The sequence below is a fragment of the Lepidochelys kempii genome, chromosome 10 (assembly GCF_965140265.1).
Source record: "Lepidochelys kempii isolate rLepKem1 chromosome 10, rLepKem1.hap2, whole genome shotgun sequence".
Taxonomy (NCBI): Eukaryota; Metazoa; Chordata; order Testudines; family Cheloniidae; genus Lepidochelys; species Lepidochelys kempii.
In genome coordinates, this window is record NC_133265.1 from 17,995,563 (window position 1) to 18,283,920 (window position 288,358).

At 43.6% G+C, this 288,358-nt stretch overlaps 7 protein-coding genes across 19 annotated transcripts; 6 read left to right on the forward strand and 1 right to left on the reverse strand.

Annotated features, from left to right (window-relative positions):
- The first annotated feature begins 391 nt into the window (after positions 1-391).
- Positions 392-25,209, forward strand: TMC7 (transmembrane channel like 7). 3 transcript variants are annotated; one of them, XM_073362309.1, is made up of 16 exons: positions 392-1,021; positions 3,307-3,559; positions 9,317-9,465; positions 10,840-11,007; positions 11,167-11,252; positions 11,778-11,923; positions 12,831-12,978; positions 14,977-15,150; positions 16,194-16,351; positions 17,276-17,390; positions 18,056-18,153; positions 18,486-18,669; positions 19,595-19,725; positions 20,666-20,821; positions 22,281-22,359; positions 23,801-25,209. In XM_073362309.1, exons 1-16 carry the CDS (start codon positions 964-966, stop codon positions 23,858-23,860), a joined length of 2,163 nt encoding a protein of 720 aa, XP_073218410.1. In that variant the 5' UTR covers positions 392-963; the 3' UTR covers positions 23,861-25,209. The 3 variants fall into 3 exon arrangements, with proteins under 3 accessions (XP_073218410.1, XP_073218409.1, XP_073218411.1); XM_073362308.1 differs by having other exon boundaries at positions 393-1,021; positions 3,304-3,559; XM_073362310.1 differs by lacking the exon at positions 10,840-11,007 and having other exon boundaries at positions 393-1,021; positions 3,304-3,559.
- Positions 25,210-26,552: 1,343 nt separating this feature from the next.
- LOC140918283 (uncharacterized) lies at positions 26,553-46,752 on the reverse strand. Of its 5 annotated transcripts, none has more exons than XR_012161136.1 (8): positions 46,652-46,752; positions 45,315-45,405; positions 41,765-41,946; positions 40,328-40,445; positions 36,337-36,494; positions 34,175-34,251; positions 31,730-33,134; positions 27,275-27,349 (listed from the first exon to the last, which is right to left on the reverse strand). XR_012161136.1 is itself a non-coding variant. In XM_073362313.1 (7 exons), the coding sequence occupies exons 1-7, from the start codon at positions 46,744-46,746 to the stop codon at positions 27,237-27,239; spliced, it is 834 nt and encodes a 277-aa protein (XP_073218414.1). In that variant the 5' UTR covers positions 46,747-46,752; the 3' UTR covers positions 26,553-27,236. The 5 variants fall into 5 exon arrangements, 3 of the variants coding, with proteins under 3 accessions (XP_073218414.1, XP_073218412.1, XP_073218415.1); XR_012161137.1 differs by lacking the exon at positions 27,275-27,349 and adding an exon at positions 27,715-29,890; XM_073362313.1 differs by lacking the exon at positions 31,730-33,134 and having other exon boundaries at positions 26,553-27,349.
- A 130-nt stretch (positions 46,753-46,882) lies between these two features.
- COQ7 (coenzyme Q7, hydroxylase) lies at positions 46,883-58,347 on the forward strand. 2 transcript variants are annotated; one of them, XM_073362316.1, is made up of 7 exons: positions 46,928-47,001; positions 47,917-47,959; positions 48,097-48,296; positions 49,978-50,092; positions 50,177-50,316; positions 53,954-54,022; positions 54,796-58,347. In XM_073362316.1, the coding sequence occupies exons 3-7, from the start codon at positions 48,159-48,161 to the stop codon at positions 54,871-54,873; spliced, it is 540 nt and encodes a 179-aa protein (XP_073218417.1). In that variant the 5' UTR covers positions 46,928-47,001; positions 47,917-47,959; positions 48,097-48,158; the 3' UTR covers positions 54,874-58,347. The 2 variants fall into 2 exon arrangements, with proteins under 2 accessions (XP_073218416.1, XP_073218417.1); XM_073362315.1 differs by lacking the exon at positions 47,917-47,959 and having other exon boundaries at positions 46,883-47,001.
- Positions 58,348-81,797: 23,450 nt separating this feature from the next.
- Positions 81,798-89,082, forward strand: LOC140917873 (palmitoleoyl-protein carboxylesterase notum2-like). Of its 2 annotated transcripts, none has more exons than XM_073361401.1 (11): positions 81,798-82,118; positions 82,215-82,267; positions 82,541-82,636; positions 83,599-83,659; positions 84,189-84,247; positions 84,330-84,432; positions 85,632-85,823; positions 86,359-86,459; positions 86,801-86,948; positions 87,961-88,008; positions 88,540-89,082. In XM_073361401.1, exons 1-11 carry the CDS (start codon positions 81,805-81,807, stop codon positions 88,841-88,843), a joined length of 1,479 nt encoding a protein of 492 aa, XP_073217502.1. In that variant the 5' UTR covers positions 81,798-81,804; the 3' UTR covers positions 88,844-89,082. The 2 variants fall into 2 exon arrangements, with proteins under 2 accessions (XP_073217502.1, XP_073217503.1); XM_073361402.1 differs by having other exon boundaries at positions 84,333-84,432.
- A 10,217-nt stretch (positions 89,083-99,299) lies between these two features.
- On the forward strand, positions 99,300-211,797 carry SYT17 (synaptotagmin 17). Of its 5 annotated transcripts, XR_012161138.1 has the most exons (9): positions 99,300-99,447; positions 141,892-141,909; positions 143,492-143,640; positions 150,631-150,779; positions 151,227-151,846; positions 176,403-176,523; positions 177,333-177,488; positions 180,498-180,673; positions 210,476-210,510. XR_012161138.1 is itself a non-coding variant. In XM_073362318.1 (8 exons), exons 1-8 carry the CDS (start codon positions 99,418-99,420, stop codon positions 210,670-210,672), a joined length of 1,440 nt encoding a protein of 479 aa, XP_073218419.1. In that variant the 5' UTR covers positions 99,303-99,417; the 3' UTR covers positions 210,673-211,797. The 5 variants fall into 5 exon arrangements, 4 of the variants coding, with proteins under 4 accessions (XP_073218419.1, XP_073218422.1, XP_073218420.1 ...); XM_073362318.1 differs by lacking the exon at positions 180,498-180,673 and having other exon boundaries at positions 99,303-99,447; positions 210,476-211,797; XM_073362319.1 differs by lacking the exons at positions 99,300-99,447; positions 180,498-180,673 and adding an exon at positions 137,199-137,606 and having other exon boundaries at positions 210,476-211,797.
- On the forward strand, positions 107,193-113,221 carry ITPRIPL2 (ITPRIP like 2). Its single transcript, XM_073362317.1, has one exon. It carries the CDS (start codon positions 107,664-107,666, stop codon positions 109,206-109,208), a length of 1,545 nt encoding a protein of 514 aa, XP_073218418.1. The 5' UTR covers positions 107,193-107,663; the 3' UTR covers positions 109,209-113,221.
- Positions 211,798-218,622: 6,825 nt separating the features above from the next.
- CLEC19A (C-type lectin domain containing 19A) lies at positions 218,623-234,095 on the forward strand. The gene is made up of 5 exons (XM_073361403.1): positions 218,623-218,748; positions 226,901-227,066; positions 231,096-231,189; positions 232,370-232,502; positions 233,699-234,095. The coding sequence occupies exons 1-5, from the start codon at positions 218,634-218,636 to the stop codon at positions 233,776-233,778; spliced, it is 588 nt and encodes a 195-aa protein (XP_073217504.1). The 5' UTR covers positions 218,623-218,633; the 3' UTR covers positions 233,779-234,095.
- The last annotated feature ends 54,263 nt before the right edge of the window (positions 234,096-288,358 follow it).

Sequence of the window (288,358 nt, forward strand, 5' to 3'; positions counted from 1 at the left end):
TCTGTTAAACAGAAAAGGAATACTTGTGGCACCTTAGAGACTAACCAATTTATTTGAGCATGAGCTTTCGTGAGCTACAGCTCACTTCATCGGATGCAGTGAGCTGTAGCTCACGAAAGCTCATGCTCAAATAAATTGGTTAGTCTCTAAGGTGCCACAAGTACTCCTTTTCTTTTTGCGAATACAGACTAACACAGCTGTTACTCTGAAACCTGTCATAAATGGGCATGGTGCTTCTCAGTCTGTACAGACAGACAGACACTGTATCAGGCAGGACATCCCTCAGTTTGTACCGACAAACAGAACACCTCTCAGTACTCTGTACAGACAGACACACACTGGGCAGGACGCCCCTCAGTCTGTGCAGATGCACACACACTGGGCAGGACGCCCCTCGTTCTGTACAGACAGACAGACAGACACTGGGCAGGACGCCCCTCGGTCTGTGCAGACAGACGGACACTGGGCAGGACGCCCCTCGGTCTGTGCAGACAGACAGACACTGCGCAGGACGCCCCTCGGACTGTACAGACAGACAGACACTGGGCAGGACGCCCCTCGGCTTATGCAGACGCACACACGCTGCGCAGGACGCCCCTCGGCTTGTGCAGACCCACAAATGAGACACCCAGCGCACAGGGTGGGGGAAGTGCAAGCCGAGGACTAGCTTTATTTCCTCTTCCTTCCTTCCTACGGGCCCCTGCCCTGCACAGGTACCGATTCCCAGCCTTGCTGGTGGAGGGGGGCCCTTGCTGGGGAGCCCGGGCCGCCCGGGTAGACTAGGCAAGGGCCCGGCCGAGGGGCGCGGGGGTGTGCGGGACTGGGCTCGTCCCTCCGCGCTGACTGCACAATGCAGCCGGCTGCGCGCGTCTCATTGGCCCTGTGACGCCCGGAAATTGGAACCCCAGCCCGGGCCGCGGCTCCTGCTTCTCCGGCGGCCAGAGCGGGCGACCCCTGTCCAGCATGTGCGAGCAGCCGGCGCCGGAGACCCGGCGGCCGCCCGGCGGCCGCGACGATGACGGTAAGCGGGGAGCCAGGCCGAGCGGAGGGGCCCTGCAGCCAGGTGCCGAGGGCGGGTGGGCAGGTGACCGGCTGCGGCGCTGGGAGGGGAGGACACCGGCCTCGGATCCTCGCCTGCCCGGAGCCGGCGGGGCTGGGGCGGGCGGCGCCGCAGGGCTTGGCCGTGGGAACAGCTGCGGACGCTCAGCCCGCCGGGCCAGCGGGTGAGAGCCGGGCGGGGACACGCGTGGGCCGGTGAACGCCGGCTCCGAGCGGCCTCTCGGCTCCGGGTTCTTCATTTAAACAGCTTGAAAACAGGGAGACTCCGAGCCAGGCAGGCGCCAGGAGAAGGATTATTCTGGGCAATACTGTGGGCCTGGGGCTTCTCCCGCCTGAACCCCAGTGGGAAATGGGTGTCAAGTGCAGCAGAGAGTGGGTTTGTACAGCGCCTAGCACCGCAGGGCCCTGGGCCAGGCGTGGGGCTCCCAGGTTCTGCAGTAGTGCTCTACAACTACTAACGAATCAGCATGGTGGAGTTTTACACCCCGGGGTGTTGCACTGGTGTGAAGGACTGCAAGAGGCAAGGAAGAGCCAGGCCCTTTGTTTTTTTTCACTAGGACTCTGGAGGTGCCTCTCCGCCATGGAGAATATATACGGGTAAAGGGAATTTACTCCCTGAGTAAAAGGGAGTGTTCAAGGAAGCCCTGATTGTCTGTTGTTTGCCGTGAAAGTTGCACGTGTGAATCTGAGAGCAGAATTTAATCTCCAGAAAGAGGGGACAGCCTGGGATGTCACAGTTCAAGGCAATTGCACCTACATTCCCCTTCTGGTCTACCAGTGGCACCCACTTAAATGTTTCTGGCTCCTAGCTGTCACCTCTCTGTGGCAGAGACCTGCATCTTTTCCTCTCTTGCCAGGGTTATTTCCAGATTGCATGGTCCCTTGCCCTACAGCATCATATCCCAGGGAAGCCAGACTGCCTAAACAGGCCAGTGTCTGCAGTCTGCTTCCTCTCCAGTGGCTATGAACATAAATAGCCAGCGGTTGAAAGTTACCACACAGCTCATTCTAAGAAAGCACTAAAAGAAAAGGAGTACTTGTGGCACCTTAGAGACTAACAAATTTACTTGAGCATAAGCTTTCGTAAGCTACAGCTCACTTCATCAGGTGCATTCACGAGAGTGATCACTTAAGGTGAGCTATTACCAGGGGGTGGGGGGGGGAACCTTTTGTAGTGGTAATCAAGGTGGGCCATTTCCAGCAGTTGACAAGAACGTCTGAGGAACAGTGGGGGGGGGGGGGAATAAACATGGAGAAATAGTTTTACTTTGTGTAATGACCCTTCCATAGGTTACTAGGCCTTTTACATCAAGCTTATCAGAGTATATGTCAGTTAATTACTATGTCATTCTTTTGGTCAGATATCTGCTGATGTTCCTAATTTAAAATATCTACAGCTGATACCACCTGGCATCATGTGGTCCTGTCAGCAATTTAGTCACGTTTATTTATTGCAGCATTCTATCTTGTGACATCTTATGATCTAGGGCAGTCGTCCCCAACCTTTCTTGTGGGAATAGCATGTTGCTAACACCCCGTCACCGAAATGCCGCCGCTGAGAAGTGGCAGTGGGAAGAAGCGTCACCGCCAAAATCCCGCCGAGAAACGGCAATGCTTCTCGGCGGCATTTCGGCGGCGGGGTGTCCTGCTGGCGCACAAAAATGCGCCGGCAGGCGCCATGGCACCCACGGGCACTGCATTGGGGACCCCTGGTCTAGGGAGGCTCCTGGTTAGCTGCCTATGCTATGGCTTTTGGGGCCTTATGCCTCAATTAGTTTTGCTAAGCTATTGTCTTACAGGCGATGAGGTTTGTAGGCTCATTGTGTTACTTCCTTAACTTATACTTGCGCCTTACCTAGCAAATGCCTATGTCTATAGGCTACAGAACAGTAGGTCCTGATGTGGCTAAAATACAGTTTGGTCTTGAAGTGTAGATGGGACCAAATTATGTTGCTGAATCTTGCTGTAGAGTTGAACTTTGCAGGGCTGTAGCATGATTTTGTAGCATCCTTGCTCTTTTCAAACTCCTTGCACCAGCTGTACTGTCACCGGCTAGAGCATCCATTTAACACCTTTCCACCCTCATGACACTGGAAGGATTTTTTTGCAATTCGCAGCAGTACTCTTTCTCCCTATGGATTATTGTACGTTTCATACAAATTCCCTGCCTCTGGTCTCATGAGTTTTATTTTGACCATATTTTACACTTAAGTTCATTTGCTTCCTCTCTTCTTTTTTTGGCAGAAGTTTTCCTTCCTGATGCAAACTGTACATCATCATCTGTTACCTTTCTGCAAGAATTGCCTAGTTATCGGTCCATTTTGAGGCGGAGAACTTCTGCTGGAGGAACACAAGATAGACGACAAAACAATCATGGCTTTGTGAGACCCCCTGCTGCAGAGAAAAGAAATCTTGTAGAAGGAACAGGAGTGGAAAATGAGGCTGTGGTTCGATCAATAAGAGAATATGCATTAAATATTCCGGAGAAGAGAAGACTAAGGTTGGATCAGTAGACTGTTTTTTTTTTTTTTAAATGTTAGCTTTTTCTAAATCTGTGCAGAGTACGTGCCATGGAGAGTTGAAATGGTGTAAGACTCAAGTCCACTTCCTAGATTGTTGCACCATACCAAATATTGCATCAAAAAGGAGCTGTCCAGCCCTTCCCTGCCCCCCCCCCCCAATGTAGTACATTAAAATCCATTCTATCAAATAGAAATTTGCAAAGATCACTATGGGTCTAATTGCGAACTCCTGGCTTACACTGGTGAGCAGATATTCACAAGAGAAGTCCCAATGACTTCATTCTGGCCTGAGGTGAGGAATAATTGCAGGGAATTAAAGAAGGGGATGGGAGAATCTGAACAGGTGAACTATCATTACTGCCAAGTGAACACAATTCTGGCTCCCCCTGCTCCATCTGATCAAACGCAAATACTGTTCTATATACTTAAGGCCCTTCATGGCTTATCTCTATCCTCCCCATCATCTCTTGTGCACTGTTGAGATGTTGACTCCACTGCTCTGTCAACGGGCATCAGTCTCAATTGCCCCTTTATCAGATTGTCCAATAAGCCCCTTTGTGTTTTCTCACATGCTGCCCCCTGTGCTCATGGAAGGAGCTCTCCATAAACATCTGCAAAGCCACCTAATTGTCTTCCTTCAAACCACTCCTCAAAGCCTACAAAAAACTCAGCAGCTGGTGGGCGGTGACGTTGCTTATTGTGCTGTTTATAATAATTTCTTGTTTTCTTGTGCGTCCTCTCACCTCCATTGTCTCCTGTCTTTCTGTGTAGTTTGTATGCTCTTTAGGTCAGGGACCACTTTTTTGTCATGTGCTTGTAAAGCACTGTCACCAGATGGCTGGCCATTTTAGGGGAGTTGTGCCCCCGTCCCATCTGTGACTAATAAGTTGCTTCCCAGCTGAAGCTGGGAGACCAGGGATCAGCTGACAGATCCCTGGTCCTCACAAAGACCAGCGAGAGCTACAGGGAGTAGGAAGGTTCCTGCAGGAGACCCTAGACAGGGCCTAGTTTAGATATGACTCTGAGGTGGCTGGCCTGAGAGTGTAATCCTGTGGGGAGCAGCCCAGGAAGTAGAAGGGAGCAGAGAGGTCCACCTTGACTCCCAGGTACATGGCCTGTGGAGTGTAATTCTATAGGGAGTAGGCAGGCCTCTGTAGGAGAGCCTCGGTCAAGGAGAAAAGGGCATGTGTGACACTCTCCCCAAGGCTCTCAGAACCATAAGCCACAGTATTACCTCTCTGTCTTAGCAAGAATGAGCTTTGCTGGAGCTTAGACTGTGTGTCCGCTGCCTACCACATCAATCTGTCCACTTCACCAACAAACTCCCCGAGACTCTGCAAGTCTTAACCTTGCCTCGCAGGTAACAATCAGTGTATCCCAGCTCCCGAGTTACCTGGAGACATCTCTCTGTGGTGGTCACTGGACACACACAGAATTAAGTTTGCTGTCTCCAAAGAGACAATGACGTTATGTTCACCAAGGACTCGTGCTATACGTCAATGTAACAGCCCTGAGATAATTTATACTAAAACTAAGAATAAGTTTATTAATAAAGAACAGAGATTTAAGTGACATTAATCAAGAAAAAAAGAGACCGGTATGGTTGCAAACAAAACAAAACACACTTTCTAGTGACTAAAACTTAATTTGAGCAAGTTACAATCTTTGCCTAAGCAGTTTTATATGATACCTTACTTGATACACATTTATAGTACAATAATCTTGTGTACGCTCGTTTGATTCAATTACTCATTCTTTGGGGTTCAGACCTCCTGTTCTCACCCTAGGGTGTCTGGACCCTGATTGTCACAGCATGTATCATGTGTTGAACTAGTGTTATTTGAAGAAATAAAGCGGAGTCCCTGAAGAAAAGGGGACTGGGATGTTCTTTGGGAGAGTGTTCTTTGGTGCCTGGGCCTGTGAGTTAGACCACCGGCTTACAAGTGCCTGGCGCAATGGGGCCCTTGTGGGGCTCTAGGCACTTGTGCAATCAAATACATGCGATTGATATGGCAGAACAGCTGCTAAGTCAGGATGCTCAGTAATGATAAGTGATATTACTGTTGTTATTAAGTGCCTCAGAAAACTGAACATCAAACTTTCATAGTGTTGAGAACTGCATAGCCCCATCTCCATCAAAAATGGAGGCAAAAGGCAGCCTGTGTTGTTCTCCAGAGTGCCTGTTGGAATGCTACATGTTGGGGCCTGTAGTCTCTGCAAACTGACCTCCTGTGAGAGCAGCTCTAGCCACAGTTAGAGATGAGGTCAGCTGTAGTCTATTCATTTAATGCAAATTAGGTTCAGCTCTTGGTTTCCTGCCAGACTACCAATTCAGCTTCCAGTTGAGTAGAGCAGGGAAACTGTACTGACTACAGCACATGTGGTCACATGTGTGTTGCTATCTTTGGTCTATAAAATCATGACTGGTATAGAGAAAGTAAATAAGGAAGTGTTATTTACTCTTTCTCATAACACAAGAACTAGGGGTCACCAAATGAAATTAATAGGCGGCAGGTTTAATACAAACAAAAGGAAATATTTCTTCACACAATGCACAGTCAACCTGTGGAACTCCTTGCCAGAGGACGTTGTGAAGGCCAAGACTATAACAGGGTTAAAAAAAGAACTAGATAAATTCATGGAGGATAGGTCCGTCAATGGCTATTAGCCAGGATGGACAGGGATGGTGTCCCTAGCCTCTGTTTTCCAGAAACTGGGAATGGGCAATGGGATGGATCACTTGGTGATTACCTGTTTTGTTCATTTCCTCTGGGGCACCTGGCATTTTGCAAGACAGGAAACTGGGTAAGATGGACCTTTGGTCTGACCCAGTATGGCCGTTCTTATGGTCCTGATACTACAAATGAGCATGTGAGTAATTCAGTGGGGCTACTTGTGGACAAAGTCACTCACAAGCATATATATTTGCAAGATCAAAGCCTTTGTTTGCTACACTTGCATAGCATCCTTGTGAATGCTGTATGTTGCCTTTGCTCCATGAGAGCATAGGTTGAGGGGATACAAGGCTTTTGAATTTCAGTGGGCGGGGTTGTGCCAAGCCTTAACTTTTTGTATTTAGGTTTCTTCATTGCCAATTTTTGTGAATATATAAATTTATATTTAAAAAAAAAAATCAAACCTCAATCCGTTGAATTTAAAATGTTTTTCTTGCCGCTCAGAGTTCCCAATGCTCCAGCCATTGCTAGTCATTGTATTGTTTTGCCATGGCAAATTTTCACTTTTTTGATGCCAAAAGGTATCCTGAGTCACTGAAAAAGGTTTAAATGTTATAGAATAGCTTGTGTATACTACTTATTTTTGCTGCTGGGCTGGAGCATATTACTAGAGCTGGTCAGTTTTCCAGTGGAACAGTTTTCTGTTGGAAAATGCTGATCTGACAACTTCAAAATGTTGGGTGAAAATCAATCTTGTCCAAATTTTTGTGGGAAATTACTGAAGTATTTTATTTTGACTGTTATATAATTTATGATAAATTTATTATTTATGTATCTAATTGAAAATACATATTTTTGGAATATTTCATTTTTCAGAAATTATCAGATTTTGACTTTTCATTCTGATTTGGGATGAAACCAGATTTCAAAAATCTCAGAATTTCTGAGGGATGGAAATTCTGAATTTTGACCCGCTCTCCTTATAACATTAAATAGACAAAAAGCTAAATATTTTATAAATCTGAGAGCATATTAAAATTTCTGAAGAACTTTGGTATTCACAGCCATCTTTTTTACATCAATCAGTTACATTAAAGTTGCAGTTTCTTGGCCTTTTGGCTGAGATTAAGTGGAATAGCAGTTTAATATTTGACATATCTGTTAGGGATTGTAGCTTATGCTTGCAGAGGGATGGATTTGTATTTCATGGGTCTTTTCTCTCTCTCATTTCTATAACCCTCATGATAATTTTTCCATTGGGCTGAAATAAACAAACCTGTCAATTAACAGAAATTCAGGAAGCTTTCCCTGCATCCCTCTAATGTTCCCCTATGGACCTGATCCAGCAGCACTGGTAGATAGTCCCAAAGTAAATGCGATTGATTGGGGCAGAGCTTTTTGTTATCAAATATAACCAATTAAAGGGAGTGTGTTCCTTTGATGCTAATGTAAATGGCAGTTATGTGTGGCTGTGTGTTGTGGAAATAATGGATCCCTAAATTTTTGCTTTTCTAAAAAAAAGGGGGGGTTTTAATGTCCAGCCAAGCACATTCTTGGCAGAGCTGGAGGTGAGAGGTTTTAAAAAACACAGCTGACCTCATCAATTCTTAAATTTTACCAAGGGAAGCTATCCTCCTTTGGTAAGCATTTTTGAAGAGCTCCTTTTTCTGTGCATTTTTATAAATTTACTTGGCTTTTTGGGTTGTTTCCCCCCTCCCGCCCCCAATCTGGCAAAAATAGCTTTGAGGTGGATAGAATGTTATCTTTTACTGACAGTAAGAAAGAGATCACTTGACCCTCTGAATTATTAACCCCCTGTACCAGCTCACTTGGCCAGTAAATCAGGCACAACTGAAAATTTAAAAATATTGGTGCCAGAAGAGAGCTGCTGTCTGCAAATGGCAATCTCCCTTTGCTTACGCAACCTTGGGAAGTGATTCCTCCTCCATGGCTCTTTCATTTCACTGTTCATTTAAAATTGTTTTGAGGTGAATGCAGTCCTAGAAGATGAATCACAAATACGCACTCTTTTCTACGGAGAGGCTACAGATGGCAGCCGTGATACTGTCTGCGTTAGGAAAACTGTTTCAGCTAAACTGCTTTTAAGACTGGTTAGAGACAGTGTACATCAGTTATTAGACAGTATAAGGTGGCTTGACCCATTTTTACTGACTCTGATTTAAGATAGATCAGGTCACCTAAAACCAAGTCCTCATGAGGGTTACGTCTATGCTTCAGGCTGGAGGTGTAAATTCCAGCTTGAGGAGACATACTTGCACTAGCTCTGATTGAGCTAGTGTGCTAAAAATAGTATGTAGCTGCAGCAGCAGGAGGGACTAGCTGTCCTGAGTATGATCCTGTCCAAGACTCTAGCCATGTACTCAGGGCAGCTAGCCCCTCATGCTGCCATGGCTATGCTCCATTTTTAGCACCCTAGTCAATCAGAGCTAGCACGGCTATGTCTCATTGAGCTGAAATTTAGACCTCCAGCTTGAAGTGTAGAGGTACCCTAGGTGTCCTGACCTGGTTTTGCAGAACCATTTTGAAATCGGTTTAGTAAAAACAGCATAGGTTACCTTAAATTGTCTAATAATGGGTCTGTACTGTGGCTCTAACCAGTTTTAAAACTGGTTAAAATATCCCTAGTGTAGACAGGCCCCAAGTGGTATTAATGATGAGAAAGATTAAGAAGGGAGGTTGCTGGACTGTTGGAATGTTCCTATTCCAGTTATTTTCCCTGTCTCACAAGGTGGCACTAGTTGTCATCGGATTGTTCCATTTTTAGTTTATAGTAAAGGAGACACATTATTCTGAAGTTGAACAGGAGAGATTTATTAGCCATTTTTGTTTTATATTTTAAATGAAGGGTACAGTACCAGAGCCATTGGTTGGAACCTGACCTGTTCCAAAATAGCTTAGGGGGGACCTGCATACATTACTATTATTTATTTGTATTGTGGTGCCAGGCCGTGTGTGTGTGTGTACACTCTAACCCCCCCCCCCAAAAAAAAAATTCTGTCCCTATGACTAGGAGTTTATTTTAATTTATATTTTTACTAGGGACATCCAGGAGGCTAATGTAAAATATTTATCTGGATGGGATCAGTGGAAGCAGACCAGAAATAAATCATGGAAAAAATTTCTAGATGAAATCAAGGAGCTGTCATCTTACTTGGAACTTTGGAGAAATGACATTCGTAGCATTGAGGGTATTATACTTTTATACTTCCATTTTCTGTTTTATCTTGCTGTTAAGCGTGCAGTATTGTTAGTATGTAGATCGGTGTATGTGTGCGTTTTCCTCAGAAAATAAGTTTGCATGTCCTGAAGACTGAAGCCTACAGAATAGGTACACCATGGCACAGTTGACATCAGTGCAAATGTCCCTACGCTGCCCTGATAAGGTTTCTTAGCCCTTGACTCCATGCCCATTCAAACCTTTGCACCTTACATGAGTCTAAGCTGGTGCAACTTTCACCTTTTACTGCTCCCCTTGGTATAAGTTATCCTGCCTCAGTCTTGCAACCCCTTACTGTCATTTATTGTGCAACTTTCCCTCACATGTTACCTTTAAATTTGGCACACTGAGTTTGAGGGAATAAATTACATGCTAAGGGACTGGAAGAGAAAGGTGATAGGGCTGTACTAGGAAAAGTAAGTAATTGGGATAAGTTAAAGTTCCCCCTACCCTATTTACACCTCCGGATAGCTCCCTGGAGTGTAAATTATGCTAAATTAGATTTCCATATGCTCACTCAGACTCAGGACCTTGTTCAGAAGTGATATGTAAGGGACTGTAAATGGCACCTCAGTAAGTGGGTGTGAGTCTGAATGGAAGAGAGTCTAAATTGATGTAAAAAGAAAAGGAGGACTTGTGGCACCTTAGAGACTAACAAATTTATTTGAGCATAAGCTTTTGTGAGCTACAGCTCACTTCATCGGATGCATTCAGTGAATGCATTCAGTGGATTTTCCACTGAATGCATCCGATGAAGTGAGCTGTAGCTCACGAAAGCTCATGCTCAAATAAATTGGTTTGTCTCTAAGGTGCCACAAGTCCTCCTTTTCTTTTTGCGAATACAGACTAACACGGCTGCTACTCTGAAACCTAAATTGATGTAATTTTATGTAGACTGACCCAGAAGAAGGTGTAAATGACACCAGTTTAGATTCCCATAAATGTACTTAGATTTGAGATCAAATTCAGAGGAGAATCTGTGTTTGTCCCTTTTTTTTTTTTTTTTTGCAGGTTGCTGTGTTGTGTGGACCCAGTTAATAGTTAAAGGTATAGAGTATCGTCTGTAGTCAGCCTTTTAAATATATATACTAGTATTTATAATTTCCCTGACAGGTCAATAGAAACGTGTCAGATGAAAACTAGTTGAAAAGAGACACTGAGTCAGATTCTCATTTAATTTACATCATTGTAAATCTAGAGTAACAATACTAGCTTCAATGGCATGCCTCCAGATTTCCCCTTGTGTAAATGAGATCAGATTCTGGACCCTTTGCCTTTAATGTCGTTTCATATTCACAGTGATTTTTTTCATTATGATTGGTGACATTTTCTTTTCTGTTCCCAGGGAAGTTTGGCACTGGTATCAAGTCCTATTTCTCTTTCCTGCGTTTCCTGGTCATGTTAAATTTTATAATCTTTGTTCTGATGTTCAGTTTTATAACACTTCCAAGCACCATTTCTAAATACGGAGTTCTCAACAGTAGCTACGTTAAAGTTCCTTCAGAAAGCATAGGTAAACATCCTTACAATAGTTTACTATTGTTTATGTCAAGCATTTTAAAGGGGAGATAAGTGTTTGCCTGTAGAAGTAATATTTGAACTACCTTGGTCTCATGGTAAAGTGGAAAATCACTACTTTCCCAGTGACTTTTATTCTGTCTTCCTTTTGCAGAGTTGCGATGCAGAAATTATACAATTAATGGTACTAAAGAACTCGTTTACTTCCATACTTACATAATAGATCTGCTCTCTGGCACTGTGAGTAATTAGATTGAATTGTTTTACTTTTCTAAATCCAAAGTTAACACATGTAAAATACAAAGAGGTTTTGCTAGAGGAATATCTTTTCACATCAGTTTTGAAAATGATGCTGCATATACATCAGTGGAGATAAAGTTTTAATCTTTGTATGCAACAGGCAGCTGCTTGCTAGTGGGCCAGGAGACCTGGCTGGTCACATGCTGCAGTCTCTTATTCTCATTTCCAGCTGCTATTTTGCACTGAAAGATGCTTTAAATATATTATTTCTACTGCAATGGCTTTCATGAAGCTGCCAGCAGACTGTGTTGTGAGTGGAAGGGGAAGTGGGTCCATGAGGTAGCTAATCTCTCTAACAAAACATGGTTCATGCTGTGCAAGAACTTGGGAACTCCAAACTTGTTGTTGCTTGTTTCGGGCGCTATATAGCAATCTTTGTTTCATTGTACTAAGCTCTCTGCAAAACCTTGTTTACTAGCTGAGAGATCAGTATTGTGACCAGTGTTATGTGTATTCCTGTCACAGGGTTTCCTTGAAATGACGAGTCTGTTCTATGGATATTACACAATAGATATGGTACAGTTGAAAGTCATTAAATACAATGTGCCACTTGCGTACTTGCTGACTACACTTGTCTGTCTCTCATTAAGTCTTATCTGGATAGTGAAAAGGTAAAGACAACTTTTGGTATCTTCTATTTATTGCTTGATATTGTACAGTTCACTTTCTATCCCAGTATATAGGAAACACAGTGAATTATTCTTGGACATCCATTGATATGGAAATAGTGTAGCGTCAGCTAAATCCCTTCTGATAACTCATGGTGTTTTCCTCCATCAAAAACATATTGATACAGAGCACGTGGAATAAAAAATTCATTCTATTGGCTGCTTTCAAGGGGATTGTTCAACCTTTGATGGGGGACTGAAGCAAAAACTTTAGGTCTGTGATGCAGATCCAGGTGAACTAATAAAGCTGAATATTGGCTAGGCTGAATAAATCTAGCTTCTGGGTTTAAGATCTTACAAGCCCTGGTATGGAGGTAACGATAATGATGTGTTAGATCCTTATCTGTGTAGTCTTGCGCTGTTAGGATTTTTTTTTTAATATAAGGTGCTGGGAGCTAAGAATTTTTAATATTTTTAATAAAGTTGAAATAAGTTCTTGTGCAGAGGTAGTGTGAGTTGGAGAGGGAGGAAAATTGACAAAACAGAAGACCTCGCAGGACACTATGTGACCAGAGTCTCGGTGTATTTCTGGAAGTATATGTGGTTGCTAAGAGTTGAGGGGACTCTGAAATCCATTTGTGAACTACACAAAACCTTAGTTTTCATGGGTTGCAACGACTTCAAGCTGGTTTTTTTTTTTTTCTGATCTTAGGCCTTACTGAGAGAGTTTGGATGAAAAAATTGGTAACAGATGTTTGTGCTGATTAATGTGTGTCAACTAGTAGAGATTTTGCTTGCTGCTATATAGATTCTGAAAGGGCAGAAAGAAAAAGTGTAGAAATCATGGTTGCTCAAGTTTTTGGTAAGACTGTTTAATGAATGAACAAGGGTCTGCAATATGTTTTATTAGGTCTGTGGAAGGGTTTAAACAAAACTTGGTACGTGAGGAAGATCAATTTCAGAGTTACTGCAACAAAATCTTTGCAGGCTGGGACTTCTGCATTACAGATCTGAATGCTTCGCGGCTGAAACATAGTAGTTTACAGTATGAACTAAAAGTAAGTAACTGTTCTTGTTTTTTCCTTTGTATCCTATTTCGCCTTTCTGCACTTCAGGATGGCTCATAAGACATGTACATAACTTTGCAGATAATTGGAATAGGGCTAGGAAGATTAAAGAAGCATGCACACATTGAGTGAGTGTGTGTGTGTGTGAGAGCGAGAGAGAGAGATCCCACATCCTATTGCATGCTCTTCCGGACTATATAGGGGTCTGTTGCAATGCTGGCAGGATCAGTACTGAGCCTCAGGGCCTTCCCCCATCCAGCCCATGCTTCTCTTTTCATCTTCTTGCTCACGCTCCAGTCATTCTTCCTGTGCTAGTCTCTACTTATCCCAACAGAAAATCTGTTGATTGTTGGGTTGCAAGGTTGCAACGTTGTAGGAAGCTGCTTGGTCAGAATAAAGAGCAGCAGCAGTTCACCTTACAGTTTATTTGTCAACCGCCACACTGCTGCTTTAAAAAAAAAAAAAACACCCCATTTTCAATCAGGTGTTTCAGTGACACATGTGCAGAAAATAGGATTCAAACCTCCAAATAGGTTCTCAACCGCAGAAGAGGTTTTCTACAGACAACTGGGTGCTATAAAGCATTTCTGATTAAAATCAGTATTGTTCTGCCCTCTTCCCACATGCATTTGCTGCTGACATTTGTGTGGTAAAATGACCTTTGGAGAGAGAGCTACCATTTATCGCCTTACTCCTCCTCTTTCTTATCCATTTTGAATACTGAGACTGTGTGTGTGTGTAATCCCATTAAACAACAGCTGTTGTTTGTCTGTACTTTACAAAATATAACACCCATGGCTTTCCTCCCTGTTAAGACCAGATTAATATGTTACCATAAATCCAGGGCCTCAGTTAGTTTTTATTCCAGTGTGGAGAAAATAAGATGGCTGCCACTCAGGTCACAAATCAAAGCTTCCTTCATCCTAGTGGTGACGTCATTTCCAATGAAAGTCTTGATTCTAATCTCGAATACACGGGGGTGCAATGTCACGTGTCCGTGCATGTTACCATTATTCCGTCAGTCCGGCAGAACACACAGTGTGAACAGAACCAGCCCCTCCCTGGCTTCCCACATCCTGGGTCTCATGCTGAGTGAGCCTGGAGGCTGGATTAATGTCTCCCTTAGAGGTGGCCCTTTCAGATCATCCTTGATGTGCAATAATGGGATGGTGTGTGAATGTCGTACTTGTTCTGGGGATGGAAAGTGAACTTCACTAAGGTTACCTGTCTTAAATTCCCTTTGGGTTTTAATATATTACATCAAGTATAAATTAAAGTGTCCTGGTTAGGTTGAGTTATCTTTTATAGTCAGTACATGAGAATAACTCCATTGACATTAACGGTTTTAAGATTATTACTATGTCTGTTTTTGCAGTGCCCAAAAGTTTGCCAGGAGTTTTCATAGAACAAATTAAAAACCCATCTCCTTGCCTCAAAGAGCTTACCATTTAATTATCTGATGAGATGGTATAGATGAGTGTTTCACATCCGATGGGTTTTGACCCCCACGCAGGGTCACAAGGCATTGAAAATGTTATTGCAATCTAAAGCATAGAACTTCACTCCCCCACTCTCCACACAGCCTTACTTTTAAAACTGAAGTATTCTTGTCAACCTCTTGAAACCCACACAAAAATAAATTTTATAGGCTTATCCTTGTTGTTGTTGGTACATATTTTACTCTTAATAATAAATGTAAAAGTGTCACAAAGGTTTTTTTACTTTGAAGAAGGGGTTGCCAACCTGAAAAGGTTGAAAAACACTGGGTTAGGGGATTTGCATTGGGATATAGACCCGTTCTGAACCCATTGAAGTCAATGGAAAAACTTTTTCAATAAGTTTTGGATCAGGCTGCAAATGTGTGCACCTCAAGAACAAGATATACCTCTTTGTCTTAATCGGATGTTCCAGGTGCTGATGACACATGGACACATATCCCTTTGCATCAGAGGACTGTACATTTCAATATGAATTTTCTTTGGTTTATAGACAGACTTGGCGGAAGAAAGACTAAGGCAAAAAAAAGCTGACAGGACAACAGAAGAAAAGCTGCGCATCTACTGTCTAAGACTGTTTTTAAATATCTTTGTTCTTGCACTTTTGTCAGTATGCTTTTATTCTATCTACAGAGCAACCATCTACTCGCAAGAAAATATTTCCAATGTAAGTCTTAGACAGGACCTGAGAATGAATCCTGGTAGTGTGCTGATGATCGAAGTATGCTTGGCAAAGTAGGGTGAAGAATTGTAAAGGAATGGAGTGGTTTGGTCTGATACAACATTCTCTTGTGTAGCGTCTTCCGTACAAAGGGGATCCCCAAGCACTCTTCAGTTAGTTGGCAGCAAATGGGGAGTGGAATCAAGAGGTATATGCAAGAGAGAAAAGCTGTGTCTTCAAAGGAGGCAGTTACTGATGTGGGAAGGTTATTCCAGTGGTAGGCACTCCACAGAGAAGAAAATGGTTCTTGGACCAACAGCGGCCAGATTTTTTTGACACGACAGAGAGAAGGCCAGTGCTCGACAAACAGGAAGAGAAGGGAAAGAGGGACCATATAGACAAAAGGCAATGAAAGGTTTTAAATACAAGGGGTGAAATCCTGGCCCTGTTAGGAGTTTTGCCTTTGTCTTCATTTGGGCCAAGATTTCACCCAAGGAGTGCAGAATCCCAAAATGATTGGGAAGCCAGGGGAGTCGTGTGAGGCAGGGGAAGGGAAAGAGCTGAGACACAGCTGTGTTTTTTTGCCTCAGTATAAAAGCTGGAGGCGGCATTCGGCATGTACTTGGACTTAGCGAGGCCTTGGGGGAGCAGTCATAGTGTTCCAAGTATGCAGGGGTGAACGCTTGGATGCACATTTGGGAAGGGATGGGGACAATCCTGTGTATTGACAGTGGTGCAGAGGTGCCAGTAGGCAAATTTGTAGTCCCCGGAGATGTGGGGGAGAAAAAGAGATCAGAGTGAAAGATGATGCCAGAGTTCTGGACAGCTCAGGCCAATGGGAAGCCTGAGCAGAGAACAGGAACAGAGAAGTTCCTGAATGCATCTGATGAAGTGAGCTGTAGCTCACGAAAGCTTATGCACAAATAAATTTGTTAGTCTCTAAGGTGCCACAAGTCCTCCTTTTCTTTTTGCGGATACAGACTAAGACGGCTGCTACTCTGAGAGAAGTTTTTGTGTACATTATACTTCTCACCTCTCATCCCATGTAGGATAGCATCAAGATGATGTTTGAGGGTAATCTCTTGGTGCAATACTTGCCTTCTATAGTGATCACCCTGGCCAACTTTATTGCGCCTCTGTTTTTTTCATATATAATCCGATTGGAAGAGTATTCACCAGCCTTTGAGATCAGGTTAACACTGATGCGGTAAGTGTGTTTATTATTATTGTCACTAGCTTTTCGAAGGTGCTGATCGTGGTGGCACATGGGTGCTCTTTTCATAAGTTAAAATGGTCCTAAACAGCAACATCCCAAATCAGGGAAGAGATGTATTGTGGCTCCCCACAGCAGCCAATCTGGCTTTCTTGGGAGGGCCCAGGATAGCAGAGAGCAGCCTCTGCTGGATGTCTTTGACTGCATTTTTTCATTTCTGGAAACAATCCATGACTGTGTCTGTGGATGGAAAGACAATGTAGTCATTTCGTCCTCTTCACCCGCCTAGCTGGGTGGTCTGTGGCGGGGTTGGTTCTGGGGGCTCACCCTGATATAAATGCGTGGTGGGACAAAGATACAGTCTTGGCACAGTTCTCAGTAGCGCAGGAGAAATATTCACACTGTCTCTCTGTACAGCAGCTATTCCACAGGACAGCAACAGAGTGTGCAGTCTCAGCTTCACTTATGTTACTGTCTTGCATTAATAGGGCTAGAGCAGGACAAGGCCCAGCACGAAGTGGAAGTAGTTGTGCCAAAAGATACTGCAGGGTAAGAGACAGCAAAGAGCTGGGAGTTGGTGACCTGAGGCAGTTAGAGAGTGGCAGCCCGAGGACTGTGGCTGTCCCAAAGCCTACATTTGAAATGACTGTGGTCTAGGACATAATGTAAGCAAAACACTGACATACTGTAATCTAAAGTGTGGAAGAGTCCAAGAAGCTTAATAATATTGAAACTGAAATAAAACCTATGTTAACTCATTGGCTTATTCTTCAGTTAAAGCTGTGTGAAATGCTTTTGTATTAAGGGCCTGATCCAACACCCTGTTACACTTAATAGAGTCCCATTGCCAGTTGGATCAGGCTCTACAATTGTGACTTTTCTGAGGTGTTAGGGCGTGGCATTTTGTCATTTCTGCAGGTGTGTCTTTGTGCGGCTGGCCAACATTGGTGTTCTTTTGTTTTCACTGTGGAATCGAATCTCCTGTGGTAATGAAAAGTGTAAGCCCTGTGGATACAATTACGAGCTCTACCCAGTAAGCAGATTTTATGTTTAATCAATCACAATGTCCAAATAAAGATACCTTTGTACATGCTTTGCTTGCGTGTCAGGTACTCAGAATTGATGTTCACTTTGAGACATGCTTATCTTTAATGTCCTCCAAGAGAGGCATTAGTTTTCCTTGCTATATATCTCCTGCATCTAATGGGAGCTGACGATCGCCTGCCCCCTCTTTAGTTGTAGGCTGTAATCAGCCTGTAATCAGGAATTGGGTTGCTGTGCAGGGTTGGGGGAGAGATACAATTAGCACTACGTATTATTGCTCAATGTAAATCAGTGAAGTTCTTAAATCTGTGTATGGCTTGTTTTCCTTTTAGGGCAAAATTGAGATTCCTTTGGAGCCAGTGGGACAGATCCTTAGCTGGTGTAGATCTGTCTCATTGGAGCTATGACCATTAACACCAGCGAAGGCTCAGACCCAACAGCATTTATTGCGTTTGATACCAATGGGACCAAGGTTTGGTCCTTTAAAATGTTTATGGGTTATAGGGCAATAATAATAATTAATAAAAAACTTCGGAAACATGGCTAGGAGTTTACTATTATGGCAGTGATTTTGAAGTTAGTTGTGTTTTCTGACAGATTTCTGTAGTTGCTGTTTGTTCTTCTAATCCTGTTTTCCCTCTTTATTTTTTTCAGTGCTGGGAATCTCGAGTTGGGCAGGAGATGTATAAGCTGATGATTTTTGATTTCATAATAATTTTTGCTGTGGCAGTGTTTGTTGACTTTCCTAGAAAGTGAGTATTCACTCCCATTGAACATGTTTTTGCTGAACAATTTAAGATGTTCCTTTTTACCATTACTCCTGTTACTCTACTTTTCTCACCAGATTTTCCATTTTAAATTAAAACCGCAATTATAAAATTACCAGATTGTTAAATAAAATACCTGATCAATTGGACACTTGCCTGCCAGTGGAATTCGGTTTCTTGAGACGTCATTGTGTTACAAGTTTTGTCTAATGCTTTTAATGTTCCTTTTCTCTTTACTCTGAATATATATTTAAAAGGTTGTGGAGTTCAATTCAGTCTCACTGCTTGAGAACTAGTGTTTTTGTTTTGTTTTTTAGGTTGTTAGTTACCTATTACTCTTGTAAACCAATTCAGTGGTGCGGCCTGCAGGAATTTGGAATTCCTGAAAATGTACTGGAAATTGTTTATGGGCAGACAATCTGCTGGATTGGAATCTTTTATTCACCCGTTCTTCCTGCTATAGCAACTGTAAAATATTTTATCGTCTTTTACATAAAAAAGGTAATGAAGGTTTGTGGTAAGTGGAAGTAAATTGGGTACTTCTCTGTGGCTTTTGTACTTGCAGAAGATAGAAATAATGATTTTTAAAAAAATACTAAGGGTGCAGCGTAATGGAAATGAAATAACATGGTGTCCTCTTTGGGGTGGTTTTATGGTGATTTAAAAAAACAAACAATAAAAGTAGATATTTAACTTTGAAAGGATCTAGAAAATGACTGCTTAATGTCATGCTCATCAGTTAATTTGTTCATTTTATAAGAAACTGTTGCTTCGTGATGCAGTTAATTTACACCTTGTTGCCGGTGGTTTATTTTCCAACATGAGACTTCAGAGCAAGGAAGGGATTTTGCCAAGATGGCATATATTCAGTTCAATCAACAAAATGGAAATCCAAGACTTTGTTTAAGAAGTGTCAGTTCTATGTGCCTTTTGTCTCAGAAGTTGTGAAATCTGACCAGACCAGCTTAGATTCATTCCTTTTGAGCAGCAAATCCCTGCTGGCATTTTAATATTTTGCAAAGGTTTGTGTGACTTGTTGGGACTTTTGGATTTGAAACCTAAAGCCCCGATCCTGCAATATACTCCACACAGGCAGAACTCCATTACAGTCAGTGGACCTATATGCAGTCATAGGGATCTCTGGCTGGACTGGGGCCAAAGCTCTGAAAGCAACTGTAGGGACTTCCTCTTGAGAAGACGCAAACCCAAGATGGTGGATGGTATTTGGCTTATTCTGAAATGTAAAACATTCTGACCTCAGCTCCAGGGAGCCCATTAATATCAAAGGGAGCAGGATTGAGCCTTTAGTATTTGGGGCCAGAGGAGAGGGATGGGCTGGGCTAGGCTAGGCTAGACATGGACCTACTGGAAAAATAAATGGTTGAGATCTGTTTCTTTCCCTCGCCCCCCTTTTCTTCCTCTCCAGATAAGTTTGATGCATACGTGTAGACCTTCAAAGAGGCCTGTCAGAGCATCAAGCTCTAATTTCTTCTTCCTGGTGGTGCTGTTGATTGGGCTTGTATTGGCTTTTATTCCTTTGGGACTCAGCATGACATAGTAAATAATGGTTTAATATTTATAAAGTTTATTATTTTGCTTTCATTTAAAGGGATTTTTTAAACTCTAGTAGGGATGCCTCAAGTGGTGGGTCTGGCTTTCATAAAACAAGTCACGGTTGCTTTCTCTCTCTCTCTCTCTCTCTCTCGGGCCGGGGGGTCAGGAAGGAGAGGAGTAAAATTTTAATTTGTCCAGTCCTCCACGGTTTAGCCTCAACTCAGGAAACTTAACTGTGCCAGAACTTGGGTTCAGGAGGCCGGTAGCGTCCAGTGTTTGAATTACACCCCTTTCTCCCAAACCTCAAGAGTTTTTTTAAAAAATGTTTTGGTTCTTCTCTGGTTCTGATTGGCCGCAGATGCTGCTTTCCTCAAGAAGCTTCACTGGCCTTTCAGGATTAAACCAGGGCAATTAACCCCCTGGCTTTTCTGACTACTTCTTGTTAAAACAATCCCACTGCTCCCTGGTGTCAGCACTCTTCAATGCTCATTTGATCTTGACAAGGAAGTGAGAAAGGAACTCAACACGAAAATGTTGCTGCATAGAAAGAAATAAAACTGAGGGGAAAAAAGATGTGTGGGGTGGGGGGAAGACAAGGTGATCTTTCATACTCCGTCTGTATCACATTCACTCACTTAATCGTACCACGTGCAACATAATGAGTTTTGTAGACCACAGAAATCTCTCCGCCCATATACACCCCACAAAGCACCAGTCCATCCTGTCACCAACCATTTTGGAAATATAAGTTAGAAGAAAATATACCTGCATAGAATTAAAACGTAATTAATTACTTGTGCACTAATAGCTTTTTTGTTTTAAAATAATTCATTTTAATATAAACAAGGGCACTTTGACTTATGGAAACAAATAAGAATGGGATCCCCTGTTGCCTTGTTATATCTTTCTGTGTGACATCTCTTTTATGTTGCTTTTTCAATAGCTTCCGCCCCTCTAAAGCGTGTGGGCCGTTCGTTAATTTTAACAGTTCGTGGGATGTTGTTCCACATACAATACAAGGGTTTCCAACAGCTCTGCAGAAGGTCCTTAATGGTATAGCTTCAGAAGCATTTGCAGTGCCTTTCTTTATGGTTATCTGGTGAGTGCTGTTGAGTTTGGTGGTGCCCTTTAAGTTTTGTTGTCCTCCATGTAGTTGTACGATTTAGTTCTCTGTTAATTAAACGGATGTGAAACATTTATTAAACCCAATTTTCTTTGCGCAGGGAGGCGGTAGGCTTCAGCTCTTGTATTTGAACCTTCAATTTTTGTCTCTTTTCATTATTTGCATTCTTCTCTCGTCTCTTAGTTGTCCAGATGACCAACATTGCCGCTTCTTATCTCTCTTCCCAAAACATTAGCAGCTAGCCATTCTGCAAACTGGCACGTTGTAAGCAGAGGGCAGTTTCCCCCCCAGAATTGCACCTGTGTAATGTGTCTGGCCTTCCAGTTTAGGAAACTGAAGTCCCAAGTTTGCTACTTGGTCTCCAGATAGGCCAGTCCATAAAGTAGAGTTTAATTTTATGTCACTGTTTCATTGATCTTGAGAGGCCTTGTGCACTGGGGTTCTGTATAACTTGTGCACTTGTTAAAACCACCAACTACATCGGAATGTTCACCCCAGGCCCTGATTCTTGAAGGTTTAATTTTAAGCATATGCTTAAGTGCTTTCCTGAACTGGGTCTGTAGTTTTGTACCCCTAGGACTTCACGTCTTATTTTTCATGTCCTTAATACTCAGAATGTTTTTAATACGTGGTCACTAAGTCCCTATGACATGTTTGCTAGTAGGTGGTGGTCATAAATTTTAATTATTTGGAAGACAAACCATTTCAGTTCTCAGATAGGCAAGCAGTTTCAGCTTCCAGTTTCCTGCTATCTCCTTTGCTCCTTTCACAGTGTTAATCTCATTCTGAGTCATTTACAAGGGCAGTATCTATAGTAAGCCCACAGGAATTAATATAAAATTGATGTGACTACAGATCAAGGGCTAAAAACTGGAGAAGAGGGAAATTAAAGAACTACTCGTTTAAACTCAGCTTCTCAGGGAGCATCCCCCTCAGGGCACGGAAGGGTGCTGATAGTCCATGGAGGGGACAGAGGCCCTCTAACCACACAGATGTGTGGAGATGGGGGAAGCACTACAGATCTCAGAACAGCTTCAAGAGGACCCGCCTTCCATGCACCCTGAGTGCCTCTTCCTGCTGACAGGAGAAATCCCTCAACAGCTCTCTTGCCACAGGCTGCTTCAGTCATGGCTGTCCCCTACCCATCCCAGCTGTATGTTGATACTTCATTAGTTTGGGTTTTCCATCACAATGCTTAAAGGTTCATAGGTGCTGGAACTAGGGGTGCTGCTGCACCCCCTGACCTTAGGTGGTTTCTATCATATACAGGGTTTACAGTTTGGTTCAGTGGATCTCGATGAGCACTATACAAATTGTTCCAGCAACCTCCGGCTTAGTTTGGTGTACGCTGTAACTGTCTTTTTTTCTGAATAGTTTTGTGTGTATGTTGGCATGTGTATGATGGTAACATATTATACATATTTCCTGTTTGCAGCCTTATTATGTTCTATTTCATTGCCTTGGCTGGAGCACATAAACGGGTTGTTGATCAGCTCAGGGAACAGTTGGTTATGGTAAGATCTGATACAATGTCTTCATTCCTTCCCCCCCCCCCCAAGTTTTTCAGTTGTGTTGCACTAGAAATCGAGCATGCAAAGAAACCAGCTGTTTTCTTGCTCCCTTCTATTTCTCTTGTATAGCCAGGTATAATGAGAACAACAGTGTATAAGTACCTTCACAGGGAGAAAACACAGGGTACTAAAGGGCTCTTTAATCTTGCAAGAGTTGAAAGGAATAATAAGAACCAATTGCTGGAATCTGAAGCTAGACAAATTCATATTAGAAATAAGGCAACCCCCCACCCCCTCAAATCTAACATCTCTTCATGTCTTCAAATCAAGACTGAATGCCTTTCTGGAAGAGATGCTTTACTCAGACACAGGGTGTTGTGTGCAATACAGGGGTAACTGGGTGAAATTCTACGGCCCACGTGATACAGTATAACAGACTAGATGATCTAATGATCCCTTCTGATCTTCAATTATTAATCTATGAAAACAGTAATTAAGACAGAAAAATAGGAGGTGTCAAGTGACTGACCCTTAGGCAGAATATTTGCTTTGGGGATTTTATGAATGTTCTTGTTCCTTAGCCACAAACAGAGAACACATCTGATTGCCATATATATATATATATATTCCATTCTATTTAATATCACTGCTCTTTGCAAGGAATATGTATGCAAAAATTACTGTGATATCTGACTTTGAGCAGAGTTTCCAAATCTGTGTTTACTAATATGGCTCCATATGCCTCTATATTATTAATTATTATTATTATTATTATTATTATGTGTATGTATTACAGTAGCATGAAATTGGGCCAGGTTCTACTAGGAATAGTTTTAAAATAACTAACTTGAGAAACTACTAATGAATAGGGCTCAGACATTCCACATAGGATCAACTCATGCCTAGAGCTTTGGGGATTTGCAAGTATGAACATAGCATCCACACGTACCGGGAGTAACGCACTCTTTGGAGATTAGCATGATCCTGATTAAGTTTTCTCTTGGAAGTGAAAGCAGAGCTTCAGTCAGTGACTATTAAACTTTGTAGTGCATGCCCCTGTGTGTGTATCTAAGGATGGACTCCAGCTTTTGGTATTTAAATTCTGATTGTGTCTGAGAAGGGCATGTGTGTTAATGTATATAGGGGGTGGAATTATCAAAAGCCCCTGAGTGATTGAGGAGCACATGTGTCATTGAAAGTCAATAGGATTTGTGTTCCTAAGTCACATAGGTGCTTTCGAAAAGGAAACAGTACTAACTCGTTAAAATTACAATTGCCTTGTCTTTACTAGGATTATACCATGTGTTAGTTACCATGTGGGAACAATCCACCTTTTTTCCTAGTAAAGACAAGGTGAGTGTGACTTATATGTATAGATACATTGGAGAAACAGAATGTCTTTTTAAAATATATTTATTGTGTTTTATTTTAACTGTCTTTTTAGGAGAGTCGTGACAAACTGTTCCTAATCAGAAAGCTAACTGAAGCTCAGAAGCATAGTTGAAAAACCTCCAAAAGGAAATTGTGTGAGATGGATTTTGACTTCGAGACTTTATAGAACCACTAGATACAGCAGGAACAAACATAACAATCCGTAGACCTTGAAAACTGAATCACTAACTAGGGCCCTGATCTTTCAAACAATTTTGTGCATGCTTAACTTTAAGAACACAAGTAATCCCACAGCTTCAATAGGACTACTTGTGCTTAAAGTTAAGAATGTGCACAGATGTTTTCAGGATTGGGGCCTTAACATGTTTGTACCATATTAACTCTGCACAGAAACTCTCTGATAGGACTATTTATGTTGCTAAGGTTTAAGATTATCAGTGTTTACATTAAACCCCTATTTTCAGGGGGTTTTAGATTGCTGTAAAAAATGTGCTCTGAGCTGAAACTTTGCCCAGGAAGCATCTTAGCGCAGAAACCATTTGAAATATCAGTTTATCTGTTTGTAAATTATGCTGTGGGAGTAGGGGGGTCGGGGTACTATAGGAATTTCTAATTTTACACTTTTCCAACTAACTTCTCTTTTAAAACTGAAGTGTTGGAGGCATCTAGGTTGCTATGCTGAATTAGCACATAGGGGGAACAAATAAAATCTGTATTCATTGAAGTAGATTTCTTAAATATTTTTAATATGTAGACTTAGAGTTTTTGCTCTGAAACAGCTATTATGGTCACTCTTGTCTATGATCCATTGGAAATTTGGCCCTAAGTGTTTCAGAAGCAAAATACAACGAAAGGAATTTTGAGCAAACGCTGGGAACAGATCCTCAGTTGGTGTAAATCAGCGTAGTGAAACTGAAGTAAACGGAGCTAAGCCAATTTACACCAGCTGGGGATCTGGCCCTTATTTTATGCCTGTAATGTACTGTTACTCAAATTTTGTTCTGAACAAGTTTTGAATGTTGTAGCGCCTTTCTTGCTTAACTCTCAGGTGTGCATATTTTAAAGCAAATAAGTAGCAACTTTACAGTACAACATTTGGAAACTTTAACACTCTTACATGCCAGTACCTCTTAAATGCACTACTTGTTTAAAAAAAAAAAAAAAAAAAGCATGGAACTATATTTTTATGAACGAATAATTTCCAAATATTCTACCAGGTTTCATTATTTGAAGACTCTGCTTCCATTGCTTAGAGTTTTCTATAGTGCGTTGTATGTACGTATACGTATGTTACTTGAAGTCTGTAGAGGATATCTTAGAACATATTACACAGTAGCAATAAGTATTTATGCAAGCCCTTGGTGTACTGTTAATCTTTAATGTGACAGATCCTGTATCTTTATGACTGTGTATCTTGGAATTTTTAAAAAACTAACATGCATTAAACAACTCTGAATCTTATCTAGTGTGTGGAGATTTTTAAAAAATAGTTAACGTTATTGAACATTTCAAGGCCAATTTACACCAGCTGAGATCCCATCCCTTTATTATTTCTTAAGCTTTTAAAGTACACTTTGCTTTAAATCAATTGAATGTGCTACATTTTCTGTGAACAAGTTAAAGAAAAAATTCCCTAAGAGCTGACGCTGCAAACTCAACACAGGATCTGAGGGTATGTCTGCATTGGAGTTGGAAGTTGTAAATTTCGTCTTGAGGAGATGTATCCATGCTAGCTCTGATCAAACTATCTTGCTGAAAATAGAAAGGTAGCCCCAGTTGTGGAGGTGCTGAGCATGATCCCATCCGAGACCATCAGTCTTAGTTATGAAATCCCCCCAAAATTCATGTAACAATAGGTTTTGTCCTGATGCAAAGTGAAGTACTAGTTATTTTTATAATCAACAGTGCCATTGTATTTAAAGTTATTTTTTAAAAGACTCGGTTACTAAAACTTTTTAAAAACTTAACAGTGAAAATAAGTTGGGTTCACAAAACACTTCTTTAAACTGCTTAGGCTTAAATTAAATACTGCCTGTTCTTGTCATAAGGAATTGCTCTTTTTCACCATTTCAGAATTGTACTAATAAGGCTGCAAAACTTAAGCACAGAGCTTACCTGCCAAATCTGCTTTAAATCTAAAGCTAAAAATAAAATCTTTACCATATTTAAATGTTTGTTCACTTTGTGAGAAAAGAATCGCATGAGTCAAACCCTGTTAAAATGTTATGAAAATTGAATATCACTGTTTCCAAGTCAGTTTCAGCTCTGAAGAAACTAACAGAAGGGTTGATCCTGTACAAAGAAAGGTAATGTGAGTTTCACCACAGACTTCAGGGCCAGGGCCTAATTGGATCTGGATTATTCTTGTGTTCAATGAATCTCACTTAAGATACACACTTTTACTAAATGCTTGGTTTTTAGTGGTAACAGCTTGAAAATCTGGGTCACATTTAAGGCAACATGATGTTATTGTGCTCACTTCCATTGGGTTGGCTTCCATAGGCATCATTAGCATCTACAGGGAAGTCAGTCTGCACTGCTGCAGCTTCATTGCTATCTAAAGCTAACTGTATTGAGACTGAGCAACAGCTTTGACATTTGTTCTAAATGTTAAAAAAATAAATCATATTTATATTCAGTTGAGAACAAAGTACTGTCTTGGAAGGGAATTAAGAGCATTTGTGTCTTTCTATTTTATCTCCGCTTCATGTGGTTCTAGGAAATATCCAATCTGACTGCTGGACCCCTTTCCCACAGTGGTATAAAAAACAGTCTTTCCTTGGAGCTATTTTATCACTTTAAAAAATATTTTTATTATAATTTACACATATATTGGGCTTTTTAATATACTGATTATCAGAGAGACAGTAAATTTACAGTAATTTACAGGCCAACACAATACTTACTAGTAATGTAATTGACAGTCATTTTCTTTCAAAACAGGAAATTACACATTCTTTCAATGGATTTCACAAAAGGTAAAAATGAATCATTGTGACCATAGTCCTGCAAAGACATGCTTAGCTTTACACAGTGTGAGCTGTCCCGCTAAAGGCAGTGGGAGAAGTCAATGCACAAAGTTAAAGTACTAGTAGTCATGGTAGTAAAGTTAAACACATATGTAAGTCTTTGCAAACTCAGGCTCTGTGGGCCTAATCATGCAAGCTCTCTGAATGTGGAACTCCCAGTGAAATCAACGGTGCCACTTTGATTTTTTTATACACTTTTGTACTCCTGGGGGAATTCTGTGTCACTGCGTGGGCGCAGAATTCAGGTCCCTCTGCAGATTTCTTTGCTTCTCAGCAGAAAATGATGAGGAAGCAAAGGGAATCTGCATGAGTGCTCATGTGCCTGTGTGGTTTTTGGTGGGTGTAGTTTGGGGAGGCATTGTCCCCCCAAACAGAGGTGAGATGGGGGAGCACGTGGGGTCAAATGCCACTGTTACCCCCCATTTCTGTGAGCGCAGAGCTGCTTGGCTGACAGAGGGTTCAGCTCCGGCTGCTGCCTCTGCAGCTGGATGCCGCCTCCTGGGTCCTCGTGCTGGTTGTGCTCCCCTTGTGTGTGCTGGGAGCCTTCGTGTTTCCTGTACAAAGGGGAGTGCCTGTGGTGGGGCGAGGAAGAGGCAATGTGGGAGTGAGACAGGGGCAGGGGACAGTGGAGAGAGAAATGGGGAGGAGATGAGGCAGGGACAGTGGGGATGGGGAGGAGTGGGAGCCTGGCATGCGGCAGCAGCAGCTGGGGCTCCCCTGTTAAGCAGGCTCATCAAACACCCCATCCCCCCTGCACCACCCCAACGAGCCCCCCCACACTGGACCCCCACTGCACTGAGCCCCAACCAGCTGCACCTGGATTCCCACCCCACCAAGCCCCACTCCCCCAGCACCCAGACCCCTCCCCATTGAGCCTCCCCACACACTGACCGCCCCCCCAATCAAGTTCCAACCACCTTCACCTGGACCCCCCTGCAGAATCCCATTGCCCCTGCACCCAGAACCGCCCCACCCCCAAATGAGCCTTTGTGCATCCAGATCCCCTACTGAGCTGCCCACACCCAGGTTACCCCACACAGAACCCTCTCACCCCACGCCAAGCCCCTCCACACTTGGATCCTGCCAGGAGGAGCCTGCCTGCTCACACCTGGTGCAGAGGGGCAGGGCCCCAGGGTGTTTCTGGGGCAGGCCTGGCCCTTGCACTTTGTCAGGGTTGTGTGCAGCCCCACCGTCAAGTCTGTGTCCTGGGGGGACTGCAGGGTGATCTCCCATCTCTATGCAGCTAGCGACCTGTTCTCCCCACTGCCATGTGGGAGTCTCCACGTTTATTTATTGACAAATAAAATGTTCAGAATTTTAAAATGTGCACAGAATTTTTAGTTTTTTGGTGCAAAATTCCCTCAGGTGTAACACTTTGTGCAGGTGTATGTGTCACAAATACTACACTTTTAAAGTAAATACTATTTAGGCCCCCAGGCCTGTAAACTGAGCTAAGTGCGCAAACCCTTAAATCTGCACAAAGCCCTAGGGAAGTCAGTGAAGCTCCGCATGGGTGCAGAGGTCTGCTCACGTGTCTCATCTTGCCTGACTGGGTTTTTAGGTGCACATCATTATAATAGCTTTCTAAACGAGTTGACATGATTTACAGTTGTCCTAATTTAGCTGGCAATATGTAACTTAATTCAGCAGAAATCAGCATAGCTGTATGAGGTGCACTTTATCTAATTTTAAAAGCATTATCAATTATTCATTACAGCTTAAATTAATGTAGGGCTTGATTCTGGTCACAACAGGCACATGGGAGCTCCGTCAAAGTCCCTTGCGTGCTGGACCAGCCCTTTGATGAAGCTTTGCAACAAAACAGTGGTTAAACATAACTAAGGTTTGGTTGTGTGTGATGGTAGAAAGTGAGAAGAATATTAAGTAGTTTACAGAAGGAAAAGTCATGACACAAAGACATGAAACACCACCCCCACTGAAGTTAAAGGCAAAACTTCAGTGACTTGAATGGGCCCTGGATATCACCCACTGTGCTAATTAAGAAGTTATAGGAAGTTGAGAAGCCAAATATCCTTTATTTTACAATAATTGTTTTTTTAATGTAGTAATATTGAATGGTTTAAAGACATTTAAAAATCCCACAGTCCACTAGCCATTAAATGTATGAAGGCTTGCTTGGGAGCAGCTGAATGGAGAGATCAAGAACATGATTTTTTGTGTGTGAACTCTAAAAGTCATGTTCTTTGTCATGAAAGTGAGAAATATTATGCCTTAACTAGTGCAATCTGTGATGCTTTAAAGCAACAGATACCATTACATACCTACTAACTCAGAGAAGGAAACACCATAATTTTTGTATATGGTATCAGTTCTGACTGGGGCATCTTAAGTTTGATTTTAACCATTTTTTATTCTAACAGTTTACTACTGACCTGATAACTTATGTACTAATGTAATGTGGAAAATGATGGAAATATGACTGGTATTGACACTCTTACGTGTCATGATCCATATTTGCTGTCCCTTCTTCATCTGTAGAGCTGTAGTATGAAAATCAGTGACATAGATTTAATGTATCATAGCACTGCCTGACAGAGGCTGATGCATAGATATGAGCTGAGCAGACTGAGACTCAGCCCAGACAAGACCAAGATACTGAGGAAATGGCAGAAATTATATCAGTATCTTTGATTAAAGGGTCATGTCTTGGTTTGGTTGGGGAATTTGTTGGATCTTGGGCGGTTTCTGGATGGCCAGATAGCAATTTAGATTATAAGTTCCTTGGGGCAGAATAAGTAATACTCATTCTTATCTTGCACTTGAGAGGGATCTTACATTCACTCTTGTGAATTTGAACCATCCCATTGTTATCCATGATTTTGTTACCATCAGGTGAGACTACTGCAGTGCTATAGAAAGGAAGGCATCATCAGGTCCCCGATATTGAATACCAGCTCAAAGATGTGGGTCCCTGAAATGGAAACCTAACGGCCTATCTGGTTCTTTTCAGGTAGAATAAATATTAATATCTGAAATGGAAGCCTGTCAGAGGTGCTAATCTTCTGCATTTCCTCTAGAACTCTTTGATCAAGATGGCCTATGCTGGAGTCAGAGTTTTCCTCCTCTTTTCGGTCAACACAATTGTTTTCTTCCTAGGATGAAAAAAATGGGATAATACCTGCTAAAAGATTTTCCTCCTTGAAGTTTTTGTTTTAAATTAGACTTGATGGGCTGTCATTGCAATTGTTCTAATTTCACATTGTCCAGGACAGTTGCATTGTCATCATTTGGGTCCTGTTGTAATAACTGGGCCTAACATTTTACTCTACCTGTGAGCTCAACTGTAAAAACTATGTGAAAGTTCATAAGATGTCACAATAACCTATAATAAACGTTGATGGGAAAAGGTACAACAAGGAGACAGAAAAACTAAATTAGCCTGAACAAAAGGGCCTACTGATATGGTTCAAGGACTGTTAAAAGCAAGCTTGGTAAAAACAGAAGATGTGGAACTGGAAATTAACTAACCAAAATTGGTGTGGGAGATATTAGGCCTAAATTAAGGTCCTTAAAGAAGAGTCTTTAATATAACATTGAAGAACAGACAGAAGCTACCGGAGTGAGCTTTACTATACGGCAGCCACCCCGACCATCTCCTGGGACCCTGAACCTTCTTTGTCCTAATCCTGAGAGATGGCCTGACCAGACTGGGTCAGAGAGAGGGACTCAGATACCATCGCTACCTCTGCTGGCTCCAGCTGAATCCCAAACACTACGTGGAATGAAATGGGATTGGATTTTGACAAAAGTAGCTCCAGCTCATCTCAACTAACTTCTTCTCTTTTATGCAAAAGGTCAGTTATTACCATCTCTAATACCATCTAAGAAACTATGGAAAAAGGGGGGAGGTCCTTCTAAACCGTTCTCCAGCTAAAGTGAAAGGGAACAAGAAATGCTGTTAAACTGAAAGCCTTGTTTAATATTTTACATTTCAAATGCTTTAACTACTTTTCTTTCTTTGCTATATCTTTAATAAAAGGTTGAAAGGATTTTTAACGGTGTGTTTGCCATGGTACAAAGCAGGCTGTATACCAAACACTGAACCTGTTTAATGTTGAACAGTGACTGAGTTATGTTAACACCTTTTAGCCCATATATTCCTACTACTTTAATATATCAGTTCATAAGTCCTCTAGATGCACTATGGTACCAATGGAATATTATTTCACTGAACTATGTCAACAGAAGTGCATGGGACTACATCAGGTTACTGGTTTATTTGGATAGGAGATACTGTTTGCTGAAATTGTATCTGCCATTCAGAGTAAAAGCGAGGGCTAAAAAAGCAGCTCTGTGTGAGCACTTCTTCCAATTTTTCTGGGTGGATTTTATGCTAAGAGCACTAATTAAGGCAGGTGCTGGTCAATCTTTGACACACATATGATTTGCAGATTAAACTCTAGTCCTGAATGGTGACACCTCTATTATTCCAATCCTAAACCTTGGAGCAGACTGCCACTCAGGCTGAATTACCATATGTTGCTATTTGAGATTTTCCCTGTCTCCGTGATGGTGTGTGTATAGTAGGAAACCTTGTAGCCAGAATTCACTGCCAGTGGCAGCAACAGTGAAAGCTGTTATGCAGATAGGACTCCGTGGTTTTTACTACTGTGTCATCTGAGCCTAGGGTGTACTGATGGTGAATTAAGGCTATAGAGTTTGCAAGTGTAGACAGGCTGTAGAAACTAGTGTGAGAAACACTTTTTCTGAATCCCTCACTAGTTTAAGTATTTTCAAAGATGTTAAAAAGCTGTTTTTACATCCAGACTGTTAATTTTACATGTCTTATTTGGTCTAATATGATTTAAGCAGCCAGTTTACAACTTTTTTGTTAAAGGGGCGGTTTCAAATGGAAAGAGAAACTGCTGCCTACTTAAAAAAGCACTTAAGAGTTTTGTTACATTCATAACATAATTTCACCAAGCTCTTACCATCTGTTCATGCACATCAGATAATGATCTAAGATGCAGGCTGTCAGATACAGATGATACAATGAACTCCTCTGACTGTTCGTTTTCTGATGCACCTAGGATACTTGTTACTGTCACAGATGAATCTGAGAAACTGTCTTGTTCTTCATCAGATGTTTCAGATATAAAGTTACGTTGTTGTTCTGCACTGGTGCAATAACAGTGAGCCTTCTGTGGGATATGTGCCATTTGCCAATCACATGGGTCTGTTAAAATAATGTCCCTTGTATGTACATTACTGATAGCATCCTGAACCTTCTTGTCTCCTGTGGATTCATTAAGGATGAAAAGCTGGTTAGATAATTGTTGTATATTTTTGTTTTCTAAACTGCTGTCCAGATCTTTAGGCTCAGATGCAGTTGAAGTAGGTGATGCATCTTGCTCCACTTCCAGGAAAACTTGATGTAAAAAGGAAGGTGCTCCAAGTGTAACCCTAGAAAGGTGTTCTTCATTTTCATTCTCTGGGAGATGTGTCATAGTTTCTAAAGATTTACTTTCTGAAGCAATGGTTTGAATTCCATATTCACTTGTTATGTTACAACTATTCAAGTTTACACATTTACATTTCTGTTCAGTATTTCTGGAAAACTGCAATGGACCTTGGAAACAGATCTTATGGGATTTGGTAATTTTTCCTGTAGCTAATTCACACAAATCTTTCTTCTTTTTTTGGCGCTGGTTACTTTGAGTTCTCTGATGAAGGCTGTTACATGTGTTATTTTGGCTGCGGTGAATGCCACCTTTAAGAGTCACAAAAGAAGCTGTTTATTTTCCCGTGTTTTCATTTATGATTGGGGTTTGTGCATTTGTGGAAATAGTATGAATTATTTTCTCATTTAATTCCCTGTTTCCTTCACTATTTCTTCTTTCTTTTTGATGTAGTGGCATATTCCTGGAGTTCTCTATTGGCCTTCTCTGTGAAAGCTTGCTAGACTTACTACCTCTGCTGCCTGAATGCTTTCTACTAAGCACTTGGGGTGACTTTTGCCTTTTGAATTCAGATGACTTATAGAGCCACCTAGAGATGCATTCATTTTTCTGAGAGTGAGCAAAACTTGTCAAGCCTGCTACATGGCCAGTACTTGGCTCTGTATCTTGCTCTTCATGATATCTGAATGCCTGCACAAGGCAGAGGACTCTCCTTCATTAAGCACATTTTTTTTAGAAGCTTTACTTCTGTCAGTTCATTGTGCATATGGAAATATGGTATTTAAGTACAATGAATTTAAATCAGTTGCTCTTGTAGAAGTTTTAGAAAGTACACTCTTATGTTTAGATGAGTTACTGGAAATGTTAGACGATCTCTCAACTCTGACCGGTTCATTTACATTTCTAATGTTTTTTTCTTTCTTGCCTTTGTTCGTATCTAAAGTAGACACAATATTTTTAATGACTAATTTAATATTTATTTAACAAAAAATCCCTCATCCCATGACACTTTACTATTATTTTAAAAGACAACAATAAAATGGATCAAACAAATATAGTCTACTAAAAGTGAATGGAAAAGTCAAGAGGGAAAAGAACAAGTTGCAAAGTAGATAATTAGAAGTCATGACAAGAAAGGACAAAGTGTTTGTCAGAGAGAAATCAAGACGAGAATGAACTTTCAGAAGAGATTTGAAGAAAATCTGATGTAAAAGAATGAATCAGAAGAGGGAGCAGTACAAAGGAGCAGAGCACATATTAGGAAGTAACAGAGCAGGAAAAGAATCTCTTGCAATATGTACTTCGGATAATATGATGTCAGGCCAAGGTGTGTGTGTGTGAGTCTGTTTGGCAACAAAATTTATATCTACACAACAGCTGGGATGGCACTTCCCAGTATGGGTAGTCAGATGCACACTAGCTCTAGTTGAGCTAGCGCCCCTAAAAATAGTAGTGTGGCCACAGCGACACAGGCTGGGACTAGCTACCTGAATACATACCCAGGGGGTTGCGCAGGATTGTACTCCAGTAACTAGCCCGAGTCGCTGCCCATGCCACTATGGCCACATTGCTGTTTTGTAGCACACTAGCTCAAGCAGTTTACCCGCATTGGGAAGCACATTCCCAGCTGCTCTGTAGATACACCCCAAAATAAAAAATAAGTTCATTTCCTCTCCTGCTTATCTGAGATGGATTCTGCACCTCCAATGTTATTGTTTTAACAGTAAAGGTGTAAAAAGAACACCTGGAAAATGTAACTTAATCATTTGCAAACTTGCAATTGTGTTTAGAAACAATTTCAGTACCTTCTAAGACCAACTGCTACAATAATTTAGCCCTGCTAACAATTCAGGAATCAGCCATGCATTTTCAAATGCCTTACTTGGTTATTCTTTAAGAGATATTTCATTGCAGGCAACAGCTGTTTTCTAAGACATGGTGAAAAGGGTTGAAAAGTATATTAAGAATGTAACTTACTTTTCCTATAATCATTCCTTGAATCTTCTTGGATAAAGTCAGCATTTGATTCTTCTAATTTGTTCGTTTCCCCTGTACTTTTAAAACAGAATACATCAATGCTGTGAGAAGTATAAAATAACTGTTTCAAAACACAATCAAGATGACTTGTCATATTTAATGAGATTTATAGACTTGTTCATTATTTTTCCTGTTTTTTCTAATGTACCTATTCTCTGTATCAGATTGTCTCTGCTCATACAGTACTGTACACTGACTTTCAATGAATGACTTATAGAAAAGTCTTTTATATCTTTTACTGCTTTGCATGATAGCTATAATACACAGCATAACAAAAATAAGCAATTTGGCGTGTTAATTATTTCTCAATCTCTGGAAAGGAACAATAGCTCGCTTAACTTCAGAAGAGCAAGCTTGGTTCTTTGCTTTCCATTAAGAAAAACTTTTTTTCCTAAAATCAAAAGCTTATTTGATTGTAAGGATTTTGTTTTTATGCACTCAGACTGGACTGACTTCGGTTTCTATATATTACTAGGAATTACAATAGGATGAAAAGCAGTGATTGCTGAATTGATCAGGCCAGATCGAGCATCTCTCTGCCACTGCCAAAGAGAAACGAGAGTGAATTCTAATATACGACTCGGGTTAGACGCCACACATCACATACATTTGCATAAAATACGATTTTGCCAAATTATTTGGGGGCTGAGAGTATTTCAGTAAATGGGCATTTGGACAGTGAGGGACTTTTTACATCATGGGAAAGGTCCTTTTTAATTTTTCCCCAGATAATCAGGATTTTGATAAACTAGGTTTGTGTGTACTATGGTAGTAAATGTCCTTCTGATTCACTGAATAATTTAATAATCCCAGTGATTTCTGTACATCCGAACTACTATATAAACATATCCACTCATACAGCATATGAGATCACAGCAGGCATGCACAGCTTTGTCCCACGCATGGATAGGACCTATATTAAGTATAACTTGTTTACTATCAATTATTAAATGTTACACAGCCTGCTTGTTCTCTCTTTATCCCAGTGTAAAACAGGCCTAATTTCAAGGAAGTCAGTGGATTTACATTAGTTCACAACTGGTCAAAATGAAAGGAGAATCAAACCAGTAATGACCATTTTTAAAAGAAATGGCAATAGGCGGACATTTTACTACTAAAATACTAAGGTATGTGAAATATAGGGCCTACAGAACTTGAGCAAGCTCTTTTAAAACACCTGCTGGTGTCTAATCCCATGTCAAATTTTTTTAGATGACATGCCCCAGCACAATAAAACCTAAAAACTTTTCACGTAACAGTCAAAGCCACAACTACATCCACAGTAAACAGTTCGTCATAACCCTGTTTCTGGTGCCACGGTTCATCCATTTTGTCTGCATGACTTGCTGTAAATTAAAGTGCACCACTGTGCTGTGTGCAACCACATGGATTTGATCAATATGTGGTAACTGCCTCAGGACGTGATTTGTTTTCAAGTTATTTTGGTATTTGTGCCCTGAAGTTAGAATGTCAGTCTTTTAGAAAGAGGAAAGATCTGTTTTGCTTTTGCTTAGGGTCAGACACTGAGCATTTGAAACTTCTATTAATAAAAGCTTCTCTGAATCATGAGATGTGCTAATGTAGAAGTTACCTAGTTTCAAAAGGGAGACAGTGGGGACTATATAAAGATTCTCTCTTACATACATTTCATATAAAAAATCTGGGCCTCTAAAAATTTCAATAAGCAACCAGTCCTCCACATTACATTTGGACATAATCTACCATGCTTGGAAAGGCTTACGATTTTGAGAAGTCTCTCTCAGTAATGCTGCCTTTCTACAGCTGGCCTCTTTATTATTTAGAGGATATCTTGTGGATTAAATACTCCAAACATATTTCCTCTTATTGTTTTGATAAAGTTTGGGTGGGACAAATGTCAACAAGTCTGATAACATAAATGGGGTAATTTAACAGAAAAGGTTCAGCTAACTTTAAACATTAGAAAGCGATAAAGAAATCCTACTCTGACATCTGATCCTCTAAAATGTGAAAGTGCTGTAAATGTTTAAAACAGCGTAAAACGGTACAGAGTATAAAAATTAAAGGCTATCATAATTTCACTCAGCTATGTTGCTGAAAATCTCTCTGAACTTTTCTCACACCTCTTAGTGTCATATTCATGGGGATCTGGAGAGATCACAAGAGGAGGTGTACGCTGTTTGCAGTAATGGTCCAATCTTTGAATATTTTTAGCTTCTTTCCTCTTCTGGGGTAAGGCACAGTCTGGCTTCTTTATTTCCTCCAAAGAGATTTCACAAGTCTAAGAAGAAGATAAGTGTAATTATATTAATAGAAATCTTTACAAATTGAGTTTGCTACAGGTAAGCGATTAGTTCATAAACAATTCTCCATTAAATCTGTAGTCAGCACGAGCAATAACAGTATTAACCACTTTTCCTCTTCCAAGGCTTACATGTTATCTATTTAATCCTCACAGTATTCTTGTGAGACAGAGCAGCATTGTTCTCGCTTTCACAAGGGGGAACTTGTAGAGGCAGAGAGAGAGAGAGTATGTCTTGGTTAATGTTTTAGCAGGAATCTGTGTCACAGCCAGGATTAGAATTGACGAAATCCTGGCTCCCAGGCATGTGCTCAGGCCCGCACACTAACATTCCAGGCTTGATTCTCCTTTAAACTGGGTTCAGGTAATTTACACTCATTTACATTTTAAGGCCACTTTACCCCGTCAGATTACAGCAAAGTGTCACAGAGACAGAGTTTAAGGCCAGAAGGGACCACCAGATCATCTAGTCTGATCTCCTGTATATCACAGACCACCACCACCATCCACACACTTAAACCCAACAATTCAAATTAGACCAATGTAATACAGCCCATAGGAGACTAGGCTATTAGGGGAATAAGGATAACCCAGGGAATTAATGGAGCAAATAATTAAACAGTCAATTTGCAAACAACTAGAAGAGAATAAAGGTGATAAATAACAGTCAACATGGATTTGTCAAGAACAAATTATGTCAAACAAATCTAATACCTTTTTTTAACAGAGTAACAAACCATGTAGATGGGGGAAGTGGTAGATGTCGTATATCTGGACTTTAGTAAGGCTTTTGATACTGTCTCACATTACCTTCTTGTAAACAAATTATGGAGTCACAGCTTAGAAGGAGCTACTGTAAGGTGGGTGCATAACTGGTTGGAAAACTATCCCCAGAGAGTAGTTATCAGTGATTCACAGTCAGGCTGGAAGGGAATATCACATGGGGTCCTGCAGGGATCAGTTCTAGGGCCAGTTCTGTTCAATATCTTCATCAATGATTTAGATAATGGCATAGAGTACACTTATAAAGTTTGCAGACAATACCAAGCTGGGAGTGGTTGCAAGTGCTTTGGAGGATAGAATTAAAATTCAAAATGATCTGGACAAACTGGAGAAATGGTCTGTAGTAAACAGGATGAAATTCAATAAGGACAAATGCACAGTACTCCACTTAGGAAGGAACAATCAATTGCACACATACAAAATGGAAATGACTGCCTAGGAAGGAGTAGTGTGGAAAGGGATCTGGGGGTCATAGTGGATCACAAGCTAAATGTGAATCAACAGTTTAACACTTGCAAAAAAAGTGAACATCATTCTGGGATGTATCAGCAGGACTGTTGTAAGCAAGACACAAGAAGTAATTCTTTCGCTCTACTCCACACTGATAGAGCCTCAACTGGTGTATTGTGTCCAGTTCTGGGAGCCACATTTCAGGAAAGATGTGGACAAATTAGAGAAAGTCCAGAGGACAGCAACAAAAATGATGGAAAGATCTAGAAAACATGACCTATGAGGGAAGACTGAAAAAATTGGGTTTTTTTAGTCTGCAGAAGAGAAGACTGAGGGGGGACATGGTCATAGTTTTCAAGTACATAAAAGATTGTTACAAGGAGGAGGGAGAAAAATTATTCTCCTTAAACTCTGAGGATAGGACAAGAAGCAATGGGCTTAAATTGTAGCAGGGAAGGTTTAGGTTGGACATTAGGAAAAACTTCCTGAATGTCAAGGTAGTTAAGCACTGGAATAAACTGCCTAGGGAGGCTGTGGAATCTCTGTCATTGGAGGTTTTTAAGAGCAGGTTAGACAAACACTTGTTTGGGATGGTCTAGTTATTACTTAGTCCTGCCTGGAATGCAGGAGACTTGACTAGATGACCTATTGAGCATCCTTCCAGTCCTATGATTCTATGTGCCACAGGCAGAGAATAGAAGGGACCATGGTGCACCAGTGCCCCAGGCCCCTGCAGTGGCTGGGAAATGATTAAGTGAGATAAACTAATCCTAGCAAGTGACCTGCTACATGTATACAAAATATTCTACATTTGGTCTGTCTGTCTGATGGGAACACGCATTATGGTCAAAAGTATCACATACGGATGCCTCACCTTATGCAGTGAAATTAATGAATTGATTGATGAGGTGCTGCCTTCAAATGTCAGCACCTCTGAAAATCAGGTCACTTATTTTGATACTTAAATTCACATACTTATTGGCCTGATCCAAAATCCTTTAAATCAATGGAAAAACTCAGATTCATTTCAACAGGCTTTTATTGAATCCTATGTTTCAAAAGTGTGCTTTTGCTTTTGTTGTACAGTAACTCTTCACTTAATATTGCAGTTATGTTCCTGAAAAATGTGACTTCAAGTGACATGATGTTAAGTGAATCCAATTTCCCTATAAGAATTAATGTAAATGGGGGTGGGAGGGTATAGGTTCCAGGGAAATTTTTTTCACCAGACAAAAGACTATATTTTTTTTACACACACACACACACACACATACTCACTCTATAAGTTTTAAACAAACAATTTAATACTGTGCACAGCAATGATGATTGTGAAGCTTGGTTAAGGTGGTGGAGTCAGAGGGTGGGATATTTCCCAGGGAATATCTTAGTGCTGAATGATGAACTAGCACTCGTCTGAGCCCTCAAGGGTTAACACGTTGTTGTTAATGTAGCCTCACACTCTACAAGGCAGCACAAATGGAGGGAGGGGAGACAGCATTTGAGACAGAGACACACGCGCATTGCCCCTTTAATATGCTGACCCCACTCTAAGTACATTGCCTTTTTAAGTATATCAGCAAGTTGCGAGAGCAGCTGCGGCTAGCTTGTCCCCGCTCGCTCTATAGAGATGGGGTAAGTGGGGGGCAGGAACGGGGGGAGGGGGACACCCTGATATTAGCACCCCTCTTCCCCCCACCTCTGCACAGCAAGCAGGAGGATCCTGGGAGCAGCTCCAAGGCAAAGGGCAGGAGCAGCACATGGCAGTGGCGGGCGGGACAGCTGAACTGCCACCAACTGATAGCCTGCTGGGTGGCTGCCACACAGGGAACTTAGGGAAGTGGGGAGCTGATAGCAGGCTGCTGATCCACCCTGGTTCCATGCCCCCACCAGCTAGCTCCAACAGGCTGCTCTTTCTGCAAGTGATGGACAAAGCAGGCAGCTGCCAAACGATGTTATAAGGGAGCATTGTACAACTTTAAAAGAGCATGCTCTCTAATTGATCAGCAACGAAACGTTAACTGGACAACTTTAAGTGAGGAGTTTCTGTAGTATAAATGTAGAAGCCAGTATGTTGTCCTTGACTTTATTTGAAATAAAGAGACAAAAGAATTGATATAATTGTATAGTGTTTTTTAAATAAGCTGAGAATCAGGGAAGGTGAGGTTTATTTACTATAAAAGTCTCTCTCCTTGGGCAGCTATGTATATTAAAGTTTTGGGGGGGATTTCTTCATTCTGATGCAAGCTGACCATTCCTTTTTCCCCAAGATAGGATGGCCCCTGTCCAACTAGTCTGTTTCATTGCAGGGAGTGGAAGGTCATGGGTATTTTCAACTGGAGGTGATCTGATATGATTTTATGGAGCAGCAAAAGACTTTGGCTAAATTCTGCTCTCAGGAACATGATTGTATATCCACAATGACTATTAAAGTCAAAGCAGTGACTATGGATTTACAGTCAGAGTGCAAAATTTGATCCTTTATCATTGCAATTTATGGGGAACTTGTTGTTAAGGTGCAACAATGGAAAATGTTCTGTTACCTCTTTAATGATTAAAGTAGCATGACCTGTATTACTTACTGCCGCAACAATTAGCTTTGAAGCTGATGAAATGAGCCTCATGACTTCTTCTTGTGATGTGTATGGGGGAGGAGGAAATTGAGATAGTCTGGAAGGGAAGCTGTGCAGCTTCTTTATTCTAGTTAAACATGAAAGAATATATTTTAATCCATGTTGAAAAAAATTCTATACATATCAATAGGATATAATATACCACAGGTGTTTGTGAACGTCAGGAATGTAAATAAATTGCCATGATTTCAAAACAGACAGACTGCTGTGAATATGGTGACATTTATTACACTATTCTATGAACTGTTATGCAAAGGCTTGTATGTGGGACATTTTGAAGCTGTGGTATAAAATAATTAGCTTCTCAATAGTTTCTGTTTTATTAACAGAATTAAAGTCATGGAAAAGATTTTTCTACCTGAAGTTATAAACTGGATTTCTGTGCTACGCATTCAGAGATTATTTTTACATTTATGTTTCTGTTGGGAAAAGAATAGGGAGAGCCCAGCTCTTGATTTGATCCTTATAGAGAGAGGTCTGTTTTGTATTTCTATACATGATTATCCATGTCTCCTCTTCCTGTCCTTTTACACAGAGATTGCCAGCACCCTTCCTGCTTGCAGCTGTTTATCGGAGTTTAGGTTCATGAGTGAATTATATTCCATAAAGCAATGCCAGTCTAAAGGCTCCTCCCTGCAATTTTCAGATTTTCTCCCACCCAGTTATTCTATGCTCAGCATTTCCTTCATACATACACTTCTCAAACCTCCCCACAAGCCACCACTACAATGTTCCTCTTCCAGCAAAGAAGAGGAAAGTCAGTGGCATTTCTATTCCATCAATAGGTCAGAGAGATCCATCTGGAGAGTGGAAATTCATCAACCTGAGTTTCTTGAGCAACAGTTACTCCCATAACTCAAGCTCCAGTGGCTTAGGAGTCATACCTGGGTCTGCTGTGTAGCAGTATATTGCACTGCTGATGTATGTGGCCTGGCCCAAGACAAATGCTTAATAGAATTTACTGTGATCTATACATTACCTTTTTGTACTCCTTACTAAGACTGGGAAATGTCTGTCAGTTACAAAATCCTTCAAAACAAACAAACATATTATTGCATTTATTTAATGCAACTCTGACTGTAATTATCTTCTTCAGAGGGACTTTAGTAAAGCTGCAAAATGGCTCATGTCTCTCAATTATTTTCAGGTGGTTTTTTTTCTAAAATATTAAAACAAGAACTTTCTTTATCAAATTGCTTTTGTGCTTGTTCATAACATTACTTTTTATTGTAGTGATTTTAACAGGCCTATCTTCATAGCAGCTAGGTGCAATGTTAAAGTACTTTAATGACATAAAATTCTGATAGAAGGGGAAAATTGAACTTTTATGTTTGTATTTGAACAGGAAAATACTTTATATGTATAAAGAAGAACATTAAGTGTTACTTGTGCCAATTTTTTTTTTTGATGATCTTCATTTCCTGTTGTCTTTCTGGGCTGCTCTGTAATTTTCTTTCACATTCTTCAGAATTTCCTGTATACACTCGAAGAGATGCTTCGAATTTACAATCTGTAAAATTATGCTTGAGGCACTGATCACATTTTTGTTCAGGAATGCTTCCAGGATGCTGTAATAAATAAAAATGGTAGAAAATTATGGGTAAAATATGGATATTTACAGAAGGAAAGTCAATCTTAATCCATGTAGATAATTAAGAAAGACATTCATTTTACATGGCACACAACACACAAAATGCATACCTTAGTTACCAAACTCCTGATTCAGGAAATTACTTAATAACATGCTTAACACGGTGTATATGCTTAAGTCCCACGTACCTCTGTCCCTTATATTTACACACATATGCTTGTTCTTTTCTGAACACGGATGCTCCCCTAAACCATCAAGCAAACTGTACACTTGTGTTTGCAGGACAGGTAAATCATAAAAATTAGTACTAAAACTACTCATTAAGGATTGCTCTATTTAAAAAAAAAAACATAAGTAGTACAATAAAGGCTCTTGTTATACCTTAGTATAGAAAGCATGTTGATGATGTGGTGCATAAAATATTAGATACATTCTACTTAGACAGCAACCTTTCAACTAAGAGTTTAAAATTATTGTACAAGCATTCATTCATTAATTGACTTTCCCAAGGGCAAAACAGTGAGTCAATAGCAGAACTGGCAATATAACTCCAAAGTCCTGATTTTCACTCATGCTTGAGTCATATCACTGTCCCCTGGCATTATCTAGGGTCCAGTCCTGTCAACAAACACTTTCACATCAGTAACTTTACATAGGCAAGTCATTCTGTTGCACTCAGTGGAAGTACTTGTGCACATACTCGTGCCCATGAACGTAAGGGTTAGCGGGATCTGTGCCTGCCTTTGAGTTTCTGCATAGCAGATGGGAGATTAATGCAGGTAATTCACATTAACACAAAATGTGCATGTAAATTTCTGTGCGGCAGTGGGAAAATAAATGTCACTCTACTGCAAAAGAATTTCTATACAGTTTCACAGGAAAAGTTATACATTTTTTCTCTGGCTTGTTAGAGATTTCCTCATTGTGCAGCAACGAGGGTGTGACAAATTGACAAGTAATTCAGTGTGCAAAGTACACTTCCTCATTAATATAAAATACAGTGAAAAACCTGTTCTTCCAACTTACCAGGTCTCTAAGCAGCATCAATTTACAAACTGGCCAACTATGATGATTAGTTGTTCTATTTGTTTAAAGACTCTCAGAGAAGTTTTATATAACCTAGAAAACCTGCAACATAAGATGTAACCCAAGGGGAAAAAAACCTTCTCAATAAGGAATGCAGGTTCCAAAGCGCATCTGGAATTGTGGATTCCTTAAAATTTCCAACCGTTCCACTAGCAGTGCAGCTTCATCAGAGATAGTAATGGAGGCGTGGAGGGGGGCTGGCTACTGGTGTTTTAACCGCTGTGTTGTCTTACCCAGCTCAGGAGAGGTCTCTGAGACATGGTGGTTCAAATGCCAGAAGCAACCTTTACCCTGTCTATTCTAATCACTGTTGCTACCACTGATAGAGCTACGCTAGTGCTAGCAATAGAAAATATTAAGAAAAATGTTAGCGTGGACAAGACCTGGGATTTCTGAATTTTATATTGTTGAACAGCAAATACTATGTTTTCCATTTGGTCTTGGTTTTATTTTGGTCTTAAGTTTTGTTTACAAAAGTTATTTACTTTGTGTGTGTTTGTTTTTGAAAAGGCAAATATGTTATGAAGTGTCCTATCTTTGGGGCAGAGTTACTGATACTAAGGAGAGCTAGAAATTCTCTGATACAAATGTTCTTTTTGCCATGGTGGAAATAAAACATGATAAATAAATATTGTGATGATCTGAGTGGTGAGCAAAAGAAGGCATGCACCACTTCTGGTAGGGATCAGTACTTGGGCCCTGATTGAGGAAAGCTATTAAGTACATTTTTAAGTTCCAGTGTTGCCAGTGGGACTTAAACACAAGCTTAAAGTCAAGCATATGCTCAGGGTGCTTTCCTGAATCAGAACCTTGGTTAGCTCCAGATTCCATATAGGATCCCTTGATATCTGAAATATCAGGTATACATACAGCTTTGATGAGCTACTACAGTATCTATAGATAATTTATGACCCTGGTAATTTATTCTGTCCAAATGTCTGGTATCTTCTCCAAGGTACAGCCAAAAGCAGCATATTGTTTGCTCCTCAGAATACAGTACATACATAGAACAGCCCAAATTCTGCTTAGATTTAGGTTCCTTGCAACTCCATTGAAGTCATCAGGGATGCATGTAGCCCAGTCTTTAGTATTAAAAGGACTTCAAAACATGACTTTCTGGACCTCAGGTAAGAATAGATAATTTTATGCTCAATTTAATTTTACATGGAATTAAATATTTATATGGATTTGTTTTTATAAGAACATAAGAATGGCCATACTAGTCAGACCAATGGTCCATCTAGCCCAGTATCCTGTCATTGTTGGCCAGTGCCATATGCCTCAGGGGGAATGAACAGAACAGGGCAATTACTGAGTAATCCATCCCCTATCATTCAGTCCCAGCTTCTGGCTGTCAGAGGTTTAGGGACACCCAGAGCATAAGATTGTATCTCTGACCATCTTGGCTGATAGCTGCTGATGGACCTATCTTCCATGAACATATCTAATTCTTTTATGAAACCAGTTATACTTTTGGCCTTCACAGCATTCTCTGGTAACAAATGTAACAGGCTGACTGTGCATTGCGTGAAGAAGTACTTCTTTATGTTTGATTTAATCCTGCTGCTGCCTGTTAAATTTCATTAGGTGACTCCTAAGTTGTGTGTTATATGAATGGACAATTAACACTTCCCTATTTACTTTCTTCACACCATTCATGATTTTATAGACCACTATATCATATCCCCTCTTAATCACCTTTTTTCTAAGGTGAACAGTCTAAGCTTATACAGTAACAGTGTGAATATTTCTAAGGCTAAATAAAATATTCACTACCCTCACATGTGCACGAGTTAAATAATCAATTGCCAATTGCAGTATCTAGTATGTCCTCTAGTAAGGGACTATATTCTGGTCTTGCAGGGAGGAGGATTTGATGATGTGGTAGATTTTTTTTCCGTCATAAACTACCACCACCCAAAAGAGAAAATAAAAGCATACATCTTCTAGTAACCTTAACGGTCCTCAATTTAATTTCCTTTCAATCAGATTTAAAAGGAAGAGACATAGCAACAGTAACTAGGTCAGACTCATTTTTCCAGCATTTCTTGGGCTTCATTAGTTCATGCAATCCTGATCTTGCACTGACATTCACTCAGGCAGACCCCTGTGTCTGCACAGAGCACCACTGATGTTATCTTGCATTTTGTGTTGACTTCAGTGGGTGTCTGCATGGGCTCAGGGATCCATCAAGGTGCAGTGCAGGATTGGAGCCTATTTGCCCTTTTGAAAACAATATGCGTTTAAGTAAATACTTACCATATAGAAACTGGGACTTTCAGCCTCATTCCTGCTAGCTCCAGATAAATCAAAACTATCTTCTTTTCTTTGCACATCAATGTAATATTTTCTAGACAAAATATACTTTCCAGTTTCAGTAAAAGAAAAATAGAAAGTGGGATGGGCAAACTTTTTGGAGTTTGGGATCTTGTGAATCTCTTGCCTATTTCTTAGAGTTGTAAATCTAGTTCACGTTATCCAAATATTTCAACTCTAATTTAAGTCCATCTTCCCACCCCTATCCCCAAGGGCTATTCCATTTAAAAACAAAAATCTAGTTTTCTAGCAAAAAAGAAGTCTGTGCTATGTATTAGAGACAGAAGCACTCACTTCCTTAAGGTGTTCCTCAGCACTAGACAAAAAAGTTAGGCTTGCATGAACAGGAGGCCCTGTATATAGTATGTACAGAGAGGCTGTGTTCGTAGCAGTATTGGATTCTTACACTCTGTTCCCCTTTTCAACTGATCCCTAAGCAAAATGTTAACCCAGTAACATTTTATTTTGAGCTGATCTACTGAACAATACTAGAGACGATTTGCCCTATTTCTAACACTAATCCTTAGCCATTTACTCCCCTCATCTCTGTTCACCCCTCTCCTAGTCACCACTCACCATCTGTCTTCTTCTTCCAGGCACTAACCACCCATTCCCAGTCACTTGTCCCCCTTGTATTCATGCACAACACCTGTGTGCACTTCCCTTATGTACTCATATAGCTACACATCCCCCATGTACTCCATGTTCATGCACAGACCTCATACGTATACACTGTTCATCCAAATACAGACCCTCAGATACCTCATATCCATATACCGCCCATGCATCAACTGTAACGATGTATCCCCACACTCCTGAGTAACCATAGGGTCCCAGTGCCTATGATGCAACCATCATACTCCGATGCCAGAAATCCAATCCCCATGTATCCCTGGGGAACCCCATATCCACTCATCGCTCTATCGTATGCACCACCTATTCCAACGCACTCACCATGCTCCCTCCATGTACCCCCCAAACCCATGCAATCTCCAATTCCCAGGTCCCTCCCTACCCCATATATCACACCACATCCATGCACCCCCCAACCCATGCTCCCTCCACGTCCTCCCCCCTCCCCCACGTACTCATGCAATATCCATGCAGGGCGTAACCCGCAACCCTCTATTCCCAGTCCCCCCCGATGTACATGTCCCCACCCCACGCCATACCCTGGCTCTCTCCTGCACCCCGCAACCCCATGGAGCCCCGTTCCCGTGCGCTGCTCACGAACGCACCCGCCACCCTGCTCCCCATATGCAAGCGCCCCGCCCGCTTACAGTCTTTGAGACACGGAGCGGACGAGGCCCCTGGGGGAGACCCGCTCCGCCATATCCCCGCAGCAGGCAGCACGGTCCCGCACTCTGGTTGCCATGGCAGCCACAGGGACGCTCGCTTTGACTGACAGTACCTCTCTCCAATGGGCAGGGGGCCATTGGGGCCGAGGAGCCAATCGGAGCAGGACAGAGGCGGGAAGACTGTACGCCAACTTGAGCGAGCCTTCTGGATACGTCATCGCTCCGCGCCGCGGTGAGGACTTTCCAGGCCCGGGTCAGGGCAATGGAGGCAGCCGCGGCTCCGGCTGTGAGGGGGCTGCGCGCGGGCTGCCAGCGTCTCTGCTACGGGGCAGGTACGGGGCGGCTTTGCGCTGGGGTCACCCCCTCACCTGGGGTCACAGCTTCCCCCTCTTATGGCAACAGTGGGGTATCCCCTTCCTGCGTCACCGCCCCCAGATCCCACCCCCTCCCTGGGGTACCCCATTCCCCCGTCACGTTCCGGGGTCACTGCCCCCAGACTTCCCCTTCCCTGGGGTACCCCCTTTCCCCATACGCCGTCACCTTCCGGGTCAGTCCATACCCTGCCACTTTCTGGGGTCATGCCCACTCCAGTCCCTGGGTTCACCCCTTCCTCCCATATGTTATTGCCGCCTGGGGTCACTCCTCCATCCTCTTCCTGGGGTCACCAAATTAATGGGCAGCAGGTTTAAAACAAACAAAAGGAAGTATTTTTTCACACAGTGCACAGTCAACCTGTGGAGCTCCTTGCCAGAGGATGTTGTGAAGGACAAGACTTTAAAAGGGTTAAAAAAAAGAACTGGGGGTCCATCAATGGCTATTGGTAGGGATGGTGTCCCTAGCCTCTGTTTGCCAGAAGCTGGGAATGGGTGACAGGGAATGGATCGCTTGATAGTTACTTGTTCAGTTCATTCCCTCTGGGGCACCTAGCATTGGCCAGTGTCGGAAGACAGGATCCTGGGCTAGATGGAGCTTTGGTCTGACCCAGTGTGGCCGTTCTTATGGGGTCACCCCTTCCAGTCATACTCTATCCCTTGCAGGTTTACAATTATCTCCACCCTCTCTTATCCCCACCCTGGAGTCACCTCCCACCAGCCCATCCCCTTCAAGGGTCGTCCATCACCCCTGTGCTTTATCCCCACTCCTGGGGTCATCTGAGCTCCTTTGAGTTTAATCCCCCATATCCCACTTTCACCCTAAGGTAACCTGTCATCTGTTCCCCTTCTCTCCATTTTCCATTCCTGACTCAGAATCCCTCCCCTGCATCACACTGGAGTCATGTATCAGAAAGGGGTAAGTAAGTAGGTACAATATTGAGTAAATGGTGTGTGCACTCCATGTTAAGTGTATGGATATTTCATTAAGACTTCCCTCACTTTCAGTGGTGGTAGAGAATTATAGCTCACATCAGTTGTATCTCTGTTTGACAGGTTCTGAAAGAAAATGGAGTTTGCAGTCAAAACAGACTTCTTTCAGATTTTATAGTACTGGAATGACGTTGGACAACATCAACAAGCCAGCCATAGATCGCATAATCAGGGTGGATCATGCAGGGGAATATGGGGCAAATCGTATTTATGCTGGGCAAATGGCTGTGCTAGGTAGAACTACAGTAGGACCAGTCATTCAGGTTAGTATCTGTGGATCTAACTCCATCTTATCTTTATGCTTCTTATGTACTCAAAGACATATTCTTTAGCTGAAGTACAATAAAATAAATCACAAGGCTATAATTTAAGGTTTGCAATGTTTACTTTAAAACAACTGGTCTTACAAAAGCTCTTCCTATGGTAAAGTATAAGTATGACACATAACATCATAGTGATCGGATTGGCGGATGAGTAGAACCCTACCAAATTCATGGTCCATTTTTGTCAATTTCATGGTCATAGGATTTTTAAAATAATAAATTTCATGATTTCCGCTATTTAAATCTGAAATTTCATGGTGTTGTAATTGTAGTTGTAAATGACCCAAAAAGGAATTGCGGAGGGGGCGGTCACAAGGTTATTGTATGGCTGGGTTGCAGTATTGCTACCCTTAGGTGATGCTGCCTTCAGAGCTGGGCAGCTGGAGAGCAGCAGCTGCTGGCTGGGGTCTCAGCTCTGAAGGCAGAGCCGCTGCTAGCAGCAGCACAGAAGTAAGGATGGCATGGTATGGTATTGCCACCCTTACTTCTGTGCTGTTGCCTGCAGAGCTGGGCCCTCAGTCAGCAGCCGACACTTTCCAGCCGCCCAGCTCTGGTATGGTATTACCATCCTTACTTCTGCACTGCTGCTGGTGGGGCGCTGCCTTGAGAGCTGGGCACCCGGGCATCAGCCGCCAGTCTCCAGCTGCCCAGCTCTGAAGGCAGTGCAGAAGGAAGGGTGGCGATACCACAATCCCTCTAAAATAAGCTTGCAGCCCCACTTAAATTTCCTTTTGGGTCAGGACTCCCAATTTGAGAAATGCTGGTCTCCCCTGTGAAATCTGTATAGTACAGGGTAAAAGCACACAAAGATCGCGGGAGGGGACCAGAATTCACTATCCGTGACGTGTTTTTCATGATCGTGAATTTGGTCAGGCACAACTGATGAGTGAATCATAGACATGCAGTTGTTGCAGTGGTTTGACAAAGGTTTCATTGTTATGTTTTAGGTGTCAAGAATCTTGTAAAATAAAACTCATTTTATATGAAATAAAAGGAATTAGGGAAAGCTGTGAAATAACTGTTCATATTCCCTTTCTCCGAAATGTTAACTTATTACTGAATATAAATAGGTTTTAAGAAAACCTAATAGTAAAGTGTTAACAAATATGCATGCATCTGATGAAGTGGGTATTCACCTGCGAAAGCTTATGCTCCAATAGGTCTGTTAGTCTATAAGGTGCCACAGGACTCTTTGCTGCTTTTACAGATCCAGACTAACACGGCTACCCCTCTGATACTTAACAAATATGACCAACACTCTTCCTCTAAATTCGTCAACTTTCATTCTTGCTTCTTCTGTTGTCCTCATTTTCTAATTTTTCAGCCCTCATAGAGTTTTCTGTGTTAGACAGGACCTGAATTTCCAATGTAAAAGCAAGCAAGAGGGGAAAAAAGACACACAACCCATCCCCACCCGCATACCTTTCAGGCCCTGTTTATGTATCACAGAGAAAAAAACAGTCACAAACCAATTTAATCTATTTCGTAGATGAACTTTAAAAATCAAATTAAAATTAGCATGAGCTGAAGTTAACATCCATTGATTTTTTTCTCTACATTTATAGTTAATGCCTTATTTTCTATTGTTATGTTTTTTCTGTTTATTTTATTTCTGTTGCAGCAAATGTGGGATCAAGAAAAGGACCATCTGAAAAAGTTTAATGAGTTAATTGTCACATTTAGAGTTCGACCTACTATTTTATTGCCTTTTTGGAATGTGGCAGGGTTTGCTTTAGGTGAGTGCATGGTCTTATTGATGTTGTTATTAATAATGTAGGTTTGAGGTGTGGTGTTTGAATTAATTTGTTTGATAATTACAGGTGCTGGAACTGCTTTACTTGGAAAAGAGGGTGCAATGGCTTGCACTGTGGCAGTGGAAGACAGCATATCAGAGCATTATAACAACCAGATCAGAACACTAATGGAGGAGGATCCAGAAAAATACAAAGAATTATTGCAGGTATGTGAATGTGGTTTAAAGGTATTTAACATATTCTCTGAACAGTATACTGAGACAATATTCTTCAAATGACATAAATATGGCATTTGGATTTGCATCAGATTAATTTCTTACTGCTAGTTCAGAAAACTAAAGACAGTGAAACACTCAAAATGAAAAGTGTTATGTTTAAATTAGCTGTTGGATTTTCTTTTTGATATATATTAAATGTAAATATCTGAGATCACAGCTACAGAGCCCATTTCTAGTAGTTTCAATCTGTGTTTTTGTTGGGGACAGAAAAGGCAGCCTATGGTGCCCAAACATTTTAATTTAATGGGAGGGACTAGAGAAAAAGAAAATGAACTAATTGTAATAATGTACCATGTGGCATGCTTTGGTTATACTGGGTATGACAATATCATTGCAACTTCAGATACTCTGCAGACTTTGAGAGCGGCTGATCTCTCACCTTCACTTAGACTAGGAAAGTGGTTCCTAATTCCTTAAAACTTAACACATTTGGGCCACAATCTTGCATTGAGCACCTAATGGGCAGACTACAGTGCCTGTGCATAGCCCTGTTGATTTCAATAGGGGGTCTACCTGTGAGGTGCTTGTTATAAGGTCAGGGCCTAAGAAGTCAGCTGTAACAACCTATTGACCACTACTGCCTAGTCAGTTATACTTGGGCTGACCTGTAGTGGAGGTTGGGCTGCTCCAGATCCAAGTCTCATAGTCCCAAAACTGGGATTTGAAGTAGCCCAAACTCTGTTGCTGATTAGCATCTGCATGACTGAGTGAGAGCTGAGCTATGAGCACAAAGGTACCATGTTCAAAAAGGCTGGTCTGTGTACCAGTAAAACTACAAGACAAAGCAACTACTGAATGCATCGAGCAGGATAGAGGGAGTATCAAGAACTCAAATTGTCTAGCAGAGTAAAATGTTCTAACTTTGATGTCTGGAGACCCTGAGCATGTCTTTAGCAAAAGTGTATTTTTTTTTTTTATTTATACAAATATAAAAAGAGGAGCCTACGCAAAGCCCTATGTGAGGAAAACTGTCATGTATGGTAGAAAAATCTCACACCATTAGTTCACGTGTTTTGCTTGAAGGTATTTGGTTTAATAATTTCTGCAATCGGTACTTCACAAAGGAGAAAATTTTGCGTTTTATACTCAGCTCATAGCTTGAGTCCTAGTTTTTTCTCTTCTAGGCTCTGATCCTGCAGGTTGTTTCATACAGGAGGACACTTGAATCCACTGGAGCCTCATGGACTTGCAGATGTCTTCCCTCATGGAACAATTTGCAGGATTGGGGCCTTACTGTGTAAATGTAATAATCTTGGAATGGCTGTTGTCATGTTAATTGGGCTTGTCATTATTATAGGTTTTCTTTAAAAAAAACCTGAAAAAGAAATATTAGTTTGCTAATTAGCACTTCAGTTTTCTAGAGAGATTTTTCAGAATATCAGAATAACCTGGGATTCAGGAAGTGCTCTAAATATGATAGGAAAATGTTCTAGCCTGATTTCTTAGATGAGACCAAGTGTATCATTTGTGTAGTATCTGATAACACTCCCTCAGGGGCCTTAACCCACCATTGCTTGCAGTGGGATGGACTCTATGGTCTGTCTCTTTCCATGTCATTAACCACTATGATCCTGGTTATAACCAGCATATTCATTATAGGGTTATGACATTTGGATAGGACACTCATGAATATTGCTTGAGACTCTAATGGTCCAGGAGGAGAATACACACACTTTTCTATTAGGGCTGTCAAGTGCTTAAAAAAATTAATTGCGATTAATCGCACGATTAGAAAATAGAATGCCATTTATTTAAATATTTGTGGGTGTTTTCTACATTTTCAAATATTTCGATTTCAGTGATAACACAGAATACAAAGTGGTCAGTGCTCATTTTATATTTTTGATTGCAAGTATTTGCACTGTAAAAAACAAAAAGAAATAGTATTTTTCAATTCACCTAATACAAGTACTGTAATACAATCTCTTTATCATGAAAGTTGAACTTACAAATGTAGAATTATGTACAAAAAATAACTGCATTCAAAAATAAAAATGTCAAACTTTAGACTAGAGCCTATAAGTCCACTCAGTCATACTTCTTGTTCAGCCAATCGCTCAGACAAAGAAGTTTGTTTACATTTGCAGGAGATAATGCTGCCCGCTTCTTGTTTACAATGTCACCTGCAAATGAGAACAGGCTGTTGCAGCCAGTGTTGCAAGATATTTGTGTGCCAGATGCGCTAAAGATTCATATGTTCCTTCATGCTCCAACCACCATTCTGAGGGACATGCGTCCATGCTGATGACAGGTTCTGCTTGATAGAAATCCAAAGCAGTGCGGACTGACGCATGTTCATTTTCATCATCTGAGTCAGATGCCACCAGCAGAAGGTTGATTTTCTTTTTTGGTGGTTCAGGTTCTTGTAGTTTCCGCATCGGAGTGTTGCTCTTTTAAGACTTTTGAAAGCATGCGCCATACCTCATCCCTCTCAGATTTTGGAAGGCACTTCAGCTTCTTAAACCTTGGGTCGAGTGCTGTAGCTGACTTTAGAAATCTCACATTGGTACCTTCTTTGCCTTTTGTCAAATCTGCAGTGAAAGTGTTCTTAAAATGAACAACATGTGCTGGTCATCATCCGAGACTGCTATAACATGAAACATATGGCAGAATGCAGGTAAAACAGAGCAAGGGATATACAATTCTCCCCCAAGGAGTTCAGTCACAAATTTAATTAATGCAGTATTTTTTTAACAAGCATTATCAACGTGCTTCTGGAATGGTGGCCGAAGCATGAAGGGCCATATGAATGTTTAGCATATCTGGCACATAAATACCTTGCAATGCCAGCTACAAAAATGCCATGCAAATGCCTGTTCTCACTTTCTGGTGACATTGTAAATAAGAAGAGGGCAGCATTATCGCCTGAAAATGTAAACAAACTTGTTTGTCTTAGCTATTGGCTGCACAAGAAGTACGGCTTTGTGGACTTGTAGTCTCTGAAGTTTTACATTGTTTTGTTTCTGAGTGCAGTTATGTAACAAAAAAAAACTACATTTGTAAGTTGCAATCTTTGTCGTGAAAGTGCACTACAGTACTTGTATGAGGTGAACTGAAAAATACTATTTATTTTGTTATTTTTATAGTGCAAATATTTATAATAAAAATAATAGACACTGATTTAAATTATTACACAGAATACAATATATATGAAAATGTAGAAAAACATCCAAAATATTTAATAAATTTCAGTTGGTATTCCATTGTTTAGCAGTGCGATTAAAACTGCGATTAATTGCGATTTAATTTTTTTGAGTTAATCATGTTAGTTAACTGTGATTAATCGACAGCCCTATTTTCTATATAGTTCCAAAAACATAGCATGAGCTTCTTTATTTCAGAAGCTGTTTCCTCATATACTATAGCTATGGGTTCTTCTAACTGGAAATTGTGGGGAGGGGATTTTTCAAAAGCATTCAGTTTCCTGCAGGTCTTGACCTCGGGTGTATTGTCCCTCAAGTGGTGATGTGGCCAGAAGTATGTAGTTTATGTACAGTTTCGTCATCTCGATGATTCATGTGTAGGTGAAAACTGTTACTAATCTGCTACCATTTCTTTTAAAAAGATAATAAAGAAGTTCCGGGATGATGAGCTGGAGCACCACGATGTAGGGCTTGACCACGGTGCAGAATTGGTAGGCGTAGAGCATTAATTCATTGCTATGCATCCAGTTGTGATGGTCTCTCCTTCTCTTTGTGCAAATGAAAGTATAGAGCGTGGGTGGAAAATAACAGTACAATAATATTTCTTAGTCTTTCTCAGGAAGCAGGTATAAGATAACACTGAAGGCATCTTCTTCAGAATCTGAAATGATGTGAATTTTTTTCCAGCAACAGAGTAGCATCCCGTTATGCTGCTGTTAAAACTAGTTCTTTGTTCCTAGCTAAGTATTGCACTCAACTCTGCTTTTGTTTCTTCAAATTGTAGCCTAATTTGAGTTTTCTTAAAAGATCAGATTAATAAGTAGACCTTTTGTCAGATAGAATAGTCGATCCCTTTCAGTCTTGGGAATCCAGATATCACCCTGATATACCAAACACAATTGATTTAGGGTGAAACTCTGGACCAAATTCTTCCTTCTCGTAATGCTTCATGAGCTCTGTGTAGTCCCTCTACTGTTTTCCTACCTCTGTGTGGGGGACCTGAAAGAGTCCTGTTATGTGGAGGGAAGGGGCATATTTTTCTCACATACAATATGTTTTAGTGCAAGGTAACGCCCTTTAAAAAAAAAAAAGGCTATTTGTCCTTTTCTGTGAAAGCAATATTGTTTCTCTAATGTAGATGAAAACAAATCTTTATATATTTAATATTTTTTTAAAAAATTAATACACGCCTTGTTACCACAAATCTATTTTTTTTTAATTAAGACTTCATCCAATGCCTAATTATTATCTTTCTTTTTTATAGGCACCAGCTTATTCGCTTTTGAAGACTGCTATACAAATTGGATGTAAAGCTGCAATATTTTTATCAGAGCGAATTTAGCACTCTATTTTTCAATAATATAAAAGATTATGGTATTAATTTAAGAGTTAACCAGTGCACTTGTCAAATTATGTGAAACTAATCGATATTTTTTACAGTAACTGACTTTTTTCCCCCTTCTTTTTATAAAGGATCTGATTCTGCCAGTCTTACTTATGCTAAGTAGTATCTTGCGCAATAGGTATTTTCATTGAAATTAGTGGGGCTACATGTGAAGTAATATACTTACAATGTGAGTATGGATGGTAGAACTGGGTCCTTATTGACTATATCTAAAATGAAATTAAAAGGCTGTTTTTTTAACCAAAAAAAAAAAAAATCTGCTGGTTTTGCAAGTATTCACAAGGTGGCAGTAAAGCGTGTGTCTATAGTTATATAAGTTATATAAGTCTATAAGTTATAGTACATACATTTAGTATTAGCCTTCTGTACTTGTACAGACTTTTAAAAATGAGCTAATCCTTCAATTTAAGACAATACATTTAGCACGGATTATTTTCTGAGTTTTATTTTCAGGGGAAGTAAATCAAGTTCTGGTAAGAATATTTCCCTCATATGTCTCAAATAAAGGTCTGTTATTACAGGGCTCTATTTCATTGATATGACTTTCAACTTTGTATTCTTCTTGGGCCTAATTCTGAAGTTATTTAGTCAAAAATTCCCTTTGTCCTGAATGTGTACAGAAAAAGTGGGCCCTATATACTTGATTTAAAGCAGAAGGACACAGATACTAGGTGCAATTGGCAACAGTGTTTCTTTTCATGAGTTTTAGCTCTTCCTATCCCATCTCTTCTTGGATAGAAACACACCAGCTTTCACAGAGCAAGGGAATAGGGTTCCCCAAACCTCTTAAAAGCACGCTAGCATGAGAGCAATTGAAGTAAACTAGACAAAATTCTGACTGCATCTTTCACAAGAAGTGCATACTGTCAATGCCTGATAATGACAGAGAAATACAGACCGCTCCATGCAATAATGCTGTTGGTATATCTTAAGCTGGAGGGATCACTGCCAGTTAATTCAGCAGAAGTACAGATTTTACAAAACTTCTTTCTAGAGCCCTGGGATGTAGACAGTTAATGGCTTCAAGCGGCCAAAGAGTAGGATTCAGACGTGAATTTCCAGATGAGACTGGTACAGCTTGTTTAGTAGGGAACTACTCATACAGTACAGGAGATCTTGGGCCATGTGGTGTCCAATGTTCCTTCTGCCTAAAGCACCTCTTGCTCATTCTTCCATTGTCACTGCCTTCTAGGGAAGGTGTAATCAAAACGAAAACTTTAAAGGAAATTCGGTACCGTTTTTTCACACACAAATATTCCTTTTTAACATTTTATAGTTTAATAACGAGTCAGGCCAATTTAATGCTACTTATGGCAGAGACTAAACCGCTTGCACTTCAATGCAAAATTTTCACAGTGACCTCTGCAGTGTTTAAGCAAAATCACTTCCGGAATGTATGCCAGTTAGGTGTGCTGACCTATTGATATAAAATCATTTGAGGTCACTGTTAAATTTGTGTTAAAGTGCAAGTTTGAAGCTGGGATACGTATTGATTTTGGTTGTCTGTTGGAGATAAGCTTTCACTTTTATCAACAGTGTTGTATGAAGATGGAAAGGAATGTAAAAGTCTTTCCTCTTAAATCATGGAAACAAAAAGTTATGGTTTTGGGTGGAGGGATGTTAGCCGACGGCCAAGGATGTTGGTGAGGTGCCAGCTATGCCCGTTTATACCATCCGTGACTTTAACCGCTAGGACGCACTGTCCCTTCACGGCGGGCAGCCCGGGCTAGGCTGACGGATGCCCCAAGGTCCTAACCACCCGTGACTTTAACTGCTAGAGCTCAGAGCTCCTTCGCAGCGGGCAGCCAGGATTGACTGACAGGTGCCCCAAGAGTTTGCCCTGTGGAGGCGGCACAACTCAACGCTAGGCTCTTAGTACTCTCACCTAATGGCCAGGCTTTAGAGCCAAAACGGCTGAGGTTCTTTAATTGTGTTGGCTGCTTTACAGTAAACCAGAGAAAACAAGTGAGGCTTATGCACAAATGGTTACCAAAATTTATTAAGCTAGATTCTAATCATGTGGTTACAAAATTGCTAGTGCCTACTTATTTAAATGTAGAGATGTTACACACACAAACAAGTTACAAAACTGAAGCCACAATCCCAAAGAAAGAAAACAAAGTATAGAGCTCTATTTCAAAATATGTGTACACTAAAGATAGGAGATCAGGTGTGGGTGCTTCTTACCCTCCTTGCATCTCTCGATTCCAGCGGTGCCAAGCCAGGATCGGTCACTCAATTCCGCGGAAAGACGAATAAGGGACAAGGCTTAGGGACCCTCTTAGCTGCAGAAGCCTTGGGAGGCTGTCACTTATCTGACCAGCAGATAGATAGTGAAAAGCACTCAAAAATCATGGTGCTGTAGGTCCCCTACTTATACCTCTGTACTCCTTTATTCTCTTTCTCCTTTCTTATGCCAAATTGAGGCTGGTCTGTCTGGGTGACGCCAGCTTTCGCAAAAGTAGTTTACACTTGCAAGGGAGAGAAACAATAAGTTTCGACTACTGGACATTTCTTTTATCAGGGTAAATATTTTCCCACCTAGGATGTTGGTGTGCGTGCATCATGCTATTTAGTAGGGGCTAAGAGCCATGTCTGTCACAGGGCCTCTGCCTGCTGTGAGCTTAATCGTTGTATCTGTTCCCAGAGGCACATTGTAGCAGCACACCTGTGCTTTTCACAGCTTCAAAGGCTGTGCTGGAATATATGTTAAGTGCCCTGTTCCGGCTTCCTCCTGTGTTTCCAGCAATGCTGGTCTGAGGGGGGGCTAGCTGTCTGGCTACAAGGGAGTGTGTCCTGTTCCAACCTTATCTGCCACTAAACATAGTTCTTGTTTGCTAAGCTAGTTTTCATCCTTTCTGTTGAATGGAGAGCATTTAGCTTGTTTGCCAGATTAGAAATAGAATCCTTTTGTTGTTCAAGATTAAAAGTTGTAGCATATCAAGCACTGTTTCTTACAGACAAACCGAACAGTGGTGGAGAAATTATTGAAAAGCTGGCTCACAAGTGGGGAGTAGCATTTTTTGTATGACTTCTTTGCAAAGGAGGGAATCAGAAGGTGAGAAACAGGGCATCTCAGAGGTACTGCTCATGCCACTATTATTGAAGTGTTGTTAGCACTACCAATATAAAACCTCTTTTACAGGGGGCTTATAAGTCATCTGTAAAAATTCATTCCTAGCTAAAACTTGGCATTTAAGGTTTCTGCAAGAGGATGATTTCCCTGCCCCCTTTCCCCGCCTTAAATTTGGTCAAAAAAAGTAGATCTTCAATAGAAACTTTTTGTATGCTCCCTATCAATAGTCACAATGGCTCTTTATATAAACAGAAACAACAAAACCATCTAATTGGACAGGCAGTGGGATAAATTCTGTTCTCAGCTACACCAGTGTAGATCTGGAGAAACTCCATTGACTTCTAATGAGTTGAAGTGGACATCACTGAAGTCATTTACATTGTTTAAACAAAGTATAATTTGGTCCACAGTCCTTAGTCTCTTCACTCGCCTACTGGACCCACTCGACCCATTGGCTTTAACTCATCTAAATCACTGAGTTCACGGGGAGTGGGAGTAAAAAGAAGTGAACTGTTCAAACAGACTTCCTGGATGAACCCCAGGAAGCTGTGACTAGCTCAGATATGACTTACGTTAGTATTGAGCTAATGGTGTTCTCTGCCCTGGTTAATGCATTGATTTGATGTAAATGTTTGCCTGGAATGAAATCTAGATCTCCTGGTTCCATTCTCTATCCACTGGCCCATTCTGCCTCCCTTTTACCCTTGTGCTCATCTGTTCAGTAGGGAGAGGATTTTTTTAAACACTTGCTCATTGGCAGACTTTTTGGATCTGTAAAGCAGCGTGGGGCAATTGGTGTTCTTGACATGTTCCATATTGTACCCTGTACATGCCACACACATTCTGCAGAAATATTGCAGACCTCATCAACTTGTTTTTCTTAAGTTTCTTAGCAAAGGGCTTATCTATACTTGGAAATTGACTGAAATAACTGTTGGGGAATCATTATTTCGGTGTAAGGCCCTGTGTAGACACTTTTTTATTCTGGAATAAGAGTGTTTTTTTCTGATTTAGCTTAATCCACTATAACCCTTTTCCCATTACAGTATTATTAGCTTGAAACCTGTTAGTATTTAAGATGTCTGTGAAGTCACAAAGCGGAACACTTACATGTGGATTTTAGGACCTGTGAAATGAGTAGACATCATTTATCATAAAAACATCAACCCCGTAGGCTAATAGTCTAATTCTGGGGAGCCTGGAAGACCGGGCTTCCCAGCAATTTGTGGAAATTTTTGATGTAGCAGAAAGTGACTTTTCCATTGGAAAATCATTCTGACAGAAGAGTCCCAACAGTGGTAGAAATTGCCTTTTTGGCTGTTAGATGATCATTGTAAGCAAGTCCATGAAATTGATATTCCCAATCTGGTATATGTACATGTAGTGGTTAAATCTGCCTTTTGCCATCATAGATCATTCTAACAGGTGTTTTGGTGCTAAGGAGTTAAATTATTATTGGCTCTTGTTAGTACTCCAACAAGCTGTATCACCCTTTACTTGTAGGCATGTGTCATTATAGGTGCAGAGTTCTTTGTTGCTTGTCAAAGCTTCCAAGATCATTGCAAGAGTAATCTCCAATTTGATCCTCGCAGCTGAAAGCCCCACTGTTCACTGTAAGTAGAGCTGAAAGTAAGCCGGTATGGTCTGGCGTACCAGCAAGAGCCAGTACGCCATGCCGGACCAGATTGGCTTCCCCAAGCTTCCCGCAGCAGCAGGAGCCCCGGGCCCTTTAAAGTGCCCCCTGACCCAGCTGCTGGAGCCCTGGGGTAGCGATTTAGGGACTCAGCAGTGATTTAAAGAGCCCGGAACTCCGCTGCGGTAGCAGCGGCCAGATCCCAGGGCCCTTTAAATCGCCCCTGAGCCCCAGGGCTCCCAGCTATCTCTGCAGCTGGTAGCTCCAGGGGTGATTTAAAGGCCCAGGGGCTCCCAGCCGCAGCCAGAGCCCTGGGGCCTTTAAATCTTGATTTAAAGGGCCTGGGTATTTAAAGGCCCCACCTCTTCTGGTTGAGGCCCCGCCTCTTCCAGTTGAGGCCACGCCTCCTACTCAGGACTCTGGAGTATTGGTAAATCCTTTAAATTCCTTTTACCCCTGACTGTAAGGGATGGGTAATCACATCAGTCAATAGGAACTGGCTGCTGGGATCTCTGCATTTTTCATGGCTGCCATGTGGTAGTTGGCTCTACTCAGAGGCAGGCAGGCATACATTGGGTCTGGTGTTTAGCTTGTGAGTAGAGATTATAATTTTAGCTTGGAATGTTGATTTTAGATGGAAGTGTTGTCTAGGAGATTTCAATTTAAAAAAAACTATATTTTTTTAGTGATTTAAGATTGTTCTGTAAAGTGTTCTTTGCAGTGATTCACCATACACCACAACCTGAATAATTCTTACCCAGATGCAGGGTTACCAGCCACCCAGATGTTTTATTGGGGGCAAGAATCCTGTTTTGATGGTTCACCCTATAAGGATTGATGGAATAAAATGAGCTGCCAGGCAGCTTTGAGAGAGAACGTTGGTCAACTGATTGATCACTATTGCCAGCATGGTAGGATTTCATAATGGTCTTTTGCTCTCAGCTACTGGTAATGGCATTACAACACTTTTTCCTCTGGCTTCATCCTCACAGGTCACTTCAGTTTACTAATGACGTGTGAGAGGTGAAGCAGGAAGGGAAGTGGCTAGAGCACAAGTGACAGAAATCTTGGTCTGAACCTCAGCAATTGTGTCATAAATGTTGGAAGTCTTCTGATGTGGCTGTACTTAAGGCAAATGTAGTGTTTTTTCCCCATCTGCTCTTGATGAAATGAGTGTAACCTTCTTTATCTGGTGCTGACATTGCTGGGCTTATCCACAAATTTATCACCTCAAGATTAGGCTATTGTAATATGCTGTACCTGGGGCTACACGGTGAAACTATCTAGTCACTGACGCTAATGCAGAACATGGCCACTCACCTACTAGACATGTTAGCAGCGAACACATCACCAGGACACTGTACTTACATTGGCTGTCAGTAAGCTTCCAGATGGAGTTGGAGGCATTGGCTTTAACCTGTAAAGGTTTACATGGTTTGCGATGTGGCTACCCTAAGGGACAGCGTGCCTCCCTAAGTGAAGTGGCTGCAGGCACAATCAGTGAAGGTCCTTGAACTGGAGCCCTCTTGCCTGGAAAGAGAGGAAGCAGCTGGAAGGGCATTTGTTATAAAGTGTCCTCAACTTCAGAATTCACAGCCTCTTGGTTGATAGAACCCAGACTTTTTAATCATGTGTTGCAAAGCCCATCTTTTCTATTGGCCATTTGGGAAATGGCTGCGCTGGGCATCACAAAATGCGGAAGAGATGGCCAGCCCTCTGTGGAGATAGAGGCGGTTAGGGACTATTTAGAAAAGCTGGACGTGCACAAGTCCATGGGGCCGGACGAGTTGCATCCGAGAGTGCTGAAGGAATTGGCGGCTGTGATTGCAGAGCCACTGGCCATTATCTTTGAAAACTCGTGGCAAACCGGGGAAGTCCCGGATGACTGGAAAAAGGCTAATGTAGTGCCAATCTTTAAAAAAGGGAAGAAGGAAGATCCTGGGAACTACAGGCCAGTCAGCCTCACCTCAGTCCCTGGAAAAATCATGGAGCAGGTCCTCAAAGAATCAATCCTGAAGCACTTGCATGAGAGGAAAGTGATCAGGAACAGCCAGCATGGATTCACCAAGGGAAGGTCATGCCTGACTAATCTAATCGCCTTTTATGATGAGATTACTGGTTCTGTGGATGAAGGGAAAGCAGTGGATGTATTGTTTCTTGACTTTAGCAAAGCTTTTGACACGGTCTCCCATAGTATTCTTGTCAGCAAGTTAAGGAAGTATGGGCTGGATGAATGCACTATAAGGTGGGTAGAAAGCTGGCTAGATTGTCGGGCTCAACGGGTAGTGATCAATGGCTCCATGTCTAGTTGGCAGCCGGTATCAAGTGGAGTGCCCCAAGGGTCGGTCCTGGGGCCGGTTTTATTCAATATCTTCATAAATGATCTGGAGGATGGTGTGGATTGCACTCTCAGCAAATTTGCGGATGATACTAAACTGGGAGGAGTGGTAGATACGCTGGAGGGGAGGGATAGGATACAGAAGGACCTAGACCAATTGGAAGATTGGGCCAAAAGGAATCTGATGAGGTTCAATAAGGATAAGTGCAGGGTCCTGCACTTAGGACGGAAGAACCCAATGCACAGCTACAGACTAGGGACCGAATGGCTAGGCAGCAGTTCTGCGGAAAAGGACCTAGGGGTGACAGTGGACGAGAAGCTGGATATGAGTCAGCAGTGTGCCCTTGTTGCCAAGAAGGCCAATGGCATTTTGGGATGTATAAGTAGGGGCATAGCGAGCAGATCGAGGGACGTGATCGTTCCCCTCTATTCGACATTGGTGAGGCCTCATCTGGAGTACTGTGTCCAGTTTTGGGCCCCACACTTCAAGAAGGATGTGGATAAATTGGAGAGAGTCCAGCGAAGGGCAACAAAAATGATTAGGGGACTGGAACACATGAGTTATGAGGAGAGGCTGAGGGAGCTGGGATTGTTTAGCCTGCAGAAGAGAAGAATGAGGGGGGATTTGATAGCTGCTTTCAACTACCTGAAAGGGGGTTCCAAAGAGGATGGCTCTGGACTGTTCTCAATGGTAGCAGATGACAGAACGAGGAGTAATGGTCTCAAGTTGCAGTGGGGGAGGTTTAGATTGGATATTAGGAAAAACTTTTTCACTAAGAGGGTGGTGAAACACTGGAATGCGTTACCTAGGGAGGTGGTAGAATCTCCTTCCTTAGAGGTTTTTAAGGTCAGGCTTGACAAAGCCCTGGCTGGGATGATTTAACTGGGAATTGGTCCTGCTTTGAGCAGGGGGTTGGACTAGATGACCTTCTGGGGTCCCTTCCAACCCTGATATTCTATGATTCTATGAAAGAGGCAAGTTAATGTGATGGGGTATGTTGGGTGTGGGTGAGACTTGTCAATAAGCTTTCCATAGACTTGTAAGAGGTTGTATTAAATACTATTTTAAAATTGTGATGTACCTAGAGTTTGGGTTAGGAGCCGATTAAAATAAAATTTTGGAAAGTGAGATTGGATCCACGTGACTAAATGGTTGCTAATGTCGTCAGTGAAAGAAGTAAAATTCTACTATACTATAAGACGCCCTGTCAGTTATGACATTGATCAAAATGTTCTTGCTTTTAAAGATTATTTGTTCAAAATAAGATATTTTAAGCATGACTTCATCACTCTTGTAATAGATCATTCACTATAAAATAAGACTACAAAGTACATTTGTTAAAATGTAAAACCAAAAACATACCTGTAAATATCTCAAGGATTCCAGAACAAGAGACTCATAGTATTACAACATATGCATCTATTTATCTATGTGAGAAACAAATACAACTTTTAAAAAATGATCATGATATTGAATACTCTATTCCAAAAGCCTACAAATACTGGATATTAAGGCCTTTGTGTTATTAAGCAACATTTAGAAATTGCTGCAAGAAAAGAATGGCAAATATGCAATCAAAGTTAGGAATTTACAGAAGTTTATTATTATTTATTATTAATATAAAAGTGATAGTTCCCCCGAGTTAGACAGTCTCCCGGTCCCCCAGCCATTACGTCAGGACTTAAAGCTAGACAAGGCATGGTGTAGTGCTTTCATAGGTATTATTCTTTTCTAAGACCAATATTCTCAAAGAAACTGGTTTGTACAGAGATTCTCTGAATATGTTTGTGTTATAAAGCGGTCATGGAATTTGCTTCTGAATTATACAGACAGCCTGGTGTTCTGGTTGCCCTTGAGATATGGGTGGCCTCTGAAAACATTGCACGCTGCATACTTATAGCAAAAACAGGTCAGAGACAAAACGCTTTTTTTTTAACACATTTGGGTTGACTGAGGGATGGAAACATCAAAGGACAGGAAATCTCAGTGCAAAGCCAGTTTCTTTGCCCATGTCTGTACTAACAGTTGAAGAATTCACTCCAAATACACTGTCATGAATGGCTGAAAACAATATACTACATTGAATTTAATACAGTGCATTAAAGCACATCCATGTCTAGGTTGTCAGACTGTAAAATAATTTCTCTAGTAGTGTGTTTGAATAGTAAACATAGCTCAGAGTGTATGTAATGTGTAAGGTGAATAACTGCTGCTTTATGTACCATAGCAGGATTTGTTACTTCCATGTCTTAGAGTGGAGCATTTGCACCAGTATATTTAATATTATGGGCCTGACTCTGCTCTCTTTCACACTGGTTTTCATACCTAGTACAGCACCATTTATTTCAGTGGAATGACTCCTGGTTCTCACTAGCGTAAGTGAGAGAAGAACCATGCCCTATTTTTAGACTTTTGTTATTAAAAACCTGCGTGGGGGATTGTAACATGGCTGTACAAAAGGTTAGGAATGATGCAAAGGGAAACCCTGTAGAGGGGTACTCAGAAACATTTAATTTGATCTGTGCCTCAGCTTGGATTTTGTGATGATTATACAGATGCCATGAGGCTGTGGTATTTTCTTCTTGTTTATGCTTTTCAGCCATTATCAGAAATTGACTAATGCTAGCTGCTCAGCCTTCAATGGCAGGCAGAGGGCAAATAGATTTCTAAGCCCTCATTGTGTGCTGTGTAGTCCTGTTATACCATTTGTGCACAAATGGAGTTTGTGGTCAGGCTCATCTTTTGTTCATTAACAGAGCAAAACGGATTAGATTAGTGCAGATGCCTCACAAACATCTGAAAAATAGAGGGGGATTGTTTCTAGGCAGTCACTTGGCTGACTGGCCACATATGGCTACTTTCAACTGTTTCTTGAGTCACAGAATATACACCTCTTTGGCTCTTGTAATAAAATTATAAGGACCTATGCAAGCGTGCCATGGGATCCCAAACCCTTGCATTAAAAAATACAAATGGTTTCCATGAGGACAAGGCAACTCAACACTCTTATAATAATCTAGGGCCTGATCACCATTCTCCCCTCAAATGGGAAGGGTTTCTCATCCTTCAGTGGGGAGAAGGGGCATAGTTAACAAAACCTTGACTGCACAGCGTGCATGGGTTCATGCAGCTTAGCTGCTGCTCTCCTTACCTGTTCCCAGCTCAGTTTCTGCCAGCCTTAGCTGCTTTCCACCATCCTCAGTGGGAGCGGATATCTGGCCCCCACTCTCGAAAGGTGCACCACAAACCAGGGGATTAACTAGTACCACTAATAGGGAGCCAATTACAGACCCCAGTGTTGCTGTTGTGGTAACAAGTATTCTGATAAAAGAAAAGGAGTACTTGTGGCACCTTAGAGACTAACCAATTTATTTGAGCATAAGCTTTCGTGAGCTACAGCTCACTTCATCGGATGCATTCAGTGGAAAATACAGTGGGGAGATTTATATACACAGAGAACATGAAACAATGGGTGTTACCATACACACTGTAAGGAAAGTGATCAGGTAAGGTGAGCTATTACTAGCAGGAGAGCGGGGGGCGGGGGGGGGAACTTTTGTAGTGAAAATCAAGGTGGGCCATTTCCAGCAGTTGACAAGAACATTGGGTGGGGGGTGGAATAAACATGGGGAAATAGTTTTACTTTGTGTAATGACCCATCCACTCCCAATCTTTATTCAAGCCTAGATGAAGTGAGCTGTAGCTCACGAAAACTTATGCTCAAATAAACTTGTTAGTCTCTAAGGTGCCACAAGTACTCCTTTTCTTTTGGCAGATACAGACTAACACGGCTGCTACTCTGAAACCTAAGTATTCTGATGTGTCCTGCTCCAAAGCTGTCAAAATATGCCCTCGCTGCAGCCACCGCTGTTCACTCTGCAGGAGGAAGACCAAACCGAGGAAGGCAACAGGCAATTCTGAGCTGGGTATTGTGAATAGGGAAGGATGATTTTTAAGAACTTAAAAAGCTTCTGGGCTGTGTCTCTCCTCAGAAGCAAATCCAAACGACTTATCTACAGGGCCCACAGGACACTGCCCGGTCCAGTAGTTTGTCTTGTCATGTGCAAGACTGGGAAGATAACATGGTTATTTGAGATACTAGCTTGATGTCTGTGATTTTGTCATCTAAGATAAAAATGATATATAAGGGGCCCAATTCTCAGCTGGTGTAAGTTGGCTTCATTCCCTTGACTTTGGTGGAACTGAAGTTTATACCAGCTGAGGTAGAATTTACCGTGTGCGATATTTAAAATACGGTGGTGACTGCTCACATAAGATCAAAACTGTATGTACTCACGCTCTGAGCAAAGCTCTGCCTTTTGCAATAGCCTTTTGTCTGCAGACTAGCCGCCTATTTTCAGTTTATTATACTCTATAAATGGATGCAATTTTTGTGGGTCACTAAAGAGCACTCAGAACCTGTAAGAGTTAACAAACAGGAATTAAAACTACTCTGAACTTTTTTTTATGATACAGAGAAAATGAGCGTCTCACTCTGTTAATGACCTTCGAACTTATTGAGCACAATATTGGCCAAAATGTGCCCAACATATATCTTGAAAGAAATCTTGTCTAGTAGGTCTCTTTGATGAAAACTCCCATCGCTGTAATTTAAAATACTATTGCACTGTTGGTGACAAACGAATAGTCTCAAAGACTGCACACAGCTCCGGAGAGAGGAAAATAAAGCTAGATGCTTTCCTAAGACTAATGCCTGAATGCTGAAGACACAATGGTAGTTTTCTTTTTCATGATACCACTGCAAATTCCCTCATGCTGAAGGTGTCACAGATTGCTTGGTATTTGGCACCAGGCTCTTGTTTATCCATAGTGGACAACCCTAACATATGGTTAGCACAGGTCATATTCTGTTATTAAAGTGTCAGTGAAGGTGCCAAAGACCAGACACTGAATCTGTCTCCTCGTGTCACACTGCAGTCCTTATTTATAAATGTGAGCTCAAGGGGACTATGACATCATGCAGAGCTCCTGCCCTAGAGCCAGCAGTTATGGAATTAAGCTCTTCTGCTCACTGCACCTGAGCAGGTGGAGAAGTTTGGGATAATAGGACTCCTTATGGAAGGCTCATGTAGGGTCCAGTTCAGCAAGGCACAAAGCATGTGCCTACCTTTGAGCTTGTGAGAAGCCACATTAAAGTCAATTTGAGTGTTTACGTGTGTAAAGTTAGGCATGTGCTTAAGTGCCTTGCAGAACTGGGTCCTTAGGAGCTAAGAGTCTGATCATGGAACTAAACCATGGCACTAAAATCACTTCTACAGATACTGTGCACTGTTAGAGCACTTAAGAAGTGCTTTTCTATTTGTTTACATCATCAAAGCAAAGCTCCAACTTGAGAGGCCAGAAAAAGCATGTGATCTCATGGTCTTTTAAATGTTATCTGTGGCCTATGCTGCATTAATTCATAATATTGTGGGTGGGTTTATGATGTTAACGGCACCAGTTTCCTGTTTTGGGTGGGGGAATGAGAACAGAAATAGATAATTACCATGTTGCTATTACAGTATGCTCAAAGGGATTAAATGCAAAACACAGTTCAGCTTTAATGCTAGAGCTGCAACTGGTGCCTCCACAGCGTTGTTGAGACCGTCTCCTAGTACTAATACATCAAACCCCTCTAGCCCCTTCGTTCTGAGGATCTCAGAATGCTGTATTACCAAGGTTAATTGTGTCTCACAACATCTCCATGAAGGAAGGGGAATTATTCGCCTTATTTTACAGATGGGTTAAGTGAGTCAAAGAGCTGTGTATAAGGCCTTTGCTGAATCAGGGCCTAAATGCCTCACCCAAGGTCACACAGTAAGTTAGTGACATAGCTGGAAACAGAACTCAGGAGGAGTGAGCCCTGACTCCTAGTCTTCTGTGCTAGTTGTGGTAATGCTCATAGGTTGTGGAGCCATGCCCCAACCACTTTTTGGCTAATACAGCCCAACTCCAGGAAGGTGATTTGGTGGAGCCAGGGCTAGGAAGGGGGTGGGGCAAGGTTGTGGGAGAGCCAGGTCTGCACTCTGTGACCAGTGTCAGCAGGCCAGAATGGGGAGCTGGCCCAGCCGTGTGGAACAGAATCCGCTGAAGGGTGAGTGCAGGGTGGGCTTGCTCTCCAACCCCTGCCCTAGGCCTCTGACACTCTGGAGGCAAGACCTGACCCCTCCCTGTGTGTTTCCCCCACTTGGTGCACCATAGCCCAATTACACGATAACAGTATTCAAACCTTACAGCTTTTGAGACTACTCATATTTTCTCATACAGCCAACGGAGAACTGCAGGACCTACAATGACCACAGTAGAGATGAGAGAATGCTGCTCACTTATGCATCCTGAATAGCCAAGTCACACCCCTGGCCCAAAGTGTGCAAATGAACTAAAGGAATGACTAATAATGAATGAGGCTAAATCTCCCCCAACACACACTCGCATCACTAATATCCCCCTACTATTGTACTCTCACCTTGGCAGGATATTGAAAGGTGACTTGCAGACTTCTGTGGGATCTGAAAGTAATGTTTACAATACGATTACTGTCATGTTGTCACTTCCTTCTGCTCTGTTTATATGAGAACCAGATTCTATGAGATATTTGCTACAAAGGGAGACCTTATTTTATCTTTCAAAACTAAGTGACAAAAATAATTTTGTTTATAAATAATGTGAGAATCTGATAACATAACAAGCACAAAGGGATAATGCATCAGAAAGCAATTCTTTTTTGTTGGGGAGCTGAAACTTGAAGAATAAAAAAGCCTGCTAAATTAGTTCACAGGCACACCGGTTGTATTTGCTTATCACTTGTCATAAATACAAAAAACACAGTGCACAAGCTACTAATTCATCAGAATTCAGAACATATGTTGCTTTCCTGCAGATGCTACATGAACCATAATATTTATTGAAGCTTTTAGATTGCAACTCACAACAAGATTTTGTCTTGTCAACAAGGTTTTATGAGTAACCTTGAGCAGCCATGTGAATTGTTATATAATCCACGGAAGAATTTCAGACAGAGCAGGTGAAAGATTTTCAATCTGCATGCTATCTAACAGCTTAAGCAACCATCAGGGTGAAGCTCATGTCTTACATGAATAGAAGGCTTATGAAAATAGTAGGATAAAAGTAAAGGAGTACTTGTGGCACCTTAGAGACTAACCAATTTATTTGAGCATAAGCTTTCGTGAGCTACAGCTCACTTCATCGGATGCATACCGTGGAAACTGCAGCAGACTTTATATATACACAGAGAATATGAAACAATACCTCCTCCCACCCCACTGTCCTGCTGGTAATAGCTTATCTAAAGTGATCATCAGGTGGGCCATTTCCAGCACAAATCCAGGTTTTCTCACCCTCCACCCCCCCACACAAATTCACTCTCCTGCTGGTGATAGCCCATCCAAAGTGACAACTCTTTACACAATGTGCATGACAATCAAGTTGGGCTATTTCCTGCACAAATCCAGGTTTTCTCACATCCCCCCCACCCCCATACACACACAAACTCACTCTCCTGCTGGTAATAGCTCATCCAAACTATTACCAGCAGGAGAGTGAGTTTGTGTGTGTATGGGGGTGGGGGGGATGTGAGAAAACCTGGATTTGTGCAGGAAATAGCCCAACTTGATTGTCATGCACATTGTGTAAAGAGTTGTCACTTTGGATGGGCTATCACCAGCAGGAGAGTGAATTTGTGGGGGAGAAGGGGGGAGGGTGAGAAAACCTGGATTTGTGCTGGAAATGGCCCACCTGATGATCACTTTAGATAAGCTATTACCAGCAGGACAGTGGGGTGGGAGGAGGTATTGTTTCATATTCTCTGTGTATATATAAAGTCTGCTGCAGTTTCCACGGTATGCATCCGATGAAGTGAGCTGTAGCTCACGAAAGCTTATGCTCAAATAAATTGGTTAGTCTCTAAGGTGCCACAAGTACTCCTTTTCTTTTTGCGAATACAGACTAACACGGCTGCTACTCTGAAACCTAGGATAAAAGTGTGTACTCTTAAGTTAGTGCTCTTGGAAAATCTTCTAAAGGTGATAGGCCTTTTCGACCCATCAGTATATCTTTCCATCAATGCCTCATTCTTCCTTTGAAATATCTGTTTGTCACTGGAATAAAAGAGATGAAAACTGTGAGTTTTTTGTCACAGCTTATATATCGCTCAGTTAGTGACAAGGAAATCTACTAATCAATTTTTCCTCTGTACATTTTCCCTTTTATTGTCAATAATGCATTTGATGCCATTTCTACATTCTTAAGAGGCATTGTGACATAAGCGCCATTTCTTTCTTTCTTTTTCTTAGTAAATATCATTATTCAGTCTGGTATGTGAGTGTAGAAGCATTTTATATAATGAATTAAATTGGCCACACCCACTTTACACCATTTGTCCTCCTGGTTTATTGCTAAAACTTGTTTCACTTTTGAAAAAATTTTGCCTTTGCACACCAGAAAAATTAAAAAGACAAATTGCATCAATGAGCTGTTGTCTGGTGTATGGGAAAGGTAGCATTAAAGCCACCAAGGGAGGAAAGCTTAATGCATTAGATTTTCACCTCTGGAGACCAGGGATTAAATCATGAATGTGGCCATTTCATCCCAGTTTCTACTGAACATTTATTTACATTACAAACCTACTAGCAATCTGGTAAAATTTGCTATGATTGGCAATTATTATTAATAATAATGTATTATGCCAAATCCTGAAGATCTTGCTCAGTGTTTACTCAGAGAAAACTCTCATTGACTCATGAATTACCTGACATTTAAGATCTTATTCACAGTTTCAGACTTATATGCAGTATACGGTAATATATCATTCAAACAATCTGAATTGAAAATGTGTTAATGTAGTAAATATGCCAGAACGTATCTCTATTAATGGCCTTCAGTGAAGTGATTCGCACATGTTGGCTGGTTTTCTTTTGGTAACTGTTAAAGATTGAGAGGAGCTGGACAACACCCTGGATCCAAATCCCTTTAATCTTTTGGAGAATTTTGGACGTGGATCCAAATTTTGCAGCTCGTGCTCACCTCTGGTTAAAATGCAAAGACTTTGGCATTGCAGAAAAGTTTAGCACTGTCTCTGCTTTCCAGCTGTTTGATTTGAGTTGTCCTAAGGAACATTGATGTGTTCTGTTTCTTTTTTACTTTGCCAGGCACATGTTGAGCGCAGTTTTGTATGGAATTCATGTTAACTTTGCTTTCTTTGGCTTCAAGAATCACTTGCTTCACTGTAGAAGGTGCTCTGTAGCTTCTGAGGGAAACCAAGGTGATTATGTTGATGGACATGTACGGCTGTAATGATATTATATTGGGTTGTGTTCTTTTATTCTTTCTATAACCACTTTAAAGACTTTTACTGAACAGAATGAATTACGAGTGCAGGTATTATTGCAGCAATTGGTTTTTTCACATATAAAAGGATGAGAGGATGTATACTAATCTTTTGGATGTTTGTGTGCCTCTACCACAGCTGCATAATATGAGTTTTATTTCAACTAAAGTATATTCTTAAAGATGACTATGTAAGAAGTGTTGGGCTCCATGTGCAATCTACAACAGATTGCACGTGAATGTACACAGAGCCCTGGGCAATCAGTGACAGATTACATAGGACTAGATCACATGCAGTTGATGACGAATTATATGTGAATCTATAGAGAAACACAGGCAATCTATAACAGATTACATGCCACTATACACAGAGCCATGGGCAATCAATGACAGATTATAACTGACAGTACTATTTCACTAAACTTTGATCCAAGTGCATGGTTCCCTTTGACTTTACCACAGTGTAACTGCCTATATGGACAGCAGTCCAGCACATAATAAAAAGGCCACTTTGTGCCCGGAGTTATACCCCATGTGATCCTGTTTGAACCAATGGGTTTGAATGGGATGCTAGTCAGGGCAGAATTGGGCCTGGTGTAGTCACACCATCAATCACACTGACACTGATAGAGGTCCCCAGTGCAGATTTCTCCTGGAGTCATTCAATCTAGATCTAGCCTGGGCACAAGCAGAGAACTGGCCTGGTTTCAGATTTCATTACAGACTCAAAACTCAGCCCAGGTTTTGGTGAAAGGCTGACTAAGGTTCAACAACCTGCCAAGTGAATCTTGGGTGAACTTGGATTGATTTGTGGGGCCAGATCCTGACTTGCTCCAGACTCTCTGTGCTGCTTTGATGCACCATGGCTGTAGAATGGCCCCTTACATGCAGTTGCAGCCAGCTGTAATTTAGAGCAGCCATGATGAACCCAGCAAGCCCCAGCTTCAGGGAAGAGCAAAGGTTAGAAGTTGCTTGCCCGTTCATGCTCCTTTCTCACCCTGCCCCTTAGACTGTGCTGGGGGAGCTCTGGTGCAGTTGAGGGTCTGGGCCTTTGAGTTTCACATTGCAATATGTTCAGCAGAACAAAGCGCGTGGCAGACGAGTGCTCCTGTTAGATGCGGCAGCTCGCTACTCACTGCCATGCAGCTTCAAGCAATTCTGAGAGTGCTGTTTCAATGTTCACCTGAATGTCAAGCCTTCCCTTCATTTTGTTGAGCATCCTTAATGCGAGCACCCTCTGGGTTGCTTCAGTGCAGCAAACACACACAGAAACAAGACTCAGAGCAAACAAGACCTAAATAAAAGTCCAGCTAAGTCAATAAAATTGTGCCTTGGATTTTAAAATAGCCACTTATAATCCCCCAAGGGTGAAGAATTCCCTCGTGAGCAAAGGACCGAGCACTGAATGACCTTGTCCAAATGCGTGACATTTTTAACAGACTAGATGGAACAGAACAAAAGGCTCCTCCAGCGACACTCGGTGACTAGTAAATCATTCAAATAACTTGACAAATGACAATCCAGAGACATATAACTATTAATGAAACCTTACAGTGGCTGTGTTGTTTGATTGCATGTTTTAGACAGATTCTATCAAGAGGGACAAAGAGTTTGCATTGTTGAATTGCCCAAATATATGTACGAGACTTTAACCAAAACCTTTTTATGGTTAGTGTGATTATAATTAGTCCCGTCTTCATTTCGGTGAACATAGAACCATTTTCTTTAATGTTTTATGCACTTGGTAGGGAGTGTGGTCATTGTTTTATTCTCCAAATTTGTACAGCTCAAAGATAAACCACTCAGTTACACTAAATACTGAAACGATGATGTGACTTTATTTCATGTATTGTACGAACATTTGTGAACAAGGGGTGCTGGATGCATTTGGGAAATGGGATGAGGGATTTACAGCCGTTTATTCATTCCTTAGATATGTTAAGTATCTGCTGAACAACAGATCAATAGTTTTAGGAAGACAAATAGGAATTTTGCATATAGACAATACAAAGACAGAAGAAAACGGATTGATTAGCCTACTAATATCTTCAGGTTTGAGGAGATCAAACCTAGAAATGAGGTGAATGGGTTGATTTCTAGTGCCTAAACAGAACACAATATACAGCATCCGAGAGCAGTTTCTCGTGTGAAGTTTGTAGTTGGCAGCACTTCAAACATCGCATCGTAGAGGAATTAAACATTTTATTTTTCTATCCAATCACTGACCTAAGTAGAGGCACGAGAGCTGATTGATCTAGAAAACATACAGAAGTGTCTCATACAATTTATGCGTTAAGCAATGCTTTTCTCTTGCTATGGTGTACAGAGCCTAGCACAACAGGGGCCCAAATTGTCTGGGGGTCTCTGCACACTACTGCAATACCAATAAATAAATACATGTCATAATCGTTTTTAATAATGATTTCAGGTGGGATTTCCAAAAGGAGCTTAAGGGAATTAAACACCTAACTTCTATGGAAATTCAGTGCAGATGGGAGCCTCATTCCCTTTGGCCGAACCTTAGCTTTGGCACAAGCCCTGAACAAGGGAGCATGTTGTTGCACTGCCCATGGAGGGAGTAAACTCAGCTGTGTGGGGCATATATTCCGTGGTGCACACTGGAACCAGGATGCTGGCCTGGCTGGGGGTGGGGTGGAGCTAATGCTCTGGCCTTTCCCCTCTAAGTTCTAGCCTCTCTCACTCACTTGCATGAGGGGGGATATAGCAACTTTGTGGTGTCTGCTTCCTCTCCCATGAGCTACCTGTGTTGCCGGTAAAGTGTTCCCCTACACTTCTTTGGCATCACGCTGGCTGGGTCACAATCTGGACCTTAGGCTGCTCTGAAAATCCCAGGCTGAATGCCGAGGGGTTGGCTGACTTGATTAGCTATTGAGTGATAGTACTAAGGAGTCCATTGATATGACTAAGCATTTGGGGCTTCATTTCTCTCTCTATCACATGAAGAAATGTTTACTTTAATTTCGGATAGTCTGCTGACAAAATCTACAATACAAACTAAAGATCCAATCCTCCGGCCTGTACTCAGGCAAAATTCCCACTAAAGGCAACACTCCTGAAAAAGCCACCACTGGTCGGTCTGGCTGAATAAGGTCCGAAAACATTGCTAAAATGGTGGGGCAAGTCAGCACAGTCAATTAGAGTGGGGTGTGCACATCAAGGGGTAAAGTGAGCCCAAAGTTTGGTTCCCCTGATGGTTTAGCACCATCACTTAACTCCTGAACCTTTGCTCCACACTGTACTGCTGCCATCAGCAAGGAAACAGGTGCACACAGATGTTTTTGTTGTTAAATTAAACAAGCCCCTTCCCTCCCTGTGCTGCAGGAGCAAGTGCAAATGACGACGAGTAAACAGGGAAAATGTCTATTATGAGGATGACATTTTACTGTATATTTCAACCTCACCAGACCTATTTAGAAGTGAAAGGGGCCAGATTTATGCTGCCAGGAACCTAATAAATGCATACAGACCACTACATCAAAGTGAAAAACGGTCACCCGACCTAGTCTGTATTATGTAGTAGCAAAATCAGGTAGGGGCTAGGTGAAAGTAGTATGCAGTGCTTTAATGCAAAGAAGATTAAGATCCAGTCAGCTCCACAAAGAACTATGTTCACAGAGCATCAGTCACTCATTATGCGGAATGTGTCAGCGTGCCAATATGAACTGCCTGTAAGAGGAAACTGATGCATGGCAGGCATTAACAAATGCAAAGCCAGCTCCTAGCTCAAAAAGTATGCCTCCCTTGCGGGTCATAGATAACAGTCCTGAATAAACAGATCACAGATAAAGACAGGTGCAGAAAAGCCACCCACAAAAGGAATGAGAGTGTGAAAAAGGGTTTGGGTGAGTGTGCTTCAAGAAATGATTTGTTCAAATGTGATCATCTCCCGTGTGACCCTGAGCCTCTGCTAAAGGATGAGGGGCTGTGAATCAGAGTGCACCATTGTCAGGACACAGCCATCTATAGAGGAGTCTGTGTGGGAGACAAACAAGGTCCCCTCCAATGGAAAACTCCCCAGAACCTGTTCAAATATTATACTGATGGATATGACATGACATTGATTTACATTTGAAGGGTTTACGTGGTTCATAGGACCGATGCAGGCCCTCTGTGCAGGAGTGGATTTCATGCTGAGTTGTTTCTCCAGGCTTAGTGGGGGAGAGAAGAGAGAGAGAGTACTAGACTGGGGATTCAGGAGACAGGGAATCTATTCCTAGCTCTGTCCCTAGATTGCTAGGTGACCTTGGGCAAGTCATTTCTCCCCGTACCTCAGTTTCCCCATCTGTAAAATTGAGCTAATGATACTGAACTCCTTTGTAAAGCGCTTCACAATCTAGGGATAGAAAGCTCTATATAAGAGCTAACTATTTTAATTATTTGATTATTTCCCTTGAGGATTGTCTGAGTAAGGACTACGTAAGAGCTACTGTATATGACCTTTCATTTGATGGCTCATGGGAAAATAATGAATTAGACTAACCACCTTTATTGTGAGGAGACCTTTTTATTGGTCAGTCTTTATTTGGATCCTTTTGTGAACATGTCTCTCTCTTTGTCTAATGCTGTGATTTTAGTGTGAATTCTCTATTTAAGGAGACAATATTTGAAACACTTTGATATTTTGAAATCCATTTGTATTTGGGATGTAATAGACGTTAATATTTGACAGCACATTAGAGCAGAGAGTGCCTGGAGTAATACATCCTGGCTGTTGAAAAACCTCCTCTCCAAACATTTCTGCCTAGGGTGAAGAGCTTAATAAAATTCAAGACAGGGATCTCCAAAGACATCAACAGCACTTGGAGCCATACCCAGCACAAGGGCTCAGTGGCATCCCACGCTGTGCGGGTGAGTGCCTCCAGCAAGCTCACAGGAGTTATTGCAGCACTTGGGCCAAAGTTAGCTCCAATACGCAAAGAACTGGGCTGATTTGATCAATAGAAATTTGAATGTGTACCTTTCCCCTTCCTCAACACCTGGTTGCAAGGGGGGCTGTTGTTGACAGGGGGACCTGTTTGTCAGTGGACCTAGGCAGGCCCTCTCTCCTTCTCCATTTACTGCTGGGTTTGGGAGCAGGTAAATCTTTAGCCTCGGGGGGCCACTTGCTGCTGTCTGCTTCTCCTTGGCTGACAAGGACAAGGCTGTTTCCCAGGATGAAAGCAAATAAGTCAGGTCACGCCTCTCTTTAAAAGCCTCCCCAAGCCGACTGAATGTCATTCCCGCACAGACAGCAGGCTCCTCACAATATCCCCGTGCCCAGTGGAGTCTGTGACTATGCCAGAAAAGCGGAAAACATAGGCAGCCATGTAATCCCCAGCACTGCTGGGATGGAGCAAGAAGTCTCCACCACAGCTGCAGAGCTTGTGAAGCTCATGGAAGCTTCATAGGCCAGCTGCCATGGTGCCCCAGGGGAGGGCCTTCGCTTTTCAGTCTGTTTCTTTTGTTGACTGGGAGCTTTCGGGTTATCTGGAGTGGCAGCGTTTAGACTTGCCTTTCATCCCAAATTTAGTGAGCCAAATGCATGTGTGACATTACTGACATAACCTGTGACTGTATAGATCATTGTTGCAACCACTGTTATATATTTGCGGCAAATATTGTACAAAGGTTGTCGTGTAAGGTGTCTATGGAAAGGTTATGCTTTGCTGATTATGATTATGCTCTCTGTATGGGTCTGTCATTTTTATAGTTGACGTTATGAATATTGGCTATGTACTTGTATATCAATGTGTTTTGAGTCTAAGTAGCCTCAGTGAAGCATTTGGTCAGCTTCTTGAGAAGGGACTATTCTCAGTAAGTGCCCAATCAAGAAACACTTAACTGACAATGGACTTTGGGAGACGCCAATCCACATCTGAGCTTTCCTGGGAACGTTCAAACTAACATGTAAACAATGGCGTCGGCCTGCAAACTGTGTCATGCATGGATATGTGACTCCAGCCTTCATCTTGCTACTGTGATTTTCCACAGTAAGAACAAAAGGTGTCCTTCCATGAGCAAGAGGCTAACAGGCTGCTGCATCTCCTCCATCTTGTCTTCAATCCTGTTTCTTGCCTCTGGAGGAATTTGGCTACAAACTGAAGCTCTGAACAAAGGACTGAATGACCCATCCCAGCTGTGGATGTACTCCAGAGACTTGATTTGAACCTGCAGTTTATTCCAACACTGCTACAAGCCTGAACCAAGAACTTTGCCATTACTGTATGTAATTGATTCCATTTAACCAACTCTAGCTCTCATCTATATCTTTTTCCTTTTATGAATAAACCTTTAGATTTTAGATGCTAAAGGATTGGCAACAGTGTGATTTGTGGGTAAGATCTGACTTGTATATTGACCTGGGTCTGGGGCTTGGTCCTTTGGGATTGGGAGAACTGTTTTTCTTTTACTGGGATATTGGTTTTCATAACCATTCGCCCCTATAATGAGTGTCACTGGTGATGATACTGGAAACTGGGGTGTCTAAGGGAATTGCTTGTGTGACTTATGGTTAGCCAGTGGGGTAAAACCAAAGTCCTCTCTCTCTGGCTGGTTTGGTTTGCCTTGGTGTGCAAAGGAACCCCAGCCTTGGGTTGTAACTGCCCTGCTCTCAGCAATTTGTCCTGAAGTGTCCCACCAAAGGCAACATCATTACAGCATGTTAGGGTACAAACTCACCAAGCAATTCTGCAGCCAGCCCGGAGGTGAGTTCTGCAGCCAGGGGATCCTGGGATGCACAGGCTCTGGGGGATACTGAATTAGGAGCGCACTTGACAAATGTTTTAATTCTTTATTATTGTTATTATTTGTCCAGATGCCCCAATCAGCATCATGGCCCCATTGTGTTAACAAATGAAAAACACAGCACATGCTGAGAGTGCCCATCCCATCAACAATACATTTTGCAGGTATCAGTGTATGGGCACAAAGAGACACGTGAAACAGGCATGAAAACTCATGACTAGCATTAAGGATTGAACTTTTTCTCCCTCATCATCTGTGCACGACATCATGCCTAACCCCTTGCATATGTTCCATAGCTTCCGCTCTCATCCAAATCAGCTTTTCTGTTGAGACCGTTTTACTTTGTTTTTAAAATGACACTTAAGCTGATGCAAAGAAAATGAACCATGGTGATTTCTTCTACAAAAGAGAAACGACATCTGCCTTTGGCTGAGGTGACTGGTTAGAAGGCATAGGTTTGCATTCTGCCACCAGAGTTGTAAAAATGTCATGCTGGCAGCCATAAAAGAGAATCAGAAGACCTAGGGTGGCTTCTCACCTCTCTTTGTCCCTTGTTCCGTAATGTTAATAAAGAGCAGCTGCAGCATACGTAGCGTACCATGCCCTGGGTTTTAGTATGCAGAATGCAGTGATGCTGCTTGTGTTATGATCAAGAAGGAAATACTGTATATGAGAAACTATAAAACCAGCAGAATCGAGGACAATGGAGCAGTAGGTGCAGGCCATTTCGTAAGTACATCTATTGCAAATACAGCTGGGCAGGTGGATCTCCTGCACCCTTTCATTTCTGAGAACCAGCCTTGCTGTAAATCTACAGGGCAGCCCAGGTCACATCCTGTTGCTATTGGGTTCAGCCCTTAACTTCTCCTTATGAACCTTAGTGAGTCTCAGAAAAGTGGCTGCTGTGCTAGGAGAGAAACCTGCACCCATGGACGGAGCGCTTGTTCCATTGACTTATTAGCATATTAGGAGAATGAAGGGCCATATTTTGAGATGTTCAGGCATGAAGCCAAGTAAGCTATTCTGTCCAGGCATCAATCTGATCATCAGAACTCAACAGAAGTTGTCTATGAGAGAGACACCTCTCCTTGGAGAGGAGGCAATATACCTATGCTTGAAGGTAAGGGGATAAAGTTTATGGAAAAAGGTGAGTGGGGAGATTGCTTCGGCTCCTCAGTGATGCTACGTGAAGGGGATTTGTGGCGCCTTGTGTTCAGACTTCCCTTCCGGGGGGACCACTCCTGTGAGTAGTGAAGTAATCACACCTATTGAGTCCTTAGCTTCTCTGCTGAGGATGTCAGCACGGCAGCTAAACTGCACCAGTTGCGGTGGAGGATTTTGTAATGTTGACACCTGTTCAGAAGACCTGTACTGACCCTTCCCCAGCACAGCTCATTTCTCTGAGGCCACAAAACAACCATCAGGTAGAAATGTCCTCCCGGTTGGTACAAACCTGGGCTGGACTCTAATGGTGAGATATAGATGAAATAGGCACATTTGCCCCTTTCCAGACACTGAAGCCTTTTAGTCTCTTCTTGGATCATTAGATTTTTTGGTGACCAATTGCCAGGTCACATCACTTAAGTAAAAGAGCTGTTTTTAAAAATGCACTTGAAGCTCCCCATGGTGCTGTCTATTGGCTGCCTCTATGCTCACCCAAACTGCAGGGCGGGCAGATGAAAACCCTCATCTCTGGAGATAGTCGAATTTCATGAACTATTTCACCCCAGCTATCTCCATATGGCATCTGACACATCCTCCCTGCCTCCTCCCTCCCCCTCCCCCCCGCACCGAGAGAGGAACCTCAGGGAAAAGCAACCTAGAGAAATTAATGATGTGATCACTCCAGCTAAGCATCTTAGCACTGGACCAGCAAGTCCCTTTGATGGATGCGGATGGCCTGCGTTGCATTTCATGGATGGGTGAGGGGAGCAAGCTGCACTCATAATTCCCTTTAGGGACCAATGAGTCACTCTGTAACTATCTGAAAAATATGTCTGCTAGTTTCAAATAGACTGTGTTTTCTTTCACAATGTTCATCTCCTCTCCAGTCAGTGATGGTTATTTCCTGTGTGCTCCATGGGGGATAAGTTTTTCCATCTCATTTAAGGGTAAGAGCACAGAGTTTTCTTTTCTTTTTCCAATTCGCTAAATGGAAGGGAGGAAGAAATATTTACACTGGACTAGAAGTTTAACTTATAATGTAGATTTTTATAGCCAGTTGGGTCTGTGACACTGAACACTCTTTTCTGTCTTGATGATCTTCCACCTGATTAAGGAACATAGACTGTATTTTACAAAATGAAATAAAACAGAGGTTAGGGTATGTTCTGACATTCTTTTTCTCTTAGGTCTGTGACCAAATGGCTTGATTCTGATCTCACTCCAGTTTTACACTGGTGTATCTCTACTGAATTCAGTAGAACCTGTGTTAGAAAATCTTCATTCAAATTATGAATGGCTGTTCGACCGTGTTCCTGTCCTTTATTAATTATTTGTTAATAGGGTTTTTTCATACAAATTTTTGGGGGGTTGGCTGTTCCTCGTGCAAATATCTGTATTTACACGCATACAAAATTATCCATCATTTTTTGTTATTTATAATTCATTATTCTGTTTTAAAACTTCCAATCATCCAATCAGGGAGCTGACGCAATACCATGTCGCAGAGGTGACCAATCACACAGCCCAATTAACAGATGACTAGCAAATATTGAAGGTGATCAGTACTCAAGTAATCCATTTGTTCCAAGTTGTTCATCCAAACTAATAACAAATACATTTGCAGAAATCTGAATTGGTTCATGACTGAGTCATTTGAAAAAGGGGAATAACTTCATCAGATCATTTATTCATAATGAATAATTCAACTAGCTCTAATATATTTAAGAGCACTATTTTATTATTTCCATGCTGATACTCTATAAATCTGACAAAAACATGAACTAGGGGAAAGATGCAGTATCCACTGAAAAAGTTGAAAAGCTGGTGCTTAGGTTGTTTGATGAGACAGTGAATTGAAAGCTCTTACCAAGTACAAATGTAACCCCTAGCATTTCTTATGCATGAAACAACTAAAAATCATCCCACAGAGGTGAATTGCCAAAGCTTATATCATCAGATCATACCCTTCCCCACCCTCCGAAAAGCAGCAAGCAAAACGGGGATAAAATTATAGAAATTTTAAGTATGTAACTTTCAAGATCAAAGTGCTTGCAAGGACGTCTTGCAACTTATTCAGCACGGGGTGTAGTTTCATTTCTCCAGCCCCTATCATCTGCTCAACCTTGGCGGTAGTTCAAAGAAAAGAAAAGAAAAAAGGAAAAAGAGGGAAGAAATATGTTCCATATGAGGACAATATAAAGTTCACTTTGGAGCTGTGATCTGAGCACTCCTCCTGGGCTTCCAACCCAAGATCTTCATTCTTTGGCCATCAGGGACGTACCTTGCCTATGATATTGCACTTGTTAGAATGCTTCAGTTGAAGATCAGCAATTGACCAGCTATTCTTTAAGGTATGTGATGCTATTTCAGCTTTGGGGGTGTCATCTCTATAGTGTAGTAATATGCCTATGCCTATGCCTGTGAATATGGCTAGGTCCATTCCTTGCTGGCTTAATTCTTCCTGACACTGTCTTTCTTAAACTTCGCTTTCTTCAGATTTTCATGTCGCCCTTTTATTATACCAGGGATTTATTCTTTGCCTGTTCAGTCAGGAGGAGGCAGTCGCTATGAAGATCCTAGGGGCACTGGTGACTTTGTTGCTCCTGGGGGAAGCAGTGTCTCAAAGCAAACGTAATTCCAAAGCTCACATGAAGACTCTTGCCCAGAATCGAAAGGGCCCTAACCCCAGTGGGGAACTGGAGCACACTGCTGGTGAGGAAGACGTCTCTGTGGGAGTTCTTCCTCCTATGGAAGATGCCTTGGCACCACAGCTGAGAAGCACCTCACTTGCTTCTTGGCATGCTCAGAAGGCATCCAAGGACATGAAACTTTTCTTTCTGAAGAACCCCCTGGTCACCTGCAATGATGGGACAACAGCTGGGTAATGATCACATCAGAACTCTCCTGCTTTTCACAAACAGTGTAACAGGAAAAAATAGTCTGATGTGTGTTTACTTTCCTTCTCCACCATTTGCAGGTATTACTTAAGGGAGCACAAAGGGAGCAAGAGATGGATCATATTCTTAGAAGGTACAGTAGGAAATGACAATGCACTAATGAGGCAAGGAATTGTGAAGAAAAGTTGGGCTTGATTCTGAACGCACATTCATCGATCAGTGTAACTCCAGTAATTTCAGTGGAGTTACTTCTGATTTACACCAGTGTGAGATGAGAATAAAGACCCAGCTTTTAGAGTGTCAAGAATCAAAGATGACATTGACTGAATGGTATAGTCAAAAATAAATTTTAATTCAATCAGATGAGATATGAAGATTTTAAGACAATCTTCTTGCTCCCATTCAGGTGGCTGGTGCTGTTATAATAAAGAAACATGTGATACCAGATATAAAAATATCCGTCGCTTAATGAGCTCATCTGAGTGGCCTCAAACAAAGAAAGGTACTCGCTGCAATTGCTGTATTATTCCTTCTTTCACATGGCTCTGTGAAAAGATAAGGGGATGGATTCTGCTCTCAACTAAACAGCTGCAAGTCTGGAATGACTCCACGGAAGTGAGTGGAGTTACTCTGGGTTTATGCTGACTCTGAGCAGAGAGGAAAATCAGGCTTTATGTTCCTGACCGTGATTTCAGAATGTAACTCCTATAATTGTGATACATAAGGACTATATTTCCATTGGAAGCCGGTAAAGAATCCTCCTTGTGGGAAGGCCTCTGAAGAAGCCTTCATGACAGAGGTTAGGTTTTAGGCGGGATTTGAAGGAGGAGAGGGAGTGTGTTTTCAGCAGGTCAGGTATGGGCATGTTCCAAGCACAAGGGGGAGGAGAGGGAGGCATAAAAGAAGGCCGAAAACTGAGTGGAAGAAGGAGACAAAGTGTTTGATCCTGCCAGCTGCTGAGCACTATGGCAAAACACTTCAACACCGGCTTCACTTTAAGGTTGTGAGTGGGTCTGTTGAGGTACAGTAAGATGGTATTACGCGCATGCTTAAGTGCTTTCCTGGCTCGGGTCAGAGTGTGCAGCCAAAGGGAGCAGATAGGAGAAATGCTGGAGAGAAGCATAAGGAATAGGCAGAAGTTGTGAGAAGAGTGATGGAGCCTGAACTTTATGTGGAATGAGAGGGACGGCCTCGGAATACTTGGTCCTGCCTCAGTACAGGGGGATGGACTAGATGGCCTATTGAGGTCCCTTCCAGCACTATGCTTCTGTGATTCTAGAGGGAGAGGATGACATGGGTGGGTGACAGCCTGGGAAGAAGGTGAGACAGGAGGGGAAACTGTGAGATCCTTACAGGGATTATGCCTGGCTCTCGAAGCTGAGAAAGCTGCTGCTCTTGGTCTGGTTTTCTGAGACCGTGTCTCGTACAACATGTCTCTTTTGTGTTGTGTGTCTGTGACTCTAGGGACAGGCATTGTGTCTGCCCAGATGGAGGAGAGCCCTCACTGGTGGAACGCCAATGCAGTGTAAGGACCTTCCCAGGCACTGTACTACCACTTACATTTCACAGCAGCTCCTGGCCAGTTACTACTCTGACTGCTCATTACAAATAACACCGAGTGACACCTACTGTGCTCTCTGGGTAACTGTGTGGCTCCTCTTGAAAGGACTGCGAGGTGCTAAAGTAAGGAGGGTTGGAGCTGCCACAGCTGGAGGGTGGGGTTATGTAGTGACTCACTTTCGTGTAATCTAATCTCGCATCACTCATGGGGCAAAGCCATGGATCAGTGGTTCTCAGCCTTTTCCATACAGGGACCCCCTTGCCATCTAGCTAGGATCTAGTCAAGACCCCTCTCTCATTTAGCAACATGGAAAAGGCAAAGTGGTAGTGACTCCCTCATGCTTATTTGTACCTGTATGCTGGGAACCTCTGTCCAAAATAATCCCAATGCTGAGTAGGTGATGTGGTGGGAAAAGAGTAGGAGTTTCTCCGGTCTATTCAGGTGCTTTCTGATGACCATAACTGTGTGCCTTTCCTTTGCTACCTCTGCCTAGGTTTGTACCTTACTGCTCGAGTGATATCTGGAGTGGATCTTTGCCCAAGTCACAGCAAGGTAGGCAGTTATATTTATGCCGCTCCCCAATTCTAGTAGATCCTTTGACACAGTCAGTGTTAACTCAGACTTTTTCTTCTAGCAGACTATGCCTTCATGGGATCGCTAATTATCCAGGAGGTGATTAAAGACCTGGTTCCTAAGGGAATTAAGCAAGCTAAAGTGGTCCTGCTTGCTGGGGCGAGGTAAGGATGGGCCTAGAGCTGTGAGAGTGCCAAAGTGAGAAGTTCTCAAAACCCTTCTTAGTAGTGTCGTTAACTGCTTGTGCTTCTGTGGTACTCCAAGGCCCTAACCGAGAGCAGGGCCCCTTTGTGCTAGGCACTGAACAAACACATGGTAAGAGACAAGAGCTTACAATCTAAATAGACCAGACAGACAGGAAACAGAGGTACAAAGAGTTGAAGTGACTTGCCTGAGGTCACACAGCAGATCAGTGGCAGAGGTGGGAATAGAACGTAGTCTCCAGAGTCGTGGACCAGCGCCCTGCCCACTGGACAACACTATCTTTCGGAGCACACTACCATTGCAAACATGCTCTGTACTAAATCTTGGGCTAGCAAGGCCTCAGTTGAATCTGTCGAGGAAGGTTGCTTTTACTTATTTCTCATATAAAAATGACAACAGGTGACACAGTAATGCTCCAAACCACTACAACTTACAGCCGCAGTCGATTCCGGAGTACTGCGCTGGCTCCATACTGCAGTGTTTTCTGTGTAAGGGATGTGCTCTGTATTGAGTGGCCCCATTGCTCTCGGGGCCTGCTCCACAGTCCACTGAAGTCGATGCAAAGACTGAAAAGCTGCGGCACTTGAAACTGGAGCAGGGGCCTGATTGTTGAAATCAATGGGAGGCAGGGCACATTCAGGCCATTAGAACCCAATCACAGTGGGCACTGACGGCTCTTGGTCTCTGCAGAGAGGTTATGGAGTGAATGGGCACGAAGCCTTAGATAGTCCTTTTTGCCCAAGTCTGTAGCACGTTGACAAGGCCGTGTGGGGAAGCTGGAGCCACTGCTGCCTAGGCAGCATCCGTTCTGCAGAGGAGCAAAGGGTGCTGGTGTCCAGGGCTGTCTATTGAGGGCTAGACAGTTTTAGCAAAACTAACTAAATAAAAGCAGAGGGAATAAAGGAGGCAACACCTGCACCTCCCTTGGCTTTCCAGTTAACTTCAAATATTTCTGTCCAAAAGCCCTTTGTTCCCACGCCATCTCTGGTGAGAACAGTTAGCAGCAGGTGAGATTACAATGATAGTGGGCTTTAAAGTGACTACAATGCACTGCTTCCATTGCCTGTATTTGCCACAGAAAGTGCTGGCAAAGAGTGCCGGAAACACAAGCAGGGCTCCGTCTGGGGTCCCAGATAACTGATGCCTTTCTTCTCTTCAGTGCTGGTGGGACTGGTGTGCTACTGAACCTGGAGAGGGTGGTGGCCCTTCTGGAGGAGCTGGAGGCTGAGGCAGTCCAGGTCAGAGGACTTGTTGACTCTGGCTGGTTCCTGGACATTAAACATCCAAGGCAATCTGATTGTTCAGATGCTGCCTCTTGTGCCCCAGTGGGTGCAATCAAGAAAGGACTCAGGTACTTGAGACTGTGGGTTGTAACCTTGGGGTGTTTTTTGCTATGTCTGCAAAATTTGTGCCCGTAAAATGATTCAAATATGAGTTCTTGCACCTCTGGCTACCTGATCTGCACCTTCGGTCTGGTAGTGAGGGGCACAAGCACTTGGACTGGCACCTGGAATTAAACTGTGCATGTAAATCTTGCAGCTTCATCTTGCAACCCCAAAAGGGAAAATAACCTGCTGCAAATGTACCTCTCTGTGAAGCTCTTATAGATAAGTTGATCATTATCATGAACTGAAAGTTACCCGGCTTTACTGGCCATCACAGCACTTTCAGGAAGAAAACAGGCATTGCTATGTTCAAAAGAAGAGAGCTTCCCTCGGACTGAACAATATGCCATGTATTCCTTATGCTGGATGTATTGTATTCTTCTCACACGAACAATTGGTTTTAGACACATAGCTTTTATTTTATCTTTTTTTTTTAAACATATTAGTTTAAGGTAACACCACCTTTCTCTTTCCCACTGTTTTCTGGCCATGGCTTTTTAGGATGTGGAATGGAATCCTTCCAGAAAAATGTAAACAGCAGTTCAAGAGAGTTAACGAGTGGCAATGCTTCCTTGGATATAGGTTGTATTCATCCTTGAAATGTAAGTTCATCTTCTCTCAGCGTTTGACTCTGATCCTGCACTGACTTTAATTGGGGCTGGATTCTCAGAGGTGCTCAGCATCTAGCAGCTCCCATGATGCATAGTGGGAGTTGAACATTTCTGAAGCTCTTTGGGGCTGGGACCATATTTTTGTTCTGGGTTTGTACAGTGCCTAGAACAATGAGAGTCTGGTCTATGAATGGGCTCCTGGGCACTAGCGTAATCAGCATTTGCCTCTAGCTACTGGTGTTTTTTGGGAGCTGCAGGATCTGGCCCTGTATGCTAATGTCAATTACTGACTTAATCTACAATTTTCTAGGGTGCCTTTCTTTCTTTTGCAGCTCCAGTTTTTGTGGTTCAGTGGCTGTTCGATGAGGAGCAGCTGAAATTAGAAAATATCCATCTTGGAAGTCAGCTCCTAACAGAAAATCAGTGGAACTACCTACAAAACCTTGGGCGAGAACTTAGGAACTCATTGCGTGATGTCCCGTCAGTATTATGCTACTTTGTGTTGAATAAATACCAAAGGTTGACCATCACAGGGGGGCAACTGAAGACAGAATTTGGTGTTATAAAATAAAATGAGGTTACATATGCTCACCATCTAATACACTCCTGCTAATTACTGAGCCTGCAGAAATGTAACATTCGTTTGATGAGCTAATCTGTGCATCAACTGTTAGCATTCCATGATAGTGTTACAACTGAATAGTAACTGACAACCACTGGACTACTTGTGCCATAAGACTTGTCTACATGATGGGGTAATACATTCTATGGGGGTGTGATTTCTAAAGTACATTGACGTGTTGTCCATTAATTGATCTGTAGACCCTTCTGGTGCACTTTAACCTTTAGTGCACACCAGCAGTGTCTACATGGACCAATTCATGCCCAACATGTTAATGTGCTTTAAAAAGCACACCCCCATGGAGCACATTACCCCACTGTGTAGACAAGACCTAAAAAAGTACTACTCAAAGGGGCCGATCCTCAGCTAGTGTAAATAGTGCAGGGTTCAAATAGTTTAGGGTTCAAAAAAGAACTAGATAAGTTCATGGAGGATAAGTCCATCAATGGCTATTAGCCAGGATGGGCCGGGATGGTGTCTCTAGCCTCTGTTTGCCAGAAGCTGGGAATGGGCGACAGGGGATGGATCACTTGATGATTGCCTGTTCTGTTCATTCCCTCTAGGGCACCTGGCATTGGCCACTGTCAGAAGACAGGATACTGGGGTAGATGGACCTTTGATCAGACCCAGTATGGCCACTCTTATGTTCTTATGTAGTTCTAGTTTCACAGAGCTCTGACAATTTACACCAGATGAGAACCTGGCTCTCTGTGACCAAGGTTATCACAGTCCTGTTCACAGAAGTCAATGGCAGTGGGCTGGTCCCTTTAAAGTCCTATATAAATATAGGAAAGGATGTTTTCCCTAGGATGTGCAGAGGGTATTTTGTGTCACTTGTCCGTCACTTGTCTGTGTTTCCCTTTCCCACAGAGCTGTGTTTGCACCTGCATGCCTGTCTCACACGCTGATTACAAAAAGGTGAGCAAAGATGCCTTCTTCATTTCCTTGCCCTACTAGATGTCACCTAAGTGGATTAAATGTCTGTTCATCTTTCAAGTATTAGGTCATGTTAGTTCTCAGCGTGACTCTGTCTAACAAATATTGTCTGGCTACACACATCTTCAGCGCTTCCCTCAGTCTGCTGCCCCTTTATGTGCTGCCTGCAGGAATCTCATTGCTTAGGTAGATTTCTGCAGCTGTTTAGCAAAATGAAACAAATCAGTGCTGAGGCATTACAATCCTGCAAATTCTTATGGCTGGGCTAGTGCTTATGGTCATGATAGTCCAATTACTCCAATGGGACTACTCAAGTATTAAGTGCTGTGCCTAATTGTGGTTGCAGGTTTGGGCTCCAAGTTAATATTCCTATTAATATGAATTATTTAATAATAATCGGCGAAGGAAAATCAGAACAAGAAGTCTCTCTCTTGAGCTAGCCCCATCTCTATTGGTTATTTGTCAATGTAATCACTTTTCAGTAATCATCTTCCTCCTCTTCTTATATTGTAGCTACTGGCTGGGATTTCAAGTGAAGGGCATTTCTTTGGCCAGAGCCTTGCAGTGCTGGGAGAAGAGCCTTCAAGACAGCAATAAAGCCCCAAAGATCTCCATGAGAAGTTGTCCCTTCCATCTGATTGATAACTGTCCATGGCCCCATTGCAACCCCACCTGCTCAGTTCTGCATGACCACGGCACCGGCCAAGAAGTCAACTTCATGCAGACTTCATTCAGGATGCGACTTGATGTCCACAGGAAAGCTCAGGAGCTCAAATCAGACCCCAGTCAACTGGGAATGCTCAGCAATGGTGGCTAATGCATAAGCTTGACATCCCTGTGGGTTAATTGTAGCTCAGTGTCAAACAATGCTGAGGCTGAGCAAAAGTCAAGGGTTTCCGTAGAGTTTAGGCACGTATGGGGATGTTCGTGTTCTGCCAGTCACCTGGTTGTAATGACTGATGTTTATGTCAATCTTACCTTGCACTGCTGCTGTTTCAATCATGTGAACTCATAGCCTCATTTTTACTCCACTGCATCTGACATAAGCCGCAGTACGGTTTGGAGGCCGCTACACATTTTAGGGGTTTTTTTTGGGGGGGGGGGCAAACAGGGATGATTGTTGAACAATCTTCATTCACTTCCCTTTACACTCTGACTGAATACCACCAGATGACTGGGGGATTAGCTGAGTCGAGTCTTCATTTTGCATGATAACCTAAGAAAGTCTGATTTCCTGTTTTTATTTTAACTCCATTTGCTGCCTATTAATAAAATGAAGACTATGAACAAAATATTGATCAAGCTTTGAAGGGCTTTGACTCATTATGATGAATTACTCTCAGTCAGACTGATCCCTCGTGTAGAAAAGCCCAGGAAAGCGGGTCGTTCAGACTGTGCAGTTTCTCCACTCTGTTCCCCCACGTTGGCCAATCAAGGAAGGAGGTTTGCCTTCTTGTGAAATGAACACGGGACTCCCCCCACAGATGCAGAGAGCCACACAGAGTGGGGATGATGCACACAAGGCCACCAAGGCTTTTCACATGGAAGCTTTGTATCTCTACACTGGCTCTGGGTGATTGCATGGTGGGATGCTCTATCCCTCTACCCCAGCTCCTGGACTGCACAGCTTTATTTGCGCCATACTCCCAGGACTTGCCCTGGAAACCCTCCCTAACAATAAGTGTGTGTGGGCTCATAACACAGAGGGGCTTTGTAACAAAATAAATGCAGCCAGAGGCTACTACGATACAGGTGTGTCTTACTGAAGCTCCTTCCTCAGTAACTTTTGTGTAACGCACACACCTGGGTGTGGTGTTCTGTCCTATCGACTGGCACCAAGACCACTTAAAGAGATAGATAAAATGAGTTTGCTTTACAGCCTTAGCTAACAGGGAGTTGGCTTTTAGCTCATGTGGTAGAGACTCATGCACAAAGAGCTCAAGAGGTCCCTGCTTCGATACCGGGGTCTGTCAGCGTTACATTCGCATCCCTCTTAACTTTTCCCAGTGCAGGATTTCCCTCTAATAAGAACTTTTTGCCAAGCACGCCTTTCTGAGCTTGGCCCTTTAAATTTGTTAGAGCCAACCAGCTGCAGCCCCACAGTGGCCATTTTGCAAATGGCTGTTGATTGCTGTAGCATCATCTCTTCTAGCTGGTCAGTGCTCTGGGTTCCTGTTGAGTTGTTCCTCCAGTTCTTTCTTGTTCCTGAGAAGAATGGCACTTCATTACAGATGCATCAGATCTCTCACAGATTCCTTGTGGGGCTTTGATGATGGGGAGAATAATGGCCTATCCCCATCCCTGCTACTGGCCTTTCCCCTTCTGAGCTGGGGAAGCTCTTGTATTTCTGTACTCTAACCTCCCAGCCACTTTTAACTGTTTAGTGTTGTATGTGCCAGGGTCACATTAATGCCATTGACTTTCTAGGCCCATTTATTCCACCAAAATTAATGCAACAGATCCTGGGAGCGGGCTAACCTGTGTGTAGCTCTTGGGGTGAGATCTGGCTCTCTGCATGTTTTGCCGAGTGTGTAATTTGTGCCAGGGCTTGACAGGGCTAAGCCCTGGCACCTCTAGGCTTTGCACCTCTGGGCTTGCTGCATCAGTTATGAAAATAAAAAAACCTACTTGAGCTCCAGCACCCCTTGCATTACAAATTGAGCTTGGGTTTCACCCCAGGGTTTGTTTAAAGTTGGGTGCTTTATGTCTGCGGGATCATGGTTAAAACCTTTGGAGAAGAATCTTACAATAGTTCAGTTTTGTTATTAACACTGAATGACTTATTTGGTGAGGCATTGCTCCCTAGTTGTTAACTCACCAGGTTATTTATTGTAAGATGCTCAGTCAAATTGCATTAGACTGTTCACACTTTTGACTTACAGTATTTCACATTTTCTCCTGCAAGTTGCTGAGTGCCCCTTACAGGGAGTACAGTGACTTCCACGCCTGTTGACTCCAGTTAGGAGCTGAGGATGTGCAGTACCTTTCAGGACTGGGCCCTTACTGATGCAGTCAGATTTCATGAGCCATTACTGTGAGTGAGGTTTCCCAGATGGGAGAAAGTTTCTTATATAAACTAAATGCTATCTGCTCCACTGGAATGAGTGAAATTCATATGGCTGTTTAGAGGTCCTTTATTTATGCATGTTTAAGATGTTATAATTTTGATATTTAAGCAGATATTAATGGTGTGTACTCCAGTGTAGAATGTTTGATGTTAAGAGAAACCATCAAAGGGTTGGTTTGTACCAGATTATCAGGAAAGATTCGTTCTGATGGACGGCCATGCCAAAGACTGTGTGACCCTACAGATTATTATATAGTTAAGGGCCGCAGTTTCTAGAAGTGGTGAAAGTGTCCCATTGGGGAACAAAAATGGGCACAAAGCCTAGGCTCACACTCAAGGGGTTTCCAAAGGGGTGTGTTAAAAGCACCCCAGACTGCCTGCACCTGGACTGCAGGGATGGAGCTGGTTACTCCCCAGGGATTTTCATGAGTGCAGGCTGTCTCTGAGACAATTGAGCAGAACTCAGACCCCATGCCCTTGCCCCCGCAAGCAGCCACACCAGACCAAGGGGCAATAGAAAGTCATAACTTTACACTGTTTTTTAAAACACATCTGGGAAAAGTTGGGGCTCCATCTGTATGGCAAGGTAGAAGGAACTCCACTCCCCCTGGTGGGTCATCGGCCGCAGGAATCAGACCTAAGGCCTCTGTGGTCACTGTCATAGGCTGTAGAGTCTTGTCAACCTGTGTATGTGACCCAGCTACTGCTAGACAGGGACAGAGCACTGCACTAGGTGGGTGTGGGTTACATAAAAGTCCAAATTACACGCGGTCCAAACCACCAGACAGACAGACACACAGATGAGGGCTCCCTAGAAAACACTTCCGCCACTGGGGGCTGTCCAGATGGCTTGGACCTAGCAGAATGAGTGTTTCCATATGTCCTGAGCAAGGGAGCACAGGACAGAGGCATTAATGAGGACACATAGCATAGCTTCCTCCCCAAACATCCCCAAGGAAATTCATTTACCTCCCCAGCTGCCCCCAGCCTTCCCCTTCCCCATGTGGAGCCACAAATCCCCAAAGGTCCATGGGAGGAAGGAGGGCAGGGGGGAAAGTGCTGGGCATTGTGTGGGGGAGTGATGCGGTATCTATGCACTGGGGCCAGGACTGTACCACTGCCAAAGATGGCACCTAGAAGGGAATACATGGAGAAAACAGTTAGCTTAGCAACCGTGAAGAACCGTGAGCGGGGAAATAAGAACCAGGAGGGGGAGACAAACACAGCACCCATTTTTTGTAGAAAAATTTCCCTACAGGCTTGAACAGTGCCGCCTAGAGATGCTGGTGCCCACCCCAGTGTGCCCTGGGGCACTATGCCCAGAGGCGGGTAGGCAGCTGCCAACTCCTGGCTCATTGCTCTGATAGACCTTTACATGAGAGGGTGTTGCTGGGGGTGCAGGGCTCAAGGCTCCTTGTGAAGGACAGGCCGTAGGAGGCAGGCTATGGGAGAAACCGGTCATGCGAGGAGGAGCCTGTTTACCCGCCAGACCCCTGGCAATATACAGTGACCCCAGGAGCTGGGCAAGGCAGTACCATGAAGAGCCCCAGTTCCTGAGATGTGTGAGCAGGCACCTTCAAGGGCCAGTGCATGGACAGTATGAAGCCGTGTGGATAGGGTCCCAAAGGGGTAGCAACAGTGAGATGCTTGCTAATCTGGGGCTGCCTGGGGCTGAGTCCTGTACCTTTGAGGGTGAGCTGCAATGTTTTAAAATGTTACACTGGCTTCAAGGGCCCTCCAGCTTCCCCTGGGACCCAGGGAAGCTAGTGTAACCCCAAATGATTGTCATGCCCTCAGGATGCCCGACAGATCCCCTGATGGTATTGGTCTTGTTTTGAATCCTGCATGACGGTATTTGAATGTGAACAGTGGAAACTCCCCTAAATTCTCTCCAGTGTGGTCTAGTGGGCCGGGCTCCGAACTAAGGCTCAAGAAACTTATGTTCTATTCCTGGCCCTGCCATTGCCATGCTGCTGGGTGACCTTAGGCAAGTCAGTCATCTCTGTGCCTCAGTTTCCCCACTTGTGAAATGGGGATAATGTCTTTGTAAAATGCTTGGAAATCTACAGGTAAAAGATGGTATCCACATTTAAGTGGTGGTGTTATCTAGTTCATCCTGGATTGGTCCACCATCCAGAATGGGTGTGTCAATGTCTCACGCCCCCTGAGGGTGCCCTTCTTCTTTTGTTTTTTCTTGGCTTTCCCAGTCCCACTGCTATGTTCAGAATCATCCCCATGTCTCTGCTCCTGCCTAGCATCTCCTGCCCTTGATGTATGAGCCATGCCGCTGAGTGTTGTTCTTGAACTGGGGTTTTACATGGGTTTGTCAGCATCTGAGGCTGCTTCCCTATTATGTAATAACCGAAGTTGCTACCCCTCTTAATGCTCCTGTGACTCCGCTGTACAAGTGAGTTTATTTGTAATTGACTAATGCATAAAGACATTTCTAGCCCATAGGAACAAGCTGGGCTACAGTAAAAGCATGACTGGCCTATACCAGTTGTGCATTTGAAGCCAGTTAGCAGTGCTGTATAAGCACAAAGCCTGGGGCTTGATGGCCAGTGCTACACTATTGTTTGGTCTCTCCAAGTGAGACTTGCTAACTGTGCCAGCAGACAAGCTCTGTGAGCAGAGCGACTGGAGAGTGGTGCCCAAGCTGGACAGAGTGAAGACTTTCCACCAGACGGCGCTCCCCTCTTGGCAAATAGACTTCACGTCTCACAACTGCTGTGTGAGAAGAAAACCATGCAGTGCACAGGGCTGAGTGGTGGTGTTGACTTCTGGAGAGATCCTGTGATGATAATACACTGACACTTCTTTGAAGGAGCACGGGGTGGTGGGGAGGAGATAACTGGTGTCTGGATTTGCCTGTGGTTGGCCTCTCTCTCTGGGGAGCCTGACTCTGGCATGTATGATGACTGTCCTGTCTGGCGTAACTGGTCAAGGATTTTACATTTCACTGCCTCATTCACAAGCTCCAGTGATCTCCCAAAGCCACATGGTCATGTTCCCAGTGTTAGTGCCACTACTGTGGTTATTTGCCTCTTAGTGATAACACCAACGAGCCACTTATTCTCCTGGGCTCACGTGAACATTCATGCAGCCCAATCCTCCCAGGACTGAGCAGAGTGGGGCATGCTCAGAGCATATCATGAGAGAGCAAGAGCTCAGCTTCTTTTGTGGCACAATGAACCACAGGCCCCAGACTGTGCAGTGACCCCTCCGTGGGGAAGAACAGGGGGGGTGCATGGCGAGGAATGAGACTAAAGGAACATGCATCATGCTCCTTTCCCAGTGCTCACAGAAGTATTGGGAAACTTTAATACTAGATTCAGGCTCTTAATATTTCTGTGTTCAGCTGCTCGCCCTCCCTCCCAAGGCCATTTTGCTTGTGTGTCATCAGACGTGGAGACATAGGTGGCCAGGAGTCAGTGTGGAAGCACAGGGCCTTCATACAGGCCCTATAGACTATATAGACTTCATGGCATCCTTGAGATCTGAGGGCATAATGGAAGAATTTGCAGGAGACCCAAGGAGCATGACTTCCTGGCATTTCTCTCTTCCACTCCTCCCTCAGACTCTCTCCCAGGGGTTTTCCCATGGGGAGAGAGTGATCTGGCCCAGAAGAATGATGATAATTGTTAGTAATGATAGCAGAGCTGGGATGATCTTATGATGCATTACAAACTGCTAATAGCTTGTTCCTCGCAGCGTGTGTTCTGTCTGACTTTGTGTGCTTTATTTTGATGAAGTCTCATCTTTTCAGTCTACTGCTGCAGCCTATTAGCCTGGCACAAAGCTCCAGCTCAAATCTAATGGCCAGTCTAATGGTACAAAGCAAAGTTAAAAGACACAGCTATTCTAATGAGCAGCACTTTCCTAGTTGCTTCCAGTTCTGTAACAGAGTGTCCTCCAAGGCAGATGAGAAGCAGCTTATTGCTGTTACAATCTGCTGCTCTGCCATCCCTGCTACAGCCAAGATGGAAGTTAACAGAAGGTTGCAGTGTTGGTGAAACCAGTGAAAACTCACATCTCAAAGTTTGTGTGGTAAGAGTGACTTTTTTCTCTACTCGCCTTGAATTTATTTTTCAAAGTTGAAGGCAGTTTTTGTCGTGGTTAAGGTGACAACACTCCTTGAAGAGTGGTTTGATTTGCATAAATAGTGAGATAAATTCACAAATGTGCGTGCATTGAATTTTTATGTGTGCTAGTGAAAATGATGACCTTCTGCCCTGGAGTAAATATTGTACTTGTGGATACTTGGGAAGGCGGAGCGTGTGTTTGTGTGGGGAGCCAGTCCCTGGTGACTGGGACTCTCCTTAGACCAATCCTCCCTGAAGAATAGCCTGGGGTCAGTTCAGGCTGGGGAAGGAGTATATCTGGTGGTTAGAACAGAGGGAATCTTGGCTTTTACTCCAAACTCTGCCACTGATTCATTCTCTAATCTGTGTGAAATCACAAATTCTTGACCACCGGCAATACAAAATAACAGCACTGTCACGAGAACCCTGCCCCCAGATTCAAACCGCTCTTTTCCATTCTGGCTGGCCACTAATCCCTCCTGACCATGAGAGAGCTCTGACATCAGAGGGCACAACACTGTGAGGAACTGTGTGCCCTCCATTCCCACCGATTTCATGAATGTGACACACTGCTGAACATCTTTGACATGTGACCATGATTCCTCAGACTCCAGACTCCACAGGGAGTGAAGGTCATAAAGCACCTCATAGGATTGGGCCCCGAAACCACATCAACGAGAGAATAATTTATCTGTCATTAGCAGCATTGTCAATTGAAAGGAAACTGTCATTGCCAGAAATGGTTGTGATGAAAACCAAATGCATCCCAGACGCACAGGCTTGGAATAGGCATGGGTGCTCTGTGGATTCATGCTGCCCCAGGCAACAGGTTCCAGTGAAACCTCCCATCCATGTCAGGGCTGCTTTTCACTCTTGTTCCCCCATTTCTCAGCAGGGAGGTTAATGCACAGCTGCATGGGGCTGTGAGCACGGACTAGCCCAAAGGATATGAGTGTTTGTCATCCCTGGGTCCTCTTGCACAAGAATATCTTGTGATTTCAGCACAGCAGTAGAGTAGTGGTTTCTATGCACATAGGAGCAATGAGGGTCAGTCAGCTGAGAATCATGGTCATGGGTGTATGGGAGTAACACATGGTAGCTGGGGAGCATCATATTCCTGTGTGGATGGGCGTAACCTGGAATTTCAACACATAGGACTGAACCAGACTCTTTAACCCATCAGATGTAGCAACTTTCAGATGTAGCAATCTTGCTTTTTTCCTTCTTCCTTTCTCTCACCTACATTAAACTTCCAGTGGTGTTCTCAGCTACATATGGCATTCAAAGACACCGGCTCTCGTCCTTTAACCAGCTCTGCCCTTAAAACCGTTCCTGGCATAGTAACGTCCATTGGCGTGGTGATTTGTTTGACATTTCCATATCAGCAAAAGCCCTAGTACAGATGAAGTTATTCTGAAACCTTTTTTGCCAGTATAGCTTATTTTGTCCAGACCAGGGACAAACCAGTTTAAGCTGCATCTACACTAGAAGATTTTGCCAATATAGCCATACTGGTATAACTATACTGGTAAACCCTTTCTAGCAGGGGTGTGTGCAGGAATTTAAATTTGATCGCTTTTGGAGGGGCACGTACTGTGCCCCTACGGCAGCCCTGGGGTTGGAGGAGTTCACTCTCCTTGCCCCACTGTTTACTGGGGGGCCCTTGTCCCTGCTTGCCCCTTCTTGTGCATGCCCCTGCTTTCTGGTGTAGACTAGGCCTTAGATATACTTGAATTACTTCAAGACAGGTGAAGAGAATCATTTTCATATCTGTATATGAGGAATGTGTGTTGCTATCAAGAGAGCTGGGGGCATGTTAGTCTGTACACAAGGGTCACTGGTGAACATATGTGTTCAGCCAAAGAGCATCACTTCCCTGCAAAACACGGGGCAACCTTTGAGCCTGACTCTACTGTTACTTGTACCCATAAAAATCAGGAGCAACTCCCTTGAGGCCAGTGGCGTTAGTGTAAAGCCGGTGTGAGAGGAGACTCGGACTCTTATTTGTCTGACAGATCTGCTTTTCATAGCTTTCCTATTTTATTAAAATGTTCTAGTAACGCTGAAGTTGGGCAACAAGCCAGAAAAAGCAGGAAGTTGAAACTAAACTCAATCTCGTTAAACAATGCATACTCCTAAAGTAGATGCATTTAAACTGGTTTAACCTTCACTTAAATTGCTTCAATTTTCATCAGCAAATTGCTGGACTAAGATCAATTAGTTGAAGCAATAGTTAAACTGGTTTAACTGCATCTACATTTGCACCGCAGTAGATTAATTTTAAATTGAGCTAGTTAAACCAGTTTACCTTTTCTAGTTTAGACAAGGCTTTAGTTTTAACTTTAAATTTCCTGGTTTTTCTTTGGCTTGTCAAAATGTTACATATTATGTCTTCATTTCCTATTCCAGATGGTCAACCAATCTTCAGTTAGACACAAGTATGTGTGACTGCAAATCGAGTATTAGTAATAACCATGATCCAAACCAACCATTGCATTTCTATATTTCTCATAAAAAGTTTCCATGAGCTGTGAAGCAAATACCTCCATTTGCAATTACTGTTAATCCCCTTTCTCTCTGACAGCTGTGTATTTGCATCCCAGGGTTTTTTTCCTTCTCCTACTGCAGCATTTAACTTTGTTCCGGATATCAGCACCTTAAGCTTTAAAAGGGCCACACTGATCATATTTCACAGTGCCCAGGCTTTTGAAGATGGTTTCCAAGTTTTATTAATGTAGATATTGTCTGTTTCTGTTCCGTTTATACAGTTCATTGCTTAGGACAGCTGGAAACAGGTGGGCAGGGCTTCCTGCACTATAACATAACAATAGGTAACAATTAAATATCCCACATTCAGCTCTGTAGGAGGAGCTGAGCCTTTTTTACCCAGGAGTTTCCATACAAAGTTTCCTAGAAGGTTTATTTAAAGTGAAACAATAAGTGCTGGCTTGGAGGTGAGCCAGCTGCTGTTTGCACTTTTCATCTGTGCAGGGTGGTGGACTTTGTAAGACACCTTTGGACAAGGGATGAGAGTATGAATTTCTCATCAAGCCTGTGCTTTTAAACCAAGGAAATACTGGATTGGGTTATTCATGATGTATAAAATAAATCCAGGTCCAGATAGGGGCAAGTGTGAGCCTTTGCAAATAAGCATTATAAGGCCAGTGAAATCTGGAGCATCACAGAGATAGCTAGTGAACAAACAAACTATGGTGGGTGGCAAGAATATACCATTTATTAAACAGGAGAATGGGTTAAAAGAAAAATGGCAGTAACCTCTCCACTCCCAAACTCCTGTGAGTGATATTGTCCACGCAACACACTGACCCGCCTCAACCTTGGCCACAGAGTGTTCTGTAGAGATGGTCTCCTGCAAACCTGCTGTTCTTGTAAACCAAGTCCTCTTATCTGATACAGTGATAGAGACGGACTGAGCTATTAAAATAGAAAGGCTTCAAATCTGAACCAATAACAGGTTCTGTTTGTTCGCGTTGTCATGAATAGTGTCTGTGTTTTGTGAGTGTGTCTCAGTAGAATCTCACAGACTACAGGGGGACTAGGTCCAAGGAGCTGCAGGTAACACTAGTGCCAACACTAGAGGCAGAATACCACACTGAGTGGGTCCAGGTTACATCACTGTAATTCTGTTTTAGTTCAGTGCATGTAAAACAGACCCCAGTGTGAGTCTGAATACCGAAGGCCAGGTGAAGTGATTATTTTCTTCGCCACTAGCATAGAACATAAGTAGGATCCCTGGATAAATTATAGGTCTGCTAATGTACGATATCATGTTGTATGAAGTCATGAGTTAAAAACAAACCCCCAAGGCATAACTGCAGAATGATATAATCAAATGATGCCATTAAAATAGATAGGCAAAGGGGCTGAAATAAAGGGATGGAGATTTTCACTTAAAACACTATGACCACTCTAATTTTGATACTATCTACCATCAGGCATTGTTAAGTTGCCTGCAGGAGCAGATGGAGTGGTCCTTAGATTGGTCTGGTCCTGGGTGAGGTCACAGATGGTAGTGCTGGGCAGTGGGTCATTCTCCCAGAAGTCTCTTACATATCTGGCATAGTCAGAGTTCCATTTGGTCACTCTCACGGGTTCAATGTGCACAAAATGCCACTAGAGGGAACTGTGAGATGTTTTGGGCTCCAGTATGCTGATACATCAGACCCCGATTCTACAGCTCCGTTCTTTTCCGGCATCTGACTGCGATGGATCTGGGTGAGAATGAACTGGCTGAATGAGACAGACCAGGAGGTAAAGGGAAGCATGTAGAGGAATGCACTGGGGCAGTGTCTATACCATCTGTTGAGGGTGCATGAATGTGTTTTGCAAAAATCGCCCATTGCTTTGGGGCCCTATTGGATTCATTGCTGCTCCTGGATTCTCTGCCATAGGGGGTGGTCCATAATTCCTTTTATTTATGATTGGCTTGTAGGCAGCATCCTTTCCCCTCAATCTAGATACTGCAGTGACAACCAGCACCTTGTTCAGTTCTCGGCTGGGCTGCTGCAATTTTCTCCAGCTTCGGGCTTCCTGTAAGGTCTACCAAAACGTTCCCACTAGTGCAGAAGGTTTGTGGACCAGCTTCTCATGGAAAGTCAGCCCAGACGCCGTTTGCAAACCTCTTAGTGAGACTTTCCCCAGGTTTCAGGCCTCTAGCAAAACCTTAAGCCAGATGAAATGCGCTGTATTTGAGGGTGCAAGTTTTGTACAACTGTTTTATTACCCCTTGAAAGAGCAAAGGCTCTTGAAGTCTGGGCCTGCAGCTGACCAGTTACTCAACGGCCTGGCAATGAAGTGGGATCATCCAAAACAGCACCAAAAAGGCTCAGTCTCAGACAAGGGAACTATCCAAATAATGGTATATTAGCTTTTCTAGGGCTGTATTAGTTTTGCTATCTGTTGGGCATGGTGCAAGAATGGGAGCTGTTTGAAGGGAGGGGGCCTAGGCAATAAGCAGCACGGATTATTATTACTACATGTTTGTAAAGAGCTGTGTCAATTTACCATGCGATTAGTGTTAATAATTAATGTAAATTACAGTGGTACCCAAAATGTTATCCCTGGGGGAGGGAGGTCAGAGGCTGGAGCATAAGGAGGGAGGGTTTTGACAGCTAAGATGTGATTGGACCGCATGGCTCAACTGTCAAGGTTTCAGGTGAGTCATTGCAGGCTACTAGGCCCTGCAATAGGGTGTGTGCTGGTAAGAGGTGCTGACCAGGTAGGGTTTCCCAAAAAGCAGGGCCTTATCAGGCCACAGACTTGGCACAGAGTCCTGACTTAGGAGGCGTACATGTTTGTTTGCTCCTCTGCATGTTGCATTTTTATTCTAAAAGTGTCACAGAGAAAGCAGAATTTGGTTTCATGCAGTATATTTGTAGGTAGCCTTTTGCCCTGTCATCTGATCAGCTGCATGCATACAACTCTCACTGAGAAAGGAATATCGTTATACAAATAATGGGGTAAAAAAAGGTCTGATATGTGTTGAGGTGGGTAGTCTGCTTCACAAGTTTTCTGGACTTGTGTTTTATATTTTTGAGGGTGACCACAAGATTTAACATGTGAAACAGGTGCTTATCAAACAGTAAACAAGAATATCCCTCTGCTCTCCTAGAGATTTGTTTTGTATATGCTGCTTTGTAGAGAAATGCAGGAAAACGTGAAACAAGGAGGGGGGAAAATCCCATAAATGTTTTTTCATTTCCAGTTTGGGTTCAAGACCTGCCAATAGTGGTGAAACTGCCTGTATTTTGAGATCAGGACTGTGACATCAAAGTTACCATAACTGCCAGGCCACATGCTCTTGACTATACTGCACTGGCATATTACTGTTTTTGTTTTTTTGTTATAATGCTATAAAAATTGTTTGTGGGTGTATTCCTAGGCTTTAAAAAACGCATAGTTTAGGTCTACAGTATACCAGTCCGGGAACATAAACTTCTCCTTGTGAAATATGATTTTTTCACTTAACTAAGATTTTATTTTATATAGAGGTGCATAGGAGGTGTTCTTGATGTTTTTCTTTTCTTTGGTACTTATGTGTTTTGAGTCCTTTCCTCACTGACTTCTAAAACTGAGACTTCTGATTGAAAATTCAGTAAACACTCTGTCTACTCACCTACATCTTTTAAACACCCACATCTTTCCTCTCTGCCAGTGCAGCCAAAGACCTCAGATCAACACTCTACTGCAGCTAAATCACAATAATACAAGAGCTTTGCCCTTTGGAATTAAACCACAAGCAGAGCCATAAATAGAAGATCCTTATACTTCAGCAAGCCATCTGAAAATTCAGTAAACAAACAGAAGACGGCTCAGAATACACCAGGGGACAATGGTTCTGTCTAAACTGATATCTGTGAATGACTTAGCACATTTCTAGCAAGAATCATGTTTAAACACTATCTGCTAAAAAGATGCTAACAAGTTTTCAAATCCCTGTATAGAAAGGGCCAAATGTCTAAAAACAAAACAAAACAACAACCCCAAAGTTAGAGAACATATAGCCCTGTAATCAGGAGAAACCCTCTGCAACAGAGAAACTACTCTGTGCACAAAAAGCATTGCTGTTCTGCACAGGGAAAAATCCAGACCGACTCATTTCCTGAGTTTGTCAGTTACTATGTGGCAGAGTTTTACTACAGTCTTGAAACTGCATCTTCTGATCTTCACAGACCTAAAACTTTAATGGTTCCAGAAGCTCACCTGACTCCCACACTCCAAGCAAGCTGTGGTAGAGGTGTTATTATTTACTATTTGTGTTACTGTAAGGTCTATGATCCCTAGTCATAGACCAGGTCTTCTCACCAATTTTCTCTGAGCAGGTGAAAATGCCTCTCAGTCTCAAGTCACCAAAAACATAACAGCAGTCAACACCTAAAAGAACCAGGAATTCAGTTTTAGAACAGTCAGTTTTATAGCAGGCAAGTCCCAGCCTTCCTCAGAGTTTCACTCAGCTTGCTCGCTTATTCAAATGTTAGGCTCGGCTACCTATGGGCAAATTTACTAATGTCTGTAAGGAACTTCATATTGATGACACAATATATTTTCAGAGGTGGCAGGAGAAAAAGTGCAGGTGGAAGAGAAAATCAGCCAGTTCTTTGGGTTAAAAGGTTTAAAAAAAATAAAATAATAATAAAAAAAAATCTGTGGACCAAAGAACAAAGTTCTATGGGAAAGTTGTTAATCCTTAGCAATCAACCGCTATGTCATCAATATGAGCAGTCATATATAATTCAGGAGTCTGGAGACATGGGCTACGTATACACTACAGAGCCTGTGGCAGTGTAGCTGTTGGAATAGCCCGCTTGTGTCGATGCAGCCTACACCAACAGAAGTTTTTCTGTCCGTGTAGGAATACCATCACCCCGAATAATGTCAGCTACATCAACAGAAGCATTCTTTCATTGACACAGCTGCATCTACCCTGAGGTTATGTTGGCATAGCTATCAGTCGAAGGTGTGGTTTTTGCACACCTGGACTGATGTAGCTATGCCCATGTAACTTTTAAGTGTAGACCAAGCATTTGTGAGCTTTATACCTCTCAAATACATATCTCAGATAAACTGCATGTAGAGTTGCTGGAAGCACCAGATGTTCAGTTGCTAACGGAAGCTCAGAGAAGATCAGACAAAGGAATCACAGAAGCATTTAAGCACTAATGACTTAAGTTTATTTTGTGAGAAATAATGTTACAGGTAAGATCTTCTTCCAGAGAACCAAGGGTATTGCTGTAGGTCATGCCTGAGGACAGAAAGATTGAGAAAACAATTTTAAAAGGTTACTTATAATTGTTGGGTGTTTTTAGTGCAAACTGTGTATGTATGTGAACTGAACACTGTGGTTTTATTGGTATCAAATTGCATTATATATTATTTAGCCTGAGACTGTTACTTCATCTTTGCCAGACCACACATCCTCTTTATCTTATTGTTTCTGCACTGGCAGCTGGAGCTAGTGTAATTCCATATGCAGGAGTCAGAGTAACAGCCGTGTTAGTCTGTATTCGCAAAAAGAAAAGGAGTACTTGTGGCACCTTAGAGACTAACCAATTTATTTGAGCATGAGCTTTCGTGAGCTACAGCTCACTTCATCAGATGCATGCTGTGGAAACTGCAGCAGACTTTATATATACACAGAGAATATGAAAAAATACCTCCTCCCACCCCATTGTCCAGCTGGTAATAGCTTATCTAAAGTGATCATCAGGTGGGCCATTTCCAGCACAAATCTAGGTTTTCTCACCCTCCACCCCCCCCCCACAAATTCACTCTCCTGCTGGTGATAGCCCATCCAAAGTGACAACTCTTTACACAATGTGCATGATAATAAAGTTGGGCCATTTCCTGCACAAATCCAGGTTCTCTCACCCCCCTCCCAAAAACCACACACACAAACTCACTATCCTGCTGGTAATAGCTCATCCAAAGTGACCATTCTCCCTACAATGTGCATAATTAAGGTGGGCCCACCAATGGGATTTGTGCAGGAAATGGCCCAACTTTATTATCATGCACATTGTGTAAAGAGTTGTCACTTTGGATGGGCTATCACCAGCAGGAGAGTGAATTTTGTGGGGGGTGGAGGGTGAGAAAACCTGGATTTGTGCTGGAAATGGCCCACCTGATGATCACTTTAGATAAGCTATTACCAGCTGGACAATGGGGTGGGAGGAGGTATTTTTTCATATTCTCTGTGTATATATAAAGTCTGCTGCAGTTTCCACAGCATGCATCTGATGAAGTGAGCTGTAGCTCACGAAAGCTCATGCTCAAATAAATTGGTTAGTCTCTAAGGTGCCACAAGTACTCCTTTTCTATATGCAGGAGTGTCATTCTCCCACCAAGTATGATTAGTGAGTCTCCTTTCCTTCTGTCTTGCTCTCCAGCCTTCCCCCAACTACAATTTATCAGAGGGCTCTTGGCCAATACTTATTCTCCAGAAGGTCTTGGCTGTCCTTCATGTCCTGGCTAGTAGATTTTTCCAGAGGGTGACAGACAGTTGAAGCTGTCTGTCTGTCACCCCTTGAGGATTTCATAGAGGTGATGATGAGCATGTTTTTGAGTCTAAGTTCAATGGAGAGGCAGCCACACTGGTGGAGATGTGGATTGGCTTCCTCACCATTGTGCGTTTTCCAAATGCTATCAGGCCATTCATCACATGCATGTTTATTGCAATCATCCTGCCTTCAGGTCAGGTGGACATGCTTCCCAATCAAAAGTGTTTTGCAGCATAAATATGCAAGTGATTATATGTGTATATGCATCTCTCTCCAGAAGCAGCAATGACCCTCACATATTTGAATCATCTGCTCCTAAGGCTTCTCTCACAGAACGGGGCTCAGAGCAAGGATGGTTATTCATTGTGTGGTTGGCCTCTCTTAATTGCTGGGTTGTTTGGGAACTGGGCGTGGTGCTGCTGTCATGATGCTGTTCGGGGCCTACGTGCCCACTGGAGCACATCTGCTTGGTAGCTCCCCATATCTTTGACTGCTGTGTACCATTTGCATGAGCGACTTCATTCGGCTGCTGGCATGTGGTCCAGCTTACTCAACTGTGATAGCAACCGCAATGTCCTGTCTCATACGTTTACAGTGGTTCTAACCAGTCCTGTTATGTCAGCAGCATGGCTAGTACTTCCCTGTGTGAGGTGCGTGTCTGTTTTCAGGGATGTTGACTCTATTCCTTGCAGTTCTGCAAATGGTAGTGCCTGTCCTCTGCACTTGTATTTGGGGACCGCATTTCCCAATTCTGCCACTACTGGAGAGTTGGCATATAGGGCTGTTCAGAGGAAAATAAGTAGGAAGACAGAAAGAGCATTTGGGAATGCAAAGATTCACTTCAAGGCTCTATGCTACGTGGGATAGAGGGCAGGATTAAATTATGGCCAAAGTGTGTAAACTTGGATGGGTGACATGTATGGTGCACAGCATCAAGGGCCAGCAGAATGTCTCCCTTGTCAGCGCGTGCAGCCCCATTTCATACTGACCGTGTGTCTCGGGGATTGTGACGTGGGACTGGCTACTCATTGTACCTAGTGGCACCTGGGATTTGCATGTGAGGTGCTGTGCGTATTTCAACCTCCAACTTTCCCACATAGTTTTGTGAGGGGCTAAACACTTGTCTTGCTTTTTTTGTTTGGATTGGCGTACTCAAATTGGGGTGGCAGGGGTGTGCCTCAAGACATGTGCAGGCAGGCCCTCCTGGGTTTACCACTGCCATCCCAGAGTGAAGCCATGTGAGGTGAATCAACCCCACTCTTCATGGTTCTCTCATTCCACACATCCCAGTCGTGAACTGAAAGTAGCTATGCAAGGTGCTCACCACCCTGTGACTGCTCCAAGCTGCCTTCTCGTGCAACTTCTTGTATCAAGTTTGGAGTATATAGCTTTGCTGAATCAAAGGTGGAGTTAGCTCATAAGCTTCTTTCAGATGGCTATTGTTGAATTCTGTGCTGCAGACACAAGTGTCGTAGCAATTGATCATGTATGACTGCTTGCAGCCTTCAGGCCTGCAATAGGCAAGGAAGGGTTCATAATATAAATTATTAACTAGTCAAATTAATAACTGCTCCCAAAGTCATCTCCTTTCTCTTCAGGATGTCAGTATGTGAGCAATTTGGGCACAGTAAAAACTGTGAGCAAGTCTTGTGTCACCCAGACTGAGAATATAATAGAAAAATTTAATAGAACTTTAATATTAAAGTCACAAAGAGTCATTATCAGGAGCAGTTATTAATATTGTAATAAATCTGGAGGGACCTAGGAACAACAGTTGTCTCTGTGCTGCACATCAATCACTCAAACCTTCACAGTGGTAGTAGGGATAGAACTCGGTGCCTTCCCTTGCAAAAGCACAGGTCTCTAACTTCTGAAGTTAAGGAGAATCACTGTTAGCTATTAGCACAGTAGAGCCTGTGATGAACAGTCAAAGACTTCTGAGGTGAGAGGATGATGCAGTAGTGACAGTGCACACATGCCTACTTCATGACACACTATTTATATAGATTTGCCAAGTTTTAATTTATTTTGAATGTTTGTATTTTTGTTAACTAAATTTTTCTTAGTGTGATGTGCAATATGAAAACAGTTCTAAAATATTATTTCCACAGTCTGTAAAAATCTAAGCTGGCCTGGTTCTGATTTTCACCCAGATCTGCAGATCAAACGCCATTATTTTTCTGTAAGAACGGACGTCAATTCAATAGAACTGTGCTGATTTACACCAGCTGAGTATCTGGCCCTTTAAAGTAAGCATACTGCTGATTTTTTTTACAGCGCTCTTCTCTTATATCTTTGCTGGTTAGTGAGCCTGGCATGTTGACTTCATGACAGTAAAGCGAGTTGATTAGCAAGGTTCTCACTGTATCTGGGTATGTGCTGGACAGATTATTTGAACAAATCTGTCTGAGCTTCCTCTCTTATCAACCTATGTCTTATTTTTTAAAGTACATTTATCTAAAAAAAACCCAACTAAATTATAAAAAAATAGATTAAATGGCCGTAAAACTATTATACTAAGAGTTCCCACTATGAATCTTTTGCTGTCTTGCTTTTGTTTAGGTCTTTGATCACTCTGTGTTTAAGAAATGGGAACAAAGCCAATGCTGAAAGTTTGAGAATTAGGAACTCCATCCTTTAAAGTTTTGAATGAAGAAGCCCCTGGACAAAAACTGTCAATGGGTTCTGATGACAACGCTTTCATTTCGGAGTGGAAAAGGGAAGTGATGGGGAGCAGCTGTTCCTTCTCTCCTCTCTCCCACCCCACTGCCCTAGTTCGGGTGGGTCCCAGGCAAAACCGCGGAGCTTGTGGCTACACCCCCAAGCCTGATCCCGCTCTCCCCTGGCCAAAACCATTGGCATTTCCTCTGAGCTCACACAATAAATGACGCGGCACCTTTTCCCCTCGGAAGAGGAAGCTTCGGAGCTAGTAACGGTTGGGGGAGAAGGGCTGGACTAAGGAAGCACAACAGCAGGGGCGAGGGGGCGGTGAGTGCGTGTCCCGGGACAGGAGGCCGAAGCAGGCGGGGGGAAGGCGGCTGGGTGGCGTCCTGGGACGGGAGGCAGGCGGGGGAAGGCGGCTGGCTGGCTGGGCGCACCCCAGGGGCTGGAGCGGGACTCGGAGAAGGAGGCGGCTGGCTGGGCGCACCCCAGGGGCTGGAGCGGGACTCGGAGAAGGAGGCGGCTGGCTGGGCGCACCCCAGGGGCTGGAGCGGGACTCGGAGAAGGAGGCGGCTGGCTGGCTGGCTGTCCCGGCGCTGGAGCGGGGAGTGGTGGAAGAGCACTCGGTGGGAGGAGCTGGCAATCCTGGGAGCCGCAGGGGTAGTGGGTCTAGGGCAGCCTACAGAGGGGTGCCCGTGCCGACTCCCGGAGCTGGGGGAGGCTGGTGAGTGGGGTGGCGGGCGCCCCCTGCATGCGGAGGCCGGGGGGCGCTGCCGCAGCCGGTACCATGGGCTGAGCTCCCGCCGCACCATGACCGTCTACACCCTGAACCTGCGCGTCTTCTGGCCGCTGGTGACTTGCCTGGGTACGGCCCTCATCTGCCTCTACCAGGCCGCGCGAAGCCGGGCGGGCGCCCCGGACTCGGACAGCGCCCCGGACTCGGCCTCTGTCCCGCTGCTCAAGGGCTCCGCGCTGCTGCTGCTGGGCTTCCTGCTGCTCCGCTACTGCGCCTCCCGCAGCGGCAGCGGGGAGTGCGGCCAGCGGCCCCGAGCCGCCCGCGGCCCCGAGGCGCCGCCGAGCAGCGCCGCCCGCCGGAGCCTGCTGGAGAGCTTCTACGAGCAGCAGCTGCGCCTCTCCCCGCACGTGCTGGGCCACAGCAAGGCGCACGTGAGCCGCATCGTGGGCGAGCTGGTGCGGGCGGCCAAGGCGCAGGGGCTGCAGCCGGCCTCCCTGACCCCCACCCTGCGCGGGGACTTCGTGCAGATCGGCAGCGCCTACGAGCAGCACAAGGTCCGCAGCCCGGACTGCTTCGACATCCTGGTGCCGCTGCGGCTGCCGCCGCGCCTGGAGCTGGAGCCCCGCTGCCTGGGCGCCGAGGAGCCGGGGCTGGCCCCGGAGCTGCGCAGCACCTTCACCTGCGCCCTGAAGGCCCCGCAAGGGGCCGCCTGGCCCCGGGGCTACCGGCCCTTCAGCGAGGGCTTCTGCGTGGAGCTGCAGGGCCGGCGCTACCTGTCCTCGGCCCTGGTGCTGCGCTGGTTCCAGGGCCACCTGCAGCGGTGCCTGGGCGCCGTGCTCTACCGGCTGCAGGAGCGCTGCCGCATCAGCCTGGCCGCCTGCCCGGGCCGCCAGCTCACCCTGCACATCCTGCCGCGCTCGGACTACGTCTGCTGCCACATCTCCATGGCCGTGCGCCTCATCCCCGCCATCCCGCTGGGGGACTCGCTCTATCTCATCGCCCTGCAGCCCGGCGCCAGGAAAGCCCAGCCCGGCGCTGCCTGCCCCCTGCAGGCCCTCTGGGGGCTCAACGTCGCCAAGCAGGAGCAGCGGCTGCTGAGCTGGCTCAAGGAGCAGACCCCGGCCAACTCCTGCCACCTCAAGTGCCTGCAGATCCTCAAGGGGCTGCGGGACCTGCGCGGCCGGGGCTTGGAGCAGCCCTTCGGCGCCCAGTGGGGCCGCGTCCTCTCCTCCTACATCCTCAAGACGGCGCTCTTCTCCTTGTTGCTCCGGGGGCCCTGGCAAGCCTGGGAGGAGCAGTTCCTGGCGGAGCGGCTGGAGGATCTGGTGCTGTACCTCAGGGACTGCCTGCGGAAGCGGGTGCTGATGCATTTCTTCCTGGGCAACGCCAGCGTCCCCGAGGCGGTGCCGGTGCCGAAGCTGCTGAAGGAAGCTGCCCCCGTCAATCTGCTGGCTGCCTTTGACGCCCCTACTCTAGACTTGGCCGCCTTCCAGCTGCTGAACACCTGGAACCAGGCTCCTAAGATCATCCGACTGTACAGTAACCCAAGGTACTTGAGGAAGAGCCCCACGTTGTGTAAGCACATCACCGACACCGGTCAAGAGTCCCAAAGCAACTGAGCATCACCTAGGGGCGTTTGTCAGTGCCTTTGGGGCATGCACTGTGAGGCCAAAGGACCTATCTGTGTTACTAGTAAATTGCCTGAGGGTCCGAAGGGAGATTGAACTGCCTGACAGCATCCGGTGGGGTTCTCTGTGTGTTTCCCTGATCCTGGTAACCTAGGAAATCCAAAATTTAAGACTAAGCAATACTGACACTTTAAGATCTTAATAGCTTTGTAATGATGATGATTCCTGGAGAAATTATTAAACTTCCAGGAAAGTGCCTTAATTAGAAAGCACTACCATAACCACTTGTAAACCTAATTTGGTACCAGATTTATAGAGGGGTTCACACTGATGAATTTGGCATGTCACCTTAAAGTTTAGTCACAAAAGTGACCCTGTCCATATCTTTTGCATTAAAAGAAAGCTAATCAGGATCAAAGATCAATGGCATGGAAAAAGTCAGTGTGACAAGGTACTTTTTTGAGGTGGAGGAGAAGCCAAGGGTATTTCTTGATCCTTAAACACAGTTTGAAATATTTATTCAATGAGACACTCATAGGTAGTTGTCTGTGTGATTTTAATATACTGTGCTAAATGTAGAATAATATGCAAATTAATATAAAATTAAATTATGAGGAGTGAAATTAAAACCTATTTGACAAAAGTATGAAGAATCTAGTTGTACATTTGTGTTAAAATGAAGGTCGCTCTGAAAGATTAAAATATAATTATACAGCTCACAAATGAAAGAAGAACAATTGCACTTTATTTCCGTAAAGGCCTTCATTGTATGGTAATTGGCTGCACTAAATATTTAGTTTGAACATAAAAGAGGCATTAATTTTTTTTTTTATTAAAAATGGATAGATGTGTAAATCCTCTAAGCATTCTGTCTTGGTTGTTAGACCTGAACCGTTTTTCTTCCTTAAAAGTTGCCGTACCTTAATAACTACCAAACCTGCCTCACACGTTATTTGCTATAGTGAAAAATTTTAAAATAACTCCAAAAATGTAGAGGTGTAAACTAGCTGCTGCACCCATGTGTTCTTCACTGATAGGTCAGTAAGGTCCTTTAGTGGATCAGCTAACCAAACTCCTGAACTGTGGCAGCATTATGGTCTGCCTCAGACCAGGAGATACCAGAAGCGAGAGGTGGCTGTTCTGGTGCAGCAAATATTTTTTTGTAAAAATAATATTTCAGGGTGCCTTAAAGTTCCCAAGTCTTGGGAAAAATTCATAGTACAGTAAGAACCTATTAACTTTGATGGCGTCCCTTTAATGTAAACACTAGCCAGATAATTTCCGTGTGTAGATAGATTATTTGAGAATACCTCATACAACTTCTCAATTGATCTTTAATGAGCACTTACTGTCTCTGAGTAGTATACGTTAATAGTTTAGTTTTGGATTTTATCTGAGAAAATACATTTGACCTTATGGGCCATTGCTGCATTAAACTATAGTATGTAGAAAAGGATCAGAAAGCTTCTATTTCATATGCTCTTTAAAAGTGTGTGTGTTTTTGATATAAATAGTTAAAAACTAGTGAACCAAATGCATCACAGGTTGTCTGCAAAATTACACATTCTAAGCAATCCAAACTTTAATGTAATACATTTCCACAGCTTCTAAGACCACATTCTTGAAAATTAAAAGTATTAAGGCACCAAGCCTGTAATTGAATTTTTCATGTACATAAGGTTAAGCATGTGCCTGATTGTTTGCAGGATTGGGTCCTATGTGGACAGTCTGCTGTGCTTAATTTTAATTTGGTAAATTAATCAGGAATAGCTGGGAATGTTTGGAATAATTTAAAACTGTTAATTTTAGAATATTGCTCATATATATTATGCTGGTGTTCTCTATCTGTAGTTATACATGATAGAAAATAGCACACTTTTAAAAACAACCACAAAGCTTCATAAAACCTAGTTTACTAAACTGAAAATTTCTCCAGTTATAGATGCATGTTTCCTTGTATTTGGTTTTTAAACTGACTTTGCTATCTTATTTTCAGGTAATTTAGCATCTAAGTGACATTTTCTCAAATTGGGTTATTTTTTACATGGAGCGTTGGTTCTCTCTTTGGGCAAATACAAATGGCTTGTTTAAGTGTAGTGTTGACCACTGTGCTCACCGTGTGGACCTAAGTGAGCTACCTTGGTGCATTTTTAGAAGGCAAAAATGTTTACTGTTTTGCAGACTTGTATAGGGTTGCCAGCCCTCCAGGATTTAAAGGTTATGTCCTGTGATGAAATCTCTAGGAATATGTCCAACCAAAATTGGCAGCCCTAGGTACACATACAAGGAGTGCTATTCTGCAGTCCTTGAGTCAACAGGAGTTTTGCCTGAGAAAGGACTAGTGAATCAGGCCCAAGGTATTGTGGTTACTTGGAGCACTTAATACACATTTAGTTCAACAGTTAATCCTGGCAACATGGTTACCTTAGTGAACTACCTGTTTGTTTACATCAGTGTGTAACACTTTTTTTTTTTTTCCAAGAGGGACTATGTACATTTTGGTGTGTGTTCCTTGCTGGCTTATATAATACATGGAAACCTATTAGATTTAATAAAACTTTCTTATTGCTGTTAAGCGCTGATACTACAAAGGGAAAGCTACATCAAGAAATGCATAATAAGAAGGGATTTTGGGGAATATAAATAGTCTGAAAGTGAAACTTGAAAGTTGGGGGAAAGGACAAATGAGGAGGAGCAGAAACACTTGGTGAAAGAGCAGTGCAGGTAATCCAAAGGACACAGAGATAGATGGAGGAATCCTGCAGAAGGGTCATGAAGATTTGGATTGAGGTGGGGGGAAAAGTGATTTAACCATGTTAAACCATGCTTCCAAAATGTATATAAAACAAGGCTACAGTGAAGGGGCTCCATACCCATGTTCCCATCAGCTGCAAAACTCCCATTGATTTGGGCTTGCTAACAACTTCAAATCAAGCTGATCTTTAATAAGGTGTATGTGAGATTATGTTCTTGGTGACATGAGCAAACCACTGCCCTGATCCTGCAAATACTTATGCACCTGTTTTAACTTCAGTCACATGAGTAGGCCTATTGAAGTCAATTAGGCTATTTACATGAGTAAAATTAAATTTGCATTCAGATGATGCAGGATCAGAGACTGAAATTCTCTATTGAACAGCAATTCAGATCTGTACATTTCAGGTATTGGTTGGTATTTCCTGTATCTATAATGCCTATGTTGATAATATTATGTTTGACTAAAGTGACTATTGAAAATTGGGTCTGTTAGACTATTAATGTCATTTTATGCCAAATGAAATGTGGTGGTGCGAATATTAGTTTCTGGTGCTATCTTTAGGGTCTTATCCTGCAAACATGCACATGCAGGATTTGACCCATGTGAGTAACGTATTGATACTCTCTCCCCTCATGGGAGTGCTCACACGAGTAATGTTCCACGCATGTATTTGCAGGATTAGGGCCTTACTTGTTATAGTGTAGACTGAGAATGATAGTTTATGTATTTAAATTAAAAATGAAATACAGAAAGAAACACGTGTTTTTTAGACACTGTGTATTTTAAATACACAACAATTTTTTAAGGACTTAGTACAATCAAAACTGGTGTCACTTTTTTGGGAAAAGCTACATCTAAAACAGGATAAATTGAGATGTGCATATGAATTTTTTGAACTGCATATCTATTTTCTCCATGTATTAGAAATTATAGTGTTAATTGTTAAGTTAATAACACTTCTTAAATGAGACCTTGATTAAATGACTAAAGCATTCCTCTCTTTTTCACTTTTGGATCTTCTTGCAAAGCACTCCAAACTAAATGTCTGTTTGAAATGGACATTCATGGTACAATTATTTTTTGCTGGTTAATAATCAGACCAAAGATTTAACTAAGTGTTGTTCAGCTGCTATTGTTTTAAGAAAGTGTTTATATGCTTAAAATGTTAGCCTGTTTGAAACAAATGTTCATAAACTCTTCTATTTTAATATCCAAATACATGTGCACTTTTATTGCCTCTGCAAAAAGTTGGAGTTTTGTTACTCATTTTTAATATTTCACTGTATATTAATAAACAGCTGTTTTGAAACCTCTGTGGCTAAGTGATTTAACAGTGATTCTGTGGCAAAAGATAACTTCTCCATCAAGTAGAATTTACTCAAATAGCAGTGAACCTGATACTGTATTACCTAAGGGTGAAATCCTGGAGATTGCAGGAGGTTCCTCTGCACGTGGGAAGACCTGTCCTGACGGCACGCTCCTTGGGACTATGAATAAGGATGCTGTGGAAGGACCAGGAGAGAGGTTGAAGCTTGGCCAATAGATCCACAAACTGGGTCCATTGCCAGAATTCCATGCTAAGGGATGCAGACTGGGCCATGAATGTTGCTGCAAGTTGTTGTCGCACTGGCTGTGCTGTTTTCAGGTTAGGGAGGGGCCAGTTCTGTTTTCCTGATTGGGTCCCCACAAAAAGCCTGCTTGCTTGGGATTTGCACAGAGGCTTAGGACTTCACTCCTAGTGAACAGAAGTTTGTGCAAGCTGTACAGGCATTACATGTGTACACGTGTCTGTTTCGGAGTTACAAACTGCATGGACCTTATTTTGTCATTGTTTCACATGGACAACTTCCACTGAAGCTAGTGGGTGAAACGTAAGATGAATAAGGGAGGATATCCTCCGAAGGATGCTAAAACCATATGGTTGTTGCTCGTGCCAATGTACTCTATTAGAAAATGGGATCAACAAGATCTGAACCTTTAATATGTTAAAATACAAGTTAAACTTCAGATGAATTATCTTAAGTATTTTTCCCTTCCCTTCCCCACAAATAAAAGTTTTTTGTAGGGAAAAAATCAAGTAGTCCAAGAACCCATTTTATAAAGCACTGAGGAATGTTCAGCCAATTGGATTACTCGGTCGACTGAACTGACTGGAAGCTCACTAACAGAGATGTTTTCTTGTGCCATTATTGCACATTCACTGATCAAAGTTTGTGGGGAGTATTTGGATTTGTTTTCGTTTTAATTAACGTTTTGAGGTGATTACGTTGGTCAGTGCGTAAAGCTTATCTCTACCCTCTGCCCTGCAGTACTCCAACCACTTCCTGTTCCAGTCCTGGGTTTCTCTTGAGCAGAAAACATTAATAGAGCATGCAATTTTCCTTTCATAATACATTTTCATTAATGAAAAAATTAGATGGACTAATGACACTAAGGCTTGGTACTAAAGAAAAGTCTGTTTGTGTCCAACCCATAGAAGACATTTGTTTTAAAATTTTTTCATCCATGTGAAAATATCAACCTTGTAATGCAGACAAGTTAGGCAGGGACTTACTGATTAAGTACTGGTAATGCAAGTTACAGGTGCCTGATGGAAAAAGCACTTTCTTATGCATTCAGAACCACTCAAACAGCAGAATGTTTGTAGTTTGCTCTTTTAGGTTAGTTCCTTTGTACCTTCCTTATTAAACATGTGGGAAAACTTGACAGGTACACAATGGGGCTGAAATTTCACAAAGGAGGACATGAACTTTGTGTAGTTAACAGGTGAGAGATGAATAGCTCTGTTTCCATTCAGATCATGAAAATAATCAAGATATATAGATCTTCAAAATATAGGTGAGGGAATAGTTAGTGTTCATGCTATGTATTCACTGCAGTACTCAGTGATCTTCTAATGTACAACTCTCCACCCATTTGAAGGCTTTTGGTGACTCCTGTTATAATGGGTACGTAATTTAATACCCCAGGATATGAGGAGTTGAATCTCTCTTTGGATCGGTTTGTGAATGGGGTTTCCATATCCATGTTTCTAGTAGATATGGTTAGTGTTTAACCTATGCCCATGTGTGGAAGTGTCTAAGCATTTTTGGGCCTAGCATATGTCTTATTTTGGTTATGTGTCCCAAACATTATATTAAACCAACAATCTTCCACTGAAATTTATGAATAGAACATAATTTATTATTTATTTTCTTAACTCTGCACGTACATTGCAGGACCTATTGATATCCACATAACACTTAGTGCTTTGTCTGAGACTGTCAAAAGTTCACTACAAACATTGGTGCCTTTTCAGAGTAACAGCCGTGTTAGTCTGTATTTGCAAAAAGAAAAGGAGTACTTGTGGCACCTTCGAGACTAACCAATTTATTTGAGCATAAGCTTTCGTGAGCTACAGCTCACTTCATCGGATGGATACTGTGGAAAGTGTAGAAGATCTTTTTATACACACAAAGCATGAAAAAATACCTCCTCCCACCCCACTCTCCTGCTGGTAATAGCTTATCTAAAGTGACCACTCTCTCCTTACAATGTGTATGATAATCAAGGAGGGTCATTTCCAGCACAAATCCAGGGTTTAACAAGAACGTCTGAGGAACGGGGGGTTGGGGGGGAAGGGTAGGAAAAAACAAGGGGAAATAGGTTACCTTTGCATAATTGACTTAGCCACTCCCAGTCTCTATTCAAGCCTAAGTTAATTGTATCCAATTTGCAAATGAATTCCAATTCAACAGTTTCTCGCTGGAGTCTGGATTTGAAGTTTTTTTGTTGTAATATAGCAACTTTCATGTCTGTAATCGCGTGACCAGAGAGATTGAAGTGTTCTCCAACTGGTTTATGAACGTTAATTCTTGACATCTGATTTGTGTCCATTTATTCTTTTACGAAGAGACTGTCCAGTTTGACCAATGTACATGGCAGAGGGGCATTGCTGGCACATGATGGCATATATCACATTGGTGGATGTGCAGGTGATAAACTGATGCCTTTAAGCTTCTTTGCACCCAACCCCTAAAGTAGGGAAGTAGTATCATTTCCCCTTTAACAGGTGGGGAAACTGCTTCAGGAAGGTAAGCGATTTGCACTGTCTCACAAGAGGACTGTTGCAGACCTGGAAATTGAATATGTATTTCTTGACTCCTATACTTTCTCTTTAAAACCAAACAAAACACTTCTGCAAAAAGGGGTCAGTTCCTTTTTTAGCTTGACATTGTCACAGTGGGCTTCAGCCTGTATTTTAATGGTGCCCACAAGTGTGGTAGATGCATCGCAATCAATATGAAAAGCCCTGATCACTGGCAGAAGGAGCTTGTAAATAACTTCAGGCATAATGCAACCAGGGGAGTAACTAATAGGGAGATTAGGAGGTGGGAAGATATGGGCAAGCTTGCTAAGGTTATATGGATACTTAGTGAAGGCTACGGTTAGAGTAAAAGAAGAGGAAAAATAAGGTAGACAGCTGATTAAACCATTTCTTAACATGCTTGCTCTTTAGTTTCAAGCAGTGGAAAAGATGATAAATACTGGGCAAAGAAAGTTTGGTTGTATCTAGATCCTGTTGATAAACAAAGTTTATTGGGCCGGGGGGCGTAAGGGGAGGGCAGCCCTTGGCTCTTATTCTTGCCAATCTTGTTTCATGCAGAATTAAAACTCTCCGAAATGTTTTAACCTGTCTTTGGATGGAGTGTTTGGAAAACGAGAAGTATTATTCATTCTTGGATTTTGACTGGTGGATGCTATCCAGTACAATAGTACAGTGTATTCACCTTTTTAAATGTAGTGAGCTCTACAAATAAAGAACTGTGCATTTCCATTAGGCTTGTGTACATTTAAAATGTTGAGTTGTTTAATTCTTGTTGGCATGACCAATATAGACATTCCACTTCCTCTATAAGTTAGCTGCTGTTCCAGCGCTATAGAGGAAATGAATCATTCCTCTATTTCTGGTTTCAGAGTAGCAGCCGTGTTAGTCTGTATCCTCAAAAAGAAAAGGAGTACTTGTGGCACCTTAGAGACTAACCAATTTATTTGAGCATAAGCTTTCGAGAGCTACAGCTCACTTCATCGGATGCATTCAGTGGAAAATACAGTGGAGAGATTTATATACATAGAGAACATGAAACAATGGGTGTTACCATACACACTGTAACCAGAGTGATCACTTAAGATAAGCTATTGCCAGCAGGAGATGGGGAGGGGGGTGGGGGGGAACCTTTTGTACTGATAATCGAGGTGGGCCATTTCCAGCAGTTGACAAGAATGTCTGAGGAACAGTGGAGGGGGCAGGGAAATAAACATGGGGAAATAGTTTTACTTTGTGTAATGACCCATCCACTCCCAGTCTCTATTCAAGCCTAAGTTAATTGTATCCAGTTTGCAAATTAATTCCAATTCAGCAGTCTCTCGTTGGAGTCTATTTATGAAGTTTTTTTGTTGAAGAATTGCCACTTTTAGGTCTCTAATCGAGTGACCAGAGAGATTGAAGTGTTCTCCGACTGGTTTATGAATGTTATAATTCTTGACGTCTGATTTGTGTCCATTTATTCTTTTACGTAGAGACTGTCCGGTTTGGCTAATGTACGTGGCAGAGGGGCATTGCTGACACATGATGGCATATATCACATTGGTAGTTGCAGGTGGATGAGCCTCTGATAGTGTGGCTGATGGGATTAGGCACTATGATGGTGTCCCCTGAATAGATACATGGACACAGTTGGCAATGGGCTTTGTTGCAAGGATAGGTTCCTGGGTTAGTGGTTCTGTTGTGTGGTTGCTGGTGAGTATTTGCTTCAGGTTGGGGGGCTGTCTGTAAGCAAGGACTGGCCTGCCTCCCAAGATCTGTGAGAGTGATGGGTTGTCCTTCAGGATAGGCTGTAGATCCTTGATGATGCACTGGAGAGATTTTAGTTGGGGGCTGAAGGTGATGGCTAGTGGCGTTCTGTTATTTTCTTTGTTGGGCCTGTCATGTAATAGGTGACTTCTGGGTACTCTTCTGGCTCTGTCCATCTGTTTCTTCACTTCAGCAGGTGGGTATTGTAAGAATGCTTGATAGAGATCTTGTAGGTGTTTGTCTCTGTCTGAGGGGTTGGAGCAAATGCAGTTGTATCGTAGAGACAGTGATTGCTCCAGGCAGTGCTCTGCTCTCCTTCCTGTTGAACAGTGGATGGATTCCTATTAAAAAGAGACAGTGGTGCAGGGATATACTATAGAGTGGGTTCGCTGAGTACAGATTAAAGTGCATTATTTTGAACATCTTATCTCCTCTTGGAGGCTCGTTTGTCTCTCTAGATTTGAAAAGAGGAAGCTCAGACTAGTCATACGGATTATGAATCATGAATGTTTCTCAAAGTAATCTTCCTACCCAGACTGTAAATACTTTCACAGAAACTATTTTAGCTGCTTGGCCATCTCTGCTTTACAAAAGCTATTGAAATGTTCTGAATAATAGATGAATCTAAGACTCTCAGAATATCAGAATTTAGGAGGATGAACCTCTTAATCCATTTTTCCTAATTTTTAAAATGATTTTTTCACTCTGGTATGCTGTCATAGAAGTTGATCACCTAAATCTGTTACTTCATTCATATTTCTTGTACTACAGTACTGTATGGTGGTTCATAGGCACATAAACTGTGTGCGCTTTGTTTTGGGGACTATTTCATTCTGTGTTTATTCAACACCCAGCACGATGGGGCCGTGGTCCGTGACTGGGGCTCTTCAGTGCTACCACAATGCAAAGAATAATATAACTCGGATACCGTGGTGATGGACGTGATATAACTGATGGGCTAAAAGTGGGGAGTGAGAGTCAGAGTTTCTGGCTTATATTCCCAGTTCTACAAGTAACTGACTTCAGGCAGGGATTTCTGTGCCTCAGTTTCCCTTTCTGCATAATAGGTATAATACTTCTACTGAAGGTTGTAATTAGGCTGAATTAGTATCCATGAAGAACTTTGAGAGCCTTGGATGAAAGGTGCTACTGAAGTGCAAAACATTATTATAGATACAAATCTGGAATTAACGCTTGTGGAGCATGTTGAAATCCTCAGGTGGAAGACACTATTCGAAAGCAAAGTATTATTATTACTATTTAATTCTTTAAAACATTTTGTGATCCAAACTGTATGGAAGATGCAAAACAAAGTAAGCATCTCTGAAGTAAATTTAATGACAACTGTTTGTTTTATAGATTTAATCCAGGAGTTTCCTGAGGTGTCGCAGGAATCGTACTGGAACACAGATCTGCTGACTCCCAGGCTTGTGCTTTAACCATTAGACCATGCTCATTCATGAAATTCTATGTGTGTGGGGTGTTAGAAATTCTATTTCAATGGGTAGGCAACTGGTATTTCTAGTGATTCCTTCTCATTCTGTAGTAGGGAAGAGGAAGGATTGCTACATTAAGTTGTATTTCCCCTTTTTCCATTTAATAGGTGGAGTTGGAGGGGGGAATACTGCAAACACACACATGGAGTATGATGCCTGTGTTTGTATTTGAGTTACAGTCACTCAAATGGTTGCAGTAAGCACATCTTAAGCTAGTATGCTCCAGTATCAGTGCTGTAAATGGTATTTTTTTTTTATATGGGGCAGGATACTGCCTGATAGAGCAGTGGCATGGAGCTTCCCGCTCTCTCGGGAAGTGTCTTGGCACAGAGGCAGCTAAAGAAAGCAGACCAGGATCTGACCATGCTCTTTGCTTCAGGGATCACTCGTGCACACAATTAGTTTACATGAATTGGAGAGGAGAAGTTTAAATTTAAACCCTGCAGCCTGTCAATAAAACTTAGAGACAAGGTGGGTGAGGTAATCTCTTTTATTGGCCCAGCTTCTGTGGGTGAGAGAGACAAGCTTTCAATCTTATACACAGCTCTTCTTCAGGTCTGGGAAACATACTGGCAAATAAATCTGACAGCAGCCTATGGCTCTTTGGAGAGGGTTGGGGGGCAGTGGGTTTGGAATGAAAGAGGCCTTGGGCAAAACCTGTGCACATCCCCAAGGACCAGGATTAATGCTTTCTGAGTCCCTCCTCCTACTCTTACAATGCTACCTGCCCCGAGGGTATGTCTACTCAGCATTTTGGCCAGAGTGGGAGCAAGTCTTCCAGCCTGGGTCGGCAGACTTTGGGTAGCAGGGCTCATGCTAGTGCTCTAAAAACAGCTTTATAGACAGTGCTTTGAAACGGGGGCTCAGGCTGGAAGTTCTTAGGCTTCAGATCCCAAGCCCCACTTCAAAGCACTGTCTGTACAGCTATTCTGGGAGCGCTAGGGCAAGCCCCACTGCCCCAAGTCTGTTAACCTGGTCTGGGAGACTTGCTCTAAAAAGCTGGCTAGACATATTCTGCAAGCCCTCTTCCTGACTGCAAGATAGGCTGAGCCAATCAGAGCAGTAACAAAACCCAGTGACTTATGTGAGCAACTTCTTAGGCTGTAAGCTCTTAGAGCAAAACCTTGCTCCCACTAAAGTTAACGGAAGGTTTTCCATATATTTCAAAGGGTCCAGGATCAGCTCTGTAGCTGCTAACTATGGAGGGAGCAGAAATGTAAAAAGCTTTCAGAAAATAGCTATAATATAGCCATTTAAAAACCTTGAGAATAGTCATAAGAACCTATATAAAATAGGGAATAGATCTCCTTCATCAGCGTAGCATCTAAGCTCTTTTCAGTAGTGCATTAAGCAATGTGACTCATCTGTCAGGTGAGGTGTGTTCTTTCTCTCATCCTTTCCCCAAAGGTACAACTGTGTGTGTGTGTGTGTGTGTGTGTATATTTGGGGGGAGGGGGAATTTTTTTTTTAAAGTTACACACCATTTTCTGTGTGTTAGTCAAAGAAGTGCACCTTGCACCTGGAGCAGAAGATGGTGAGGTTTGTGGTGGTGCCTAGTCCCTGTGGGAGTTCATTCCACAGTCTCAAACTGACCCCTGAGAAAACTGTCTTCTGCACAGACAAGCTTCATCCTTATGGTAAAAGTGCTATTGTGCCAGAGGAGAGGAGTTGTCAGTTATGGTCTCCATCCTGCAACCTTATGTGATCTTCTGGATATGCTGCACCCAGGCCATTGAGTGCCTTTAAGAGCAAGAGCAAGACCTTAAAATGTGACTGTTCTAGTGTGGAAAGTGGAGGTCAGGGGTGATGGGCTCATGGTTGCCCGTGCTGCTGAGATGATGCACTGCAGCATTCTGTATGAGTTGGAGTTTCCGAAGAGCTGATGGCTTCATGCCCAGGTATTTCATATTGCTGTAGTCCAGATGGGAGGTGTTGAAGGTGTGTATAATAAGCCAGGTCATTGCCCATCGTCTTGGGATGGAGTCTCCTAGCCAACCATAGAGGGTAGAAAGCAGCTTCCTTGAGTAATACTATGTGAAAGGTTAGTGTTGGCAAGGAATCCAGAAGCATCTCAAACTACTGACTGAATTGGCCAGTGCTGGTTGTTTCCGAAGTGGGAAATGTGTTATGATACACCCCTGGGACAGCAGTAACATAAAGTTATGGTGCTTTAGGCACATCTGGCGAAAATACTTATTGGTCTGCTGAGTCCCATCCTAAATACTGGGGAAGTGCCGCTTCTTTGTGGCATTAGCTATTGTATTTTGTAGATATTCCCTTGGAAGCCAGACAAACTCAAATTAGAAATAGGGCACAAATTTATAATCGTGAGGGTGGATAACCATTGGAATAAACTACCAAGGGAAGTGATGGATTCTCCATTTCTTGATGTCTTCAGAGCAAAACCAGATGCCTTTCTGGAAGGGCAAAACCGGATGCCTTTCTTAGCCAAACACAAATCACTGGGCTCAGTGTCAGGCTGACTGGGTGAAATGTAATGGCCTGTGATATACAGGAGGCCAAACATTCATAGACATCCTCTGTGAATGTTGATATTTCAGTATAAGAGCATGTAGGCTATGCGAGGAGTGAAGAGGCTGTTGAAAAATAACGTAGCTGCTGTGCACTGAAAGGTTCCTCTGAAGTGCTCCTTTGTGAGAGAGCACTCTGAGGAACTCCGTGGGATCTCAGAGCGGTGTCGTGTCAGCCGCAGTGCTCAGACGCCTCAAATACAAAGATTATGTGCAGCTCTAGCAATCACCTGTCTACCAGATGGTTTGAAATTTTGTAATGAGACCCTTGTTAATGTTTCTGTAGCAGGGTAGGCACCTGCTCCTGCCCTTCGGGGCTTAAAACACCCTGGAGAGGGCTGTGGCTGGGGCGAGAAGCCTGGGCTGATAGGGGAAGGTAGGCTCAGCTGAGGACATGCCCCAGTCAGGCCCAGCTGGCTCCTATAAGAGGCTGCGAGCCAAGAGTCCAGACAGTTTCCTTCTGCCTGTAGAGGGAGAAGGGCCTGGCTGCAGGGCAGGATACCTAGATTAGAGTAGGGTTGGGGAAGGGCCAGAGGGGCTGGGAGCTCTGGCCTGGAAAGCCCCAGGATGCTGGCCTGACTACAGGCTGAATAGGTGCAGGGTTGCAGAGGGGCAGCCCATGGGTATGTAGAGGCAGCAGGTCCTGAACCCCCTTCCCTGTGATGAGTGGCTTATATACTGCAGTCTGCCCCAGAGAGTGGGGCTAGATGGGGCCTGGCAGTAGCCCAGACTGAGGTGGGGGTTCCCTGGGTGGGGAAACCCAAACCTGAGAGTGTGGGGGTACTGCCAGGGGGGCAGCACCCCAGAGAAAGGGGCACCGGGTCCTGGGAGGGACATGGGGGCTGGCAGTAAAGCGGATCACCGGCCTGCAGAGGGCTCTCCGGTGGCTGGACGAGCTAATTCCTGACGCCTACCAGCAGGAGGCGCCGCAGGGGTGAGTCCGCACGCTTATAGTTTCCAATACCTAATGCACATAGACCAACAATTTTCAATGCTCCTACATTGCCATGAGAAAGAGTTGCCTATATTGTTGCAGTGCAATATAGCCTTATTGTCAAGCAACTCTAATTAAGAATTGAAGGATGTATTATTTATTGTCATGGGGTATGACCACACTGCACTCTGAGGTGTGATAGACATACTCATGCTAGCTTTGTCTGTGCTATCGTGGCTACACTAGCAGTGTAGGTGCAGCGGGATGGGCTTCAGCACAGGCTGTACGCAGGGGACCCTGGGCACGTACTTGCATTGGGAGCCCATGCTGCTGCAGCTCCACTGCTATGATCCGCTGTGACGGCATGGGTAAAGTTAGCGGATGTATGCCGGCTTGTGACAATCACACCTGAGATTGCAGTGTAGACATACCCTTACGTGTGATGATCCAAAGCCGGCACAGAATTTGCTGTTACATGAACCACAATGGAAACGAGTGGATGCATTAAAATAAGAATGAAGGAAAGGGGTGGGGGCGGTAAGGAAGGAAATAACACAAAAACAGAAGGAGCTAGAACCTGATCCAGTTAAACTGGTGTATATCTGGAATAACTCAACTGATGTCCCTGAAATTGTCCTGGATTTACATCCATATAACTGGGATTGGAAGTACCCTCGATATAGACTTTACTATTTTTTGAGTAGTCTAAATTTTCAAGACTGAAATATTTTGAGTCTCTAACTTTCATAGAAAAATAGATCACATTTGGGTTCTATATTCTGCTTATCTGAAACTTCTCCTACAGTTTCAACTGGATAAAACATTCTTCCGGTCCTGTCCTTAGCTGCTGTTTTGTCCCCTTAATCACCATCCACCTAAGAAATGGCTGCCTTTCAAAGGGTAGTGAAGTGATATTTCTAGAGACAGGGTCCTTGTTACAAGTGCAGGGCTCTTACTGAAGTCAAAGAGAACGCTGTGAACACAGTATTTAACCCTATTTGTGTCTGCTTGTGAAGGGTTTACACAATATTCTATTTGAGTATGTGTTTATCATTAGCAATGAACGCTGCTGCCCCTCACTTTCTCATGCTCCCTCCCACCTCTGGTCCCAGCCTCCTCAAACTCAAGGGGTTATTAGGGTTACAGCACAAACAGAGATCAGAGAGTGGAATGCTTCTTCCGAGGTTTATGGGTAGAGGAGCAGAAAGTGTATGTCAGATGGAAAATGTGTTGCTTGAATCAAAGCCTGAAGACTGGACATAAAATAGCATGAAAGATAAGTTGAGTTATATGCAGTATGGGAATGTGTTTGTTGCTTAAGAGTGGCCTGTGTGTATATTTTCAGGGGCTCCTATGTTGTGCATTTTCTTTTTCCAGTGATTTGTGTAAATTTGCAGAGGCGGAAGTGGGAAGGGGTTGCTATGAGGATAGGTTTCTTCCTCCAAAATACCTTGATAACCTTTTCGTGGATTCTGGTGCATTCTAAAGGCATGGACACATGATTGTACCCTGGATGCATTAAATGGATTTCTCCCAGTTGTGAGGTGGGTGGGAATTCTATTTCATTCTACTTCATCTAATCGGGCATTCACTTCAGGCAGTTCATTTGAACCAGCGATTTGTTAGCAAGGTTGTTGGATGGTCCCTCCCAGCTAAGGTCCAGGGAAGGGTCTTTACTAATATTAAACTGTCTCTTTTTTTTTCCCCTCCCCCTACCCTGTGCGGTATGTGTGTAGTTGCCCATTTCTCACTGATTGGGATATTGGAAGGAGGACTATAGAGTTTGGTTGGGAGTGTGGGAGGACTTGGAGGACGAGATTCAACCTTCACTAAGGAGAAGCTTTGAGAGCTGCTCAGGGGATTTTTATAAAATGTTTTAAAATAAAGACTGCCTTTCTGGGACATGATTTAGTCAAACACCAGTCATTGGGCTCAATATAGGGGTACTTGGGTAAAATTCTGTGGCCTCCAACTAGATGATCTAATGATCCCTCCTGGCTCAAAAATCTAAGAATAAAAGTTCCTTCGGTTAGAAGTTGAGATGACCTTCAACTGCAAAGTTCCATGCCAGATCCAAAGTTTGGAGGCATTTGGATGTGGGATTTTGGTGAGCCTATGATGAAGATGGGGGTTGGCTACAATGTGTCAATTGAAATCTGAACTTTCCAAAAGGTCAGATGTTAAGACACGAGAGTTCAGTTTGGGTCCATCTCCAGTTAAGTTCCATAAGCATCATGAACTGAAGTTTGTACTCCAAAAGAAATTGGCCAATTTCCTTTAACTCTGTTTGTTCTGTTGGCTTCACAGCCTCCTCACCTGTTGAACTTAGTGACATTTGCCTAAGTAAGGATTGAATGAGAACTTCAGGATGTGGTCTCAAATATTTGTTTGACATCAGGCCCATATAAGACAAGGCAGGGTGAAAAAGAAGAGCATACTCAGTGTATCTGTAATTCATACTTGACAAAATTGCAGTCCTTCAGAAAAACAGAGAACAAATTGTTACTGAATATTTCTTATGTCATAGATGTACTGGAGTACAATATTATATAATAGTTATGTCTTTAAAATGTAGTGTTTGTGTTTTATATTTTGCATATCTGCTTGGTAGGACAATAGTGAGACACTAGTAACAGAGTCTGCTAGGAAGACATGAGATGATGATGATAAAAATCTTTGATTATAAATGACTCTTGCTTCTTACCATCTGTTTATGTTTAAAGTAAACTTGTGTGCATCTCCAATATGAGAATGATTTGACGTTGACAACTGATTAATCCTATTAAATGCCCAGAAGCTGGTGAATTTGTAAAGCTCTGGAGCAACATGAGTTAAATCTTCTGTTTTTGGCAATCATTTAATGATTTTTTTCTCATTAAAATTTCTTTTTAATATTCTGCAGCTTAAAATATCTTTTGACAAATTCCCGTTTCATAGCTGTGCAGTCCAGGGGTCCAATTATAAAGGCTTTGCTGGGTTGGTTTAAAAATAATTTATACTTAAACATTTTACATGATTTTGCATATAATAAAGTGATTGCCCCATATGAGGCCCTGCCGTTTTATGCTAACCAGTATTTTTAGATCACTATTGGAGTCGAGAAAGTCTGTTTGAGCTAATTAATTCTCTATTCTGTTCCTCTTTTTTGAGTCTGTTTTAATAATAATGATTTTATATGTTCTTATGAATCAGAAAAGAATTATTGAATGACTTATTAAATAGGAATGAATGTGAATTAAACAGAATGAGTTTCTTGTTGCAAGAAATACTTTTCACGTATTTTAGGGGAGAGAAATGTTCTGCTAAGATGAGTCAGCAGTAAGTCTATAATATATAACCAAAAATTCTTCATAGTTACTTTACTGTTTATCCACAAGACTTTAAATGGATGATCTTGAGTGAACTCAATGGGGACAGGTCTGTCCCCTCTTAGATGAATAATACCTACCCTCATTAATCTCTTTTTATAGTGCTTTCATCTGTAGATCTCAAAGCACTTCGCAATCTCTAATGTATTATCCTCATGATGCCCTGTGAGGTAGAGAAATATTATCACCATTTTACAGATGAGGAACTGAGGCACAGAGCGCTGAGTGAGTTGTGGAAGGTCACGCAAGAAGTCTGTGGCACAACAGGGAATTGAATCAGGTCTCCCACCATCCTAGGCCCTAGCTCTGGACTATCCTTTCCTGCTGTTATGGTGGAAACAGTGACAAAAGATTCTGAAGAGGATAGTCAGTTTTATGGCTAAAGTGGTAGCCTGAGAGTCAGGAGATCTGGATTGTCTGCATGGTGCAGCAAAGGACATCGGAGGGGTGTGATTTGTGAAGCACTCTAATGTGCTGCGTTCTAACTGCCCCCTGTAGCTTGCTGGTATGTTCTAAAAGGAACCTAGTTTCCATTCATGTATTTGCACAGGCTCTGGCTGCCAAATTTCTCCAGGGGCGATCAACCCCTGCTCAGTCCCATGCCCTGCCCCCACTCCACCCCTGCCCCCAAATCCCCACCTTTTCCTACCTCCACTCTACCCCGCCCCTTTGCTGCCTCTTCTCTCCCAGTTCCGCCCCCTCCCCTGAGCAAGCCCCATCCCTGCTCCTCCCCCTTCCCTCCCAGCACCTCCCGCACACTGCGGAACAGCTGATATCTAGCAGGCGGGAGGCGCTGGGAGGGAGGGGGAGGAGTTGATCTGCGGCGCCCTCTCTACATTGACTGTTGATAAATTATGGTCAATATCATGTTAGTTAACATGACTCTGCAAAGTCTAGTTCTAACACAACCTAAGGTTCTCGTGAAGACCAGCTCTTAGGGACATGTTCCTTCAAGTATTTGTGTTTTATGTACTTGGTAAAACAATATACAGAACATACTTCCTAAAGGGACATGGTTTAGGAGAGGCTGTGTGCTTTTGGCTGCATTTTCAAACTCTGCTTCAGCATCGTTCAATAACAGTTCTTGACAGATCGTATGTTAAGGACCAAATAGAAAGTGTGTATGAGGGGAAGAGCGTAACTGTGATTCTACAGTGCACGCAAGTACATTATAAATGACAGGCAGTGGGGATCTGAGGTTTTTAGATCAAATTTAGGCCCTTCATCTGGAGATTTAAAGAAAAGAGAAAAATGTGCTTTTACTGATACTGCCAATTAGGGAGCGGACAGGTGGCCTGATAATAATCCAGATGCACTGCAGAAGATGTGGAAGTAGCAGAGGCTGTTTCTGAAGCAAAGCAGAATAGTGCGTTTAAAGGGCACAATAAAAGAACAGGAGGAGAGCAGGCAGTCTGGCAGCTAATTCTTTATTATGTTTTAGAGAGGCAAGGAGGATGTGAGGGATGCAAAGGACGCAACAAAAAAGAGAAATGGGTGGGCAGATAATATTAAACTAGAAAGGGATAATGCTGAGGAAAATTACAGAGAAGAACAACAGGGACAAAAGAAATATAAAGAACAGCTGGCTATTACCTTCAGGGTATAAGCAAAGGAGCATGTGAAATGGATCTCTGATCTGGAAGTGTGTGTATTCGCAGGTATAGACGATGTCATTGAAGTAATTTAGAGACTGTCAAGACAGAAGGCCAGGTGACTTGTGGAACTGGGCTACCCTGTCTTTGCCCTCTAGGCCACCTGTTCAAATCCATCCACTTCAGATCTACTGTCTTCAGTTCAGTCCCCAGTAGGCATCACAAAAGTCACCATCACAATGATCATGGCCCCTCAATTCACTGTTTCAGTACAGAGAGGTCAAGGTTTTGCATGGGCTGTGTAGAGTATTCTGTATTGTAGGGGCTAAGTAGAAGCATGGACTGCCTTAGTTTCTTGCAGAACCCTAGATTCTGGTTCTTGTAGAACCTCAGGATTTGAGGCTGAATCCCCTGGTCATTCTGAGGGATATGGGGGCAACCTCTCCCTGCTCCAAAGGGAGTGAGCTGATGGAAATTCTGTCAGCTATGTGGCAGTTCTCATAGATGGGAACTAGGGAGAAAGGATTGCCCAGTGGTTGGGGCATTAGTCTGGTACTTTGAAGTCCCAGGTTCAATTCCTTGACCTTCCCACGCTTCTTGGATGACTTTGGGCAAGTCACACAGATTATGTCTGCCTAGATTGTGCCAGCCTGCGGCAGGGAGCCTCCCAGCCCGGGTCGATACTTGGACTTCTGTGAGTGCACTAAAAATAGCTGTTTAAACAGTGCTTTGGAATTACAGCTCTAGCTGGAGCTTGGGACAACACCTCCTTCCCTAAGCTTTGGAGCCTGAGCTCCAGCCTAAGCTGCAATCTAGACACACCCATTGTCTGTTGACCTGGGCTGGGAATCTCTCTGCTGCAGCCTGTATAGACATACCCATAGTATCTCTGGGCCTCAGTTCCCCATCTGTAAAATGGGGATAACAGTATTTCCTACCTCACAGGGTGTTGTGAAGATAAATACTTTAAAGATTGGGAGGTGCTCAGATACTATGGTAATGGAGGCATATAAATAATAATTGGTAATGGCAGCATATAAATACCTAGGACTGACTTGAAGTAGAAGCTGCAAACAGCTGGATACATAAAGGCCAAGTGAGCAGTTGAGGGAGAACTATGCTGGAGTGAAATCCTGCCAGCAGCAGAGCATGTTACTCAATAAACCTCTGGAACGGGGGATATAAATAAGAAGTTAGGCTATGGTGCAGTGAAGCTAGACCTGTCACCATGGCAGAATCAAGCCCTTTAAAGGGCTGCCAAGAGCAGTGGGCAAGCACCATCTCCAATGGTTTGCCATGTTTAAAAAATAGCTAGAGATAGGAGACTTATTTTAAGACCTAATGCTAGCAGATTATTTCAGCAGGCTCAGCAGTAAGGGAACTATGATAAGGGCTCAGCATGGGGAAAAGCAGAGTAAGACCTCCCATCTTATCTTGGACAGACACTTTACTCCCTTACTCTGCCCATTGCTATGTCCGTGCATGCTGCCAATACCCCTTGGCGAGATTCAAACGAAGTAGCCAGCTGATTCTCCTCTTTGCCACCTTCAGTTTGACACTCACCTTTTGCAGTTTACTTGTGCTGTTTTGATGGCAGCAGGCTAAAAATTGCTTTCTAGCTTGGGTTTGATAGTACATAAAATATACCAGATATTGTACTATGTTTTAATCACGTCTACTGCTGATTCAGATATGCCTAGTTAACATATGCTATACTAGAGGCAGCATTCGCTACCTTATTGTGATGCAAATTCTGTCTCGAGCACATATTCAGAGATATTCACTCGTGGCTTACTATGGGCCTGATTCTCCATGGAAAATCAGTATCGAATTCATATAGCACCACTGATTTAACTGGAGGTACTCTTGATCTGTGTCCGTGCCAGTGCAAGTGGGATGAGAATATGGCCAATTGTGTGGAAGTAACTTTTAAAATAGAAAACTTAACGTAGTTTATTTAAAAGTTAAAAATACTGGATTTTCAAGTCTGTATATATTACAGGCACATTCTGTACATGAGAAGGTACAGAGTACATGTTATAAAATATACAGTATGACACATTTCATGCAGCACAGGGAGTCTAAAGGTTATGTTATCATCCTGTGAAATGGAGCTATTTATACTGAATGCTGTAGGAGCTGAGCTTAATCAGCATACCAGCCAAATGCAGACTTGTAATTAAAGTTGACAATAAATACTTATCTACTGTTTAGAACCAATTTATTCTCTGGACTGTAACTGTACACATATGTAAAATTCCTCTATCATATCATGAGAGAACCTAATATAGGAACCTTTTAAAGGAGTCAGTCAACCACGGTGAAAAGTTCCTAAATATGGATTCAAATACTTGTGCATATTTTTTAAAACTGGAAATGTCTCAGGATTTTTGACTGCTGCTCATCCTCATAGCATTTGGGTACCTTCCACAGAAAATAAAAAACACTAGCAAAGTCCCTAATGGATTTCATGGAGTCTCTCCCTTTTTGGGGTCAAACTGTTTATAGTTTATAAGTATATAAAGCACTTGAGAAGACTTTTGCCTAAGTAGGAGCAAGAGGAATAATCCCACAGATTTACAAAATATGACTGTCTCATCTTTTACCTACAAAAGTCTCTCTCTCTTTCCCCAGTCCCATACTTATATTCTTTTAAAAATATACCATGAAAATGCAGGACACCAATACACGTGATGTGCCATTTACATAATGTCACGTGTTCTGGTTTAATGTGACTCACTGCTTGATGGTTTCATGAGTTGAAAACTCTATTTTAAAGATGTAAGCCTTTCTTTACTGTATTGTGATATGGGAAAAACCCCATCTATTCATTTATTGTAAGCCCCATTAGGGTGGCAGTGAATCAAGATGAAAATAGTGAAGCTATTCAGAGTAAAGGCTGACATTTTAAATGCTGAGACTTAGAAATATGTTAGTTGTAGAATAAAAAATTCTATTAAACAAGTAGTAAAAATTTGAGAAATGCCATGCACCGCAACTTAACTGTGTGCCCAGCACAGCCCAAAACAAGAATAAGAGAGAGAAGTGATTACATTTAAACTATGGGAATTGTGCTTCTAAAACAGGAGCTGTCTTCAGGAGGAAAAGAAATAGTTATTAAAAGAAACCTAGGGCCCCTTGCCAGTGTAGACAGTGAAGGTGTTGCCATTGACTTCAGCGAGAGAAGAAACAAGTCCTTAAATATAAACTTTAGTGCTGAAGTCTCCTATAGCAATGCTGCACCTGAAGGACTCTCTCTCTCTCTCTCTCTCTCATTATATAGGGAGCTATAGTGACTCATATATTTATGTTGCCTAAAATATTAATAATTTCTTTGGAGAGCTCCAGTTCTTCCATAGTTTGCAGCAGGAGATTGAAATGGGGCAGGGTGCTAATCCTGGGGTGAGGGAGTTGCCACTTGAGGTCTCCATGAAAACCCGTTCCAATTGGGCCTAGTTCTAAACAGCTGACAATTACGATTTCCTATCCATGTTGTACTCAGCAAGCGTGCGGGCAGCTCAATGTTCCATCAGCACATAGGCCACCCTAGCGTATCGCTTCAGCCTGCCACATGCAGCTGAAATTCTGGACAAGACCTGAGCAAAATGGTTTTTATCCTCTTTCCCCTTCAAAACATCCTTTGGTGCAGAGGAAGGTGCACTGGATTAAGACCCAGAAGACCATGATTTAAAGTCACTACTTCTATAGTCCAATGGCAATAATTCTGTCCCTTCGCAACTCTTATTGAGTAAGGATTGAGAGATTACACTAGCTGGGAATAGGGCCCCTGTATCTAATATGGCAGAGCCAAGTCTCATCCCATTAGCTACACTGTCTCTCAAAATCTGCCATATCTAAGTAATCCTCTATGGTCTGTAATATGGGGCTACGTGTGGATATGTAACCCCCTGTTTCAGTGTGTTTTGCATCCTCCTCCAGTGGTTGGTGCACGGGCAATAACTGTCTATTCCTGCTGCCTGTTGTTGTGGTTCCAGTAGCAAAGATCTGTCCAGGGTCCAGTGCAAATTCCTGTAAGGGTGTACCAGGGCTCGGCTGGAGAGCTTCACAGGGAACCACAGGCAGGAGACTTAAATTTAGAGCTTCCCTAAGCCAAGGCCATAATTTGGGATGTGCAAAGGTAGCACTCAAGAAGCACAGCCCAAAATCCGGCACAAAATGCCCCACCTTGTTGCTGGAGAGCAACAGTAAGGTGCTTTCCTTTGCAAGACAATGACCCAGATAGGCATAGAGAAGTCTGGCCCTTAGTTTCAGTGGGAGCAGGATGAGAGCCTTAGGCACTGTCTGCAAAGCCTCCAACCACTATGGGCACAGAGAGCAGAACTCTATAGAGCTCTGATATAGTTCTTGCATGTGGTAGCATGCTTGCTGCCTTCCAAGTCATGAACGTGGCCAAAAGTAAAGTTTTAACAATATAGATTATTCCACATTTGTCTCTTCTCATCTCCATTTAGCACAATTTTTGAAGAACTGCAAGGCATTTCTCTGTCACAGCCAGTTCAACGTGTAAAATGCTGCCCGATCAGAATGGTGTAACTCTGCAAGGTAGCAGAGAATCAGACCCCTAATATTAAACTTGATTTCTCATGCTCTTTTTCCTTTACAAACTTCTGATTAGTAATTCAGCAGTAGGGCAGGATGAAACCAATGTACGATCCCTGGTGTTGGGGGTCATGCTTGATGGGGGTCAAAGTAAGAGTTCAAATGCAGTTTCATTTTTGACAACACTGAAATTGCCTGATGGAGAAGGAGGAAAGGATTTCTGACATGCTGTTGGATATTGTTTTCATTTTAGGTAAACTATGCCGTTTGAGGAAACAGCACTGAGCTAAATGGGTAAAGCTGTCTAAACTCTTTGGTCATGTCATGTCATATAAAATAAAAATCCTTTACATCATGAGAAGTGTGCATGCTAAACTTCAGTCAAATGATTTTGAAATATTTGAAATATTAAACAACCGCAGGTGTGCCCCCCCCCCCCCCGGGCATTACAATGAAAACACTAAATCAACCTAAACGACAATAGGATTATTAGTATTATTGTAACTACAATAGACTAGACTGATGACTAAATGAGAGTTCTCTGTTAAGACTTATCCTTCTCCACTCCCATCCCAATTAGTTTTAAGTCTAGTTGAGCACCTCATATGTCCTTGTTTTTCGTGGCTTGCTTTCTAGTTAGTTATAGTCTGTTTAGGAACATCAGACTTGCCATAATAGATCAGATCATTGGTCCATGTAGTCTGATATCCTGCCTCCAGCAATAGCCTTCGTCAGACAGTAAAAAAAAAAAATCCTAGTAAGGTATTGTATGCAATGTTAGGCTAAAAATTCCTTCCTTATATGATATGATCTTTAAGATTTTGTTATCCTTATTCTATCTCGTGAACTAATGTTCATAAAATTATCCAGTTCTTTTAAAGATCCAGTCACAATGCATGGTTTGGATGTTTCTGTTACAATTAATTCCACAGTTTAGTCCTTGTTGATTCAATCCTTGTATTTTGAAGGGGAACAGCAATAATAATGCAGGTTGCTGGTGTCAAATAGTACACCTATGAAAATGATATAAAACTCCTATTTAGCTACATTCACTTCCACTAAGACCTGTTAGTTAATTGCACTAGATAAGGTTTTACTAGCACTGTGGTGTACTGCACTCTACCAGCATGTGATACGGGTGTGTTATGAAGCCAGTCTAATCCAGATAGAGTTGTGTCCTCTCAGTTGATTCGTAAGCTTCGGAAATGTTTTCCAGTTCCCTGAAGCTTTTCACTTTGTCCTCTGGATGTCGCTGTTCTGCACAAGACCTGTTGCAATTGCAGCTTTGACACTTGCATCCCGCTTCCAAAGGAACCTGCGCTCCGCCCCGTAATGCAAACGCATGCAATCTACAGACGAGTCGTCTTCATTTATTGATGAATTCTTTTCATTAGCTCTACCAATTAACAATACCACTTTCCCCAAATTAAAAAACGCAATCAACCTATTGCGGAACAGCTGTAGTGAAATACTTCTTCTAATCCCTTTGTAAGAGGGAAAAGGTGTAATTAATGCCCGCTTTAATTATAAAAATAGAAGTGAGAGGTGCATGCTGGCAAATCAAAGGGTTATTAAGGTGATGGTTCTTTCAGTATCTTACACGGCAAAATGTACATTGCAGTGCCCTCTACTCATACTTATGTCCGCTTCCTTGTGTACATGACATGACCGTGTGCACTGCACATTGACAGCATTCTCTATAGATGGTGGTAGGTACCCTCGGTATGATTTATTGCAGGTCCTTCTGGAAACTCTTCATGAAAGAGTATCCTTCAATACACCATTCCCTTTCAATATATAAATATCTAACCTGGTCACACATAATTTGAAATAAGAGCAAGGTTTTTGGTTTGCGGGTGGAAAATGATCACCAATAGGTTTCAGACACGTTTTGCTTCTTGTTCTGTGACAAAAAGGACCCTCCTACATGTTGCTGTTTCAAAGTCTCTTGTCCATCTGGTTGCAGACAGATGGATGATGCTGTTTGCAGGAGATACTTCCCCCGGATTCAGCCTCAGGCTTTAAGTTGGAAAAACAAATCCAAGGAGAGATGCACTGAGAGAGGGGAATCCAGATCTCTGGAAGTGCAAAGTCTGCTGCAGCTGCTGCCCAAGAGGGGGAAATTCACCACCAGCCTACCATAGGGAAGAAGGAAAAGCGGGAAATCAATCATGCAGCAAGTGACAGGCTGACAGAACACATCCCTCGCAGCACAGAGAGCCTGAGAACCCAGAAAACCATACAAGAAATATTAGAAACAAACGAAATAATCAACACCTCTGTGCTTAAAAAAAATACGGGGAAAGAATCCTTGATCATTATGGAGAGGCAGTGAGCAGCAAGGGGGAGAAGGAATGAACAGTGCTCATCTAGCAAACAAGTCACGTCTTTTTGTTGTTGTTGAGGGCAAAGGGGAGAGAGACGCCATGCTCAGGCTGTGCTGGGAACTAATGTGATACCTAGTGAAGATGGCGTATATACAGGTAGGTCTGAACAGCACTGGGGAGGAAATGTCCTCGTTATCTGGGGAGGGAGGACCACAGGGAAAACTGGGTCTGCTCTAACCTGGTTTAGACTCAACTGAATTTATTCGTTGTATGTTCATCCAGCCCAGGTTCGTGATTCCCTCTCCCACTTAATGGGAAACTTGAGAGTTAGTTACAGAAAAGGTCAAGTTCTCTAGTGACAGATGCAACCTGTAGCATTATTATTGGTTCTGATTTTTTGCATTCAATGGTAATATTTGCTTCTAATGTATTTAGAAACAAGAACTGTGGCTTACTGGCGGTTGACAATCCCGAGTAGGGTTACAAAACAATCTCTTCCCAGATAAGTTTGGGGGTAATTGTACTTGTGACTGGACCTTAATTTAAAAAAGTAAATAAAAGAAATTGAAAGCATCCCTTCTAGCTATGTGTTGGGTGCATGTCCTTTTAAGGTTGTGTTGGTACAAATCAGTAAAACAAAAGGAAACTAACATCGTGTGTGTGTGTGTGAGAGTGAGTGAATGTACTAGTGAGATTCTGTGGGTATGAGACACTTGCATTCATTCAGACATACACATTGTGCATGTGTGATTGTTGGTATCTCTGTGTGATTATCTTTGTGTGTAGCTGTTGTTTATGTGTATGAATGTCTGCATATATGTGTGTGGATGAGACAAATGTTTGATGCCTTATTGCACTGTGTGGGCAACTGTGCCCTGCTGCACTTCCTGGTGCTTCTCTATGTGCCATGATCCACCTGTTAACTCCAGGGTTCCGTTTCTGGGTCTGAGTTTGGTGTGCGAGCAAGAGCAGGCTGGGAGATGGGAGTCAGAACAGCGAGGGGTGCTCTAGCAACGACCCCAGCCCCCATCCATAGTGTTACCATGGATACTTCTCCTAATTGCTGAGCTGAGGGGAGCTTGCAGCTGCTGGACAGCAGGTGGAGATCCAGGCAGAGCAGGCCCTGGGGATGCAAATGGAGGGGGCTTGGGACTCAGCCAGAAGGGCATGAAAGGGCAGAGCTTCCTGATATTGTTGGCTAACCATGTGACTCGTAGCCTGCAATCCTGTGAAATGCCAGCATGGAAGTGCTCCTCGGGAGGTCATGTGGGGCCTTGAGAACCACATTTATATGTAGCCCCCTTCATCCGTGAGCACTGAAAGGAGGACTCCTGCATGCATTCAGTGATCTCTGTGAATCTAAAACCTAGGGGTCTACTCTACACACACTCCCTGGGATCTTTGGGCCCGTCTGTCTGTGCATCCACAACACCCACATAGAGTCCCCATGCAAAGGTCAAAATGGGGCTAGCCTAACACAGAGGAGACTGAAAAGGGGGTCCTAACTTGCATATGTGACACCCTCCCATTCGGGCACCCCTGCAAACAGCCTGTACTGTGATTGTTCCCTCAGTAATTATATGCCCCTTCCAAGTGTTTAAAAATCATGAGTCAGGTTCCCCTAGACAATTGAGAGATTATAAGTATAATAAATGTTGGGTTCTTTTTATTTGCCTTCTGGCATTTAGGAATCACGTTTTCAAGCATTTCTCGACAGCCCCTAGGGCTAGAAACTTACTTTAAAACGAACAGCAATGAAAGTAGTGATTCTCAGGCACTAACAGGAGAGCAGCAGCTGAAGGAAGCTGAAGTGAGCGATGTGGTGGGGGATCCCCCAGCACCTAACATGCAACAGAGCCTAGGGAACTGCCTGTCACCAACATGTGCTAGGGGCTTGGGACCAGTCAGGTAATGTGTGAAACCCTGGAGTTAGCAGCACTGGCTCAAGGTCTTTTTACTATGTGACAGGCTCCCGGTGAGTTCCCGCGTGGCATTACATGCAGGATTCGCTCCAAGTCCCACCAGTGCATAAGTTCTGGGGATTTCCCCAGCCCATCGCACACTTAAGCAGACTGGCAGCACATGTTGGTGGCAGGTGCTTCCAGCGGCTCTGTGGCACGTGTAGGTGCCAGGGGATCCCTTCCCCCATCCCACGGCATCAGCTTCCTTCGGCCCCTCACTCCTTTTCCACCCTGAGCTCCCATCCTGTGCAGCAGGCAGAGTCACAGGCCAGATTTACAGGGCCCTTCTGGGCGGCCTGCCCCCGACCCAAGAGCTCCCCCGCTTCTCGCCCCCTTTACCAGGCGCGGCGTCTCACCAGGCACCAGCCGCCGCCCCCTGGCGGGGCCGGTCCCCTCTGGGCTCCGGCTGCCCAGAGCGCAGGGGGCGCTGCTGGGTCCGGGGCTATGCCCCAGTCGCTCTCCGTGGCGGCCCAGGCGCTGAGTGCGGCGTCCCCGGGGGAAGGCGTCGGCCTCCGGCTGGGTCTTGTTCTGCGCCACGTGTTGCTGGCCGGAGGGGGTGAGGGTCCGGGCCGCGGGCTGGGAGGCTCGAAGCTCGGGAAGGCTGCCCCGAGAGAGGCGAAGGGCGACCCCGGGAAGAGGGAGGGTGGCGGCCGCGGCTGCCCAAGCTGGGGAAATTCACCCCGAGCCATGCCCAGGAGGGTGCAGCGGGTGACAGGCTGCCAGAGCCGAGCCGAGCCCATCCCTCCCCTCCCCGCCCCGCGCGGCACAGGGAGCCCGGGGCCCCCGGCACAACCTGCCCGAAATCCCAGAGAACCAGACCGCGTCTCCCCCGCCCCGCGCCGGGCTCGGGAAGCGCTGGGGAGGAGGCGCCGAGAGGCAGCGAGCAGCCGGGGGAGCGGGGATGGCCAGTGCTCATCTGGCACACAAGTCGCGTCTTTTTGTGCTGTTGAGGGCCAAGGGGAGAGAGACGCCGTGCTCGGGCTGTGCTGGGAACTAATGTGATACCTAGTGAAGATGGCGTATATACAGGTAGGTCTGGACAGCACTGGGGAGGCGATGTCCTCTTTGCCGGGGTGGGGACCGCAGGGAGACCGGGTCTGCTCTAACCAGGGTGAGCGCTCACCTCAATTTACTAGCTGCGTGTTAATCCAGCCCGGGCTAGTGATTTCCCCCTCCCGCTTAACGGTAAACCGGGGTGTGCGAGTGAGGTAGCTGCCGAAAAGGTGAAGCTCTCCCCTGACATACACAAGCCTTGAGGCACGAGTGCTTCGTTTTTTTGCATTTGTTTAATAGCAGCGGTCAGCCGATGCGTCTCGATTCAGACCAGGACGGTGGGTTGTTGGAAACACTTTGTGGAGTGGTACAGGAGAAGGGTTTGGGGGACTCCTGCCTGTGGTTGGAACTCGCCTCCTTCTTAAGAATGAATCCGAACATCCCCTTTTGTGCTTGTTTGTGTGAACTTGTGTGTTTGTGCATCTGACTGATGGCGTATGTATGGGCCTGACTGTGTTTGTGTCTATGGAGGGGGTTGTATGTATAGGGTGTGTGTGTGTGTATTTAGGTGTGCTTATGTTTGTGCGCGTGTGTGTCTGTATAGGATTGTGCGTGGTCTGTGCGTGTGAATGTCAGCATATATGTGAGTTCTTGTGTGTGTGAGAGGATTGTGATGCCTTCGTGCAGAGTTGCATATACAGGGCACAAAGAGAAGCAGAGCAACAATTGTGGCAGCTGCCTCTGCTTCTGTTCTATTGCATGTTCAGCGATCCAGCTGTGGACTGCTTGTTCCGTGTCTAGGACTGAATTCAGAGTAGGAGCAAGAGCGGGCAGGGAGATGGGAGTAGGAGCAGCCAGCGGTCCTTTACCAACTCCTCCCCCATCCATCCAGCTGGCATCACCATGGATGCTGCTCCTGAGTTGAGTTTAGGTGGCTGCTGCTGAGGGAGGAGGACTAGGCAGGGCAGCCTCTGGAAGAGGCCTGGGAGGCTCAGGAATCAGTCAGCCAGAAGGTAATGAAAGGGTACAGAGCTTCCCCCAGAGTGTGAGATGACCTTGCTAATCACACTCCTGTGAAACACCAGCAGGGATGGGATGTGCCTCTCACACTGTCACGTGGACGCTTGAGAACGCAGGCTCAGAAACCCCACCTACCTGAGACACCTTCCCCCTACCGTGGAAGCCTAGAAGTGGGGGCTCCCACACATATGGGAATCCTTTCAGAGATTGAAACGGGGCCCTCACACCAATAAAGGGACCTGCTGTGGACACAGACACAGGGACCCTCACCCCAGTGTGGTATACCGACATATTACCACCAACTATGAACTTCAAAACAGGGACCCACTCAACTTGCCCAAGGCCATGAAAACCAGCACTCACTTAAAGCTGTCCTTACTTTCCGGGGCTCTTGGGAGCTAGATGGGCAGGGGGCCTTGAGCCCCAAGGTTTGTCACTACTCCCAGCCCGGCCTGTCCATCGTGTAATTGTGCCAGGGTAGAAGGAGCTCTTTGGTGGATAGGCTGTTGTGTATATGAGACCCTAATGCTGTAAACTGGGTCCATGGTGTATAATTAAAAATGTAATTTCACCTGCTCCCCTGAATGAGTTTTGATACCCATGGTTTTATGGTTTAAAAACTCCTGGAAGATGTTAGCCAGGAAATCTGGCTTCTTATCTGAGCTCTGCCAATGACTTGGTTTGGTTCTCCACTGCCTTGCATAGTCACTGACAGTGACATCTGTGCACAGTGGATGTAAAATGCTGTTGGGTAAGTCACCCTCTCTGTGACTCAGTTTCTCATCTCTGAAATGACAATGACAATAGTGACCTACCTCCCAGGGGTGTACTGACTGCAAATTAGTTAATATTTAAAAAGTGCTTTGAGATCCTGGGATGAAAGATACTATGGTGATCCAAAGCCCAGTGAAGTCAGTAGGGATCTTTGAATTGATTTCACTGGGCTTTAGATCAGGCTTTGTGTGTGTGTGAAGTATTACAATTTATTGTTTCAAAAGTACATAAGTGACTTAAGAGCACACGGCTCATTGGCTTTCATTGGGAGTTGTGTTCCTAAGCCAGGCTCTTTTGAAAATGCCACCCTTAATGTTCTTTGCCCTCTATCTGTAATATCAGTGGTGTAGTACTGGAGCCCTGTCATCCCCAACTGACCAAAGTGTACAGAAGCAGAGGGGACATGTATATGTCCATACATGCATGTATGTATGTATATTCATGCTAGAAAAAGCGAGCCCTGGCTGTGCAATATCACCCGCCTTAAAAATGCTGGTCACACTTGATTTGGAGGATGCAGGGAACAGCTAAGCACAGCAGCATATGGGGCACAGGGAGTGTAAGGGTAAAGATAACAAAAACAGCCCCACGTATGGCAGATCCTGGAAACCAAGGTAGCAAGGAACAGCTGTCAGCAAGGTCATCAAGCAGCAATGACTGTGCAAGGGCCCCTAGGCCACCCTACACATACAATGTGTTGTTTTGTGATGGGGGTTTGTTTATGGCACCAGGACTCCCAAATGGATTATGCTCCTGGGTTGAAGAGTTGATCTTAGGGTGACCAGATGTCCCGGTTTTTATAGGGACAGTCCTGATTTTTGGGTCTTTTTCTTATATAGGCTCCTGTTACCCCCCACCTCCTGTCCTGTTTTTTCACATTTGCTGACTGGTCACCCTAGTTGACCTTGAATGGGCAGATCTGGTACGATAAGCCTAGGCTCAGCAGCTGTAACTTGAGTGGTATTCCTTTTGCATTCCCAGTGGACTAGGCCAATGTCATGGCTGCCTCTATGTGCTGGGTTTGTTCTAGTGTCCATGTTCTTAAACTTCAACTGAGCTTACCCAGCACCTGCTGGCAGTCACATCATTTGTGCTCTATAAACCTTTGTCATTCCCCCAGAGCTAGTCCCCCTGTTGCATGTGACTGGCATGAACAAGGACAGCTGTTTGTGTTTGCTTTTATTTCATGGATCTGTGCATTTATGTATTTTATGGCACTGGCTGTTCATTTGCTTCTGCTGTGCTATGGTGATTAGTTCCTGCCTGTTGTAGTCTCTGTCGTCACTCCTGTGTGCCTGGCTAGGGTTTCTGCGGGAGTTTGAGCACACAGTCAGGATGGAACTCCAGTTACTTTATGATGGAGTCTGGGGGTAGCATTGCTCATGCTCCTGGGGTCCTGGCTGCCCAAGGACCTGTTTTATTTTAAAGCAGATCTAGGTTGTTTTACTTGATGCTTCTCTTGCACGACTGATACATTTTAGCCAGGTGGCTTGTCTGATACAGGCCTGCCTGGAATTACCACACCCCACTCCCTCATGCCACATGGCCTTTTCTCACACTACATGCTGGGCTGTTTGGCTGCAGGGCATGAATACAATGGACCCGGTTTAATGCAGAATAGGAATTTTAGTGCAGGCTTGGAATAAGCCACACCAGTTTTGTGTGGACCTTAGTATGTAAATTGGGGGATGATAGAACCCTGGGGTTTTTAAAAATGATTTTTGGGTATAGCCATATCAAAATACAGCACTTTTGTCCTTGCAAACCTTACCTCATACAGGTGGCGGAATTTTCACTAAGCAATGGTCTGTGAGAACGTGGCGATGGATGTTTGTGTTAAAATGCTTTCTATGGAAGCCATTGTAGAGCTAAATTTAATCTAATCTAATCTAGTTTCTTTTTTAAAAGTTGTATTGTCTATGTTTTCCATAGAGTATAGCCAATAGAAGCTTTTGGGAGAGCAAGCCCCTTAAGAAATGGGAGTACTCAGAAATTAGTGTCCACTTCTGAAACTATTGGTCTTAATATCTCTGGAGTTGCAACCATTTTTGCCAGAACTGAACTGAGATCAGGGTCTCTATTACCAGGAGCTCGCAGTGTATCTATGACCAGGATGTGGTTTGCTACTGATGCAGTAAATACAGTAGTTGTAGAAATGAAGTAATTTCCTAGGGACACATGAAGAGTGTGGTTGCACATGATGTCTCCTGGGAGGGGGATGGTAGCAGAAGCAATACATACGTTTCTCTTGCTGTAAACAGGGGTGGAGTGAGAGTGGTGGGATCCTCCTAGGGAAGGGTGAGCAGCAGGAAGGGAAGGGGAGAAGACGACATTGTTGCTCCTTCAGGAGATTCTGCCCCCTCCCCTAAAATTAAGTAGGACAAGCTTGGGAAATAGCATGTCCTGAGAAATTAAAGAAATTGTTCTCTGGCTGGTGCTAATTTAGAGTTATTTGAGCATTGCTAAACTGGTTTTGTCTTTTTCATTTTGTTCCCCTTTGCTTCATCATGGATATCTAAAAGGACAGTTGGAACCGATAAATGAGGTGAGTTAATCTGATGATTCATTCCCTATTCTGTCTCATCTCATCGTCCAGAGGAGATTGTCCTGCATTTTCTGAATGTTTTCTAATGCCGTAGGTATAAATGGTATGCCAGATTCCTTGCTTTGTGGCTTTTCTGATTTCTGGGGTTCATTTATAGAAAAATTAATCTTTTCGTATACCAGGAAAATTCAGTTTTTTATAGGTGTGGAATAAAAATTTCTTTTACTATCAATCTGCTACTGTCCTCTGCAGCCCTGTGCTCCCAGTGAAGGCCTCCCAGTGAGTGCCGACTGCTTCCTTGTACAGGCAGTGTTGAACACTGCAAACATGATGCAATTCAATAATTTCTAGTACAATTTTAAAAAGGCTATTCTCAAATTTTGACTTTGTGAGGGTTTCATAATGCATTCTGGGTTTTCACCTATCACTGAGTACAGATAGCTAGAATCTGTCTGTCTGTGTCCCATGTACTGCTCTGCGAGCCTTCTTACAAACACTTTCTTCTCCCCCCACCCCCTTACCTGGGAAAGGTGGGTAGGGGCGGATGGGGAATGAGCAGAACCCTGGCTTCATGCCTCCTTCCCTCTCTCTCCAGTGCACCAGCAAGCTGAGCTTAGAGGGTGTGGTGGGAGTGGGGTAGTTATTTGTCGTTGGTATAAGCCACCAGCAAGTTTATACCCTCTTGAAGCAAGGGGGAGAAGGAAGGGAACTGTGGCTTCCTCAGACAGTTCCTTTCTTGGGATGTACTTCTCCCTTGCTATAAATGTATACACTTAGCCTGTGTATATTTATATGTTACGCTATAATGTTATAAACATATATACACAGGCTAAGTGTATACATTAACCTGTGTACATTATTACATATATATATATAATGTGTGTGCATGTAATAAATGTAATAGCACTGTTAGGGAGTTACTACTGCCACCATACAAAATTCTGTTCTCCGGGGCACTTCTACACTCACCGAGGGCAAATAACGTTTTTTAAAAAAACCATTAGCTTTTTCAATAAATTAATCATCATAGTAAGAGTCAGGCAAGATTTTGTACCTAGGCTGATACATTTTGCTGACAAATTTGAGGCTGTAATACTGCATGTATGGAGCATATGAATATCATATGGTTACATGCCTACAGTATTAAAATACCTTCATATTGTTGTGTTAGGTTTTTTCAGCTGTGCAACAACTTGTGAAATTAAATTGAGGTCTTCAGTTTTTTCTTCTCTCTGCCATGCATTTGTTGATATATTAGTTTGTTAATGTAGGTGAAATAATGGGCATGTTTCTGCTCTAGCATATTGTTATGGCATAGTGTTTTGTAAATCACTCTCTCGCCCACGTACATAATAATTCTATAAAAGAAAATACCTGCAGTGAATGTTTATTTCCCTGCCTAGTTATGGCTTCAGTGAGATTGTGCCAGTAACTGCACGGCACTTGTCTGTTTATATAAATGGAATAAATATAGTTCCAAATGTTCTGCTGCAGAAACACAAAACATAAATACAGCTGAGTGTTATTTCTCACCGATGATCTACTGTTTGTAATCTTATTCTTTGGTTTCCAATGGCCTCAGGGTCTGCTCTCTAGACTCTTGGATCTCTTGCTGTGCAGATGGACTTGTAGAAATTGTTGTCAGAAGTGTTTTGACTGTAGCTGTTGTCAGTCGAGCGAAGATGAAGTTGAAATCCTGGGACCTTTTCCTGCACAGACGCCAGCCTGGCTGTAAGTTTAGATGTGCATATTAAGCAAATGTTATCTCCAGTTTATAGCAGGGTGACAAAGGTAATGTTATTTTGGCTGTGGTGAGGGCATAAACATGAGGCCATAAGAATCCAAAAATGCCACACACCTGGCTAATGGCATACATACAATAAGAGATTGGTGGGAAGAGTCGGTGTTAGGAGTGGGAACAGTGCATATAACTATATAAAGCGTGCATATAACTGCAGCAAAGCTAAACAACATGTCCTGCTAATTCAGGTAGCTGGAGTCTTTGAAATATAGCTACCCCAATTCTTAAGTCAGAAACTATCCTGCAAGCCAACACAGCAAGTTGGTAATTGACCTAGCTTTGTATTCCATGCTGAGAACAATACATTTCATTTGAATTTTTGTTGAATCTCTAAATTGGACTGTTTATTTTGAGCACTTTAGCCCTTTGATTGCTGTAATTTTCCAGACTGCCAGTCAAGTGACTACGTAGGAGGACCTATATTTATTATTTTATTATTACTTAGAGCATGCACTGTATTTTCTGAACACATAACAGACAAGGTTCCTACCAGAGGAGCTTGTGATCTGCCTTAACCATAGATAGACATACAGTATGTAATACACCAGATAACTGTTCAGACAAATAGGGGTTCACGCACAGGCCCTAATTCGGCAATTTGTTGCATGTTGGTGAGCCCATGCAGAGCCCCATGGAAAATGGCTGAAATCACATTTAACTTTAGCTATTTCCAGGATAAATCTGTATTTTTAGGAAGGCTTAGGTTGGTTGTAAGATATCATTCTAGGCAGAAAAATAGCATACAATCAGCATTCAGTGAAACTAAACAATATCTACTAGAATGTTTTGAGGCTTATAAGAGTAAGAAATAGATACCGATCTTATTAATGTTAGTCTGATTTAACCAGGCTAAAGGGGGAAACTTACAAAAACACCAAGGTGACATAAGAGAGTATATCCCCTAGAAAAACTGAATTTCTAATGGGACTTGTGTTCGTGTGTCACTTAAGTGCTTTTAAAATCTGATCCTAAAACAACAATGTCAAAGCAGTTTACAAGGGAGGCCAGTATTGTTATCCCCATTTTGCACCTGGGGAAACTGAGGCACCGGGCGGCGAAGTGACTTACCCAAGGTCACCCAGCAGGCCACTGGCAGAGCAGGAGCCTTAGTGCCAGTTCAGTGTTTTAGCTGCAAGGCCTCACTGCCTCCCATAGCAGCAGAGTAATTGCTACTCAAGAGTTAAATGTGTAATGTGCTTCTGAAACCACAACAGGTGAGGTGCCCCCTTAATTGCTTCCCTAATGCACCACATTTCGCTGTGTTGCTGGACGATAGATAGGAAGACGTGATCAGTATCATTCTCCCCGGGAGCTTCCTTGCTTTTATTTTTTTTCCCTGCCAGATCTATCAGGTTTGTCTGTAAACGGTATATAAAATTAATCTTTTTCTGTTTGAATTACAGTATCTTATTTATTGTTTTGAATTAGTGTAGGAAGAAGGTGCAGAGAGGTTAGCAGTAGAGCTTTATAGTGCTTCTTAAACAGGGAGCAGTTTTTTAAGGGTCAGAATTGTGCTTCGAAACTCATTTATCTGCAGCTAATGGGAACTGGAAATAAAATCACTGCTAAATAAGGAAACATCGTGTGCAGGTGAACAAAATGATGAGACCACTTTATTGGACTTAGAAAGATACGCTCCAGAAATGATCGAGTACTTGGGGACAAGTGGCTAGGCTTAGTAGGGGCTCCAGGAAGGGGTGGGATAGAAGAAATCTTCACTTGATCTGTGGAGTGGCAGGCCCTGAGTAGGGTTGCCAGGAATGCCAGGTCGAAAAGGGACCCTGGTGGCTCCGGTCAGCACCGCTGACTGGGCTGTTAAAAGTCTGTTCAGTGGTGCTGTAGGTCTAAGGCAGGCTAGTCCCTACATGTCCTGGCCCTGCGCTGCACCCTGGAAACAGCCAGCAGGTCCAGCTCCTAGGCAGGGGGGCCATGGGGCTCTGCGTGCTGCCCCCGCCCAGAGCACTGGCTCCGCACTCCCATTGGCTGGGAACTGTGGCCAATGGGAGCTGGGGAGCGGTGCCTGTGGGCTAGAGCAGTGTGCAGAGTCTCTTGGCCCCCTGCCTAGGAGCCAGATCTGCTGGTCTCTTCTGGGGCACAGTGCGGAGCCTGGACAGGCAGGGAGCCTGCCTTAGCCCAGCTGCACCACTACCTGGGAGCCGCTCGAGGTAAGCCCATGCCCCAGCCCTGAGGCCCCCTCCCGCCCAAACAGAATGTTGGGAATCATGAAGAAACGGATAGATAATAAGACAGAAAATATCATATTGCCTCTGTAGAAATCTATAGTATGCCCACATCTTGAATTCTGCATGCAGATGTGGTCGCCCTCATCTCAAAAAAGATATACTGGACTTGGAAAAGGTTCAGAAAAGGGCAACAAAAATGATTAGGGGTATGGAGCAGCTGTCACATGAGGAAAGATTAATAAGACTGGGACTTTTCAGCTTGGAAAAGAGGTGACTAAGGGGGGATATGATTGAGGTCTATAAAATCATGACTGGTATGGAGAAAGTAAATAAGGAAGTGTTATTTACTCCTTCTCATAACACAAGAACTAGGGGCCACCAAATGAAATTAGTAGGCAGCAGGTATAAAACAAACAAAAGGAAGTATTTCTTCACACAGCACACAGTCAACCTGTGGAACTCCTTACCAGAGGACATTGTGAAGGCCACGACTATAACAGGGTTCGAAAAAGAGCTAGATAAATTCATGGAGGATAGGTCCATCAATAGCTATTAGCCAGGATGGGCAGGGATGGTGTCCCTATATCCTCTCTTTGCCAGAAGCTGCGAATGGGCGACAAGAAATGGATCACTTGATGATTACCTGTTCTGTTCATTCCCTCTGGGGCACCGCATTGGCCACTGTCAGAAGACAGGATACTGGGCTAGATGGACCTTTGGTCTGACCAAATATGGCCGTTCTTATGCTCTTTTGCACCCTAAACCCCTCATCCCCAGCACTACCCCAGAGCCTGTGCCCCCCCAGCTGGAGCCCTCACCCTACCTGCACCCTAATCCCCTGCCCCATCCCAGAGCCCCCTTTCATACCCTGAACACCTCATCCCCGGCCCTAACCCAGAGCCCGCATCCCCAGCCAGAGCCCTTCCCGCACTCCAACCCCTGCTCCAGCCCAGTAATAGTGAGTGAGGGTGGGGGAGAGTGAGCCACCAAGGGAGGGGGAATATAGTGAGTGGGGGGGGGGTAGGGCGGGACTTCGGGGAAGGGGCAGGGCTAGGGTGTTCGGTTTTGTGCAATTAGAAAATGGCAATCCTAGCCCTGACGCAGTAATTCCAACCATCTCTGATTCTCCCCATGTGGCCACTGGGGCCGTGTAGTGGTAGATCCCCCACCTCTGGGCTTCTGTTCCTTCTCTGGCCCCCTGCTAATCCACCTGTGTGGTGATTCTTCAGTTCCTTTGGGGAGCTGGACTTTGCAATGTGGACCCCCTTTGTGGGCTCCAGAAGTACTCCCTTCCACCTGTGTCATGGATCCGTGCCGGTTCAGCTGCCTCAAGGATCCTTCCTGGATAACTTTTGCCATAAATAATAGTGGAAAATTATATTAAAGGGCCCTATTCTGCAGTCCTTTCTTATGCTGTGTTACATATAGTCAGGCCAGCAGCCCTCTAGGGACTATCAAAGTCCTCAGCTCTCATGATATTTTCACAAATCTTACAAGTTTAGGGTTTGTTTTGTTTTGTTTTTTTAAAAAAATTCTTGTCTCTAGAAGCTGGGCAGCAACATGCTTCAAAATGGCTGCTGTCTCCCATTGCTTTTCATGTGACTGAACCTAAGATGCCCTCAGCTAAAATGGTAGCTTCTGTTTCCTGTATGCAGCCCAGGCAAGAGACAGTGAGGGGACAGGGGAAAGTATGGTGGCGGTGGCTGCTGAGTTTATCCAAGGAATATGGAGGGAGGGGGGCTGAGAGAGACTGTAAAGGAAAATGGGCATAGGGAAGGAGATTTGGGGGTATGCTGGGAGAATGTGGGTGACTGAGGGGAAAGGGAGAGAATATATGTATAGGGGGTAAGGAGACTGAGAGGGGAGGGCTGGAAAGTTGGAGAGGAGAATGGAGAGGGACAGAATGACACCTCAGGAGTTAAAAGAGAGAAGTGGTGTCCTTTGCCTGGTCTTGTTGTTTTGGGTGCAGGGAGGTTTCTAAATGTTTGGAGTTTGCAGTACTGCACTCATCACATGAGTAAGTGCTACTCAACATGAGTAAGAGTTGCAGAATTGAGCTGTGAATGAGCTATTTTAATGTGTATATGTATTTCAGAACTGCTCCGAGGTCTCGTTACACTAATTGTTTTTGCATGGTAGATGTTCCCATACTATAGTGCTGGGCAGCAGTATAACACCTTGAATTAGGACCTGGATTTAAAAAGATTCACGTTCTGCCTCAATGTATTGAGTTTGGGGAACAAGTACATTTCTTGTGTTCCCCTTTCTTCCCCCCCACCCCCACCCCCCAAAAAAGTATCTAAAAATGTCTAAAGGCTCACAACTAAGAGTGCTCAATCCTCTTATCCTTGTCCACCTGACATGGCCATTGCTGTCATACGGGGTGTGCTTTTCCCTCACACCCAATCCTTCTCATGGTCTCTAGATGAATGGGAGCAATCTTGTTAATGTCTGCATCGATCCTCCATTCTTTGCATCAGCAACATTCCCATAGTCAGTAGTAGAAGCTCTGGGTATGCTAGGGAAGCAGGATTGGGCCCAACTGCTGTGAAATTAAGTAATTTATTTTGGTAGATGTTGACTTTTTGCACTTCCTGAATTTTTACAGCACCCTATAACGTCAATGATAAAGGAAGTATGTTTAGCTTGCTGAAGCAAATCTAATTGTATTGACTTGCACACATGGCAATCCTTATTGTTATTTCATAATTATTGTTTGCTTCCTAGCCTTAGGAAAAAAATTGGGAGGGAACTGGGGTGCTTGTCAGCTCTGCATCTTATGAAATCTCCTACATAAAAACTCAAAGATAAATACTGTGTGTTCTGCAAGGTTAAACTGAAATTAGAGCTCAATTCTCCTTACCAAAGGTTCTGATTAAATACGAACAGAGCTATTCCAAACACAGCCAAAGTTATTTGAGGAAAAATTATCGTGGTTTGGTAGCAATTTCCCTGCAAAAGGTCACCTGCTTGTTACTTAGTTAATTCACTATTATGTTTAGCACGTGTAGAATATCCTTAATGATTTTTTTCTGATTCTTTTTGCCCCTGCTTTGCCCCCATTCTGTAGGTTTAATTTTCAGGCATGTGGATCATAATAAGTATGTTCAAATCCATTTCTTGGCATGAAAATCAGACTTTTATGCTCCTAAATATTGATTTTTATATCCAGTTGAAGGATTTGAGCAACCTGCGTTTGAAAGCTGGGTATTATCTGTCCATTTAATGTATGTTTTTAATTTTCTATCAAAAATCTATTAAATATCAATGGACTGTGAAGCTCAGGTGGGTTCAGCTCTCCAAGCACCACAAGATCCAGATCTGAACTTCTTCCCCCAAACTTGGGGGAGAGGTAGATTCAGATCTGGAATCCATTTTTAGTCTATTCCTAAATTTGGATTTAGATTTTTGAGTTTACTACTTGCTACAGAATATTATCAGCCTAGTTTCATTAGTGGTTTGTGAGGCAAATGATTCAACATATGCATCTTATACCTGGCATAGCCAAAAATATAGAAAGAATGAATGAGGAGCAAAATTCAAGCACTGCTCCCATCTGATTTGCTTATTTCATGCTGAACTTTGGCTGTGCCCAATTTCTATTTTCTGAGTGTTCTTTTGTCTTGTGGCCTAACCAGAAAAGTGTATTTTATCTTGGTACACTATAAAGAATGGAATACTGTTTAAAAAAAAAAAGTGAGATTCTGATCTCAATTATGTCAGGATAAAATTGTTCTTCCATTGACTTCATTGGACATATTCCAGACTGTTACCAGTGCAACTGACATTAGAATCTTGAACTATAGACTTTTGTTCCTGTCTGCTCTTGCTCTTCTTTGAGGGGAACACTTAAGAGGTTCTGATTTGTTCTGTTTAATGTGAGTTGCTGCAATCTGTGAGAGGCTGAGATTTTCACTGAGCTTACTTTATGTAGAAGATTTAAATTGACAAGGGGATTGCTTGTGGACTTTTGTATGATCCCATTCTCATCATCACTTTGTGCATTTTAAACCTTCACAAAGTTTCAGTGAGGGGTGTGTAACCTTTCTTGCTTATTTATATATTTCCCACAAATAAAACAAGATATAGCAGAATTATTGTCCTATCCAGTTATGCAAAAGAGTAAATAAAAAGGGGACAGGAACTGCTTAAAAGGTATGTCAACAAATCCTGCTTTACAGGGCCACATTTCCAAAACTTAATGGCTCATTTACCACCATATATTAATATTAAACATGATGTGAGAAGATTGATCATGGTTATTTCCCATGCTATTAATAATGTGACTATCTGATGATCCTAATGAAAGCCATAATTCCAGGTCTATATCCTAAATATACAGCTGTAAGTAATGGTATAAATATTTTCACTACATAAATCAATAATGCCACAAGGTCTGTATCGCATGCATGTATTTGAAACATGAGCACATCTGTATAGATGTGTGTTAAAGTGCATACTGGTGTATATCCTTACTGTTGCTAGTAAGCTTCATTGCATTTTAAGAAGTATGAAAGACAAAAGAAAGGATAGAGAATCCATGCTTTGTAGGGCCCTGAAGCCACAGAGCTCAGCACTCTTCTGTTTTCCAACTAGATCTGAAAATAAGCTCTAGCATCCATGATATTCATCCAGGGTTCAATCTAAAGTATCAGAGAAGAGGGCTTATTATCCTGTTCGTTATGTGTATAGTACACTTACTGGATTCACACATCCAGAGGTCTTTCATTTTCACAGGATAAGCAATCAAAATGAGGACAAAGATGGAGACTCTGATAACATAACCAGCGAGCCACCTCCAACTCCTCAAGACTCTTCTCCTGACAGAAGGCGATCATCTTCAGATACATCACGGTCTACTTACAGCCTCACAAGGCGGATTTCAAGTAAGGCTGTCAGCCGTACAATATTAACGTAATTTCCCAAGTAGACCAAAGCTTAGGTTAGTGCCTGCTTTTAGAGAAAGATCCAAGTCAAGCCTAAGGTATGTTGATTAAAATCCTAAACTGTTCCACAAAGAGACTGTGAAAGGGGCCAAACTTATATTTTTGCTAAAGGATGAATGAGGCAGAATCACAGAGTTAGACAGGGGGAGGGGGCAGAAATCTATTTGATGTTTGCACTTAAAGATTAACTAGTGATATTATTATTGTTTGTTTTTATTATTTGTGTTGAGATAGGCCCCAGTCATGGGCCAAGACCTCATTGTGCTGGGCTTTGTACAAACAGAACAAAAAGACAGACTGTAAGAGCTTTGGGGCAGAGACTAAGTTGGGATATAATCAGATCTTTCCAGTTACCGACATTGCTATTTGTATGTTTCTTTTGCCTAGGTCTAGAATCGAGAAGGCCAAGTTCTCCACTAATTGACATTAAACCTATTGAGTTTGGAATTATAGGAGCTAAAAAAGAAATAGTTCAGCCAACTATCCTGAGAAAAACGTATACCCCAGATGACTATTTTAGAAAATTCGAACCAAGACTCTACTCTCTTGACTCTAATAGTGATGACATGGACTCCTTGACAGATGAGGAAATCTTATCGAAGTACCAATTGGGCATGCTGCATTTTAGCACACAGTATGATCTGTTGCATAATTATCTAATAGTGAGGGTAATTGAGGCTAAAGATCTGCCTCCTCCAATTTCGTATGACGGTTCAAGACAAGATATGGCTCATTCCAACCCTTATGTCAAGATCTGCCTCCTTCCAGATCAGAAGAACTCCAAGCAGACAGGAGTAAAACGCAAAACCCAGAACCCAGTGTTTGAGGAGAGGTACACCTTTGAAATTCCATTTTTAGAAGCCCAAAGAAGAACGCTACTTTTAACCATAGTGGATTTTGACAAATTCTCACGCCACTGTGTCATAGGCAAAGTGTCAATGCCATTAAATGAAGTTGACCTTGTGAAGGGCGGACATTGGTGGAAGGCCCTTGTTCCCAGTTCGCAGGTAATGGAATTTATAAGGCGGTTATTATGTAATATTTCTACTTTGTTTTTGTGGTTCCTTTGTTTGTTTGGGGTTAATGAGAGGTTTTTAAATAGCCATGATCATTCATGTACTAAAGCACCTTCTAGATTGAAAAGGCATTGGATCTTCTAGTCTTGCTTATACCTGTATTACACTGGTGTAAATTCAGTGACATTCTTTTTGGTTTACATTGGTGTAAGACAGACCTGAACCAAGCCCACCATTTTGGCTTTAAAAGAACATCATCATAAAGGAGATGAAATTAGAAATTATTGTGCATAATGGAAACGGCTGGAAATTCATTTGTGAATCTGCAACTTCTGGGAGATCCTTTCTTGCAGATGCAGGTTCATGGATAAATCCTTCCCTGCTGTGGGCTGTGCTCACTGTCACTGAGAGCCACTGTAGGGCAGTGGTGGATAACCTGCGGCCCGTAGGTTGTCCACCACTGCTGTAGGGAGTTTATTATCCAAGTTAGAAAAGCACTACTATGATGATCAAAACAGAACAATGCTTTGGGCGTGTGTGTGTGTCTGTTTTGCCATTGATATCTGCACAGTTTGTTTGTGAGCAAATACATAAGAGACTGGTCCTCTTTGAGACATCTTGGTAGTCCAATTGTCAGAGGATTCTTCTTGCGTTTCTGTACAGACCTATCTAGAAACATGTGGCCAAAGATCGGTGAGGGTGAGAGGGAAGTTGAATGTGCAGCATATTCGATTGGATTGTAATGACACTTTGCACGTGTGCATGTTCTAATCTTCTCGCTGGGCTAGCCCGTGCCCTGTGATGTGTTGAGGGGGAAGATGGTGTAGGGTTCTTCGTCTTTCCATATCCTCTCTCAGGAGCATTGGGGCAGGGTCTCTCCCCTTACAACTCACAAGAGTGTTAGGAAAAACTCCTGGCCAGTGCACCAACCCCACTATGGCCCTAAATGGGATGACAAGCTGGCTTGTGGGAGTGCCTAGTTCCCAGGCTAGTTAGCAAGTATGCTAGCAGCAGCCGCTAGCGTAAGGGTACATGCTACTCGGGTAAAAGAAGAAACAAATGGCAGTGCATTGTACTACTTCATCTTGAACCAGCCTGCCCTGCATAGCTATGTCTTCTCCCCATCCCCTGCACGGCTGCTAATGCTAAGGGTAGGAGTTTGTCCTGAGCTTAAGAGACTCTGTTTTAGCATTAGTATAATACGCTTCGATCTCTCTCTCCTCTCTCGTCACTTGGTGTGATGTGTGATTTGTCAGTCTTTTGGGTAAAGCTCTGACTGCTCTCTAGTGGCTAACAGCACCTAAACATTCACAGAAGGCCAATATAGCCATGGGTAAGGTTTTAGTCAGATTCTGATCTCAGGCATGCTGGTGTAAATCTGAAGTAATTCCACTGATTTCACTGGCATTACTCCCAGTTTTACATTGTTGCAACTGAGGACAGAATGTGGCCCAGATGTATAACTTGAGTTCAGAAAGCTGTAAAATTAAAATCTATTGAGGCAGTATTTATGTCCAAAACCCCAAAGCCTTGGGGCCTGATTTTTCATTGCCTGGCACCTTGTGTAGGCTTGTGCACCTGTGCAAAGTGGTTGGAAAGTGTTTTGCACCCCCTTTGCTCTAACCTTGCACTGCTATAAATGCACAAGGCAGTGGACAATCAGGCCCTTGATTTCTCAATATTATTTATTTATTATGATGCAGATGACTAAGGTGTGCGTTATAATAAAGCTAGTAGCATGATGAGATTAACAAGAACACTTTTTGTAAATGCATAGGAAAAATTCTTTCACCAACCAAACTGAGTAGCTCCGTGGGTGAAAACGAGAGCAGTGTTCAGCTCCGCTGGTTAGAGTCTGATATTGGGAGGGGCGGGAGAACAGCCCAAGGGCTCTGCGTTTAAATGTGCAAGCCATTTAACCAGCCTTACAGGGCTTATCTTGCATCCTATCGCTTGTTCTCCCAAGTCCATATTTACAAATACCTATAGCTAAACTCTGCCCTCAGATACATGTGTGCAGTTCCCATTGCTGGCAGTGGACATCCCATCGGTGTATCTGAGGGCAGAGGGCCAAATTTTGTTCTCCTTTATAGCCATGCAAACCCATTGCAGCCTGCATTTTTTTTCTCCCCTATGATTAATGCTTGGTAGCACATTCTGAAACTATATGATGTATATCAGGGGTCTCAAACTCAAATGACCATGGGGCCACGTGAGGACTAATGCATTGGCCCGAGGGCCGCATCACTGACACCCCCAGCCCCTCGCTGCCCCTGGCCCCGTCCCCCTTCCACCTCTTCCCCGAAGTCCCCACCCCAACTCCGCCCCCTCCCTGCCCTCAGGGGGACCAGGAGGGGTGCAGGGTGTGGCGGGGGCTAAGGGCAGGGAGTTGAGGTGCAGGAGGTGTGCAGGGTTTGGCAGGGGGCTGAGAGCATGGGGTTGGGGTGCAGGAGGGGTGTGGGGTGCAGCAGGGGGCTCAGAGCATGGGGTTGAGGTGTGGTGTGTAGGAGGGGTGCGGGGTGTGGGCTCCGGCCCAGCGCCGCTTACCTAAAGCGGCTCCAGGGTGGCAGCAGCGCGCACCAGGGCCAGGGCAGGCTCCCTGCCGTCCCCGGCCCCGCTCCAGGCCCTGGCCCCGCTCTGGGAAGCAGCTGGAAGCACATCCCTGCGGCCCCGGGGGCGGGGGAGGGGCAGAGAGCTCCATGCGCTGCTCTTGCTGCTCCTCCAGGTACCTCCCCCGAAACTCCCATTGGCTGCGGTTCCCGGTTCCCGGCCAATAGGAGCTGCGGTGGGCGGTGTCTGGAGGTGAAAGTAACGCACGGAGCACTCTCCTTCCCTCCCGGCTGCAGGGACTTGCTGCCAGCTGCTTCAGGGAGCGGCGTGGGGCTTGCGGTGCCACGGGGGGTAATCCTGCAGGCCGGATCTGGCCCGCGGGCTGTAGCTTGCCCACCCCTGGCCTGGGGGCTGGCGTAGGGAGCTTGGCGGGCCGGGGCTGCGTGTTTGAGACCCCTGATGTATATGATATAACAGTACCATGTTAATGCAAATTAAGAGACTGAGTATGTAAGATGTGCACTGCCTTCAAGTCAACCCCCTTACAGGATCTGGTCCTAACGTGTCTGGTGATAAGGAAGTAATAGTATCTACTTCATGCTGGCCTCTATGCTATGGTATTATATCCACTGCTGATGTAAATGGGTGTAACTCCATTGGCTTCAGCTGATTTATGCCATCGGAGGGTCTGACCCATAGGGTGCAATACCACAAGTGTTTCACATAGTGAATAAAGTAGACTGCATTTGAAAGTTGATGGAATCTGATTAATGACAAGATAGATACATAGAGCTGTGACGTGCATTTCAGACTACAGTGTGTTAGAATTTAGCCCAGTATATGCATACGTGGCTAGTTTGTGTGGGGATGATGCAAGGAGCCTCCTCCACCCATGGATTCCTGGGCAGTGGCGAGTCCTTGTGCACAAGAACCTTTTGAGCTTAGTTCTCTCAACATGCAGTCTTTCCCAAAAGAGGGTGAGGTAGGGAGGGGCATGCTCGGGATCATGGCTCCTGCTCCCTATACCATTCCAGAAATGTGGAAAGATCTCTTCTGGGCTGTCCCAGGGATTCCAGAGGTATTAGGCCCAATTCACCCTATGTTGTTGTTTTTCACCAATGCAAAGTGATTCTAAAACACCAACGTTCTGGGCCAGTAGCTACTTACATCCACTTTGTACTGATGTGTGAGCCAGCATGAAGTACAGGGCACATTGAGCCTGATTCACCATTACCTACATCCAGCGGAGCTCCTGCTGGGGCAGTCTGCCTCCCCACCAGAGAGCATTATACAATCTTCTAGTCCACATATATTGCATTAAAGTAAGTCAGTCCAATTCTGCTCTCTCCAGGCCCATTGAATTTAATGAGGTTGCATAGATGTAAGCAAGAGCAATATTTGGCCAAGTGTCTCGAAACCTCCGTGATAATCATGTATTAATTAATCATTACGTTAATGGACAAGGAGAGTTTTGCTGATACATACTATCTCTAAGTTGGCAGACAGAAGTCTGTATAAAAAACCAAGCTACAAGCAGACTGATGTATTTCTATTAGCGTAGCAAATGAAATGTCATGTGGTACATGCATGTTATGTGAAGAGCTGCACTTGTGCAGTTTACTCTTCACTTGCTAATTTAGGACCTGATCCTCAGAGGTGCAGAGCACCCCAAACTCTACATCATAATTCTGTGGGTCTGATTCGCCTCTCTGTTACACTAGCATTGCAGCACTGTAACAGAGGAGAATTTGGCCCTCCTTATCTGAATATGACTTTTTAAAGACAAGCTATGGCTAGAATTTCTGCTGAGTTTAAAATTCAGGAGTACTTGAACCAGAAGATTTGAGCCCCAATGGACCAATAAAATACTGGTTGTGTTCCTGACTGGAAAATTGAAGTTAATGGGCTAAATTTTGCCCTCATTTACCACTTGGCGACCCCATTGACTTCAATGGATGCATCTCCTTTGATAGTCAAGCCATGCTGTGATTCTGTAGTTCGCTTTTCACAGAGAGAGCCATTTGAACTTGGATTTTGCAAGCCTGGGAAGCTAGAATGATTCCTTTCCTTTAGTTGGGAAGTAGTTTTTGTTTTGTATCTTTCCTCCATCAAGGCTGGCTTTCATTTTAAAGGATAGTAGCCTAATCCGTCTCTTACTGAGACCAGTTGGCATTCCGGGTGTTCGATGCCTTTGAAAATCAGGCCCCCAGGCCAGCCAAAACTTTGGCCCTTGAGGTTGCACATTTTGGATTAAATCCCAAGAGGTGCTGAACCCCTGCACTGCTCTAGATGTCAGTGGACTGATGAGGGAGCGAATGTAGCCATGCCACTTAGTGTTCCAGAAATTCTGGGCTGCAGTGCATCCCTGAGAAGGCCATTTTAAGCCAGAGCATTACCCAGGGGGAACAAACATCCTCAGGTCAGATGAACTGTCAGTCCTTTGGAACCTGAGACAGTCCTAATGTACCTGTGTCTGGTTGATGAATGAGAGTTGCTTTCTTTAAAAATTAAAATGCAAGGACAGTTTAAAATGTTTCTTCGAGTTAAACAAGAGTCATCACCTGGTCTGTATTACGTGCAGGCTGAACTGGAATGCAGCTGTCAAAAGCACTGGGAAGTTGAGACCATGGATTCTATTTATTTATTTAAGATCATTAAGTTCAATAAGTCTTTGTGGTATCAATATTCCTGCAAGAAACATCATGTCCATCAGAGTGCATATGCCCGAGCAGTTCCACAGAATTCTTTTTGTGACCAGAGGAGGGTGAGGGATCAGGGAACAGCTGCTATAGGGGTACCTGTTGGTGTAGCTGTGTTGGTCCCAGAATATTAGAGGGACAAGGTGGGTGAGGTAATATCTTTTATTGGACCAACGTCTGTTTGTGTGAGAGAGACGAGCTTTTGAGCTACATAGAGCTCTTTCCCAGGTCTGGCAAAGGCTCTTAGACTGTCACAGCTAAATACCAGATGGAACAGATAGTTTAGCATAAGTCAGTGGTCCCCAAACTATGGGGCATGACCCTCTAGGAAGGGCACGACGGAAAAAGTTTGGGGACAAACTTTGTCATAAGTCGTTAGCACATATTCTAAAGGATCATTCAAGGTGAAGTGGCTTGTTAACACCCTTGTAGTCAGGACAAAAAGGGGGGTTAGTGGGTTAAAAATTGTTGTAATAAGCCATAAATCCAGTATATTTTTTAAGACCATGATTTTTAGTGTCTAGCAAAATTATGATTTTAAGCCCCCAGGCTTGTCTTTTGAAAGTGTTATGCAGGTTTCCTTTGAGGATGAGTGCTGATAGGTCTGATATAAAGTGATTGCTTTATGAAAAGTGTTCACCCACAGGTGATAGGGTGTTTTTGTCTTTTTCCTGTGTGAGTTCATTTGAGAGAGTAGTAATTGTCTGGCTTCACCCACATAGTTGTTGTTGGGGCGTTTCGTGCACTGGATGAAGTACTCCACATGTTGTTGTGATAGGCACTTGAAAGGAGAGTTTGGGGGGCAGGGTTGATCATTGAAGCTGTGGAGATGCAGGTTTTGCATCTGTTGTTCTGATGATACCCTGTATGGGTTCCTATGTGGGGTGGTTGATGACAACTCAAATACCACAGAATATGCTCAAAGGAAAAAGTCCAGGATATACATCTTAATACACTCAAAACTGCCTTCACCAAACAAGGGCAGTCCACCAGAGAAGTAGATTGCATCATGGAATGGGCCACCCAAATACCACGAGAGAACCTGCTTCAATACAGAAATAAACCCCCCTCTGACTGCACACCCCTCGTTGTCACCTACCACCCCACACTGGAACCCATGTGGGGTTTCACTGAACAACTACAACCCATACTTGATGGGGACCCCATCCTGAAAAAAATATCTTTCCTGAACCCTCTCTTCTTGCCTTCAAACAACCCCCCACACCTCTCCAAGCTCATCATCAGAAGCACCACCACAGACACCAACTCAAAGCACCACCAGGCCCTTCCAGAACAACAGATGCAAAATCTGCTGACTCGTGATAACAAGTGTATTGTTCATGAATCAAGGGAAGAAATAGATATTTCAGTAAGTAAAATCTTAATTCATATTAATTTAAAGTACTGTCTTAATATTTTATAGTGAAAGGGTAAGGTATATGCCTGCAATTTGTATCTATTATTTTTATAAACAGAAAGTTCCATCTGCAGGATGACAAAAATGGAAATTAAAAACAAAAGTGTTGCTTATACCGGCGCTAAGGAAGCTTTTTCTACTCATCTTGTTTTTTTAAAAGTGCTGAGTTTGAAGCCGAGAGGAGGCTTCCGACAAGACTGATGAAGAAGAAAGTTCACTGTCAGCCTTCTTAAATTTCTTGTCAACTACATTTAGATGGAAAGTGCTACAACTGTATCTTCCAAACGAATTCTAGGAATCTTAATACATTGGGAGAAAAAAATCTGCATACAATGCAGTGAAACTTGATTTTGCATAAAGGTATCCCCCGACACTTACAGAATTAAGTATTGATACAAAACAGGCGCTCTGTGGTGTGGATTCTTAGTTGCAGTTAGTGGAACTATGACAGTTTACACCAGCTGAGGATCTGCCCCAGTATGAGAAAGACAGCAATGAATGTGGTGAAACTTGTGTGATGAAAAATGCTGAAACAGTCAGTCATAAGACCATTAACAGAAGGAGAGAAAAATGAAAAGGCATAGACGAGGAATGTAAAGATAGAAGGCAGGATGTCTGTTTTATGGTGGCATTTAAAAATAGATGGAAACTTCATGAGCTGGAAAGATACAGGAAGGCTGGTCCAGATGGCAAGAGCTACAGAGGAGAAAACTGAGTAGTGGTGAGAGAGAAAAAGCAAAGAGGACAAGGGTTTTAGAAGAGTGGAGAAAGTGGCTGTAAAAAGCTACCAGATCAGAATGGCAACTCCTTTGTGTGGCCAGGTGTAAATGACAACACACAGTGCCAGGTAATGGAGAATCGGACCCAAAGGCTGTGAGGCAGTGTAGGGTGAAGCAAATCCATGGATGGTTCCTTTTAAAAAGGTGTACCTCTTTGGAACTGGGTCCTAAAATGAGCAGACACAAAGGATTGTGGGCACACATCTTGTTGCATGTAAGAAGGTGGACAGAAGCAAATGCATGTTTTCTCTAAATTAAAGGGATAATCCATCTCCTATTGAAGCTGATGGGAGTCTTTCCACTGATTTCACTGGGGTTTGGATCAGGCAAGCTCTTTAGCCCTCACAAGATTCATAATGGAATATAGCTTTTAATTTCAAGGGGGCTGGTTCAAATCCAGCCCAGATCAATAGTGACCAACATTTCTTAAAAAGAAAAGGAGTACTTGTGGCACCTTAGAGACTAAGCAGTTTATTTGAGCATACGCTTTCGTGAGCTACAGCTCAGCTCACGAAAGCTTATGCTCAAATAAATTGGTTAGTCTCTAAGGTGCCACAAGTACTCCTTTTCTTTTTGCGAATACAGACTAACACGGCTGCTACTCTGAAACCAACATTTCTTACCGTCTGATGGCTGCTTGTTAGTCAACAGCATGTACAATTATTTTTGTTTCAGTTCCCAGGCCAGTGAGCAGGAGTCCACATTACAAAAACCACCATCCCAGCAGACATTTTTGTTATAGAAATGCTCAGGATTGAAAGTGCATGAGCACTGTACTGTCCCCTCAGCCCGTAGGAGTGATCCTTCCAGCTCAGGGTTGGGGCATGTTGGCAGGGCATCACCTCCTATGCCTTCCCTCTTCTGTGGATCAATAGAGGGCTTCATATTCACACAGGCTGTCAACCTAGTGCCTTCCACAGACACTACATTCACAAGGAAGATGAAGGGCTTGATCCTGTAAGGAGTGGAGTACTCTGGCGCCAGTCCAGTGAAGCACTTATGCTGGTGCTTACCTTCAGTGGGGCTGTTTAGATGCTTAAAATTGAGCATGTGCTTCAGTGCTCGGCTGAATCGGGGCCAGAGTGGCAGAACCTTACAGGATTGAGTCCAGAAAGAGGGCCAGTGATCTGCCAGTTCAAATAGTACCAGAGCCTGAAAATAGGAAACGTTCTACCCTCCTTAAATAACTCCATACCATGGAATTGCCTGACTGTTGTAAAGTAGGTTGAAAGTACTTGCTATATCTATGCTCAGAGTCTCACATTTCTCTGTAAAGATTGATTAAAATAGAGTATGGTGCACCCCTAGTTTTACCAACACATTATTTTTCGGGGGCAGGAGGGAAGAGGTGTTTATGAATAGGTGAGTTGAAATGTTTTGAGCCAGTGTTGATCAGAGCTGAGAGATCTTTATTCTGCATGTGAAAATCCATGTCTTGCTGGCATGTGAAAATTCATAAGAACTCCTTTCTCCTCCCCAGAGATGGTCATGGAGCTATGTCTGATAAAAGACACGGGTATTTGTTGTACCTTTCCTTTGAACCTTCATCCCACTAGTACACTTGAGTGGCATTCACTTTTTGGGAACATAGGTTCATAAGTACAGGGCTCAGTGGGAGTCTAATGGGCTTCTTGCTTATATGTTGCGCTCAGCCTTAAAGAAATTCAAGAGATTCAAGCTTCCAACAGCTCTCTGAAGCTCTAGTTTTGATTTCTGACTCAAGAGTAAACACAAAATATGTGTCCTCATTGTTCCTCTCTGACCCCAGCAGAGATATTGATTAGTAAAGAAGAGGGGTAGAGAAATTAAAGACTCTCAGTTTACAGGTCATTTCTGAGCATTTCTTTAGCAACTTATAATGAACTCTCTGCCGTTTATGTCCTGTGTTTTGGAAGTCTTCACTTGTGAATGTACTGAATCCCTTCTTGGCTGCAGAATCCCCAGACTTTTCGGTTTGGGGTCTGTGGAACTGCAAGTGCCATTCTGTGGAAATGTGCACATTTGCATTTGGCTGTAATATCCTTTTTTTTTTTTTTTTAAAGCAGATTTCCATAATGCCATTCACAGACAGACCAAAGATGTTGGACAGAAAATTAAAAACCAGTAAAACTGATCATCGGACAGCTGTTTCTTTGGCAAAAGTTTTGAAACAGCAGTTGGTTCAGAGATTTGTGCATCCACATAGAAACTAATTCCACAAACCTGGCTCAAAGCCACTGAGCATGCCAGAGACTCCAGTCGGTATTTTGAACATGTCCCAAACCCTAGCAGCTGTTGAACTAAACGAGTGATGCAGAACTTCCAGTGAGAGAGAAACCAGGGTTCTGTTGCTGAGTCCTTCCCTCACTAGACAGTGAGGAGATGGGAGGATTGAATATTGGGATGAGCTAAACTCGCCTCAGCCAGGGTGAAGGAGAATAGGGGGAGTTCTTCCTCTGCCTTTTAGCGGTGCTGACCCTTACAGCATATCCTCCCAAATATTAAAGTAAGTGGCCTGCCCTCTGAAGACAGAGCTAATGGGATTAGATACATGTAGTTGAGACAAGGCCCCAGTGTGTCTAGTGGTATGGGGATTGGGTTCCAATGTGGTGGATTGCAGTAGGAGAAAAGGTCCTATGAAGAGCTATGGGCTCCCTTTATACCTGAACTTTTTCCTCCTGTACAACTCTGACCCACTTATGCTGAAGGAGGCCTCCCAACCCCATCCTGGGACCCAAGAGGAGGTATCACAGAGCAGCTGCTTCACTTTCTCTGTGATGATAGTGGGGGTAACTGAAACTCCCTGTAAGGAGGGAGGATCATAGGGTCACTGCTAGTTGGTGTGTGACCTGAGGGATATACATACAGCTAACCTGGGAGAAAGTTTCCCCATGAGGTGGAAGCAGAGCTGAACAAATGTTCCTTCAGTCTAATATCAGTTATATGTGTTGCCTGATCCTATTTAATGGTTAATAATGATAGTATTGATTGCCAATTGATCCTAATTAATGATCTGAGAGTAATAGAGTTCTTGTCCCAGAATCAGGCTACAAAGAACTAAACCCAACAAGTTCAGTATCTTGTAGGGAACTTCGTGGTGTATGGCAAGGACACTCACACTGAAGGCAAAGCAAAGCCTTGGTGATTTTTATTAGAGCCAATGATAAAGACAGAAAAGCTCCAAACCACAGAGAGGAATAATGCAGTATTGGGGATATCTCTGGTATCATTCCTTGCATAAGCTCTTAGACTTATATACAGTAAAAGCTTTGTTACCAGCATATTGGGTGAATGGGGTGGGGGGGTGCTGTTTAATCAAATATTCTGGTTAATTAAGAGTTAGACTTACCAATGGAATACCAATTTTCAAAGAATTAGAATACAGTAAAATGAATAAAGTATTAAATAGTATACAGGTACTCACCAATCCAGTCGTTGTATTGCACTGCAGAGTGATTGGTTTCTTGAAGCACTTAAGTGTATACAGGTAAAGTTTTCTATACAGTAGGTTATCTTCTGACACTACATATCACTATGGGCCACGCGTGGCGTACACCCAGATCACTAAAAATACACTTAACACTAAATTATACTGAACATAATTTAATCTTTGATGATTCAGAAGGCACTTTAGGATCTTGCAGTGCCTCAGGGTCGTTATTATCAACATCAATGATCGCTGTAAATATAGAAGGTGTAAGAGATTGAGCTAAATCTGTAATGACCCTATGACACAGCTTGGAAGCTGCTTTTTTGACTAAATCCCTGATATCAGCTTGCGTACTTGTCTTCTGCCTCTTTTGCATGAAAGTAGAGTGTAGAATGTGCAATTGCATAACCTCCTGGGCAGTACACTAGTCCTGGTTACTAGATTGAAGATTTGTATTGGGAGATATCAGAAATGCCAGTTAATAGAGCTTTCCGGTTGGTAAAGAGCTGGATAACTCAGCTTTTACTGTACAACCTTCCTTGAGAACCTGGTGATGAGAGACAAAGGACCAGCCTTGCCTCTGGCAGGCCGAATGAGTCTGACGGTCCAAGTTCCCCAATGCCCAAGGTTGGTGATAGATAACAATAGAGCTGAAGGGACGAATGATGGAAAGCTAACCCCCTCCACATGGAGGTTTGTCCTGTTATAGGGCCTGAGCACTATCATGAATATTCATGCTAATGCCCAGCCTTCCTTGTCCAATTCTGACTTCCTTGCCCTCAGAATGTTGGGGTGTACTTATCCATATTAATGCCATTTAACTCATTATCATATATGTCACCTATTGCTCAGCCAAGTTTGTGGTTAGACATTTGCCAATGATTCTATCCTAAAATATCCAGGCCAGTAGCACTTCAGTGTTCCTACAGTTGCCAAGTACCATTAGGTTCCAGCTCCTGCTACTGAGCAAGCTAATCCTAGTTCCCCAAAATCTAAAGGTAGCTGACAGGCCATTTATCTATCCCAAGGGTCACAGACCTACTAGGCTTGGCTATATTTATGCTAACTTGCTTAAGCTAATGTCTTACAGGATATAGGCCTGTAGGCTCCTTGAGTTGCTGCTGAATATGATAAAAGGCTAAGCTAGCTTTATGGGCTACACTTGTGGGATGAATATTCAGGGTGCTGCACGGGGATTTGCCCAAATGATACCCATTAATTTGAAGGGGCTTTATGCATTTAAACCACGGCATGGCACATTGATAATATAATAATAATCCTGTGCTACTCACTAGCTCCTTCTATCCCAGGCGCTCAAAGTGTGCGACAAATTTGAAAGAATTTAGCCTCACAACAGCCCTGCAAGGTGGAAAATATTCTCTCCAAGTAAGGCTGGGGAGAATAAGTGACTTGTCCAAGTTCTAGAGGGATTCATTGGCAAAGCTCGTGGAACTACAACCCAGATCTCATGACTCTGTTTTAACCCGGCTTTGTGCTCAGTACCCCTAACCATAGATGGGTAGATTGTTGCCAAGGCATACTATACAGCAGCTCAGACCTCCAAAAGTCTTTAGTGATTTACTGTAGGAAGCTGCAGGAAGCCTGTGGGAGCAGGGTGTACTAAAGCAGAAGTGTTCTAATATACCTAAGCAGGTAATGCCATGGATAACCTTGAGGAAAATCAATTTGAACCTTCATTAGAAGCACTGTATAGATCTGTACACTGATGTAATGCACCATGTACCTCTGGAGTCAGGGAGCCTTTGAGCTGTAGAACTCTGGGCGTGTTGTAGAGATCTCAAACAGTCTGGAAGGCCTGTGAATGGTGCACTGCACTGATCCAAACAAGATGTGCTAATGGCATAAATTAAACTCTGCTTCCCTCGAAGCAGCCTTGCTGTGTTCCAGAGATGGCAGAAAAAATGAGCCTTTTCTGTGAGGGTTAGATTCAGCCCCAATGATAGTTACAGAAAGTTCTGCATCAAAGACAACCCCAAGGTTACACACTCTAGTAACAGGCTGCATAATACACCCATAAAAAGGCACTGTGAAAGATGAAGCAATAATCAGAACTTCAGGAAAATAATGGACATCCAAGACTGGATGTCACTTAGCTACCTAATCTAACAGGAAATTGCTTTCCCAGAATCACCTGGGATCAAAACCCAAACTGGTGTGTCATCAGCATTACAATTGTAACTCAAATTATGCCTTTAAATAACGGTGCCTAAGGGAGACATATACAGCAAACAGCATAGGTTCAAAAACTCACGGCCTGTGGTATTCTACAATAGTTCTAGGTAGAATTGGAACTATACCCACCTGTAATACTGAACTATATACATGCCTTTTATCAGAAAAAAATGAACAGTCATTTAAACGGGGGTATAAAGATTGCCACATACTGGTTTTGTTTGTGATTTTAGGGTGTAATCTCTCTTCCTTATGCGTCAAGTTAGGCATTTAAATTTACAAACTTTGGGATGTAAATGTATCCCTGGATCCTGTAGTGGGGAAATATTAGAGGTTTTGTCATAACTACTGAGAGCAAAATATAAAGTGGACCAATACAGGCAAAACCCACAGCACTTTTTTTCATTAAAAGGTCTTCGACAAACAAAATTCAGACTCTTCTCTTTCTTGAGCACCAATAAAATAAATATGGCACCAAATACATAAGCTTCCCCCTTTCTTTGTTCAAACCCTGCACTTATGAGGAAGAGAGAGATGTCTTTATCAGACCTTCCCTATCCTGCCTGAAAAGGCTTCAGTGTTGTAACAAAAAGATGCTTACGTGCACAGAGTCACTAGGGAAAAAAATATTGTAACATTTCCTCTATACATGACATATATTTATATAATAAAAGCAAGGAAACCAAAGGGCTGATGATTATGGAGTCATGCCATATTTATGCAGAGCACTGAGAGGGAACCCTCCCAAATTTGACAGGCACTCAGAAGTGAGAAACGTTACTTCCAATCAGTTATGCCAACCTGAATTGGCCTGAGGCTTCTAATTTGTTTCCCACCAAACTAAGAACAAACCCCTCCACCAATCTCGTCTGACTCAATCAGCTCTCCCAGCTGACCTGCTGTAATAAAAATAGCCATCTCACATCAACTGCTGACTTTCCCCAATTGTCTCCATTTTGCTGGCTGAACAAATGACTCTGTATATTACACATTCTTCCTAGCGCTGGGGATTTCATCTCTTCCACTGGCTTCTCGAGTTCAGTGGCTCTCAACCAGGAGTACTCACAGGTCTTCCAGGGGGTACATCAACTCATTTAGATATTTGCATAGTTTTACAACAGGCTCCATAAAAAACACTAGTGGAGTCAGCATGAACTAAAATTTCATACAGACAAAATAAGAAAGTTAGAAATTGTCAGCTGTGACACTTGTATTTTTTTATCTGGTTTTGTAAGCAAGTCTATTTTTAAGAGAGGTGAAACCTGGGGTTTGCAAGACAAATCAGGCTCCTGAAAGGGGTGTAGTAGTCTGGAAAGGTTGAGAACCACTGCTCTAATTAGACAGAGTATCAGATACCAGTGCTCCGATTCAGCAGTGTGGACTTGTTCTGCAGAGTGTATGGGAGAGGCACGAACTAAGACTTGAGAAGTTTTAACTCTTGCCCGGGTTTTTCTGGGGCAACTGATGCGTTTGTAACTTGGTTGTTAATTGGATGCCATGTGGAGCTATTGAGGACAGTGAATCACAGGTGACCAAACCACAAGAATAAAGTTAGCAAGCATAGTTCAGCATATGAACCTGATTAATGAACAATGGGTTGATCAAATTTAAGGCACCAGGAGAGAAGTGCAAGGTTACAAACAAATTCAAAGAAAATTTTTCAGTGCTGAATTGTAGTCATCTGGTCTACCTCCCTGCATTGTGGCAGGATTTGAACCATCCAGCATTCATATTCCTACAGCTGAGCTGAAAATATACATGGATAAGATCAGATATAGTTCACTGCTAAAGTTAAATGCCTGTTCAAGTCGCTGAGTCATTTGTATGGTAGGCTAGTCAGTGAACTGCATTCTGTTTTGAAAATGCTGTTTGTCATTCCGGAAAGCACATTACCAGCTGTGCTCAACAATGGGACAGTTAAGACTATTTTCCAGCAAACCCATCCTGATGTGGTCTTTGTGGGTTGGATTGCACATTACTTCCTTCAAGGCAATTAATGGAAACATGCAGTGTTTGGACACTGCTGACACTTAGCTGGAAAGCAGAGTGACACAGAAAAAGTCCTCAAGGGAAATTTAGGCAGATGATGCCTGATCCCAAGCCCACTGAAGTTAATGGGAGTCTTTCTGTTCAGTTCCATGGGTTTTGGATTGGACATACTGCACAGTATTTTGTAACTCATCACCTTCTGTCTGAATATTGCCTGCAAGTCTATTAGTAAAATATAGACCCAGTTCTTCACGGGGGCTTTGCCAGAGTTGCCCATGAACAAATCAGGCATGTGCAAAAGGGCACGACTGAAGATCAGGACCTTACCTTATCTTTGTGTTATTTGAATCCGGGATCATAGAGTAGGCAGCGTTATGGGTAGTTCACTATAGACCAGAGGTGGGCAAATGATGGCCCTCGGGCCGCATCCTGCCCACGGGACCCCCCTGCCTGGCCCCTGAGCTCCTGGCCCGGGGGGCTAGCCCCCAGCCCCTACCCTGCTGTTCCCCCTCCCCTGCAGCCTCAGCTCACTGCGCCGCCAGCGCAATGCTCTGGGTGGTGGGGCTGTGAGCTCCTGCTGGGCAGCGCAGCTGCAGAGCCGTGGCCTGACCCGGTGCTCTGTGCTGTGCGGCGACACGACTGCCTCCCGCCAGGCGGCACAGCTCCCGTCCTGGTGCTCTGGGCGGTGTGGCTGTAGTGGTAAGGGAGCGGGGGGGTTGGATAGAGGGCAGGGGAGTTCAGGGTGGTGGTCAGATGTAGATAGAGGTCGGGGTGGGGAACAAGGGGGTTGAATGGGGACAGGAGTCCCAGAGGGACAGTCAGGAAGGAGGGGGGGTTGGATGGGGCAGTCAGGGGCAGGGTTTCCGGGGGCGGTCAGGGAGAAGGGATGGTTGGATGGGGCAGGGGCCCCATGGGGCAGTCAGGAAGGAGAGCAGGGGTTGGATGGGGTGGCGGGGGGCAGTCAGGGGCAGAGGTTCTGGGGACAGTCAGGGAGAAGGGGTTGTTGGATGGGGGGGCAGGGGGCAGTCAGGGGTGGGAGGTCCGGGGGCAGTCAGGGGACAGGAAGGGGCAAAGATCCTGGGGGTGCCGTCAGGGGACAGGGAGGGGCAGGGATCCTGGAGGTGCCGTCAGGGGACGGGGGGGTTGGATGGGGCAGGAGTCCTGGGGGGGCTGTCAGGGGGCGAGAAGCGGGTGGGGGCCGGGTGACACCTGGCTGTTTGGGGAGGCACAGCCTCCCCTAACTGGCCCTCCATACAATTTCAGAAACCCGATGTGGCCCTCAGGCCAAAAAGTTTGCCCACCCCTGCTATAGACCAAGTTTTACAAACAAATTTAAAAAGTGTTTTGGTTAGCCACATCCATTTAGCACCTGCAAAACCTGCATTTGCGGCATAAATTCGTGTGGGTAGGTGCCTGACTGCCTGATCTGTGTTTTTGCGTAAATCTGAGCTTTACACTCACACACCAATTTTGTGTGTGCACAAAATGAAGCAATGTTTAAAATGTTTTGGAATATAAAATTTTTGAATATACAAATTTAATTTTATTTAAAGCTTACCATGAATACATGGAGTCCCTACGCTGTCTGTAACAGAGCGCCAGGCCCTGGTCCATGCCCAGACTCACCGCCCTCTCCCTTCCACTTCCTGGGGTCTGGCTATGCTTTATAAAACCACATAATCTTCAGCATAAGGATAGCTATTCCTAGGAGTTCCGTTTGGGCCAGTGAGATACTTTAAACTACTGTAGATCCTGGCTGAAACTAAATGGGTCCACCCACCAGGGCCGTCCCTACCCATACGCAAAGTACGAGCTGCGTGCTGCTCCAGTCCCTGCTCCGCCTCTTCCAGAGGGTCCCCGCCCCCCCACTCCACCCTTTCCCCAAAGCCTCTGCCACTGCTCCGCCCCAGCCCCCGCCCCCACTCCACTCTTTCCCCAAAGCCTCTGCCACTGATCTGCCCGAGCCCCTGCCCCAACTCCACCCCTTCTCCAAAGCCCCCGTCCATGCTCTACCGTCCCCCCGCCTCTTCCCACCCCAGGCCCGCCCCCACCCCCCTCTCTGAGGACTGCAGCAGGGGTCGGGCCTGCACTCCCCGGCGGCGGTAAGTGGAGCGACCCGGCCCCAGCCGCGCTGCTGGTGAGTGCTGGGGGGCAGTTTCCCCCTGCCCCTCAGTCCCAAGGCTGTAGGGTGACCAGACAGCAAGCATGAAAAATCAGGACATGGGGTGGGGGGTAATAGGTGCCTATGTAAGACAAAGCCCCGAATATCGGGACTGTCCCTATAAAATTGGGACAGCTGGTCACCCTACAAGGCTGGGGCCGGGTCACTCCACTTTCTGCCACCCCATGAGTGTGGGGGTCAGGCCTGCCGTGCACTCACCGGGCGGCAGGAAGTGGAGTGACCTGGCCACAACCTGCTCTGTTCCACCGGCTCGTGCAGGGGGGCAGTTTCCCCCCTGCCGCCCAAGCCTGCTCCTGCCCCCCTGCAGAGGCCTGGCCCTCCCCCCTGTGGGGGCAGGGGGCTGTGTAGGGCACCAGAATGGCTAGGGACAGCCCTGCCACCTACTACCAGGACCCAGCAGTAATTCCCCTGAATCTTGGTGCAGATATTTAGTACTTGAGCCTAGGGTGACTTGAAGAGCCCTGCATTTCTGTACAGCTGTGGTTCTCAACCCACAGGCTTCTTGCAGCCCAATCAGCACAAAACTGCAGCCCATGTGACACTCTCAGGCCCATAAGGGTAGTATATATATTGTGTGGACGTGGCCCACATAACACATAGAGAGGTGCATATGCGTAAATAGGTGGAGAACCACTGCTGTACACAGTCTTAGTGACTGCCCTGCATCTTATATTTATGATTTGATGGATTTTACAAAATGAATAGTTTGGTGGTGTTACTGGTTGTTAGTTACACGACTGAGAAAAGTTATAGGTATCTTACAGTATATAACACAGTTTTCCAATTTTCTAAGCATACTGGAATTTGCAAAAGCTGAGCTGTGCAATGAACCAGATTAAACAATGACTGCAAGTGACAAGTAAGAATGGATACGTTATAAAAAACCCAAACCAATGTAGGGTTGCCAGGTGTCCAGTTTTTGAGTGGAACGCCTGGTCAAAAAGGGACCCTGGCGGTTCCATTCAGCACAGCTGACCGGGCTGTTAAAAGTCCAGTCAGCAGCGCAGTGAGGCTAAGGCAGGCTCCCTGCCTGCTGTAGCTCCACGTGGCTCCCGGAAGCAGCAGCATTTCCCCACTCTGGCTCCTACGAGTAGGGGCAGCCAGGGGGCTCCGCACGCTGCCCCCACCCCAAGCACCGGCTCTGCAGCTCCCACTGGCCGGGAACCACAGCCAATGGGAGCTGCAGGGGCAGCACCTGCAGACAGGTTAGCACGCAGAGCCTCCTGGCTGTGCCTCACATAGGAGCTGGAGAGGGGACATGCCACTTCTTCTGGGAACTGATTGAGGTAAGCGCCACCTGGAGCCTGAACCCCTGCTCCCTCCTGTGCCCCAACCCCCTACCCCAACCCTAATCCCCCTCCCCCACTCCGAACCCCTCAGCCCCAGCCCGGAGCCCCCTCCTACACCCTAAACCCCTCATCCCCAGCCCCATCCCAGAGTCTTCACCCCCAGCTGGAGACCTCTCACCGCCCCCACCCCTGCCCCAGCCTAAAGCCTCCTCCCGCACTCTGAACCTCTCAGTCCCAGCCTGGAGCCCCCTCCTGTACCCCAAATCCCTCATCTCTGACCCCACCCCAGAGCCCGCACCCCCAGCCAGAGCCCTCACCCCCCTGTACTCCAACTCCCTGTCCCAGCCCAGCACCCCTCCCATGTGCTGAACCCCTCATTTCTGGTCCCACCATGGAACCCACACCCCCAGCCTGGAGCCCGTACCCCCTCCCATACCCCAACCCCCTGCCTCAGCCCAGAGCCTGCTCCCATACTCCGAACCCCTCAGCTCCACCCCTCGGTTCGGAGCCCCCTCCTGTGCCCCAAACCCCTCATCCCTGGCCCTACCCCAGAGCCTGCACCCCCAGCCAGAGCCCTCACCCCCTCCCGCATCCCAGCCCACTGCCTCAGCCTGGAGCCCCCTCCTGCACTCCTCATTTCTGGACCCACCCCAGAGCACACACCCCCAGTCAGAGTCCTCACCCCCTCCTGCACCCCAACCTCCTGAGCCAGCTCGGTGAAAATGAGTGAGTGAGGGTGGGAAGTTGGAGTGGGGATGGAGTGAGCAGGGAGCGGAACCTCAGAGAAGGGGCGGGGCTTTCGAGGAGGGGCGAGGCAGGGGTGGGACAAGGGTGTTTGGTTTTGTGTGAGTAGAAAGTTGGTAACCCTAAACCAATGGTCTGCTATAACAATGTTAATAGGGATGGAAGAATACTGGATTCAGATTCAATTTGTACATGATATTGCTGGTAGTGACAGGGTTCAGAATTATGCAGATTGTCTTATAGACAGCGTGGACCTTTTACACCAGTGGTGGGCAACCTGCGGCCTGTCAGGGTAATCCGCTGGCAGGCCGTGAGACAGTTTGTTTACATTTGCACAGCCACCCATAGCTCCCAGTGGCCGCAGTTCACCGTTCCCGGCCAATGGGAGCTGCGGAAAGTGGCGGCCAGCACGCCCCTGCGGCCCGCGCCACTTCCTGCATGCCAAGCTGTGACTAGTCTATCAGGATTCAGAATCAGCCGTTCAAGAGGCTTTGTCCTGAGTGGCAGCAGCCTGTTTTGTGGTGCAGTGATCGGATGAAGTGCAGTGATGTCTGGGAAATTTTTCCTGTCTGTGAGACTAATCCAGGACTGATTTCACAGAGTGCAAAGACCCACGCTGGGAGCGACCCAGTGTCAAGCTACTGTCTACATCAGCCATATGTAATCAAGTAGATAATCAGTTACCCTAAGGTTTGTTGTGGTACTAGTGAAGGGTTAGGGATCAGGATATTACAATTGCCTAGGTGCCCCACTAGCAATGATGGTTTTTTGAGCAAGGGCCTAGACAGTATTTGTTGAAGCATGGATGGTGTGTTGCTCTCCAAAAGGAAGGCATTAACTATCCTTAATAATATGCCTAAGGCTTCTCTGCTAGCTTAAGCTAGCTATTAAGGGCTTGGGCTCATCTCACAGATGGTTGGCAGTAGTTCCCCAAGCGCATGCACAATCTCAATAAGAAACTGGCTGGGAAAAATCGTCTGGTATAGACAGTACATTTCCACTAATTTTTCTAAACACCTTTTAATAACACCCACTCAGCTGCCTGTTCAGTGCTGAGACTGGGCACAGTCATGTGCTTAGGTAGGGTTTGGACCTATCCTTGGTGCAGAGTACAGTGTGTAAATCCAGATTTAGATCTCCCCTGGGCAGTGCCTTCCTGGCCAGAGGGAATTACCTGTGTATTGAAGATTCAGATTACAATGCTAGTCTCTTAGTATCACAGTTATAATGTTTGCAAAGAGTCCTGTGGCACCTTATAGACTAACAGATGTATTGGAGCATAAGCTTTCGTGGGTGAATACCCACTTTGTCGGATGCATGTAGTGGAAATTTCCAGAGGCAGGTATAAATATGCAAGCAAGAATCAGGCTAGGGATAACGAGGTTAGTTCAATCAGGGAGGATGAGGCCCTCTTCTAGCAGTTGAGGTGTGAATATAATGTTTGAATTCCTTGGGCCGACAAGAATAAGTGCATGTTTGTGGGGGGTGGAGGGGGCTTTCTTCATCTTTCTTTGAGGTAAAACAAGAATGAAGTTTACCGTGGGAAGAAATGGAGAGTGGTGAATGGTTAATTTGGAGTCTGTGTGCACTGCATCTATTTATATTGCCATCTGTTGTAACCAGGATAAGGGAGTAATGATGAGGGTTCAGGATCAGGGCATCCATTCAGGGAGACTCATAAAGGCTGATGCTTTCCATCTCCTCAGATTTTAGGTTTGACTTATTGCCCTGCTTGATTTCTTTGACCAGGTTGGCCATCCCCGGTGGGGCCATCCCCAAATTTATCTCCTTGGCCTATGCAATGGGCAGGGTCTTCCCAGATGGACGGTCACTCAGCAACTCCAGTTGCCTCGCTAGGTCTGTTAAGTAGTGCACACACTCACTTTGCGTAGCCAATTGACTGAACCCGGCTCTGTGACCGGAAACCCTCTTTCATATTTCTTTTAGCATGGATTCCAAGGTGAGAAGGGATGGCTGTGATTACATAGCCTGACCTCCTGTGTAACACAGGGCATAGAACTTCCCCAAAATAATTCCTAGAGCAGATCTTCTTCTTTTTTTTTTTTTTAAATCCAATCTTAATTTAAAAATTGCCGGTGATGGAGAATCCATCACAACCCTGGGTAAATTGTTCCATTGGCTAATTACCCTCGCTGTTAAAAATCTACACCTTTAATCCAGTCTGAATTTTCTTGCTTTGACTTCCAGCCATTGGATCTTGTTATCCCTTTGTGTGCTAGATTGAAGAGCCCATTATCAAATGTTTGTTTGCTTCCCGTGTAAGTACTCCTAGACTGTGATCATCACCCCATAACCTTCTGTGTTAGGCGAAATAGATTGAACTCCTGGAGTCTGTCATTAAAAGGCACTTAAAAAAAAGTCTTTTAATCATTCTTGTGGCTTATCTCTAACTCTCTCCAATCTATCAACATCCTCCTTCAGTAGTGGATATCAAAGAAATGGCCATGGTATTCCAGCAGCAGTTAGTCCGTTACTGATCTGTTTCATGTGTGCCACGTTAATTTTGTATGTTCTGGTTGTTTAATGAAAAAGTTGTGCAGTGCCATGTCACGTAACGTTTTGTCTGCCTAAATCTTCCAGGTTAACCTTTTGTCCCTCACCTATTCATAAAGCAGGGCTGTGGGCACTGCCAGAAAATCCCTCTGCCGTAGGCGCTGCTACCATATTCTTCCTGTTGGTTGCTGCTCCAAATACTGACTGTGTTTCCCCCCATGAAGGAGTTCATGCAGGTTTGAGAGGAGATGATGCCATCTACCCATCTTCTCCCTCCCAGGCTAGCCACTCCCCTCCCAGCCTGGACCCACAGACATACAGTGGAAAGGTCACTGTGCAATCAGGGGGGTGAGGCAGATTCTGCCACACCACCTGGCTTGTTCCCGAGGTCACTAATTTTGGCTTGCGTTAGCAGAATGGAGAATGTGGGTTTAAATACACAGGAATTATGTTACTCGCTACTGAAATGCAGTCACCTCCAGGGGTGGAACCAGACAATTAATTAATTAACCCACAGTGATGCTAAACATTAATTTAGGGCATAAAGTGGAAAAGAATGCCATATTCAGTTCAGATCTGAAGTGCAGAGCTTTGCTCAATCTACTACATGTTTACCTGTGTTTCAAAAGCATCTCTGTCATGTAGTCCTGAAACGTCAATAAGAACAATATAGAAGAGAAACTACTGCAGGGGAATCTGAGTGGACAGAATGTAATTACCACAGTTGGGATTGGACCAGGATACCAGATTTAATGGCCCCTACTCATCTTCTGCCCTAGGATCTTTAATGAGGGAAGTCAAAAAGGGCCTGTATTAAGAAGCAGGAGCCACCTCTGTGATGTCCTGCCGCAGGCCGCAGGTGGGATTAGAGTTTCCCAGCTGAGGATGGGGGAGGGTGGCAGGAAATGGAGGGTCCTTACCAAACCTAGAAGGAATGCCGAGGCTTTATTTACTTCTGGAGGGAGCTCTCCTGAGCAGGGGAAGCCTCCAAACCTGCTCGAGTTTTGTTCTGAGTGTTATGGTTCATTTCAGCCCAAAATGCCACACTCAGCTGGAACTGTCACATTTTGCCTAGTTTCCCCCTGAAAAATGATTAACTGGCCAATTTCACTGGAATCCAAGCCCCAGTTTGTTCAGTGCCCTGCCCGGGTTTACCTGAAACTTGACTTGGGTTTGTATACTTTGGCAAACTTGCCTCTAATTTCAGGTTTGTGACAGACATTTCCCACAACACTAATTGCTGTTGTAATTTGTGTCCACTTGTGGTTAATAACATCTCTTGCGGTGGTGCCTTTAAAAGTTCTTGTCCTTTCTGTAGTGATTGTGGACCATTGTCTCTCCTATTCCTTGCTGAGATGGGCCACACAGATCAGATCGGGACCTGGGTCTGAACTTCTCCAGTACTTGGATGTGGGAGTTTTTGGGGTGGGCTCAGCTCTGGTGGTGAGAATAGAAAGATACCATGGTTATTGCAGGTATCAGAAAGGTGAATGTAAAACCAACAATGGTGCTCACTGGATACGTATTTTCATCACACTCATACAATAACAGCATCAGGAAGCTTCAAAGGCAGTGCATGTCAATCATTAGTATTTTAAGCAATCACTTTTAGGCAGCTTTTAGTAATATCTGCTCTCAGACACTTTTACTTGTTTCAGTTAAGTCAGTGAAAGTGGGATTAATGGATAAATAGCTATGTTTATATAAAGCTAAGGTCAGAACACAGTTTGCTGAATAGCAAGGACACTGGTAAGCCCGGCTCTCAGATAAGTGCATGACATGCTGCAATATCAGGGAGTAAGGGAACAAGCTCGTAAGTGAATGCCACCTCTGAATTTCCTCCCTATTGTCAGCTTATACCACAAAGGAAATGCTACTTAATCCCATAGAGTCTGATTCTCTAAGCATTCCGTGCCCACAGTTTCCAGGGTCGTCAATGGCAGTTCTGTGTGTGGCTGTTTTGCAGGACTGGGCCAGTATTTTGGATGTTAACCGCAGATCAGTCATGTTAAATTGTTAAGGTTAGGACTAGATGGAAAAACTTCAAATGCAAGAAAGGAAAATTACAGCTCTTGCGATTCCTCCTCCTTGTGCATCTCGTTGAAACAGTTCTGACAGGGTGACAACCCGTTCCTGCCTTGTGCTCTCGCTATGCCGATGAGGGCCCTTCAGCTGCTAAACACTCCAGTGCAGTTTATTCACATTTGCTCTTCCCATCACCTTACCATTCCACACACCATATTAGGTATGGTTTCAGTTTCTCCTCCTCAGGTCTCTGCTGGGGAGAGAGCATTCTCTCTCGCCAGAGACTGGTTCTCATTCTCCCTCCTGCACTGCCTTCCTGTGCTTTCTTAAACCTGCTGGGTTAATGGGCCAAGTTCCTCATTGGTCCTCCTCCAGCCCATTGTAATCCACTAATTAGGCCCTGGGGAGAATTAATTGGTGTTTCAGTGACCAGAGTGCTGGCTCAGTTCTTGGTTCCCAGCACTCTGTCACAAGCAGACTACGGCGTAATGATGGCAATTTTAAGACGGAACCATGTTCAGTGATTGATGTGTAAATATAGTGAAGCAAACCTACTAGCAGGGGATCGTATCCTTATTTATACCTTATTCAGTGCAAGGCCCCAAATGGTTCCTGAAGATGATGAAAATGGAATGTGACTTAAAATGTTTTTCTGCCATTTCAGTCCATTAGGGGATCTGTTTTTGTTGGTTGAACTGCAGTTGTCTCTCTAGCTGACTTTGCAGTTATATATTCTCATATTTCCTTTTCCTTGTAGAATGAAGTCGAGTTGGGAGAGCTGCTGCTATCACTAAATTACCTTCCCAGTGCAGGAAGACTGAATGTAGACATTATTCGAGCGAAACAACTTCTTCAGACAGATATGAGCCAAGGTTCAGGTAAAGGGCAGTGTATTTCTCAGATCACTCCTGCATGTTTGTGTGTGCTCTAAAATTGTCCTATATAGTTAGGCAGCCATTTTTTGATTCCACCTAAATGATTTGGACACTTTGTTCCCATTAAAATTAATGCATGGCTTTGAAAAGCTCTCATATATGTGGTTTTAAAAATATATATATAAATCAAACATTGAGAGTCCAAATCTACTGGCCGGAGCCTAGGATTGGGAACCAGGAATTTCCAAATGCTATCCCTGCCTCTGCTTTTGTGGTTTAGGATTATTTCTCAATGTTTGTGCTGTGCTTTGCAGACACAAAGTGTTGTGTGAGTGTTAAATATAAAGGCGGTTTAATTCTGCAAAACTTGTTCTGCTGTGTGATTTTTGACAATGCCCACTCACCCCTCACCTGAGTATGGAGAAAGGTCTATTTCATCATTCTAGCAGCTGGTGATTCTCCCTCTCCCTCACGATATAGTTCCCTCACTCCCTACTCCAGCTGCTGCTGTTGTCAGACTATTGACATCTGTCAGTGAGAACAACATACCTGGCTTTTGTCAAGGTCACCATTTGTTGCACTCCATGCAGAGTCAACAGAAACATTCTGAATTCTGCTGCCTGAGCCTTGTACATCTCCACTGCAAGTCACCTGGTACCTTGACATGATAAGAGTCCAGATCCCTCCCCAAAGCTATTTTTCCTCCACAGTGCCGCTCCACACTCTGGTCCCAACTGTGCAGAACCTTTCTGAGACAGGAACATTGACTGGCTGCACCTGTAAAGCTGGAATTGTGTTTGTGTTTCTTTCAGATCCCTTTGTGAAAATTCAGCTGGTTCATGGATTAAAATTAGCCAAAACCAAGAAAACCTCTTGCATGAAGGGTACAATAGATCCCTTCTACAATGAGTCCTTCAGTTTCAAGGTTCCTCAAGAAGAACTGGAAAATGCCAGCTTAGTATTTACAGGTAAAAGCATTCTTGCTATTGATTTGATGCTATCTTGGCTGTCTCCGAGGTAAACAAATTAGCTGCCCCATGCATGCACTTTAGCCTACGCAATGTCTTCATCTTTTTCAGCAAGCTAACATTTATGGGACAGTCAGCTCTGTCATTTCTAGAGGAGCTTAATTAGCATCACGCTTCTCTGCACAGAAGCTTTCCTGGTGTTGTCACCTGTAATATGGAACTGTCTAGGAACTCACCTTGTCAGTTTCACTCTTAATTGGTGCTACTGGGAAAGCATTTCCACTGAGAAGAGAGGCAGGCTAATTGAACTGGGTCCTAAAGTGCTTCCTGGAGAAGTCAGAGGAATGAGAGATAGGTGGAAGGAAGTATCTGATGATCAACCTAGACCTTACAACAATACTCATTTTGCGACTCCACATAATTTTTACTTTGAGGATTGTGCACGTCTTGTGCTAGCCCATTATACCACTGTTATATAAATTGGTTTGTTTATGGCTGTATTTTTAAAGGGACACTATTAAGGTACTGAGCTTCCAAAGTAAGTGCTGAGATTTATTGTTGACTCTTTGGATTTTTGTAACACTCTGAAAAGAGATTGATGACAAATGTCCAGGTGGTGTTTTGGTGGTTTTTTGCATTGTTGAATTTGGGATTTGCTTACTTCAGTTATGAAAACATGCAATGGAAACTGACACACACAAAAGTTTCTCAGAGCAGGGTTAGATAACATAGTGGTAAAAATGACTGCTCCTGGTCTATGTTGTGGCTTATCTGGTTGATAGCACTGGAAAAGATGTATTATTGTGGAAAAACATTTAAGAAGTTTCTAAGGGCAGACACACCCTTGCAAACTGCAGCCTTCTTAGTAGTTGCACAGTATATGCAGTACAAGAAATGGCAGTGCAGGCTTCCATGTGCTACCTTTCAAAGTGTCTTAACCCAGACCTGAAGCATCTGTTTATATGGGTTTTCTATTGTAGCAAAAGGAATGAAGAGGGTAGTTTGGATTTTCATGCCTCTTCAGTCCTTGGCTTGTTGGCTGAGACTGCCAGTAAAGGGTATGGCTAGACTTCAAAAAAACACCCACTCCTGGCCTGTGTCAGCGGCCTCAGACTTGGGCTGCGGGGCTATAAAATGGTAATGTAGATGTCTGGGCTTGGGTCTAGCCTGAGCCCTGGAACCCCACAAGCAGGCCACCAGCCCGAGAGCCTGGATGTCTACACGGCAATTTTATAGCTCCACAAGCCCAAGTCAACTGACACGATGCCTGTTGTGATGATTTTATGGTATGGACATCTGTTCACTAAGAATCAGGCAGAGACCACTGGCTCATCTCAGTTGGCCACTGAACAGCCATTGGATGATGGGAATTTTGGTCTCTGTTGACCTCTGTCGGATTTGAACTAGTAACCTAGAAGTGAAAGGCTGCATAGCTCACTATTCGTCGACTGAGCAGTCCACTCTCCCAATTGTCTTCAGTAGTATGGGTTTGAATGATATTTCTGTGGGCAAACAAGTTGTAGAAAAGAACAGAGTTGTATAAAGACCACATCTGTTGGTCATATTTTAATACATGCTTTCTTTACCAGGAGGAGAAAATACCAAATTCAAGAATACAAAAAACCGCAGATGCCGTTTTGAATTGTTCTTTAACTTTCATTTCCACTTTTTAATGCCATGCTCAGAAGCATTAAAAACCAAATTCTGCTCTCGCAGTTGCACTGGGGTAACCAAGAGCAAAATTCATCCCCAAGCATTCTCTGTTAAATTGATTTTGTGAATGGTGACAATGGCTTTGCTAAAAATTATAATGCAAATAGGATTCGGTCCCAGTTGTTACACTGGACTAGATGGTAGCATTCATGCCACTGTGGTGCAGAGGGCAGCGTGGAGCCAAATGGTCCCTGGAGGAGCACTGTCTCAGGCAGGCACAGTCTCTCCCAGCGCTGTATAGGAGGTGAATTTTGCCTTAGACATTGCTCCCTCCATGGCCATGAGTCCATCTGCTCTTCACCCCACCTGCCCCCCTTTTGGCATTGTGGTCTCTGGGAGGAGCAGGAGTGAGCAGTCCCTAGAGCTGAGGGACCACAGGGGCTGCCACTGTGGGTGGCCTCTTCTGCAGCCTTGTAGAGATCCTGAAACTTGATGTGCCCCAGTCCTGCAGTCAAGCAAGGGCCATAAGCGGAGTTTATGCTCCTTGAGTTAAAGGAAAAGAGGGAAGGATTTTTTTTTCTTTTTTGTAATGTTCCGACAATGTTTCTGAGCCATTAAAAAGAGAATCTGCACCCAAAAATATTATTATAAAGCTCTATATTTCTTACATGGCAGAAACGGCTGTCAAGTCAGTGAAAAAAGCTGAAATTCAATTCATTAGCTTGTTTCCAAACATTTCATAACAAAAGTGATGCTGATCAGCATTTTAAATCTTGCCCTTCATGCACAGAAATTTCCACAGCAAAAAGGCTATATTTAAGCATGGCTTTACATGCAGGCCATCTTGAATGTTCCCTTTCATGTATAATGATGAATTTGTTCCTGGAATCTTCAGTCAGGTGATCTCTTTCTTCAGGAGCACAATACTCCAGTCCTTACCTACAGAATACCAGCTCCCTATGATCAGGAACAAGGAATGAAATACAACGCAATTCATTAGAGCAAATGAAGTTGGTGTCAGGTGGTTGGATGGCTGACCTTTTATTATGGATCCTTTTTTTTTTATAATGAGTTAATCAAAAGATAACTGATTCATAAAAATAAACTATCACATGTTCTTACACAGCAGTTAGATTTAACTGATGATCTTTGAAATGATCACATCACCGCGTTGTACCAGAGCGCACAAAATAGTCATTTTTGAAATCGCTGACCTGTGATTATCTACTACTTCATCAGAACACAGTGGCATGGAGTACATGTCCTTGACGAGATCGATAGGGCCAGATTCTGATAACCTTCCTCATGTTGAGTAGTGTATCACTCTGAGTAACCCTGTTGCTGTTGATATTGCAGTAATGCCTAGAGGTTCCAGCCAAGATCAGGGCCCCATTGTGCTATACGAACCCATGGTGAGAGACGGCATCTGCCCTGCAGAGCTTACAGTCTAGAAAAGAGAGAGACAAAGTGTGGAAGGGGAAGCAGAGCAGAGGAACAGAGGGTGAACTGACTTGCCCAAGGTTACATCACAGGTCAGTTACAGAACCAGCATTAGAACCTGCTCTCATCCCCTAGCCACAAAGACTACGCTGCCTTTCCATTGTCCTATTCCGTGCTAGCAAGGGGTATCAAAACCTGGCCTGTTATGAAGAGTGGTGAAGAAGGAATCCTATATAGCCACGTAGAAGCAAGTGGAGAATGGATATCCAGAAGCAATATCATGGAAATAACATAGTCCAGTGGACTTGGTGATGGTAAGGACTCTGGGCCAAATTCTTTGCTAGTGTAAATGGGCAAAACTCCATTGACATCAGTGCAGTTGCATCCATTTAAACCAGTAGAAAATTTAGTCCAATTTCATGTCATGTCAGTGTGTGCTTTTAAATAAATAAAGTTAAGCAGCTGTGACTACTCCAAGGGTGGCTGCATTTCTGTGTTGGGTAAGTGTTCCCTACATTGCCTTTCCTGAATCACTGGGGTATAATGTGGCTTAATTGGTTCATTCTTGCAAAGTGCTTTGAGACCCTCAAATGGAAGATGATCTAGAAGTGCAGATTATCATTAGTGGAGTTGAATTTCTGTCTGAAAATGAGAGGAGCAGAGCCCAAATCCTTTGCTTATTTTGCATGTATGCACAACAGGAACTAAAGCCACTTCCTTTTTTTCTTTTAGGTTTTGCTTGCTCTAGCATCCCTTAAGTCAGTTAATTAAATTTGCTGATGAGAAAAGAGCCAATTAAAAAGGAAAGTAATCATGCGGTGAAGATTGGCTAGTGATACCATGAAGGGATATAAATCTGTAAAAGCACCCAGGCCAGCCAGTAGCCAGATCAGATTTATTTGAGCATAAGCTTTTGTGGGTAAAAACCCCACTTCATGGCCATGCAGCTGAAGAAGTGGGGTTTTTACCCATGAAAGCTCATGCTCAAATAAATCTGTTAGTCTTCAAGGTGCCACCGGATTCCTTGTTGTTTCTGTGTAGCTGGTGATCGATTCAGAAGTGACACACTATTTGATTTAGGATATACCCATGCTGTAGCTGGGAGGTGTAATAGATGTAGCAGTTCTAGGTTTGACTGAGCTAGCCCGCTAAAATGAGCAGCCTAGCTGCAGCTGCGTGAGTGGCAGGAGAGGCTCGCCCCCACAATACAATCCCATCTAAAACCCTAGGTGTGTGCTCGAGGTCACTAGCCTCTCCCACCACCCATGCAGCCATGGATATACTTCTATCTTTAGTATGCTAGCTTGCTCAGTGGTAGTGCAGATATATCTGCCCAAACTGGAAATTACAACTCCAGCTCCAGTGCAGATATACCCTTAGAGCAATAAGACTTTTGCGTGTATTTTTCTTGTGTACATTTATTTAAACAGCATAGTTTTCAGTGTACTATGGTGGGAAGTGCATACAGCTCCCATTACTTTTAATGAGAGTTGAGTGTGCAACATTGCACAGACGACGCTGACAAATGAATGTCTCTTTCCCTTTGTGCAAGTCTCATTTCTGCAAATTCCCCCACCACGCATACACCTATACCCCCCCACACACTTATCATACGATTCTCTCTACCTTTGGATTGAAAATATGATTTGTAACCATCATGTTTAAGCACAGCATTGGATCTACCTACACACAGATGAACCGTGAGTTTGAACCCTAGTGTGGTTGACTTACAATGTAGCACCCTATTTCTGATTGACTGTTATATGCCAGGTTGAGGCATCGCCATGGGCAGCTGTCCCATCAATGTAGCCTGTGCTGCCACTGAGGAAGCTACAGATGCTAATGAAGATGAATTTTATTAGCAGCTAGCAGCTGTGATGCAATCTGTTCCACTGCACGACGAACTTATTGTACTCGTAAATATGAACTCTGCACCAAGTTGTCCCAGAAATGGCTTCAAAACCGTTCTTGGGCCATTTTCCTCTGGAACAATAAATGACAGCTCGGTGAGATTACTCTTCTTTTGTGCTTTTCATAGCATTACCAACACTGGCAGTTGGTTCAGGCACCTAGATATCTGTCAAGAGATGTGGATATTTGATGATGGGTGGACGAGGGAGAAGCTGGACCATATATTGATCAGAATCGTAGTATAGTAAGGTCATACTGGGTCTACAGAGGTGCATAAGCCCTGGCAAATGCTGATCATTGTCACTTTGTTGCTAAAATGCCAATTACTCCTCTATTTTAACATAAAAGTGTCCTCCTCGTGATACATAAAGCACAAGGCATCTGTAAAAATTCAGTACTTGCTAATAAGTAGTCTGTCTCAGTGGAAAAACAAATTAGACACACTTGGCACTCTCCCAGATGATGTAGAATTAGCTTGGACAGTCATAAGCACAATCATCTGAACAGCAGTAGATGCCATCCCAGAACTGAAATGCTACAAGTGATGCCTCCAGCTGTACAATGGGACGTTTCAAATATTGCAAAAGAAATAGACAGTGCCATGACTATAATGTTTACAAGGTATTTTTTGAGTGTGAGCAAAAGTGCCTCCTGAAGCTTATTTTGAGAACTTGACAAAAGAGGCAGAAGAGGGAAGGAGACCTAATAAATTTCGACAGGCATTCAAAGCTATACAGTCATTTCCATCCAAAAATGAACTTTTTGCAGGATCTTTGCTGACAAACAAGGCTGATGGTAAAATGTACTTTATCCAAGAAGAAGTCCTGCAAACTTTTGTAAATGCACCTACATTGGAAGAGGTTCACTCTAAAGAAACTGCGAAGCGGGCATGCTACCGGACCTGACAGCATAATGCCTGAATTTCTCAGATGTGCCATAGAGCCTATAACTGTACCATTACACCAACTTTTTGTCTGGGCTTGGACTACTGGGAAGTTACTAGCAGAGTGGAAGGAAGGGATCGTTATTCTGCTCTGTAAGTGGGGAACAGCCCCCGCATTGAATGTGGTAACTATAGGTCAATTGACTCTGCCCTCTGTTCTTGGAAAAGTCATCACACATGTCCTACTCACCTGGCTCCAGCCTTGCCTTGTGAAACTCCATCTCCCAGAGCAATTGGGCTTCACTGCCAGGCAATCCACAGTGGATGCTATATTTGCTCTTCATCTTTTATCTGAGATCCATCGTGAATTTAACTGGCCTTTGACAGTAGCATACATAGACCTAAAGGCAACCCAGTAGTGCAGAGAAATTGAGCCCTGTTTAGCTCATGGTTTTGGGTATTTTTGAGTAAGACCTTAAAAGCTGAGATCCTATTTGCTCCTTGTAAATATAATATATCCCATGATGTAAATCCTTGGCATTTACAAGCCAAAATATTCTTCCTCCTGCTTCTGTGCAATGTGTTTTGTATTGGTCGTCTATCTGCTACACTGCCTCCACCCTTTCAGTGGTTGGTGAAATGATTCTCATAAGAATATACAGTTATATGTTATGTGCTCCACTGGAGACACTTTGTGCCTAGTTTTCAGAGGTGATAAGGAATGGGGGAAGGAAGTGGTCCCAGGCACTAGGACCCAGATCCACAAAGGTATTTGGGCCCCTACCTTCCATTGATTTCAATTTCAATTCAGTTGGAGCCTAAATACCTTTGTGGGTCTGGGCCTAGATGTCCGGAGGCCTCCATTTTTGGGTGCTGCATTTGAAAGTCCGTCAAAACTTCTAAAAATGTTGGCTGTAGTTTGTAAAGTGCTTAAAAGGTGCTGTTTGCATAGTAGCTGTTGATACTACTAATACATTCCACTACCTCTAAATATTCTTGCAACTAAAAGATAGCACGTCAACAGCTAGAGGAGAAATTTGTTTTATTTTGGCGCCTCAAACCTATTGACCAGGAGGTGTGCATTTGTATACAAAGCGTAGTAGAAATGCACCGTGTTTTTATTATCTTAGCCTTCTGTGCACTTGGTAGACAGCCCCCAGTGCTATCAGCCGGTTAATTGCACAGAGACCATGGATTGTCTCTATGCAGACAAACACAGCAGCCAGTAAAGAACGGTATGTTTCCCCCACAATACTTCATACACCTGTGAACATACGTGTTAATTGTCATGTCTCTCTTACTAAAGGAAAGATGGAATTTGGCCTGACCACCAGAATTATTGGCAGTTTATTTCAAGTGGAGCCGTAGGATCATTGCCTGCCAAGTACACCAGGCAAGCAAAAAGGGAGCTTTAAACCGTAGAGATTAATACCTCCTAGTGCATTTATGGATGCCAGTGTTGGGGATGTAAAGATACCCACTCACCTCAGTCAAGAGCGATGCTGGAATTTGCTGGACTATACTTTTTAATCTGAGTTTTGATCATTTTCCAAAACAGACTTTATTATAAAGTAGAAAGAAAGTTCTTAGAATCCAAGAAATGTGGTCATTCAATGCTGTAAGCTAGTTAATAAGTATTATTGTTGTTAATATTAATAATATTTGCATTGCAATATTGTTCAGATGGCCCCCAAAGGACTAGTCCCTCCCAGGCAAATGGCCTGTTAGTGACTCATTAACATCTCTTCTTCACTTACCTGATATAAAACAATAATTCTTTGATACCTCCAGTAAGAGAATATAGGCAACCATGTGATCCTTCTTCTGTCACACTTCTCTTCCTTCTCTGACACATCCATGTTGTGTCTATTTAGATTGTAAGCTGTTGGCGCAAGAAATGTCTTCTCCGTTATGGCTGTACAACACCGAGCACAGTGGGGCCCTGCTTCTGACTTAGGCATCAGAACACGGTTATAATGTAAATAATAGTTAATAATTGCATTGTGCTAGGCACTGTGCAAGGACATAGAGAAACAGAAACATGGGGCCTGATGCAAGGAGTTTACATTCTAAACATGAGTCTGTGTAACAAACAATAGGAGGTGAAGTGGGGAGATTGCTCTTAAAATGGATGCATAGCAGGAATCCTCTTGCTGCACCCTAAAATGTAAAATACAGCAGAGCACTCTTAAAAGGATGTGTTGTAAAGCAAGGGCGGGGGAGGGAGCTTGTGCCATTTTTGCTTGTCGGCACTGTATAATTGTGGATTGCAGGATCTGGCTATAATTTTTGGTATGTGTATGTTACCGTCAGTGAAATCCTTTTCTTCTAAATTGTTTGTAGATTTCAGTCTGGCTAGCTCCACTTCTCATGGTGCCATTTCTCCGTACACTATGAGGGTACAGCTTTTAAAGTGTCTACGTCCCATTTTTAATGGTGACTTAAGGCCAGATTTTCCAAGATATTTAGGTGCCTAATGATTGAGGGGGGTGCCTGATTTCAATGGAAATTAGGTACCTAGGTGCTTATGGAAACTCCAGTAGGTGCCTAGCTGTATCTGCATCTTCAGATGCCTAACTGCCTATGACACCTGGCCCTTAGGCTCCTAAATCACTTAGGTGCTTTTGAAAATTTTACCCCAGGGCTCTAAATTAACTTATACTTAATAGAAACTGCTTTGGCTAAAATAATAATCAAATTACACTGCCCAGTAGTAAAACAAACCTGCTTCCTCCCCCTGGCCAAGGAATATTCAAGGGAGATTTAATTGCAGCTGAATTTCCGCAGAATATTTTTGGTTTGGGTTTTATTCTTGTTGGTTTGGTTTTGAACATCCACATATTATTGAAAAAGATTCCTACTGTTTGTGTTTAAGGATATTTATTCCTTTTTTAAGCCATTACAACCTGATGAGAAGAACTAGCACGTCCATGAAATTCGGTGTTGCTGTTGGTGATAGATACTTGTTTTAGGCACAGGTTCTGGAACTAGAGATGCTGAGGGTGCTCGGGCTTGAAGTGGTTTCCATCATATACATGGTTCGCAGTTTGGTTCAATGGCTGACAGCATCCCCACTATAAAAATTGTTCCAGCACCCCTTGTTTTAGGCACTATATTGTGACACGGAATACATGGACACTAATGGCTAGTCAAGCTTAACAGTGAAGTAGTGTAATCTGTCACTATTCTACATCTCAAATTATTAGTGATTATTCTACAGGCTTTACTTTGCCTGTGTTGTACTCTAAACACTTCATAGTAGGACGCTTGAATGAGGTAGAGACCTTTTCTGTGCGGGACATATTCAGTGGTGAGGCTTTACTTGATGTTGTTCTAGTTGAGTGAAAATGTGCTTAGCATACTGCTGAACCAGAACACAGGGTGCTGGACCAAATACCCTGGTGGTGTAAGCAGGAGCAATGCATTGACATTAACAGAGTTGTGCCTGTTTATGCCAGTAATGAATATGGCCCTTTATCTGCAGATAAAGATTGTAAATAGGGTATGTGCCAAAACCAGAACCATTTATCTGACTGACATACCCAAAGTTTTGGAAAATGGATCTGAACCCTCCTTGATTTGCAAAGCAAAAACACCCTGGCACAAAGTTTTGTAAAAACAAATGCATCCACTCCCATTTGGCCCATCTGTGATTGAAATGCAGATTGAGAAACAAGATCTGTATATCTGAACCTTGGGACTTAGATAAAATCAGACCTATCACTGGTTTAATTTTTGGAAAAACAAAACCTGATGGAAAATCATTCTCACTCTTGTCCGTGCCTCATAGCAATCCCAGTTAATGGAGTAGGCCTTCTGCCCTCAGTACCTCTGGCCATATTAGAGTGGTGATTATGATGTGTATTTGAATGGCAAAAAAATTAATCACATGATCAAGACATTGAGATATTAGTGCTTTTCACTGGTATTGTAATGATAAGGAGCCAAATCTTTAAATTTTCCAGTTAGCTTCATATGTTGAAGCATGAAATTGGCCTCAGCTGCAGGCATGACCAGAGATGCACCTGAATTTTGAGCTGCCTGAATACAGTATGTGGAAACTTGACCTTCAAACATCTAAGTAGTTAAATGTCAACATCCCCTTTAACTGCCAGTTTGCAGGGGTTGCAAACTGTGTTAGGGGTGGGGCCGGAACATGTTTCAATGAGCATAGCTCATCTCCTCGACTTAGCTGTCTGTCAAAAATTTCTTCATGCTTTTAGACACACAAGAGAGCCTCTTGCTTTCATACCCAAACAAAATAAACACCCCCCTCTCACTGAAAGCAAATCAAGCTATTTCTCTTCCAGGCTGGGAAACAAGAAAATGAGATTATTTCTATTTTAAAATACTTGCAAGGCGCTCTGATACTGTGGTGATGGGAGCTGTATAAGTACCTAGCTACAGACAGGGATAGCTATCTTGCTGCTAGGCAACCTCCATTGAAAATCACATTTCAATGCTGTCCCAGGGCACGCCTGCCCTGTAGCACCCCCCTCCTCTCCAGATCTAGCGTGGTGCTGCAGGTACTCCCTGCCTGAGTTTCTTTTCTCTCAGGACTCCATAGAGTCCAAAATGGTGTAAGACAAAATTCTCTTGCTGGGAGGATACTTTATTAAACACAAATAAACTTGACATGAAATCTCTCCCCTTGACTCAGGGTTTGCACAGCCTCCTCTTCTTGGGGCCTGTGGACTTGGGGAGTTCTGCTCCTCCATCGCTGTGAGCACCGCACTGGAGCTGAGCATTGGTGTATGCCTACACTGCAATAAAATAGCCTTAGCTGGCTGGATCAACTGGCACAGGCTCATGGGGCTCAGGCTGTGGGGCTATAAAAGAGCAATGTAGAGGTTTGGAGGTGGGCAGGAGCCTGGGCTTTGGAACCTTCCCCCTCTTGTGGGGTCCTAGAGCTCAGGCTCCAGCCTGACGTTTACAGTGCAATTTTATAGACCTGCAGCCTGAGCTGAAGTCAGCTGACACGAGCCAGCTGCAGGTGTTTTGTTGCAGTATAGACATACCCTTGATGGCCTTTTATCAGGCTCAGGCTTTCATTATTGAATTCCCTACCTTGATGGGCTCATTCCCCTTAAATTAGCTCATTCTGGGTAGCCTGGGTCCAGTGGAGGTTGCTGTTTCTGAAACATCTGGGTTCCTTGTCTCCAAAGATTCTACATACCTGACTCACAAAGGCTGAAGCTGATTTCCATTAAATCTGTTTAGTGCTATCATAGGCAAAGGAAACTCCATTGATGTAAGTGGAGTCACTTAGGATTTGCACCCGTTGCATTTAGATCATAATTTGGCCTTTTATGTCAGGATTTTTAAAATACCCTTAACTCAACATTTATAAATGTGTGCATCGCACACCCTACAGCCCTTGATCTGAAGGTCTAACAGGAGCACACAATTGCTGTCAGCATCGCTCATGTTCCTGGCAGGTCATTCTTCCAGGTCCCTGAGGCTTCAGAATGTGTTCCTAGTGGTTTTGCTAGAACATGTAGGGAAAGTGAACAGTGGTCCTTCGGGCGCAATGTTGGTAGGTCAGGGACATGTAGGCAATAAATGGGAAATGGTCTTAACCCCTAGTAGGAATTCATGCAGAATGGAAACTGCAAGCTGAGACTTTCTTATAAAAATAATAGCTAAAAATTAATTAAATAAACCGAAGCACAGCACAAAGTGGCAGGCAATGTATTTGTTCTAGTCTAACTAAAAGTGTAAAAGGCAAGCTTTCTAAATCCATCTGGCCATGGGAAAGCAGATGAAGAAAGAGAAGCTACATGATGATTGGAGGTCAGACCAGATGATCACAATGATCCTTTACGGCCTTGGAATGTATGAATAAGCTCTGCCAGCAGGGTGCTGACCTACCTATTGCAGAAGTGTAATGTGAATTCATCCTAGACATCAGGAGCAGTTGAGTGATCCTGTGGTTTAAATGAGAGTGATTGTTCACTGACGGGGCTCAGATATCATAGAAGCCCTCGGGTGCTGGACCCAGACAGGAGACTGAGAATGGAAAATACTCCAGTGGCAGTTCCCCAGCAAGGAGCTGGGATGCTGCTTGTCTTCTTTGGGCTACATGGTATCAGCACAACACTCTCTTGAACTCTGCTTCCAAGCTTGGAATGGGGACAGGTCTGAAAAAAACCCCCAGAAATCTGAGCTAAGATTTAATTATAAAGATAACCAAATTGGGGCTTTCCTGTAAAGGATGTATCAGTATTAACAGAATACAAACCACCTTCCAAGTTGCATATGATGCTGGTCTAATAGTAAAAAGAAATTTACACATGCCAGGATTGAATGATATATCCCTCTCCTGCTTCCTTTCCCTTCTCTCTGCACTACTGTTAAGTATGAACTCCCTTCTCACATGCATATAGCTAGCTGCAGCCAGTTGTGTAAAGGGAGTTTAATGAATCGTTTTCAAGTGCATGGTTTGCTAGTGAATGATTACTCCATGGAAGCCTTTGGTCAAAAATGGGTATATTGTTAATGAACCAGAAAGTAATGTGGGTTTTTTTCTGTATCCATTAATGAACATCCCTTCTTGACGCCTTGGAAACGATAGATAGAATCTGAATCTAATGAACATTCTTTCCCAAACCCCAAGGTAGATCATGAGATGCTTTTCGTATGAGGATGTGACTCTGCCTTCTGTTGAGCTCTGTAGTAATTATAGCCTTGTTTCTAGGATGTAAAGTGTGTTCTGAGAAGGAATTCCCCTGAATGCATCCGATGAAGTGAGCTGTAGCTCACGAAAGCTTATGCTCAAATAAATTTGTTCGTCTCTAAGGTGCCACAAGTCCTCCTTTTCTTTTTGCGAATACAGACTAACACGGCTGTTACTCTGAATCCTCTTAGTCTGTCCACCTGTCTGGTATTGTACTATTGGATAAGCGCTGAAATGATGGAGAAACAACCACAGGATCCCATGACTTATCATTCCTGGCATAACTTTTTCCATGAAGGCCAGCCTGCAGTGCATCTGGCATTTTAGCGAAGGGTGCTCCCTCAGGGGGCTTCCTTTTTAAACGTTACAGTACTTCATCGCTTTTCAGGGTAAAGCTGTATCCTCTGTTCATAGGACTGGACTGTAGCAGGGCAAGGTTCTCAACTGATTTGCCTGACTCCTGTAATGTACCACTACAGCAGCCCACCACACTACTTTCTGGTAGCGTTGACTTTCAGCCACAAACTCTTCTGTACTGATTTTGAAACGGTGACCTAGAGGAGGAAGAATCTGTCTCTTGTTACCAGCCCCCAAGCCGCCCTGATCTTGTTCTAGCCTCAGCATGTCCTTCACAAGCCCTTTACTCCCCAGCATGTGCAATAGACACTTGCTCACGCTGCTGAGCTCTGCCTGCACTTTTTCACACCCTGCACAAGTGCTGAGCAGCCCCGGGACCTGGAGTTCTGGCCCTCTGGCTCTCTGTGCTTCACTCAGCAGCCTGCAGGATCCAGCTCTCAGTAAGCACTTTAAGATGTGGCCAGTGAAGTTAAGTGCAGAGCAGGCAGTCGGAGTCTAGACAACTTCACCAGATTCATCCTTGCTATAACTTCACTGAAGTCAGTGGAGTTGCTCCACTTTGGAATTTGGCTCCTTATATCATGCTGAATGGCTTAATAAGTTAAATAAGAAAGAATATTAATATTCTTTAAAATTAATACCTATGAAAACAAGAAGTCCTTGCGGAGCAGCGCAATTGCTGTAACTTGGTCAGTGTGGCATCATCTCATTAGAAGGTAAAATTAGACTCTCAGATTCAACTGAATGTGTTAATAAGGTGTGAAATGTCAGAGTATGTACAACTTTAGCCATAGTATAAAATAAACTGGTTTTCCCGTATGTCTAACATTCCTTTGTTGAGTCTGGCATAATAAAAATAACTTAGTAAAACTCTTATTTACAAGCTGATTTACTAGCCAATTTTGCAAGTGCATTTATTTGTACTGTGTTATGTCTCTCTGCCTCTTTGGCTTATCTGTCTTGTGGTTTGTTTGTTATGGTGAAAGGATTCATTACAGTTTGTTATTAGGCTGTATCTATTCTATGCTCTATGCCCTAAAACTCCCTAAGTATCCATAACTAGAATACTGAGTGTGGAAAGCATTCTCATTCAACCTGATATTTATCTTTGCTTCCATAATTGTCACATAATATATGTGAATGTGGTGGCAGAGTCTATCTCTGTAACCCGGAGACCATTGACTTTGAGATGCAGCATAGCAAGGGCATAGCTACTGTATTGAAGGATTCGCTCTATTATCCAGTTTGCCTCCAGAGGAAGGCTAGGCAATAATGGATTACATTCGAGACTCTTCATATGTAAATACGGCTTTTACATTTCTCTTTCCCATCAGATTCCTTTATCTCCTTAGTTTGTTTCCAGTGCTGCTTCTCTCTTAATGAAACTGTCTGCAGTGAAATTGATAACATAATTACCTTTCCTGCGACAGTTTTGAAATCAGCGCAGATATTCCCCTCCTAAACTCCAGAGTGAAATATTCTATTCAAATATTCTATCTGGAACTGGGTTTCAATGCGATCCCTGACATTTTCTGGTACTAGGAACGATTTTTGGAGATAGAGGCTTCTCCTTTGCTGTGTTGATTTGTACCTGCAAAATATGCACCCACAGTTCCATTGTGAGTGTGATCTGAGGCACGGCATCCCAAAGGGAGTTTGTAAATCCAGAGGTTAGAGGAGTAACTACTCATATTGATGCCTGTGATTCACTAAAAAAACAGGAGTACTTGTGGCACCTTAAAGACCAGTAAATTTATTTGAGCATAAGCTTTCGTGGGCTACAGCCCACTTCATTGGATGCATAGAGTGGAACATATAGTAAGAAGATATATGTGTATATATATACAGAGAACATGAAAAGGTGGAGTAAGAGGCTAATTAATTAAGTCCGGAAAGTCCGGTTGAAAGGGGACCTGTACAGTGGCCGGTCACATGTACTGACCGGACACCAAAAGTCCACTTACCACAGGTTGGGGTGCGGGGGGCGGCAAGGGAGGAGCCGTTGGGTCATCAACCCATGCCAGCCCCTGCTTAGGTGGGGCCACCTCCTACCTGCATCTCATGGGTGGGCAGGCTCCCATCCTAGCCCCGGAGCAGAGGGAGCCCAGCTGGTTGCGGGGAGGGAGGTGGACAGGATCGAGGGAGGAGGAAATAGGAGGGGGGAGAGCTGAGAGTGGCGGGGGCAGGGATTGGGGGATGAGGTAGAGCAGGGGCGGGGCCTCGGGGGAAGAGGTAGGGAGCGGGCAGGTTCTGGCTCTCCTGCTGTACTGTCCAGTTTTCAGAAATTAGAAAGTTGGCAACCCTATTCACTGTGCAGGTGACAAAATGCAGGCATAAGCCCTGGCCTCATAACTGCCTGAAAATATACCCCTTCAAGTTTAGCTTATTCTGCTAGACATGCAGATGGCTGGGGGCTATGCTGTGCTGTGTGTTTGCATGCTCAGGCTTACCATATACAGCCCTACTGCTGGGTCCTCAGAGCCAGATCACATCTGTAAACAAAGCCACTGGTTGTGTTTGGAGGCCCCGCAAAGATGCCTGAGGCACTCGGGTCTGATCCTGCATTCTTTCACACGACTTCAGAGGGAGTATTGCCTGAAATAGGAATGCAGGATTTTCCCCCAAAATGTCAGGTGATGTGTAACCACCCAGAACAGATTGTCAGCCCAGCTAGGGTCCCATTGCGCCTATGGGATGGTGCAAAGTGACCTTAAACCTGAGCTAAATGGGCATTGCTCCAATGTGGGGGAAATCCTCAACTGGCATAAAGCTGATGCTAGCCCCCTCTGCGCCAGCTCTCCTGGTGCCTCCACCCTGCTGTGTAGAGAGCACTCTGGGGTAGGAGGAGGTGTTCCAGGGGGCAGAAGGAGCAGAGCTGCTGTGCTTCATGCTCTGGTCATCCTTTCTGGCACAAGAGCCGAGCACCAGTTCAATCCCAACCACCTCTAGGATTTGGAGAGGTAGAAAGGTGGCTTTGAATAGTCTTTGCCTCCTTGTCCATCTGCTGCAAACGTGAGCTCTGTGCAGCTCAGGAATAATCCCGAGTGCCCTGTTTCTGCTCTTGCTTTCATCTGGATAACTCAGGAGTAACTTGGGTGAAATCAGTGGGTTTGTCCCAATATGAAACTAGTGCAAGCGAAAGGAGAATCAGTATCTGGTCGTGCTCATCTGTTTAATTCAAATGGATTTAGAAATAGGGGGGAAAGAAAATACAAAGAACTGATGCAGGAGATGAATTCTATGTAAATGCAGTGGAATAGATTCCAAACTCTTCTGCACAGCATCCTTTGCTTTTGCCAGTGCATCCTTTTGATTTATATTTCACACTATATAAGCCTCTTTTTGTTCTCTACACTTGTATTTGGAACAAATATCCTGTTTCTAATCTGTAGTGCATGGATAGTTTTAACAGATCACCTCACAGAGCATGATGTTTGCACAACCCCAGTAGTTGAGAGGTTTCTCTGGTCATTAGGTAAATTCCCATGAATTCCAATTTTATTTGCCTGCTTGATTAGAAAACAAACAATAGGGCCCAGAGAAAAAAATGCCCCCTCTTGGATAATTGATTTGCTGCTGTGAATGCCATGAAGTGCTACTTAACAGGAAAGTGTCAAGTAGCATTTCATAGAGGTTTTTTCCCCCTCTCTATTGTTTGTAATACACACAGGAATGACTGCAAATAAAGCATCTTTCACTGTTAATTTTGTTGTCTTCCATTTGACTAACACTGACCTCATGCAATGTTTAGAGTTGGAGGTTAGCATGGATTAATTCTGTTTTTATTCTGTCAAGGTTTACAAATAGGAACATCACCACAGACAACAATTCTTTCAGTTTGGTCTCGAAGGTAGCTGGGTGGGATGGGGAGGGTGGACTGCATATGTAGTAAGGTCTTGACCCAGAAAAGCGTTTAAGCAGATGGGTACCTTTAGACATATAAGTAATTCCTTTGAAGTATAGAAATATGTTTAAAGTCACTGACGTGCTTAAGTGCTTAGCTGGGCCCGGGTCCAATGGTGCAGGGAATAGATGGTAAGAGAAGGAGATGATTGGGCCTATTCTCATGTGAAATTGCATGTATTCACTTTACCAACTTCTGTTTTAAATTGAAAAATTGGTATAGCTAGTATTTTGTTCTGACTCATTCTGGGATCATATTTCCTGTGGTGTCATTTCTGGCTGTATTCAAGATCTTGACAGGTGTCTGTGCTTACACATTTCTTGCTACTTAGGAGTCCCAGCACTGTGCCATAGGGTCCCTTGTCCTTCCTCCCAAGAATATGTAGTAGCGACAGTAGCATGTGTAGGAGAAACTTTTAGGGCTTGTGTAGCATTACCAGCATTACCATGAGTAGATGACATTCAATGTGAACTGGAGGTGGAAATTCCAGAATATAATCACTGCACTGATAGAGGCTGCCTCCCATTTGACCCAAATGGCTAGGCAAAAATTCAGGGTCTAGTAAGTTGTTCCCGTTAGGAGGAGAAATTGGTGACGGGTATTTTTTTGGTGCGATTTTATTTGTTTGCAAAGAATGTACAAAACCCTGTGTCTCTGAACATCCAAGGAATCAAATAGCAGGAAACAGTGTCTTTTGCTGACAGCACCAAGAGCACTCTTCTCAGCCTGCACCACTGTTCCAAAAACCTCTCCCCATATTTCTTCCAGGGTCAGCCATGTGCTTTCAGCTGTTCCTTCAGGCACGCTCTCTCTCTCTCCTTCCCCCAGATTTTTTGTCTGTTCTGTCTACGCATCCCCCACCCCCTTACCCAAAACAATATTCAACAAAACTCCTGGGTGGGTCCACATACTCTTTCTCTTAGGTGAGGGCTCTCATAGGTTCCAAGGCCAGAAAGGACCATTCTGATAATCTAGTCTTATCTCCTACATAGCACAGGCCAGAGAACTTTCCCAAAAGAATTCCTAGAGCAGATCTTTTAGAAAAACGTCCAATCTTGATTTAAAAATTGCCACTGATGGAGAATCCACCACAACCCTTTTTAAATTATTCCAACACTTAATTAGCCTTACTGTTAAAAATTCACTCCTTATTTCCAGTCTGAATTTGTCTACCTTCAACTTCCAGCCATTGGATTGTTACACCTTTCTCTGCTAGATTGAAGAGCCCATTATTAAATATTTGTTGCCCTTGTAGGTACTTAAAGACTGTAATCAAGTCACCCTTTAACCTTCTCTTTGTTAAGCTAAATAGATTGAGTTCCTTGAGTCTATCGCTATAAAGCATGTTTTCTAATCCTTTAATCATTCTTGTGGCTCTTCTCTGAACCCTCTCCAATTTTTCAACATCCTTGAATTGTTGACACCGGAACTGGACGCAGTATTGCACCAGTGCCAAATACAGAGGTAAAATAACTTCTCTACTCCTACTCAAGATTCCCCTGTTTATGCATCCAAAGATCACATTAGGCCTTTTGGCCACAGTATCACGGTGGGAGCTCATGTTCGGCTAATTATCCACTTTCCACCCCCAAAATCTTTTTCAGAGTCACTGCTTCCCAGAGATAGAGACTCCCATCCTGTAAATATGGCCTCCATTCTTTGTTCTGAGATTCCTCCGCCTCCTGGAACCGCACCTCTCTGAGCCTTGAGTACGCCTGTCTCTCGCCGTGGGCCACCTCAGGGAGTCTACTCACTCTGGACCCCCGGGGCCTCTACCCCCAGAGGGAATAATGCATCTCTGATCTCTAGACCGGAGTGACTCTCGGCCAGTGTAAAACAGAAAGATTTATTGAGCATCTGAACTCAGCACAGGAAACTCTCTGGGCCCTCAGGGCTAGCATCCCTCAGCACAGTACATCTAGGTCTCTCCTCCATCCAGGTGGGCTCTGGCTGCTCTCTCTCCCCAGTCCAGCAGCCCCCTCCTTCCAGCTTAGGCATCCTATATCACCGTACCCCAACAGTTCCTCCCAGGTCCCTTTGTCTTCCATCCCAGGTAAACAGGTCACTGGGGCCCTCTCGCCTCTGACCTTTGTTCCCCTCTGGCTGGAACTGGTTGGTCAGGTCACCAGGGTCCTCTCTCCTCAGCCCATTGTCCTCCAGCTGGCCAGAACTGGCGTCCTTCCAAGCTGGGCTGGGCCTCCTGGTCATCAGGTCACTGGTTGCTAGGGTCTCCCATCTCCAGGCCATTGTCCTGGGACCCAGCTGCTAGGCGAGGTCACACCTGGTCCTCTGCAACAACAAACCCTCTCCCACCACCTTGTTAAACATGCAGCACACAGGGGAATAGTTAAACATGAATAGCACACACTATTTATGTAAAACACTACAAAATTCCCCAACTTTGTCACACTCTGTATTAGTGAACTGTCCTCTTCATTATTTACCACTCCCTCAATTATTGTGTCATCTGCAAACTTTGTCAGTGATGATTTTATATTTTCTTCCAAGTCATTGATAAAAATGTTAAATAGCACAGGGCCAAGAACTGACCCCTGTGAGACCCTACTAGAAGCACACCCATTTGATGATGATTCCCCATTTACAATTATATTTTGAGACCTATCTGGTAGCCAGCTTTAATCCATTTAATGTGTGCCATGTTAATTTTATATTGTTCTAGTTTTTAATCAAAATATCCTGTGGTAGCAAGTCAAATACCTTACAGCAGTATAAACATATTACATCAACACTATTGCCTTGATCAACCAAATTTGTAATCTCACCAAAAATATATCCTGTCAAACTAACTGGATATTTTCCATAACCTCATGTTCATTAGCTTTAATTATATTACCCTTTTAACGTCTTTATTAATTGAATTCTGTATCGGCCTTATGCTTAGTTATGTTAATTGACTGGGGAATTCACACCTATCAATCTCAGTTGGGTTTTAACTTAAATCAAACCAAGGTTTCACTGAGCTCATAATCATATCATGGTAGTCAATGTTGCCCACAAAATCCAGTGCAGTACTTTTATAGGCTCAGTCAGGGAATTCCCAGGGCCATGCCTGAATTTCACATTCCAAATATGCAGTGTTGCTGTCGTCATGTTGGTCCCAGGGCGTTAGAGAGAGACGGTTGGTGAGGTAGTATCTTTTACTAGACCAACTTCATACACCAGCAGCCAACCCTTTTTTGAGAATCCCGTGGGCAATTGCATATTTTGAGTTTTCTTTTGTCCAGATGCTGTGCAGGCCAATGTATGGGGTTGTCTTTGCAGCAGGACCAGGAGCAGGAAATAATTTTGCCAAGGCAGAGTTTCCTTAAGTTGGTTAGTATTGTTATCCTGTGGGGGGCAGCAGCTGGATGATAGAGACGTATTGCTTAGAAAGCATTGCACTCTCTGCACCATCAATCCCAGCAGCCCAACATTAGCACAAGCGTTCAATGACTAGCTATGGAGATTAAAATTCCATCTGCAGTTTAACATTAGCAGATGTTGCAGAGAGTAGCTTAATGAAGGAAAATTCTGAGAAATGAATTTTACATTCAGTTCACAGACTCACTTAGACCAAATCCATAAATGTCAAACCACTGCCTCTTGTCTCTGATTTTCTTTTTTCTCTGATAAATGATATAGGCTGAATTCTAGTTACACTGAAGTTGTTGACTTCAATAGAGTTGCCTCAGCATAGCTGAAGGCAGAATTTGTTCCATACTCGTGAATCAGTTGTTGGGACCATAAGCTGGGAAACTGAGTCATGAGTCCACCCTATTCAGGCTTAAATTTTCATCTTTATTTATAAAATGCAGACGGAATCCTTATCAGTTGTAGTGTCTGAACATATATTTATGCCAGATGATAAGACGGAATAGGTAGAGGCCCATGTAACTGAATTCTGGGGTACTGGGAAGTTCTCCTGTACTTCACAAGGGTTGTTGATGCGTCAGGTCTGGTCCTTCTGTCTCATTACTTCATTATCTAGTCTGTTATTTCTCCTGTTAGGGCTCCTCCTTTGCATACCTTTCTACGTTTACATATTCATTAGCTTTTCTCCAATCAGCATTAAGCATTTGTCTTATGTAACCATACTGTACATATGAGCAAGCATCAATTTACACAGCTTTTGCTGTTTATACCATTTTCATTGCATTATGTATTCATGTCATCTTGCCGTTATTTTTCCCAGGAAAGGGGACTTTTAGCATTACAGGGATGTATATTGATCATGCTAATTAACTTTGCTTTTGACCTAAAACACAACATATGCCATGAACAAACCATCCCTTGTTCTGCCAGCAATAGCATTATTTAAGAAAATCTATGTAAGAGGGGAAAAATAGCAAAATAACACTCAAGCCAGACAAAGTAAGGCTGAGGCTTTGGCTGAGACAAGTGTTACCTTATCTAAACTCATTCACTTTCCATAATTATAAGTTATTAAAGTATAACTAATTAAGCTCTTAATTTTACCATTTAGCAGTTCTTAATCTTTATGTTTCAGTATCATAATTTAATATATGTATATCAACATAACCCTTAATATATTTGGGGGGGGGAAAGGTTAGCGAGTACTGTGGCTTTAAAATGACACGATTTCTTTGTCATCTTCACATGCGGGTTTTCAAGGGACTTTCCATGCCACGTCCAACATCATGGTTTTTTGTCTGTAATCTTGCTATGAGGGGTGCTCTTTATTTTAGGGTCTTAATCGTTGTTCACCAGTAGCATATCATTAGTATCCCGTCGTGGCTGTATATTCTTAACTTTAAAAAAGAAAAGGAGTACTTGTGGCACCTTAGAGACTAACCAATTTATTAGAGCATAAGCTTTCGTGAGCTACAGCTCACTTCATCAGATGCATATCGTGGAAACTGCAGCAGACTTTATATATACAGAGAGAATATGAAACAATACCTCCTCCCACCCCACTGTTCTGCTGGTAATAGCTTATCTAAAGTGATCATCAGGTGGGCCATTTCCAGCACAAATCCAGGTTTTCTCACCCTCCACCCCCCCACACAAATTCACTCTCCTGCTGGTGATAGCCAACTTGATTGTTATGCACATTGTGTAAAGAGTTGTCACTTTGGATGGGCTATCACCAGCAGGAGAGTGAATTTGTGTGGGGGGGGTGGAGGGTGAGAAAACCTGGATTTGTGCTGGAAATGGCCCACCTGATGATCACTTTAGATAAGCTATTACCAGCAGGACAGTGGGGTGGGAGGAGGTATTGTTTCATATTCTCTCTGTATATATAAAGTCTGCTGCAGTTTCCACGATATGCATCTGATGAAGTGAGCTGTAGCTCACGAAAGCTTATGCTCTAATAAATTGGTTAGTCTCTAAGGTGCCACAAGTACTCCTTTTCTTTTTCGAATACAGACTAACACGGCTGTTACTCTGAAACCATTCTTAACTTTGTGATCTTTTCACTAACTAGCTTTTTAATATTGATGTCTGCAGTTCAAAAAGTACAGTTAATCCCTAATTTAGCCTAAGATTTCAGGTGCTCAGGAGTGTAAAGGAGAAAATGTCAACTGGCTTTAAAGAAGCTGTGCTAACTGGAGCACTGAACATTTCAGAGCAGGAGCGTGGTCTGGTAGTTAGGACAGGAGAGTCAGGAGACCTGGGGTTCTAATCTTGGCACTGACCTGCTTCTGGGGAACCTGGAAGTCTCTTTCCCTCCCCACCCTTTGTCTGTTTATCTGTCAGAAACTGAGATGTGGAGGGTCATACCTAGTGGTTGGAGCAGTGGCAGTTGGGACTAGTGGTGGATGAAATGGCAGTTGGGCTGGGAATCAGAGCTAGAGGTTAGAGCTGGAATAAGTAAACAAGAACAGGAACAAAGCAATCATAGGGCTGGGAGCTGGACTGGAGGAAGGACAGAACAGGGCTGGAGCAGCCTAAGGACTGGGGAGTCTGCCACCACTATCAGGCAGGGGAGAGTTAAAAACCATGAAGTTACATTGGGCAGACTGAGCTGCTGTTTTTCCTGTGAAGCTTAAATACCTGCCCTGTGAGTCAGGTCCTGACTTGTGGCCTGGCTGGAGCCTGGCACAGGAACGACTTCAGCCACGTACCGGATCAGGCTCTAGTTTGGGGATGACTCATCACCTCACATCATCGGGTAGGAATGTCACTTACTATGTGTTTGTACAACACCTAACATAGTGGGGCCCTGAACTCAGTTGGGTCCTTAAGATGCTATTGTAATACCAATAATATACATATAATAATTAATAAACTCTTATATAGCTTTAAAGCAAATTATTTGCATAACCAGGGGGTGGTCTCACCCAGAACAGCCCCAGGGAACTAAAAGATGAAACTGGAGTTTTGCTAAATAGAGTTTGGGAAAAAATTAGGTTTATATTGTACTGATAAAAATAGAAAAACTTCAGGGTTTTCTTATTCTGTTTTGGTTTCCTTTTGCCCATGTAGTTTGCTTGGCTGTGTTTGGGTAGGTAGGAAATGGCCCCAGGGCAGTGTTGGACTGGCTCCATTGTCATACTGGGTGTACTGTCAGAGTTGTGGTGCAATTTCTTGTGGCAGATATGTGCATGTGATGTGCACAAAGCAGCACTTAATTATTTAAAGGCTTTTAAAATATGCAATGTGAAAGCAAATACATTAAACAAAACTTTGGTAAAATTTGTTAGGAAATGAATTACGTACGGTAGAGACGAATTAATGGGGAATTCAGATTAACTGAGGGGAAACGTTCCATTTGAAGCAAGGAGGGACTCCTGAAGCTACTGAAATTATATCATGGATGATAAACTAATAAGGATTCATTCATTTCATTATTTTCTCTCTTATTGTTTTCCTTTGGAGTTAAACAGTTTAGTACAGCATCTCTTTATGTAATTGATTTAGGGCTTGATCCTGAGAGAAGTTGATTAGAACGTGCAAGTCCCATTGACTTTTGAGATCAGGTGCTTAATAAATAATTCCATTTATTAATTTTAAATTATTTTGTTACTTGGGTATTGAACCTGTTCGCCTGCAGGGGGCAGCAGAGTTCCTGCTTGTTTATACGTAACGCTTGATACAGTAATTGCTAAATAACTCAGTTTGACATATTTTTCTTATATTAGGATATATAAATATAGATATATGTGTTTACTGCCCCAGCTCAACAAGGTACTTAAGCCTCTGCCTGACTGTAAGCAGGTAAATAGCCTCACTGACTTTAGTGGCCCCATTGATTTCAGTGGAACTGCTCATTTGCTTAAAGTTAGGCACATACTTAAGTACCTTGCTGAATGAGGACCTCTGTGCAGATTATTTCATAACTATTATGATCATTCAAAGGAGGAATCTCTATTTTAATACCAACTTATTAAAATCTGTGCTTGCTAATGCTTTCCAATCCAACTTTTCAATGAGACTTGCTTAAATTGAACGTCTTGTTTGATAAGAAAAATGATATCACAGGCAAGTCAGTGGAAGTTCTGTGCAAGAATGGCAGGATCATGCCCTTAAATCTGTACTGTACAGGCAAAATATTCAGTATGCAAAAGTCAGCTTAATATTACATAGTGGCAAACATGCTGAGCCCAGTGGATTTGATTTTTATGGTAATGCAAACGGAAGAGGTCTCTAATGAGCTAGGTACCGTTTCCATTGGTTTTCTGGGGAGCCTGGAGTGCACAAGCAGTTAATTCGCTCATCCTATCTGCTTTCTACCCCATCCCCACATGTAGTTGATTCATTTTCCATTATGCACACTCCATGGGGTGTATTTTCAAATTGAGCATGAGCCAAAAAAGAGCCGTCTCTCCTCTAAAAGAGGAAAGTACTGTAGTGTTTTAAACAACCATTTATTTTAATTGTACTGGATCTAAGGGCACTGTATGCAGCTGGCTGGGCACTGTTGTTATAACTATGCCATTTGGGTGGTTTTCTCCTTAAAGTTGTTTTACTGCTTCCCTTTTATTGCACTTCTCAATTAGGCCTTGCCTACATTGTTAGGTTCTTTTTGCACCATTAGTGTTTGACACCTGGGTAAATTGCACCCTTGCAAGTCATCTTTTACACCGGCACAGCCTATGCACAAGTTTGAGTTACATCTGTGTAGCTAGAGGAGGCTGGAATGAGTCACTTTGCCCACAGGCTAACTGGCCTTGTAAGAAAGAAACCTCCTTAAACCATTAGCAACATTTACCAAATGAAAAGCAATTGCAAATAATCAGGAGACAGGATTGTCTGCATGGGTGTTTTTTAGAAGACCAGTGAGATCATGGAGAAGTCTTTGAATAGGGCAGTGGGCACACAAAACCAGATCTGAGAAAGTTCTGCACCCACCAGCTCCCATTGTGACAGTAGGTGCAGATTTTCAGAAGAGCTCAGCCAACCCCCCCCCCCCCCCCCCCGTGCATCATGCTGAGCTCTTTTGAGAATGTGGCCTAAAGGGTCTGAGAATGCCACAGGAGAGAGTTTACTTCACTGGAGGTCATGGGTGCACAGGTCCCATTAAATGTTCTGTGCCAAATGAAGTTGTGACCTTAGTGAAATGTTCCTATTCACTAAGGAAAACACACTGCCCTGTATTCACTGAGGCCTTCTTAGCAGTGAAGCTATATGGTTCCAATGCACAGGGGACAAGAGATGTCACGTAGACTGCTCCCCAGCACACAGCTTTGTGGGGACCCCTGTGTCGCAGCGTGCAGAGAGAGGGCTGGTGGGGGCAATGCATGGGCTGGCTAGGAGATGAACATGGCTGGGAATGTGCTGCTGCTTGAATCTCCCAATGGCCAGTACCAGGGGGCTCTGCATTAGGAACATGCACAGCACTGAAGTAGCCTGTTAGAGCCATTCAGCAGATACTCTGCAGGCTTGGAAGGAGGTCTCTCCACACATCTACCCAGTGCCTGGCCTGGCTACTCAGACTGGACACTGGGCATGGAAGGTGGGCAATGTCATCAGGAGTACTTACATGAGGGCTCGTGGGAGGTAGGAGTTACGTGGCTGGATCCATTGGTCCCAATCCTTCACAACTGAATTTGGAGAAAACCTCATCACAGTGCACAAAGTCTAATCAATACTTTAGTTAGGAAAAAAGCATTTAGGAAGAACACAAGTAAATATATAATATACAAATATGTTATTTGCACCATATTGTTCATCCTTAAAAATGCAGTCCTTTTAGTGCACAGAAATGAACACAATTTTCATGTATACTTCAACATTTCCATGAAAAGGGTAAGGGGACCCTTTTTATTCCAGAATGACCAGCTGCAGTATGTGCAGATACAGATGGAATTAGTTTGATTAGCACAGTATGTTGTCACCTGTTTTCTTCTTTTTTTAATTGCTTTTTGCTCTATCTTGGCCTCGAAATGGATGCTGTTGTCACAGCAATGACTACTATCGTGTAGAAATACCTCATGGGATCTGGTTGTGCAATTTCTGTTAGGAAGAGAGATTATTAAAATGGAAAATAAATGTCTACCTCGTCATAACCAGAGCTTGACTGAGTTTGGAGGAATCCAGAGAAAATGACTTTATTTTATGCTTTAAAAAGCCCTGCCGGGTTATCAGGTTTGCAGACCTATAACCAGTTTAATTGAAGTCTTTAAATCAAGTGTTGAAGACAGAGGTTAGTGGCCTACGACAGGAGTGGGGGGGTGCGGTTCTGTAGCCTACTGTGTGAAGTTGTAAGAATGCTTGATAGAAATCTTGTAGGTGTTTGTCTCTGTCTGAGGGGTTGGAGCAAATGCGGTTGTATCGCAGAGCTTGGCTGTAGACAATGGATCGTGTGGTGTGGGCAGGGTGAAAGCTGGAGGCATGTCGGTAGGAATAGCGATCAGTAGGTTTCCTGACCGCTATTTCTACCTCCAGCTTTCACCCTGCCCACACCACACGATCCATTGTCTACAGCCAAGTTCTGCGATACAACCGCATTTGCTCCAACCCCTCAGACAGAGACAAACACCTACAAGAGCTGCCTCGTCTGAAGCAATCCCAATTATGAGTGCTTATGTGCTTCACTCTGGTGCACAAGGGAGGCGGAAAGAGAGCTGGAGCCTCTTCCCCGTGCCTGAAGGCAGGTAGGCTGGATATATCCATAGTACGCAGGGCAGTTGTCTCACTCAGAACATCCCTGTGTGTCTGGGGCACTTTTATCTCCTCTGCTAGCACCGATGTGACCATTAGAAGCCATTGCTCGTTGTCTGATAATGGATGCTGCTGGTCAGCTTCTCTCACCTCTCCCTGTGCCTGGCCAGAGTAATTCCTGTCACAGAGGTTGTGCTCAGTGGCATCACTGTGCCAGCTAGGATTGCTTGTGTCTTGTGTCGTACCTTGGCAAAACTATAATTCTCTTAATGTGAATAAATAGATCAGAGACCTGCAAGTGTGTATAATGGGACAAACCTAGCAATGGCCGTGTCTGAAGCAGCTGAGTGTCTTCACCAGCACTCTGAGTATATACACGTTGGGAAAGGAGAGCATGTGCTATTTGCCCTTTAAAGCAACCCTCTGTGTGTGCAATTACTAAGAGAGCATAAATAGTGTAGAGAAGGGAGAATGGCTAGCACACCCTTATCAATGCACCAGGCAGTGCTTAATCAGCATGCTGATAAAGGAAGTTCTACTTCTAAAGCAGGTAATGAACAACAGTTTCTTCCTCTGTAGTTGAGAGATGAAGTACATTATAACATACACCCAGTGAGGGAAACCTGTCACACATCTAACTGGTACAATCTGCGGGACAGCTGGTGCAGGCTACAAAGATCCCATTTTTATTTTGAGCTTCTCTTACCCCTGTGTATGGAGTCTTCCAGTTTCCCTTCCCAAGCTGTTCTTGTAAGAAACAAAATTAGCAGGAAAAGAAATTCAGTGCTTGGATCTGATTAAAAAGAGGCTTAATTTCACAGCTGTATCTTTAGAGCCTTCTGATTGGTGGTGCCTGTTAAGCAGTTCTTTTCCTCTGAGCCATTACAGATTGTTTACCAAGCAAATGCTGACAGTTTTAACAGTAGAATAAAACAATTCGCTCCCTATGATGAACTGCCTAGAATTTTAAAATGAGCTCATGGACTGATCAATTAACTTGAATTTTTGGCAGACAAAGATGTTTTATCTTAGCAAGCAGCAGCCTTTATTATCTCAAGGTGTGAATTCATTGAGACTGTTTGTAGGCATTATAGTAGAGGACAGGGCTATCTGTGGCAGTCCTAAAATGCCACCTGACTGAAGTAAGTCTAACGTCTAACACCAGGAAATTTCTGTTCCCCTTTTTCAGAAATCGTGGAACTGCACCAGCGCTAGCAATAATAGCAGCACTAATAATGGTGGTAGGAAGCTGTAGTATAATTAGCATATTGCTACCCTAAAGATTCCATATGCTAATTATCTGACTCTGCCAGATAAGCCCTGGAATTCTCCTTCGGCTGGGGGACGAGTGCTGTACCCTCAGGTAGTTCTCTTGGAATTAAAGAAAATGGTTTGAAATGTATATCCTTTAAAAGGCAAGGTTTCAACTTGTGCACTTAAAATCACTGGAATCCAATCTGCCTCGCATCAACAGAACAATAAGTGATCCCCACATTTTGAACTCAGCTACTCAGTTTACAGTCCCAACATTAACTGGTTGTTAAGAAACCTTTTATTGCCTGGAATACTTTGTATTTGCTAATCTGTGCTGTGATTAATTAGTGTAGAACATCCTATCCCTGATGGTTTAAATTACATGGTATTTTGTCTCAGGTTCTGCTTCTTCTTTTGTTGTTGAAACAAAGAGAAAAAATACCATTATAGAAGTTGGGTGGGGGTGTTTTTTGGGGGGGAATTTTGTTGTTGTTTTTTGCATGTTTGTTTACTGTCAGATAATAAATCCCCCTTGGTATCTTTCAGGCATTTCTCATAGTCCTGCTGGGTATGTTTGAGATGCTTTGCCTACTATGAGAACTCATTAATAACTCTGACAGGCTGTGTACTAGTTAAAGAGATGGATAGTCTGAAATTCTGCCTTGCATGCTGACGAGTGGCCATTCCACACAAAACGGGTGATTCTCATTACGCCATCCTTTCCTTTGCAGTAGCTCCCTTCGAGCGAATCGAGTTACTCGGATCTCCACTGGTGTAGCTGAGATCAGAATCTGACCTCCTGTCTTAGGGTTATAAATCAAATATAAATATTGATTGTAGTTTAAAGACACACACTTACGGCATTCAGAGTTTTAAAGTGGATTTTTCAAACACTGCCCTCCATGTTTGGAGCTCATATTGTTTCTATAGCACAGGTTCAGCAAAATGACGTTAACTGTTTCTAAACTGGGACTGTCAAGAATTTGAGAGAGAGAAAACTTTTATGCATTTTTGTAGTTTCAACTAGAAATATTCCAAAATAGTTTGGTAGAACATCAGTTACATCTGGATATACCGTAAGTATCAGAGAAGTTGGGAACCGCAACCAGAACCAGACCTCCCATGACCGATACTTTGCTAAATGAGCTTGTGGAAGGCACTCAGATACTATGGAGATGAAGGCGCTGTAAGAACATATACAGAATAGAATAGAGAAGTTAAAGACCATTAGGTCATTTAGTTCATCTTCCTGCCATTGTTGGGTTGTTCCTCATAGTACATTGCCTAATGTTTTGTTTCAGAATCTTGCATAAACATGGATAGGGCAAGTATTTTCCTCTGGGCTATTTGTTATTCTTTGAAAGTTTTGTAGAGCAAAGGTATAATTGCAAATGTGTAACATATTTAGACTAAGTTTTTCAGGGATGGGACTGGTTCTTGCTCTGCATGTGCCGGTGTAGCACAGTGGGGCACTGGTTTGCTGTTGTAATAGAAATAATTGAACACAGCGTTGCCAGAGTCTTTCCTGACGTGATAGACTGGGTTCTGTTTTAAGCAATATCTGTAGGTGTTTCTGTGTCACATTTTTGCCTTTATGACTTTTGGGGTGTCTCTCCTCCAGCAGCAGATGACAGTGACACTATATGTCCTCAGTACTGTAGTTTCAGATATAAAGTTAACAGATTTTTCAAGGCAGGCTGCTACAGCATTGAGTCTTTTCTGAAATACTGACCATGTGAAACTGTCCACTGAGACAAACTGCGCTCTCCGCTATAGACTCAAACCCACGTAGCCGAGAGTCGGGTCACTGCTTCCTTATAAACTCCCACCGCCACAAAAATCAAAATAGATAAACTTCCAAAGGGTGCATATACTGGGATTTGGGGAGCTAGTTGTTAGGTTTGCCTGAGCTGATGGCTGAATGGTTTAAGCGTGTGGTTTGAAAGATTTAGACTCACAGATCTGGATTCTAATAGGACGAAAGCAGCCTTTAATTCTGTGCCTGCTGTATACCCCTTTAAACGCAGTTCATTTCCATGGGGTTGAACGGTTAAATAAACACAGAATTTAGCCATCTGAGTTCCCTGCAGTTTACTGTGTGTGTCCAAAACCTAAAAGTAGACCCTCTCTGCCCTGTTTGGGCATGGAGTTAAAGCACCAGTGCCATTTATGTAATAAAGATAGAGTTTACCCAGATGTCCTGGGCCAATGGATGTTCAGTGATCACGCCAACCCCATTATGCAGCACAGAGTAGATGTATCCCACAAATATAGCCCAAATCTGGCTGGTGAGCATAGAAAAGGGGAGCTGGCATTATTCCCTGCTTCCCCGTAAGGAACATCATGCATTTGGAGAGCTGCAGGTTTAGAGGGAATGGCTTGCTGGTTGGGGGAGAGCTCCACTGGGAGTGCTGTGGGAGTTCATGCTGATAGCTGCGGCTGTATCTCCTGCTCCAGGGGTGTCAGGGTCCGGTATGTAAGCTGTGCCTACCTGTGCCATGAGGGGAGGAGGCCCCAGGGAACAGGGCAGAGGGACAGGTCTATGCCCTGTCCTTGCAAAACCCTGTTCCCCAGGTGATGATGAGTCAGGCATTGTGTCTGGAGATTCCTGAGTAAACTTCCCCCATCTGCAGATGGTACTTTGTATATGCAACCCTTTGACTGGCACTACTTCAGTTCAATCCCCTGCTTCTGCTTGCTCCTGTTTTAACATGCGAATAATGCCAAAGGCATAAACTAAGAATGTGTAACCCTAAATGGGATGTGACCAACCATGCCCAGGCAGGAACAGGGGGCTCAATTCTGCACTGGCTGAAGTTAATGGCAATATTGCTACTGACTTTGATGGGAGCCAGATTGGGCCCTGAGTTAACAGGTTGAGGCAGCATGATGTATTAGCCAAACGGACAGAAAAGGGGAAGCCCAGAGCTTCAGGCTCTGATTGTTTTCAAGCCAAAGGCCATCCATCTCTGCTGCATGCTAAGAAAAGTACATTATACATAGTTAATTAGCATTATTTACAGAGTGGTGTTAGTATAATAGCAAATATAGAAACATAAAAAGACACTTGTAGGGAATAGGGATAGAGCATCCAGTGCTTGGTAACTGGCTCCATTAATCCCCTGGAAGAGTTACATTCTACATCAGTTTATACTGGAAGACTAGAAATCCATCCAGTTTTAAAGATTTTTTGTTGATACTTCTGATTCTAGCCAGTGCCTGGGAATCCTCTGACTTTGGCTATGCCTACACTATGGAGCTTAGAGCAGCACAACTGTACCGTGCACCTGAGCCGCTGTAAGGTCTCCTGTGTAGCTGCTCTGTGCTGGTGGGAGAGGGCGTCTCCCACCAACATAGCGCTGTCCACACCGGCGCTTTTTTGGTGAAACTTATGTCAGTCAGGGGTGTGTTTTTTCACACTTCTGACTGACAAAAGTGCTAGTGTAGACAAAGCCTTTGGCTTTCTCAAACCCCTTCATCCACCTTCCTGCTGCACTGATGGAGGACTTTGTCCTGCAAGCTGCTGAGTGCCCTCAATCCAATCTCACAGGAGTGCTCCATGCTTTCCAGGGCCATGCCTTTATATTGCATAATGATGATTTCTGTTGCTGTGGGTGGGCATTTGTTCCACTAGGGGAGGTTAATAGAAGGAACAGGATATTAAGTTTATTCCTCCCTCTTTGTTGCTTAGCTGGACTATTCACAAGTAGCTCTAGTGATAATTACTGAAAATTGGCCCTTTATAGACATCACATTGGACAGCCTTGTCAAGTCTGATTGTTTTCTGTAGATCGAGATCTCTGGTCATTTTAACTAGCACATTTGCAACTAGAAAATGAAAGAAGTATATATAGCATCTGTTCACTTAAAATCCTTCACTATATTTACCTGTTTCATCCTTAGAGTGTGTTTGGACCAAAATTTCAACCTCTTTTTATATAAAAAAATTCTACTATAATTGTATCTGGGCTAGTTGTTTTCCCCTTACTTTTCCTGTTTGCTAAATATCACTGTAACAAGCTCTAATCTGTTGGCACCAAGGTATCTGTCTCAGATTAGAATCTTATTTTAATCTATAAAATAACATTTATTTTTTCCAAGCAGCTGACCAGGTCTGCATAACCTTTTTCATAGGCAAAAATGCTCGGGCATTATGCTTTCAATTTTTGCAAAGTCTTTTCCATACAATAACCAGAATTGTACATACCATATTCTATGCCCTGTCCTTGTCCTCTATGTGGCATATGGCCTAATGCAAAAATACATTTCATCACCGCAGACATCTACTGCAGGACGATTCCTTCTTCCCTTCTGTCAAAGGTGCTGCTAATCTTAGGACCTCACCCAAAACCCATCAAAGTCAGGAGGAGTCTTTTCCCATTGATTTCAGTCTCTGGGTTATGCCCGCACTGCATTACTCTGATGTTATTCTCTAGTGATGAAATCCTGGCCCTATTGAAGTCAATGGCAAAGCTCCCCAATCCGTGATGCAAGGATTTCACTCTTGAGGACCATTTGCTATTGAGCTCCTTTTTTGACTGCTCTAGATTCCCCATGAATCTTTCCCTTCTTTTGCTGCATTATTCTGCTCTTCGCTGTGCTGTGGGGATATGAGGATTCCTTGGTTTGTACATAAGTTCTGCAATTTACCTGGATTCATTCCTGTACAAATCCGACTGCGAAATGGCTCTTTGGATTTTAAAATGGTCCCTGCTGCCTGGTGGGATTTCTGCACTCACCAAATATGGTGTTAGTAACCTAGAGAAAGGCGGCTTTCTGTAGATGTGATGGGGATGTTTGTTGTAGGTGTTGATCTTGACCCGCTTTCGTTTCTGTTTCTTCAGTTTATGGCCACAACGTGAAAAGCAGCAATGACTTTGTTGGAAGGATTGTGATTGGTCAGTATTCGACAGGCTCACCAGAGTCAAACCACTGGCGTCGAATGCTCAATTCCCATCGGACAGCGGTGGAGCAATGGCACAGTCTGCGGTCCCGGGCTGAGTGTGATCGCGTCTCTCCAGCATCTCTTGAGGTGACGTGAGAATGGTCCTTCATCACCAACACAAGCAAACAACTGAGGAAAAAAAATCAAACCCACACACGCTCCCATGTGATTTCCATGGAATTGAAAGTAACTGTTACAGCTGCTGGTAACAAACTGGCTGTGTTAGCCTACGTGCCTCAGTGAACCTTCATAATGCAAACCATGTATCACTTGTTCATGTGCCCATTGTTTTCACAGGGTCACTACTAATGTGGCCTGTTGGACCTGTTACTACTTGCATCATCTGCTGCATCCACACCACTGTTTTTAATCCACGTACATTATAATGGAGACTATTCAAAAGGTCACTATTAACGCAGAAGCGTTCTTTACCTGCTCCAACGTATTGCAGAGCAGATTATAGGCTGATCTGCCATGGAGATTCTGAGTTAACTGAAAACTTTTTGAGTTGCCTCCGCTACCCTTACAGTACCGCTCCATGACTCATTTTATTGGAGATGTAAGTATTTGTGTGTTCTCTTTGGTGAATGTGGTAAATGGGCTAGAGTATTTTTTTTAAATGATAGAACATGTGGTAAAATCACTTCTAACTACAGTTTTGTCTTTGTACTTGTTCAACAAAATTAAACTCCTGTTAGTGTGTATTTGTGCCTTTGTGGGTCTGGGTGTGTGTATGTGTTTGTGTGTGTACATGTGCAGTGTTACACACACAGGCCCTCACATACAACCATGTATAACATAGAGCTAATGTTCTGTCAGTAATGAGACCCTGCCACTCTAATATAGCAATCTCTGTATGTAAAGTAGATAGAGTATGACATAGCAAAATAAACCTTTTCAATAAAGTGCATTCTGGAAAAGCCATGACAAGCTTTTAAAGACCTTTCTTATGTTGTGCAAAAGATCCGGCTTTGGGAGCTTTTGCAGATAAGAAAACCCAAAACAACACATGGTTTTAATTCCCTTCTTAGCAGGCTGCAGTGGGTCTTTCTGTGTTTTATGTACTAAACAAGATAGTTTTTCAAACCACTGAGTGAGTTTTAGCTACAGTCAAGCTGTCTGTTTTGCTGGATGCTTCTGTACATTTTTTCATGGCATATTGTCTGGTATGATGGAGAGTGTCTATTTATTGAAAATAAAGATCTATTTATTTGTGCCATGTATACTGAGGTGGTACTTATTAGCCCGACTCAGCTGTGTGTCCAATTTGGTCAGTTATGTCCATTGCACAACACAAAGAAAAGCCAAGTTGTTGGTCCTGATTTTCTTATCACTTACCCTGGATAAATCACGAGTAACTCCAGTGAAGTCAATGGAGTTATGCTGGTGTAAATCTGCTGCTGGAGGAGAATTCGAATTGCATATAGGTTCTGATCCAAAACCCATTAGGAATCGAACTCCAAAGGGCTTCCGATCAGGCCCACAGATCTCAACCCTTTACAGGATCAGGCCCATGGACTGACATTTTCATCTCTTTGGCTATCAAAATGGCCACATCAGCACAAAATTCTCATAAATCTCACCACTTTGTTTACAGAGTCCATATACAAATAAATAAATAATGGAATTAAAGGAAGCGTGACCTGATGGTTGGTTTTTGTTTTCTTTCTGTATCTCCATTTTAGAGGGAGAAATATCCCTCTTGTCTTCTGAAATGTTGTGATGGGAAGCCCCGGCCTGGAAGTGTGAGTTTGCTATGCTGCCACATCAATGCCTGTGGCCAATTCGAATGGTCAGAGACAGCCCTGGGGCTCTTAGCCTGCCCTTCATTCTGAATGTAATTCCTTAATAACCAGCCAGCCTTTCAGTCTGGAGGTGAAACAAAGGTGAAGGCTTGGGTCATCCCATGGCTCCATGCATAGCTGTATGCAGGCAGATACAGGTTCAGGCTCTAGCATCTCGATCTATGTGGAGTTGAAAGCCTTCAGAAAAGGTTCATAACATTCAGGAATAATGACAGGTTTCAGAGTAACAGCCGTGTTAGTCTGTATTCGCAAAAAGAAAAGGAGTACTTGCGGCACCTTAGAGACTAACCAATTTATTTGAGCATAAGCTTTCGTGAGCTACAGCTCACTTCATCGGATGCATACTGTGGAAAGAGTAGAAGATCTTTTTATACATACAAAGCATGAAAAAATACCTTCCCCCACCCCACTCTCCTGCTGGTAATAGCTTATCTAAAGTGATCACTCTCCTTACAATGTGTGTGATAATCAAGTTGGGATTTTTAAAAAAAATTCAATACTCCAAATAAGGCCCCAATCCTGCAAGCTGCTCCAAGCAGGCAGACCCACTGCACGCATGCAGATATCCATTGATTTCAATGGGGTTGGACTTCAGCGGGTGTCCATATGAGTGCAGGGGTCCACCCATTTGGGAAAACTTGCAGTGTCAGGGCTTAAATTAGCACGTCTATGCCCTGGTCTACACTAGGACTTTAGGTCGAATTTAGCAGCGTTAAATCGATGTAAACCTGCACCCATCCACACGATGAAGCCCTTTATTTCGACTTAAAGGGCTCTTAAAATTGATTTCCTTACTCCACCCCGACAAGTGGATTTTCGCTTAAATTGGCCTTGCCGGCTCGAATTTGGGGTACTGTGGACACAATTTGACGGTATTGGCCTCCGGGAGCTATCCCAGAGTGCTCCATTGTGACCGCTCTGGACAGCACTCTCAACTCAGATGCACTGGCCAGGTAGACAGGAAAAGAACCGCAAACTTTTGAATCTCATTTCCTGTTTGGCCAGCGTGGCAAGCTGCAGGTGACCATGCAGAGCTCATCAGCAGAGGTGACCATGATGGAGTCCCAGAATCGTAAAAGAGCTCCAGCATGGACCGAACGGGAGGTATGGGATCTGATCGCTGTTTGGGGAGAGGAATCCGTGCTATCAGAACTCCGTTCCAGTTTTCAAAATGCCAAAACCTTTGTCAAAATCTCCCAGGGCATGAAGGACAGAGGCCATAACAGGGACCCGAAGCAGTGCCGCGTGAAACTGAAGGAGCTGAGGCAAGCCTACCAGAAAACCAGAGAAGCGAACGGCCGCTCCGGGTCAGAGCCCCAAACATGCCGCTTCTATGATGAGCTGCATGCCATTTTAGGGGGTTCAGCCACCACTACCCCAGCCGTGTTGTTTGACTCCTTCAATGGAGATGGAGGCAACATGGAAGCAGGTTTTGGGGACGAAGAAGATGATGATGATGATGAGGTTGTAGATAGCTCACAGCAAGCAAGTGGAGAAACCGGTTTTCCCAACAGCCAGGAACTGTTTCTCACCCTGGACCTGGAGCCAGTACCCCCCGAACCCACCCAAGGCTGCTTCCTGGACCCGACAGGCGGAGAAGGGACCTCCGGTGAGTGTACCTTTTAAAATACTATACATGGTTTAAAAGCAAGCATGTGAAAGGATTACTTTGCCCTGGCATTGGCGGCTCTCCTGGATGTACTCCCAAAGCCTTTGCAAAAGGTTTCTGGGGAGGGCAGCCTTATTGCGTCCTTCATGGTAGGACACTTTACCACTCCAGACTAGTAACACGTACTCAGGAATCATTGTACAACAAAGCATTGCAGTGTATGTTTGCTGGCGTTCAAACAACATCCGTTCTTTATCTCTCTGTGTTATCCTCAGGAGAGTGAGATATAATTCATGGTCACCTGGTTGAAATAGAGTGCTTTTCTTCAGGGGACACTCAGAGGAGCCCATTCCTGCTGGGCTGTTTGCCTGTGGCTAAACAGAAATGTTCCCCACTGTTAGCCACAGGGAGGGGGGAGGGTTGAGGGGGTAGCCACGAGGTGGGGAGAGGCAAAATGCGACCTTGTAACGAAAGCACATGTGCTATGTATGTAATGTTAACAGCAAGGTTTGTCCTGAAAGAGTGTAGCCACTGTTTTATAAAATGTGTCTTTTTAAATACCGCTGTCCCTTTTTTTTTCTCCACCAGCTGCATGTGTTTCAATGATCACAGGATCTTCTCCTTCCCAGAGGCTAGTGAAGATTAGAAAGAAAAAAAACGCACTCGAGATGAAATGTTCTCCGAGCTCATGCTGTCCTCCTACACTGACAGAGCACAGACGAATGCGTGGAGGCAAATAATGTCAGAGTGCAGGAAAGCACAAAATGACCGGGAGGAGAGGTGGCGGGCTGAAGAGAGTAAGTGGCGGGCTGAAGAGAGTAAGTGGCGGGCTGAAGACAAGGCTGAAGCTCAAATGTGGCGGCAGCGTGATGAGAGGAGGCAGGATTCAATGCTGAGGCTGCTGGAGGACCAAACCAGTATGTTCCAGTGTATGGTTGAGCTGCAGCAAAGGCAGCTGGAGCACAGACTGCCACTACAGCCCCTGTGTAACCAACCACCCTCCTCCCCAAGTTCCATAGCCTCCACACCCAGACACCCAAGAACGCGGTGTGGGGGCCACTGGCCAACCAGCCACTCCGCCACAGAGGATTGCCCAAAAAAAAGAAGGCTGGCATTCAATAAATTTTAAAGTTGTAAACTTTTAAAGTGCTGTGTGGCATTTTCCTTCCCTCCTCCACCACCCCTCCTGGGCTACCTTGGTAGTCATCCCCCTATTTGTGTGATGAATGAATAAAGAATGCATGAATGTGAAGCAACAATGACTTTATTGCCTCTGCAAGCGGTGATCGAAGGGAGGAGGGGAGGGTGGTTAGCTTACAGAGAAGTAGAGTGAACCAAGGGGCGGGGGGTTTCATCAAGGAGAAACAAACAGAACTTTCACACCGTAGCCTGGCCAGTCATGAAACTGGTTTTCAAAGCTTCTCTGATGTGTACCGCGCCCTCCTGTGCTCTTCTAACCGCCCTGGTGTCTGGCCGCACGTAACCAGCAGCAGGCGATTTGCCTCAACCTCCCACCCCGCCATAAACGTCTCCCCCTTACTCTCACAGATATTGTGGCGCACACAGCAAGCAGTAATAACAGTGGGAATATTGGTTTCGCTGAGGTCTAAGCGAGTCAGTAAACTGCACCAGCGCGCCTTTAAACGTCCAAATGCACATTCTACCACCATTCTGCACTTGCTCAGCCTGTAGTTGAACAGCTCCTGACTACTGTCCAGGCTGCCTGTGTACGGCTTCATGAGCCATGGCATTAAGGGGTAGGCTGGGTCCCCAAGGATACATATAGGCATTTCAACATCCCCAACAGTTATTTTCTGGTCTGGGAAGAAAGTCCCTTCCTGCAGTTTTTGAAACAGACGAGAGTTCCTGAAGATGCGAGCGTCATGTACCTTTCCCGGCCATCCCACGTTGATGTTGGTGAAACGTCCCTTGTGATCCACCAGAGCTTGCAGCACTATTGAAAAGTACCCCTTGCGGTTTATGTACTCGCCGGCTTGGTGCTCCGGTGCCAAGATAGGGATATGGGTTCCGTCTATGGCCCCACCACTGTTAGGGAATCCCATTGCAGCAAAGCCATCCACTTTGACCTGTACATTTCCCAGGGTCACTACCCTGGATATCAGCAGATCTTTGATTGCGTGGGCTACTTGCATCACAGCAGCCCCAACAGTAGATTTGCCCACTCCAAATTGATTCCCAACTGACCGGTAGCTGTCTGGCATTGCAAGCTTCCACAGGGCTATTGCCACTCGCTTCTCAACTGTGAGGGTTGCTCTCATCTTGGTATTCATACTCTTCAGGGCAGGGGAAAGCAAGTCACAAAGTTCCATGAAAGTGCCCTTTCGCATGCGAAAGTTTCACAGCCACTGGGAATCGTCCCAGACCTGCAACATTATGCGGTCCCACCAGTCTGTGCTTGTTTCCCGAGCCCAGAATCGGCGTTCCACAGCATGAACCTGCCCCATTAGCACCATGATGCATGCATTGGCAGGGCCCGTGCTTTCAGAGAAATCTGTGTCCATGTCCTGATCACTCACGTGACCGCGCTGACATCGCCTCCTCTCCCGGTATCGCTTTGCCAGGTTCTGGTGCTGCATATACTGCTGGATAATGCGTGTGGTGTTTAATGTGCTCGTAATTGCCAAAGTGAGCTGAGCGGCCTCCATGCTTGCCTTGGTATGGCGTCCGCACAGAAAAAAGGTGCAGAACGATTGTCTGCCGTTGCTCTGACGGAGGGAGGGGCAACTGACGACATGGCTTACAGGGTTGGCTTCAGGGAGCTAAAATCAACAAAGGGGGTGGCTTTACATCAAGGAGTATTTCAGGCAGGACTTCACGGAGGGTTCCAATAAGAAATGGTGCACCTAAGTTATTGTTCTTATTGGAACAAGGAGGTTAGTCTGGCCTCTGATTGATACATGGCTAGATTTACCTCGCTGCACCTTCCCTGTGAGTGACTGCAGTGTGACCTAGAGGAATGAGTCCCCTAGACGGGGGAGGAGGCAAATGAGTACAAAACCAATCTGGTCTATTTCTTGTTTTGATCCACTCCATCTATCTTTTACATCTTTGGCTGGCAGCAGACGGTGCAGAAGGACTGCATGCCATCCACATCTCATGGCTGCTCGGCAAGAAGATGTACAGTAGGACTGCTAGCCATCCTCATCACTTGCCTGCCCGGCAGAAGATGGTACAGTACGACTGCTAGCCATCCTCATCTCTTGCCTGCCTGGCAGAAGATGGTACAGTACGACTGCTAGCAATCCGTATCGCCTGCCTGCTCACCATAAGACGGTTCAATAGGACTGACTGCAGGACTAAAGAGAATGACCTGGTCAAGTCACTCCAAACGTAGTCCCTGCGCCCATATCTGCCCAGGCGCTCCCAGCCGACGCGGCCAGGAGCACCTCGGACACAACGATGACGGCTACCAGTCGTATTGCACCGTCTGCTGCCAGAAGGCAATGGGTTGCTGCTACTGTGTAGCAATGCCGTACCGAGTCTGCCAGCACCCAGGAGACATAGGGTGACGGTTACCTGAGCGGGCTCCATGCTTGCTGTGGTATGGCATCTGCACAGGTAACTCAGGAAAAAGGGTGCGAAACGATTGTCTGCCCTTGCTTTCATGGAGGGAGGGAGGGAACGGGGGCCTGACAATATGTACCCAGAACCACCCGCGACAATGTTTTAGCCCCATCAGGCATTGGGATCTCAACCCAGAATTCCAATGGGCAGCGGAGACTGCGGGAACTGCGGGATAGCTACCCACAGTGCAACACTCCGGAAGTCGACTCTAGCCTCGGTAGTGTGGAAGCACTCCGCCGAGTTAATGCACTTAATGCACTTAGAGCATTTTCTGTGGGGGGACACACACTCGAATATATAAAATCGATTTCTAAAAAAACGACTTCTATAAATTCGACCTTATTCCGTAGTGTAGACATACCCTATATCTCCAGGGCTGCCAGTCAGGTACATCTAAAGCTGACATTAACACAGACTTCTCCCACCATTGATATATTGTTTGTTTGAAGCTGTGACTTTTCTGTACATCATGTGAAATCTACAAATCTTTCCAACACCGAACCGTAAGGCCTAACCAATTAGGTCCCATTCTGAGTGCTGCTGCTCCAGAACGTAGGACTGCACTGCCAGAAAGCACCTCTCATACTTGTGCCATGCGGTGCTAAGAGTGGCGTAAAACATTGGCAAGTCAATAGACACAAACAAAATCTCTCAGGAAGCAGCCATGAAAGCAGAAAGGGGATGTGGTTTGCTTGAATCGAGAACTTAATCTTTGAAGGCTCACAACTAGGAGGTGTGCATGCCTGCTTTCTAAAACCTCACCAGAACTTTTGAAAAAAAATGGTTTAAAGTAACTAACTTCGGCCAGTGAAATGGGATGTAGCTGCTTCTTTGAAGCGTCTCAGCTGGGAAGCTCTTGGTTGTTGTGTAGCGTGTGGTATTACACTGGAGGGAGCTTGGCCAGCCTTCCTAGCATGTCATTGTGAAAGTTTGGAGTTTCGGGGGAGGGTGCAGTGCACAAAGTATATTCACATCTGCTCCAGGAATCTCAGCAGCAGAGCAAGGCGATACCGAACTAAGGAAAGGCTTCATGTCATTGGCTCTCTGCAGACCTGGAAATGAAATTTTGTCCTCCATCCGAGATGGTGATCAGATGGGATTTCTGTGTGCTCCTCTCAATGGTTTTGCTTGCCACCCAGGCTTTCCCACAGACAAATATTAAAATCAGTCAAGGTGAGTGCAAATCACTGACTGTGGCTTGGGTTAATAAACATTAGGTTATTGATGGCTTAAAATCAGGCACTTTTACAAACGTATCCTGTAATGCATGCAATTCTCCTTACCAGTTTTGCTAACTTCTCCATAAAACCCAAAGTTGTAAATTCAATAATCTGCTTAGTTTGGGAAGGTGTATTACCAAGTAATGCTGATCTTTTCTGTTCCAGCGTGTTGAAGCATTCTCTCTGTTGACTTTATTTCTTTGTTTTGGAGGCATGTTCAGTTTAATCTTATAAACAATATGTGGTCCTGTACAATGGTGCCAAGAAGTTTACATATGTTTACAAGCTAAAAGAATGCTCTTAATCTGATTTTAGTCCAAACAATAGTAATTGCACTCAATAATAATAACAATCATAATTAATAAAGCAATGGCAAGTTGTAAAGGAGTGTGACTCTTTGGATGTTTAGCTTTCTGTGGAAGTGCAAAAAGTAAAGAACTGTGATTTGCAACGTTTCTTTTATTCACTCTTTCTAACATAAAGTGAAGTTAACATATGTAAGAACTGTCCCTCTACATATTAGATCATATAACACATACACAACTGGCTGCAGAGTTTATCTACAGTTAATCACAAAGTGTACTTTTTTAGATGAGAGAAGTATTTTAACAAAATTTTAACTGGCTTTGTGATTTCATTGTATTACCCAGGTTTGCAGTACATTTTTACTTGGATAGAATAAGCCAAATTCTGTTCTCATTTACACCAATGTAATTCCAGTGTAACTACACTCACTTTGATAGTGTTCTAAATTTACATGAGCAGAATCTCACCCAATAAGTATTGTTCAATGAACTAGTGAGAAAAATAATTACCACAAGCTTGGCTTTAGTGCCAGACATCAAATCAATGGGAGCTTCCTCAAAACCTAATTGAGGAGAGAAAAATCAAAGATGCCTCCTATCCAGTTGCAGCTAGAAGTATAGTATTTCTGTACTGCAGGAGATCTACAGAATTGGCTATAGTATTTTTACATCTTGAAATACAAATACCATAGAATTTAATTCCGTAAAAATAACTTCATTTTGATAAAAAAATATTTACAAAAAATGCTCCTAGGTGTCTGAGATTGTGACACTTTTGCAGCACAATTAAAGTTTCATTCCATTGCCTGGTTAAGCTATAATCTCCACACACACCATTGGTCACCATTCTCTTCCAACTCTGCCCTGCTGTTCTGCAGAGGAAAGGAGCAGCTGGCTTCCAAGAGACTTTCAGAGTACAATACATGCGCACACACACACTTAAGATAAAGCCTTGTCATGACCTGCTTGTTTTGAAAGTAGTCATGTAATGAAAGGGAGAAAATAATCATACAAATTAAATATTTTGCATGATAATAGTATTGAAGACACCCTATGTAATTTTTGATGTCTGTATTTAAGGACCTGAACCTGCAGCCCTTATTCACATAGAATCTCTCGGTCATACTTAATGACATTGGCTTATTCTTTTCTATCCATCATAAACTTCTCTTTTGGTGCTTATCCTTTGGCAGTGTGTTTTATTCAAAAACAGGGAGAGATTAAAATGAGTGTAGTGTAAGAGGAATGTAGAAAAGTTACTCTGGTGAGGTATTATAGATCTATCCTAGGGTGGCACTTTGTATCCTCACTGGGAGTGTATAGTTATTGTTAGGTTACGCCTGTAGAAGATAGTGCCAAAGTCTTACATATGAATTGTTTTGTGGAGCTTGTAAAGTGTGTCCCATTCCCTGCATACTCACACCTTCTGTAATTGTGCACATTTTCTGTGATCCTGCTTAACATCATCTATAGCACCAATACGTGATGTTTCATTCCCAACCCTTTCCAAAATGACAGACCAGAATGAATTTAGGACGCCTGATGTGTTGCTTGAATTCGGAGAATTGCTGAAAGCATGTACCTGGCTCAGGCATGTACCTGCAGGCTTTACCCACATGAGTTGTCCCATTGCAGATGAGGCCGTGAGTAAGCATTCTAGGACTGGGATTTTCTCCTGGAAAAACAATTTCAGTTCCTTACTCCAAACATTTTTAAATTCTCAGTTCTTTGTTTTTGTCCATACTCTGTGGGAAATCCTGTCCCCGCTGAAGCTGATAGCAAATCTCCTATTGACTTCGGTGGGGCCAGGATTTCACCCACTGATAAATATATTGAACATGGCAGTGGAGGGGCATTGATGGAACATCGGGTCCTTCTATGTTTTCATGTTGTATTTACAGGTTTTCCTGTGGCTGAAGGTAAGCTGTAAACTAAATGAGATGAAAAATCAAAAGGACTACATTAGAGGAAAGAGAAGAAAAATTAACATCCCTTTCCCCAAAAATGTGCTCACCCCTTGATCCTGACAACACTAACTGCATGTACAAGAAGTAAGAGAGAACGCACACTTGCTGGCATCTAGTCCCAGCAGAGTTCCAGGAATGGTTTCCATAGCAGAAGGTCAGTTGATCATTACATGTAAAGGGAGTTTTCTCTCATTCAATCTACTCTAGGGGCCTGATCCTGTGAGGTGCTCAATGCCTCCTGAGTATTGGTGGGGACCCTTGATGCCCAGCAACTTGAGTGCAGTTGAAGGTGCTCAGCACCTCCTGAGGATTGGGCCCCAGAAGAGCATTAATCTCATGAAGGCTAGGTATGCTATTTGCAATACAGCACGGTTGATTGAAATCTCTGGATCTCTGTAGCAGGCACAGTCAAAGCCACATAACTAAGGTCCTACCAAAGTCATGGTCTATTTTGGTCAATTTCCTGGTCATAGAGTTTTAAAAATTGTAAATTTCATGATTTCCGCTATTTCAATCTGAAATTTCACGGTGTTGTAATTGTAGGGATCCTGACCCAAAAAGGAGTGGTGGGGGGGTCGTGGTACTGCTCCCCTTACTTCTGAACTGCTGCTGGCGGCGGCGCTGCCTTCGGAGCTGGGTGGCTGTAGAAGGGTGGCTGCTGGCCAGGAGCCCAGTTCTGAAGGCAGAACCGCCGCCAGCAGCCGTGCAGAAGTAAGGATGGCCTGGTACGGTATTGCCATCCTTACTTCTGCCCTGCTGTCTGCAGAGTTGGGCCCTTATTCAGCAGCCGCCAGTCTCTGGCCACCCAGCTCTGAAGGCAGCGCAGAAGGAAGGGTGGCAATACCGTGACCTGCCTCAAATAACCTTGCGACTCCCCTGCAACTCCCTTTTGGGTCAGGACCCCCAATTTGAGAACCCTGGCCTCCTCCATCAAATCTGTACAGTATAGGGTAAGAGCACACAAAAGACCAGATTTCACAGCTGGAGACCAGGTTTCACGGTCTGTGATACATTTTTCATGGCCGTGAATTTGGTAGGGCCCTACAGATACATTTTGATAGCCACAGGACTCCCTTTGGCTGAACCCTCTTTTCTGAGTTGCTAAGTCTTCTTTTTAAGGGCATTCACGTCTTGTTTATAATTTAGACTCTTACTGATAAACCTGCTGCCCATGATGAAATCAAGCCCTTTAATAGTCTCCAGCAAGAATGTGATTTGCTTCCAGCACAAGCCTGGTAATATCTGCTGTTGAAAAGATGCTGTGAGAGTGCTTTGAAGTGCCAGGAATGCTACCAGACTGGATGTCATTTGTCAGTCTTGCTCTAGACCCAGTCTCTACATTGCAGAGCTATACACTTTTATCATAGAAATATCCTCCAATCTTAAATTTGAAGCTGCTATGAAAAAAAATGACTTGAGAAGCAGATTTCTGTACGGCTCAGGTTGTTGTTAGTTTTCCTTTCTCGGTAGCATCATGGGAAAATATTGATTCGGAATACTGAGCACCAAGAAGCTTCAACCACAATTGGGCCTTTGTTGTGCAAGATGCTGTAAATACATAGAGTAAAAGGCCATCCCTGCCTCATAGAGCATTCAGTCGAAGCACAAAGGAAGCACTGTTATCCTCATTTTACAGATGGAGAACCAAGGTACAGAGATTAAGTGACTTGCCCAAGGTCACCCAGAAAGAGCCAAGAATTACACCCGAGTATCCTGAGTCCCTGCCCATATCCTTAACCACAGGTGATCCTTCTTCTCTCAGTGAAAGAGTTAATGATGATAAAAATAATAAAGGATTAGCTCTTTCTTTTCTGAAGGAGATCTCCAAGAATTTTACCAAGGAGGTCAAACAGTGGTGTTCTGCTGACGTAGTTGAACATGTAGAAAACTGATATGACTGACCCGATGACACTGCCCTTGTTTTCCATACCAGCAAATACCCTTCTGACGGGCTGGGCTTGGTTCAAGTTTTCCTGCTGAGAAGTGGGCTTGTCTGCCATACTATGTCTGACAGATTTGAAAATAAAAATAGACCTAAGTGTTCTAGAATATAAGTGGTTCCTTGGTTATTTCCTGTGAATTTAAGAATAATAACCCCTCTTCTAAAGAGAGTGCAAAGGCTTCCTACATTGACCTAACAGAAAGGTGCTAATTAAGCATTGACCTACCCTCGTTCTCTTTTCTGGTATATTTAACCTTAAATTCCTCCAGGCACCTCTTGTTCACTGAAGCTAATCAAATTAATGACACCTAGTCGGGAAAGTGGTGTAGGAGATCAAAAGCCTCTATGAACACCTCGGTCTGATGATTTCGTTTCAACCATTTCTATCAAGGGGAACAATTTTCTCAAGAAATTTCAGGGAAGCCAAAACCACCCTAACTGAAATTTCAAACCAGCACACAACAAACGCCCATAACACTTCACATGAAAAGGCAAAACACTGAGACGGCTGCTGGTTTTGGCTTGTCCATTGTGCTGTCATGCAACTAAAGGTGAAGAGTTCGCAGTCATTTTTAACAAGCGTTCCAAAAATATCAATGACTAGGCTGCCCGTGAAGCTCACAGTGTCTCCAGTCATCCCAGCCAATAATTAAGTACCCCAAGGTGTTCTAAATGCTTGGTGGGCAGGGCTGAGTCCTTCCAGGTGCTGAGTGTTCCTGAGAAGCTGGGGGTGCCCTCAACCCACAGGAGTCCTCACCACCTTGCTGTACTGAACCCACACCCAGCAGGAAGAAGCATGTGTCTACCCAATGTTACTGCATCTGGAATTGGTAATAAGTTACATCAGCAGCATATATATATATAAAATCAGAATATGGGGCCCACTCAGATCTAATTCAAGACCCACTGAAATTAATGGGAGACTTCCTCTTGTTCTCCAAAGGCTTTGGATTTGGCCCTTAAGCTAAAATGCCCATTGATGTCAATGGTTTGCCTGGCTGAGGACCCTGTAGTGAGGTGTGATGGAGAGCAAAGAGAAGTAAAATGAGTGGATGGAAGAGCCCCACATACATCTGGCGAGAGCAAGAAGAGCTGGTGTGCCATGCTCCCTATCACTCACTGAGGCTTCTCCAGGCAATTCCACCGTCCATGGGATCTGAGGGGCTCTGGGAGTGGGTAAGGAGGGAGGCTAGGAACCCTGTGGACAGCCAGGCTGAGATATGCACAGAAGTTATAAGCAGCACTAACCTATACTCCATGACTGATCCCTCAGTACATGTCAGGGAAGGGGGAGTGCAGGGTGCATTGCAGCTATTTGGTGCTTCCTGTCCTGGGATTTCTGGGATCTGTGGGGGCTGGAGGCCGATCCCTCACTTCCATTCGTTGGTGTTTGATCCTTCTGTCCCTCTCTCTCTCCGGTTTTGTTGTAACAGGATGTGAGGTAGCCCTGAGTAACTGTTTTCTCTGTGAGACAATGGCAGGATGTGACCCCTGGGAATAAACACTGCATCTTGCTGTTAACTGAATACAAATTTGCTACAATTTTTAAAAAGCTGCTTCCATTTTTCAAGGTATCAATCTGATTTTCAACTAGAGCTCTTTTGCATAGCCCATCACTAACATAGTCAGACATAGTGATCTGAAAGCAACTCGTTCATCTCTACAATGTTACTTGGTTCTTGAGATCTGAGTTGCTCACTGACCCTAGTTATCTAGGAATGGCACTTCTCAGGGCCGATAATGACTGGAACTGGCTCCAAGAGCACTTGTATCAGGATACATCCTCTAAAGAGCTCTGGAGGGGAAAGGGGAAGGGTCACCACAAAGGAAGAATAATTATCTTTTATCTGAGCTCAAGGGATAGAAGAGTGCTGGTGGAGGCTTGGGGCTGTCAGAGAAAAGCAATGAAAAGGTAGCTGTTTACATTAGCCACAAAATAGCTCCGGTTTTGCAGTACTTGAAATAACTGGGCTCACTAGATTTGACATTATGGAGGCATTTAATACCCCGGGTCAGCAGGAGAGACTGACTCGCAGCGCTCCAGTTCCCCTGAATGCCTGCTGTTTGTTTCACAGTGCTGTTGTAAGCGCTGAAATGCTGGGAACAGTCAGTTCCCGGTATCTGAGTCATTCTGCTGCCACAGACTGTGACAAATCTCCCAGTTTCTGGGGAGCTGATCGATAACCCAGAGCCAGCTTTATGTTCTGTACCCAGCAATAGCGATGTAATGGTTAAAGGACAGGCCTTGGAGCAGAAGAGCTGGGCTCTATTGCTGGCTGTGGCATTGACTTCCTGTGTTACCATCAATGAGCACCTTTGCCTCTTAAATGTTCTTTACTTGAAAACTGAGTGTAATGCTTATATCAGGGGGCTTCTCTGAGGCTGAATCGGCTGATGTTCGTAAAATGCTTTGAGGGCTCTGGGTGGAAGGAACTAAAGAAATGGGGTGCAAAATGACTGCCAAAGGAAGCTTCATGTAGTGACATTTGGGGATAGAAGGAGTTCAGCCCTGCGAGTTCTAGCGTTTGTACCCTGTGATGATTAGGACTTGGCTAATTCCCCCCCTTTTTTAACATGCTCCTGGTTGCCGCTTCAGTTTTGCCTTTAGCAGAGTTTGTTCTACAGGTTAATTGTGCTCATTGTAAAGATGATTCCCCTTGAAGTCCCTGAATACCGGATCCTTTCCTAGCTTCAATTGGAACTCCCTGGATTCTGAGCCTGTTATTTGCTTCAATAGTTTTGTGGCATCCACCTTCTCTGGACCTCTTAGGATTTCATACACATCAGTTGTGCTTCCTCTTTTCTAAAGAACATCAGCAGCATTTTCCTTCCCCTTTTTCCAAAACCTGAAACATTTCATCCTTGCTGCCCTCATCTCTACCTTTTCCAAGTCTTCAGTGATCACTCCAGCTGGGGGCTCACTTCTCCATTTGATGACTAGTACTCCATGAGTCCATTGATTTAAAGCAAACAAACAAAGGACAGCACTCAAGAATGAATTTAGTGCAGGGAACAATCACACACTGGCAAGGAGATAGCGTGGATGGAGATGACAGAGCCTGTGATGTGTCCTGGTGATTAAAACACATAGATCATTCCATTGATTTCAGCAAGACCAGTCATGTACTTAAAGTTAAGCATGTACTTAAATATCTTGCTGAATCAGGGCCCTATTTACCTTCTTACCTACCTCCCAGAAATGTGACTGATCGATTTAAATTTCTGCTCACTATTTCTCCCTCAGTGTCTTGTATCTTGTGATCATTTAGGATATAATGTTTCTTGGCATCTTTCTACACTGTTTTCAATGCTTTTACTGCATGAAGTTGCATGTATCTGTTTCCCACCACTGCCCCCAATTTTTTTTCCTGGTCCCTTTGATTGGAGTCTTTCCCCTTCTCTCTGTGTTATCTGCAATGGTGGTTCAACCTCTCCTACAAGTTTGCTCTTTCCAGGCATTGATGTGAATGAGAATGGGCCCAGACCTGATCTTATCCCTACAGAACTCCATAGTGTCACTTCCAGCCTACTTTGAAAATGTACAGTAGGGTTAGTAAATATTTATATTATGGTAGCATCCAAAAGTATTTTTCTTCCCTGCTTGGACTACTCAGAAATGGCAAATTCTGCTCAAACTTTCCAAAGTGCTGAGCTCCCATCTTCAGAAATTCAGATATTTTGAGGGGGCATCCAAGAATGGAGGCACTCAAAGTCCCCAGTTGCTCGTGAAAATCTAAGCCCTTAGGGGAATTTTTCATTTTTTTCATTTTTTGTAAAGCCAGCAAGGACATTGAGACATGTCCTAAAAAACAGAGACATTCACCATTGCCGGGGTCCCTGCAGCTGTTGTGTATCAAATGCTCTTCCAATTTTCTTTTCTTTCTCCCCCAGCTATGCCAGAGCCAATTCAGTCCTACTCCTGCCCACTGTTTTGGACAGAATATGAAGGGTACTGTTACAGATACTTTCCCCTCAATAAAACATGGGCTGAAGCCGATCTCTATTGTGCGGAATTTTCCATTGGCATAAAATCAGCCAAATTAGCATCGATTCACAGGTAAGAATGAAAGAAATCTGTTTCTAAAACATTGTCAAAGTCCAGCTAAACAATGTCTGTGGCAATAAAAAATATATATAAATAATTCCTCAGCTGGAGTTTAACCTTCCTATGAGAAAGCAAACCCATTTAAGCCTAATTTACCACTGTCATAAATTCTGCGTATCTGTATTGAAATGCACTAGCTAGTGTGCGTGTGTATCTCTGCCCTCTAATGGACAAAATCAAAACTCCTCAACTGTATTAATTAGATGTCTATCAGAGAGTCTCCTTTAGCTCAAGTGGTAGAACCAATAATTCTGAAGCAGATCTATCGCTATTGCTCTTAGTCAAGCCCAGAGGCACTTGTGAAATGGCCATGTTCTGTAATACTGTTTAGTTACATTAACATAAATAACAAGTTGTCACCTTATGCTCTGTGTTACAACAAAGCTATTTGGATCACCCTGGGTTTGGCTGTAGTTGTACAATATAATAATTGAAAGGACCACATTTTCAAGAGGCCGTGTGAATGTGCGTGCAAACCCCATGCGTTTGCATATAAACTGCACACCAACTACCTGATGTGCATGAGCAAAAGTGAGGCTTTGTGTGCACAATCAGATGCTTGATCCAATTTTATTGTCATATTTTTGGAGACTCTGAAAATTTGGCCCTCAGTTACCAAAGACTCCACTCTGACAACTGCAGTCACATTGTACCTATTATATTAATCAGTCCCTGCATGGAGGAGGGCGGCTTTGGTTTCAAGGGAACAATTTTGGTTACAATTTTGTCTGACTCAGAACTTCAGAACAGAAAGGTTTTCCATTCCCTGTTTCATGGAACAGTTCACAAACCCAGATTAGAAATGGGGCCCAAAGCAAAATGCTGGATCTAAACATTCGGATATCAGAGGAAGACTTTGCTACATGGGCACATCTATAATTCATCTCAAATTCAAGAATCTTCCCCCCGACACACACTAATATTGAAAACAGAGGTGCTGCAGAAGTGTTTTCGTTGAAATCAAGGAGTACTGAAGCAGGCCCCTAGTGAGCGAATGGGCATTCACCGTGCGATGTTCTGTTTCCATGTTTTTTCCTCCATCCCAAGGCCAGCCACTCTTGATGGTTTAAGACAGTGTTTTTCACTGCAAGGCCTGTGAGCCAGTGGCGGCTCCCATGGACCCTAAGTGCGGGTCACTGTCGATCGCGCTTTCTGGCAGCAGTGAGGCTGCAGCTAAGGCAGGCCCCTTGCCTGCCCTGGCCCCACACTGCTCCTGGAAGTGGCCAGCATGCCCCCAAGGCCCCGGGGTGCAAGGGGGTAAGCAGAGGTCTCCGCGCACTGCTCCTGCCTGCAAGCACTGCCCCAGCAGCTCCCATTGGCTGGGAATGGGGAACAGTGGCCAATGGGAGTTGTGGGGGCGGAGCCTGCACAGCGGGGCAGCATGCAGAGCAGCATTCCTCCCCAGGGGCTTCAGGGGCGTGTTGGCCCCTTCCAGGAGCGGCGTGGGGCTGGGACTGCCCCGAAGTAAGTGCCACTCCCTTCGATGGGCAGGTTCTGCATAGCTCTTCCATTGCCCATCCTGCAGCCTCCCGGAGCCAGCCCCCAACACACTCTCCTGCACCCCAAGTCCCTGCCCCAGCCCTGAGCCCCCTCCCGGAGCCAGCCCCCAATCAGGGGCAGTGAGTTGTATGGACCTGTGGTGCCCGGGCTCCAGCAATAGTCAGGGCCCGGGGGCCCAGCTCCACCAATGTATGGGGCCGGGTCTCTCCCCCGGCCCTGCCTGCCACCCCCCCACACCTCCCTCAAGTGTCCCCCGGCCCCCACTTGCTGCCCCTGCGACCTCCCCTGGGTCCGCGAGCGTCCCTGCCTCTCCCCTGCAGCTCCACGCTGCCTCTGCTCTGCTGGCTCCCAGCATCAACTGCCGCCACAGGGCCCTAGTGCCCCCCAACCACCCATGGCAGGGCAGGTTGCCCTTACCCTGCCCGTCTGCCTCGGACCCTTCCCTTTTCCGGCAGGACCCTCCACCAGCACGGCCCCCCCCCCCGCCCACAGTCACCGCTCCTGCCCCATGCTGGCCAAGGGGCAGCCCCATCCCTCACCCCCAGTGCGGCTGCCGTGAGGGGCAGCAGCAGAGGAGGAGGTGCACATGTGATGGCAGCCCCCCCTGCCCCCGCCCGGCACCCACTACAGGGGAGGCGAAGGGGCTTCCTGGACATGAGAGGGGTCCTAGGAGAAAATGAAGTGACAGTGGTGTGGTTGAGTGTGGTGGGGGGGAAGAGGGGTCCCTCTCCCAGAGCTCACTGATGCCCATGGGGAGAGGGCTGGGGGGAGTCCTCCTCTCTGGCCCCAGCCCAAGGGTAGCCTGCCTGCACCCCAAACTCCTCATCCTCAGCCCTGCCCTACCCCAGAGCCCATACCCCCAGCCAGAGCCCTCACCCCCCTGCACCCTAACCCTCTACCCCAGCCCTGAGCCCCCTCCAACACCCCTCATCCCCAGCCACATCCCAAACCCCTCATCCTTGCACCCCCTCCCTCCACACCCCCTCCCACCCCCAACTCTCTCTCAGAGCTCGCATCCCCTCCCTCTGAACCCCCTCCAACCCCCAAACTCCCTCCCAGAGCCTGCACCCCTCACCCCCTCCTAAACCCCCCACCCCCAGCCTGGAGCCTACACCCAAACTCCGTCCCAGAGCCTGCACATCCACCCCCTTCCCACACACCCTCTCCTGCCCCCAAACTCCCTCCCAGAGCCTGCACCCCAGCCCTCCGCACTCCATCCCAGATCCTGCACCCCTCATCCCCTCCTGCACCCACCCCTCCTGCCCCAGCCTGGAGCCTGCACCCAGCACCCAAACTCCATCCCAGCCCCTGCACCCCCAGCCCCTACCCCACCCAAACTCCCTCTCAGAGCCCAACCTCTTGCCCCTTTTGCACCCAAACTCCTTCCCAGAGCCTGTACCCTGCACCCCAATCCCCTGCCCCAGCCCAGGGCCTGCACCCCAGACCTCCTCCCCCTACCCAAACTCCTTCCCAGAGCCTTAGGCAGGAGGGGGTGGAGTTTGGGGGGGCGTTCTGGGCACCACCAAAATGTCTACAAACCTGCCACCCCTGTCCCCAATACCTCCTCCTGCACCCCAAGCCTGATCCCTGACCCCCTTCCCAGAGTCAGAACCCCAAACCCCCTCCTGCATCCCCTGCTCCAGCCCTGAGCCCCCTCCCCGCACCAGCCCCCACTACCCCCTCCTGCATCCCAAGCCTCTGTCCCAGCCCTGAGCCCCCTCCCAGAGCCTGCACCCCATACCCCCTCCTGCACCCTGTATCCCCTCCTGTACCCGAACACACTGCCCCAGTCTGGAGTCCCCTCCTGCACCCAAACTCCTTCCCAGAGCTTGCACCCCCTCACCCTCTCCTGCACCCGAAGCCCCTGCCTAGCCCTGACCCCCCTCCCAGAGCCAGCCCCCCATTCCTCCTGCTGCACCCCAAGCAATATTACCAATAACAGTAATATTACCATATCAACCAACAAAGAACTCAGAGTGTTCAACCATCTGTGCAGGTTGATGTGGCTCTCACATTGAAGGTTTTTTTGCCAAAGTGGCCCCCACTTCAGAAATCGTGAAGAGCAGTGGTTTAAGATGTGGAAGCTCATTGACCTGCTTGAGTTCATTTCACACCATTCCAGCAGAACACAGGCAGTCGACACTTTACGTTATCACACGTCCTGCTTGGTGTTACAGCTGCTGAAATGATTTTGAATTTTTGAAAGTTTGAATTTTTTAATTTTGAAAGGGGACGGGGATTTGAAATCACTGCCATGTATTTTTCCCTGCGTTTCCAACCAGCTCCGGGTTTTGCCATGCTAAGCCATCCTCTTACACAAACTAAGAAAATGAATCCAAAATTTCCATGGACAGTTTCAAAGGGTAGTTTAAAGATTTGGGTCCCATTTGCCAAACTGCAGTCTGAATGCCGAGGGATAGTATTTGCTTAATTTCACTAATACCAACCTCCTAACTATTTCATATTATGGTACTTTACCAGCTGGGAAGAGAATGTCTTTGTATATGACCTAGTAAACAGCCGAGTGCCTGGAATACCCACCGATATCTGGATGGGACTTCATGACCTAAGACAGGTGAGAAACCGCGACATTAGCTACCGCCTGCTTTTTCTCTGGATCATCATGCAAGCAGGTTTTCTCATAAAAAGAACAAGAAATCTATTCAACCTGGAACTCACTGAGATGTAACCCTTGGCATCAGATTCACATAAAAGGCAAAATTATTTTTTCTGTTTTCCCTCTACACCTTTCAATTTCCGCCCTCTGACTATAATACAACTTGGAAGTGCTGGACTGACAGCCCTGGAGAGCAAGATTTTCTGCTTATCCACATTGCCCTTCCAATGTTTCAGCTGTGACCTATGAACATTAGAGGATAATTCAATCTCCACAACTACTGAGGTAGCCAAGAAATGTTTAAGAAAAGGGGGTGGGGAGGAGACAATTTCATGATAAATGTTGAAATTTCAAAGTTGTTTCCATGTGACATGGTTTGAAACAGAACAATTTATGTGCGTATGAATTTTCTGCAAAATATTTTCCTACTTTCTCCGTTTTGGGGGTGTGTGTGTGTGTGTGTGTGTGTGTAGAGGACAAGGACAGTGAGTACTGGGAGTCCAGCACCCCCTGGCTTGAAGAATAGCAACTGAGTGCATGGCTTCCATCATATTCAGGGTTTGCAGTTTGGTTCAATGGCTTTCAGCACCCATGTTGAGTGCAATACAATAAATAATGTCTAGCCCCCCACCCCCTGCCCACTTTTTCATTTTTCTTTATCTTACTCTGTAACTTTTGAAATCTTTTGAAAAATTACACAGTAACAAAAGGAAACCCAATGAAGTGGAGCCTGGGCTCTTAAACCTGCCGAGGGGGAGACTCTTGAAGCTCAGGCTCCAGCCTGAGGGGGAATGTCTACACTGCTATTTTTAGCCCCACAGCCCAAGCCCCAGGAGGGCAAATCAACTGAGACTCAACGCTGCATGTTTTTCTTTGTAGTGTAGTCATACTTTATGATCTCAAACAATACACTAGCAGAGTGCAAAACTCAGTAGAAGAAGGGCCTTTGTTCAGCATGGACCTAGTTTTTGCCTTCTAGACATAGGAATGAGGTCAGATTGATGACGTCACTCTCTACAAGGTAGAAGAGAATATTCTGTTGGCCAATCCTGAAGTCCAGACTTCCACAAATCATTTGTTGAAATCATTGCACTTCTCCATTAGCCCCTCCCCCTAATTTCCGGATGATGTTTAATAGGAAGGTCACTTTGAATGGACAGATGGTTCTTCCTATGACTATAACTACTGGGATGGCAACCAGCCAGATGATGGGATCCACTCTATTCCAGAGGAAGAGGACTGTGTACAGATCTGGTACAGATATAACAGTGGTAGGTACTTCACTGTTGAGCCTCAGGCTGCACACCACGTTTTCCAAGAAGCATGTGTAAATAAATTGAGTGAAATGCAGGATCACCCTTTTCTATGCATAACAGAAAAGATGCTGGCAGCATGATTATTTTTACATGTTGTTTTTGCAGAGGAGGAAATTTCACCCCTCCCCGAGAAGCAAAGAACTGTCAATCAAAGGCAGTATAAAGACACCAGCTTGCCTGCTTCCCCCTCAACTGAGGCCAGGTCTACACTACACACCTATATGGGTATAACTACATCACTCAGGGGTGTGAAAAATCCACCCCCCTGAGCGATGTAGTTATGCCTACTAAACCCCCATGAAGACAGAGCTGGCAGGAGAGCTTCTCCCTTCAACATAGCTACCGCCTCCTGCGGAGATGGATGAACTACGCTGACAGGAGAAGCGCTGCTGTCGCGCTGTATGTGAAGACAAAGCCCCGAGACATTTCCAGACCAAGGAAATAATGGGAGGGATATGTTATTGGAAAGAGACACCAGCAGAGATGCAGTCACTATGGAGCGGAGGGAGACAACAGAATTGGGGAAAGGATAGACTCGAACAAGGAGCATTACAAATAACAGGTTTCAGAGTAACAGCCGTGTTAGTCTGTATTAGCAAAAAGAAAAGGAGTACGTGTGGCACCTTAGAGACTAACCAATTTATTTGAGCATGAGCTTTCGTGAGCTACAGCTCACTTCATCGCATCCAATGAAGTGAGCTGTAGCTCACGAAAGCTCATGCTCAAATAAATTGGTTAGTCTCTAAGGTGCCACAAGTACTCCTTTTCTCATTACAAATAAGTCTTTTTCTCTTGTCCTATGGGAATCTGCACAGGTATAAGCACAACATATATGCACGAATAATTGTATGCGGGGCTGGGGCTGGTAAGACTGTAATAGTCTCTATATCCAGCCAGCATGGTCTTGTGTCTACGCAAAAGTATATGCAGCTTTTGAACTTGTCAGAATCGTGTCTGTATTACAGAATCTTTTGACAAGACTTTTCTTCAGGGCTAAGGATTGGGGATGAAACTAACTCCTTTGTGTAGGAAATTTGGTGTTTTTGTATACATTGTGTGTCATTTCTTCATGGAGGCACTTTTATCCTTCATCATGTGATCACACCTTCATTGAAAACCTTAACTAACTCCTTATTCTTACTCCCCTATAGCTTTACGATCATGGAATGACAACAGCTGCAACAGAGAATTCCCATTTGTCTGCAAGATTCCATCACTGGCAATTGATTAACTTGCTCCCACAATAACAAACAGCAGCAGTCAACCTACTAAACTACTGGAATAAAGTCAATCTGACCAAAGGCATATTTTATATCAGAGACAATTTTAGTGGCTCAAATAACTAGTTATATGTCTGATGCCAGTTACTCCACCTAGAAAATACTTTACCTGTCTCTTGCTTTTGTCTGTGCTATGGCTGACCAAAGAGCATTGGTGAATAGTCAAGCCAGTACATTTTCCATGGTCTAGGAACAATTTCAGTGTCGCGTCTCCATCCAGACTCTGTGACTGAAAAGAATGTTGTAACCTATATGTATAATTAAAGAGGTGAAAAGGTTCACAACAGTGAGAAAGTCTGATTTTATGTCCCATTTTATGCGTCCTCATTCCCATAAAATGAATCCTACTGCCCTCAGTGGGAGTTTTGTGCGACAAAGGACTGCCTAACTGGTCCTAGGATTTGGAAATCTCTCTAGCATTCTGAGGAGCAGGACAATAACCCTTTTGCAGTGACAAACTAGAGTTCATTACTACAGAAGACACATTCTGCATCATTTCTGAACTTTGATGTCAGAATGAAGTGAAACTAACAGCCTGAATCAGATCTCACTTATATTGGATGATTTCAATTGAATTACTGTTCATAACTTATATTAGTGTGAGCTCAGAATAAGATGATAAATCTATACGGGTATTGTACAAATAAAGCAACTTCGGATAAATATTGAAGTCCATGCTCAGGTCATATTCACTCTGTATTCAGACGAAATGTGGTAGGAGTTATACCTGAGTAAAAGCTAAGTAAGGACCTCTAGATATGAGCCCATATTTAGATTTTAAATGTATCAACCTGTCACATAACAAGAAATCAATTGTTTTACTACAAACACTCAAACTGTAATCATCAAGTAATGGATGACTGTACTAAATAATTTAGCCTGCGGGAATTAAGAGGGACTGTCATTTTCTGCTAAGTTATGCAAAATACCATGTGTTGCTGATGTTGCTTTCTCACAACTAAAATACATTGTAAACAGCTTGCTGAAGTTCCTTCTTCTTTCTAACACTGCTGAAATATACATGTTCACTAGCTTATACAGGTTCTTTTACACTGGTGCAAACCAAACCAGCTTTTATACTCAGTTTTGGCAATTGACTATTGAAGAAATCAAAAGGGGGGGGAAAAAAGCTTTCATTCAATATACAAAGCAGTAACTTTTTATATTGGAACAAATATTTCCTTTAACACCATTCCTTCAGGATTACGGGGGGCGGGGGGGTTCTTTTTTGTTTCTCTCTCTCTCTCTCCCTCTCTCATGCGTGCATGCAAAAAAAGGGGACAAAATTGTTACATGTCAGAATAACCAAGGTGCCTACCTGAGATGCACAAAGCACATCTCTGTGATTGGTAACTGCTGTTTTACTATAAAAAGCAAGACTATTATTTTATTATTTATTTTTTTGGACTGAGGATTGCAAAAATAATTGCAGTGGGAAATATTTTTCTTTTTAAATTGAGAGTTTTTTAAAGAAATTACTAACAAATTACAAAACAAACTGGACTAACACCATGTGCAGCTGGGTACGCTTCTGTTACTTATTTATAATTTTTTAGCTCCTTTCAGATGTGGATAATGAATGAATATAAATCGCATTCTCTGCCACCACTTCTTTCCTCTGTGGGATAAGAGGGCTCCTAGAATGAAGGGGTGCAAGAGTAGATTTACAGATTTAGGGCCAGAGCCTCAGCTGGTATACATTGGTATAGTTCCATTAAAGTCAATGGTACTACACTGATTTACATAGGCAGATGGAGACTGTCTCTGCTCACTGCTGTTCTTGATATCATATGTTTGCACCTCAGTGGTGGGTGGTGTGAGACTGGTATATCTACAGCTTACTGTTGACCAGTTTGCTCTGTCTGAATAACAGGCGCAGACACAGCTGAAAGGAGGAGGCAGGAAGAATCAATTTTTATTTATACTAGCCGTTGTACAAACTTCCCTGAGTACGATAGGACAATGGGGTGAACTAAGACTCCTCCTCAGCAAACTCTGGGGAAACAAGGTTCTGGATCTGAGTTTTGCAGTTCAGCCCTAGCTGTAGCAGATTCATATGCCAAGGATGCGCTTTACAAAGGAAGGTAGGGATCTGCTATATAGGTCAATCCAAGCAAAGTCCTTGGGATTTCGTGCACCTTTTCATCCTCAGTGGCCAGTTCACCTCTGTGTTCTGCGGCCTCTGTTCTCAAAGCTGCACTCACAAGATGGACATTTCTACCATCAGATGCTCCTGCTGAGGAGGAACAGATTAATCGTTTGGGAGGTCCTGACCCTGCTGTGCTTCTCTTACTGGCTTCCTTACAGGAGAAGAAGAGTTATCACTATGATTCTACTTTTGTTATTTTTTACCACTTGTAGCACCTTGAGGCCCTAAAATCAGGGCCATGTTGTACCAGGTGCTATGCTACAATCCTTGCCTCAAAGTACTTACAATCTAAATAGACATGACAGAAAAGATGCATCACTTTACAGAAGGGAAACTGAGGCACAAAGAGACATAGTGACTCATCCAAGGTCACACAGGCAGGCTGGGGCAGAGCAAGGAATTGAATCCAGGTCTCCGGAGTCATGCCATAACCACAGGATCATCCTTCCAGCACCATTTTCAGCACAATAAGATGGACTTGCCTTGAGTGCAGGGGACTGGACTAGATGGCCTCTCAAGGTCCCTGCCAGTCCTACATGTCTATGATTCTGTGACTTTAAGTAGTTTTCAGGGCATTAATTTTGTGTGTGTGTGTGTGTGTGTGTGTGTGTGTGTGTGTGTTCCAGAACAGGTCCAACTAGTATTGCAAGGTCTTGCTTGAGATGGTTGCCCCACACAGTCCAAGGGTTTCATTCTTTTGTCTCACCCAAAGCCTGTTTCATTCACAGCAGGTATCCTCTCATTCTATTGGGTTTTTGCACTGCCACTGTCCTACATACTATCTATCATTTTGAACAACAGGTGAAAACAAATCATTGACTGTAAAATATTCAGCCTCTATCGTGCCTCTGAACTTTCATGTCTTGAACTGGTGTCATTTGGCACCTTACTGTGAGTGCCTGTTAAATTTAAAAGGCAGCAGGGAGTCATTACAATGATGTATTAAATAGGGTCAATGGACAGCTGAGTTGTGGGGTGATAGATGTGTTAGCTGGAGCCAATACCACCAGTCACAAGGAGCCAATTATATTTTTATCCAAAAGAGGAATCATCTCAGTAGCAGATTTCTTCTGGGAGGCCCCATTTTTCTGGGACACCCCTTGTTTTTTTACCTTTACAGGTGTGTCAACTGTATGCAAAATCTGAGGTCATATTGTCTTTGAAACATAAATGAAACCTCTCCCCATCTCCTACCATGTATTAGCTGCCCAAAGCCTCGTGCTAGTCATTATTTGCCTAGAACTGAATGAGTATCAATGATATTCTCATCCAGCTAAGGCTTCAGTAGCTTCCTTTGCACAGGATTGTACAGCAACCACCAGGTTTCTGCAAGGTGCGGAGAGCTCTGGCCTCCATCGAACAATCATGTAAGGAACTTCACTGTTTCTCTTTCCTTCTTCCAGTCAAAGGGAATCATTCTGCTAGAGTGTGTGGTTATTAAAAGAAAGCTGCCAGCAGTAGAAGAAGCAGTCCAGGGTTTAGTGTGGTTGCTTGGGACTTAGGATACTCTGCATCCTGTTCCCTGTTCTGCCACAGGTATCCTGTGTCACGGGGGGCAAGTCACTTAAGTCTCCCTCTACTCTGTAAAACTGGGATGACGGGGTGTTGTGAGGATGAATACATGAAAGACAATGAGGTGCTTGGATACTATGTTGATAGAGGCCATGGAAAAGTGTGATTTACCTTTCATTCTGCAGGTGGCGAAGTCTATTGCCATTCTGTGCAGCTCTGTAGCCTCTGGTGCTTTGGGATGTATTTCTTTTTAATGCTCATTGTTATACCATCGCAGTAACTGCACTGATTAAAAGAAACAAATCATTCTATCCAGGGGATAAATTACAAAACCAGACAGATAGAAAGAATCACTAATGGTCAATACTTTGTGGAAGGAAACGTGATTTGGTACTTCGGGCTGAGGACTAGCTTCATGACTAAGGGCTGGACGGTGATTCTGTCCCTCATGCTGAGGTATACAAAGCTGGTCAGGAATTTTCTGCTTCCCCCCATGAAAATATTAGATGAAAACAAACTGGCTTTGTCAAAAATCTTCTTAGATGTTTTTTGGGTTTTCATTGAAAAAAAAAACCCTAAAAAATGAAAATTTTTGTTTTAAACTGACAAGTGTTCATTTTTTGGGGACAAAAACTGGAAATTTTCATGAAAATTTCTATTTTTTGAAAAAGCCAGTTTTTAATTTAAAATTTCTTCCCCTGAAGCCAGTGGGGCTATTTGTGGAGTACAGTGCTACTCATTGTGAGCAAAGGGGTCACAATCTGGCCTTAATGGAGAAAACCATGGAACATTTCAGTCAGATAGGTACAAACTGGCACACTGATTAGAGTGACTATATCTCAACTTCAAAATAAGGCCAGGAAAACAAATGTAACTGCTAGAGCAGGATAAAGAGAGCTAAGGAAAAGAAAGGTAGCACAGTAACTAAGCTCCATAATATCCAATCCATTCTCAGCACAAGATCTAGTGCATTGCAATGGGGTTCATATGTGCACTTACCAATAGCTGTGAGGGTTCTCTAATTTTCATCATAGAGAAGTTTGCCTTTGTCTTGAGGAAAGTAGTTAGAGCACGGGGATGGGAGTTATGATATGTGGTTTGTATTTTCATTGGTGCCACCACCTCACTTACTAACCTTGGGCAAGTGTGCTCCAGTGTACTCATCTATAAAATGGGTATGATACCTCATGGGGTGCTGCAGTGCTTAATTAACTGATAGTTGTAAAGCACATGACCCTCCACAGCTCAGATGTTCAAAGTAGTTTGGCATTATATTTTTAATTTAGGGTAAACCCAACCAAATCAGATCTGTCTGTAAAAATTGAAATAAGTAACGAATAACATGTAGCTGACTCTTCATACACTCTCTATCTCTCGCTCGCTCTCTCGCTCTCTATTTCTGGCTGCAGTGCAGCAGTCGTCTGCAAACTACTAGGAAGCAACTCCTGATGTTCAGAAAAATGGTTGAGAGCCAAGCCCCTGAGTTTAACTTTTTTCCAGCCAATTTTTTTCTGCTTGTATCCATGGAAACAAGGCAGCCTTTCAATGCTTCTTAGAAATCTGACAGCTGCTCACCTTAACACAAGGCAATGCGGCAGACATAGCTTCCTGGCAACATTTTTTCCATGAAGGGACTGTAATTCGTTAGCTGTAATTTTCCAGGTGATCTTCGGCTACTTAGTTAAGTTTACCTTTGAAATGCTTTGTACTGCTGAATTCTTGGTGTAATTAGCTTGCTAATCCATTATGCAGATATTGAGCAACCCCATTTTCCCCCAAGGTCTTTGGCAATGCCACAAATCTTTTGGGAAATTGGGTTTTGTATAAGCAGGGGACCAGTGCATGGTACACACCGTTGTTGGGGTCATAACTAAGTCACAGATAACTTATTTATTACTCCTGCTCCCTAGAAACAGTCACCATCTGTGACAGGGTGGACTAGGCTTTGAAGCCCCCCTGCTGGAGGCCTCGTGGCCCTGCCACACCCTGCCCCAGAAAAGGGCAATGGAGAGGGTTCTCCAGGCTGTAGTGTGGGATCCAGCCAATCAGAGGGGTTGCAGGTAGCAGCCAATCTGGGCCCAGCAGGCCCATATAAAAGGAGCTGCAGTGCAAAGCAGAGTTCAGTTCCTTACTGGAGCTGGAGGAGTGTAGATGCTGTGCCTGGTTGAGGGGGTGTGAGAAGGTGATCTAGGCTGGTGGCTGGGACTCAGGCAGTTCAAGGCCCTGAGGTAAGGGTGAAGAATGTCCTGGGGTTGTGGGAAAGTGGTTCAGGGAATTGTAGCAGCAACACAACTTGGTTAAAGGGACACAGTGGATGGCTGCTATTGTTAGGGTCCATGGGCTGGGACCTGGAGTAGAGGGTGAGTCTGGGTCCTCCCCACCAGTCACTGACAAAGTGGCCTGGATTTTGATGCAGTCCCAGAAGGGGAATTGAACCTTTTAGTGGTCCAGCTGGGGCCTGAAAGGCCAGAGAAGCAAAGAGTCTCTGGGGAGGGAGTCCTGGGGGATGTGGCCCCACACCAGGGCAAAGACTGCTTGAAGAGCACAGACAATATGAGAGAACCCTGAAAGGGCTGAGAGACTATCTGAACCAGGGTACTGGGATTGGCCCTGCTGGGCAGATTGAGAATCAAGCCTAGGAATAAGACTACGGATAAAGGGACTTTATAGAGGGTGCTGCGATAGGCCCAACATGGGGCCTGCAACTGGGAAGGGGTTTGGGTTTTTAATCTTCCATACAGACAGTGTGTGATTTGGCCAAATGGCTGAGTCAGAGAGAGTGCAGGCACATACATCTGCTCATGAGATCTGAGTGTCACCTGGTTACATCATCTAAAGTAATAATTCTTTAAATATGGGGCCAAATTCTGGGCTGACTTCTATCCTACATCACTCTGCTGACTTCAGTGAGTCTGCACAATGCTGGAGCAAGGGCAAAATTTGGCTTATGTTGTATAAATTCTCTCCCTGTGTAAAACTTAAATGTTTTATTAGTGCTCTGTTGTGAGCCCATCAGCCTGTACACACAGTTCTGGGGATGCTAAGGGCAGAACAAGATGGTCTACAGTATCCAGAGATTTACCTATAAAGACAGGTAAAGGCTCATGCCGTTAAGAGTCTTTATTAACATTAAAATGTCTCTATAGTAAATAGAAGCAGTTACTTCTATACTAATGTTTTAGGGCCTGATCCAAAGTGCTTTGAAGTCAATGCAAAGACTCTGGGCTTTGGATCAGGCATGTAGTCCCCCAAGGACTACTCTGCTACTTTTGGCATACAGTTTAGTGCAAATTTAGCACAGATGTTTTGGAATATGGTAGTCTGAGCTAGCAATTTGCCAAAGTAGTCTCGGAAACTTGAGTCCATGTGGAATTTGAGGGTATTATAAAACATATGAATATTTTGAAACCGCTCCAGACTACCTCCACTTTGCCCATGCTCTGTGTTCAGTGAGTCCTTTTTAACGTTGACTCATGTGGTATGAGCTGAATTCTGCTGTCAGTTGTGCCAGTGGAACTGCATTGATATGAGTGGGTTTGTACCAGTTTATATTTAATCCCACTTGCCCCAGATTTGCTCTGGGCCCCTCACAAAGCACAACGTTACTCAAGGCTCCAGTTTCACTTACAAACAAACCACCTGAAATTATTCCCATTTTAATTGTATTTCCATTTTTGACCATTGCGGTACATGAGGATTCGAAGTGGGTAGCAGTAACCACCAGCGGAATCATCCAAGATGAATTAGCAGGGAAAGTGGAAAATTGATCATCACCATCTAGATAGATCAGTCTTCCCAGGTGCAGAACTATTGCATTATTTGAAACCATTTGTCACTTGACTCAAGGCAGGCCTTCAGCATTTTAAGCTTTCACCCTACACTCTGTCTCCCAGGTATCTCCTGTCCTGCATAGGCTAAGCTACTGTTACGTTAGATCTTCCACCTCAGGATAAACAAGAGACTAATTTTCATGGTGTGTCATGTCCATGATTAGTGATGATTTCATTACTGATACTTGAGGCAAATATGGAGGATGTGAGAGAATGAACTGCATGTAACAGCTGTTAGCCACATCGCTTAATGCATGACTGGAAGGTGCACAGATACTACAGTGATGAGGGGAATATTGGAACCTACATAAAATAGATTACGCAGTGATCATTATAAGAGATCCATGTAAAGCATGGCACTCCAGAAACCATCTCCAGTATAAAACACAACAATTTTTATTGGTCCTACAAAACCCAGAAGCAATGCTCCATATTCTTGAGCACTTTCTGTGCTAAAATGAAGAGCCTGTTATCGAATATTTGTTCCCTGTGTAGCTACTAATAGACTGTAATCAAGTCCTCCCTTAAGTTTCTCTTTACTAAGTTAAAAAGATTGGAAGTCCTTGAAGACATGTTTTCTAATCTTTTAACCATTCTCGTGGCTCTTTCCTAGATCCTCTCCAATTTAGCAACATACTTCTTGACTTGTGGACACCAGAACTGGACACAGTATTCCAGCAGTGGTTGTAACAGTGCTAAAGACAAAAGTAAAATAACCCCTCTATTTCTTTTTGAGATTCCCCTGGAATGGCCAGGATTGTTTTAGCCCTTTTGGACAGAGTATCACACTGGGAGCTCATGTTCAGCTGATTATCCACCCCCCACCAACTTAAAAATTCTTTCAGAGTCACTGCTTCCCAGGGATAGAGTCCCCTCTTCCCCCCCCCCCCGTAAATATGACCTACATTCCTTCTTCCTAGATGTATGGCTAAATGTAGCCATATCAAGACACATGTTTGCTTGTGCCCAACTTATCAAGCGATCCATATAGCTATGTATTGGTGACCGTTTCTCTTCATTATTTATCAGTCCCCCCAATCTTTGTGTTGTCTGCAAACTTGGTCAGTGATTTATGTTTTCTTCCATGTCATTGATAAAAATGTTAAATAGCATAGAGGCAAGAGCCTATCCTGAAGGACTCCATGAGAAACATACCCACAAGATGACTATTCCCTATTTACGATTATATTTGTGAGACCCAGCAGCTAGCCAGCTTTTAATCCATTCAAAGTGAACCATGTTAGTTTTATATTCTAGTTTTGAAATGAAATGTTGTGATACCAAGATAAACTCCTTAGAGAAGTCTATATTACATTAACACTACTGTATTACCTCTTTATCAACCAGACTTGTAATCTCATCTAGTTTCCATAAACCCATGTGGATTAGCATTAATTATATTACCTTCCTTTAATACTTAATTAATCAAGTTTTTATTAACTGAGAGCAGAATCAGGCCTAATGGCCATGTCTTGAATAGTTTACAATTTAGTGATTCACAGCTAGTTACTTCTCTAGTGAAGACACTGCTTAAGAGCCGAGTCCTACAGACACATATGCCTGTACTTAACTCTGCACAAGTGTGTGGTCCCTGTGATAGGGATGCCAATTTTGGTTGGCTGTATTCCTGGAGGTTTCATCACATGACAATCTTTCATTAAAGATTAATCTTTAATTCCTGGAGACTCCAGGACAATCCTGGAGGGTTTTGACTATTCACATGCATAAACGTGTATGGTTGGATCTGATGGGCCCAGCTTGGAAACACTAGTGGGTGTAATGATGATTGCAGCTGATAGTAAATGTAAGCTCTTTGGAGCAGGGACATAATCTTTCCGTTGGCGTATATTGCCGTAGGTGCTGGAACTAGAGGTGCTGGGGGTGCTGGCTTGAAGTAGCAATACTAACCCAAATAGATGGTTTCCACCTTCAGCACCCCCACTATAAAAACTGTTCCAGCACCACTGTATACTGCTAAGGCTTTGTAGCACTACGCATTGTGAGAATATTAACAACAACTTGTAAGAATTAAGTTCATCCCCTCTACATGCAGCAGCACCTCAACTTCATCCCCCTTATCCTGCAACCCTCACAAAGTAACATGACGCTTTCTTTAGCCCCAGCGAAGCCATGAGGTGTTCAGAGCCACCAAAACAGCTGGAATTATCACTGGGTTTCATTATCTCAACTGCAGGTTGCGATAGTGAGTTCCAGAAATAGCAACAGCAAACAGGTAAGAGAAAAACACACTAGAATGCTGAAGAGTTAGCTTCATAGCTGAAGGGACCAGGAGATAAATGAGTTACATTGTCAAGTTAAAATAACCCAGTGCTGGGGAAAAAAACATCATGAGCATCATACAAAAGTAATGAAGACATATACTGTACAGTTATAAACAACCTCAGTCACCTCTTGTTTGCTCAGCTGGCAAGACCACGTTTTCTGTGTTATCTGAGTGCTTTTGATTCAACCAAACCAATTAAATTCAAACAGGATTATTTCTGTTTCTAAGAAATAGCATTGTTTCCTGCAGAAAGACCAAGCAACTCCATCTCCCTTTGAAAAAGCTTTCTAAGACTCTGGGCTGGCAATAAGGGTGGGAAAAGATCAAACAAATCCATAACATGATTTTGTTAAACACTTTATTGCAGTTCTAAAAATGTATCTAGTAGAAACATAAACCGTAAACTAGAACAACAAGAGGTTCCAATCAACAAGTGACGAGATTGATTCACTAGGATATAATAATAAATAGTAAAAATAAACAACGAGAGAGAGTCCAATCCACAGTCTAGCCCTAAACAAATACTACAGATGTATGCTTAGTTTATTACTATGTGCTATGCAGAGGCTGAAACACCTGACAAGGGCTATCTAGACCTTGAGTCTGGACTCAGAGGAGCAAGTGGGGGACTTGCCCACTTACTCTCCCCCTGGAGGGGTGGGGAATGATCAGCGTTTTGGTTCCAGCTCTGCTCGCTGACCAGAGTAACCGAGCCCGTGTGGCGCAGCTAGCCATTGACTGCTGTCTAGGCCGGCAGTAAATCACTGGTGCCGTGGGACTGGAACCAAGGAGTAAACCGAAGAGCAGCTGTGCTTTGGAGGAGTGTCTCTGAAGCACAAACCTTCCTGGGGCTGCGCTTGTGGTGGTGCCATTTACGCGGCAATACTTGCTCAGGGCAGTGCATCCACTATACACAAACCCAACTTCTCAGCTAGCAACTGTGGCCGGCTCCTCAGAGAGGCCAAGGACTGTATGGGCATAGGGACTAAAACGCACTCTCACCCCGGGAGTTGGTCAGGTTTGAGGCCTGTTGGCAGGGCAGTGTGGAGAAGCATACACAGTGCTGGGAAATGCTTCCTGTTCAGTGAATCGCTGTCCAGACATAACCTGGAAAATGTCACAAACTTTGATTTTATCTTTTTCCCTCAAAGAGGGACAGGAATAGTTCTCCAGCTTATTCCGAACATATTGGCCATCTATTGAGTGAGCTATTCAGCTAGAGGTTTCCAGACTTTCAAGAATGGCTTGTGACCAGGGACGGCAGTTTTATATAATTTTTGGTGGTGCCCAGAACCCGCCCCTGCCCAAACTCTGCCCCACATCTGCCCCAGGCTCTGGGAGGGAGTTTGGGTCGGGGAGGAGGCCTGGGGTGCAGGCCCTAGGCTGGGGCAGGGGATTGGGGTGCAGGTTCTGGGAGGGAGTTTGGGGATGGGAGGGGGTGCAGGGGTGAGGGCTGTGGGGTGTGGCTGCAGATGAGGGGTTTGGGGTGTGCGAGGGGCTCAGGGCGAGAGTAGGCGTGTGGGTGGTGAGGGCTCTGTCTGGGGGTGGGGGGTTTGTGGTGTTGGAGAGGCTCAGGGCTGGGGCAGAGGGTTGGAGTGCAGGGGGATGAGGGCTCTGGCTGGGACTGGGGTTAAGGTGTTTGGGGTGTTGGAGGGGCTCAGGGCTAGGGTTGAGGGTGTGTGTGTGGGGGGGGGGGTGAAAGCTCTGGCTGGGGGTTTGGGCTCTGAGGTGGGGCAGGGCTGGGGATGAGTTTGGGGTGAAAGCAGGCTGCTCCGGGACAGGGGCCAGAGAGGAGGACTCCCCCCAGCCTTTCCCTCCTGGCAGCACTGAGCTCTGGGGGAGAAGCCCCCCTTTCCTGCCCCCCCAGCAGCACACTCACCCCCACCACTGTCGCTGCATGTGCTCCTAGGGCCTCTCTCAGGTCCAGGAATCTCCCTCCCCCATGGTGGGTGCTGGCAGGTGCTGCATGCGCTTCCTCCCTTCCTGCTGCCCCTCACTGGGGGTGAGGGAAGGGGCTTCTGCTTGCCCAGCATGGTGCAGGAGCGGTTACTGCGTGTGGGGGGGCCCCCCTGTGCTGGTGGAAAAGGGAAGAGTCTGAGGTGGAAGGGCAGGCTCAGTCAGTCTGCCCTGGCAGTGGAGATGAGGGGATCACTAGGACCCTGCGGCAGCAGTTGCTGCAGGGCTGCAGCATGGAGCTGCAGGGCAGAGGCAGGGACCCTCTGCTTTGGTGCCTGGGGGTAGCAAGAGGAGGCCGGGGGACATTCGTGGGGGGGCATGGGTGGCAGGTGGGGCCGGGGGGGACGCCCAGCCCCGAATATTGGTGGAGCTGGGCCCCTGGGCTCTGAATATTGTGGGGTGCCTTGGCACCAGCGTGGAGATATAACTCGCTGCCTATGCTTGTGACAAGATTTCTAAAAGCTATTGGAGCTTGAAATGTGAGGAGAAAGATCTATAAGCATAAATTCTGTGTCGTATGGAAGGGCACAAGGGTGCCTTGACATCAGATTCACACACGTCTGCAGAGCCCTGTTGTGTACAGCCAGGCTGGGAGTGTTGGAATTTATCTGGCTTTCAGCTGGCGAGAGAGTGAAGCTTCCATTGTTAAAGAAAAATGTAAAATTAAAATATTCATCATTGCTTTCTTTAAACATGTCACAGGAATATAGAGTACTATAGATCATAGGTTCTTTGGTTAGCTGTTTGATTTCTAGATAAAAATAAACTTCATTTTCTCCTTGATTTCTTTCACGCAATGATGTTGCCGCTGCTTGATCCAAAAAATGACTTTTTTCCTTGGCTTTATAATGCTATTATAGTACTTTTTTTTATTTTTACAGGTATCTGTCTATTCCCTTTTGGAGGCAATTAAAAGCTCAGGTCCACATCCCAATGAAATTGCTTGGTCTCCGTTGATATCACTATCTTGGAAACAAGATGGGGAGGGGAAGGGAAAGGTTTGAAATTTAATACTTTTTTCGAGTGATTACATTAAATAAAATGAGCCAAGGGCCATTAGGAGGTTGTAGAAACTTGATATCATTGCTTTTTGGAGTAAATACGTTCAACCTCTACTAAAAGTTTGCAGTTAAATTTCAAACTGAGCTTGCATAAATCTTTACCATCCAGATGGAAACCATTGGGTTTTAGCAGATGTTGTTAAATGAGACAAGCTTCTAATCCCTGCCCCAAAACACATGAAGGAAAAGATGATAAAAGCAAGTTACATCATTTTTTAGTGTTGAAAAACAGGAAGATGCAACATTTATGGCCTGTTGCATGAATCCTGGCTACCCTGTTTTTGCACTGGAATAATTATTTGCACTGTGGTATTGCCTAGGAACCTCAGTCATGGACCAAGACACCATTGTGTGGCTGTGCAAACACAACAACAAATACAATGCTCCAGTGATCTTACAATCTGTGGGCAAAAACACTCACTGAGTGGTCTAACAACGGGATTTCATTTGCAAATCAGGCGGTTAGATATCTACATGGCTTCAGTGTATCTGCAAAACTGTATTTTATTTATTTGCAAATGCAAAAGTGTGAGTGCAAAGAGGGAGGCCGGGTTGAGGACACTATAAAAATCAGGCCCTTACAATCTATGAAAAATGTATTGATATTATCTTTTGGAGTGAGTTTGGACTTTGTGTGTTTGGGCCTGATCTATAGCCCGCTGAAGTATTTCCATTAACTCTAATAGCTTTTAGACTTAGTCCTTAGAGCCCAGTGCTGCCTCCTACTAAACAACACACAGTTCATTTATTAATCGTAATAGGCATGTTTATAGTACCAGCAGTTTTCAACAGCCACAGCACCATAAAATGGATATAGATGTTATCTAAGGTTGTATAGTATACATTGTTTCATTATTTGGTTAAAAAAAACACCACCACCAAAAAAAGGCACTTGAAATCCACATTGAAATATTCACTCATGGTGTATGAAACAACCACCACAGGAAAGAGAAATTACCATGGCGCAGTGCATATAATGTCATGCAGAAGATCACCTTTCACAGAGATATTTTGAACAAGGTCTTTTCTAAAGTGTTCAATTTCCTGAGTGAAACTAAGGGAGAACATGATAAAGAAGCAGTTGTGAAGAGGACACTTCATCTTGTCCACCTTCTTTAACTGAATTGCCATCAATTAATCTGTGTGTGTTCATTCTGAGAAACATGAGAAGTACAAATCTGCAATGGCATTTTACTGATCTTCAAACTTTGGGAAAGTCCTTCAGATCCAAAACCAAAGTTCTCTTTAAGATGGATCTAAACTGGAATTCTCTTAAACGTTGGGTTAGTTCAGATCCTACTGTCACATCTCAGGTCATTTTCCACTAAATGCAAAACCCTGCTCAAGTTCATAGCTTGTTAATCAGTAAGTGGAGGAAGAAAGAGCTTATTGCTGCATTATCTATTTTCATACTCAGCACTGAGGAACCAAATCTTTACCCAACCCAGTGTTGTGGACACAGTGAATCTACATCAAATCCAGCAGGCTCTTGTCCTTTTCAGTGTGGATGTGTAACCTGTACAAATGGTAGAGCATGACATGCTGGCCTCTAACTGCTCTGAGTGAGTGCAGCTGGCTGTACTGAGAGTCCAGGGGACACAAATAAAGAGGTACCCAAAATTAGAAGTCACTTTTGCACTATGTTCATTTTAACCTTTTTGAGCCCCTGTTTTCCCATTTATAAAATGGAGATGATAATACTTGGGAGTGTTGTGAGCTTTGTAAAACACTTTGAAGTCCTCCGATGGAAGGTGCTGTAAAAGAAAAGTGCTAAATCTTTGTTTGATCGCTCTTGCAGGCCAGACCATTGCTACACCTAACTTTCAAGACATTATACGCTTATAAATAAGGGCAATAAAGACAGATTTTTTTTTAAGTTGATAACGTCTCTTTATTTTGAACCTTACATTTTCAAGGATCGACGTATAGAATGTTAACTGTGTCATTACCATAGATTTTTTGAATCTCTGTAGTTTATAATGAACTTCAGGGGATATGCCTATTCACTCATACTTGATATGCTGTATTAAATTGCAGTGGGACATCTCCTAAGGAAGCATTTGTAGGATATCTCCAGAAGAAAAATGAGTGCTGAAATGCATAATACCCCATTAACTGGCATGATTAAAGGCATGGCATTTTAACAGGATGTGCACTGTACTTTTAAGGGAGGCTATAGGCCAAGCAGCCTGTTCCAGTCAGCTCTGACCAAAGCCATGCATAGGTGAACACAGACCCAAACCCTTGGATTTTAAGACCAATGAAAAAGCAATCAGGTTCTTAAAAGAAAAATTTTAATTAAAGAAAAAGTAAAAGAATCACCTCTGTAAAATCAGGATGGTCAATGCCTTACAGGGTAATCAGATTCAAAACATAGAGAATCCCTCTAGGCAAAACCTTAAGTTACAAAAAGACACACAAACAGGAATATACATTCCATTCAGCACAGCTATTGTACCAGCCATTAAACAAAAGAAAATCTAACACATTTCTAGCTAGATTGCTTACTAACTTTTTACAGGAGTTCTGAAGAGCATTCCTGATCTGGTCCCGGCAAAAGCATCACACAGACAGACCCTTTGCCCCCTCCCCCCCAGCTTTGAAAGTATCTTGTCTCTTCATTGGTCATTTTGGTCAGGTGCCAGCAAGGTTATCTTAGCTTCTTAACCCTTTACAGGTGAAAGGGTTTTGCCTCTGGCCAGGAGGGATTTTATGGTTCTGTATACAGAAAGGTGGTTACCCTTCCTTTTATATTTATGACAGGGCTTTAGAGAGGGGGGTCGGATAGGGGGTGGGGTCCCGGGGAGCCTGTCAGGGGTCGGGGGTGTGGATAGGGGTTGGGGCAGTCAGGGAGCAGGGAGGGTTGGATAGGGGGTGGAATCCCAGGGGGGCAGTTAGGGGCAGGGAGTCTCAGGAGGGTGGCAGTCAGGGGACAAGGAGTAGGGGGGGTTGGATGGGTCAGGGGTTCGGGGGGGGCAGTCAGGGGGTGGGAAGTGGGATGGGGCGGTTAGGGTTTGGGGAGACACAGCCTTGCCTACCTTGCCCTCCATATAATTTTGGAACACCGATGTGGCCCTCAGGCCAAAAAGTTTTCCCACCCCTGGTTTAGGGCCAGGACTGCGTGGGGAGTCCTGGAGAAGAGTGGTGATTCAGACAAGCTGAGAACACAGTAGTAGGAAGTGGCTCTGGGCAGTCTCTGGTTTAAGGCAGATTGCTGCTCATGGTTTAATATCCCAGGGGTCTGCAATATTGGGAGGGCATGGGCTCTTCTATGGTGCCACCACGTGCTTGTAAGCAGGATGCTACAACACAATGCAAAGAATTGTTTTGCCCTGAGGAAAGGGTGAAGGAAGGATGGATTCAGAGAGTCAACAGCTGTTACAACAGCCCTTCATTATCTGGAGTGAAGTCTGCCTGGGTGGGGCAAAGGTGTGTGGTGTTTTAGACTCCATTTGTTCCCTGGGAAGGAGAGGCCTCATTGGTCTGGCTAGCAGGCCAAATCCCCAATTTAGCAAAGGCTCAAAGCACTCTACTAGCCAGAAGGCAACTACTGATACATGGCCCTGAGCTGGAAAACTGAGTCAGAGAGCACCTGATTTCAGACCAGGTGTGACTATCACAGTCAAAAAGCTGACTGTAGGGGCTAGCCTGTCACCTCTAAAGACCCAAGGATAAATTCTATTTTAGGGATCTTTCCTGCTTTATTTGAGTCCATGAAAGTTTTGCCACTGCTGTCCCTGGGCGTAGAATTAAATCGTTAGACTGTTAATTGGAATGACTTTGATGGTCTCTTCCAGGCCTCCATTTGTACATGTTGCAATCCCTCCTCCAGCCCACTCTCAGGCATCCACACTTGCAATTTGGCTGAGTTAACCACAGGTCAGGACTGAGGTGTGGTGGCAGAGCAGCCTGGGAGGCTTGTGCAGCCTCTGCTCGCACTGTGCCACCCCCCAGTGCTGTTTGGCTCTCGCTTTTCTGAGCGCTGAACTTGCTCACAGTCTGCCAGACTGCTCTAGGTAATTCTTCTGGCAGCAATGAAGCCAAAACAGAAGCAGCACGAGTTGCAGATTGGGGAGTGTAGTATATAAAGCACTGACATGTTCTTCCTGGGATCTTGATTCACTGGAGCGTGAAAGGTGTATGAAATAAATGCAGCGTGCTTAGTCTGGATGCTCATGTACAGCAGTACTCAAAATAACAGACTCACCATGCAATAATATCCTGCTCTGGTGCTGTTCAAGAATGCTCTGTACAAGCCAAAACACAGGCTGGAGCTATCAATTCCCATGATCTCTCGCTCCCTCCCTCGGGTTAAGGTCCTGATCCTGTGCAGTACTGAACACGCTCCTCTTCCCACCTGGCTGCAATGGGAGCTCAGAGCCCTCAGCCACGTGCAGGAACCAAACCTTTTGATAGCTCCCGTTGGTCACAAGGGAAGGACCTTAGGGAGAAGGGGCGGTGCAGGGGTGGGACCTTGGGGGAAGGGGAGGGGTGGGGCTACCGTTCAGGCACCAGTGGGTATCCCCCACTTCTAGGAAGCTTCTGCAGCTTCTGTTCCATCTCTCGCCCACCTCCACAGTCTCTGCCCCCCTCAACAAAACTCACAGGCCTTTAAGTGTTAAAAAGATGTTACAGTTCATGTCCTGCTGGCTCTGTTTGTGGGTGCTGAGCTGGCGTTTGTTTGTAAAGCATTCCCTCCATCTGGTGGCTTGTGTGCCTTTGGCTGCTTTGTACTTTACTTTCCACTTTAACCATTTTAAAAATTAGGCTTCTTCACAGGGTGTGTAATTTATTATGGGTAATTCATATCTTTCTGCTGACAGTCATCCACTTACCCTAGCCCATTTTAGTCTGCCCCTCACAGAAATGGAGCTGTGGATTTCCTCGCTGTAGTTCTGATAGATAAAACCAGCACCGGATTTATTTCAGTGAGAGAAATAAGACCCAGCTCTTCAAAAGGATTGAAATAAATGGGAGTTAAGTTCCTAAGCGCCTTTGAGGACCTGGGGCTAGGAGACTTAGGTTTTTAGATCTTGAAGTGAGCCTACCAGCTCTAGCAAGCCCCATATCTTGGCTCTAAGAGCTACAAGGATTAAGAAACAAAGGGCCATATTCTTTGTCCAGCTGTGCTGTACTTCTGTCTGTTCAGGTACTTAAATAGATTTCATCATGAGGGCATCTGAGCACCTCACAATCATTAATAATAATTTTTACCCACACCAATATCCCCTGTGAGGTAGGGATGTATTAGCCCAGTTCACAGATGGCACACTGAGGTACAGGCTATGGTCAATGAAGGTAAACTGGGTTTGCACCAATATAACAAACTAGTTCCAAGGCTGACAGTAAAATGTGAGAGGGTAAAATAAAATTAAGGCACAATGAGCCGTTGAATGCATATGTGGGTTCTTCCTGGCAATTAACCCATGATATTGTTTAGGGCTGGTCTGCATTGCAGTCACTTACCCCTGTGCAAACTGGGTATAAAATGCTATCAAAACAGAATGGTAGTGTTAGACACCCACTTTGCACAGCATGTAACGTAGTGAAAAATTAGGCTCTTTTTCTTTTACCAATAGTATATCTTTACCCAACAGGAAAGTATCCAATGAATAGGGTGACCAGATGTCCTGATTTTATAGGGACAGGCCCGATTTTTGGGTCTTTTTCTTATATAGGCTCCTATTACCCCCCACCCCCTGTCCTGATTTTTCACACTTGCTGCCTGGTCACCCTACCAATGAACAATTTTCCACCTACTGTCTAACATTCGTAAGATGAGTGGGAACTTTCTCGCATCTGTTTTCACTTTGCCTTTCTTAAACTTATATCTCCATCAAAAGAAATGTATGTTTCAGTTCATTCTGCATGAGTCCCTATAGTGTCTATGCTTCCTTTGTTTACATTTTTTGATGATATTGCAATGAATTAATGTAAAAAAAAGTCAAAACACATTGCTGGCTTGATGGCTAAGAGCTGTCTCATGCTGCTAGGGGAAACCAGGATAGCTCTGGCAGTTCCTGAATGGTGGAAATATTTACAAGGTCTTATTCACCTTGACAATGTTCCACATAAAACCAGAGAGAAAACTGAGGATTTTGACAACCGTCTATTTAATCTCTACAGAGCTGGCATAATTAGGGGACCCAGAATTTATTCCAGTCTACTTTAAGTCATGGTCCAAGTGTGATAAAACAATTAACACTTATTCCTTGATTTGTGAAATCTGGTGTCTGTTCAGCTGACGGGCTGACAAGCAGTGATAATATGTTTGTACATTAATTAGGTTCTGGGTTTACTCAGTTACTACAAAAAGAACAGGAGTACTTGTGGCACCTTAGAGACTAACACATTTATTTGAGCATAAGCTTTTGTGAGCTACAGCTCACTTCATCAGATTCATAGTTTACTGTACAGCTTGCAGGGATTAATACGGCCGAACCCTCTGATTCTCTTGTTAGGGGTGAGGTTTCTACTATTTTTCTTTACTGTATTCGAATTCTTAAAGGGTTTTCGTTCCTATCCAAAACTACAAACTCAGTGTGGGGGAGGGGAAGAGCAGGAAAGGATTTATAGGGTATGTCTACAGTGCACACTCCTTACAGTGCACGTAGTGTACATCTACTGCAAGCCCCCGCCCCGCATGGGTATAAATAGCAGTGTAGACAGTGACGCACTGCTTAGGCAAGTAAAGACATGACATGCCTGAACCCTGGGGGTATGGTACCCTACCTGGCTCTCTGCATACCCAAGCAGTGCCTCCCACATCTGCACTGCAGTAATGTAGTGTCCCACAGCCCTCTCCTCCCGGAGCCTTTCACTGACACATCCTGCAGTGTGGACACAGCTTGCTTTTCACTGCACCAAATACCTACACATACCGTACACAGCGCCGCCTGTGGTGTGCAGTGTAGATGTTGCCAAAAACTACCTATTGCAGCATCTTTTGGGTAAAGTCATGGGGTGGCTGTTGAAATACTTCACAGTGGGCTAGACTGTCGCAGCCCTGACTCAGCCATACAGGGGAGTAAAGTCCCCTATTTACTCCCCTGCGTGGCCCTGCTGGATCGTGACTAGCTGCAGGGGGGAGAATGGGGGTTACTGGACTATAACGCCCAGCTTTCTCAATGTTTTGCGAAAACCATCCCCCTGGTTATCAAAATCATCATCAGCTGGCTGAAGAGGAATGCAGCCACATCTAAGGTGTGGCTGGTTGGAAGAGGGAAGCATTTCAAAGAACTAGCCATATCTGCAACATCTTTCACCATGTAAGGCATCTGCCTGCCATTAAATCATTCTGCAGCCTTACTGCTATTGGATGCCCCAATAACCTTGGGGAAAAAAGTGTCCCCTTCCATCTGGTTACAGAGATTCATGTACTAGTGACTTCCAGGCATGTGCCCTGAAGAATTTCTATAGAGCTTTTCAAGTAACTTCTATAGAATCCTATTCAATTTCTAGAACATTCTGGTGGTTTCACTCCTGATTCAGCGAGTCCCATTCATTGGGACTCCACATGTGCTTAAAGTTAGGCACATGCTTAAGTACCTATCTGAACTGGGGCCTTAAAGTAAAAATTTCAAAAGTATAGGATTTGCGGGCTCAAGTACTTGGCTACACTTCAAAGTTAATGTGGATTAAGGTGATGTGTGGATTTAATGTACAATAGCTGTTTGGTTTTTTCCAAAGTGGATTAAGCTAAACCGGAAGAAGGCTCTTTTGTTCCTGAGTAGAGTGCCCACACCTGGAGTTAATTGGGGAAACTCCATGTATAGACAAGCCCTAAATCCCATTGACTTTCAAAGGACCTTAGACCCAGATCTTCGAAGGTATTTAGGGGCCAGACTCCTAGTGAAATCAATGGGGGTTATGTACCTATACACCTAAGTCACTTAGGTGCTTTTGAGTATTTTACCTTTTTACATTTTCTAGGACAGTTTCATAAAACACCCAAAAGAGCATGCTCTGTCTCCTGTATCTGCAGCGTCAGGCAATATCCATGTGAGTTTACTTTTAGTTCTGTCAAACAGCCACAGAGCACAACTCTGTCTCCAAAATGCAAAAGTCTCCTGTGAGTTCATATATAATTAGGCTTATGGTTTCTATAGTCATAGAGCCGGGGGGCACACTTGACGGTCTGCAGCACCTTGCAGTTTTGTAACAAACATGTTTTCTGCTCTACTCATTTTGTTAACAAAAGTACATTTTGAAGTGCCAGGAGTTAACAAACCAATTTAAGTGTCTATGTTCAAATTTATCTAATAATGAAGTGACAAGTTGCAGTGACCCCCATAAAAACTGGGCGAGTGAGTTATTGCTTATTTGACCTGATTGGAACAAGCATTATTGTATCTGACAAGGCAAGCCCCAGGTGAACATGAGTTCATTTCACATTGTCATTTTGATTGCCGAATCAGACCTCTGAAAACTTTATTTCTCATGGATTAAAGCCAGATTTCAACTCCAGCACTTGTGATGTGGAATAGTCTCCTCTACTTATTTAAGCAGGCAGACAAATAGATCAATTAAATGGTTAATTTTGTTAGTCAGCCCTTCCCTTCAGAGACTTGTAATTATAATAGTTATAATTTAGTATAAGACTTCTCACCATTAGGAAATCCTCTGCGCTAGTACACGAGACAAAAAAACAAACAAAAAAAAAAAACGGGGGGTGTTTCCAATGTTTAGTCAGCCTTTGTGAAAATGAAATTCCAAAAGGTAAAATCCTATTTCTCCATGAAAAACAACCTCTTTTGCTGTGAAAATGGCAAAACTGAACCAACTCAGGCAAACTTAGTGTTGCCTGTGAGAACTTCGTCATGATCACAGCAAGTATCTGTGTTTATAGGCCAAAGTGGTGAAATTTCACCCTGGAACAAACTCTTGACAAAATTAGAGTCCAGAGACGAGTCAGAAAAATACGTGTGTGGGAGTTTAATGTAGCTGTAAGTTAGGGAGAGGTCATTAGCTTGGGCCAGGTCTACACTACAAAGTTTTGTCGCCATAGCTTTGTCTGCTAGGGGTGAGATGGGGTATAATGTGTGACAGGCATACCTGTGCCAGCGAAAGCCCCTAATGTAGATGCAGTTATACTAGCAAAACTGCGTTTGCTGGCATAGTTTATTTCACTCAGGGAACTAGAATAATTCATATGGCATAAGCGTGAGCTTTGCTGGTATAAGCGGTATATACTAGGAGCCTTTTGCCAATATGGTATATCAGTGTAGTTATACCAACAAAGCCTTCCAACATAGACCTGGCCTAGGATTCCCTTCCTCAGTAAAGGCCTGATCCAAAGCCCACTGAACTTAGGGGAATATTAGTATTGATGTCAATGTGGGCTTTGGATCTTGATCAAAGGTGTTCATGTAGAGGCTAGATGAGCGAAGTCCTAATTTTGCAATTAATAAGGGGCAGTGTCCTGTGGTGGAAAAGGGCTATAGACATGGTGTCTTAGAAACATTTCATTTAGCTTTGTCTCCTGACAATTGTAACTTTCTAGTATTTCAGACTTCAAGTCTCTCAATTGTCATTTTTCTGATGCATGTTTTTATTATGTCCATTGTACAAACTCTTGCATTATTTATTGTGTGTCCCCAAAAAGACTGACCCTGCATAAGCTTGCACTGAGCACAGAGACCCAGATCCTCAGAGGAATTCAGTGGAAGTTAGGAGCCTAAATACCTTTGAGGATCTGAACTGAAGGTAGCAGCTTCAAGGAGAACGCCTTGCAGAGTTCAGGCTGTTTATTGCACTTCCGTACCTCCTCTAAAGCAGGACTTTGTCTATGTGCCACAACTGAGTCTGCCATGTTCAGGGTTCTGTGCAGGGATCTGCTTATAAAGTCTTGGCATCAAATCATGATCCAGCTTCTGCCTGCAAAGCCCTGCTCATAATGAGTCAAATTGCTCCTCTAACTTACGGTAAGTAGAATCTTACTCCACATCTACTTTACTGGGGTTACTTCTGGAGTACGGGTGCTACTCAGCAGATGTAGGAGTATTAGTCTGGCTCATAGAGACTCTCATTTACACTAGATTAACTTGATTGTCTTCACAGGAGTTTCTCTGGATTTATACTGGTGCAAACGAGCAGAATCTGGTCCAGGCTTAGCCACATGAAAAGTATTATGTATCAAAACCATATCTGTTTATATCACATATGTCAGGTTACCTTAACCAGACTGTTAATCGGCCTTGACATTTGCAAGGAAAGGTAACAGATGTGTAATAGGTAAAGCAATCAGGCAATAAATAACATGTTTTTGTCTGGTTCCTGGTCCCCCTCTATTCTTCTATAAAGTACAGCATCACTATGAACTTTTTTCTTTTATATTGCACTTATAATACTGTGTTTTGGTATATTGTGTTATCATGAAAACTCAGATAGGATCTCAGGTACCATGCTGATGGAGGCATGTTGTGTTTCATGTTCCACAAATTACCATGAATTCAGAGCCATACGGGGCTAGTTCCATGTAGAGATCTGATATTATTGTATATGGTTTCTCTAAACAAAAGCTCACTATTGTAATGATTGTTTTGTTGCTGATATTTACATGGTAATAACATGTAAATCTGTTAAAACTTCCAGAATAAAGGATCTTGGCCAACAGATTAATAATAAATAATAATAAAAAATATATCAGTAATAAAATAGCTATGGAGGAGAGGATCACCATGTTTTGTTGATGCAGCAGATGTGTTTTCTTGCTCATCTATTTTACCTAGTCCTTTCTTTTCCACATGATGGGAAGGTATTTTTAGGACTGTACAGCTAATATCTGGGATGATTACAAGGACAGTACAGGCAGCTCACAGGGATTATATAGTACTTTTCATCAGTAGTAGCAGAGCCAGGACAGCTGAGTCCTAGTCCAGTATTCTACCCACTAGGTTACATTGTCTCTTTGTAGCTTATTTATACCTAGATGTCAATGGGTTAAAAGTGATCCGTGGCTTAAAGTTGGTTTGGATTTATTTCTAGAACTAGTCAGAGTGGAATTTAAATGCTGTTACATGATTGTTCAGAGCCTTTTCTTTGTATATGATATGGAAACTATGTTATATATAACCAATAAAATTATGTATACAAATCAGTAATCACAGCTGTGAGAACAAACCATAGTTGGATCCAACAAGTTAGTAAAATATCAACGCTGTGGCAATGGAGTACTTAAGCAACCGCCCTGTCTGTGAGTTCCAAGGGTCATTTAGCTGAGGAGCAGCAGCTTAGGGAATTCCCTACATCAGCAAATTCATATTGACCTTAGTAGAACCATGAAGTCATTGGGAACTGTGGGCTTATGAGGAGAGCTGGGTTGAAGCACCAGGAAGAAGCGCCCCTGTCAGTTTTGACACAATCTTCCTGTTAAGCCAGCTGCTACTATCAAATGAAGTGTATTTGTAGTTGTGTCTATCCCAGGATATTAGAGAGACAAGGTGGGTGAGGAAATATCTTTTACTGGACCAACTTCTGTTGGTGAGAGAGACAAGCTTTTGAGCCTGAAGAAGAGTGCTGCGTGGTTTGAAAACTTCTCTCTCTCACCAACAGAAGTTGGTCCAGTAAAAGATATAATCTCACCCACCCTGTCTCTCTACTGTCAAATGAGCAGTCATTTTGCAAAGAGGCCTTTCCAAACCAGGTGTTATAATTTCTGGTAATGCTAAGAAGAACCCTCTTAGCTATTTGCATCACAGTACAAATATTTTGCCACTACCATCAACACTTCAAATCCCCCTAAACGTTAGGTATCGTTTGTGACAATAGAAATCAAAATGGAACCTGGGCAGCTGTCGAAGGGATTCTAGGCCATGTGTCTAGGAAAGCTGTGAGGTGGCTAAGTGTGTTTCTACATCTTCACTTTTTGATCATGTAAGTGTGTTTTATAGCACCATAACTTAAAAAAATACATTCTGTGCAACTGCTAGTGTCAGACTATAGGGGAAAAAATCAATTTAATTAACACTTTGTGATAGCAGGGGAGCATGCAACACACAGGAGCAGCACCTTCCCCAGCTGCATCTGCACCCTTTGTAGTCTGCTGCCTCTCCCCACTGGGAGGTTGCTCTCTGATGAGAGGGTTTGCCCCTACCATGGCTTTCTGGGTCTGCCCCTTTAAATATGGCAGAGCCAAGCAGCTGCAGCCCTAAAGTGTCCATTTTGTAACTAGCTGTTGCTTGCTACATTTCCCTTTCTTTCAGCTGGTAAGTGCTTTTAAGTCTTGTTATATTGTCCAAAGTTTTCCTTTTCTTATTCCTGTGCTCTCCTGTTGTGATGTGTTGTCCACATGTGCAATTAATATCCTGACAGCAAATGTTACTGCTGTAAATGAGTCAGTGGCCCCTAGGTTATAGAGATGTCTCATTGCTGGGGTTGAGATCAGCTGCTTGACAAAACGAAGTCCCAAGAATAGGGCAAAGACCATCTTCCAGTTCAGACTCTGCGAAGAACGCGCTCTCCTCCCAGTTCTTCTCTGATTCTGTAGGGTGATGGCAGCATTTAATGCTTATGGCATCTACCTGTTTTGTTCAGACCATTACAGTGATAAGGGCCAGTCACCATATTTGTATGCAGTTATGCATTCAGGCTCCAACCTCCCCAAGGTTCAGATTTGTGCTTCAGGCTTATTGTTGGTTCATGGCTGGGTAGATAAAACAAACTAGCAGCCTGCCAGTATTCATAGTGCCTCAGACCTCCGCAAGTTCAGAAGAAAAGCCTGGAATTCATAACTGCCTGTGCTTGATAGATGTTAAATCAATAAGGGCTCTTTTCCCTGCAAGTAGCATCAAACATTTCAAAAGAAAGGTTCAAAAGTTCCCTTGGGAAAGTGTTTGAAGTCATGGAAGAATTGGGCCCCACTGTGGAATGACTTTACTAAAAATATTGTTAGTGGGGAAAACCTGGGAAACCTGTCAGCTCCAATTAACATCTTCATTTCCAGGATTAAAAAAGAAGATATGCCTGGGTGGCAAAACTGAAAGTCAAGCCTTAAAATTAATAGGGTCTTTGTTTTACAAACCACGCCTGCCCTCTCTCCAAACTCCAGGGTCCCTTACTTCAAAACAATGATCTCTCCTTTTGCAAGAGGGCTCAGAAGTAAGAGAAATTGTAATAGCAAACCAGTTTCCTACAGGCATGATGCCAAGGCTGCTAGGCCTCAAACGTGAGCTGCCAGCTTTGTTTGCTCTCATGGACTCATTTGTGCATGTCATGGTGTCTAGTGATAGGTGAAACAACAAAAGACTGGTTTGGGTCAGGTGCTTTTCTGAACGTCATCCAAACTACCCACACGTCTTGAATCTGGAGTACTGAGCTGGAAATTAAGAACAGGCTCTGAGATTTCTGGGATTTGCTGCTTCTGGTTGGGCCAGAAATATTCTCCAGCTTTTGTCTGGACTCAGGCAATGCAAAGGCGTGGGATGATTTTTTAAAAAAGGGTGGGGGGACTAGGGTCTACTCTAAACGTCAATTACTTCCTACCTCAAAAGAAAAAGAAAAAGTTTGTTGGGGATAAGCCTGAGTCCAGGATGAAGGCTCAGGTTAATTCTTTATCTCAAGTGGATTGGCCATCCTGAACATCGCCCTGCTCTTCCTGCCTTCTCTGGCCATGGGGCATCCAGGATGTTTACATGCAGCAGAAGTGCTGAGCCTAGTGCTTGGTGCCCCTCTAAAGGTATAGTGGGTCCAGTCAGATAAGCCTTGACAGTTTCACATGCTGCTCCAAAGCTCTTAAGAAGACTCTCTGCTTCTTGTGACCCCACTGTGATTGTCTCTGACCAGCAGCTTGCTCTGGGCCTGACTGTAAATCTTTATTCTTATGGGAGAGCACTTAATCATCAAACCTGCCCAGGGATGGAGCCATTCAGCAACAGTGGTGTTGCCTTCCCATGGCCAAGGACGACTCCTCACAGTGCTCACTAGGGGTCTCTGCTCTGCCATGCCCCATACTGACCACACTCTTCACCACACCTTGTGCCAGCAGGGACTGGGTGTCACTGGCTCTTTGGCTTTGCAGGGAGCCCTCTGCAGCCCCGCTGTCACAGCCCCCTTAGCTCCTGGCTGGGGAGTGAGGGATCTCCAGCTTGGAACTGTTCAGCAGCAGTCCACAGCTGGGGTTTCATCCTCCTTGCAGTCCTGGCTGGAGGCCTCTTCTCTGCCCGGCCAGGACCCCAGGACTTGGGCCCATTGGCTGTACAGGTGGCCATCAACAGCCCTGCTGCCAGCACTAATCCCAACCCCGGCCCTACCCACTCTGGATTTCCAGCAACTGTAAAAATGAAAATAGCGAACAATAAAAAAAACTTCAAAAAAGAAATTGCTCTTAATCGCTGAGATTGGAAAAGTAAAAATTGAATGCTGCTGAGCCTAAGCTTGGATACACCCCTCTAGTCGGCATCTCCCATTGGCTAGCTTAGGTGGATCTCTCCTCCTAAGCTGGCTTTTGTGGCCCACACTCTTAGGCACCTCTCCCCAGGCCTTGCATAGGGAACCTGGGCACCTCACTCGAAGTTGTGGATTTGTCTGGCTGGCAAGGCACCTATGTCCCTTTCTGGATCTAACGCCAGGTACGCATGTCGTAGGTCTGTGTCAGGAAGCATGCAGCTAGAAGATACAAGATTCTTACATCACATAAAAGTCGGACAGAGGTGCAGAGGCCACATAACCGAGAACCCTGAGCTGGGAGGCAGGAAGTCCTGGGTTCTATTCCCACCGTGGTAACACTTTGCACTTTATAATTTACAAGCAACACACCACCTGTATGTGGCATAAGAGTCCCAAGGTCAACAATAGGATTAGAACTAATTTGGGATCATTCTTAGAATAAAGCAGCAGTCTGCTAATGGTCTCCCAGGGCTATTTCCTGTGTCAGCTTTCCACTGATATAAACCTATAAAAGAAACCTACTCAGAAGCTGATGCCAGTGATTGTGGAACAGTAACAAATCACTGGCATAATGAACTTGATGGGGAGCTGGCAAATCTTCACTTCAGGCAAGGCCTTTGTTCAATTAAATATCAGACCTGCTGTTTATCTTTGAGGACTTACAGCCATTTTATCCAGCTGTGTAACTTGGGATTTTTAAATTATAAAGGAAATGAAAGACTGTGGCATGGTGCTATGAGCCAATGTACCAACCAACCCTGTGCTTGAGAAATTTGACATCATGTGAGCAGAATGTACACTGCCGACAATATTCTGTCTTTAAATCTGCTTTGCTGCAGGACTCCCTTCTGAATTCAGTGTCTGCATCGCACTTTGAATGTGCATTTTTGCACTACCTGGGTTGCATTCTCGTCCTGCTCATTTATCATGCACCATTCAACTCCTTGAGTTTTCTTTATGTGCTTGGTGGCTGCCCGCTTAAGTTTCTGGGGCAAAACATCCTCCAGGGAATGATTCCTGGTAGGAGTATGACACACTAGACATCCTGATTTAGTATCCTCCCCTCACTGTGTAATGTCGATTTCTAACTTCTCTGTGAGGTTTATGTTAAATTTCACAATGGTGACATGCCATATGGCTCAATCAGCATCTCTTCAAAGGAACCTATCACAGAAATCTCACACCCAAAGGATTCACCCACACATCTTCAGTAAATCATTTTAAGATGACCTATCCAGTTGGATTTTTTCCCTCCTAGTGTTTCTTAGGAACTAAGCATCTTCCTCTGTGAAGTATCAAAATCAAGATAAGGTTAAGTAGCATATGGACCAAGTTGGTAGTGAATAAAAATAATTATCCTCTGGTAATGGCTGATGTTCTCAGTTTGCTTCCTGGTGAACGGATGTCCATATCACAAAACCCCGCATTACAATCTGCATTTATTTGCTGCTTGCTGGCAATCCAAGCAGAGAAATCACCGGCTGAATGAATGTGGAATATAAAGGACGTATTGCAACCTTCCTGGTCAGGACTGAAGCATTAGATAAACTGTGTGGGGAAGCTTCCATTGCTGCTGTCCCTGCTATAATCCTTTCCGAGGGTACACTGAGGTTACAGTCTGCAGTTCTGTGAGGTTCCCAGCACTGAATTCATATTAGCAAAGGAGAATAAAATAAAAAAACTACGCAGCACTAAATGTTTGGTCACAGCTCTGATACAATCACAATTCTAATGCTGTAGGACTCGCAGGAATCACCCTTGTACCACAGCAAGGAGGTGATTGGATTTCTTTTCTCTGTCTGCAGCATAGCGTTGGTGTTCCCTGTTAATCTGGTATGTTATTACAGAGTATCAAAATGTCAGTGCTTCATCTTTCATTCATATTCATGACCCAGGGTTTCAGGGTAGGTTCAGACTCGGAGCAGTGCACATGGCTTAACACTGCCTAATTTCCCTTAGTTTCCATAGGCACTTTGCAGATAAATCTCTATGCACTGTAGTAAGGGCATGTGGATCCTTGTAGAGCATCACTTAATGCACTGATCTGAAACTTCCCTAATACCAATGCCCAACAGCACAAGTGTTTGGCACCAGACTTAATACTATCTGAGCATAGTTTCTGTTTGTGTTTAGTTCTTTGATATAATAGGGTTTAATTTTCTGTGAGATTAGATTAATTAGAAACAACAGATTTTTTTTTCTCTGTCTGCCTTATCCTGCTTACACAGATTGAAATTGAGTACGCTCTGGAACATGTTGGCTTCAGCTGGCATATTGCAGGACATGAGGCCTCTTGCAGCAGAAAGCCTGCTTCAAGGTGGTTAGTGGTAATACAATGCTTCTCAAAAGACTGGTTGTGGGGTGCCCTCTAATTTCCTATTGAAGTCTATGGAAAGACTCTTAATAATTGTAGTGGGAGTTAGACCAGGCTCTGAATCAGTGCATCCCAGGGCAATCTCTTTGGGTGTAGTAATTTCAGTGACAGGTTTGTATGTAGTAGACGAGCCCTTGGACTATATTTTGCAGCATAAAAACTTGAGGCAGGGACTGCCCTTGTGTAGGGAAATGCTAGAGTCAATTAGGGAGCCAGTTAGGGTGTTTGTTTTTTTCCCAGCAGTGCTGGGCAACCACAGCACTCATTGGATTTGTTGGTGCTCAGCCATTCTGAGAATCAGCTCCTTAATTACGAAACCAAGAAAAAGATGAATTATAAACAATAATCATTTCTAGTTTGATGCAATCATCATTTAGTCACAGGGCTGCTTCAGCGATGCTTTGATTCTTAGACTTGCCAGTCAGAAATGGTAAAAGTGGTATGGTTTGGAAATCAGTGTGGTAAGTTTGCAAACTAACCAAAGGGAGATCACACATTCCGCATAGCACGAGTTAGCACGAGTGAGTGCCAGGGGAAAGGGTGGAGGTGCGTGGCAGATGGAATAACTTTGGCTAGTATAGAAGGTCTGTGTGAAAAGAGAGATGACTGAACTAGAGCTTAAGAGGTAGCAAGGGGGAAGGTCATGAGGTCCAGGGGACAGGGCACTGGACTGGCAGTCGTGAATCCTGGGTAGTGGTTCCTGGCTCTGCCACTGACTGGCTGTGAAATCTTGGGTGATTCACTTTGCCTCTCTGTGCTTGTTTCCCTTCCCACCCTTTATTAATTAGACTGTAAGTTCTTGACTCTTACTGCGTGTTTATACAGTGCCTAGCTCAAAAGGATCCGGATCTTGGATTGGGTCTTTAGGGGCCATATTATATAACTAATCATGTAAGAAGTCCTATGGCAGTGGGGAGAGGCTGGAGTGGTGTGGGGGAAGGAGAAAGAGGGAGATGATTGGAATGACAGCAAGGAAGCGGAGGAGAGGATGAGAGCTGCCCTTAGCTACATGATGGAAGGGAGGGCACTGGAAGAGGATCAAGACAGCACAGCTCAGGACCAGCTCTAGGCACCAGCAAAGCAAGCACGTGCTTGGGGCGGCACATTTCCAGGGGCGGCATCATTCCAGCCATCCTTTTTTCTCGGGGCAGTTGCGCTCTCGGAGCTGCGCCACTTAGACGGGGCCAGGGCACCGTGCCCCCCGGCCGCAGTGGGAAGGGGAAGCCCCAGCCCTGGGATGCTGAGCTGCCAGGGCCCAGCCGCTACCTGGGGAGGAGAGGGCGAGTCCTGCTGGGGCTGCGCTGCCTCATCTGTGCCCTGGCTGCTGCGTTGCCTGGTGCCACCCCTTATATCGGGGCTTCTCTGCGCGGCCGGGCGGGGGAGGGAGGAAAGCCCCTGCAGGCGCTGGGAGAAGGTGACATCACTCCCTCCGCTTCCAGCCCCGCCTGTGAGCCCCAGCCCCAACTGAGCCTGGGGCTGCAAATTACCTAGAGCTGTCCCTGGCACAGCTCATGTTAACTTTTAATTATATTTTCTTTTATTTCCTGACTTTCAGTGGACAGGACCTGCAAAGACGAGTTACTTTTTCTATTAGCCCCTTCCTAACCTGCACTGGTGTTAATGGCAAGCAGCAGGCCTGCCCTGGGAGCAATCTGTACATGCGTTTCCTCTCTGGTTTCTAATTGTGACTTTTCAGGTGGTCTGGGCTGAATTTTCCACCCCTCTAAAAGTTTTGTAATTTTCTTTCTTCTTCACTATTACTGGGAATGTAAAGACTGCAGCTGCTTTGGCCCTTGTTCTTTTGCATTGCTCTCCCTTTATTTATTAATTAAACAGAGTATCAACTTTGCGCAGGGCTGTGATTATCAGAAAAGGCTTTGTTTTCTGGGAGGAGGAAAGTTGCAGGCCTGGTTTCCCCAGTTGGCCAGACTGCTCATCAGAGTTCTTTTTTCCATGAGCTTTTTCCCTCATTAATAACCTGCTTTATTTCCTAAGCCTTTAGTTTTGGAATGGGAGAAAATATTTTGGAGGACAAACAGTTTCTTGCAGCTCAGAAGGTAGATTACATTGTTCATTTACTGTGGCAGCAAGGCTCTTCGTAAAAACAAATCTAAAGATAAATTACATCAGCTACCCACACTAGGGTTAGCATTAGATAAAAACCCATCACTGCAGCCACCCAAAAACAAGATAGCCAGGTAATAAAATAACCAAGGAATAAAATAAACTGAGCAATCAAAAATGAAACCGCACAAAGCACACACACAGAACAAATACAAACTGAACAAAATGAATCTGCTCCCTGCCATGGCCGGCGCTGGCTGCCAGACATGGATGCTGACAAAACCAGAGATATTCCTCCCATATATTCTTAGTCACTAATATCAACACTTTGATCCCGTTTAGCAAGATACTTAACCGCATGCACTTAAAATCAATTGGGACTATTCACATGCTTAAAGTGAAGTATGTGCTTAAGTATGTTGCTGAAATAGGACCTTAGGGCCTAAGAGAAGAAGGATGGCTTAGCAGTGCTTAAGGCTAGCCTGAGCAATGAGGGAGCCAAGTTCATTTTCTTGCTCTGCCACAGACTATCTGTGTGACATTGGGCAAGTCATTTAGTCTTTTTGTGCCTCCATTCCCTATCTGTAAATTGGGGATAACAGTGCTGCCCTACCTGATGGAGGTGTTGAGGATAAATACATTAAAGACTGTGAGGCGTTCAGACAGGGCTATAATATAAGTACCTAAAATAGGTAGATCAGCATTTTGTAAATATGGCATATGGAGAGACAAGGCTCTGCTGGTTCCCAGAAGAGTGTTCATGCATAGTGCCATGATACCTTCCTCAGGCTCAGCTCAGTCCTGTTAGGCACAAGAATTTCTGTTATTATTAATTAGTTCTTCAGGATTATGGCTTTTGCTGCCTCAGGTCCTGCAGTTGGGTTTCAAGTGAAATTCTGGTGAACATGGCCCATAGCTGTGAAAAGAGGCCAGTGCAAATGATTCACCCTTGCTTTCCCATCAGAAGCTTTGATTGTCCCAGCTGACTTCACACTTGACCACTTCAAAAGGATGTTTCAAAGGCATGTGTCCCTGTATCAGGATTTATTCACAGAAGATCTTTTCTCCTTCCTTGCTTCCCTTTAGATGATACACTGTTCTTTAGTTATTTTAAGATGCCTCCTTGCTGATGAATGTAATTGATTGGAGGCTAGTTACCCCTGCTTTAGTTACCACTGCATATATTTTGTCATATGCACTAAGAAGTAGAATGGTTTTACAGTAAAAGCTAATACTTAATGTCATTGGCCACATAGGACTGGGCTAATAACATTATCAAATTCATATGCTAGCAAGCAGTAATACATAGCCACTTAATACACAATCCTTTTGATGCTGATTGAAATAGTGGGCCAGATCCTCCACGGGTGTTGATGAGTGAGACTCCATTGAAGTTAATAGGGTTGCGCCTGTTTATAACAGTAGAGGATCTGGCCCTCGGTATTTATCAGTATTCAGTAGGTATGAAAGAAGACCCTGATCAGCACTGGTGCAATGCTGACTGACTGATTGAATTCGCTCCAGTATTAAGTTTAACATGTTTTTGTTATTAGCTTTGGTTATTTTTTTCACTATCATCAGACATTCCTTCCTGTTTAAGGGGACACTGTCAACCTATTTCTTCCCCTGCCCCCCAATTTGATTTCATATAAAGAAGGTAAACTCACAGTGTATCCTAGGGGATGTCTTCTGTGATGAGTTGAATGCGTTACAATGATTTATTATCTTTGGGTGGGTGGTGAGGATCTATGCAGGCTGTGTGCATGTCCATCAATAGAATCTCTTCTTTGGGTCAGTAGCAGGTTTGGCATAGAAGTCAATGGGCAGAGGATCAGGTCCTTATACATAATACTTCTTTGTGTGCGTAAATACAATAATTATGATTAGAGAAACTAAGTGGTGAGGTAATACCCTTTAGTGGGCCAAAAAGAGACGAGGTGATAGGTGACCTGAAGAAGAGCTCTGTGTAACTTGAAAGCTTGGCTCTTTGACCAAGAGAAGTTGGTCCAATAGAAGATATTACCTCACCCACCATGTCTCTCTAGTATCCTGGAACCAACAGCTACAACATGGCAACAACAACATGGCAACATAATTATGATTGTTGTATATTTTAAATGTCCTACCATCCAAGTGCTAAGGATACTGTACCATAATACAATAAAAACATTCTAAAAGACAACATAAAAAAGCTGTGCTCTTAAAATTTAATTCAAACAAGAATAAATTGAAGTGTGGATAGATATCGCCCTCCAAAAATCCTACTGAATAAGATATACTCTGCTGTAAGGAAGTTAACTAGCAATATTTGGAGCTAAATAGGTTAATTATGTCTCTTCTGATACTGTTTTAAACTAGCTCTGGTCTCTGGTTACCAGATCTCATGCTTTTCCATAGGTGGAATCAAAAACCGTTAATATCCAAATTCAAATCAAGGTGTTGCTTGTAGTTTTAATTGAGTTACCCAAGGGCAGGAGACTGAAATAAAAGAAAATGAGTTGAATGTCCATGGAAAGTCAGTATTGGTTCCCTTTCAGTGATAATTCAATACACATTGTTTTATGCAGCTGTAATCTGTAACACAATTCACAGGTTGTAACACAGCTGTAATCCGTAACACAACGAGAAACTGCAGAACTGGAATTAATTTGCAAACTGGACACCATCAAATTAGGCCTGAATGGGAGTGGATGGGTCATTACACAAACTAAAAACTATTTCCCCATGCTAACTTTTCCCCCTGCTGTTAGTCACACCTTCTTGTCAACTGTTTGAAATGGGCCACCCTGATTATCACTACAAAAGGGATTTTTCCTCCTGCTGGTAATAGCCCACTTTAATTGAATTGTCTCATTAGAGTTGGTAAGGCAACCCCCATCTTTTAATGTACTCTGTATATATATCTTCCTATTGTATTTTCCACTACATGCATCTGATGAAGTGGGTTCTAGCCCACGAAAGCATATGCCCAAATAAATTTGTTAGTCTCTAAGGTGCCAGAAGTACTCCTCGTTGTTTTTGTAACACAATTGTTTGTCAATTCAATTGCATTTGGAATCTCCCTAAATTTCAAAACTGCCCCGATTTAGCATGTCTAAATTACATACACCTCTAGTCCGATATAACGCGGTCCTCGGAAGCCAACAAAATCTTACAGCGTTATAGGTGAAACCGTGTTATATTGAACTTGCTTTGGCCTCGAGCATTTCTGTTAATAGTTGCTTCCCACCCCCAACTGACCCCTCAGGACCCCCGACCCATCCGACCCCCCCCGCTTCTTGTCCTAATCACCCCCAGGACCTCACCTCCTACCCAACCCCCCTGCTCCCCATCCCCTGACTGCCCCACCCCCTATCCACACCCCTACCCCCTGACAGGCCCCCCGGGACTCCCATGCCCCTAACCACCCCTCCCAAGACCCCACCCCCGTCTAAGGCCCCTGCTCCTTGTCCCCTGACTGCCCCCTCCAGATAACGCCCCCCATCCCTAATCACCCCCAGGACTCAACCCCCATCCAATGCCACCATCCCCTGACTGCCCTGCCCCCAGAACCTCCAAACCATCCAACTCACGCCCTGTCCCCTGACCGCCCCCCGAGACCCTGTGCCCCTTATCCAACCCCTCAGCCCCAGCCCAGCACCCTTAACATGCAGCTCAGAAAAGCATGTTGGAGCCAGATACGCTGACGCGCTGATCCGCTGGAGCGTGCAGCCCCGTCCCCCAGAGCACTGCTTTACTGGGTTATATCCAAATTCGTGTTACATCGGGTCGCGTTATATCGGGGTAGAGGTGTATTTAGAATGTCTAATTACATTGTCTCTTTCCCATCCCGCATTACAAATTTATTTTAAAAAACTTTTAGGCCAAATCCCCTTTGCCTTCCCCATGCAAGCCGCCTCAGTGAAGTCAGCAAGTGTGCTTGTGTGAATGAGGTGAGCTGCATTTGTCTCTACATGATGTTCCCAGCTTCTCATTATGTCCAGCGCAGGTTTGCTTAACTGAGGCTTTTCTTTTGTTTGGAGGGAGGCTTATCTTGCTTTGTCTTTGGACAGCTATTCCTTGTGCTATTAATGGGTAAACCGGAAAGACGTCAGGCTAATGGAGAAAAGTGAATTGTTATGGAGCAAACTTCCTTATAGACATGTTGGAGTATGGATCAGGGTGAGAAAAGCAGATTTTTAAGCATGAAAGATAGCTGGTCATTCTTCCATTCAGAAGCAGAGCAGGAAGAAAATAATATGATTTCTGCAAGAGTAAGATCTGCATACTATGCAAACTGGCCGCCTTTGATTAAATATCCACTTGCACTAATTTCAAAAATACAGTGACACCTTAAATGATTGACCAAGATACCAGCACAAACTGATTGTTTCGCAGAGACGTGGCCTTTAAGTGAACGCTGAACAAAATTGTACTGTAAAATTCTAAGGATCTTTTAAAGTGGTCACTTAAGTGAGAAGGTTGCCTGTTGAGGCCACCCTCACAATATTGTTTTACTGGTTGCTACATTGCCCTCCATAACGATTTTCCCCACGTTTTTCAAACTCAAGAAGCCTATGGAGAAGATTGCTAAGCTACAGTGTACTTTTCACAGCAGTGCTCTGTGGCAGCTGTGGATACAGCTGTTTCTGCTCAAGAGGGCAGTGATATGTTTGTTTCCCCTCCTTGTGTTTGTTCCCTCCTCAGAGGGACAAACTGCTCCAGAAATCACTGAGGTATAAATTTAAACTTGGAAATGCCACTGATTTCAGAAATGAGGGTTGAGCAAGCAGGACCAAGGCTGAACCAGGTTTTGGACAAGGAAACGTTTATGCAAAGTAAGTGTCCTAATGGAGAACTGCACTCAGTGAACTCTCAGGCCTTTCCCTTTTCTTGTCGCAGTGCCCTGGACTGCACTATGTTGAAAGGGGTGTCTGCGTTTTTATTAAAATCCCCTGATTTGTATGGAGGATACATAACTTGGTTCTTAATACCTTGGTTCTAAGCATTCACTCTGGGCTGAAAATTGTCACAGATCATGTTAATCAGGAGAGAAACAATACATTTAACAAGGAATTTTTGTACGATTCTCAGTTATTAAAAAAAAAAAAACTTCATTGAAGGCCATGCCAGAATGTAGGTGACATGATAAAGAAATGGCTACTAACCACACCAATAATTGTGAATCAGTCATAATGCTTTTATTAAAGAGGAGGAGTATATGGCCCTGGCATAGTTTAGAGCAGTCTTAGGGATGCTCTAATTTCCACTGGCTGGCTATGATCCTCCAATGAGGGTATCTACTTGCTCAGTTTCAGTCGAGCATAGCAGTTCCAGTCATGACTCTCTTCGTCAATGAAAGGCCCCCAGCAAATCCCCTCAATTGCAGACTGTTGGTGTGGATTAGAAGCCAGCCCCCACGGCTGTATTCCAGCAGGAGATTCCTCTGTCCCAAGAGAATCCTCAACTGGTGGGGCTGAGCTAGAATATGGCCCCTTTGCACTGCTGGAGTGCAAAATTTACTGAGTGGGTGGCCAAATTTACTGAGCCTCCGAGCCACATACGATAATCTTCAGGAGTTTGAGAGCTGGGGCACAGGCCTTCAGCCCCGCTCCTGCTGAGGCCCTCCCCTCCCCACTGGACAGAAGCCCTTATCCCACCACCCCGCTGCAAGGAAGAGGTGCTGAGCTCCCCACCCCAATCTGGTAGATGGAGAATGGGGAGAGCCTGAGGGGCTCTGCAAGCTGTACTTTAACAGTAAAAGAGCTGCATGTGGCTCGCAAGCTGCCATTTGGCCACCTCTGCTATAGTCTGGGAAGTGTCATGTTCAGGGATGGTGCTGGATAAATGTGTGTTAATTGAAAAAAATCTTTTTACCTTTTAAGATAGACAAATTGAAAACACACAATGTAAGCACGGTAAAAATTCAGAACTAATACTCAAATAAAATTAATGGGCAAAATCCCGCATGCCTCGCTCATGCAAGCAGAAGTCAGCAGGATCGTACCTGTGTCCCGGGCAAAATTTAGCCTGTCGATGTACAGTGTCACTGATTTCGTTAGGCACAATAATTATTTTCCTTGGTTCCTTGGATACAAAACCAAAGATGACAGTTATCAGAAATAGTTATCAGAAAGATCTACTACCCAAGATCCATAAACCTGGAAATCCTGGGCGCCCCATCATCTCAGGCATTGGCACCCTGACAGCAGGATTGTCTGGCTATGTAGACTCCCTCCTCAGGCCCTACGCTACCAGCACTCCCAGCTACCTTCGAGACACCACTGACTTCCTGAGGAAACTTCAATCCATCGGTGATCTTCCTGATAACACCATCCTGGCTACTATGGATGTAGAAGCCCTCTACACCAACATTCCACACAAAGATGGACTACAAGCCGTCAAGAACACTATCCCCGATAATGTCACGGCTAACCTGGTGGCTGAACTTTGTGACTTTGTCCTTACCCATAACTATTTCACATTTGGTGACAATGTATACCTTCAGATCAGCGGCACTGCTATGGGTACCCGCATGGCCCCACAGTATGCCAACATTTTTATGGCTGATTTAGAACAACGCTTCCTCAGCTCTCGTCCCCTAAAGCCCCTACTCTACTTGCGCTATATTGATGACATCTTCATCATCTGGACCCATGGAAAAGAAGCCCTTGAGGAATTCCACCATGATTTCAACAATTTCCATCCCACCACCAACCTCAGCCTGGTCCAGTCCACACAAGAGATCCACTTCCTGGACACTACAGTGCTAATAAACAATGGCCACATAAACACCACCCTATACCGTAAACCTACTGACCGCTATTCCTACCTGCATGCCTCCAGCTTTCACCCTGACCACACCACACGATCCATCGTCTACAGCCAAGCTCTGCGATACAACCGCATTTGCTCCAACCCCTCAGACAGAGACAAACACCTACAAGATCTCTGTCAAGCTTTCTTACAACTACAATACCCACCTGCAGAAGTAAAGAAACAGATTGATAGAGCCAGAAGAGTTCCCAGAAGTTACCTACTACAGGACAGGCCTAACAAAGAAAATAACAGAACGCCACTAGCCGTCACCTTCAGCCCCCAACTAAAACCCCTCCAACGCATTATTAAGGATCTACAACCTATCCTAAAGGATGACCCAACACTCTCACAAGTCTTGGGAGACAGGCCAGTCCTTGCCTACAGACAGCCCCGCAACCTGAAGCAAATACTCACCAACAACCACATACCACACAACAGAACCACTAACCCAGGAACTTATCCTTGCAACAAAGCCCGTTGCCAATTGTGCCCACATATCTATTCAGGGGACACCATCACAGGGCCTAATAACATCAGCCACACTATCAGAGGCTCGTTCACCTGCACATCCACCAATGTGATCTATGCCATCATGTGCCAGCAATGCCCCCCTGCCATGTACATTGGTCAAACTGGACAGTCTCTACGTAAAAGAATAAATGGACACAAATCAGATGTCAAGAATTATAACATTCATAAACCAGTCGGAGAACACTTCAATCTCTCTGGTCACGCAATCACAGACATGAAGGTCGCTATCTTAAAACAAAAAAACTTCAAATCCAGACTCCAGCGAGAAACTGCTGAATTGGAATTCATTTGCAAATTGGATACTATTAATTTAGGCTTAAATAGAGACTGGGAGTGGCTAAGTCATTATGCAAGGTAGCCTGTTTCCTCTTGTTTTTTCCTACCCCCCCCCCCCCAGATGTTCTGGTTTAACTTGGATTTAAACCTGGAGAATGGTCAGTTTAGATGAGCTATTACCAGCAGGAGAGTGAGTTTGTGTGTGTATGGGGGTGGGGGGGATGTGAGAAAACCTTGATCTATGCAGGAAATAGCCCGACTTGATTATGTAAAGAGTTGTCACTTTGGATGGGCTAGCACCAGCAGGAGAGTGAATTTGTGTGGGGGGGTGGAGGGTGAGAAAACCTGGATTTGTGCTGGAAATGGCCCACCTGTTGATCACTTTAGATAAGCTATTACCAGCAGGACAGTGGGGTGGGAGGAGGTATTGTTTCATGATTTCTGTGTGTATATAAAGTCTGCTGCAGTTTCCACGGTAAACATCTGATGAAGTGAGCTGTAGCTCACGAAAGCTCATGCTCAAATAAATTGGTTAGTCTCTAAGGTGCCACAAGTACTCCTTTTCTTTTTTAGAAATATTTGAATTGTGTCCGTTCATGAGTTTACAAATGTAACGTTATTGCATCTTTCTTTTAAATATGGCTATATGTCATGGTCTGTAAAAATATACACCCAAGTGTTCTAGTTGCCATGCCAACTACATATTTATTCTGTTGTTTTTCTCGAAAATGTCATTATTGGCCCTGGATTACATCATTTTACAACTTTGGAAATAGCTGCATTGGTGCATTGCTCTCTGTCATAAGTGATTGTGTCTGGATGATTTTGTTATAATTATGTAGCAGATTTCTGAACTGAAACTTCGCTGGAACAATATGTACATTACAACTAGGTCCCTCCCATTTAAATCTAGTATGGACTAAATTGGCCTCATGTTTCCTCACTTCAACCAGAGCAAACAACAAATGCATCCAATTCTATATGCTGGATTGTCACAGCAATTCAACAATTGGCTGGAATTACCTAAATATTTCAGTGTTTATTTTCCCTTCTTGAGGGAACTTTCTAAACCTAATGACTTTATTGTGTTTGTTACATTTGAAGGGGAAATGCTTGACGGACGAGGTTGCTCCTTACACAGCGACCTTTATATTGCAAGGGAGCACTAATATAATGTCCCCTTATTTTCGGCATACAGCAGTGTACAGAATTTTGTAATGCTCGCAGGTTAAACCTGATAAGTTTTCTATTTTCACTCCACAAATTCCCTGCCAATCTTCCTGTGTAATCATCAAATTCACGGCCGACTCACTAACCACTTCCAAACAGATGGGGAGAATATATTAGTGGTTTTCTCTACGAGCTTGGAGAACGTTAGCTGAAAGTCTGACTCCTCGGGAAAAGATGTGATTGGGGTTTCATGTACTGTTAGATCTTAGAATATGGTTAGAAACCCCACCCATGAAAGGCAATAATATTTATCATGTATTATCATCTACCAGGGTTTCAGGACATGGTTAATGTACCATCTAGCTGTCTTGGCATCTTCTCTTTAGCTTTATCTGTTGAAGGTCATTTGTAAACCAAGGTGACCTTTGAGGATGAAGTTGTGGGAGAGGATGCCTAAAGCCACTTCATCAATAGTAGAGACAAAAGACTGGTATGCAGTCCCAATGAATCCCCAATACTAGTCTAATTCCACTAGCCTCTGAGGACAAACCATCCAAACACATGCTTTGCCCTGACCGGAGTCCTGAATCCTCGCCTCATGCCGCAGGAGGTGATGATCAGTCCATGGCAGGGACAAAATTTCCCTTCAAGCCCCAACCCCTACGCTAGATCACGCGTGTATGTATGAACTGAGCAAATGATCCTCTGGGATAATCCCACGGCTGTCATGACGGCCATGAAATCCTGAGCCAACTCTCAAGATATGTCACCTGTGTAAATGTTAGTCACCCAGCACAACGAATCTTGGTGACATCAATGCCCCTGCGGTGTGGAATGTCACCAGCTTACACAGGGACTCTCTAGTGCTGTAAAGTGAGAGATGTTCTTTGACTCCATCCTGTGGTTCACATACAATATAAACACTGTATTTGACTTTGACTTTCCGTGGGAGATGGATGGTTTAACAACCTTAGGTGTTTTTGGAAAATTCAGACCAAATTAAGTTCATACTACTTTTCTCTGTTTCGCTTTATAAAGCCAGTACACTTATGGGAGGGGGAGCTGGAGTCTGTTCTGTTCCATGAATCCTGTTAACTAACTTCCAGTCTTTATTGCAGGGGAGGCATAAATTAGAAAGTATCCAGCTTGACTTTTAGGACCTGATTTGCAGAGGTGATGGTCATCTGACTACTGTCAGAGACAGGATACTGGGCTACATAAACCACTGGTCTGACCCAGTATGGTCATTCTTATGTTCTTATCTGCAGCTCCCATTGACTTCAGTAAGAATTGCTGATGCTCAAGGCCTCTGAAAATCAGACCCTATCAGAGTTTTGCTTGTGTTTTCAGGGCTGGTAGATAGGAACTAACATCTTTTTATCTGTAAATTGAGTAGATTTGAGCTGAACATTATTGAGACATAATCAACATGGAACCTCAAGATGCTAGTTAGCCAGAGTACAACCACACTTTAAGAATTCAGTGTTAGCAGCCGAGTATTTGTTTAATTTCTAAAATGCATTTGACATCAGTGCCTCCCACCTCTCTTTTTGAATCTAGACAAGATGATAAAATAGGAATGAGGAGGATGTTGTGTCAGATCTGAAGATAAATCCATCTTTTGTGTACAAAATGAATATCTAACCCATTACGGAAAACTAATGGAATCATTAGGCTTTTGCTTCTCTGAGTTTATATATAAATGCAGCTATTAAAATGCACTTTTATTAACCTCTGAAATATAAGTTTAAACATGGGAGACACTTCAAATTGCATGATGAAATATTATTTTAATTTAATGTTAAGCGAGCACTTTGCTGTGTAGTCCTACATAGACTGGCATTACAAAGAGCCCTAAGAACTATCACCGTTGTGAATTCCTGGGGAGCGAGGTGCACCTCACTCGCCAAGTCCTTTCACCTGCTCCCTGTCCCTTTCTGCATAAAATTCAAACTTTTTGTCCTCCCTTTCCCCTTTGGCCTGAGTGGTTAGTCATTTCTGGGGCCTTGCAGGTTTGCTTCCTGAGAAAGAAAAGTTGATGATACAATCAGATACATTCTTTGTTGCAATCCTGTTTATTGACAAAGAATCACAAAGTCCTGTTTCCCTGAACACAGTAGGAACAAACAGCAGCAGGCTGTTTTGTGGCTCAGATATCCCCAAACCTGCCTCTTCCGTGAGTTCCATGTGTCTGCTCCCTTTTGGGGCCAAATACATGACTGCATCTTTCTGCTGTCTTTCCTGCTTCTCAGATGCACAGATTGTTGCCAAAAGATCCCCTAGCCCCTGTGTTTGCAACCAGTCCCAAGGAAATCCCTCAATCTCTCTGGGTTAGTTTTGCTCAGGCCTTGCCATGAGGCCTATTGCCTTGGGTGGTAACTTCTATTGTTTTTAGCTATCTCAGTACCTAAAGGGGCATTTAATTGTTCCTTACACTGAGACTGAAAGAAGGTTACTTAGCACAACCATTGGCTATAACCAGGTCTGTGATTGTCTATTTTGCAAAGACGTACTTGATGGCAGCCAGTAACATCTTCCAGCATAACACCTTGCTCTTAATGCTGGGTACAGCTCTGGTCCTGCCTCCCACTTCATTTCCCATTTTCTCTTCACCTCATGCTCTTGTAGTTCCTCTTGTTATACCTTTTCCTCTAGGCCAAGAATTCTCATTCTCTTCTTTCAGTCCCACTTTCTTTGTCTTATTTTCATGATTAATTCCACACTGATGCTATCTTCTCCTCCCTCTCTTGTCAGACTCCGTCTTTGTTGAATTGGATTTATAAAATATCATATTATTATTTGCTCTAACCCTCATCCCTGCTGTCTTCACCCTTTTCCTCTCTCTGTGACCTTCACATTCTGTTTGTGCAATTTTAATTGGAAGCTCTCTGAGGTAAGAGTGTGGTTTTTATTAAGCTCTGTAAAGTGTCTTGCAATGTTATGACCCCAAACAAATGCTTAACAAGAATAAAGAGTGAATATATCTACTACAGAAAGCTATTATGGATTTCATTTTGTTGGGAAAGTAGAAGGGAGTGCAATTCTGCAACTGTGAAACAAGCCAGAAATAAAATGTACAACTATAATACACTGTTAAAGGCCATCTTAGTAATTTTATTTGCCCAGTATTTTTTCTTAGGTATTGAATCTTTGAGTTACATCTATTCTTTGGTGGTCTGGAGTCGTATTGCACAACTAAGGATCATACTTTAGGAGTACCAGTACAAATACACAATGTGCTTTTAGTGAATGTCGGCTCCCTGACCATCAAATGTCATTTTGACATGACAGTGAAGGGATGACATTAGTGGTTGGATGGGGTGCCTTGCAGCTAATTGTCAGAGTCATGAAATAAAGAAAATTTCTTTGCTAACACATTGAGAAGCTATTTCTGATCATAAGGTAGTAATTTACCAACAGTTATTAATTGGAAGAGTTAATACAAATAATTCTGATGCAGAGATTTAAATGACTAGCAGTGGGGAGGACAATGCTTCCTTTCAGCTGATGAAGGAAATGTTGTGGGCTTGGAAAAGGAAACATTTAGAAACAGTCAATCCACCTGCTCAGCATCCTTCAATTATTTTACTTATTTGGCCCAAGCATCAGCCAGCACTTTTCCACCGCTGCTCCTGTCTCAAACAGTCACAGCAGGAAGAACTGCATTCAGGGTGACTACCAATCAAAGCTCTTGCAGACATCAGCGAAGAGCTGAAACAACTCCATATATTTAGATTCATTACAGGACATTTCCTTTGACATGCTGTTGTTTTTTTTTTTTTTTTCAAATCAATTCTCGTGGCACTGGAAAAAAACCCAGAGCAAAACAAAAACAAACTCACTCCTATCCCACAACACCACAGTGACATTTCTTCTAGGCATTGGTTTCATTAAATGACCCATGGGAATCCAGAGTTTTCCCATTATGTGTCCCTGAGGTCCTACTTCTCAGTACTAGGGAAAGTTCTAAAGAACCAGAATTGTGCAAGATTCTCTTCAATGTGTTGTACAGTGTGTCATAAGAGTAATATTGCACTGATGGCTTGATATGCATATTAAGTGATGACAAATGTAAAGTTCCCTTGCCATGACTTCAGAGTGTAGAATTTAGTTGCTTCTGATGGTTATGGTCACCATGGTTCGTCTTTTCAAGCCCACATGGAATATATATGAATGAGTGCAGGTTCGTGGGACATAATCCAACACCGTTGAAGTCAACAAAAAGATTTGCATTCACTTCAGTTTGAGTTGGACCAAGCCCATGCTGATGGGAGGCCCTGAAATGCCACCAGCTCAGTCACAGTATTAAAATCAGGTCTTAACTACATATTTATTAGGGGACCATGGCACCCAGATGTCAGATGAGGAAACTCCAAATCCTTACGTGCTCTCAGTTTTCGCTATTGCCCCAATCACAATATTATGCGGTTCAAAGGACTTCCACTCTGTTCTAACTCCTACACAGTCACGAGGGTTTCTCTGCACTCTTAGGATTTTTTGGGCCTATTTCAGATAAATGATAAATGGGTGCTTGTTTTGTCAGCTTCCTACAGAAGACCTTTAAAGTGTCACTAGAGATGGTCTCCAGCTAAATCCTGCCCATCACATTTTGGAGGAAAGTCTGGTTCTGAACTTTACAGCTTGGACCTCTCCCTTTAATGGGCCAAATCAGAACACTGAAGGTTCCAGTCACGTCCAGTAGTCATTTTTCTCCAGTGAACTAGTCTATAGAGTAGCAGAACATATTGCCATGGCAGTTTGCTCTCCATCATGAATAATGAAGTAAATACAATAGAGCATGTGGTCATACATGCTGCAGAACCAAAATGTGAAAGGGTGGGGTAATGATGAAAGCCACTTTTTGCCATTTAAAATATATCAGTCAGACTTTTGGCACTGTGAGGAATCTGCTGAGAGGTTTTGACCAGCTTCTATTGGTGAGAGAGACAAGCTTTTGGGTGACACACAGCTCTTTGTGTAAGCTCAAAAGCTTCTCTCTCTCACCAAGAGAAGTTGGTCTAATAAAAGATGTTACCTCAGCCACCTTGTCTCTCTAATATCCTGGGACCAACACAGTTACAATAACACTGAAGACCGCAATGAATCTGCTGAGCAGTCATAGCTCAACAGAGGGTGGCTCAGCAGATTCATCACAGTGCCAAACTCTGCACTGACTTACTCCTGATGCTACCACCTCCGATTTCAGTGTAAACCGGCACTTAGCTCATACTGTTATTTATTACTCAGCAACCCATAAATGTGCAAGGCCGTTTACAATTCAGATATAGAGCGATCCCCAGCCCCAGAAAGTTTACAATCTAAATTAAGGTGAGAAAACCAGCAGGCAATACACAGGCCGTGTAGGAGAGGGGATTGTTATTATTTTAAACTTCTGTATGAGTGTTTTGCATCTAAAGGAAATTCTTGCTTTGTTTGTATCACATAGCAGGAGCAATACCTGAAGTCTAATTCTGCCCCTCGTTTGGAATGTGCAACCTACCAGTAAAGATATGAGAGTTGCATGCCAATATCTGATGGCAGAAATTGGCCCTTGGTGTTCTTTCTGCTGGCATGAACTTTGTATTCTTTCCCAATGAGGGATTAGTATTTTTGGCAATGAACTAAGTGATGGCAATCTTTTCATTCAGAAAGAGTAGCACATAACAACTGGAGTGTAGATGTCATGTTAAAATATCCAGGGAATTGACTTATTTGGAGAACCAGAGTGAAATCCTGCTCCCACTGAAGTTGATGGGCATTTTGGCTTTATCTTCAGTGGAGCCAGGATTTCATCTTAAATCTTTGCAAGGGCCTGAGTCAGCACCAGTTGAAAACAATGGAAAGACTCTCTTGACTTTAATGAGAATTGGATGGGGCTCGAGAGGCTGCTGTGAATGTGCTGTTAGAATTTTCACAAGCCAGATTTTGGCCCCCAGGCAATCAAACTAGGTGTAAAACGTGTGTGCGCGCATTCATGGACCTACACCTGTGTGTGCTTCACTTCAAAATGCCAATACACACACAATGCTACCATTGTCCAGCTGTGCACTTACATCAGAATGAGGGCGAGAGTCATGCAAGTAAAACAAAAAAGTTGTTGTTTGTTTAGTCCGCTAAACACAGTAAGTGACCCAATTTTTTGCTGATTGAGTTATGGATCGTCCTGTGAAAGATCTCATTAATGTGTCATTTGGGGAATAGATCTTGAATTTTCCACCAGTGCTAAAGAGGATTTGCTTACATTCAGTAATGGATCATACACCGTGAACAATGCATGCCAAATGGCACAGTGTCAAGACACCGTGCCATTTTATAACCTATGGAAAAATTCAAACACTGGACAAACTGTTTTATGTGGAATCCACTTATACTTTTAAGTATGACAAACAAGCATTAAGCATACTACTTGTTAACGATTTGTCAAACCTCCTCTTCGTTAACATGTTGAGAAGATCCTTCCCAAAATGGTACAGCTTGCAAAAAGAAACACAGAAGGACCCCCCCTCTCTTCCCCCAAAAGAGGTATTTTGGAGAAAATCACAGAGGGATCTAAAGCTAAAGGTTTGTCTACATTGCAATCAGAGGAGCGATTGCAGCATGTGTAGACCGACCCAGCCTGGCTTTAATTTAGCAAGCACGAGTACAAATAGCAGTGAGGCCTTGGCAGCATGTGTTTCTGCGGGGGCTCTACGACACTGGCTGGGACCCAGAATATTCACATGGGTGGCTAGCCTGAGCTGAAGCCCAGGCTGCCACTGCTAATGGTACCTGTGCTAGCTACATTAAAGCTAGCTCAGGTATGTCTGCACGTACGGCAATCGCACACACCAATTGCAGTGTAGGCATACCCTCAGGGAGAGAAGGCGCTATAGTGTGTTTGCTGCACCATTGTTGATGGGGAAACTGGGAATCACGTGATGATAGCGAGTGTTTTGTGTTTTGGCACAGACCTCATTAGTCTAATAATACACAGTTAAACAAGCCATTGTAAGAGGGGCCCTATTTATCGAGAACTATAGAGTAAAAAAGGAGTAAAAGGGAGTCAAATTTATTCTTGGAAAAGCAAAACAGATAAGATGAACCATTGTAATCCAGGCTTTCTGTTTGAACTCTGCAGTCCTTGAACTATGTGGTATGCTCAAATTTTCATTATATTTTTTACTTGTAGGTCTAAATATATTTCTTCTACATTTGTGCAACAGCATACTCTCTCGTTGGAGACCCAAATAGCAGTTTGAAATTCCCCATGCATGTTAATCAAAATCTTTTTAGCCTAGCAGATATAATAGCACCCTCATAGTTCAAAGGCATTGAGTTCAAGATCTATGAGGATTATATTTTTCTTTAACATTTTTCATATCTTTTATTCTCTCTGTGTCAGCTGGATCACCAAACTTTCAACATTTAATTTACCTTGAGCATCCAACAAATATTCAGCATTTAAAAAAATAATTAAGAAACTTGCCATTTTGTTTCTAAACATAATTGAAATCTTTGCTTTTACACAAAACTTTGCATGAGATTTTTCCTTTTAGAGAGATCACAATGATATATACCTGCAGTTTTCTCTCCTTTTGTAGTGGTAAAACACCCATTTTTTCATGCTTTTTGTGTATAAAAAGATCTTCTATACTTTCCACAGTATGCATCCGATGAAGTGAGCTGTAGCTCACGAAAGCTTATGCTCAAATAAATTGGTTAGTCTTTAAGGTGCCACAAGTACTCCTTTTCATTCTACAAACAGCAATTCCAGAAGCACGTGCTCACCTACCACTTTGGTTTACCTTTCCCTGGATTTTCCCATCACATAAAAATCTAACAGGAGAGGATCTGGTGTGAAGCAGAAGGTGCCTCAGAGTGGTCATTTGCCTTAAGGAAGGCAAAATGTATGTGGTGTTCCTCAGTTTATGTCTTAGCAGTGGAGCTGGTTTCTTCCTTTCCCAAGCAGCCACAACACAACCATACATCCCCTCAATGACTCTTTTTGGTACAGCTGCTCTCTGGTACCCCCTCCTAGGCTTCATGCCTCTAAGTGAGACAAGCTGGTGAGCTACGCTGCTGCTCCAAACAGGTACTCTCTTCAGGTTCTCATGCGGCACTCCTCGCTGGAATTAGATCTACCTGCTCCTCTGTGCTCTATATTTCTAGATATCCCAGGCCAGATCCTCACCTGATGTAAGTGATCATTCAAAAATATAGAGTATCCAATTGAACACAGACTGGATGCCCAGTATGTGATTTGTTGTTGCCTATGTGCAATCTCTGCACTGTATGCCATGGTGGAATTTTGTTAAAGGCTTTGTTGCTGAGAAGGAAAAGCAGAAAGGGAGAAAGACACCTTGTCGTGTATAAGAATTGGGTATTATCCCTTTAAATAGTTTGTGAGCCCTCTAGTGGCTCTCGATGTTGTCTATGTTCCAGAAGCCACCAGACCCCTGGTAGGGCAGCAGTGTGTATATGTACCTAGGCCTTGCATATTACATAAAGTTAATAAATGTAGGTTTCTTTGTATTATGTTTGTTGTTTAAAGAACAAAAGACACAGCACCTCTAATGGAGCATCTGCTGTTCCCCAGGGTGGTCAGAGATCAAGCAAATTCAATCAGTTTTTGAAGACAAAGATGCATTTACAAACCTTAACTTCATTTTGAGGTCAGAGACCTTAACATTACTTTTTCTCTGACTCATTCCAGGGAAGAACAAATAGTCTCATAACTAGGGTGAGCGAAAATCACATTTCATTATGGGAATTCTACTGGAAATCTCTGCTGGTTTGAAGCTTGCTCTGCCACAACTTCTCTAATTCCCCACTACAGCCATTCTACAACTAATATAGCCATAGAATCACTAGCCTACCTGCCCTGATTCTTCAGTGGCTGGCCTTCCCTCCACATTCCTCTATGGATCTACTCTCACTTCTTGTTTCATGTACTGCATGCTGGGTAATAATATTAATTGGACTCCATGCTTGTAAAACTAAACTGGCTGTTTATTAAAGAACTATTTACAGAGAAACTGCAGCTAGCATTCCAGCCATGTGCACACAGACTGACTTTCTGGTGCCTCCTACAAACCCTTCCTTCCTGCAACCTGTGCGCCTCTCCCCAAGTTCCTTTCAGGTTCCTACACTACTGACTCCACTTCCACTGTCCCCTTTCCACTCAGCCATTCCACCGCAGATCCAGTCCGAGTACAGTCTCCTGCTTTCCTCCTGCGTGTTCCCTCTAGGATGCTCCTCCCTTTTCAGCCCTTACTTCTTGCCCCATCCACTTGCTGACAGAACCCCACCCTTTTCACATTTTTATGGAATTCTGGATTCAGCTTGCAAGGCATCTGCAGGTCACCATTGGCCCTGATGATAACCTGCCATATCAGAGAGATTGACAAGCAGACTAAAATATTGTTTGGGGGCAGAGTACAATTGGGGATACTCTGCTAGTGAGAGCAAAGTCCCAGCTTTACTAATGTTTTCCACCTGTGCTGTGCTTACAAATCAGACATTTGGAGGACCAACAATCTGCTCTACCTTCCCTCCACTCGGGTCCTACAATTAAACCATTTTTATGGCATATAGGAGAGTGGCTGATTTCTGTAATGACAAAATCTCTATTGAAGTTTGATGGGTATAAAAGCTTGGCTTCGAAGCAAATAAATCAAGAGGCTACAGTGTAATCACCTCACATGGAAGCACAGCTGTTTCTATTCCTTTTAGAAAGAGGGATTCAGAACCAATCCAGGCCACTTGGCACTGGTTTTTCCCTTCCTGCTTCTCAATATTTTAATAAATCTGTTTTTGTAGTCACTGGTCTCAACATTAATCCATCCTTCAGAATTAACAAATCAACTGGATGCAGGTGGGGATCATAAGATATTCCATGCAAAGCTGAAGCACTGCTTGGCCCTTCAAGGTCATGTGCAAATCGTGTTGTCTTAATTACCATCTGCTATCTCCAAAGGGAACTGCAAAGTGTTCTGAGGAAGGAGAGATAATCAAATTAGCCTGCAGAGGAAAGTTTCCCTGGCATTCTGTGACTTGTTGAGCGAGCAGCCACTCTTATGAATCTGAGGTAATGATTATCAGCCAGAAGATAAAGCACGTGCAATGTGTGTGTTTAGTACTAGTTAGTATGCAGTTAAAATTGGGTTGCACTTGCCCTCATCTGTCCAACCACAAAGGAAGTGGCTGGGGCTCCCTTTCAAGTCAGTCAATGCCTCCACCATGTGGAACAGAACAAGGCACACCTTCCTTTTCATCACCACCACCACCCCTGCTGCCCCTCAAAGCCTTGGCCCACTCAGACCTGGTGTAACTGCAACTCACTGAGGCCAGGGGAGTAACACCAAGGAGGAATTTGGCTCATTGTCTCTATAGTTCTGCAAGGATAGGAAGCAAGGAACTGATTGATCTCACTGCAGCTGAGTTCAGAATCTCACCCAAAGAGGACCATGTCCCCTAGATAAAGTAGTGATTAGTTTAAAAAAACCTTAAATTCTCCCCCCCCCCCCACTTTACATGCCATACACTATTGCCGAATAACTAGTGCTAGCCCTTCTCCTGCAGAAATGGCTTGTTCAGTTACCTCATATTAAAGTTCTGAGTGATAGATTTGCTATAAATCTTAATTGTGGGCTGTTTATATACCATAGGAAGTTGCTGCACATGCCGCCTCATTAGCAAAAATTAGCTTGACTAACTGATTGAGCTGAAGTATGAATTTTTGTTAAGAAGTGCTATTTAAAACAAAAGTCATATGTTTCAGTAAAGTTTTCTAGAGAGACTGGCAAGTCGACTAGTTAGGGCTAATTTTCAAACATCAGGACCTTAATGGGATGTCCATATTGTGCAATTGAATGCTCAGATTAACCACTAAGCACATAAAATGGCTATGTACCTAAGTGCTGCTTTGAGCCTATGTCTGAGGGACTGGGACATCCTGTCTATCAGCCTATGCCTGAAACCTGGGCTCCCTGTATGATTTTCTGATCAGCTTGCATACTGTGGATCTGCTTTGTGTCACTGAAAATTGGACCAAGTAAGGGACTATTGGCCCTGTCATAATCCTCTTCAAGCTAATGGGTCTTTTCCTTGACTTCTATGATGTTTGTATCTGGTTCTATAAAAGCAGACACAGAGTGTGCATGCCATGTACAAAGTCCTCCCACCAACCCACCAGTGTACATCAATCAGCCTGGTAATCCAGATCTGGTCCTGTCCACAACAGCTAGCATACTGGAGTGTGATTAATTGTATAGCAGTGTGGTGATGTGTGCAAACAGAAGCTAGAATCATGTCATTACAATCATTTTTATTTGTATTCAGCAAAGCCCTTAAACACATGCTTAATTTTAAGCACATGCTTAAATCCCAATGGTTTAACTAGGATTGTAGCTGCTCAGCATCGCTGGAGCAGCACAGAGTGCTCGGGGCATGCTAAGTGCACCTGACCCTACATGTCAAGTTGGGATGAGCTGTGGGACAATGGGAGTTTTACCCCTATGAATTTTGCAAGAGATTTTCAGGCACAAAAGCCAGTTGAGTGGCCTTTGCCATTAAAAGTCAGTGAGCGTTGGTCATTTATCACCTATTTATGCCTTTGAAAATCTCCCCCTGAATATACAAATAGAGTGTTATTCAGATTAGGTAGATCAGCAAGGATCAGTCTTTTTTATTACGTGACAGATTCTGATCCTTTGGCTCCATGCTTTCAAAAAAGCGTAGAAGGTGTTAGTAACTCCAAACAAACCTTACAAGCAATTCTGTCAAAATATCCACCTGCATTCGATGGCATGTCTGATTAAACAGGTAGCTCACCCTCTCTGCGAAACACTGGGCTCTGGGGTTTTTTCTCATCCACAGGACATGGAATTACAGGCTTCTGGATTAATCCGTCTGTAAACAGCAAGTCACTGCCTGAGATCGTTTATAAAAAATTCAGCACACAGCTCTGTCTGCTTACCAGCAGGAACCAGATGATCACAGCAGGCCCACAGTGTCATTGCCCCTCTAGTCTATTTTATTAAGAGCCATTAATACTAATGAATGTGAGTTATGCTGATGCAGGAAATGCTTTCATTTGAGTTATTTTAAACTAATCTATTTAAATGGTTAACTGGGATTTTTTATTTTTAAATCAATACTGAGTTTTTATGGACATCAGTTCACCGGAGTTAACCAAAGAGTTCACTGACTGATGGAAAATATTTTGATGTCTATTTTTTAAAATAAATAAACAAACAGGCTGTTTCCTCCTTCCACTTCTTTACAGTAAACTAGGAGGCCGGCTGCAGGGTGGATAGACTTAAATCAAAGCAATTTAAATCACCAATTTTAATCATGATGTAAATCAGCAAGAAGGAAACCTTGATTTAGATTATTTATTTCAATTGTGTTTTGCATTTGTACTTTTTAGTTATTTTCTAAAAGGAGTTTGATCCTCATTGACTGGTAAGCATTAAAACATATTGATTTGCCACTAAATATAGTCTTTATGCTAAATTTGGTACTTCTTTTTGTAAAGCAGAAGGATACCTATATCTGTACACATTCTAAGCAATTACGTAGCTTAACTTACATTTATTCAGATTCTTAATTTTTTACATTTTTATTATGTTAGAAAATGGTGAATGATGCATTTCTGATTTACTAGATAATTATTACATTTTTTACTTGTGGTTTGTTGTAAAGCTCGATTTGAATGGAAATGCAAATTCAATTAAAATGCACAAAAACAGCATTTTAATTTTATTTTAACTATCTTAAATGTACTGGATACATAAGGAATATGCTTTTATCAAAAAAATTATCACAACATATTTTTCATTTAAAATTAACTGATTTATTAAACAAAGTGTTATCTGAATTGAACAGTTAGAGAATTGAACTAATCATTTCTTGTCACCAGATCCTCCAGGAGTTTTGAACTAGTAGATCTGATCCTCTCACACCTAGTTTTTATTCATAGAGTTGAAGAGGAACTCAAGCTTTCCTGTATTTCATCTTGTAATTAGTTTCTTAACTTTGAATGAACTAGTTATTTAAATGAACTAGCTGAATATCCTGAAATTAAGAAAATATTCTCTCTGCACCAGTAGAAGAGTCTACTGCTTAAACACTTGACCAAACTCTGGTTCCAGGTGCTTAGCTGGTAACGTCCACAAGTTCAGTGCTTTGATTTTCTTTAAAGTTTGGCACCAAACACGTACTGCTTTTTATTTATTTATTTATTAGTTAGTTTACATGATTTTAATAGATTATAATAAGTTTAGGCCTTCTCTTAGGTTGTCAATTTCAAAATTAATTTTAAATGTGTTTATTTTAAAAAAAATGTATTTAATTGAATTTTTAAGAATCTGATTTAAACAAAAAATCCAATTTTTATCCACCCTGAGAAGTGGTGTCAGTGGGAATAGAATCCGGCCCACTATTGGCCGGATTCTATTCTCCCCTCCCCTAACCGGCCCTCCATACAATTTCCGAAACCCGATGTGGTCCTCAGGCCAAAACGTTTGCCCGCCCCTGAGATAAAACCATTTGCTGCAAATATTTTCTTCGTTGTAGTCACTTGTGCATTAAAAAATGGTACTTTTAATAGCACAGCCCTGTTTGCCATCACATGGAACTTGCTCATGAAAACAGGAAACCCTGTTTTCAGGCCGTTCACGTCCCAGCTTCACTAATTTGTTGGATTTAGGAACCAAGCAATACCCAACAATCACTGAAATGTGTAATTGTTTCATACTCACTAATAGACACAAATATCAGTAGAAAGAGAAGCTTGTTCTTAATTAGTATGGCCCAGTGGAAAATAAAATAGTTTACATGACTGGAGTTTCCTAGGAAAATAATTGACTTGTTGATCTGTAATTGCACAGAGCTGATTGCATGATTAAGATCACATTCCAGGAGTGCATTCCACCATTATTCCTTTTGTACAGATAATCACTCTTTTAATAGCACTAGAGTCAGAAATGCGAATGGAGGACAGTCAAAGGCAGTTACGTGCAGATCACCTGTTGGGTCAAGATACTAGAAACATCATTTCCACTGAAGAAAATGATCCACAGCCAGTATGATCAGCCAATGATGCTGCCATTAATAGTTACCATCTTGATAGCGGTCCTCAGTTATATAGCTCTCTTCAT

Excerpts from the sequence above, each read along its gene's own strand:
- TMC7 (XM_073362308.1), top strand. The coding sequence starts at position 964 with ATGTGCGAGCAGCCGGCGCCGGAGACCCGGCGGCCGCCCGGCGGCCGC. Across the intron at positions 3,560-9,316 it reads CCGGAGAAGAGAAGACTAAG|GGACATCCAGGAGGCTAATG; the intron begins GTTGGATCAGTA and ends TATTTTTACTAG. Across the intron at positions 17,391-18,055 it reads ACAATTACGAGCTCTACCCA|TGCTGGGAATCTCGAGTTGG; the intron begins GTAAGCAGATTT and ends TATTTTTTTCAG.
- LOC140918283 (XM_073362311.1), bottom strand. The coding sequence starts at position 46,746 with ATGGCAACCAGAGTGCGGGACCGTGCTGCCTGCTGCGGGGATATGGCG. Across the intron at positions 34,252-36,336 it reads CATGAATATGACACTAAGAG|TACAGGGGAAACGAACAAAT; the intron begins GTGTGAGAAAAG and ends CTGTTTTAAAAG. Across the intron at positions 33,135-34,174 it reads AAGGAATGATTATAGGAAAA|ATACGAACAAAGGCAAGAAA; the intron begins GTAAGTTACATT and ends TGTCTACTTTAG.
- COQ7 (XM_073362315.1), top strand. The coding sequence starts at position 46,932 with ATGGAGGCAGCCGCGGCTCCGGCTGTGAGGGGGCTGCGCGCGGGCTGC. Across the intron at positions 47,002-48,096 it reads GCGTCTCTGCTACGGGGCAG|GTTCTGAAAGAAAATGGAGT; the intron begins GTACGGGGCGGC and ends TCTGTTTGACAG. Across the intron at positions 50,317-53,953 it reads AATACAAAGAATTATTGCAG|ATAATAAAGAAGTTCCGGGA; the intron begins GTATGTGAATGT and ends TCTTTTAAAAAG.
- LOC140917873 (XM_073361401.1), top strand. The coding sequence starts at position 81,805 with ATGAAGATCCTAGGGGCACTGGTGACTTTGTTGCTCCTGGGGGAAGCA. Across the intron at positions 82,119-82,214 it reads AATGATGGGACAACAGCTGG|GTATTACTTAAGGGAGCACA; the intron begins GTAATGATCACA and ends CACCATTTGCAG. Across the intron at positions 86,460-86,800 it reads GTTGTATTCATCCTTGAAAT|CTCCAGTTTTTGTGGTTCAG; the intron begins GTAAGTTCATCT and ends TTTCTTTTGCAG.
- SYT17 (XM_073362318.1), top strand. The coding sequence starts at position 99,418 with ATGAACTGGCTGAATGAGACAGACCAGGAG. Across the intron at positions 151,847-176,402 it reads CCCTTGTTCCCAGTTCGCAG|AATGAAGTCGAGTTGGGAGA; the intron begins GTAATGGAATTT and ends TTTTCCTTGTAG. Across the intron at positions 177,489-210,475 it reads TGCCAGCTTAGTATTTACAG|TTTATGGCCACAACGTGAAA; the intron begins GTAAAAGCATTC and ends CTGTTTCTTCAG.
- ITPRIPL2 (XM_073362317.1), top strand. The coding sequence starts at position 107,664 with ATGACCGTCTACACCCTGAACCTGCGCGTCTTCTGGCCGCTGGTGACT.
- CLEC19A (XM_073361403.1), top strand. The coding sequence starts at position 218,634 with ATGAAATTTTGTCCTCCATCCGAGATGGTGATCAGATGGGATTTCTGT. Across the intron at positions 218,749-226,900 it reads AAATATTAAAATCAGTCAAG|CTATGCCAGAGCCAATTCAG; the intron begins GTGAGTGCAAAT and ends TTTCTCCCCCAG. Across the intron at positions 232,503-233,698 it reads CTGGTACAGATATAACAGTG|CTTTACGATCATGGAATGAC; the intron begins GTAGGTACTTCA and ends ACTCCCCTATAG.